Consider the following 247,669-nt stretch of genomic DNA (forward strand, 5'->3'; position numbering starts at 1 on the left):
ACAAAATAAAAACCTAAGGAAGCAGGAAGGACTGGGAGACACATACTGCAGCCTGATTCCTGCCAGAGGAAGATGGACAGAGGGACAGAAGAAAGGAAGGAAGGGATTGTGCGTCCAGAAGTGCACAGAGGGACTGGGAACATCAAGGCACCTGGATCTGAGGAATTCAGAGCAGTTGTTTGCTAGAAACAAATCACCCTTAGAACAGATTTAGAGGTATGTGCTTGGAAGACAGAAGGGGAGAGGGAATATGGCTTCTAATTCTTTCCTTTGACCTACTGATATTTTAAAGAAAACTCTTGAAACAAGTTGCTAAGGGCAGATGAAAAACCAGAGGGGATAAAAGGCCCCAGGAGGAAACCAGCCAACTCGTTGCAGAGCTAGTGTGAGCTACAGCAGCCTCCCGAAAGCCCCTGGGGTTGGGGTGACCTGGTGTTTTAAAGCACTCGGGTGCTGCTGGTGGAATGAATCGGCAGGGCATTTACCACAGAGAAGACTGAAGCTGAAGAAATGACTCTTGCAAACGACAGAGCCACACAGATTAAGGCAGGAGACATTCAAAATGTAAAGCACGCTGAAAATTTGAACAGATGATATACTTCAGAAAACTTAATTTAAAAAATTTAATATACCCTCAAAATATACCTTTGCCTCAGCTATCAGTCATTTGACACTAAATCTCCCTAAGACTGTTTTATGAGAAAACTGCAGTATATTGTGCAGGCTCACAACTCTCTATTTAGCACCAAAACATCCAGAGAGTCTGGAAGAAGGGTCAGGAAGACTCTGGAAGAACACCTTTAGTTCAGCTGTAAGGAACAGCAAAGTTACAGTACATTTTTTATGTTGTACACCAAAGGCCTGTTGCTGTAGTAGTCCCCAGGAAGGCGGAATTGCTATTAGAACTTAAAAATAATAGTAATAATAAAAAAAAGTGCCTCATCAAGACACCAGAGAAAAACTGAAGAAGTATTCGGACATTTTATTATGATAAATTTTCCAAATTGAACTAGTAACCAATAAAATAACTCTCAGATGTATTTTCCTAGTATGAGAAACCTTTTTAAAACCTCAGAGTTTGGTTCAAGCTCAGAGCACTCATTTTACAAGTAGACTCAGAGCATCTTAAATGCTTGTGAAAAGCTGTTCTTGTTGCAGGAATTCCAAGGCTTAGCTAATCAAGCCTCAAAACTAAAAAGAAAAAAAAAATCTGAATGTAAAAGAGCACAGATATTTACCATAAACAAACACAATGAAAACCAGCTGAAAAGAGAGGTTTGTGGACAGGCTGCTTACAAAACTTCACTTGCTGCTTTAGTGTCAACGCGCTGGAGAACAGTAACTTCCCATTCCCCAGCCCTTCTCCAGGGATTCTCAGGGAGTGAACTGTGCTGATTCCTGATCATTTTGAACATGCAAATGTCAAGAACTCCTGGGAAAGGCCTGGTATTAGGGAAACACAGGTATAATTGTAAGCATGAGCACCCATGCAATGTGTACTATGCATCTGTGTATGCAATGTAAATATGCACACATGCACGTAATTAATCTTTCTCCTTTAATACAGCCATGTTGGGTCTCAAATTTCAGCTCTCTGATGCACTAAAGATTTCTGAAAACACAACATTTGTCTTTAATACAAAACCAGGCCTACGTCACAGGCAGCACTGCTCAGTATGGGGCACCCGTTGGCAGTGGGGGCCCCCAACCGATGTGGGTCCAAAGGAACTCAGCCCCTTCCCCGCTGCGAGCCACGAGGGACCCCTGCTCCTGGCCTCTGCTCCACCTCCTCACACCATGTCTACATGCTACCCGCAGGGAGGAGGGAAGAGGATCAGTTGGAAAAGTGGCTGAAAGGGACAACCGGGGAGTGCAGGATGCTAAGGAACAGAGGCAGCATCAGGCTCCCTTCCCCCAGAAGGGCTTTCCATATCCACAGCCACTGCTCCTGCGATCTCATGACCTCTGCCACAGGCACAATCCAGCTTTCAGCTGTAAAAACTTTATTATTTTCTCCCCGGCAAGAACGTTCCCAAGTTCTTCATGGCCCTCTCCTCCCCCCTTTCTTTCTGAAAGCCACAGACAGGAGAGAGATCAGCTAGACAAAAACCAGTGCAAATGTGAAATACAACGTAAAAAAAAAAGTCTTTTGATATTACTGAACATGCTGCAGACATTGTGCCTAGTAATCGTGGCAACATCTAGCACAAAAGAAACTTAGCATGAGTATTGTTTTCAAATGAGATTCAACTCAAACATGCATAGGGAGAGTAAAGTTATTTTATTAAATCATGCACATCACGTGTGTTAGTGCAAATAGTTTAATCTGTACTCCAGAAATTCTATTGTATTTTTATATCTTTACAAAATAGATTTAAAACAATTATTTACTTTAAAAAATGTAATTCTGAAGTTAAGCATTTCAGAACAATATTTGCAATAACCTATATACAAGAGGTACTGAGTACCACTGGCATACGAGTGTTCTGTGGTTGGGTGGCCTCCTGCAACTGAAAATGATGAAATGAATGAACTAAATGACAATATTTTCTACAAGTCACTTGCGGACTTATTTCCATAACTAATAATCCTCCCAAGAGCAAATCCCATGTAACTTAAGATAGACCCTTTGATTAAAGGACAATGACCCTCAAAACTTTACAAGGTAAATTATATACTAAATTTCTATTTAAATATTTAAACTACCTGTTGATTGCCATAGAATTGTTTAAAGCCAATTCAAATGTTGAGATTATCTCCCTATGTTGAAGCTCTCTTTAGCAGAGCCATTTTACTTTACCATTCTTTAGCATATTATTTAAGTCTTTAATAAACTTTTTTGACAGAACTGTTGAGCTGAACAAGACAACTAGAGTCTACATTTAATTCAGCACTAACTACAGTGATTCCCACCAAAAGTCAGCAAAAAGCAATAGGCATAGTACTTGGATAAGGAAAATAAACTTTGTAATGGGGACCACTGCATCGTACTTACAGCCATGGGATGAGGATGCACAAAATTCTACTACCAAATTAAAATCATATTCACTTGACAATACATTACCAGGAATATGATTCCAATTTTGTAGTATTTTATGTATCTTAGATTTTTTTTCAGCTAATCACACTGTTGCAGTTCTCTTAATGAAGTTATGTCAATAAAAGCTTAATTAAAGAGTTTATCCAGCTCGTAAGAAAGTATCAAATGACTGAAAAAATAAATCGATACAATGTGATATGTGAGAAAGTATTCATACTTTTAAAGAACGCACCTCTTTAAATATATGAAATTTAATAAATTACATTCAAACTAAAGTTAACGTGAGTTGAACCACTGCACTATGTCCATCAAATGACCAAGTGTTTGCTCCCAGAAATACCTTAGCTCACTCAAGAACACACACATGCTTATACTCGCACACGCGCACACTAAATACTCTAGGCTGGTCTCCACCATCAGTATCTCTCTCTCTTTAAGGCTGGACATGAACTGTGTTTATTCCCCAAAAGTCATTAATAAAGCAATCCTTATCAAAGAAAAATATGTTTCCTTCAAAAGGCGTGATAAGAGAAGTTTTCGTAAGTCTTGTTCCCAACAGCTCAGTGACTAACAGCAAGTAAAATGATATACTAGTTTAAAAAAAAAAAATCATACTGAAAGGCACTGAGCACACTGCATCCGTTTTCCAAGTATCTGCAAGGTTACTTGGCTTGGGTGTCCAAATCAGAAATGTTGTTTTCCTTTTAAATCTGGCAATCAGATTCTAAAGCACGTGTCTGCAAACCTAGCTATTATAAATAATTTGGTACCAAGAAGCCTACTTTAGGCCACCATTATAGTATTCAGAATCCCAACATACTAATTTAAAACTTGCATGAAATTGTAAGCAAAAATATTGCTCACAGTATGATGAATCACAATTTTATTCCCTCTTTATAGACAGATACATTTTATACAGTTTAAAGCAAATGACCCTACTGCTGTTCTCACGCGGAGCTGTGCTGTATTAAGAGGTAAAAAGGAAGAGAATTAATCTGTTTTCCCTCAGTATATGAATGTTGCCAGCTTCTAAAGGGAGGACGGTGTATGGATTCAACAACAGTTCTCATGGAGAAGCTCTGGTTAGGCCTGGGTACAGCACCACGGCTGTTACAGCAACCAAAGCTGCCATCACAGGCATCCAAGGCCATTGTCTCTGTGTGGAAAGAAAAAAAAAATCAATATCATATTTGTTCTAATTCACACTAATCAGTTTACCCCATGGTTCCTGAAAGTCCTGAGTACCTGTTGATAGGCATCTCTAAAATGTTACCCACGAGCCCTACTGCAGGCTAGTCCTGACTTGGAGGGGCACAGTGACCCACGTTGCTCTGGCCAAGGGAGTTCCACAGCTCTTCATGACTGAAGGTCGCCAGGAGAACCAGTTCTGTATTTTCAGCTTCGTTACTGTACACACCTCAAAGAAATCTGCTATTAAACACATGAGGGCTTAAGATGTTTAAAACATCACTTGTGCGAAGCCATCGCTAGCCAGGTGTATGTAGTACTGACATCTTTAACTTGGCTTTTGAAGGTTCGAACCCGGATCTCTGAAGTTAGTTCATAACAGATCCTAACAAAATCATTTCCAACGGACTGTCACGACATTTTATGACGACAATAAGAGAAGGACACACTGGGAGACGTTAGAGGAAATGCAAGCTGAGAGGTCAGAATACAAACCAACCACCTATTTCGCATCTTGGTTTTATCCCATCTTCTTCACAGCCATAGTGAGAAAAATAAGGGTTTACAGCCAGAGAGGAATTTCTTAGTCCGTAAATAAGAACTGAAGCTTGTTGATTTTTATTATTATTTAGAGGCAAACTCTTCATTTTTTCACAGTTAATTAAGCAATTAAGCTTTCTTCCAGGCCCTAGCATCACAGCATTGTGCAAAAGGTAGCCCATTTGCTAAAGACAAACTGAGACCAAGTTAGAAGAGGCACATTCAGAACCAGTTAGAATGGAAGTCATTGTTAGAATTAAAGAAATCAGACAGATGTTAAGTGATTAGTTGATCACTCAGCTCATCAGTATCGACAGAATGGCAATATTAAATGAAGGGTTTGCTTCAGGTAAAGGCATACCTGTGAGCATTTCACCATGCACTATTTTATACAGAAATGGCACATACAGGTGAGAGGGACAAACATACATCGACTGAACAGTAGTGCTTGTACCTTTCGCTACCACAATGGGCCGTAACACCAATACAGGAAAGCCAGGATTAGGCCGATGAATACGGCTGGGACGGGTTGTAATATGGAAGGCTAAAGAAGGGAAGGGATATTAAAAATCACTTTGTGCTATAAATCAATCAGGAAAAGATGATTTAGAGAGGGGAAAATAAGTCAGTGAGCTTTGTTTTAAATGAAATGTATTAAAGACATCTAACACAATACAGCATTATCTAATCTGGTATACAAAGTTAGTACACCATTCTACTCAAATGAATGGGAATGTTTAAAAATAAAGGGAAGGAGGCAGAAAATGTTCTAAGAAACTTCATCTCAACTTGGAATTTGCCTGTATCTTAATTCTATTTTTTGTTTTGCTTTTTGTTTTTCTTTTCTGTGTGATAGGAAATCCAAACCGGATTTCTTAAGGGAGAAAGACTCATACCAGATATTAAATTTTTCAGCTGCTTCTTCATTCCACCTTTCTCATTTTCCATCACCAGCCTCCAGGAAAAACAATCTTGTTGATGAATTAGTTACAACTATGTCCACAGGCAAACCCAGTAGTTCAGACATTTTTGTAAGGTTATAACATTCAGCACCAAGGTACTATGAACCAGGGAAGTATATTTCTGTTAGAGACACCACAAAGATCAGCATCTCTGGCAGGGCATCAGCCTTGTGAGCAAATGCAATTCTAAAAATTGATCCAATGATGCAGCTGGGCCAAACTACCAGCTAGCAAGACTTCAGGGTTCATTTAGCTCATGGTTTTATTAGATTCTGCATATTTTCTCAATTATTTTCAGTTAACTGTAAACTACTTCACATGTTGGATATACAGCCTCTATTCTTAAAATGATAAACTAGAAGCAAAAATGGACCTAATTTCTTTTTCAGCTGTCCTTGGAAGACATCTGCTTTCTCTGCATCTTAGCCTATATATTTGTGCACACACACAGACACACAAAGGTTAAGTTCAAACCATGCTTTGTATTTTCTTAACTTTTTTGTGCTGAAGCCACCCTGATTTTGTTCAGCCAAATAAATACATGATCAATTCAAGTTTGAAGTCTTCTAAAACATTGTGATTGAAGAATAGAATCTCACAAATCATGTGCAACTCTTAAAGTAATTTCCATGCAGTATTATTTTTTTTTTGTCATTGGTGCCACAAATCACAGTGCCATCTTCCCACAGAAAGCACATTGGTAGAAATAATCACAGCAGTGTTCAAAAAAGCGCCAAAAGTTTAAGTCAACCAGAGCAGCTAATGTTCTCAAACCATTCACATAAATAAATCCATCGTATGAAGCGCATCAGGAAATAATCAGCGACTTAATCAGTGACTACAAACATGCAAGCACAAGTAGTATACCACACTGCTAAGCGGTTCAGAACACAAAGCTTTTTTTTTTTTTTTTTTTTTTTTAGTAAAAAACTTCATCCTTCCTAAAGGGAAAGGATAAAAACTTGGTATTTAAATGATATTCTAAATGGAATAGAGAAGCCTTCTCTTTTCTAACATTTATTAGTTCACCAGACAATCTTATAGATTTGTTTATTTATAAGCTACACACATTTAAGTCTGGGGCATCCTGACCAGAGAAACAGATGATAAATATCCACCACATTAAATGAGGTTGCCTCCAAATGATTAAATTTTCCCCCTCATGAACTTAACAAAATACCTTAAAAATTCTCCTTATTGCTGAAGAGCACTTCACTAGGTGCTTCATCAACAACATGCATCCTCTATTAGAATATGAAGATATACAAAAACTCAGATATAGATGGGCTGCAAAAAGGAACAAATCCCACACTGGGAAGTCACTTTCTGCGGGACACTGCCCTAAAGGATGAAGTAATGGATAATGTTTCCAGCAAAAAGGGGACAAGAGTACTTGAAAAATTAGAGTTTGGAGCTCAGCCCGGTATCCATGATGCTTCAAATAATCCACAAGATAGACATATTTTACATTGCTGATTGTGAGTAATGCTCACTTGGATAAGCAAGCTTGTCCTGCGAGTCCTTATATGGTTGGATGCTCTTCATACCCTGACCTCTGGGCTTCAACTCTTGTAGCTCCTCTGGAAACAGATTTTGGCAACTGGTCTGGTTCCTATTTCATTTAAACACACACCTCAAATTCTTCCTAAAAAAAATAAATCCCTTACCTCACAAGCTTTCATCTGGTACTCCAATTCCCCTCACAGTATTTTAATTCTTTCAACTACCCCCCTTTTTCACTAATCACCTTAGGGCTGAGATTAGTTTTTTAACAGAACAGGAAGTCTCACATTCACAATTATTTTGTTATGGTCTCTTCTGTTAGAATGTTTTGGTTTGTTTATTTCTGCACATCTGTCTATTTCAGTAACTCAACATTGTTTTGGCATTGCAGAAGAATTCTAAAAAGGAAGCAGGTTCCAAGAGGATATTAGCGTCACAGTCATGATAACGTGAGAACAGCTTTGAGTTCTTTACATCTTTGTTTAACTATGGCAGAGGTTTACTTTCAGTAAGTGGGCTACAGTAAGAGTATTCATATCAACTGGGCATGTAGCACACAGCTGATTTTAGGTGGTAATACCTGTAAACTTTTTATTTTGTACTGACCACTACAGGAGTTGTTGACCCACCACAGATCGTGGCAGCAGTACAGGAAGACAAACTGGTCATCTCAGAGCAGTAAGGTATCTAAAAAGGCTATAATTACCCTCTGACACACCTACCACAGTTAACATTTGGAGGATCTCAGGTGCCTCACTATAAGAAAAAGATGTCCCTAGCTGTAAACTTAATTCTACTGATAGAACCTCTCAAATTAATTGTAGCAGAAAAGATTTCCATTAGTGAATAGAAAGGATGGTTCAATTACATGTATAAAGCATGAGCTGACCAGGGATAACCACTGTTAAGAAGCATAAGCAAGAGTGAGGAGGGAACATATGTTGTAATATTCACTAATAAATAAAATAAAAGCATCTTGAAGAAGGTTGCTTAACTCTTTTGGACCGAGGTTTCTCAGCTTACGTATCAGTCTCTGAAATTAGAAAGTTTTGCCTAGATCTCATTTGCGATTAGTTAAGATGGATTATTTCAATACAGCAGATATCTAAGGCCATACTTAAAACTGTCATGGAGCTGTAAATTTAACTTGCATGCAAATTGTACCAGTTGACCTGCAAATGACCTGCAAATTTGCACAGGTAGTACCAGAATGGAGTTTTGCATATGATATGGTACATGGACCTTTTGTGAAGGCCAGCCTTTTTCTATTCAGCACTTGGGTGTTCTCGCAATCAACAGAATTGTCATTGGTGTCATAACCAGACTTCCCCAAATATTTTGGACAGACTTACGTTGTTTCCTTTTTCTTGTAGCAGCTTCAGGTTTTCTTTACACTGTTTAAGCTCTTCTGTGATTGACTGTTTTTCTTGCTCAGCCATCTCATACTTCGCCTTCAGTTCTGAGAGCGCTGTCTGTGTTCTTTCATACTAAATGCAAAAAGAAAGAAAAGGCTGCAGATTTTTGGCCGCTCAAAGCTTGCTTACAATTGCTTAGCACCCAGCTTTCTTTTCTGCCCAGCATAACTTGCCATGGATCAGAACATTCTCTCTTAATAAAAGCAAGGCAAAAATATTGGTTTAGATTTTCTTTTTGTTAAATTAAGATTTTGTTTCTGACTTGGAAAAACTAGGATTCCTTGTATGCTTTTTCAGGATAATTAAGCGTAAATTCTGTGATCGTGTCTAGAATGATACGAAGAAGTATAATAAATTTCATGTTAGATATGTAATGATCTCCCCTACTACTGGAGGAGAAAACACAACTCACTTAATGACTAAACAGGCAGCAACGACATTACAACTTGCTTCAGAATCAGAAAGATTATTAGAGGTCGCATTACTTACAAAAAATCACAAGTAGATAGAATTCTACAAACAAATTAAGTCTAGAAACACAGATTAACTAGCTACACTTCTATATTAGGTTTCAAACATTTTAAGTGTCCAGAGCTTCAGAAATTTTCCACTTCAGACAAATGTAGCACCTGCCCATGCAGTATGCCATTAAGAACATACAAGTGCAGTAGTTCAGAATGAGCTCACCATTATCTCTCATTAAGTAATCAATAACATTTTTATATTACTTTAGAGTATTCTTTTGCAGACAAATTTTACCTGACCTGGAACTTCTCAGGAATATATTCACAGACAGCAAATCACTGAATAGAAAACAATGTGTTTCTTTTTACCTGGGACATTCTAGAAGTAAACTACATTTTAGTAGACTGTCACGTATATTCTGAAAAAATCAGTGCATTGAGTACTGTGTCCTTTTCCAGAAAGCTTGCTCATACTCAACTGTACTGAGTCTATCCCAGAGTGATCAATTTATGTGCTGTACCAGTAACAATAGAGTAACATGACATCTATCAATAATAATTATGGACAACAGTGCATTAAGAAATTAATATGAACGGTTCACAATTAATACATCTTCATGCTAACCTCAGCACACAAGGCTAACACACAGCTTATCAACTCTTGCAATGATTTACAAAGCAAGGAAATATGAAGTAAATTAACTCATCTCTCATATCAAACAATTATTCATTACCATATGGGACAGAACTGTAAAATCTAAAAAGACAAAAAATAAAGCGGAATAAGGAGTCCTTTACATTTAAATAGTGGTCTTACAACTATGCTGATCAGTCAAATAGGTGCAAAAAACAACATTTTGTATGAAGCAAATAAAACCTTTTTCCCCACGCATCAAAATCAATCGTAAAAGAAGGAAAGGCATTTAGAAAAAATAACATGCCACAATTCTTACTGTGGATTAAGTATAAATACTGGGACAATGCATCTCATCTTTCTACCTTATGGACAGTTTCTCCTTTTTCAAACTTGCATTCAATTTTCTCTACAGAAGTTTTTCTCTACAAGTTTTCCAGCAGTCGTCACAACAGTGGTTACTGAGGACAGAATCAATGACCTTCAATTTGTTTGTGCCACAATTTGTCTGTGGCATTTACCACAAACGTAAAAGAGTAAGCAACTTTACAAACATATCTGACTGCAAGCAGATTAGTAAGACTGTTCAAATTAGAAAAACAGAAAGGAATGTGACATGGATGACCTAATGACAAAGCAAAGAAAAACACTGCAGTACACAAACTAATAGCAGTGACAGGGGAAAACTTCTCTCAAAATTCCTTTATTGAAGAAAGCAAGTAACTGATTGAGACTATGGCCTTCTTCCAGACATGATCATTAGTAGCTAGGCTTAAAATGCTAGCTTTTCCTTATGCACTTGCTAATCATCTTTAGAAGCCTAGTGATCCATTATGATGAAAGGAAACCGTCTCTAAAGAATGTGTAGTCCTGTTCTCAAATAAAGCTTAAACCATACTGAGTAAGAAGAATACATTTTGACTCATAACGGCTAACCAGATGATCAGGAACATTTCTGAGTAAGGGTCACCTATCTTTAACAGCTTATAAAGTAAGCTAATGCTCTTACTAAGGTAATGAATGGAAGCAAATTTAAGGAGGTTCCCAAAACACACGTAAGTCATGTTATTTGAAATCTTCCCTTTGAGATTTAACTATTGATGTATATATTGTTACCTAACATAAACGTACTTGAAATAAAAGTTCTGCTACTAAAAATTCTGAATTTTTGACATTTAAGCTTTTATAATGAAATAAAAGGAAAGTCACTGGGCATTGTATTCCTTCAAAACAGAAAGTGTTTCATGTTACCTCTTTCTGAACATCCTTTGCTTGACTCTCAGCTTCACTGAGTTGGCTTTTTAGACTAGCTGCATCCTGTTGATGTTTTTCTCTCAAAGATCCCATCTGATTTTCAAGTTCCTTTCGAGACATTTCAAGAACACTTATATTGCTGGTTAGCGCTAAACTCTGCTTCTGAGAACTGAAAAATAAAATACAATTGTTTCTTTACATACTTTAAATTTAAACAAAAGATTTTTAAAGCAGTTTTCACTTTCAAAAGCTTCACATCTCTATTTAATACAGAAAAATCAGCTAGAGACAATCATAGAAGAGCAGATCAACATTGACTCCCTAATGCAAAGTACTGATATAAGATTGCCCACAGACCTGCTTTTAAATGCATGTGTACACATTATCGTGTTTAATGTAATTATAATCTATACTATAACTTAGATTATTATTTTTTTTAGTTTCTTATTTTACTTTTTTTTATTGGTCACTAATTATATATTATATACATGAAAGCATTGTGAAACAAACTTGTAATTTGAAGAAGTCTGTCCAAGGTTGTTAGAAGCTTTTCATTTATTTGTACACATGCTTCTTTTGCATATTCCAGTGGTATAAGCTAATAGCAAAATATATCAGGATACCATGTAACATATCTGAGAAGTAATACAGAAGCGTTTGGGGAGAAATAAATGGCAAAATTGTTTTCTGCCAAAAACTAAGATAGAAACAAAATTTCAGTTCATTTAATCACAAACACCATCAGACATTTAGTACCAGTTTAGGGAAGAAATAAGAATAACCAACCTCCAAAGTTTCTTTGTTATCTTCCCAGACAAATACACCATGCCCTTACCTAGAAAGCTCCTTCTCTTGTCGCTGAAGTTCAGATGTAAGCGAAGTATTTTCCTTTCTTAGTGTAACACATTCAGCTTCCAGAGCATTCCATTCTGCCTTCAACTTTTCAAGTTCACCTGCAATTAATAAAATTAAATTTTAAGTACAATAATTTCACGAATGCTTCAAGCAGCACCAGCTAATAAATGGTGGAAAAGCTGGTATTAGCTGTAAAGGTCAAATTATTATAATCATGTTATATGATTTCTATTGCAATCATTTATAAAACATGTCACAGTATCTTTACTGTTAGGAAGAGCTTGTGAGCCATACACAAGCTAGTGTTTTTTCTTAATGTGAGCTTCTTTAAGGCACAAAGCAGTAGTAAATTGTCTTGCTTATATGTCTGCTCGCACTGCATATTTGAATCATATTTGATTTCACTTCTCGGCAGAAAATCAGAAACAAATTGAAAGTAACAAACAACTAAAATCCCTAGATAACCATGCCTCGGCTAAAAGTAACAGTGTTTAAAGAAATAACTAAATGGTTAAAGTAAGACCTTTGAAATAAATCAGTCTATGGTAAAATTGTTTTTTATCAAGTATTACTTGTCTTCATAATAAAATGATGGAGACTGGAGCCTCAGCTGGAAAAAGGCTTTTCTGATGACTTCTACGATTAACTAATTCAGAATTCAAAGCATATTTTACAGATGCCAGCTTCGCTGTGGCATGTAGAATATTTTAGCAAGAGCTTTTAACCTCTGTTAGCAGATTCTCCAAGACCTGAAGCTATAGAACTGGAGCAGTGGCTCCAGTGTATTTACCTGCATGTATTGCAGCTAAAGTGAAGAGCAAATGAATGAGCCTAGCAGATCTGGCTCAGCACCAAGTATTTGTGCATCTCTGAACATCATGCTTCCAAAATAAAACTACATTTAATAAAACTATATGTATTTTAACATAAATGAACACAATATCATCTGTTTTATTAACCCATAGTAAATGCAGGTTTCTCAAGTGAACCTTTGCTATAAAAATTAAAAGTTCAGAAGCTACCCCTTTACAGGCTTTAGTTATACAGATTTAACTATACGGATTTTATGCAAGTCCTTTTGAAAACCTGTAGCAGTATCAATCCCTCTAACAACACAGGTTTTCCAAATGGCATTGCACTTGGCCTACTTTTGGTATCAAAAGGGTACCTAAGCTAATTTAAGCATAATTGGAAGTTTCTATTTAATGAAATACATGAAAGGGTTTTATAACACTATAAGCCTTGATACACTTCTATAAATAAAGATATAGTAAATGAGTGTGCATGCATGATGGGAAGGAGGGATAGAGGAAGGGAGGAAAGTTTGATTTATTGACATTCATCAGACTGAAAAGGATGCTGTTTGTGGTGGTTCGTGGCACTGTATTAAACAAATACCTTTCAAACGTGTAGCTTCTTCCTTGTGTTGCTCCTCACACTGCTGACACCTGAGCTGAAAACTGGCTTGTAGATTGACAATTTCTTTTTCATAATCTGAGGCATCTTTCCGCCACCGCTCAAGTTCTGCTCGCACAGTTTGCAGCTCTTCTTGAAGAGTAGAAATATCAGTATCTCGTTCTGATGCTGCCTTTTTGGCTACTTGTTGAAGGGACAGAATTTCATTCTGAGCACTGACTAGCTCATTTCGAGTGCTTGAAACTTCACTCTCCTTTTCCTCACGAAGATTCTCAATATCTTCTTGTAACCTCCGCAATTGAGCTGGAAAACATACGTTATTTTTACAATTTTTATAAACTTCATTTACAGAAAATCTAAACAAAACCCTCCTGTTCTCAACCTGCTGATGTTTAATAGAACTAAAGAAAACTAATGCAATTAAAAACATATTAATCTTAACAAATGCACATATGAGGGGTTGCGTATTACAGAGAGTTAAGAAACAAGAAAACGGGTTTGACAAAGCTTTCTTAGACAGGGTTGTTATGTGGGGGACATTAAAGGAACTCTCCTGAAATGTAAAATCAAGATTTAGATCCAAATTTATTGTAAACAAAACAAGTATTACAGAAGGAGGACACAAGAGGGAAAGCAAAAAAGCTTCTGTGACAAGCCAGATTCGCAATACTACACTGTAAATGTTTGCCTGTTCAGCAGCTAAAGTTAACCTGTGATGTCTATAAATACTTGAGGCACAGAGTCTAATTTCTACTCCATTCTCTCAACTTGTAGATTAAAAATTACTTCTTCGCAAAAAGTGTTTTGCAAGGCTCAAGATGAATTTTAGATCAAAAGCAATAGCTGCACCTAACATACTGAATTGTAAGAAGACCTTTAGCGCTCATGAGTGGCTGCAAACTGCAAATGTGCAGCAGTCACATAAGTGCTGGGTTATTCAGAATTTCACAACTGCATGAAGCAAACCTTATAAATTATTCCTATTCAAAACTGTTTCATTACTTAACTTCCCTTCTCTGAGCACAATTATTTTTTCATAAATATGCATGCAAATAGAATCCTGTGCAAATACTTACAAAAAATACAGTACAGAGGAAAGGAAAGTATGAAAGGAAGAAGAACAAAATCATAGTTAAAACCCTGACTAATAAAAGCAAAACGTATAATTTGCCCAGTGTTTTTGTTTTGCCTTTTAAAGTATACAAATCAAAGCTCACATGTATTTCACTGATTTTCGAAGAGAAAAAGCAATTACCTAATTAATGAAGAAATGCTCTGAGAAAAGAACAAAGTTCTTTAGATCACTCGAAACCCTAATATCAAATACTGTAGAGGGTTAGAATTACGCACTTACAGTAGTATGTTACTTTTTCTGAGGCAAAGGGCAAGCAAGGACAGTGGAAAGCACGGGGAAGATAACTGAGGCTAAGTAACCTTCATAGGTTTCTTGTATTTATTTTTGTTCTCTCAATCCATTACAGAAGATGACACCGAGAATATGAGTGAGTCATGCTGTAATCTGATATAGCATAAAAACTGCTCAGGAGGGGCTTTCATGACAACTATCCATGATGCTTGATGTCTTTCAGACCTTTCATATACAGAGATATAGGCACAATTCATACACAGCTACAATCTAGAAACTTTGCTGCTAGTTGCCATATAGTAAAGAAGAAACATGCTTTTTTTTTTTTTTTCCTCTTCTAAACAGGCTCCAACAAGACATTTAGCTCATTAGATGAGCTAAGGAATCTATGAACAACCCAGTTCTGCACTTTGGAAAGAAAATATAGCATGGGAAAGACCATGATAGCTCCTATTCATTATAAAACATAATAGCTAATATAGACTATACTAAATGAGATTTCACAGCAATCCTGTGTAAGATGAAGCAGAATACCAAGAATACCAGAATACCATAACAAAAACATCTGGAGCATGATGGATTTTTGAACATGCGAGCAACAAAAGGCTTCCATCTCATTCATTTGGAAACAATTTCCACAGGATTATACTAACAGAATAGTAATCAAACTAGTAGATGAGAACAATCTAACAGTGTAAGACAACAGAACATTAACAATCACCTGTGTATTGTTGTGTTTGAAGCTTTGAACCTACCAAACCCTTACACTAAAAGTACATGTTTCTAAAACACCAAGAATTAAGACTTGTTAACATCAGTAAGCAAAGCAGTGATTTTTCAATATATATTTTTTTTAATAAAGTCCAACTAAATTGCTGCTTCTCAGGCAGCTTTTCCAAGAAATTTTTTTTTTTTTGGTCTGCATTGTTTATGAGCAGCTCTCCCTTTAAATACTCGGGCATGAAAACAAGCATGGTATGAATGAAAATCCCAAATATACAAGTGTTTCTAAAATTTGGTGGAGTTGTAGAAATAACTTACATAGAGGATTTACTACAAAGAATACTGAAATGTTTTCTGAGGCACGGGATATAATTTGAAATGACAATTAGAAAAAAAGCTTCCATTACAACTCTTATTTATGTAAGCCATTACCTCACCCAAACTGAATGTTTTGCCTTTTTTTTTTTTTTTTTTTTTTTTTTTTTTAAATGGGCAATGACTAGTTACTTGAGATACAAGAATTTCCTTGCTTTACCTATTTGTGCATGTAAAGAACTTCACACGTAGAGACAGGATTTCAGTTGTTTCTACAGCACCCTTTCTATGTCAAACACAGCACAGGCTGGCCTAAAACACTGATTCCATTAAAATATTTGAACAAATGTTACTGTGTGAAATTGTCAGGATTTTTTTTTTCTCCACTACAGTTCACAGAGGCTGCCAAGATAGAACAGTGACATCATGACAACTTTTCCCAAGTTGTGAGATATGTCACACCCTAGAAGTTTGGAAAGCAGCAAGCAGACAACTAATATCAGAATGTTTTAAACCACAATGGCGTGATAGGAGCAAGAATCATTAGCAAGAACTCACTTGGGAAGTGATCAAGACACAAAGAGCCACCTTGCAATTAAGCATGGCTCTGTCAAGCTTCTACTTTTTTTTTTTTTTTTTTTTTTTTGAGAAAAGATGTAAAATTTCTTCCTCCTGCACAGAAATGGCTATCAAACCCCAATTTCTAACTTTTTCTACAGTATTTTTTCTTAGAGAATTTTCATTATTGGCAGGACAGAAGTCAAAATTTAATTGCTCTTATTCTGAAGAAGGCTTCTCTTTCTTAGAGGAATAACGGCAGAAGACCTAAATACACTTTGCTGACATTCCTATAAAACAGTGCAGTCATAAGCTTCTCAGTAAGTGTAACTGGTATATGAAAAGTATCACATTCCACAACAAACTACTACCCATAAAAAATAATTTTCTAAAGCTAATTTAATTTCCTAAGACAATAAGACCTGTGTTGTCAGTCCATTTACCTGTCTGTTCATGTTTTCTAACCATTTGATGTCCAAACCCAGCAATATACTGACAACAATCTCAAGGTATGAAGTTCCTACACATTCCTTCTCAATGGCTGAGTTCATAATGATGGTGTTCATACTAACATTTGTTTTAAGGAGGAGTCCTAAAATAACCCTTATCAATTCTAAGGCAAGATAGCCTCTCGACCACGGAACTCACTCGCACGTACAGGGTGACAAGTAGGCGTGTAATGCCGAAAATGCTTATGTGACATGCTACCACTAGCCCAACATACTGGACGAGTGACTCTTGTCAAAGCTTGAGCAAGCACAGATCTCTTATAACACCAAGGCAACAGAAAGATGTTGGAGGGGCTGAGGTAATCAACAAACCAGTAGAAAACCAAACTTGGCTAGTTACACTGCTCTTCCAAAAACCTTTCTGCTTTCAGTCAATACGAACTTCACTAGCTTGAAAACAGTAGCTTCTGTGTCACAAGTAAGAGTTACACAAATCATGGGACTCTATTCTGCTATAACCATTTTGGGCTGAAAGGAGCACGAGCGTGGTCATTGCATTTTTCATAAAGCACAGACTGTGCCTCTGTTGAAGACATTTTAATGCATCCAACTTGAGTGCAGATCTGGAGCGATTAAAAATTATTTCAGAGGATTTTACTACTAAAGTGAAGAGACTGAGAAGTACAAAAATAAACCTTAGTGTTTAAGGAAAAGGTAAAACAGCCACAGTAAGAATCTCTGGATCATTCAAAGCTAAGAAAGACTGAAGGAAGAGAAAGGAGAAGAGGAACATGTTACAGATGACATTACTTGCATTATTAAAGTTATGATTAAAGCATAGAATAGGAAACATATAACAACAGAATTCAGAGATACTGTGAAACAAATCATATTTAAAACATACACTCACTTAACATTTTCCTTCATAAGTCCTTATGATGCCATGGGAACAGCTAAAGCTATATGTTTCCCCTAGGAGACTGAGGTGAAAAAAATATTTCATACCTTGCAGAACATTTATTTGCTTGTTAGATTCTTCAACTTGCACTCGATATGCTCTTCTCTCTTCTTCCAAAAGTGCTACAAATGAAAGCGAAAATGTGCCCAAATGTTTGTTAGTGAGAAGTATTTCAGTTTTGTAATTAGTTTTAGTCATGACTTCCCCTTAATTAAAGATTAAAACAGTCAGATTATTCCAGTAAGTTATCAAAGCTAGTAACTGTAAGTAGTTTAATAAAGAGTTAATAGTAAATATATTATTATTGTGGTAGTATTGCAATTAATTTGAAATTAATGCAATCAGTTGCCTGATCCAAAAACTCCATGTGTGCTAAATGCAAACTGGTGTAGGGGTGGGAAGAAAAAGCTTCAGCACAACCACTGAACAATGTGAGTTAAACTGGACTACGCTATTTCCTGCAAAAAACAACCCATGGTCTTGCTGATGGCAATGATACAGCTCCATGTTTGAAAGGACAATCTGAAGAGCTATCATTGAATGCATTAGAATATGTGCCTTATCTGACTGAAATATGGATGAACCAATATGTCTAGATAAATATATCTTCTATGAATGAAATATATAGAGTTAATGTACGTATTCAATGCTATGAAAAAATGGTCAATCTTGAACCAAAAAAGTCAGGGGCTCAATCTGACTGTTTATGCATATATATAAAAAAAAAAAAAAAAAAAAAAAAAAAAAAAAAAAAAGGTTTCTGACATTCTGTGCAGGAGATTCTAGGAAACAAATCTATCCAACAGTCAACAAAGCTGGACCCCTTTTAAGGTTACCTATTAAATACAATTTTAATGGATACCCTACACAGTCAAGTTGATCTGAGTCTCACCTTGAAGTTCAAAGCATTTTTGTTTACTTGTTCTAGCTAGCTCTTGGGCTTCAATCAGCTCCTTGTGTAGTTGCTGAATTTCTTGCTTAGCCTCAGTCTCTGATTGTGCACCCTGCAATTCATCTGATAAAAGAACATTTTCTTTAAAGCATAAATTTGCACAACAGCTTAATTTGCACTGTCATGTGATGTCAAGTACCTTTTTATTCACATCATCCAGAGTTAGTTAAAGTAAACTCAAAATTGGATTAGGTAAATATTAGCAAAAATATTAATACATTTTTAAAAGGAGGTAAACATATGCATAGTTTAAAACATTCATTCTACATAACACAGTAAAAAAATCATACACAAATTCAATAATTTTTAAAAATACTGTATAGATTGGCAAGGATTTCTGTATTGACATAAATGAAGAAATGATAAGCATAAGACAATCCTTGACTGCATTTACAACTGTTCTATTGTTAAAAGGAAGCTACTGTAGCCTTCTTTCCTAGCACAGACTTAGCAGTAATGATCCTGCATCCCCTATCACCCGAGCCCACCCTCCCACACTCCTGCTCCTCCAAGCACATCCCAGCCCGGTCCAGCAGCATACCAGCACTCAGAAAAGAGGCTGTGTCTTTCCTATTCTCACAGTAATGAATTGGTGTGATCACAGAATAGAGATATGGGTGCACATGTGCTTTTAGACCTTCTCAGAACAAAATTATGAGAGCAGAAAGAACAAAGAGGACTAAATATTTCATCCAAATACTCTTTTATAAATTTATTAAGAGTTCCAAATCCTAGTTGCTCTTTACTGGAGATGTTTTGTTCTTAGCTTCTCATGGATGAAGACTTGGAGCAATTAGACTTTCAGTCCTCCTTAATGAGACAGTTCAGCAGAAACGGATGAGGAAGCTGGCAAATTATGTTCTTGATAAAGAAGCAGTGTCCCAAATCAAACAATAGACACCCTAAATGAACTTTCTGGTGGACAGCATTTTCGAATCAATGAAAGCATACATCACGAAAGATAACACTACTTCAAGGGAGATGAGAAACTTAAGTTATAGGACAGCATAATCAATTTTGCAGAAATGCAATGTGTGTCAAGGTAAAAACTCTTTTCTACTCAAATGCAGAAGGGAAATTTCCATACACGTGATATGCTTTTAAATCAAAGGCCAAGAAACACAAGTATGCCTATGAAAAACCTAACAGGTTTTTGGTCTTCTACAAACTGACAAACATGTTTGTGATAACTCTAAGATGTGAAACAAATTCTGTAGTAGCATTGCTCTATTCATAACTAGTAAAAACTATTATTGGGCTCTGAAATAATTCTTTCTAGAAGCAAATTGATGTCATGAAAACCGATTAGAGAACCAATGCAAAAAAGCTGCAATTAAACAAGTATCTGAGCAATTTCCAGAAGTATTTAACATTGGACTAACTGTCCTCAGAAGTCTAAAGAGTTCTATCATTAATTATGAGGTACACAAAAAATACAACTGTTTGAAAACCTTCATCAATTTATTCTAGTTCATGGGAAGTTTTCATCTGTGATCAGATTGTTTGCTGTGTTATAAAAGATTCTTAATAAACTCCACTTTCTGCCCCACACCCCAACACAATAAGATTTCCTTTAACATTTCTTTTGTTTTTCACTCTACTGGTAGATTTAAAGTCATTAACAATAAAACAAAACAGTGTGATACATAACAAATCATTTCCAATGCACATGAAATCTGCTTCTCCTTCAATCTGGCTCTAGAAAAGAAGTCTAACTCATGGGTCAGTTCTAAGGAAAATTTAACTTTTCCAATTCATTAAAAAATATTATAGTGTGTGAAGGAGTGTTTTCCATCCATAAACTTGGATTTTGCAATTTCAGGATCTGTAAAGCTTTAATAAAAAAGACAAAGTTGAGATTTAATCAACATGATTAAATCAGCTTGAGGACATTAGCAGAGCTTTGCTTACATGTTTGCCTTTGTATTTTTGTTCTGATAACAGAGATGATAGAATGATACGTAGGCTGCTGTCTTAATTCATCCCTTATCTGTATGTCTGGTCTGTGGAAGCAACTACCTTAGTAGGCTGGTATTTCTCCAAGTCTCACAAAAGTTCTCTTTCAGAATTTTGCAGGATTTCTGAGCTTGTTCAGATGAGTACTTTTCAGAGTATTCAGTGAAGTCAGATAGACAATTATAAATCTGAGTTTTCTTCAGCTTTATAAGATTCACAGAAACCTTATAATGCACATAAAATATTTGGCTATTGCAACAGTAAAAAAAAAAAAAAGGTTCCCAAACTTCCTGAATGAGACCACTACTGATTCTTGATATTTATTATCTAAACTAACACTATTCAGCAAACCCTCAACCAAACACACTTTTTACTTCGATTCCACAGATCAGTCCCGGAGTTACAAAAAAAATATGAGGAAGTTGACAAGAACAAGATCACTGAACTTCTGACGGCATTTATTACTTTCCATCTGTTTAACATGTACCTGTTTTTCACTTTGCGATTTTTCTTTGTTAGAGAAACCACTTACATAGCAACATCTAAGGAATTCTTATAAATGGCTAATAAAGATGTTTAGCTCTACTAATCTGTGCAAGGTCTTCCCCTTCCCCATCTTTGCCAGATTCTGACTTGCAGAAAGCTGAAGCAGATCCCTGTATGCTCTCAGAAGTTATTGATGAAAAATACACTTGGAGGAAACTACAACAATTTAACATCTCATCATTTTCTTGTTCCGTACATTTGTTTTCTAAGTTCCGACAGTTAAACAAAAAGGAGCAGTGCCTTTTCCAACAGCCATTTCCGCATTCCAGCAGCTGCCAGATCAGAAATGTTCTCACTCTTCCTTAATTACACGAACGCATAACAAACCCAACTGAAAGTCTTTCTGTGGCAAATAAGATCCTTTTAAGGGCAAAGTCAAGAGTATGCAGTGGCTCTCTGACATAATTGCAAACAAAACTGTGAGCTTACAGACTCTTCATAAAAATTACAAAGGCAAATGATTCATTGTACAGATATTTTTTTAATGGTTTCAGGAGAACAAAATAGGAATGCCTATAAATAGCTTCAAGAGAAGAAGCTTTTCCAATTCCTTTAGTTAATTATAATATGTATTTTGATTGCAAAGCTGTCTATGCAAATAAGTATTTTCTACTTCTTTGAAGTTCAGTGATGGTTATGGTTTAAGTCTAACTGGGTAAAGACAGATAAAACAACGACAATCATCCACATGAATACAAGACTGTTTTGATGTTACTATCAAAAATTTGGTTTTAGCTTTTTAAGAGTTCAGTTACCCGTCCCTGTCACTTTAATACATCCTGGACAGAAAAAGTGCAAGTACACCCGACCCTTGACAGAACATGAGCCCATTCTAACCCAGGAAACAGCACGCTCACAGAAGGCTTATCTCGTTCTTGGGCTATAAAAGGCAACCTTGCTGACAGAGCCTAGGAAGGCTTTATCTGCATTTAAGGAGAGTTCAGTCACCAGTGATTTTCAATCTCAGGGTCCATGGACTACTTTTCATGTGCCTGCAGAGGCTAACTAAGAAATCCAGCCAATTATGAGTAGTCTTCAGTTGGCTATGTGAGAACATTCACTTCCACTGACTTAAAAAATATATATACATACACTTTTTTTTTTTTTTTGAGAATCCAGAAGGGTGGAAAAATCACTTATCAGTGGACCTATCACTACAGATTTTTTACTTGTTTTTCCCCCAAGTGTGTATTTGCTTAAAACATTTAGCTAACTGCTTTTGAATTATAAATATAATGTATGAGTAAGGTTATATGCTTTCCTATTTTTTGCTGTTCATTGCAGAGCAAAATGTAAATGAAACATGCACAGTGTTATGAAAACTCCTTTTTAAATAGTTCTGTTGAACTAAAATTCACTAGAAAAATCTCATACTCAGTTTTAGGTTTCTTGTTTGGAAATATATATACTATATATTTTAAAGTTCTTTCTAACAGAAAATCAGAGAAGTGTAAACAATTACAGGAAAAAAAGCTCTCTTACGGATTTCCTAAATTTCATTGTGGTTTCCTGTCTTTCTGAACCATGAAAAGCTCTCACATTTTTCTTTACTTGTGATGCCAATGTAAACATCATTTCATAGATATTCGCAAATATGTGGCAGCACATAAGGCCAAAAAAGTTAACTTTCAGTATGATAAATGTAACAATATCCCACAACACTTCAGATCATGTAAATATGTAAATAGCTTGCTAATCAAATCTAAAAGTACATGCCTTCAGAGCAGTAAAAAGTATGATTTTGTAACTATAAAGATCATAGCTAAGGTTCAACAATCATTCCAAATATTGATAAAGCAAGGAATTCAAATCTTCACTACGTTAACAATAAAGACTTTAGACTTTTCTGTTTAAGCCACCGATGCAAATCAACAGAAACATTTCTGGCAGTGATGCAAACTACACAGGTAAAATGTCACAATGCTTGAAGTATTTGTCAGTGGTGGAGGAATCCCTTTTCTCCTTGGTTATTAGCCCTAAACTGAGTAAATGTTGAAACTATTTTTCAACAATACTTGAAGTTACAAGTTCATAGAACAGTGTTGGTGAGTGCAGCTAACAAACTTGAAGCACAAATCACTTCTATATTAACACTCAGCAGCATGCTTTAGTATCACCCAAAGGAAACATCATTAAGTGCAATTCTTCCATACTACCATGATTTAAACATTTCTTGAGTTTTTGTAAAAATACACGTTTCATTAAAAATCAACAAAAAAAGCTGGTAGACTGACTTATAAATACAGATTACGAGTCTAAAATTACAAAAATAAATTTCTGTTTACCTTTCAGAAGAGCTACTTTAGCAATAGGTTCATTTAGATCTTGGTCATCCATTTGGGCATCTGGAAGAAAAAAACACTTTCAGAGAACAGGTAGACCACAGACAGCTTTCATATATGCATTCTTTAAGCAAAGAACCTTTTATGCTCTTCCCACAGTTATTTATAAAGTTGCAAAGTAAACAGTACTGCTTAAACTTATAACCGACCTATAATACATAACACACAATACAAGTATTCTCTGCCCTTTTAGAAAATTCTCATGATTAAGTGATTTAATTCAAACTAATTAGATTTTACAGAAACTTCAGTTAAATCTTTACCTGTAGTGTCGTCGCTGCTTTTTTCCTTGCTTGGACTGAGAGTGTCTGACAAATCAGATTCTTTCACTCTTGCCTGATTCTCTGTAAGAGACAAGGAGAATCAGCTACAGTAAGTAAATACTTTGTTCATTTTCTTAATCATATTTTTTTCTATACACATATATATCTAATGACTGGTAAATGTGACTAGAAAAAAAGAGCTGAAAACACTTAAAAACCTGGTGTTTGCTTATTTCTTCATAAATTTGGGCTCAAATGGATTCAGTATTACTGAAGTCATTATCTAGGCTAGCATCTAATAGGGGATGTAAGAGCCTCATGCACAGCTTGAACTTTTGTTTAAAGCTGTATTCTTGCCAGTTGGAACTCTGTGCAACAGCTGATTGTTTTATTCAATCAGGGAACAAATAAGAAAAGAAAAGTAGAACAATGCAGATATTGTTACAAGTCAGAATGAATCTGCTATAAAGAATAAAACTGTGCTTCAGTATTTTGGACAAAAAAATATCAGCAAGTCTTGTATATACTGTACCGAAAAAAAAAAAAAAAAAAAAAAAAAAAGCATAGCGTTAACCAATCAAGAATCCTAGTAATATAAATTAATACACTGACTAGTTTCTAGAAAGAATTTTCAGTTCAGATTGTATTACTACAAGGCAGTCACTGTCTCTTTTCCACAAAAAAAACCTTCATGAAATAACTGCACCACATTATTGCATGCAATTTAATGAAGCCTCACGCGTTTTTTTCACCAGTTCTAAATTTTTAATGGGAAGCAGACATTTTCAAAATATGAGGGGACACAGCAGCAGCCCTGACTCCTAGTCTAAAGACTTTGTGAACTTTTTTTTTTTTTTTTTTAATAACTATTTCAATTTAGCTATGATGGAACCATTAAACAAAGGCACAGCATCTCAACCAAAACCCAGTAAGTTTGGCACCTATGAACCTTGACACCAACATGCAAGCGAGGTTAAACATAAGGAAGTCTTCCTCGGCCAACTATGCCCAGCCTTGGTTTGACAGCATTGCTGCCTACCACAGATTAACAGATGTTTCTTCTGAGTATCAAGTTCCAGGTAGAGAGAGATACATACATACGTACAAAGGCATCATTGCAACATTCCCATTACACAGACTTCTCTTCTACCATAGATCCAGAAACGCATGGTGAACATAAATAATTTCTTCACGTATAGAGATATTGTATATTAAAAAGCGTCAAGTAGTAAACAAATCAAGTGTGTTATACCAACAGGGTTAGTATATGAAATTTTTTTTTTTAAAAAAAAGCAAAGGAGTCACAAGAAAGTTTGGGGAAATTGTTTTTTTCAAATAACAAGAGAACAAATGGAACTGAATGCCCCCAAAATGAGACGTGGAAAAATGAAGAGATACGCACTTACACTGGGAAATTAGCAAGATGACAAACACAACAGGCTAATAGAAAGAAACCATTTTCTTCATTTAATGTGAAAAGTTTTCTATTTCTTTGTGCCAGAACATATACTTTTAAATGAAACAGAAGAAGTCAAGTACAAACAAAGAAGCTGATCAACAGCCAGACTTCCTACCTTAACATAACTGAAATCACTGGAGAGAGAAGGGGAAAGCACCAGTACACTTAAAGCACATTAGGGGTTCAGACCTGGCAGCTATTCCAAATAGAAGTCATATGACTTCACAGCTGACTTCAAAACTCATATGGACTGGAGCAAAGAACTTGATGTTTGGGGGTTCCTCTATGCTAAAGTGAAAGCAGTACTTCCCTAGTTTAAAAACATTACTCCTTAAAAATAACATCTGAAGATGTTACAATACAAAGCATTTTACAGGTATCAAATAGAAACAAGCCCACAAGACTGTCACGAAAACTAATAATTATTAAAACAAGTAATACATTCTTTGTAAAGCTTAGGTATTAAGAAAAGTATATCCTAAAAACCTCACCCATGTCAATCCAGAAGTGCTAAGCTGAGCAGTATTTGTATCCAGCTAACTTTACCATATCTGGGCATACATGGACACAGCTTCCTTGTTCTGTGAGAAGTGGAGCAGTGCAAGTTCCAAACCCTGAATTAATTCTCTCTCTCCCCACCTCCTCCTATACTCCCCTCCCACACATCCTCAGGTACACAAATTCCTCCTCCCCCCATCCTCCTCCTCCAGAAACAGGGACCAAGATCAGGCACTAGAGGAAAGATATATATGATATACATGATATAAATATATATAGCAACTATCTCCATCCGAAACAGCAGAAGTAAAAAAGAGAAATGGTTTAGAAACCTGCTTACTATTCTGCAGCCACAGTCTTAAGGACAAAACTTTGTACTTAAGGACAAAATTTTTGTACTACATTATTTCACAGCAGTCATTCCTGTTTCCCGTAATAAAACGGAGCTGAATAAATATAGCCAAAATGATAAAGTATATTAAAATGTGTTGACATCATACTTACTTGATGAGTTTGAGTATATTAACAAGCACTAAAAATAGCTTGTCATTTTGCAAGTTAAGTGGCATGCAAGCGTTAAGTTACAGTTATTGTATGCATTCTTCTGCCAAATATGGCACACTGTCTGTAACTTACTCACATACAGCAACAGATTAAAGGTGCAATTTCAGACATAAGGTGAAAAGTTTCTAAAATACCAGAACTTTAAACAAGTTAATGTTTATTCAATACAGTAACTTTTTGTAGAAGGACAGAGGATAAAGAAGTGAGTTAGTATGTCTAGACATGAATAAAAAGCTATGAAAGTGGAATCAGCCTAAAAGTCCAAATGATTTTACATTATTAGATATACAAGAAATATTGATCTATGCACTTTGAAACATTCCTGGTTTTGACACTGCAAGATAAGGATCATTTGTCTTTCAAAAGGTAAATATTTTCTAATTAGATCTTTGTGTTTCACTTGTTTTACACTGAAGAGCAAAAGAAGTTAAAGATGCACATTTATATTTTACTTGGAAAAGGCAAGTTTAGAAGGTTAATAGTTATTTTAAAGTAAGTATGAAGGTGTAAAGTAGAAACAAGTCAAATTAAAAATTCTTAATCACAACTTGAGTGAAGCTAAACAGTATTTCTATGTCCTCCTATAATAAAAACAAAATCATGATTGAAATTTATGCAGGCATGAGAGATTTAAATCAATTTGCAAAAAATACTATCTATTTTTTAGAAAACATAGATTCAGGTTAAGAATTCAGTCAAGACTAGAATTTCATGCACTCAATCTTCAGAAATTAGTTTCCCCTAAACATTTTTACCCCACAATAGTATTTGGAGCAGAGTTCAGTATACGATATAGCTCCCCTTGTTTTTTGCTTTTTGTTTTTTTTTTTTATTCTTAAACGAATATTCAACAACACTCAAACTGCTAGTTAAAGACAGAACAGACATTAAAGTGACGCAAAAACCATGCTTCAAAAACAATTAAATAAATCCATAAGTCTAACCTTTCAAAAGCTTTGTTTCTTCCACTTTGGTTAGATGTCCTTCATCTATGATCTTGTCTGCCAAACAAAATAAGTGTTACTTTCCAAGCTCAAATTAAGCAAGCTTTTCCCTGCACACATCTACGTAGACTACATTCCATGACCAAATTAAAAGCTGATAATATTACAACTCAGGCTTGAACAAAAACTTTATTCTGGCATGGAATAATGAAACAGCACACAAACCTTGTGGAACTTGGTGATAAAGTGCATAATTATTTCATTTGCAATTTATTAAACTTACGTTATTAATGCTTTGGTTCACTAATGAAAAGTTATGATTTTTTTTAAAATGAACTTTTTTTTAAATCTAAGTGGGTGCAAAAAATAATTAATAAATTCTCAAGTTATAACTAGCAAAAAAAAAAAAAAAAAAAGGAATTCTAAGAGCTAGTTGCTTGAAATGAACACCCACTAAATAGAGTGCACATCTAGAAATACACCATGGTAAAATAGCAGTTGAGAAGCCACCTCCACATCACAACTGCTTTATCAGTGCCCATGAAAAGTATACAGAAATAGCCTTTACTAGCTTAAAACTTTCAGAACGCTGCTTTCCATAAGGCTGTGCATACATCACATTCAGGTTCACAAAACCGAGTTTACATAGCACAGACAGGGCAGTCTACCCATGTATGTCAGGTGCATAAACACCTAAAAACTGAATTTGAGGCTAGATTGCTAACTTCTAACTAAGTAGCCTATTCCGGGAGGACACGAACACAAACACTAAGACCCAGGGAAATAAGTCTGGATTCATCAATGATACCAAGAGAACTACTAAAGCAGCAATTAATTTCTTGTTACAGGATTTCATTATTTCATATTGCTTAGCAAGAGGTTAGGCAATGCCAACATACAAAGTTACTGAGGGTCAAGTATCTTACAGATCAAATAATCAATTTCTATGCAGTAAATCTTGCACTTTAGACAGTGTTGAAAGCATTCCTAGGGGGCTGTTAACACCCAATGAAACACCAGGCTGAAGCTGCTTCTCATCCCCATTCGGCACTCTCCCTGCTGGATCCCTGACAATCTGGCAGAGCACAGTTTGCTGGTTCAGCCATGTGCTTAACAGGTAATTGAGATGGAGAGAAGACAGGACATACAGTGCGTACAAGAGTTCAGATTAAGCAAGCTGGCTGACAGGAAATCATTCTCAATTCCTTAGCAAAAAATAGTGAGTTTAGTCATGGTTTCTGGCTTCATGTAGGTCTGGAGATTACGAAGTCTCTATATTCCTCTGATGGCGTGTTGCTGTCAACATGACAATCTAAGGACAGATGCAGGACAAGAGTTGAATGGAGATATCTTTTTCAACCACAGATGGAAATGGCCAAGCTTTTAGACATAAAAACCTGAAGTCTGAAAACATGTTTGTATGACCAAAAGCTTGTCCCATCCCATTCCTGCACCCCAGCCAGACAAACTACTCTGTAAGAGATACATCCCCCATTTATTCTTATCTACCAATATTGTCCTGCATTTTCAGAAGCTTTCATAAATACTGTTTCAGTAAAGCACTGAAATGCTCTCTGGATTTTTGGGATTGGGTTCAGGAAGTCACTTGTCATCCAGTTCAGAACAGTCACTGTGCCTAGACTGTGGAAGGACAACAGTGGGCATCGAGCTTCTACAGCCGCAAGCAAAGAGTGACTTGATGATATTATGAACGCTATTCTGCTTAAAATATATAAAATCAAACCTAAACAAAAGCCTTAAAACGTGATTTTTCCAGGACTCAGTTGAGGCTGGAAGAGTGTGCAGGTAGGAAGGCAGCAAGAGAGGAACTGCGGAATTCTGCCCTTATTTCTAAAAAAATGAGCTGAAAGTAAAACCTTGCACTCAGAATAGCTATCAACTGCCTGATCTGAAGGGCTGATCTTCTATATGCTGGATGGTTAGCTTAAAATACACCTCTGTGATCAGCTTACAGAAGAAAATTTTATGTTATGAACTGATGAATCTTGAAGTCTTGACATTGAAAAAGCAGAATAATTATAACACAAAAGAAAGTAATTAGTCTTCTTGGCCCAGTCATTCTCGCAAACTCTCTGAACATTGGCAGCAGCTCTTCACATTTTTGAGAATCCCGAGTTCCCATGACTAAAAGTTATGTGCAGATTTAAAAAAATGTTGCTTTTCCCATAGAGGTTTACTGTTTTCTAATGCTCATTATGGCAATTTTAATTTCAACATTTGTAACTAAGTTGCTTTCTTGACACTATTTCAGCAATAACACTCAAGTCCCCTTGCCCAGTGTGACCCGAAGCTGGTACAGCAAATATTTTTTACTTGGTGGCTGGCACCTCTCATAACTTCCAAAGAGACTAAATACTCTGTGTTTTAAAAATAAAGCGTTAGGATAGTTGAAAGCCAACAAGAAATAGCTTATTTCAGCTTGCCTGTGTATACTTAGATAATAAATAGAAAATTGGATGTAGACATGAAATTAAATAGCATTTCATACTTCGATTCTGTACTCTTACCTCCCTAGTCACTAAAGACAGCAGAATCCAGATGACAATCAGGACTTAAGAGAAAGTTGAAGTAGATATACCTGTATCTTTAAAACTTCCCTGTTTCAGATCTCTGCAACTTTACATGTTACTATTTCAAAAAAAAAATAAAAATCTTCATAAACTCCATCACTTAAATTTAAAAAATATGTAATTAAAAACAAAATCTCCATTTGTCCTGAATCAGGATGTTCGTTTTTGGACACACACAAAAGAAAAGAAAAAAGAGGATCCTAGATTTAACCTCTGGCAGAAATAGTTTTAATATTTCATGTTATCCAGTAATTACTTATCAAAAATTAAAGAGCTGTTGATATATACATATATATAATATTTTCTACTGAAATACCATGCTTTGAAGTTAAGATTTGCAGATCATATTTAAGTCAATTCCTGTCATTTAAATTTAAGAATTCCCCTTTAGAAGTAGGTTGCCTATTACTATGTGCAATCCGATAGGATATCTTAGCATTACAATGATTGCTTAAGCAAGTGTCCCCTCTCAATATATTTCGTTTTTTGTACCAAATTAATCTCTCAAGGAAGCCAGTTTTGAGGACCAATGAAAGGAAACCTGGCCCTCTACAGAAGTTTCAAAACATCCGGAAAAAAGTTATACTAACCAGTTTTAACTTCATTTGTCACCCACAGGTCATAAATACATTTTTAAAAGTTGAAAACAGCCATTCAATCCATTCAAAACCTACTCCATTTAGATACATAAATTATTGAAATAGAAGCGCAAAGGAATAGTAAAAAGGCAAAAATTGACTTGCATTTAAAATCATAAATGCAAAATCATAAAATGAGGAAAAAACTAGGTCATAAGGAACAGCTAAATTGGAACAAAAGATAGGAAGCTGACAGGGCACTAAACATCTCTTTTGTCTATTAATCATCACATTTGGCAATGACTCATACCCAGTACTAATTAAGAGGAAGAAGAACGTGTCTTTTTTGCTATCGATTGTACTGGATTTCACCAGTAGTAACTGAAAAAAAAAGTTATGAAATGAGCATCAGGTGAACTGGATGTAATGATCAGAAAACGGCATACTTCTCAGATCATTCAGAGCAAGATTTCATAACATTTTATAGCTGCTGTAGATCAAGAGTTACTGGATGATGTTGTGAGCCCTACTGTTTGGAAAAACAAAACAAAACCAAAACACTAAAGTCAGGTTTTACAAACAATGCTACATACGTTAAGCATCCATGCTGCATTGCAATTGAGATTTTAAGAGTCCTATTGTTTCTTCCCTACCAAAAAAAAAAAAAAAAATTAAAAAAAATCTGACTATCTTGAGGAGTCTGGATTGATGTTAACATATAAGTACTTTTAATTGCCTTTAACCTCATAGCAACTGTTTATACAGAATATTAAATAACTTAATCATCAAATTCTCTTTCTCATGCTACTTTACACACATTTCCTTGACTCTTTCCTCTTGCATTTTTCTTCACTTCCCTGCTGAAGCTTTCCTGATTTCTTCCCTGCTTCCTCCCCAGAACTAGCAATATGCACACTTTCCTCTTCCTACCAGCAGAAGTCAAAACCTTCTCTTCTCAAACTGCATCACAGCTGTTTCGCTTCTCCTTTCTTTTTAGATTTCTTGCAGATGATAGTTTTAATGCCTCTGCTTTTATTATGAAACAGCAAACTCTACAAAGACTACTTAAAGATGTGACGTGCATTTCCAGGATTTCATTTTATTTTTATAATACACCTGCTCCTTTCCCAAAGAAAACCGGGACGGGGGAGGGAGGAGAAGCGTAGTATAGTATGACAGGCTGCCCTTTCTCAATCCTGCCAGTCTTTGTCATATCGTTCTAAACTTCAGTATTTGCTGAACATCTTAAAGCCTCGTTCCTGGTGACCCCCACTACCTCCCAACCTTCACTGCTGCAGAGAATGAAACACAGGAGCAGGACTAAAAAGAACAGCTTTTACATACAAAATTAAACAGACTTGGAATCTTTTTCTTAGTTGATAGTAAAAACATACTAATGAAAAATGCAAAAACACTGAACCCTTGAAGCTCATATCCATTCTGTTGAATCCACCAAAGCCTTACAGTTTCTCTACTCTAGCTTTCAAACCCCTCAAGAAAGGGGAGACATACATAAATCGACCTTTATTTTATTGTTACTACTTTAAATTGCATGTTAAAATCTTTCATTAGATCCTGATGGTTGCTTCTGCTTCTCAATAGTGACAAGACTGGCCACATTTCCTTTGCAGACTTGGTACTAATTTAAGTTTTGCTAAAGTAGGTTAAGCTAATGCCCAAACAATGAAAACAGTCAACCAAGTTTTATTTGAACATGACTCAGCATGCCCGTTTTTTCAATCCAGACCAAAAAAAAAAAAAAACAAAAAAACAACTTCAGTTCAGATTATGTAATAAATGAACTGGATTCTTTGTGAAATTTAAAATTATTTTAAACGTCAACTCTCCTGGAGACAGCTACCACTCATACACTTTTAAAAATAAGGACTTTTCAATTTAATACAATTTAAGTTTTCTTTGATAAACTTTAGTAGTAACCCGTCATTCAGTTTATAGCACTGCAATTGGTTTCACAAGCAGTAAAGTCAAACAAGTCTGTTATGTTTCCCTACTGAAATACAAAGGGGAGGGGAGCCTAACAGGCATAAATGTCAAAAAAAAGACCATCTTATTTCTGTTTAACTTGAAGAGTTAACAGAAATTATGTATTAGGGGAAAAATAATTCCTTATGCTACCAAGGACCTTTCTTTGAAGTTTAATAGCACTTTTCTCTTTTTCCTAATTGGACAACAAGTATTAACACCTTAAGTGTTAATACAACCTTTTTGTTAATTACACATATGCAGATTCTGCTGCTTCATCACTCAATTTCAAAACCCATTTGCTTTGAAAAACAAGTTGCTCATTCCAGAATATTACATCTTTCCAAAGATTGGTATTGCGTATTTACACTATTTTTATTAAAATAATCTCTTATATTTCCACATAGAAATTTAAACCTTGTTTCCCTTTTTGTTCTTTGTAACAGATAATTAGAAAAATATGTAAAATAAAAAAATATAAATATGTAAAAAAGAAGTGAAATGGAGAAAAGGCATCATTACCTCATCTCTGTCCCACAGCAGCCTGTCATGTTTGCTTAAACTGACATTTGTAGGCTTTCAACTTCTTAATTTGTAACACAGATGAAAAATTACACTCAGTTTTAAGTATCAAGTGGCAACACTACCACCCTTTTACTGGTCAGAGGAAAATAATGGATTAACTGCTAAGAAAAGACAATTCGATCATTAATTTCCAAGAGCAACGATATCCTCTTCCTACTAGAGGCATCTGTTTAATACCACAATGCCACAGTTCTATGCTTAACAAGTTTCTGCTACTACCAAAATAATGAACAGAAGTGACAAATTCTGGGTTTTATCCACCTTTTCTGAGTTTTGTGTTGTTTTTAAAGCAAATGTGACGAACACTCTTGTACTCACTCTGACATTCTATGAATTGATGAATAAAAGTGCAGTCCCCTCCACTCTTTGAAAGAAAGTGCTCTAGTAAAGAAAGAAACACTGAAGTTTACATCTTCTTACCATTTTCAGGTTGATGCAACAAAAATTTGAAAGGTATATTAACAATAGTCGTCATTGTGTATTTACAGTGAACTTTTGAGGTCTGGGTTAGATGCAAGTAGACAATACGTATTTGAAATAACATCTGATTGGGTGATACTAGAAAGAGATTACTCTGTCTGATCAGCTTCAAAAGGGTACCTTCAAATCCTAAAGTCTAAGAGCAGTTCTTAAGCATGAGGAGAAGTCCCTTACCTCAGTAGAAGCTATTTAAAAAAACACTTTATTTACCAAATTTAGTAGGAACAAGTTAGAAAATTCCAAACATTCTGCATTTGGCATTTTCAGTATTACATTTTCAGGTTAGGTGGTGACAAATGAATTCCACTGAATTCCCATTTACAACTTCAGACCTCTGGCAAAAAGATCAACACACAAGTGATATTCTAATGACAATAAATTTAGAATACATAAGATGATACATTATTGAAACACGCAACTCCATAGTGCTGTCATCAATTCCTATTTGTTAATTCAGAATGAGACATTAATATCGGAAAATACCAAACCCAATTGCTGAAGAAATAGGGAGCGTGTATTTAACCTACAGTCTTCAGCATTTTATTCTTAGCTTTAAAAGGGTATTTAATTATTTTTTTTTCCATGTTTATTCTTCATATGGCATACCCTCTTGAAATGCAACAATATTTAGTTTACAAGTGTAAATATCTTCCTTTACTCTTTTTAAAAAAGGTTCACTGCATTGAAACAGTTGATTTTTGAAAGGAGGACATTCTGCAGTAAAGATCTAAAAACTGGGCTCAACTCCCAGGTTTATCTAAGTCTTTTATGGAAAAGAACCTTGCTCAGCTCCCAGTTCCATCTCTTAAAACAGTGCTAGCATTTGCATTCTGAAGAACCTTAAAATCCTTTGACCTCAAGAGTCTAACAATCTCAACAGAAAAGGCTGCTTTTTTGTACACAAACCAGCAAAATTGGTTATATTTCAACAAATTTGCTCCATCATTAGCTTCTGATATCAGCAACCTAGCTGTTATGAGGAAGGACATAATATGCACCTTTACTGTATTTGAAAGTAACTTTAAAAAGTAAGTTTTACTTTTCTAACCCACAAGGACAAGGGTTTTAAAAGACAGCATCACGGTCACCATGGCTATAACATCTGTTTGCCCTTTTTTTTTTTTTAAGCTTTTGTACATGATCCTCTTAAATGACTGCACACAAGTCTTTAGTATCTTTCTTTATATAATCAATGGCTCAAAAAAACTTAAATCTGAAAGCCACTGAGAAAAATACAAGTTACTGAAATAACTTAGTTCTACATGTTTGTCAGTGGCTCAATATAAGTTACTCCCTTTTGCACCAGAATTTCCATATGTGCATTGAGAGAAAATGAATGCCTAACCATCAGCACTTTAAAACACTTAGTTATAAAATGACTCTAGAGACACTATTAGAAGAGCTCTTTGTTCCTCTACTTCTGTGGCTGTCCATAACATTAAAAAGTCATGTAAAATCCTTGTTCTTGCAACAGTTTAAGTATTATGTCTAGGAATATACCTTAAGGACTTGACCTGAAGTTTTGAGAGACAAAGAGACAAAAGGAACATTAAAAAACATACGAAGTTTGTACAATTTTACCTTTTTCCTCTTTAAATAAATAAATAAATTGGGGGGAGGGGTCATATGCAGCACATCAAAAAATATTTAAGAGAAAAATCTTGTCTCAGAGTTTTAGCTGTGTAGAGCATTTAATGATGGAAGAGTGTAATACTGTAATGATAAACAGATAGAGGGAACCTTTTTTCTCTCTTACAGGCTATACTATGTAGTACAAATCCAATTCTAGAATTTCTAATTTCTACCTTTATCTATGCGTCTTTTCCTTATGCAAACTATCCACAACCTCTTTCACTGCAGGAGCAGCTGAATCTACATTACAACCCTTGAATTCTCAGTTCTTCTAAAATAATGTGAGCCTACTCAGCAAAACACAGTAACTGTTCCCTGCTGATTTCAAGAGGGCAAAATCCAAAATCCGGCAGAAAAAAATTACTGCCCATCTGTCATTATATGAGAGCTGGATAAAGGACAGAAGAACAGAGAAAGGCACAGTCTGTCACAAAGAGAACACAAGACAGCAAACTCTAAAGAGTCAGAGGAATGTCAATGGACTTGGTATAGCTGAAATGTGCAGAAGAATGTGGTACAACAGAAAATATGGAAAGCTAAGCGAAAACACAGAATAAAATAACGTTAGACGCATGAGAGAAAAAGGCAACTGATTTCATAAACATGTACACAGACAACTTGAATGGGAAGTTCTACAGTGTCTATAGTCAAAAAATGAAAATAAAAAACCTGGCAGACAGCTTTCTAAAACTCCCAGGTTTAAGCATAAGTGCCTGTCCTATTGTTACATGGGAAGAAGGAATATGTATTTCTGTGCATTCATCCACGTGACATTTTGACTGTTATGTGATCCAAAATAAATCAAAAGGGGGATTGCTTCATAAACTTTGAGAAAAAGAGTGAATAGCAAAGGTACATTGGTATTTAATTGCTATAATTGCATAATAATTAATTTGTTTTTGACATCATATTTCAGACAATTTATCAATTTTGATGAATAAAGAGGTGTCACTATTTAAAAAGATGTGGTATTCCTGTACACAAATTTAAAGCAAGTGTTCGACAAAAAAAACAGGCATTTATTCTACGTTTACTATGATGTTGCAAGTTATTTCCCTGTAAAGCAAAATATATTTGAGCTCATAGCTTGAAAGCTTTTAGTATATGTTTCAATTCAGTGCTAGGCAATTTTTTTTTCCACTGTTTTATACGATTTTCTAAAAACCTCCAACAACCTAACTTACTGAAGTCTTACAGTTTCTATGTCTAGAGCAAAGAATGGTGATTTTTATACAGTATTTCAGTTTTGCACTGTCAAGAAGTTAACTATTTTCTAGGGTGGAAAATTAAAAAAATAAAAATAAAGGCAAGTTTATTTCTTAACCATTCTACCCATCAAGCATGAGGAGTATTACCAATTGAAACCTATGGAAATTCATAGAAAAGATGGATTGAAGCTAAGGCAAAGGGATAACTAGCACTTAGATAAAGGAGTTTTTTACACAGTTCCTGTCAGTGTGTAATGTTTCTCTCCTCCTGCTCCAAATAAGTAAAAGACATGAAGTTATGCCATTATTAACTGCTTTTATTTTGCTATTATTCTCCCTAATTAAGAAGCTCTTCATTTATAGTACAAAGAAATTAGATAAAAAGCTAAAAATTAGAGCATAGACAGCTTTTAAATTTTGTTTCCAAACACTTAAACAGCATAAATATTAGCTGGAACGACAAGTTCTCATCCAACTATTGCTACCAGGCTTCCTCAGAGCTTTCACTACCCAGGAAAATGTAGCAAATGGTCAAGAAAGCTACATCAAGGGATAATTTTAAATGAACACATGACAACAAATTTATCTTAGTTAATGGAACAATTTAGTGAATTTAGAATCACAACTGGAATAATCTTTTTATATATGAAATCAGGCAAACATTTAGTCAGACTATTTTATACTAAAATCCTCAAGTGTTTGTCTCTCAAATGTCTGTTAAGATGTACTGGTTAAAAAACCTAGCTTAGACTAATTTTGTCTTAAAAAAATAGTTAATCTACATTAACTCCTGTTTTGTAAATAGATACTCAAGTTTTAAAGATAGCTTCTGCTATTGGTGTGTCATTGCACATCACACTTGCATTTTTCATACGTTATAGACAGCAAAAAAAAATTTGCTGACTTTACTTACCATACCCAATTTAATAGAAAAATTGTATGTGTCTGTATTGCAAGGGAAAACAAAGGGGAAAATGGTTAATGAAGGTTTTCCACTTTGTGTCACGGGTCTGACACCACTTCACTGGATTCCCATTGATTCCAGTGAGACTCCAACAGAAAAAAAAAAAAAAAAAGAGACAACTTCCACATTTGGCTCCTTTGAATTTACAGAATTTGCTAAAACAAAACAAAACAACCTGCCTGGACTGAGAGCCTAAGCAAAAAAACTGCTGGTCAGAAGAGTGGTCAAATGCTGTTTCATTTTTTAAAGAGAATATTATTCAAAGTAAGACTTCACAGAACAAAAAGAATTTGTTCAAACATCAACCATAAGACAAAAGGTAGCCTTGAGATACACTACCTTTTTCTGTGCTCCCATTAATTTTAGGTATGAAGTCATCGACTTGTATGCCTAGGATTAAGAAAGGGTATTATTTCTAGAACCAAGCAAAATGTTTTGGTTTTGTTTGTTTATAAATACAGCACTGTGAAATGCAAATGGCTTTTCACATTATTTCTTCCAAGTATTTAATCTAATCAAACAAAACAACACATTTTCCAGCAGTACAGATCATGTTTCCGATTGTTCGAATGTGTACAATGTTGCTATCATCCAAAAAATTACTGTCCATTACATATATATGTATATTATATATATATATATATATATATATATATATAAACAATTTAAACAAAATAAAACGACAACAACAAAATCTTTGGTGGGATTAAGGGACAGGGAGGCAAAAAGCCCTCAAATTGAGCAACGAACCCTAGGTGTGAACACTCACAACAGCAGCGCCCTCTGCTGGCACTCTGTTGTGGTCACACATATTTCAATGTTAATCTGTGCAGAGAAGAATCCAATACTGGCAAACTTGTAAATACGTTACTCTATTGCCAGAAACCGAGACAACATGATTATTATAATAAAAGGAATTGAACAGATATAGTCTGGAAACCAGCTTTAAACAAGAAACTGATCACACCTACCTAAGCTGTTGTGTTCTTTAAGAGTTTTCTCTTGAAGGTGTTCTAACCGTACTGTAAACAGAATTCCAAGAAAAAGATATTTCACAGATTAAAAGAAAAAACAAAAAAACAATTTTTCCCCACTAGTGACTAACCTTGTAAAGCAGTTAGCCGCTCATTGGTGAAGTCATTATCGGCCTGCAAAGCTTCTATTTTTGCTTGAAGCTCTTGCTCTCTCTCTTCCATCTCATCTATTTTATGCTGCAGTTCTTTCTTCTCAGCCAATCCTTTCTGTTGGATTTCTTCTTGTTTTCCTTCTGCTACCTGCTCAAAAGAAAAGAAAAATCCCCAAAGAAATTAAAATTAACATCTAAAGGAGTACATTTCCTTGATGTTTTTATGACTAAATGCGCTAAAGTAACTTCCTTTGGTAGTCAGATGAAGAAAACATGAACAACACAAATTTTTTCTACTGTTATTTTTCTATATGCTTCAATTTAGGCACAATAACAGAGAGAAAAAATCTCAAAGCATTTCAACTAAATTTTTGTCTGAAGCACCTGAGTTCTGCAGAACAGTACCAGGGCCCAAGAACGAAGAAATACCTGAAGTCTCCCATCTCAAATTACCAGTCAAAACCCAGAGGGCCTTCTGAATTGAACATACATTGCACAGATCAACTTGATTGAAAGCCACAGCTTCTCACTTGCTGGACCTCATTGTAAGTTTCATAGATTTCCCTCCCTGCGAAGCTAAGTAATAAGTTTTGGTTTTGATCCTTTTGTGTACACTCATCATCATCAATGATTAATTCAAAATTGAGACACCAGGGGCCTTAAGACCAACAACTTAGTATTTTAATTTGGAAAGAAGAAATTTCCATCTGAAATGCTAAGCTGAGATTCAAAGAACTTAAGTTAAAATTCCGGTATTTATCCAGGACAACTACATCTGTCTCAGGGCTAAAAAAAAGAACGCTACCTTCCTCAATCCTGTCAATCTAGACAGGAGTCTCTTTGGGAACAGGCTTTATCACACTGTCATTAGTTTTTTCTCCAGCATAAAGGACCTTTAAATATTAATACACTTAGGAGTTTAGTTGAATAAACATGACATTGTGCTCTTCTCCACCTAGAAGCTGAGACATAATTTTACTGTCGTGGGCCATCTGTGCTTGAAACTGCACAATAAGGCAACGTGAAATGCAAATTTATTTCTAGATATAGCTTTCATTCCCATTAACTAAGTTAAGTTTTTTTAAGGTTGAAAGGTCTTGTTTATATGAAACAACTGAATATGAAATTTCATGTATTACATAGTTTTACATTAAAAACATACTGCAGCTTCAAAAATATGTTAACTTTTAAGGTGAATGGAAAGGGAACCTTTTTAGCAATTTAACTGAAGACACTTTCAGGCACATTAAATGTAAACCAAAAGAATATGTAAACATTAATGTGCATCTTTCTTTCATTTACTTATCATTTTAATAGTTTCTTAATCTTTGCTTGATTGCTGCATTAGGAATTGAACTTTCTTTCATGCATTACAGTTCCACTGTAAGTCAGATAAGGTTGTCATTACCTTTAGCTTGTCAGAAAGATCTTTAATTTCATTTACAGCTCCATTGTACTTATTAGCTAATTCTCTTAATTCTTCCTGAGTCCGCTCATTCATTTCTTTAAGATGAGTACATTCATCTTCTGTATTACTTAAACTCCGCTGTAAGATAGAATTACAATAAATACAAGATTTGTTACTAATAAAATACCAAACATTCCATCATTTCCATGAACAATATATGCAACAAATCATACTTGCTTTCAAACTGTTTTGTTCCTAATTATTAAGGCTAAACACAACAAATCAAGTCCACCAAAAATGCCACCTGTATAAAACTTGGTAATATTCTGTTCTGTTATAGAACATTACCAGTAGATTATGTTAAAAGATATTAGCTTCATGCACATGAAAAAAAAAAAAAAAAGGCTATAAATTTAATTGTGACTGGTAAGAATAAAGAGCTGAAATATGTGATTGGAAAGTAGGAGAAAGCTATAAGTAAACATGAAACTCTGACCATTAACAAACCTGTCAAGAACTATTAAAATATACAAAGGTGTATTTAACTGAAGTCTCTTAAGATTATTTATTACAGCACTAAATCTGTTGTATTCCCTAAAAAGCATGAAGTGGATGCACACTTCATGAATATAATAAGCAAGTCTAGGATATTTCATAACCTAATAGAATCATAGCAAATAAGGATAATGGAAAGAGAGTTGGAAAAGACAATAGTGAGAGATATAATAGGTGCAGAACTTTAAACAAAGTGTCTAACACATCATCATCTTAACAGCTCATTCTTAAGTGTAATTTGTATGAGCAGTTCAGCTTATATTTCCCTAAATTTTAGGGTTTAAACAAGGTCTAACAGCAGTTTTTCTAAATCACGTGTCATTTTAAGCTTTGCATCTTTCCCAGTCATACTAACTTCTATAAGACTACTTTATCCATTCTAAATTGTGAGCAAAGAGTTTCAAGACTAATTTCTCAATTTCTTTAACAACGTTAAGTACTAGATTAGCATATAATAAACAATGTTATTTAGTATACTGCAAGTGCTACAATACAACAGATAGTGGCCTGCTACAGGCAACAAACATGGATTTAAGCAGCAGCTGTTACAACTATTTCAGTATTTCCAGAAGACTGGTTATGAAACTAGAATACCTCCACTTCAGACAGTTTTCTGACTACTTCAATTTTCTCCTGTAGGACCCGCCTCAGGGACTCTTTGGCTGTTGTCTCATAGTTGTGTTTGTCTTCTTGTAATGCTATAAGCTCTTTTCGTATACTGTCTTCTGTTTGATTCTGTATGTACAATTCAAATACAAAGATAAAATATAAATTAATATTTTGCTGAATACATTAGATTGTGATAAGACCTGTTCTATTCCAGAATATTTAACAATTGCTGGCAAATGAGAAAAATGTTACAGGCAAATCAGTGATCAAGGATTCTTGACATAACTGTGTGTAAACCACCTGTATGTATGATGATGGTACACATTCTATAATGAGCTTTGTTTTGTGTTCAGAAAAAGTATAGTTTTCCTAAAATCAATGTCAAACCTAGGAGACCTACGGTATGATAAACCAGAACCATCTGAGGTCCCAATTTGAAAGACCTGAAACAGGACCTGCAAAAAAGTTATTATAACCTAGGTAGATGTGAGTAAGAAAAAAAAAAAATAATTTAGGCATAATAGTGGCCTTGCACGTTATATGCAAGGCATGGCATACTTGTTACTTTGTCTCTAAATATGAGACAGCACATGTCTAATGCCTTTTTCCGAATTCCTACTTGAAAAGAAATATTCACAGTAAACAGGGCTGACAGAATGGTTGCTTCTCACTTATGACAAATTCTTTTCTGCGTTTCACTATACACATTTATATGCATATACAAAAAAAAAAAAAAAAAAAGAAATCAGTTTGTGCTAAAAAGATGCTGAGCGATAGCCATTTATTTAAATTTAAAATGATTCCATGAAATACAGAACGGACCTATAATTTTCATGATATTCAGATTATCAAAACGGTATAGCCTCATCTCAGAAAGTTCACAATCCAACTGCTTTCCTAAACGTCTAATTCAAAATACTTTAGAAGAGCTATATTTCAGTGTTCATAGCACAGAGCTCTACTAAATTAATTACTTACTTTTGAGCATGCTTGTAGCTGATTTCCCATAACCTCTAATCTTGATAGCAGCCTGTCTTCATCTATTAAAGCCTAGAAGAGACGTTTCATTCTTTGCATTAATATTAGATGTGGCAAAACAAATAAACTATTTCAATAGAATATTGTGCTCTAAGTAGTTCCAGTACACAACCGCTTTATTTTCATTTTATTGGACTATTTACCATTAACAGTTATTTCAAACCTGTACATAATTGTTAGACTTAGTAAAAATTGTCTTTTTCACAGTTTAAGAGAACCACTGCATGCTTTTTATTCTTAGGTCTCCCCCCCCCATTTGTAAAGTAATAGATACAATTTATATATCACTATTTTTTCAGTCTAAGTAGGGAAAGGATGGCTGCCAGTACCTGCCAACTAGTATCTGAAGCCTCTTGCGTGACAGCAAGTAGTCGCTGAAGGGTTGCCAGCTTCTGTTCCAACATTTGTTCCCGATGTAAGGCTTCCTATGACGAGAGCAGAGAGCCAACTGGTCAGTTCAGTTAGAACAACTCAGAAAAACAGAAGGAACAGAAGAAATACCTAATACTGTTAGACTGAAAGAAAAAAGGAAATGTGAGTAGCAAACACTGTCACATCCTATTGTATCCATCCACATTTTTATTTGGATATTTCAATTAGAAAACATTATCCTATAACCTCAGGTTCCTAAAAAGCTTAAATTTTCATGCACATGTTGCATATGCCAAGTACACATAGTAACAAGTTATTCATTCCAAGACTTGAAACAGTATACCCACTTGGACTTTTGGCAGTAATTTAAGCAACGGAATTGGTGTAATGACCTAAAGACAGTTTTGGTAGCTCCCATGCAATTAGCTGTTAGTCCTTATGTCAGGTCACAACAGATAAACGCCAAGAAAGAAGTGATTTTTGTTTGTATTTGTTTTGAAACAGTAAGAAAAAAAGAGCATCTTTGTTAACGATTCCAGGATACAAGAGTGAAGAGACTGGTGAGCAAATCTGTATTTGCCCTCTCAAGAAAGAACATATGCCTGAGCTGCTTCCTGCTGCGTCAACAAATACATATAAAGTTAATACCTGTCTCAAAAACCTCATCATTGTTTTGAGTAATTTCCATTAGCAAACAAAATACAGATAAAAATAAATCAGTAGAATAACACACAAAGCTACGTACAATTTACCCGTAAGAACATTTAATTTATTTTCCAGAAAGCTAATCTTCTTATAATTTCTGAAGCATTTATTTACATATGTTAACACACACTTTCAGTGTTGCCATTTTGCAGTCTAACACTTTTGTGATATGATACCTTTGGGAAAAAACACACCCATAAAAACTGACACAGGGGCAAACACAGAAAGGTTGGTGGTGTGAATAAGGAAAAAGAACTGCTGGCACTGTCCCCTCCTTAGTTATTTCCAATTAATTCAGAGACAGAGATAGTCACACTAAGAAGTTATATTCAGAGAAACTAGTCCTTGATAAGCCAAGTGACACCTTGTTTTACCATTCTTTTGTATTACACAGTACATCTGCAGCAATACATGATGCTAAAAATGCCAGGAGCAAAAGAATATTGGGGGCAGATAGGGAGGAGAGGAGAAATGCCAGGAAAAGTCATAGTTCATACTGCTCATGAACAATTCCAGAAGTTTACATAGAACTATACTATGTTAAATTACAACAATTTTTACACTTTTTCACTATAGAAAAAGGTAGTTAAATGCTTATTATGTTCCTGTTTACAAACTGCAAGCCAAACAAAGATATATGGACCACAGGATTTGGGTTTTTTTGAAGAGAGATTAAATATTTAGCCAAACTAATACTGTGATGAAAAACGTTACCTGTAGATACTGTGAAAGCTGAAACAATTCCTGAGAATACATACTGGGAGTGTTAGCAGCAACCTGAGGAATAAGAGAATTTATGAATCAAAATGTTTTTGGATTTTTCACTAGACACAAATAATGCAAAGTTCGTAATTTAAATCTAGTCGTGAAGATAAACTTCACACTATATAAATAATAGTGTTTTCATTTCTTTATTGTTCTACTATTATTTTTCTTTGCTTTAACACAGAACTTCACAACTCTGGACTGAGACCCCACTATGCTACCACCTTTACAAGTTTTTCAATCACCAAAGCCCCAAAAAGCTTAATCTCTAAATACAAATCAGGGGCATTCCAGAAATGAGAAACTAGTTTCATGTTCAAATTCAATGCGTCTCATCCTCCCCATTCAGACTTCATCATACATTTTTAGTTGACCTAACTTCATCATCTTTATTCACCATAGAAGTATGTGTTTCAGATTTGGTGAATACCTGTATTATCTTTAAGCATAATTGTTCTTGCTGCATATTAGCACCATCACCTTAATCGATTTTTATAGACATCCAAATAAATAAAGTTTCACTGTTCAGTGCCACCATCTCAGCATGGCTTTAGAAAGCCTGCTTTTTGCCAAGTCTTACTTTAACTCTGTACTTTCTCCAGCCCCAGAAATTATTCTGGATTTAGGGCTAAGGAGGTGATGTGGTGCATTGTTGCTGTTGCTTTACTTGCAGGCTCTCTACACTGACATCATTCTGAAACTGTTTTTCCACACAGTTACACCTACAGTCCCCTCTTCAGAATTTCTGCCCTCCCACCCCAGATTCACAATACATACACTGTTTTGAAACCTTAAATGCAAAGTCTATGAACTCTTCAGGCTGCTGACTTCACAATTAAGTTTCCTTAGTTTCTCAAAATTTTGTTCTGCATGTTAAAAACTTTGATTTGAACCTGCTTAAGGTAATCCATTTTTTTTTATAGGCTAGACAGAAAATCACTTGTCCCAGGCAAGTAATACCTATTAATAGGGTTTCGACAGCAAGTTAATGAATTACCTTGTCAACAGGACTTGGTAATGGAGCATGGATAACACTACAAAAGAAAAAAAAGTAAATGCAAAGTACAGGACAGTAGTTCAAAATCCATGAGATCACTATTACTGTGCATTTAATCACATTACTTTGTACTAAAGCTTTTTCTTGGGGGTAAAAATGAAGAGTTTATAACAATAATGAAAAAACGTACTACACTAAGTGACATTTTTGAATTTACAGAACTATTTTCAAATTATAAATCTGAAGTGTGTTCTAAAAACACTCTACCCACTTCTTATCCAGTAGTTACATATTTGATGTTTCTAAACCCAACTTACTAAGACTTTAAACAATTTGCATGCACAGAACAATGCTTATGGAAAGAGAGACAATATTGTACTCTTGGTCACAAATTCAGAGTATATTAACTGATTTACATAATTCTATACACTTCCACGTGCACGTTTTCATCACAAAAAAATGTAATACTACACATTTCTAGTTATTTCTTAGCACATGCAATTACACTGAAAATTTTCCATAATAATAACTTTAATAATAACTTTAGCCTTCCAAGAAACAAATACCCTAAATATCTCTGAATCCTAATGATGTAGGAATATTTAAATAATCAAAGGCATACAGTTGCTGAGGATGAAAGCTGATTAAAATTACGTCATTTGTAATTGTCACTCAGTTACTGCAAATGTTTACTTTTTTGTTATTGTTGTTTCTACTGCTCTTTGAAGTTTTCTCCAATATACGCACATATTCACAGAAAAGCCTCTTAGTATTCATCTGAATTTGCAAATACTCTCTCATCCAATATATTTTATGATTCCTTCCCCTCCAACTCAGACAAAACTTTCCTTCATTGTAACACTGAGTAACTACACCATGAGGAAACATTATTCTCTTACTTATCTGAAGAATATAAACAGTGTTATGTGTACACACGTACAGACAGAGATGATACTTGCTTCACTTTGGTAGACTTTGTGCATTTAAATTAACAAAAATAACAATCTCAAATTGTAAAACAGGGAAGGAGAATGCTTCATTTGGTTTCTTTCTTCCTGTGTTATTCTGTTTTTAATACCATTTCAGTATACTAAGAATCACATTCAAACAGAGAAGTCCAACTTGGTAAGAACTTAGTTATTCTTTCATAGTTGCCTTGATTTTTAAAATTGACAATCAAATGCAATTTCTTTTTTCACAATGCCTGCAGAAGAACTACGTTCTCAGTTTTCTTTGCTTGAACACACAAAAATGTTCATATGTTGATTTTAAATATAATACCCATCAAATCTTCAAAATCCAAAAACTTATTTTTTGCCATACACAGTTACTTATACTTACTCTGATCGCAATCGAGCTTCCATTCCATCTGGAAGAAAAAGTTTGATTGTGGAGACTATACATCCATGGGTAACTGAAAAGAAACAAATAGTACATCATCATGATCCGTTACTATTTAATTATAAGTTCAATGCTTAATGATATAGTAGAACCAAGTGAACTGTCTTAAGAAACTCCAAGGCAGGTGAACAAGAAAAGGCAAAAATGCCTTCCAGCATCGGTGCTTTGCTCTGCCTTCTCAGACGTTCTCTGTTAACAGGAAAATTTACCATTAGAAATTCCAGTTTAGGCTGTGTACTTGGTCCTGGCCTATGAAGCAGAACCAATTCCAATTCTTCCAAATGAGCAATGCCTGCAAGATTTCTTCACTGCAGTGAGTTAAAACGTTATGTTTGGTTCATAAAACAAGGGTAAAAAAGAATGCATCTTACCCGTGTTAGTTAACAGGAATATAGAAGTATAAACATAATAATGAGATAGCTTTTTGACACAATTCCTGTATCTAGAGACTTCAGAGGTAACATGAACAATTTATGTCACCTGACACTCATTTGGCATTTGGAACTTGCCAAGTAATCGCTATTTAAAAACACAGAGATCAAAAAGGGAGCACAACAGAGAGTACAGGAACATCCTCTTGGGCACTATGAGCACCAGCAGCATTCAGGACAATATATATCTACTGTTGTATGCTTGTAGTATGTATCTGAAATACACAGCCCTAGTCAAGAGACTTTTCATTTCAGAAAGATTCAGAAAGTTTGCTTCTCCAGGACTGAATTCAGGATCTTTTGAACTGACGAAAGATCCTGAAGAATAAGAGAAGGAAATAGAGTATTTGACTCTCCGAATATTCAGGATACTCAAGATTCTTCAAATATTCTTCAAACATCAAGATCAATCTCTCTCCTCGTTTCCCAAAAATTACACTGGTATCATTTTCGATAAGAATGCAAACAGTCAAATCACAGCTTTTTTTTTTTTCCTTGTGTAGTTCTATGATTTGGGAAGTAAATCTTCTCAATCTCACAGAAAGGAGGATAGAAGTTATTTGCTAACCACCCCAGCAAGCTGGATCCAAGTAACTATATGGTCTTCTATCGCTACACCTAAAGAACCCACCAACATATAAGACACAGCTGCTCTACTTTCATAGTTATTAATATCAGCAAAACAGTTAAACGGGCTTTGAAAAAAAAAAAAAAAGGACAATGGGTGTTTTAGGACAACGGAAGTACTCCAGGGAAAAGAGACAGGTCTTTGAGGAAGCTACCTGAATAGAATCTAAAAATACAGGAGATGATCCACCTAAAGAGTTCTTCCTTAACCTGCATTCAGTACTAAAAGCTAAATACTTTGGAGAAATATCCTTTTGACTACAGCACCTTAAGTTGCTTTGCCTTTAAGTTGAAACATTAAATTTACATGCCAGCAAAGGACAGGACCTTTTTCTTGGAACAGATTAATCCATGGGTTTGGGGGCCTTTTTTCTACAGAATTTACAAATCTGTTCTTGAGAAAACAGTATAAGAATAAACAAAGGTACATTAGGAATATTAGCTGTATTAGCTGTAGCTTGTTGTACTCACACTGCTTTCACATGGAAGGCTCCTTTCCTTTAAGGCACCATAAGGAAACTACTGATTTCAGGAAGAAAATACGAGGGTATGTGAAATCAAAGGTAACAGGCAGCCTTACCACTGCACCATGTATCAGGTAAGCACACAGTGAGATTATGTAATTCTCAAGTTTTTTCCTTAATGCTCACACTGAAAAAACATACTAAAAATCTAAAGCTTTTGTGGTGTTAAATAAATAAATATGGGTCTTAATAGTGACTGAAATAGTGACAGTGAAAAGGCACGGAGCATTTTGTTTGGTTTATAAAACAAGAAATAAAATAAAATCTTACTCTATAATGAACCGACAGCTAAAGGGTAAACAGAAGAAAAATCAGACAGCCTAAGGGAAAGGTAAAGCAACACATTAAGCGTTATAGTGGCAGCTGGAGAGGCTAGTAGGAATTGCTTTCCCTCCTGTCTCTATTATTTCCTTCAGAATATCTATTATTTCCTTCAGAATAAACAATAATAAATTAAAAAAAAGAGACCTGTGGTTGCCCAAAGGGCAGGGAAATGCCCCTCCAGCCACAGCAGGTCCCTCAGCCCCGTACGGCTTCCCGCTAACCTGCACTCACCTCCCGGGCTGAGGGACGCGGTGTGAAGAGGTCTCGGCGGGGCCTGCGGCCCGGCCCGGTTCTTGGCCCGGCTCGGCTCGGTTCCGGGCTCGGTTCCCGGCTCGGTTCCCGGCTCGGTTCCCGCTGACACGACCCGGCCCGGCCGCGGAGCCGCGGCGGCTGCGAGGAGGCAGCAGAGGGCGATGCCCGCCCGCGGCTCGGCGCTGACGGCCCCGGGGGAAGCGGGGCCTGGGAGCGCCGGCGAGACCAAGGGCAAAGAAGGGAAAACTCTCTGCCTGCAGGAAACCTGACGGAGCCGACTGCAAAGCAGCATAAAAAGGGGTTCTTATCTTAGGTTTTGGTTTTGTTTTGTCTCAAAACTTTTGCTTCATGGATAAACTACTGGGAAATGATGCTCTTTTCTTGTTTTTCATGTGTTACTGGGAAAAGAGCAGTCAGGGCAGGGACACCAGAAGTGTTAAGAGGCTGCCTCTGGTACTTCACCTGGCCAGTTCCATGCAGCTGGGACATGGCACCCAGCGGGTGCCCCACCTGCACAGGCTTTTACAAACTCCATGCCAGGGAAAAGAGGGATGAAAGGTCCAAACCTGACCAGAAAAAAAGTGCACAAACTGTATTTGAACGGACTCATCAGGTATTACTGACGGGGCTGGAAAGCCTCACTCCCTTCCAAGTCGGTACTGTTAACTCTTAGAGTGTCCTGGTAAGGAGCGGGACACTTAGGAACTGCTAAAAGAAAATAAAGCAAAGCACACCAACACAGGGAGAAAAGCACAGTAGGGTGATTAATAGATAAACACGGCAATAAGGATAGGGAAATGAGCAGGCCTGGGTGCTCGCTCGTAATAACAACGAGCAGACGAATAAGGAAGCAGGAGGGCTGGAAACATTTCTCTCAGGCCTGTTAATGACTTCAGCTCGGCAACAGAACTTGGAAGAACCAGTGCTTACATAAGACAGCCCGAAAAAAAAGTCACTGAACGTGCCACTATTTTAACGATCCAAACCAAGGTCATATTTGCAAGGAAATGACTTACTAAAACACAGGCTGAACAATAAAATAAAAATAAATATATTCTAGCAATATTTACGCAATTCAAAATTTACCTAGCCAAATACACACTGCCTACCCAGTCATAACCTTATAATTGCATACAGCTAAATGCTGTGATGCCTTATGCAAGTAAAGTGTTATATCAGAATGCAAAATGGTTTTAAAGGGAACCACTAATTTAAAAACTCCTTTCATGTCTGTGTTTTGTTACTAGGTTAGGTTAACAGTAACATCTGAGATTACTGCAATGAATTGGTGGAAAAATAAACTTTTATGTGCATTCCAATTGCATTCATGTGTAACCACGTTAGCTGTGATGCAGCTGTTTCATGCCCCTGCATGATACAATTTTCATTCATTGCTTGAGGAGGCACGGAGAGCAAGACAGCAAACTTGTACACCTTCCTCATTAGCCAGCTCAGCACATTCATGAGCAGTTCTGGAGTACAGTTCCTATGTTCAAAGCAAAGGGAAGGCAGCAAAACCGGATTGCTCATGACACAGAAGCTTGGTCACAGGGATCGTGTCCTGTAAAACTAACACAAAGCCATTGGAAAGAACTGCTGCTGTCATTCAGGTGACTGCTTACAGTGAAACTTCCACAAACTTTCATGTAAATGAATTGCAAATAATTGCTGATAAAAAAACAAAGAAACTATTTTCTTCTTCCAACTAAATCTTAAAATAAAATAAATATTGATTTAGGTCTGAATAGACACGTACAAATTTGGTTCCTTTTAGTGGGGACAGTACCATATCAAATAGACAGTCCCAGGTTCATTGGAGATGCAAAGTATTCCTTTGACCTATTGATACACTGAATACTACTAGTGTTTGTAAATATTTGTAGTTGTGTCACATGAAGTAACATTTTAAGTAACTCCTAGATGATACCAACTAAACACCCAGGAGTTAAATTTTCAATAACATAATTTGTGAGTAAACAAACATTTTAATGACCTTTACTTACAACTTTAATAGTTGCTTTGTTCACTTAAGGCTCTTCAAAAAATCTACTGCTGTACAATGTTTTTTGTTGTTGTGTGTGTGTGTTTCTGTGTGCTTTAAATAAAAATTTTACCATCAGCAAAAAAAATATTTAACATTATTCTTTCAGTTCATCCTTTCCGAATATACTTTCCTTTAATGATAAGCATGGATAAGACCTATGAAGGTCTTGTTCAATAAAGTAGTGAAGTAGAAATGCAGCGATGACAGTTCTGCTGTTTTATTGATAAATCAGTTACTGGATTAGGATCCTTCCACACACGGCCAGAATACTGATGTCCATGAAAGTAGCAGACCCATTATGTATCTTAAAAGTCTTGATGATATTTATTACCATCTATTGATTACTATCTAATAATTCAAACACAGACCAGCCTTTAAAAACAGAAATGGCTCCTGAGACACGGTACATGAATGCAAAAGAATAGAGACTGAGGCTGCATTTTTAATCGATTTATGAAGACATGTAGCTTTTATCATAATATGAGATCTCCTGAATGTGAATACTGGGAGAGGGACAGGAACAAAACCAAACCAAACAAAACCCCATCACTTCATTTTTCAGCTAGCAATTTTTTTCTATCCTCATTTTTAAGTAACTGCAGGAACCAGAAGTAGTACCAGTCATAGAAAAAAAGTACCTAGATACCTCGACAAGAATAAAATTACTGTGTTTAGTACCTGTTTAGCACTTTATCAATAAACTCAGTTTCATACTTCCGCCGCATTATCAGCTGAAACTTTAGGGTTCATATGCTTGAAAGAAAGGTAGTGACAAAACCAAACCCAAAAGAACTATGCATACAGCCCCACGCACACATGCTCACACTGAAGTTTTAAAATTGCTCTAAGTCAATTGAAGTGAGACAACAGGCAAGCACAGTCCTAGTGACCTATCCTCCTTTTCTGGATCTGCATTACCCATTCAAAAACACACCAGCACTCATACAGCCACCCAAGCATGTGGTTTAGGGAAGCAAGTCAGTTGAAAATCTAGTTGTCAGGGTGGAGGAGGGGGACAGAGCCAGTTTTTTCAGCAAATCAGTTTCTTGATCTAGTTTACCCTGCAGCCACAAGACTCACTGCCAGCACAAAAGAGGGAATGGAACCAAAAACAAACAAACACACAAAAAAACCTGTTTCCTTTCTTACAACAGGAATACCATTTATTCTTCAAGTTTACACTGCAGCAAGATATTCCAATAAATATAGTTGGGGAAAAAAAAAAAAAAAAGAAGATCCATACCCTTACCTTTCCGCGTGTTCTCCGTCACATCTACACCAAACTGGATGATGTCACCTGACATAATCTCACATGGTGGGCTCTCCTCAGATCCTCTACTCAGTCTCTGACTATTAATAAAGGTACCATTACTACTTTTAGTGTCTTGAAGATAGAACTGTAAAAAGAAACAAAAAGAGTAGTTAAGTTATACAGGAAAAAAAACAAAAAACAAAACAAGTATGATGAAACTGGAGCTCCAGTAAAATTTTATTTGCTTTAAAATATAGCTTGATACCCAATGTAGAAGAGAACTAATGGATTAAAATCAAAATATTCTCCTCAGGATGTAACAGTTTTACATTATCAACAATTATTTTTATTTGATTTTTATTAGTTTAACATACAATTGAATTCCAGCACATATATTATGCAAATAATTGCAATGAACTACACTTAACCTACTGCCTGCATGGAAAGAATCAGATGTTGTTAGCAACACTTTTTATGTAAGAATTTATGTTAGCTCACAACAATTCTAACTGCATACAGTTTATGATGGCAACATTCCATTACACAAAAGTGCTGGAGGGAAGACTAGCATTGAGGGTGAAAAGAAAAGATTTGGAAGACGACAGGATTCAGGAACTGTAATAACACTTCAGTGAAACTAAGGAAAACAAAATGAGGATGCCTTCACTTCTCAGGGAAACTAGTTCACGCTATTATGTTAATCTTAAGATTGCTGCATCATCAAGTACCTTTGCAAATATCCATTTGTAGAATTAATTCAATTTTAATAGCCACTTACTGAATCTGAAATGGATTATGACACAAGACTTCTAGTCAGAGGAACTGCTGCATCTGAGGAGAGGTTACCGAGCAGGTGAGTCACCTGGCAGAGGACCGGTGCCACTGGCTAAGACCTGTTCAGCAGACAGCATGAAAGAGGGGACTGGAATGTTATTAAGCAGCCAGGTGGAGCTCTGCTATCTGAGCCATATTCAGGAGTTAAAGACAACGCCAGTTGTTAAAGGATCCTTATGGGATACTAGAAGTCCCTGACTGCCTGCACTTGTAAGGAATCTCATCATGTCCCAAAACAAGTATAAGGCTGGGGGACAAGTGTTGCCTTCAGAAATTAGGATATTCACATTGTTTTATTATATATTTATTTTTAGAACTCTGTGAGGGGAAAAAAAAAAAAAAAAGCTTTTATTTGTCTCTATTATCATATTCCTCAAAACAAAAAAAAAATAAAAGTAATAAATATAGCACCCCAAAAATATTGAAGGAAAATGTGGTCTTGAAACGGAGAGACTAGCTCTGCTACTCTTCAAATCTCATCTTGCAAATAGCAAGCACATGACACACGTGCTTGTCCTGAGTGGCATAAAGTAGCGTCCCTAACCTGAGAGCTTCAATGCCATCGCTTCCAGAAGCTAGGACTCAATACAGCAGGTAAGGTGAATGTCAAAACTGGAAAGCTCAGCTAGATGGCAACATGAAAAGCAACACATGAAAGACTTTTTTCTAAGAGATACGCCTTTGGTCTTAAAGAAGAAAAATCAATTAGTCATATGCTCGTAAAGGTGAAGGTAAACATTAATTATGGACAGATCAAGAAATATCGCCTGCATTCATTGTATTAACAAACAGATCCACCCACTTTAAATAGTAGTCTGTATATATTATTAAATATTAACATAAACATAAGTCATAGAGCTTTTATAACAGTTTAAAGTCAATCAAATTAATTAGCTCATTAATTTACTAATCTGAAAGTATTCAACCCTCTCATGGTTCCATGCAGAGGTAATTATTTTTACATCCTGTTTGTTCTCAATTAGTGCTCTGCTCCACTTGAAAATCCTTCTGTTATGAAAAAGTGAGTCACAGGCAAGGAGAAACAAACATGTTATTTGCTTTTCCCCACCCTTTTCTTTCCTATACATAATACCTGCCTCTTACTCTTCAAAATTTTTGATTCATCACTGCCCATTGTAAACAGATTTCTGCAGAACCAACAGACAATATAGCACAGAGAAATACGAGAGATACCGCAGGAAAGGGAGTGCAACAAAGCATCAGCAACACCAAACTTAGAAAGTACCAATGGAGTCACAAAACTCAAAGTGGGGAAAAAAAAAATAAATAAATGACTAAGAAATACACATTAGATTTAATACTATCAAATCTATGTCCATTTATGTGCACGTTACTGAATTTCATTATGTAAATTTTAGAAAAGTGATGCTCTTTAAACAACTTGAAGTCTTTATAAACAGGATTAAACTACTCTGCTTCTTGCAGCTAGTGAAGAAATTTGTGTTCTTTTCTTGTAACACGTCCAAATGTTATTTCCCTACTAGTTTTCACCAGTTGACATGGTCTTTCTCAAAGGTTAATTCCTCCACCACTTTTGTAAGGTTGTTAGAAGTTATCCTCCTGAACCAAAAACAAGCACAAGCCCTGAAACAGACACTTGTATCCATTAAGTGGTATTTATAGCAGTATATTGGTATTTAACACAGTATGAAAGGTGCCATGTACTAGGTTCAGTGTTCATGTACAATTCCCCAGATGCCCTTAACACCTCAGGTAGGTAATACAGTGCCTTTCTGTGAAAGCAGCAGCATCTGTTCTTCCCGATTTTCAGTGCAAACTGACAAACTTCAGCAGCAACCAGCTTAAAGACTAACCAAACATTTCACTTTCCCATTGCTCATCACTGAGTTTCACCACCACCTCCTCAGCTGTTCTGGCTCGAGCCTTTATTTAGCCCCAGCAAACCAGCTCTGAGAGCTGACACCAGTTGCACGAGGAGGTGCTTAAGCTGGTAGTGCCAGAAAAAAGGGCAGCACATACTGACCTAATTACACCTGCTTTTGCAATCCCCACCTCTCTTCAGATCAAACTAAAGGCTCAGCCCTTCCGTGCCTTACCTTAACAATTACTGCACTTTAGAGGGCAGACCATGGGCACTCCGAGCACCTCAGCTTTGGAGGCCTGTTAAAGAATTAGTGCATCCTTGGTGCAGACAATTACATGTAGGGTACGACCAGGCAACATGCTGTTATTTAAAAAATTTGCTCTCCAGTATCCTAACACCTCCTCAGACAGAAAAAAATTCCAGCCCACATTTCTTCCTTAGTCATTTATGGGTTTATGCTCATTTACATCCTCTCCCATTTATAGCTCTTTAATAAACTGTGGACATCCTACCACACTGCATCCACATTTAAGGAGAACTATTTTAAAGTAAAATTTGCAGTTCATCTGTACACTCAAACTTCTCCAGGACAGCCCATATTATTCAGAAATGGCATTAAGTTCCAAAAAGTTAGATTTTTGTTTCCACAACACTTTACGAGAAATTCTGTAGCATTGCTCATATTTCAAGTTACTGTTCAGTTCTGCAAAGTGAAAAAAGTACCTCCTCTGCTTTGACCTGCGTTGGATAAAAAAAAATCTGACTCCATTTAAATTCCATTGCTTTCTAGGTCAATGACTCAAAAGAGTACCAGCAACTTGCTAAATCACAGAACACATTTTACTTTCATGCAGATAGCACTATGCATTTTCCCCCTGTAAAAAAAAAAAAAAGAAGTCCTAGTATTTTCTAAGTACTGAAAGAGAAAAAATCTTCCTGAGACAGTTCAGGACTATGACAATACATGAAATTTATGCACAGCATATGAATTCTAGCTGACCAGGAGCGCGGCGAACAGGACGGGCAAACAGGGCGTGGCAGTTTGCGCGGGCAGGGCGAGCGGGGGGCCCATCGTCGCTCTGTTGCAGCTGCCTCTCCCTTCGGTGCTTGTAACCTGCTTGCGTAGAACCTGACCATGGTATCGACCAGGCAGAAAACCGTGGCCTCCGCATCTCGTGAGGCATCTCCAGCCACGGTCGCCAGTGTGGCTACTCAGACGGAGGGCTCGGGGAAACACGCAGCCGTCCAGGTCCTGGGCTGCAGAGTGTGCCCCAGCCTTCTGTCGGTCTCCGACAGCAGTGGTGGGTATGCCTGTGGGAGGTGTGCCCAGGTTGAAGAACTGCTCAGCCAGGTAGCGGAGCTCCGGGAGGAGGTGAACAGGCTCAGGAGCATCAGGGAATCAGAGAGGGAAATTGACTGGTGGAGGTGCGCTCTACCCTCTCTGAGGCAGGCTCACGAGACTGCCACGGCACAGGCGTCTCCTGTTACGCAGAAGACGGAGGTTCCCTCCTCCGGCCAGGCAGCGGGAGGAGACCTAGATCAAGGGGGGGAATGGAGGCAGGTGCCTATTCGGGGTGGTAGGCGAGCCCTCTCTCTGCCCACCTCACCTTCTCATCTACCCTTAAATAATCGATATGAAGGACTAGAGCAAGACAATCTAAATGACAAAGTAGACAAACACCCATCCCAGTTGGAGGGGGCGCCTAAGACAAGGCGACCTACACGTCGCATTGCCACATCATCCTTCAAAAAAGAAAGAAGGGCTATAGTTATGGGGGGCTCCCTCCTGAAAGGGACGGAGGGACCGATATGCCGACCGGACCCAACCCGCAGAGAAGTCTGTTGCCTCCCTGGGGCTCGGGTGAGAGACTTTGCCAAGAAAGTCAGGCGCCTGGTACGGCCCACTGACTACTACCCGCTACTGGTCTTTCAGGCTGGTAGCGATGAAGTAGCAACGAGAAGTCCGAAGGCGATCAAAAGAGACTTTAGGGATTTGGGGCGACTACTTAGAGGATCAGGGGCGCAGGTGGTGTTTGCCTCTGTCCTTCCGATAGGGGGGATCGAAGCTGAAAGACGTACTGTTCGCATAAACTCGTGGCTTCGAGACTGGTGTGACCGGCAGAATTTCGGTTTCTTTGATCATGGGAAGGTCTACGCTACACCGGGCCTGATGGCACCGGATGGGATGCGCCTCTCTCGGAGGGGGGTAAGGATCTTAGGTCAGGAGTTGGCAGGGCTGATAGACTAGGCTTTAAACTAGAGTCGAAGGGGGAAGGGGCTAAAACCAGGCGTGCCGGTGAAGACCTAAGGGATGGTACGCTAGAATCAGAGGGGCTGTGTGCCAGTGGGGTCCTTTGGTCAGATCCACAAGGTGCTGAGTGGAAGGAGACGCACCTGAAATGCTTTTACACAAACGCACGCAGTATGAGGAATAAAATAGATGAGCTAGAAGTCCTGGCCCAGTCCCGCAACTACGACATCATCGGCATAAGCGAAACCTGGTGGGATGAGTCCTGTGACTGGGGTGTTGCGATAGATGGTTACAGGCTCTTCAGGAGGGACAGGCAGGGTAGGCGAGGTGGTGGGGTGGCGATGTATGTGAAGCAGGGGCTGGACTGTGTGGAACTTCAGGTCGGCGATGGCAAAGTTGAGAGCCTCTGGGTAAGGATCAAGGGACGAACGAATAAAGGGGATGTCGTTGTGGGAGTCTATTACAGACCGCCTGGCCAGGATGACAGCGCCGATAAATTATTCTTTACAGAACTAAGAGAGGCCTCGAGATTAACTCCCCTTGTCCTTATGGGGGACTTCAACTTGCCGGACGTTAACTGGGAGTGCCACACGGCTGACACGAGCAAGTCCAGGAGGTTCATGAAGCACCTAGATGATAACTTCTTGGTGCAGGTGCTAACGGAGCCAACTAGGAAAGGTGCCCTCCTAGACCTGTTGCTAGAAAACAGAGAGGGTCTGGTGGGAGATGTGGTGATTGGTGGCCGCCTCGGTCATAGCGACCATGAAGTGGTTGAGTTCAAAATTTATGGTGACAGAAGGAAAAGTGCCACCAAAACCTCATCCCTAGATATGGGGAAAGCGGACTTCAGGCTGCTCAGGGAACTAGTCAGTAAGGTCCCCTGGGAAACTGCTCTTGAAGGCCTCGATGTCCACCAGTGCTGGTCACTCTTTAAGCGATGCCTCCTAGAAGCACAAGATAAGGCAATTCCAAAATATCGCAAGTCAGGCAGGCGGGGCAGGAGGCCGGCGTGGCTAACCGGGAATGTTCTAATGGAGATTAGGCGGAAACAGAGAGTGTTTCGCTACTGGAAGGAGGGCCAGGCGTCATGGAAAGAATACAGGGATGCTGTTCGTGTTTGTAGGGAGAAAGTTCGAGTGGCCAAAGCACAGCTAGAGTTGAAGCTGGCTGTGTCTGTGAGTGAAAATAAAAAGGGTTTTTTTAGATATGTAAATGGAAAAAGGAGAACTAAAGAATACATAGGGCCGCTCCTTGATAGGGAAGGTCTCCTCACAGACGATGACGCAGGCAAAGCAGAGACGCTTAACGCCTTCTTTGCCTCTGTCTTCAATGCCGATGATGGGCTTCGGGACCCAGGGTGCCCTGAGCTGGAGGACCGGGACGGTGGGGATGACAAACTCCCAACTGACCCTGAACGTGTGCGGGATTTGCTACTCCACCTGGATCCCTACAAGTCCATGGGTCCGGATGGGATTCATCCCCGGGTGCTGAAAGAGCTGGCGGATGTCATCGCGGAACCTCTATCAATTATTTTTCAACGATCCTGGGAATTTGGAGAGGTCCCGGTAGACTGGAAGCTGGCAAATGTTGTGCCGATTTTCAAGAAGGGTCAGAAAGAAGACCCTAGCAATTACAGGCCTGTCAGTCTCACGTCAGTGCCTGGTAAAATCATGGAGAAGTTGGTTCTTGGACTTATTGAGGCGCACCTGGGGGACAAAGCGGTCATTGGTCCCAGCCAGCATGGGTTTGTGAAGGGTAGGTCCTGCCTAACTAACCTGATTTCCTTTTATGATAAGATCACCCGTATGGTGGACCAAGGGAAACCAGCTGATGTGATTTTTTTGGACTTCAGCAAGGCTTTTGACACGGTTTCCCATAGGATCCTACTGGACAAAATGTCCACCATACAGCTAAATAAAAACATCATACGATGGGTGAGCAATTGGCTAACGGGCAGGGCCCAAAGGGTTATGGTAAATGGGGCTGCGTCAGGCTGGCGGGCGGTCACCAGTGGGGTCCCTCAAGGCTCCATTTTAGGGCCGGTACTTTTCAATATTTTTATAAACGATCTGGATGTAGGAATAGAGGGTATTTTGAGCAAGTTTGCTGATGACACCAAACTTGGAGGAGTTGTGGACTCAAATGAGGGCGTAAAGGCCTTGCAGAGGGATCTGGACAGGTTGGAGAGCTGGGCGATCACCAACCGCATGAAGTTCAATAAGAGCAAGTGCCGGGTCCTGCACCTGGGACGGGGAAACCCTGGCTGCATGTACAGACTGGGCGATGAGACGCTGGAGAGCAGCCTAGAAGAGAGGGATCTGGGGGTCGTGGTAGACAGCAAGTTGAATATGAGCCAGCAGTGTGCCCTGGCAGCCAGGAGGGCCAATCGTATCCTGGGGTGCATCAAGCACGGCATCGCTAGTAGGTCAAGGGAGGTGATTGTCCCGCTCTACTCTGCGCTGGTGCGGCCTCACCTCGAGTACTGTGTGCAGTTCTGGGCACCACAGTATAAAAAGGACGTGAAACTGTTGGAGAGTGTCCAGAGGAGGGCTACGAAGATGGTGAAAGGCCTGGAGGGGAAGACGTACGAGGAACGGCTGAGGTCACTGGGCCTGTTCAGCCTGGAGAAGAGGAGGCTGAGGGGAGACCTCATCACAGTCTACAACTTCCTCGTAAGGGGGTGTCGAGAGGCAGGAGACCTTTTCTCCATTAACACCAGTGACAGGACCCGCGGGAACGGGGTTAAGCTGAGGCAGGGGAAATTTAGGCTGGACGTCAGGAGGGGGTTCTTCACAGAGAGGGTGGTTGCACACTGGAACAGGCTCCCCAGGGAAGTGGTCACTGCACCGAGCCTGTCTGAATTTAAGAAGAGATTGGACTGTGAACTTAGGCACATGGTCTGAACTTTTGGGTAGACCTGTGCGGTGTCAAGAGTTGGACTTGATGATCCTTAAGGGTCCCTTCCAACTCAGGATATTCTATGATTCTATGATTCTAAGTTACAGAATTGCGATGCTCCAGAAGGCCAGATTTACATATGAGCTTTACTATGAAATGTAGGAGACTTTTCTTCAATGAAATAAAACCAAAGGAAAAAAAATCACTCTGATAAACAGGTATTATGCTAACACACTATTTCCAGCAGGTAGGCTGAAGATAACTCCTTACTTAGTGTGCATGTGTGTGTTTCCAAGCCATATGGAATTCCAGTATAGGATGAGACACTTCTGAAGGATCTCAGAAAAGACAAAGGACCGGGTCAGAGATGCACTGAAAATCTTGAAAGAGAGAAGCACGCTTTTCCAGTGATTTAATTACCTCAATTTAATTACAGTACAAGACTAGGGTAAAACAAACAACCGATGTGCTTCTGTTTTGGTCTCTTCTACAAGACTTGCTTTTAGCACTCCCTTCTTGCATCTTCATTTTGACTACGTACAGCATTTCTCTCAGTACACTGCCGTATTTCGCTAAGGATCACCCTAGAAATTTAACATGAAGTTCTAGAATTAGCCTAAAGTGTAGGCAAAGAAATCATCAGTTAACTTGCTAGTTTAACATTTTAGCTTTCTCAGAACAAGATTAAGATCTCAAAACCCAACAGTATATAATAATCAATCACACATATGCAGAAGCCAAAGATAAGAGATCTGTCTATGGCATGGCTTCTCATTACAAAGCAAAGGTAGAGATGGAGAACAAGGGCTTCACATACAAGACAAGAAGAAACCAATGTTTAAAAAGTAAGTACTCTACTGATGAGTTATTGATCATTCAAATGTTTTTTTCCAAAAACTCTTATGATGTAACTACCGCAAGTACAATACAATGAAAAAGAAACCTCAAGCCTCCAGAATGGAAACACACCGGTAATGCAGTAAGGCAGTAAATGAAGCATGGTGATCAAGACAGACTTGCAGAGCACTTGCAATCACTACATAAAGGCATCCTTTTCCATTTAAGAGTACACTACTGCTGTTCCATCAACCTCAAACTTCTGTTCAGGGCAATTACACTGACAATTACAGAGAGAAGAATTACTGAAGAACTGGGACAATTTGTCTCTGCAAATCTAAGATTCACTCCTGGAAGAGGAGCGAACTCTCTAAAAACGCAGACACAGACCACAGCAAACACTTGCACATCATCCTTATTCCATCACTGAATTATTAAGCAAATAATAAGCACCAAAATGTAGGCCATCGCCTCTTTTACAGAAAATCAACCATTGCTATACCTTATTCATTCAATGCATTACACGCCTAGACAAATGACATAGAAAGAACCTCCCCATTTCAGGGCTTCCTCGGTTACCCTTTTCCTCATCTTTATTTCCTGTGTGAAAGAAGCATGCACAACTCCCACACACTTGAGAGCCTTGTTTCACAGACTTGAAGGCATCAATTTAGTCCAGAAAGATTTAAATGTCAAATTCCGATGCAAAGGAGATGACGAATTCCTTTTTGCTGTATTTACTACCACAAAGGTGCAGCACGGCTGTCAGCTAGAGCAGTAAAGCCAGAAAATGCTGCAGCTGAAGATGGGAGGTTCTTCCCTCTTACCGTGCTACAAACTAGAAGACCACTCGTGGAATGATTAATGCTGGTATTACAAACACAGCCCCTGAGGACTAAAGCCAATAAACAAATGCAGCAAATAAATGAGGCTGTAAAAATTGGAATTCTCACCTTTTATTAATACTTCAGTGCTAAATTGATCTAAATAACACAACTGTGGTTTTGCATCACACTGAGTATTCTACTGTCAGGTGCAGTATATTGCTTGTGTACACCCTGAATTGTGCACAAGGATCTTAAAACAATACACGATGGGGTCAAACCAATATGGCCAACATTTATCACACCGCAGCCAAAGTTTTCTTCTCCCATACAATTAGCAGATCACTTTATATTCCATAAAGTATTAACACTGAGTATTTTCTGGAGTTGGGAACAGCACTCCAGCTAACAGAGTACACTGTACAAACCACAATGAATTCCAGGTCGCTCCTTTGGCTGTAAGATAGATGAGAAGTTCAAATGCTAAATTATCTCCAGATTCAATTGATTGAGTTCCTCATTCTGGTCTGCTTGGACACATCCTAAATTCCTTTCCTCTCACTCGGCTAACTCCACCCACCTATCAAGGAAGTAGAAGTATTTTTCTCCATAAGCAAGCATAATTCACAGGGCGGGGTACATCAAGCAAAACTGCTTTTCTATTTAGTTTTATATTTGCTAAACACATGGACCTAATAGCCCATTGCTCACTGAACTCCAGCTCCTTAAACAATGTGGACACAAAACTAGGGCATTAACTTCTGAGTTCTCAGCAAATCTCTTGTTAAAGGGATTCTACCAGCTACCTGAGGCACGCACACGCTGTGAAACTACAAGTGACAAAAAGAGAGGGATTTGCCAGGCAGATTGTTTGGACTGAAGGAGAAGCAGCAGGTTATTCAGAGACCGTAGTTATTGAAGGTGTGCAGAGAGAAGCAAAAGTTGATTTTTTTTTTTAGTAGCTTGTTTGGAAAATAAATTTAACCATTCTTTCCATGCATTAAGGATTAAAAAAAAAAAAAAAAAGACACACACCACACATCTCTTTGATACAAGACTGGGCAAAAATATTCACCCTAAGCTTTCAGCTAGGATGTAAGCCTAACCTAAATCTACCAACTCTGGTGAAAAAGGCTGAAGTCCTCAGGTATCCCCAGGAATTCAGCGCCATACTTCCAAAGCTGCCAGCAGGCCCAAGGGGCAGGAGGGAGAGGACAGCAGGGAACCGCTCATCTGCTGCCCAAGTGGCTCGTGTCTGTTTACACCTTGAAGGTTTGTTGATTGTACTGCCAGGACAACCCTGCTGGTTGCTCCTATCTGTTGTCAAGCAAAATAAACTGCAGCAGTAAGAGCAGCTTTGTGCCTGCATAACTCAGTCGGGGTATAAACAGACAACCTTTTCTGGATGTGGCTGAAGTACTCCGAAGTATTAATCCCTCTGCTGCTTGCCATGCCCTGATAGTTCGAGTGCTTTCAAATTCACTACGGGCCCTGTCATTCAGCGGAGCTTTGTTTGAGCTAACTCAGCCGCCTTTGCCTGAAATGGGCACAGGGTCTGCGACAGGGCAAGGAAGCCAAGAGGCAGGGGAGGAGGAACCACCTCAGGCAAAGGGGAAATGCAGAGCAGCCAGACACTAACAGCTCAACCTGCAGCCTGAACGTATGTCTACGTCCAGCCTCAAGTTACTCCAGTGTTTGCCTTCGTATCAAAAGGTCACCTTTCTCAATAAAACCAAGCAAACATTTCCAGATGCATTGTACCTGCAAACATTTCAGTGCAGTTCATTCTTTTGACCTCTTCTTGTCCCAATTCTTACTCTAGCTGGAGAGTGTGCACTTACCACACTGGTATACTGAAAGAACTCACAAAAAAAACCACAAAACCCACCAAAAACCATGTGAAAGCATGTTTGCAGGGTTAATACCACCTCCTACCTGTCAGGCCAATCAGGCAGAAGAAGTTACTTTCTAAGCCAGCACTAAAACCCCGTGTTTGCTAGTAGTTGTAACTTACTTGTTTGAAGATGAAAAGTTCAGGACTCAAGGTTACCTATGGTCAACAACACTAAGCTATTCTTCAACGCATAATCTTTAGATCAGGAAAATTCACAAACAGGATGCCAAACATGTACTTTACGAGAATTTTTTAATAACAACCACTTCCTAATACAAATTAATTGAAGCACCATTAAAAAAAAAATGTTTAATTATTCAGCTTTAGAATGACCTACTTGGAGCATAAAGGAGTTTCATGTAAACAGTTTGGGCTATTTATTATCAAATAAAATCCTCAAGTTATATTGTTGTATTGTTCAGAGTAATTATATAGAACAGATTGGCAGAAGATGGCTAAAAGTATAACTTCAGGACCTCCAACTAAATGACAATCCAAGCCCTCCAGTTTAATGAATAAAAATTCATGGTCACAATTTAAAGCTTGTGGATATAAATAAAGGACCGAGAAATAATATCTCTACTATTTATCTCCCAAAGTGTGCTGTAATTATGGATTGCTGCCTACAGGTCCAAACCAGTCCCATGTACCTTTCACACCCACTGTACCATTCACAGCCAAGGTCTTCAACTCGCACATGGCAATGGATGGAAGAACTGGGGCAGCTGAACCCATTGCCCTTTGCTGCTTTCCATGATGGGGAAGGAGCAGATAAATTAGTTTGATGGCAGGTACAGCTGAACAACTCAGAGCAGTTTCAGAACTGCTATCATTTTTTTTGTTAATTTTTTGTTAATTTGGCTGACGAAGACCTGGGCTAAAAAAGTGTATAGTTTAGGGCTGGTTCCTAAGCCACGTACTTGTACCACCCACTGCAGCAGCAGCATTTGAGAAGAGCATGGCAGAGGGCAGCCTGCACGTACCATGCCAACTGTCTGGTTTCTCTACGTGTCAGCTTCTTAAGGCTGCAAAGTACATATTACAACTAGAATTCGGAGCTGTCTGTATTATAAAGACAGCTATCTGAAACGAGAGATAAACTTAGAAAACAAGGAAAAACAACATCAGGTTTGTTTTCATAAAATATAAGTGAACGAAGTGTCTTAGAGTGCCTGGAACGCCCCACCAGTCAGTACAGAACTGTATGGCTGTCACTAACCCACTTCCAGGTTTCTTTTATTTACTTTAGCTCTATAAGGAACTGTCAACACCTAGAAAAACATAGCCTCTGGCAAAAAGACACAGAAGTGTGATGGGAAGTTTATACTGAAAATATTCTTCTATATGAGACACAGGTAAGACATCAATGTTAAAATGATATTTTACACTGAGAGCAGTGCTTTTACTCTGTGCTTGTGCACTCATCCAAAACTTTGCATAAAAGATGCTTCCATCTCTCTCTCTCAATTTTATTTTATTTTTTTTAAAACTGGAACCAACCAAGAAGAACAGAAGCATCATCAGAAAGGCTATTACCCTTGCTAACCTACCTGACCTCATACTCCTCTGGCATAACTGACAGCACTTTTAACCTCACAAACTCTTCTTAGAAACTATTTATAACCTAGTTTGACAGCTGTGAATTTAATAGCCCCCAAAAATCATTCTGTAACTGAAAAATGCCATAAAACACCCCATCATAGAAGGATGAGTCCTGAACATCCCTTACTGTACAGGAACACTTCATAACTCAAACTTCTGTAATCAACATCCACATAAGAAGACTGATGTTGAAGGACGTGACCTGCAGCAATTTTGTGCACTCTGCCTAGGATTAATTCTGCTTACTGAATAAAATTTTCTGTGATGAACAGAAGATGTGGAATAAACTGGTTTGAAACGGTAAAAGTTACCCATGAACACTGTTCTGTCCGTAGATTATGCAAATAATCCAGAAACGCAGGCACAGTCAGGAGAAGCAAGATGACAAGATACTTGAGAAAAACCTTGATTTTTTTTTTTTTTTAACCAAAAAATGTGAGAACACTATGCAAAAATAGATCTCTCTCTACATCAATGTCACTAGTTTTGATGCAAAAGACTATTTTTAAAAAGATGAGATCTAGAGGAAGAGATCTGATTTACAAGTAACTTGGTTTATATATAGCTGACTGACTTGCTATTGTAAGACATCTGTCACCATAGTTACTAATTACTACTCTTTAAAATACCTCTTTTATTTAACTTTTGTCCTCACAGTTCATAAGAATTTCCCCAAATCACCCTTTTGCTACAAATGCTGGATGACTTCAGGACAAGCAGAAAAGATTTCAATTAATTTTCTTCAGGGCTGAATCTTAACGTTGGTCACTTCACATACGGCCTGTTTTAAAACCCCTCTTTGGAACTAACTCACAAAATAGCTACGGGCATTAACAGCATTGGAAAAGCAGCAGCGACTCCATTCTGAAAACAGAAGCAGGACCAATTTCCCATCTCACTACTGATTTCACACAATTGTCTTGAGAGGGGAAAAAAAAATGTGAATTTTCAGCCTGAAGGTATTTTAAGGTATATTGCTGCTGCAAGTGCTAAGCTAAAGGAAACAAACAATAAAGTGCAATCCTGAGAATGGTTACTCACATGGTCCCAAGATGCCCAGACTGATTCATCAGACTACAAAAGCAATATAATGAAGAGACTTACTTTGCATGACTGCTGTCACAGACAACAGTATCTTTTACAACATACAGATACTTTGAAAAAAAATATTTTTGTAGCTTCATATTAAAAACCTGGCTAGTGTTACAGAATCACACACAGAATCACAGAATTTCTAGGTTGGAAGAGACCTCAAGATCATCGAGTCCAACCTCTGACCTAACGCTAGCAGTCCCCACTAAACCATATCCCTAAGCTCTACATCTAAACGTCTTTTGAAGACCTCCAGGGATGGTGACTCCACCACTTCCCTGGGCAGCCTGTTCCAGTGCCTCACAACCCTTTTGGTAACGAAGTTCTTCCTAACATCTAACCTGAAACTCCCCTGGCGCAACTTTAGCCCATTCCCCCTCGTCCTGTCACCAGGCACGTGGGAGAACAGGCCACACAAACAGATTCATACAGATTCATTACAGATTTATACAAACAGTAAAGGATAAAAAACAGGTTTTCTAGAAGGATGTTGTACTTGTTGCTGAGTAAGCAGTTGTTCTGCTCTACTTAAGAAAGCTGATTTTCTTATTACACAAAAATTATTATTATTACATTTAATATGGCTACCTATCATTTATCACGGTGATACCAGTGATTACTTTGTGTAACTTACATCAACTTCTATCACTATACCAGATTTAACCTGGGGCAAACAAATGGACAAGGTGACTTTCTGACATTCCTCTTTATGTTACTGTGTTCTCCGTATAAATCAATTATGGAAATACACCGCAACTCAACACGGCTCTAAAATAAAAAAGAAACAAAAAGACTGACTAGGTGATTACCCAGAAATCCAAACTTCTTCAGGATAACCACTTCGGATAGCACAAGAACCTCTAGGTGTAAAAAAACTGCAGAAATATTCATCAGTCCTGATGCCCTTGCATGAGTACTTTCCTCCAAAACTCAGCTCACTGCTCAGTACTCCTGTTTGCTGTAATACTTTCATGGGACTTTGGCAACATGAAATATTTGAACTTTGCAATAATGAAAGTAAACATTATCCTGAAGCGTGCAGTCCTGAAGACTGTATTTGTTGGAAACAGATATCCAGGTAAAATAAGCAAAGAATTATTAGCTCTACAAAGAACAGGTTCCCACATAACTTTTATTTTCAAATGTGTGTTCCTAGAAGTCTGCAATTTATCACTGCAGTTTCTCACCTTTACGTACGAAAAGCACCTGTACTAAATTTCTTCACCAGGGAAGAATGCTAGAACTACTCAAAGAACTAAATTATTTATTCTTAAATTCACGATCAAGAGAAGTGATTACACGTGACAGTTACTTTCCCTGACCAACTTTAAAGGAATGCTTGAGTACAGGATAAAAAAAAAAAAAAAAAAAAAAAGTCACTGACTATAGTGATGAAAAGTGTGACAAAAAGGCAGGTTTGTCATGTTTAAGCATAATTTTGCTCTAATTTAAGACCAGAAGTAAGGCATAAATCTCTTCTACTCCTTACATTTTAAGAGGCTGAAATTACTAAAATTTAGCACAAATAAAAATGAAACCCAAAGATCCATAACACCTACTAAAAGAAATGCAGAACTGTTTCAGTGGGAAAACACTGGAAGACAGGCAGAACTGACAGAAAAAGCAGAAGAAAAATTTTAAAAATGTTTAAAAAAATGAAATCTTGAAATACTACCAGGATCTGGCACAGCAAAAAATTAGAAAAATAAATTCAACACTAACATTATCCATAGTTTCTGCTTCCTCAAAAATCCTGAAGTACCTAGGTAACTCATACACAAAAAATTAACTGAAATTGAAATTTTCATTTAGAAATTTAATTAAATCACCAAACAATATTTTTCATTTGCAAGAAAGTGGAAAACAAAAGCAGAAGCCAACAAGATTACCCGATACTTTGCCAGATGAAGAGCCAGAAGAGAAAATCTGCTTTACGGCAAGCAGAAAGCACGAGGCTAGTTGGTGTATCGAGAAACTCCAACTCTCATCCACAACCCCAGGCAGTCGGAGGTCGGTGCAGCACAGCAAAGGCTGCTAGCTATCTTGCCACACTGCTAAGTTTCTCCCTTTGGTTAATCATTACATCAAAGCTCCTCTACTCCTTGCGAAGAAAAAAAATCTCCCCTCACGTGTTCACTTTTAACTGTATAGAGAATACAGGGAGAATTTGGTGCAGCTGGTTTAACCTTTCCTCGTTTCCACTCCTTCCGCATAAGGCCCTGCCGTGTTTGCCCACGGTCGTTAATGCCGCACTACGGCTGGTTTATGGCAGAGAAAATTCCCGGTGATCACACAGCCAGATACAGAAAAAAACACACGTTGGATTTCACAAACGTTCCCAATTTAAAACACGGTCTGGGAAGCAATTTTCACAATAAAACTGTATGAAAACTTTTTAAAATCCCGAAGAACTTATGAGGGGTTCCTTCCTTTTAGCATGGGTCAGGTGCCACCTGCAAAGACTTGGGATGTGACTGCAGTGCTTGGTGCTCACATCTGAGCAGAGCTAGGTAACTCACCTCTCCTTTACACAAAGCAAAGACGTCTTGCTTTCTGACACCATCTGCTCCCAAACTATTTATTAGCACAACAGTTTTCAAAACGTTCAGCACATTTCTAAACTGCAGTTGAAATGACTGTACTGGGATACATTTTATGCTATAAACTCAATGCAGCCAATAAAGAGGCAGAAGCACATTTTTTAACTCAAAACAACTGCCTAAGCACAAGTGACTCTGCACTAATTTTAATTGTGTCAAACCAGGTATTTCTGTAACAGGTCCAAAACACAAATATTTCCTTAACAGAGCCCCATGAGTTCGCTGCACACATCTCCACACTGAAAACAGGGGGTCACCAGGGCACTTTGCTCCTCCATCTGTTTCTGAAAACTTCTCTGGGTCATGTAAAGACCAAAACATTTTTATTCTTTATAAGGACTAAATTAAATTTATTTCCATTCTGTGTTTTGAACTTGACCATTCCGTACAGAGAGCAAATGTAATTAACTGGAAACAAAACACTGTCAGAGAAGGGTGCGGCTCCGTCCAAAGACGGAAAATTCATTTTCCAGAACGGAGGAGAAATTTGACAATTGGGAGTTTATTTGTACTCAAGGCACTGCCAAGTCATACCTCCAACAAAGTGAGAGTGAAAATAGTCTGGGAGGAGGCTGGATTTATTTGCAACTCACTCTCAGGTCAAGACTTCCAAAGTAAGCAGCAATTGAAACGTTTGCAAACAATAGGCTGATTATTCCGGTGTCCTTTTGAGATCAATGATTAGACATGAAAAAAATGTTCACTGTTTTTCTAGCTTAAGGAAGGAAATACCTAGAGCACGCATCCACGTACTGAGACGAGTCTGCCAGTGACGCGATAGATGGTGCAAGCTGCTTCTGATGGGTGATCTTGGAGGGTGTTCGTGAGCCATCTGTGCAGCCTCCTGGGGCCGGAAAGCCAGCCCAGCCCCGGCAGAGCACAGGTAGGATGTTGAGGAGCACGGTAATTGCTGTTTCAAGCACAGTGACTCACGATTTATACTGGTCTTAGCGAAGGGCAAAAATCACATCCATGGCACCTTGGGTTTACAGATTAAAAGCTTTGCAAACGTGGCAAAACTTCCCAAGCTAATTATTGCAGCACAGCTTCCCATGCACAGTCTTTCAGTGTCTTTTTTTCTTGTTATTTTCCATCACTTCCACAAAGTCACCAGGGACTTCACACTGATAACACCAGGCCCACGACTTTTGTTCTTCGGACAAGGTAAAGAAACCTGAATGCCTTTTCAAATCTCTTTGTCAATAAAAAAAAAGCACTCAGAACACGTGCAAATGCACATGACCAACCTGCCAGGGGGCACCAGGAGCACAGGGAAGGGAGCTGCAAAGCTCTGCTGGCAACCTCAGCCTTGAGCTGCACAGCAGAGAGGGAAGGAGCCCACACCTATCAGAAATACATTATCAATCAACGTGCCTTATTTCCTTCTAAAGCAAAGTACAAGTACAAAAAGAACCTCCCTCGAGCACCAGTGGCTCTAGCTTGTCACCAAAGGAATACCCCCCATGATAAATCTCATATGGGATTAAGAAGTAGATGCTTTAATTCCTTAATCAGCCATCAGGCAATTTTTCAAATGGCAGATCCTTCAGCGTATGAAAACCAGAGGCATCTACAGGCGGATCTCAGGTCATATTATCCAAAGGTCAAAACACAATATAACAGCATTCTTACTTAGAGGATAGGCATTTGTAATTGCTAGAAACATGCAGTGGATTCTTTCCACAGTTCACACCCTAAGACCACCAATATTAAGCGGCTGATTCTACGTAAGTGTATTTTCTCAGGTCATTCTTTGCACTTAGGTATCATCATCAGAAAAAAAAATAATAATTTCACCTTCTTCCCCTGCCACCTTGACCCTTTGGGAAAAAAAAAAAAAAAGTTTGGATAAGCATTATTTTTTGATCCAGACTGATTAAAAGAAAAGAGGGTGGGAGGTATAGACAGCTTCCACCTGAAAAGCACATGCAAGATTATAGAAAGATGCCTGGTCTCTGACTAACATGCTTTTCCATGCAGCTACCCATCAAGGGACCCTGTCCTGCTTAGCATAGCGGCCTCGTACATTATTCATCCATGAATAAAGGGCCATTAAGTGACTTTTCTCATTAATTCAGTCGTGATACTTTAAAGTAGGCAAAAATAAATAAATAAAGGCCAGCTGTAGAGAACATATAAAGCAAAACTATCCTGCCTACCAAGAAAAGCTGCTGAACAGAACAGAATAACTAAAAGTGAAATTAGTGTAGGCCTAAATGACTTGAATATACTTTAAAATAATAATAATTAAATAAAATCCAATCAACTAAAAGGTGAACCTTACCAAAAGATTAGCAACCTCGCCAAAAGGTTAGCAATGTCACGTAACTCTTCCCATGTGGTTGCCAAGGGCATGTCCCAAAAGGTTTAACTAACATACCAAAGAGGCCCAAATAATATTTTCTTAAGATTAGGAAATAATTAAATTATACATGAAATACTTTTTTTTTTTTTTTTTTTTTTTTTTTTTAAGTACACCACAGTAATTATGGTTAGTATTCCCTGTCAATTTACATAACATCAATATTATGTTTTTTCTTTGTAAAATCATGGTGTTACTCATTTGACAAGGAAACAGCATGCAGTCCCACAGACCAACAACGAAAAAAAAAGACAGTTTGCAAGCATGAAAATGTCTTTTTTCAACTATTTAAACCTGAGTTGCAACCACTAGAGGGCAACAATTACACACACACATCCAAATTTGGTAAAGTGAACAAATTCAATGGAAAAAAAAAAAAGCACCTATCACAAAATAAATCAGGTCTGTTTATTTTATTTAAGCATTTTTCATACCAAGTCATTAATTGTAGTATATATATTGTTGTCTAAACTGTGAATTCCATCTTTACAGTCTAAAGTCTTCATACAGAAGCAATGTTTAAACTACAACATTCACATTAACAATTCTTCTGCTTCTCAGATTTGAAAATCAGGTTTCTCACCTTCAATGTTCCTGCTACCGAAATTACGTAAATTACTGAAATTCTATCCAGAGTAAGCATGTGTAAAAATCATAATGTTGTCAAAGCCTTTTCAGATTAAACATAGGAAGTGAACTTCCTATTCAGTGGTAAAAAAAAATACCGAGCTAGAAGTTGGCCATATGCTCCAAAAGAACTGGAATCACCATGCAGATTTTTTCCACGTCTAATCAGCAGTTCAAAAATATTGCTGTTCTGAGAACAGGGAGGCTTTTTCTTCACAAAAGCGTTTTCCTGAAATGTGTTATTGGCATTTAATATATTAAGTTTTGCTACCATTCGTTATCCAGACTCTCAGAAGAACAAAAGAGAAAGTCCAGAAACTAAAGCAAATCAGCAGATTGAGTCATTTACTAAAAGAACGAGCATTAAGACGACTGGGAGAAGAACATGCGTTGGTAACCCTAAGCAATAACATTTAAAGAATTGTTTTAAGATCTACAGTTCCATTAGGACGCAGAAGGAAACTCAGCAAGCTTGGTTTCTGCAGTCATTAAGAATGATAATGACACTGAATAAATGTTCGATGCATTCAGGCACGCATCAGATCAGTCCCATCTGAAGGAAAACAAAAACCAGATGAACCCTCAAATTCAGTTCACATGAAACTCCGGCTGCACCCCCAGTGTAAACACAGCCTTGCCACAAAAAAAACAAGTTTGCTCTTAAGTAGTAAGCTTTCACATACCAGGAGGCTTGTCATCCCAACTTAAATTTAATATGGCTGTAGACAAGACTATTTATACTTTGATTAAAGAAAAATCAGCAAGTCTTTTACGCTACCTATAATTAGGTAGCATAGTCTAGTATTAGTATGAAGTTTTAATAACCTTGAATTAGGATTAGATGTTATCCATAGTTTGCTTCAAAGGAAAATAACTTGGGTTTCTGCGAATTGGCAGCATTAAGGGCAACATGACTACACACAAATTCAAGAGAAATGTGTTCCCTCATTGTTTCTTCTGTACTCCTCTGAATCATAGTTTTCTCCTGCAGCCTGGCAGTGTACTGAGGTCCTATGCAAATACCAGGCATATCAAAACCTGTAGATGATGCAGCCAGCCAGAACGTTTTGTTGGATTATTGTAGCTTTGCATTATTTCAACACCATCATTTATAAAAATAAAAAATAAAAAAAAGTCTCTTTTGCTAGAACAATTTACTAGATGGATTTTTACAAAGTGTTTACCTGTCAAAAACACGTAAAACGCTTCAGATTAAAGGCTGCCTGCCCAGTCTTAAACCAAGATGCTATTACTATAATAAGAATGGAATGATCATTTTATATAGAGATCAGTAACAGCTCTCCTGCTTGCTTGTATACAGATCCATGTGAATATGCACTGAAGCTACATAACCTGGAAGATAAAGGCAATAAATGAAGGGTAAGATTCTCTTACATCAAAGTACCTTTCCATGCTGCTTCCCTTAGTAGGCAGTAATTAGCCTGCCTATTGCGGGCTTCAAAAGGAGGAAGCAAGTCCTTTTCCTGCGGGATCTTAAAACTACCTCCTTCCTCTGTTGCCATCTGACAGCAGGGGTTTGAAGAATCAGCTTAATTTTAGATACTCTTAAATAAGAGATTCAGTGGCAGTTCCTGGAAAGAAACATGCACACAAGCTCAGCCTTTACACATCGCCTGGCTTTACTGGACAGCACATTCCTTGACAGCGCTCAGTATCCCCCAGCTAAGTTTTCAGGGAAGTGTCAGGAGTCAGTTCTCTGCTTTCTCTGTGTATTTCAACATCTTGCATCCTGACAAGTTCCCTCTTTCTCACGAGGCCTATGCCATGCAGCAGTAACGTTTCACAGGGCACCCAACTGCAGGGAAGGCGAGCTGGGCAGTGCACAGCCTCTCTCTTCTCCCAGCCATCTGCTCTCAGAGCTGCTCCATGCCGCGTCCCCAGCTTCCTCCCTGTTTCCATGCTCTGGTTTCTTTTGGAAGGAAAATTGGGCATGTGGAGGAACCAAGTGCAGCCAGGTCCCCTCCCACCACAGAACTGAGATGTGTCCAAAGCATGTAAGTGACCAAAACACACCACTGAACATCCTGCACTATAGGTTCAACCTTCAATAGAAGGTATCTTAAAAACCAGGGAATACTGCACTTGCAGGCAAATACTTTAGGAAATTCTTTACAAGCTCTCATGGGACAAATAAGCTGCTTTTGTTTTTTCCCTTGGTGTTTGTTTATTCCATGGCTTGCTTTTCTCATCTCTTTCTTAAAGTTAGGTACAAGACCAAATAAGCACTTAACCAAGGTCCCCCTCTTTACACTGTTAAATTGCACTTTTCACACCAAATTCAAAGCTGGACAGCTTGAACAGCCTATCTACCTACAGGCTGCACACACGGGACAGCCTGCCAGCTTCCTGCCTCCAGACTCCCAACACCAGTCACTCAGGCAGAGCTAACAAGAACCAGCTCAAAGCATCTCACTCGTTATCGTCCACCTTCTCTGAGTTTCTCAACGGTTTTATAACCTCAGTGTTTCTTAATAGGCGCATCAGGAATGGTGACATTTTCCTCACTTCCTTTTGAAAGGTTTAGCTTGAACATTTAAATAAAAGAAACAGTAAACAAGAGTGTTAAGCCACAGCGACAGTTCAGAGTAACAATGTAAAAAAGAAAAATCCCAGGCCAACTCACACAGATACTAATCTGATGAAAACCAGCAGGCATTTCAAACTCACTGAACTCAATACTTTATTTCTAACTATTCTACCAATGTCTAAATTATATTGTTTAAAATAATTTACAAATGTACTAAACAATTTTAGAAAATCTCTCTGTATTTAATCATTCATATACTCAATGTCTAACTGGCATTTTTTCCCCTTAACTTTAAGAGAACATTATAGGCATTAAGCAAAGCGATTCACTCAACAGTAAAATCCTGTAAGTTGCAGTAAAGTATCACTGCACTAGGCCAGAATGCCACATTTCTTTCCCAGTAAGATGAGAATTATTTGAAAACTTTATTCAGGAACAACCATCACTTTTTACTCTTCCACTCCCTTCTTTCTAAAGGTTTACACTTGTATTACAAATGCATATTTACTGGCATCTTGCTCTACAAACTCCAGGAGCAGGAGAGGTGTGCCCATGGTGAGTCAACAGCTGGAACCTCCACACCACTTAACTACAAAGATTACTGCTTAACTCCTCTCAGATTTATGTGTAGCCATCATTTCAACCGAAAATTCAGTATATACCAGAAGAACTCAGTCCCTAAACCATTTCAAGAATAAAACAGAAATAAGATTTAAAAAAGAAAAGCCTTAATTCAGCCAAATAATAAAATACTTCTAACTCTCCTCATTTTGGAGCACAGAAATCATTATAAAGCAGTACTTAATCCTCCTTATCTTACATTAAGAGTCACTCTCCAAATACGTAACTAACAGAGCAAATAAAGATTTAATTTGAGCGACAGTATTTTTACTTCTCACATTTCATCTAAATTTTTGTTTTCCATTCATTTCCGATACTGTTTTACATGGATGTTCAAACTTCGCAGATCAAAATCGCTATTTACAGTCACAGAGAGTCTCAGAAAAAAATAAATGCCTTGGATTTCTGAAGACAACTATTAGAACTTTTACATTCTGCAGATATGAAAAGTAATCCCTCGTGCCACTTTGAGGACTCAAACATTTATCTCTACTTTGTATCAACTACAGTGCAAACTGAATTTTATGAAATAACATATTCAAAACTACACCAACTATAAACTCTTTGAGCTGTGACAACAAAGTAAATAAACACCAGCAGCTCTATGCTGCTAATTAAAATACAAAGCAAAACCACTGAAGCAAACCCTCAAATCCAATGCTTTCCATTAGAGTGTCAAAAAACCTTCAAAAAATCTATTTAAAACCCATTTAAAAACAGGTGAAGTGGTAAACAAGAAGTCTCCATAGAACAAACAGTTATGGCACAGAGACTGCGTATTTCTCACTGAGCTTAGGAACAGGCTTACATGGACATATGGAACTACTCTCCCTAAAATCTTTAATGGAAGATGACCTACCTTACATTTGCAATGAAAACTCTGATCAAGAAAAATTTAACTTGCTGCACAAGAAGCTAATGATAAAAGCTATTCCTGCGTTGCTCACAAAGATGGCTCCACTTATCATGTTAAGAGGATTTCCATAGAACTGAAGAAATTCAGCTGAGAGAAATACGCATTCTTAAAAATGAAATATGCAAGCAGTAAACTTAACAGAAATTTTTCAAGGAAAAGCTTTGTTACCTTAAATTATAACTAACCTTTACGATGATTTTTTTTCACCAGCATAGAAGTCTGCTCGTCAAGTACTACACTTAATGGTAGAAGTAAATTTAAAAAGGAGAAGTGGTAATACATGTTTCCTGTTATGTGTGTTGTTTTTTTTTTTTTTTTTTTTTTTTAAAGAGCAACTTGCAATCTGAAGTGTGTAATCTAACTTCAATTGTTGTCAAGTTTCAATATTCCCTTTTGCATCACTCCACCCACTTGCAACATCAATCACCTGGTCTCTCTCCCATCTTCACTAAATCTTCAACAGCATCAAACTCCATGGTGTATCCTCACTGCCGTGGTGCTTGTCTCATTTGACTCGTTTAGCCCTAACACTGAAAAGCCGTCTGTGCACGAGTGCTGATACAAAAACCTGGACAAAACTGTGAGGAACCAAAGCTGCAGCTGAGACAGGACACTGCCACAGCCCCTGGGAATCCTGCCTGCCTGCGCTGCAGAGAGGGAAGGCAGGAAGGGGAAGGTGGCAGGCAGGATCACAGTGAGTTTCAGGAAGACACATATAGACTGTGTGGTAACCAGTGAGAAAGGGGTGCTTGAAAACAGACAGCAAGTAGATAGGGCAGCTCCTTATGAATGGCTGGAATTTTTTTTCTTCCCCATGAATGGGCGGAATACAGGAGCACACAGCCTAGAGCACAGGCAGGGGAGCCAACGTCTATGGCCAAGCTGTTGTCAGAGCAGCCTGAGTTAAGGGTAGGTGTGTGGATGGCAGGATGGATGGGGCACCAGTCACGGAGAAGGGCTCATCTGACTTCCAAGAATTACTTTGGGAAAATTACCAAGAAAACAGCCAGAACACCCACAACAAAAACTAAAGCACTCACAGCTACATAGGCACTAGGTCTCAAGTGAGCTGGAAATACGAAACAAGGATCACTTCAGTCTGATGCTGTAGCTCAATGGTGCCTTTGTTGCCTACTCCATTTCACTCTCTGTTAGCTTACTGGCAAGAGCATCTTGTTCTCAATGACAATTGTCAACCACATGCTCAGAAATACGCAGGTTCAGTGACGTTGGGCTTTCTAAAAAAGATATTTTCACTGGACAAAATACAGATCACATTGACAAGGTTTTGCTTCATGCTATTTGATTTAGCTGTTTTGTGAAGGGAGCTAGAAAGTACATATTGAAACAAGTACTTTTTGAGGTGGACTGAAATCCTTTAAGACAGGAGAACTGGAAACTAAAGAGCATCATCACTCTCTGAACTGCAGCACTGAGTCTTGCAGAAAGTAACAGACTCCATCTTCCACCAGTTTTCATATTCCAATTTCTCATTAGCACTGTGGAAAGATGCAAGACATACACACTTCCTGCTGCAGGACACTTAAGTTTTACCCAAACATTATACCAGCATAACCGAAAAAAAATTTAATGCTTTACTTTGTGAAGAGCAATCATTCATTCCTACTTTCCAGATGTTGAAGTCATAACACTCAAGAAAAACTTGGAAGTATTTAAATATTTCCAAAACTCTAAAGTTTGGCTTAATACACTATTAGTATGTTAAGCAAATATATTAATTATTATAATTCAGGCATTTAAATGCTAATGTCCTTACTATATCTCAAGTGTAGGCAGGTGTCTAAGTGCTTTGCACTTTAACTGAGCTGCACTGTAACTGACTTCACCACTTCTGTCTGTATCAAATAAATATTCAGGACATTCCTCCCATCGCCGTTCTTCAAGCAAGGTCACAGAGCTCCTTCTAAAAGCTTGTTTTCTGAAGCAGATAAACTTTCTTCTCCCTCCTCTAAGATGCCAACAACCAAAGCTCATACTTCAAAGGCCGCATTAAAAAAGTAAATTCTCATATATCTAACACTATTTCAATTGGCCATAAATACAGTCCATCAGGAAAATAAGGAGCTCATCCCAACCAGCAGAGAGTCAACATAGCTTATGCTTAAAGCAAAAGAAAAAAACTTGCAAAAAGCCCTCAAGACCTGCACATTGACACGGTTAAAGAAAGTTGCCCTCCTGGCCAGCTGTATGAGTGAATGAAGTGCATCTAATACCTTTTTTATCTTTTTCTGATTTATTACTGATGTTCTTCCACTGAAATGGGACATTTCATCAAGAATTATAAAAAGCACAAACAATGAGAAATTCTACTGCAATCAGAAATGCAAACAATTCAAATACTATTTTAGTATTTCTGTGAGCGCAATAAGGTAATGAAATACCACAAAAGGAACAACAACAGGGAAAAAAACAAACAAACTGGAAGATCAGTAGCAGGGCATCCCCTCCACCCACTGTAGCTTCTCTAGCTTTATGGAAAGTAAACCCCAGAGCGTGAACTATAAGCAAAAACCATAAAAGCAAAGGCTGAATTGGCCCATTTTTCATATTTGACTCAGTATACTCACTAAAACACTTTTTAACATCCTAGCAATTACACAGCCGCTAGTAATACTAAAACTGCAGAAAGCTGCCCGCTTGCTTTGGTGTGAAATATGTTTTGCTTGTGTGCTCTCCCCAAGTTATTTGTTATTTTAGACTACAACCAGAACTTCCCAAAAGCTGCAACTTCTCTTCAGATTGAAGGGACTATTCCTAGAAAGCATTTCTGCCCTTTGTTGTTTGCTGCTTGCTTATACTCCCGCTCTCTCATCCACTAAACACAATCAGTTTTAAAATAAAAATGCAAGTTGGCTGTGTAATGCAGTAATTCAGTTCTGAGTTAAAAAAAAAAAAAAAAAGTTTTCTGACCATATATAATCACTGATTCTCATTCTAAAAGTGACCCTGCCATAAAAGCTCTCTACTGAAATGCAATTTCCCAATATATCAGCATTTACTGTTGTGTTAGTAAATGCTAACAGCCTGGCCCATAATAGCTTGGGACTCAGAAGCCGAACAGCTGCCCACACTTACTCTTAGCTTTCAGGTACGGACTAAACCAAAGTACCTCGTATTCGTCATAGATGTGACCATTCACACAAAGGCAGCCACTCTTGAACAGACAATTGTTAAGCCACCAAACTTTTATCAATGGCTAGAATACTTAGCTCCTGCACAGTCGAGGACTAGAAATTTTAAATAAAAAAAAATATCTAAGAGTTTTTTTGTTTGCTGGTTTTGGTTGGTCAAAAAAAGAAATCTGAAGTAAACCCCTCAAATCTGGAAGGTCAGTTGTTGCATTTCCTTTTTCTCTTACTTTTTAACACAGCATCAAGTAATTTCTCATGTTTTATTACAGCTTAAAAAAAGCAAAACAAAATGAGAGGTTCACCGGATCTTTACTCTTTAATTGCCAAGTAATTTGTAATTTTAGTACTAAAGAGGAAATCAAGAGTGTCTTGGAAAAACAGCTTCAACCTGATGGTATCAAAAAAGTTTTCCTCAGTGCTAACACCAAAGACCTCATTAAACATCACCAGGCAAAAGCTTCCTTTCGGATGCAGATAATGGACCTCAATTTCAGAACACTAAAATATACAAATTACCAATTCTAAGCACCGTCAACAATTAAGTAGAATTAAGAAGGAATACTTAGGAAACCTCAGCACGAGTACAACAGTGGAATAAAAGCATTACTTTTTCCAAATGCCCACGAGTATTAGCAAGCACTTACTATTTCTTACATCTTTCTATTAACTGCAGTATTTGCGCTGGATAGGAGACAATGCAGAGTTTTGGTTCAGCTTTGCTCACCTATGTAAAAAACTGTCTAAAGCAGCATTTAAAGCATCATTATGTAACGTACTTTCTAGACTTAATTTAGGTTGAGGCATGACACCAGCAGACAGATCCAGTCACTGACATAATGTAACAAGATTACAGCTCCCCTAACATTACTCGAAACTACATCCTCATTAAAGGTTTTTAAAGGATACTAAAAAGCAATTATTTTTGTAAATCTTTTGGAAACAAAACTGCAACTATAAAGGAAGATGTGCACAGCAAGTTTAAACTATAAAATACATCAAAGAGCACAAGTTACAGATCTCATAAGAAAGACTAGTCATCATCATTCTTTAATATTAGATCATAAAACTTACATCATCATCTCAAACTCATCCAGTACCATCTACCCCGGGGAAGACTCGAAATAAAGCTTTGTGGGAAAGAGAAGAAGAAAACTGAATGCACTTTGATTTGATCATCCAGGGGAGACCAAATAACCCCACCTGTCCTTATATCTGCATAGAAGATAATTCAATTTCAGGCACATTTACACCATGCTATGTGGAAAATCCCAGAACAAGGATAACTGAAAGAGCCCCCAGGAACGCAATCAGGATCTCCCAGAGTAGCTCAAAGAAGTCTGGGTGGCTGTGTTAGTGCAGTGTTTTTGCCAAACTAACACCTCTCAAACCCATTTCTGGAACATGGGGTCAGATTAACTCAACCTGAAGCTAAAAGGTAGATAGATCTATATTAAAACTCTCTGAAGGCAACAGCCTGCGATGGGATGCATGTATAACCTGCGCTGACTGAGTAGGTGGCAGTGATTGTATACAGATTCCAAAACAGAAAGCGAGTTTTGAAAGTTGTCAGTGTATGTCAACACATTTGTTCACGTACAAAAACCACCAAACATTTTCCCTTCTGTTTATGTGATAGTTAAAAACCACCCAAAACAAACAGTGTTTTAATTTTCTAATTAACAGTCAGATTCATTAATTTAACCAAAAATCAGGATGAAGCTATGGTAAAGAGCATTCAAAGTGACTAAAAATAACCACATTTCTGTATTACCATAGAAGTAGTCCATCAGTTCCTCCTTTAACTTTTTAGGAAGGTCTCTGTCCACAGACCAAATCTCTGGCTTATAGTCACAAACAATATTTATATACCCACTGAAATCCCCGCCTAAACAGCACAATTGTAGCTTTATCTAGTGTCAGCTAGCCACATAGATTTCAAAAACAGATATGCCTTTTCTATGATGATTTGTATTCTCGTCTTTCTCCTACAGACTCTGGAATATGCAGTCCAGGAAAAGTTCTCAAAGAGGAAGATTTAAAAAACCAGTTTCCCCTTTTTAAAAACTCAAAGGAAGTGGTGGTTGAGAGCTGTAAGTGAAAGTGTTGAATTATTTCCACCCCTATGGAACTAGGAGAGAATTAGGAACATTATTATGTCTTTCATCTAGTACTTCTTTTTGTCAAGTACATTCTAAGAAAATTTCTAGCTGACATATTTTGGCGGGAATTTTAAGTTACACCATGAAATTAGTACTCTAGGTATTTCATAATACTAGATTTATATATATAATTTATATATATATGTACATATACATACACACACATACAGAAAGTTCTAGGTCCTCAGAACATACACAGCTTAAGACAATAGCAATATCAGGCAGCCTACCTAGCAGATATGCCTGACCCCATCCTTACAAACTTAGTTTGTTGTTGCTGTTGAGGATTAATTCTGTACCCAAAATTCTGTCCCAAGACCACAAACAACCTAATTAGTCCTGCTGAGAAGCTAGATGACTTCCAGAGGCGCCTACCAACCTAACTTATTCTGTGACAATCCGTCCATACCATGCACTTTGGCAACCCTTGTTCATAGCATTCTAACTTCCTTCCAAGTAGCTATACGTGTACATAATGACTTACAGTTCTGCAACCTACAGAAACAAAAGATATTTAAACTTATAGTTTGTTCCTTAATAATATAATATTGACTCCACATAGCCTTAAAAATCCTCTGACATTCAGCAAAAGGAATCCCTGTAACAACAGCAAGAAAATAACAAGGGGTTGAGATTACCTATCTAGAGCAAAGATTAGAAGAATATTTTGTCTGCAGAGTGGATTATTTCACATCCAAATATAAACAATTGGTTTTGTTTTGTTTTGTTTCTCCCCACAAACAAAATTGAAAACGTTAAGAATTTCAAATAATTCATTATGTCTCCTGAAAGCTTTCAGAGTCTTCAAGCACCTGGAACTGGTAAATCTAAGTACAGAAAACAGCAATGCTAGAATAAAATTGCAAGTAATAATACCATCAACATTGATTTGCAATGCCACTGCCTGTCAGTTCATTCAACTATCATAGCCAACAACCAGACGAGGAGAGAGTGGCCAATTAATTGTGCCAGAAATCACTGGAAAGGTCACCAGAAATTTAAAAGGAAAACAAGCAGACAGGCTAAAAGCCCAGCTCTGCAAACCCAGGAGATTTGGCTTCTACCCCATACGGTTAAGTATCACACTTCAAGAGAAGAAATTTAGTAACAGAAAACAAGACAAAGTCATCAAAATCTGTTTTTGTTTCATTTTGGAGAAGGGAGTAAAGTGTTAAACAAACAAAAACCTTTTACAGAGCATTAATATTGCATCATCGAAAAGATACCAAAGTTTTAGAAAATCTATGTGTAAACGTAATCTTGCTCAACATCCAGAAAAGGCACAACTCTGACAAAGTGCCAGGTAAGAATATAAAATGCTGTATCAGGCAAGACCGATGGCATATGCAAATAGCAGCAGCCAGTACCAAATGTCCTCAAAAGAACGTGCTGTACAAACATCTATTTGGCCAATACCAAAGTTTTTCTTCTTTGATTTGAAACATAAGCATTTCGACTCCTTCCTTTAAAAAGGTTTCTAGTCTATACACAAACATCCACAACTTTTTTTAACCTTAAGCTCTTGCATTAATTTTATTTTTATGGAAGACATATTATGGCTGTACTTATGAGAATATACAGAAATGAACCATTAACTAGTGTATAACTTACTTTTGCAAAAATATTATACATTCCTCAAGCCCTTAACTATCCTTGACTAATCCCAGTACTTTTAATATTTACTTTTTATGTTTGCAAGTTTGCTGCTAGGGCTTATTGTGCTTTTCCACTCAACTACAGTGTTAATTCAGGATTTGGGACTTTCTGTCATAAGCCTGCTGGAAGTTCATCATTATTTTTGAGATTGAAATGAACTCTAAGACATCACTCAATCACATACCTGTGTGTCTGGTGCAAGGTAACGCCAAAATTGTATCTGATTGAGTGTCTGTCTCCAGCACAATTATTTTCCTTCTCAAAAAGTAAACTGTTCAGAGTCTCTGGCACACATCTTGTGGGGGTTTAAGATGCTGCAGCCCACTCCACCTTTCTGCCAGAGGTTCTCACTCCTAAACCAGACTGAAAAAAAGGTGTGGCTCTACTGGACAAAAACCTGACAGTGCTTCAAGCCTTCTTCCCTCAATTCTGCTACATGAAGAAATACTCCTAGAGATACAGATGAGTTAGGAACACCAATGCATTGCCACAGCAAGACTTAACTTAGAGTTCTTCGATGATCCAAACTCAGCAAGTTAGTAACATCAACAGGAAGCAATTATTGATGACTCAAAAAAAAATAAAAATAATCCAGAGACAACAAACAATCATATAATTTAGTAGCAATAGCCTGTAAAATTGCTAGCTTTAGGGACGGAGACAGCAGTCTTCCTTCCCTTTCACTTGCCAGGTTGGTCTGTAAACAACGAAGTTCACACCACTTTCATTTTACATTATCTATTAAAAGAAATGAAAAAAACAGAACGCAATAAATCAGCTGATGAATTTGTCTACACATTTTGCAAAGTTTCAGCCAGATCAGATTGAAATCAACTCAAAGCAGAGCACTGACACAGATAAACACTACTAACCCACACGGCTCCTTAAAGGACACAAATTCAATTACTTTCGCTAGATAATGAAGCAACCAAAACTGTTCAAACTCGCTAAGAAAAATGAGAGGGCAAAACAAATGAAAAGTATTTCTCCAGTATAATGTAAGTCTGCCTGCCAAAGAGCAACGGATTACTGCAAATAACACATGGAAGTTTTTCAAAGAAAAAAAGTTTACACTATTTTGAATAACAGAGGTGTGTTAGGGAGCAAAGTTTTACATTTATAAGCACAGAACCAGGAACAAATGTAAACCATGGCATCAGAGGCCTAAACACATTTACTGGCCTTCATTACTGCTAAGTAACATAATTCATTTGAGGTTTGTAAAAATTCATTTCAAATACAAAAGGGATTTTTGTTTGTTTTTAAAACCTAATCAATGTGTTGGCGTTCCTGGCTCAGTACAGATGCATCATGACTGCAGTGGATCAGCTCCAAGAATTACAGTATTAGCTCTGCAGCAGTGGCTCTAGATGGTATCGCTGCAGGGAAATCCTTATCGGCAGCAGCTCACCTCTGCTATAAATGGCTAGCCGACCTTCTACATGGCTTCTAACGGAAACATTTTGGTGAAGTTTGCCGAAACTGTTAACACCCTACTCTATCCTACTTACGATTATACCAGCATAAAATTAGATAGTTCATTCAGGGTGAGGAGCACTTACATAAAAATATTAACAAGTATCCGTACAGGCTGGCTGATCTCACCCTCTCACTAAAAGCATCTAAGCACTGAAATTTCACCTCGGAGCATTAGGGAAGATCCCAGGTCAGTCTCCCAGGCCGCTTGGAATAAACAATCAATGTCTGGAAGATAAAGTATCTCTTCAGCAGACACTGCAGACTGCAAGCACAGTGCAACACTGAAAATACTGATAGCACTCTTCGGCTCTCAAAGACAATTGTAACAATGCTGAAAAGAGGTATTACAGGAAAAATAAACATCAAACATGTCACCTATCTAAAAAAATGCTATCCATACATGACAAGTTAAACATTTGATACATAGACCAGCACCACGCAGACCAGGGTATCATACAGGTATCTCTATAGGTGGCAGCAGAAATAACCTCTCATGAAAATCCTGCAGCCCCAAATACCATTTTTCATATCCCACTAAATTCTGTGAAACAGATTTACTAAACACTTCTGAACATACACCATGTCCTAGGCAGGTGTCCTTTACTTTGAGTCTTCCTGAAGTCTTGACCTTCACACAACATAATATGTAATGTTATTTGAACAGCATAATTCCTTTCTATATTTTTTTCCTTCCACAGTCAAAACATATTTATCCCTTGTACAATACAGCAAGAAAAAAGAGCAACTGATCTGAGTCCCATTTACCAATGTGTTTCTTAAATTGTTGGTCCAAATTGGATGTAGTACCCTAGACATGACACAACAAAATGTTGAGGGGGATAATCGCTGGCTGTGCTCCTCTTATTACAGCCTAACACATTCTCAGCCTTCTTTGCTACTTAGGCACACTACTGGATCCTGTTCAGCCTGCTGTGCCCACCAGAACTTATCCAAGTCCTTTCTAGCAGAGCTGCTCTCCAGGCAGTTGGTCCCTAGCCAGCAGAGCTGTACGGGGTTCCTCCTTCCCAGGCGCAGGACTTCATGTTTGTCCCTGTTTGGGCTCCTGAGGTTTCCTTCCGCAAGGCAGCGGGCCTCTGGATGGCAGCCCTGTCCTCAAGCGCATCAACTTCATGACCCTGCCTTGGAGAGTGCACTCCAGTACCTCCCTCAGGTCACTGATAAAGATGTTAAATACAAGAGGTCACAGTACAGGCTCCTGTAGCATTCTGCTCATTACCAACATTCAGGTGGATTGCCACCTATTAGCCACTACTCCCCAAGCTTCATCCTCCAACCAGGTTTTTTTTGTTTTTTTTAAATCATCTACTTGTTTAGCTGTCCAGACCACAATGCCCTACCTGGGACAGAAGACTGCCATGGAAAACGCTGTCTTCAGCAGGGCTTTTGACAACGTAAATAGTGTGCACTGCCTTCCCCTGCACACAAATGTAGTGAATTATTCATAAAAGACAACCACACTCACTAGAGATGATTTGTCCCTGCTGAATCTGTGCTGACTTTTACCAAATCACCTCCTTCACGTGGCCAAAAATGTGTTCCAAGACTTGTTCCAAGACTTTCCCAGGGACCAACACAAATCTGTCCACCCTGTAGTTCCCTGGCTGTATCTCTGGGGTTGGTTTTTTGTTGTTTTGTTTGAAGAGGGTGCTCCCTGCAGGGAACATTCTTTAACATTCTTTTATCCCACATAATTTAAGGCTAGAAGCCATGAAGTACAGCCTTAATAAACTTCATCTGCTATCATGTTGACTATTTGGCTTTTAATCTACTAATTAGCATTTCTGTAACCAAGATAACATGAGCCTGTTCAACTCAATTCATACCCACGCTGACTTAAATGAAAACAGTAGTATTAACTGCCACCCTAACATGGAAGCTTGTGCCTACAGATTTTTTCAGTTGTTAAAAATGACCAGTAATTTGTAGTCCATTTGGTCTAAGACAATACTTTACTTCTCACACAGTTGAATTCTCTGTTATATCTGCTGGAAACTTCAGGTTTGTACCAAAAGCTTCTTTCCCATCTGCCAGAAGCATTTCAGCCTGGGAGAAGTCACACATAAATTATCACGGCTTTTTACTTTGCTTTTTTTAAAAAACAAAACAAAAACAAACAAAAAAACACTCAGGTTTAATACTATTCCAATTAAACAGCTTTTACATCATTTCTGTCCATTTGCAGTGACAGAAACTGAACTAACACATTTAGATTTTCTGAAGCATAGCACACTTTGGTTTGCTTTGATTCACACTTTTTGGAACACTCCTTGCTCAGCACAACATCCACTTCCTACATATCTAGTGACTCATTTCTACAGGCCTCTCTTAAAAGGATCCAAATGTAATTACTCACCCCCCCTTAAAAAAAATATCAAAATCAATTCTAAGCTTAAGCTTCTCATGTTACTGATATATGAAAAAATCCACAAAAAGCAAAAGGAGACATTGTTTCTATAAACACAAGCAAATGGAGACATTGCGCTGTTTTTCTATAAATATTCTACTAAGCACAGAAAAAAATGAGTACAAGTTTCCCCCCCTCCACTGCCTCCACCATTACTTTTTCAGGTTTACATGCTCAAAAGGTTTGTATGTGTTCAAAAACATTTTAAAAAAGAAATGTAACTTTAAACATCTGCTTTTAATTGCTATTTACATGTGATCTTGAAGACTCACCCCGCTTTTATCATTAATAATGCCAGCGTTACGTGGACATTATCTCCTTTGGGCAGGCAGCTTTTCCCATGCATAGTTAGAGTGTCTTTGTACAAAGTAAATATTCACCTGTCTCAACCCAGAATAACATTTCATCTTCAACTTGGTGTATTTATGTGATTCACTTCAGCTTAAGCATATCCCTGCCTCAAAAAAAAATGTTTAATAGTTCCCTCACCAATATTTACCGATGCTCCCTCTCCCTACTTTCCATCCTTCCCTCCTGATTATGCTGATACTGTTGTTTACAGGCTACGTAGCAAACAGGATCACTCACATGATTCACTAAAATAAAAACAAACAAAACTTCAAACCCTCAAGAAAAAAAAACAGAGTACAACTGAAAGACAGCTCAAGAGGCAGCAAAGAGGATGGACTGGGAATACAGGAAACTGGTACTGCCATTGAAGTACACAGCTTTTCAAAGTATAGCCCCAGATGATTCATGAACTATTTTGAATTATTCAAAGATTTCTCTTTGTTACTAAGTTAACATTTCAAGGTCCTTTATCTTCCATTTAAAAAAAAAAAAAAAAAAAAAAAAAAAAAAAAACACAGAACTGGTAAAAGTCCTATACATAAGCTCCTAAGAAATGTTTACAAATACTGTAGCAAAAATAATTTCTGTAGGTTTAAATATACATCATTGATAGGATAATGACATATTCCTAGATGAGACATACTTATTTGAAGTTCTGTAAACAATTATAATAAACGTTCTCACATGCAAATATTCTGGCATAATTTTAGGGTTTTGTTTATTCTTTTGAAACACCACAGTTTTTTTTAAATCACTTTTGTGATACAAGATTAAGACTATTTACCAACAGCTCATCTACCTGCCTTTTCCCAACAGCTTATATCTCTTAGGATGCATTTTCTCCTCTCCTTCAACTATCAATCTTCCCAAGATTTACCATTCAAATGCTCAGACAGATCCAAAAATCAGATGACACTGATAATGAAACAAACACAGAAACCAAAATTTTACATCTCACTTTACACTTTTTACAGTACCATGTATAAAATTTATAGTAGCATATTCCTACGCATCACCTGAAACCCACTGTATTTAGTAGATCATTATGGCTACTGATCAAGATACTCACATGGGCAATTTTCATCAGGACCCCCATCAGCTCATCACACGACAGTATTTCAAGAGGTATCACATGTTATCATCTTATTTACTACTTATTTAATACTACTAAGTTGCTACTTTAGATCAGCTAGATAAAAGGAATAATGATATATAATATTGTTTGACATGTATTAGTAAAGCCAAGCTACGTAAACATTTAAAAAGAGAACTAAAAACCAGTTGACTCTTTTAAACTCCTCTATTAGCAGACTTGCTCACCACCCAGTGCTTTATCAAATTAAACCTTCTTTAATATGGCTAAATAATTTATAGCTATCACAGGGTATATGAGAGTCTTAATATGTTTAAGAATCATGAGAAATATTAATAAAAAGCTGTACATACAATGCTTTTGAGTTTAAAAACAGTACAATAAACCAGAACACTTTATTGAGTCAAAGGTTAAAAACTAAGCTTAAACTAAAAATAGCAATATTTCCTGCATGTAAGTTTTCTAAAGTGTCCAAGAAGGCGCATTATACACGCTAGAGAGCCAAAACAACATTTTTAATGAAACACACAGATAGCAGTTCGCACAATTACACGCAGGTAACTTGAAAGCCAAGCCATAACCCAGCCTTAAGAAATTAAATGCTTGTCTTGTCCCATCATGCCCAAGTATTGCATAACATGGGATAGTTAACAATGGAAGGCTTAAGAACTTTGACTGCATTCTACTATTCTTCATGCTGTGTCATACTACTAAGAAATACTGCATTAATTACAGATCATATTATTCTCAAAATCGAGAGCTACACCTGACCACATTTCACAGAAGGGCATCCAGGGAACATAAAAAAAAAAAAAAGCTAATTTATAGCAGATGAAGTTCTAGGGTGGAATATCAATACATTTTAAAAAATACTGTGCTGAGCAACTGCAATCTGCACTTTGTTCATTTCTTGTTGGAAATTTAAAATTAACTTGACAGTCATTAAATAAAATGGCTTTCCTTGTCCCAGTTCAATCCCTAGTGGACAAAACATGCACTGCAGAGCCCCTAAATTGCACTTAACAAGATATCCACTGTCTTTTTGAGACAAACAGTGATGGGTTAATAAAACACAGGCATATTTTAATATCATTTGCACTATCAATGAGAAAATAACTTGTATGCCATTTGCTACATTCCTGCTGTCATAACAAGCCTTCTATCAGACCCAAACAAAACACTCTATACACAATTTCAAAATGACAAGTAGGAAGAGCGGCACGCAAATCCAACATTCTTTAAAGCCAGTTTTTTGATGGCTCCTTATGATGAGATTTATTTACACGCCCAGTGAATAATTTCTCAGCATTTGAAAAAAAATACTGTTATGCCACTTCCTTCATACAATCCTTTGCTTTCAGATTTCTAATTATTACTCACCTCAAAATCACTTACTCCCAGTAATGAACAATATGCATGCAAATTCTTCATCACTTATCTTCAACTGCTTGCTTTATGTACTTTTAACAATAGGTAAAGTTTCCACACAGTAAGAAATTATCAACTTACCTGAGAATTAATCACTTTAACACAAATCTTACTCCTTCCACATGTAACCGTATTTATTACAGTGAAACTAAAGTGACCCGCAACACACAGGGTCTTGTTAAAGTAAGTGTGAAAGTCACTATTTTCAAATAAAGAAAGCAAAACGCCTTACCTTGCCTGTCTTGTGATCAAACCAGACAAGAGCATGGTTCCTGGACAGCACCTTACAGTCAAAAGTTGCATTATTCTGAGCTGGCCGGCAGCGAGCCACTGAGCGGCCAATTTTGACAGGCTCGTCCAGGTAGACATGACGCTCCTGAAACGGATGAGAGTTCGGGCGGCAAGTGAAGATGGCCAAGGCTGAAGGCATCGAGGACAGATTGGGGTTGCCACACCAACCAGAGATGAAGAGAACCTCTTCCGATGCAGACTGTCCTCCACGATTTTTAAGCCGAACCTCCACAGCAACTTTACATTAAAGCACGACAAACATTATCACGTATGAGAGGCCTAACAACTCATTGTTTCAGTGTGTAAACTAATTCTGGCAATAATCCAGTGAAAAAGCCCCATTATGTCTTTTAACAACATCGGCAGTGGCCCAGAAAAAGTCTAAAACGCACAACTTTCAATCCATCCTCCTCTGGAAGAATAGGAACAAGCATCTGATTCCTTCAAAGAGAAGCAAAGGCTCCTTGAAAGAAGGATAGAATGTCTCAAATCCAAGTAGATGAGTCATACAAATACTTTTGTTTGGGACCTCAACTGCCTTCTTTTTTTTCCCCCTTCCGTAAACAACACTGACCAAAATTCTGACCCACGTAACATGGAAGCAAAGAAAGGTTTAGGGAAGGGGGAAAAAGGATCAACGTCCTCTCTCAAAGCACACAGGTGAGGAGCTGGAAGGTGACCACGAAGCCCTCGCTCCGCAACAGGGATCTAGCCGTCTCACAGGGCAAGCCGCATTTCATCATCTTCGCATATTAAAACAAAGCCGAACCGATGGTCCTGGATTTAGGCGCTACGCTCTTTTCCTCCCCTACCCCCTGATAAAGCCGAACTGCTCTACAGTTCCTCGCCGCCACTCAGATAAGGAACTTGATAAGGCATGGAGAGGGCTGCAAGCTGCTTCTCCCGGGGACAAGCCGAGGCGAGGGGAGACTCCTCCGGGGCCGGCCTAGGAGCGGGCTGACAGGTTGCTGCCAGCGGGGCCGGGCGTGGGGCAGGATCCCTCCTGCCCCGGCGAGGGGGGGGTCCCGGCCAGAAGCCCCCTGCTCGGGGAGAGAAGGAGAAGGAGGAGGAGGACCACGAGGAGGAGGATGAAGAGGAAGAGGCGGCCGCAGCTCCGCTCCTCTCAGCCCCTCCGCAGGTGGCTGCGCATCGGGGGGGGGCCGCCCCTCGGCCCCTCACGCTTCACCACCCGGCGGCGGCGGGAGAGGCCTGGAGGCCGGGCCCGGGCGCCTCCCGCTCGGTAGCTCTTGCCTCTCCTCAGGCGACCGCCGGCCGCAAAAACTTTCCTCCGACCTGAGGAGGCGAAAACAAACCGGGTCAGACGCGGCCCTCGCCCGGCGCCCCCCTTCCTTCTTCTCCTCCTCCTCACCCCCCCTCGTTCCCTCTCGTCCCCCCGGCCTAGCGGTGCCCGGCCCCGAGGGAGGCTCGGGGCGGCCCGGGGGAGGAGGAGGAGGAGATGGGGGGGGGGTAGAGGCTGGGTCTCCCTCCCTTACCTTCAGCGCAGCGGCCGCCATAGTGACTGGAAACCTACCCGGTGCGGCAGCCGGGGAGGGGCGGGGGTCGGGGAGAGGGAGGGAGGGGGGGGGAGGGCAGGCGGAGGGAGGAGCCGGCCTCGGCGGGGCCTGACCGGAGGCGAGGCGAGGCGGAGAGGCCGCCCCTGGGCTCCGCGCAGGCGCTGGGGGTGGAGGGGGAGCCGCGCAGCCGCCTTGGGGCTCCGTGAAGCCGCCGCTGCCCCCCCCCTGTGGGGTCGCTGCTGCCCTCTGCAGGGCGCGGGAGGAGCCCCTGTGAGGGGGTAGCCCTGTGAGGGGGTCCGCGCAGGGCTGTGAGGGGCTCGGGGGCAGCACCGTGAGGGGCTCGGGGGCAGCACCGTGAGGGGCTCAGGGGCTGTGAAGGGGGAAAGGGGCTGCGCAGATAGGGCACGGTTATGAGGTGGTGAGCGGGGGAAGGTTGCTGAGGTGAATGAGCCCCCAAGGTGGGCGCCATCTCCTTCTCCTACAGGGTGGGTGAGCCCCCTCGCTCCTTTCCACGCAGGGGGGCGCACCCTGAGGTGGGGTTCCCCTGCTCTAAGGCGAGGGGCTCACCCTGAGGTGGGGGCTCGCTCACCCGCCCTGAAGTGGGGTTCCCCCTGCCTTGAGGTGAGGGGGTTGCCCTCCCTGAGGTGAGGGCACCCCAAGGCAGAGCGGGGTTTCTGCACTGTCTCCAATATCTGGTTTGTTCAGGGTGCTCCCCAACACCTCCCCGCCTCCCTTCCATGTGTTTTTCATGACATTTTGTGATCCTAGGTGCGAAATTTGGTAATGTTGCATGGCGGAGAGGCCGGCTGAGTTTTGCTGGCTCTGGTAACCGTCTGGCAGCTGGGGGGGACCCCTTGAGGCGGTTGCCACAGGCCCAAGGCAGAGGAATAAAAAGTTCAGTGGCGGACAGAGATGGGGTTCACTGGCCCAGTTTTCTCCTTCAGCTGTTCAGAGAGGCCTGATTAACTATGGCACAAGGCCGTAGTTATCCCCATTTTATAGAGATCGAGGAAAGGGTGTTACTTTTTCAAGGTCATACATTAGGCTAGCGCAGAACAGGTCCCTCCAGTCCAAATTCATTTTTAAGTCAGTCAGTCCCTATAAAGCAAACAAGCAGAGATTGTTTGATATAGGATAGATGCTGGGGTTGTGCCAGCACTATAATTACCCCGTGACAAGGTGTTGGGATTAGGGAGATGGGAGGGTTTTGTGATGCCAGGAAGGCTGTGGAGGAAAGAAGTGGAGCCGTGCCAGGCAGTTTAGCCAGCAATATAGGAGAGAAATACATAGCAGTTGAGGTAAGGCAGTGAAGTGCCTAAGAGAAAGAATGATTACTGTGTTATTAGTTATAGCACAGTAAAATCTCAGGGTCATTTTTTTAACCTTTTTTTTTTTTTTTTTTGACTCTTATTATTGAGGGGGGAGGGTTGGATTCATTGCAGCCTAGTTTTCTGTTTTTCTTCTAATGATCCCAAGAAAAAAACAACAGCAAAAACATGTTTGTGTATCTGTGTTTGAAGCAAGGAGATTAAATCCAAAATGAGACACAAGTTTGATTTTTGAGGACAAAAACAGACTATATGTGGAAGCTTTAGGGTTGTATATTGGTAGTTTTTAATTCTACAGACGGTGTATGTATATGATGCACCACCTCATAGCTTCCATCAGCTTGTTTGTAAGACTTTACTATTGTGACAACTATATTTCTAATTTACTCTTTTATGTAAATGGAAATTTGAATGTCTGTTGTTTATAGCATACAGGATGCCGTAATGAATCAAAAAGAGGAAAGGAACATAACGAGGATGGGGAAATGGGGAAATAAAAGTCTACCAGGAGTTAAATTTGAGGGAAAGGGCTGCAAAAGTAGAAATAATTGAGAACATTTTGGAGTTGGAAAGGAGTACGAAGTAGCGGGAACAAATGCTACTAACAGGTGTTGGAATGAAAAGAATGTTTATGAGAGCATTTCTCATATTTGTGTATGCATGTTTAATTGAGAAAGGAGTTTGAAAGTCAAATCCAAGATGAAGAAGCAGCATTAGCATTTATAGGGAGTAAGAGGATCAAGAGAACTAAGAGGGATATTAGTTACTGATGTTCTCTGTAAGTACTGTTTTTCAGATATTAATGCAATTCAAACATATTTCATACTGTATTGTCTGTACAATATCTTTCTCAAGGTTTTATGTGACCAGTAGAACAAACTAATACCCCACGTTTAAGTGTCTTTTAAGCCTGTGCTATCCATATCATAGTATCCTGAACCTTTCTCCCTCTATCCCCTGGAGAAATCCCATTACGACAATCCCAAGGGGCAAGCAGTGGCATGTGCCAGCTGCCCGGTATTTCTGGGTGCTGCCAAGTGGCTCAGCAAACAGAGTTCTGCCTGCTTTCATCAAGGGACCTAACTTGAGCCCTCCTCTTCTGTGTGAGTGCCAGCTTTCGGAGAAGTTGGATGGACTTAGTTCTGTCAGACTTTTTTTAATCCTATTTTAAATTGGCTACAGAGTTAAAAAGTTATTAGAGGCTGAGTCGTAGACTTAAATTAAAAATACAGGAAGTGGTTGCATTCTGAATTGGGGAAACAAACTATAATATGAGTATTTTATGAGGTATTGGATACTTATCAGAAAGTGTCGATCTTTATTTAAACAGTGGAAAGCAACAGGAGGATGGAGAGAGTTCAGGATGGAGCAATCAACCACTATACTCTGCTCAGCAGGAGTACAGAGGGTGTGTAAGCACATGCATCTTTTCTGCAAACCACTGTTGGTCACACAACCGAAAGAGGCAGTGAGCTTTTGCAGCCATGTTAGGTAAGGGCAGCAAGATGCCACTTTGGTGGCCATCCTTTTTCTGGGCGGGAAGTCCATAAAATTTAATGATAGCCATCATAACTGAGGGCAGATACAGCATGTTCTATAGCCATCTTGGATAAGGGAAACTGAAGGGAGGTGTCTGTTTCATTTGTCCCCCAAAGAACTGGTGTCTGTTTCAGAATGATGAAATGTGGCGGGGTTACAGTTTATGTATGTACCTGCTAAATATCTGGATTTTGGTTTGAGTGTGCCAAAGTGCAGGAAAGACCCTTTAGTTCTAAGGATTTGCTGAAAAATAGGATCCTCTGCTGAAGACAGCCTGCTGTGAATTCTAAATTATCTCCAACTGCCAAGAAGAAAAACAACTGAAAACACTGAACATCATTATAGCCAATTCAGTGATAAATTTCTGAATGGTGTGCAATGATGATCTAGAAGGCTTCCAAAATGTTGTATGTTGGATTAAGGTTGTCACTGAGAAGGTGTTGTGAACTGATTGCTTAGTGGGAGATCCTGTGTAAAGAGAGATTGTTAGATATGGAATGAATGAGACATGCTGTGTAGAAAAGTTCAATTTTCAATATAAAAATTATGATGTAAGTTGAAAACAGAATAAATAGATAAGGAGAAAGTTGGAGTTGCACGATTTTCTGCTGTGTTCTCACCCCTGAAACTCATTCAGCAGCAGCTAACTAAATCAATTTTTCTCATGATTACCAGAAATATGACAAATAATATGCATAATTGCCCCACATGAAGCCATACCAAATTTTAAAATACAACACTACATAAAGGGATTTATGGTTACGTAGAGTAATGTGGAAACATACAGCAGAGTTTGAACAGCTGTGTCCTGGTGTTATATCCCTTGCAAAACAAGCTTGCCTCGCAAGTAGCTGTAGAGACATACAGAGTGAAGCTGAAGCGTCAAAAAGTTAAAAATTATTTCAGAGCAGTAGGTTGGTTTTCCTGCAGCTATAAATGTGTCAGTTCGGATGAGAACAGACAATAATATTTTGGTTCATAGCAATCACTTCTCCGCTAGAGGGCCAGGGGGAGGACCAACTGCGTGTCATCTCAGACTAGCTAGCTCAGACAAATGTTTGCTGATCTACAGTTGCTTTTCAGATCCAGTGACTGAATATATAGTAACTTTTTTCTCAGGCAGGAAAAGTGGTCTCACAAAATAAGGTAAACAAGGAATGGCTAGATTCTTGTGACACTGGTGATTCTACAGTTTGTTGAAATACACTGCTTGCAGTTCTTGATAAAATTCACAATATTCTGTGCGTGCATGATAGCATATCTCTGGACAGTGGCAAGACTAAATGGTGTGGCTGCAGTGCATATCAATACAACAACAATCCAATTTGAATTTTCAGATACATGTTGTTTTCAGGAGCTGCTGAATGCATATACTTTCTACAAATGTTTTCTCTAGCAGTGTATTTCTGTCCTTGCTGATATATCATGAGAAATAAATGGAACAAGATCATTTCCTCAGAATAATGATCATTAGTGGAAAAGAGTAACAGGCATTTGCTAATGTTATTTGCTAGTTTCATTATCATGTTTAAAAAGAGTCAAATTATCCTAGTAACTAAAGATCATAGGAAAAAAAAAAAAAAGCCCGTAATACGTATCAGAGCTGCGTTATACCTTATATTTAATTACAAACCTTGCATTGCAGTGTTTGAAGCACTGCATGTAAACGACTTTTGGAAAAGATTCTGTATGATGATTCTATAAACATTGGTATGTGAGTGAAAAGGATCTGGCTCCTGAGTCCCTTAGCTTCCAGTGGCAGTGGTTCCATAAAAATCTTTCTACAAGCTCACCAAGCTCTTCCTAAAAACTTAGGGCTCTAGTCCTCACTACTCTTGTTGAAACATTTTCTTCAAAACCTTGCTTCTACAATGATTAGAAAATTTGTTCTAATTATCAGCCAGAATTTATTCAAGGGTAGTTATACCTGCAGTGCTACCATTTTTCTTTAGTTTCAAAATTATGTTCTGTTCTTTCACCTCTCTGACTAACGAACCATTGCATTATCTTTCAGCCTTAATTTTGAAGGACAAAGCAACTCAGCTGGTTTGATCCTCTCTTGTCAGGTAGACTCTCCATTTATCTTGTTTCACTGTATACAGTTATAACAATGTAATATGCATAGTAAGTTTTATATACTATGTAAAGTAAATGTTACATGTAAAATGTATTCTCTATATAATCTCTATTACATACATTATGTTGTATGTTGATAATATTAATACAATGTATATAGCAAATGTAATGTAACATACTGTTAATAGTTAATCGGTTTATATTAATGCTAATATATAATTTTACATAGAATGTTTCTTTATTTCTAATGAAATTCTTTAAATTGGTCTACCTGGCCTCTTCCCTGCTTCATCATTTTAGTAGAACACAGTCATCATGTGATTAGCTCCTAGTGGCTCCTCTCTTAATATGAGGTTGACATTTTTGAGATGTTTGAAATTTTCTCTGGTTTGAAGAGTAAGAAAACAAAGTGTTAAGTACATTACTTTATGAATATGTTTGTTACACCAATTTTTCTGATACAAATTAAGTATTGCTTTCAATTAAAATCTCAAGGGTGGGAGGCAAGGGGAAATGAGTAGAAGATGTTTATCCAGCCCTTTGGTGTTACGCAGTAGATACGTGCATTCCACACCGTCACTTCCTACTGAAGCTGATGGAAATTGGCCAGCCAGCAGCCACCACTACATTGGCTGCTACCTGGTAGAAAGCTTCCTGCTGAGAGGCAGGACAAAACAGCAGAGAGAGCAGTTGTGGTTGAAAGAGGGTGGAAGAAAGTAATATAGCTTCAAATGCTGAACAGCTTTGGACTTTATGAATCCACCTGTCCTGCATAGGCCTATACTCATCAGCTGTCATTACAGAGGACAGTTTTTTTCAGAAGATACTCATGTCCAAACCTTGTAGAATATTTATATGAACAGATTGCTGTCTTTCTGCAAAACAAGGCAGAGTTCAAAGAGATTTAGTAAGGGCAAACTCCATATGCAGAGCCCTACAATTTCATGTGCAACTTATAGAAATGCATCGTGAGTTGACAGGTTCCCAACTTTGAAGCTTGTACTTTGTCCTGCACAGATTTGACCCAGTATAAGCTTCCTGAAGAAGAAAGCAGTCAGCCTCAGTTGTTATTACAATTCCTAAAATACATGCAGGAACATCTTAATTCTTTTTTCATAAATGACTGACATCCATTCTCAACCAAGAAAGATCATCACGTTTTATGAAAACTGGAATGCATTTGAAATGTCTAGGTAAAAATTTTCCTGAACTGATTATTTCCCTAGTAGTTAGGAAAATCTCCAGTAAGTGAGAATCCTTCTTTCTCAATGATCATATCTCTGTTCTCTAAACTTTCTCCTGCCAAAGGTTTATTTCTGTTAAGCATCAGGTGGAATTAATTTACTGGTTATTGCCTATGTTTAACAAAACGAGTAGAGAATATCAGTCTTACTAAAGGACTTTATTCTCTGTAGTTTACTTGTGTACAAATATATAGAGAGACATACTTAGGAGTATACTTTTTGTTTTCATAAAGACTTAAAAATAGAGGCCAATGAAAACTAGAAAGGAATGCATAATAGGAAGGTCTGCAAGAAGCCACAACATGTCATTTTTAATTAAACCAAGCGATAAAAGCTTTTGGCCAGGCCTTGTTTCAGCTCCTAAATGGAACCAGCAAATTAAAAACCACTGCTGTGACTTTAACCTGATTAAGCTAAGCCTTAGTCACATCATATTTTGGATGGCAATCTTTTACAGAGTCTGGGAATTAGCTACTGGAAAAGTTCATGAGTCTGAAATGGCATCATGGCAAAATACCTGAAGCAACGGGAGACAGCGCAAGCCTTCCTGTACAGCCGCTCCCATTGCACGCTACATAACTCCTTTCATATCTTAGTTTATATCTAAAATTCACTTTACCACTAGTGGTTTATGGTAACAGAAGGCTGCTCTATCTTAAATTATTACAATGATAATTTTGTGTATTATAATTTTATTTGCCTGAGTTATATATTTATTCCTCCTTTGTCTAGGAAATTATTCTAATGATCAAAGCATGTGTTAATTTCTGCCAGTTTGGTTTTGATAGATAAACAAATGTTGTTAACGAGTTAAGGAAACAGTGCATCCAAATAGTCCTGAATTTTCTGTTAAGTATGCACAGGTGTGGTATCTTGATTTTGATATTTGCAAGTCCGAATTGGAAGAAGTGTCAGGTAATTCAGGCAACCAGCCTGGCTGCATTTACTACAGGTGACACTTTCTGGTAGCAGTCAAGCAAAAGCCTAGTGTGAGTAGCCAAATAACAAGAGTGATGGTTTAGGAAAGCCTTTTTTTTTCCCCTCTGGAGGGAGAGGTGTGATTTTTATTTATTTATTTCTCAGAGCAGCTGTGTAGCGCTTTACCTCGAATGCCACGAACTCCGTGGGACACGGACTGTGCTACACGAACACTTGGGAGAATATTTCGGAAGCGTTAAATGAGGAGCAACCCTCGGCGTCTGGCTAAGACACCGACACAGGTTTTAAGAGCTTTGTTTGCTTCCCCATCTCTCAGCCCGATTTCCCCTGCAGCCCAGCTCGGGGGCTGCAGAAGAACCCACGGCTCCCCCCCGCGGTCACAATGGTTGTGCCCGGCGGCGGCGCCCGCCCCCTCCCCCGCGGCCCCCGCGCGGCCTCTCCCACTCACGGCGCGGGGGGGTGGGAGCCGGCAGGGGTGGTGCCGGCGGCCCCGTCACGTGACGCGCGGCGGCGCCATGGCGCTGCGGGAGCCGGGCCCGGGCAACGGCGGCGCCGGGGATGGGGGCGGCGGGGCCGGTGCCGAGGGCGGGCAGGACGCGGAGCCGTGCCTGGCGCTGCTGCCCTGGGACCGCTTCTCGGCCTGGCTGCACTGCGTGTGCGTCGTGGGCTTCGACCTGGAGCTGGGCCAGGCGGTGGAGGTGGGTGAGGCGGCGGTGCGGGCACCGTTAGGTACCGGCAGCGCGGCCCCGTTTCCCCCTCTCTGGGTCGCCCCGCTCCGGGCAGGGCCCTCCCTGCGCCCCGCAGGCATCGGGGAGTCCTCTGGGGGCATCGGGAGCTTCCTCAGGGGCCGGTGTTACGCGGCGGGGGGTGTGAGGGAAGCGGGGTGGACAAAATGTTACAGCGAGCCCCGGGGGTGCCCTAGGGGAGCCCTCGGGGAGCCCTGGAGGAACCCTGAGGGAGCCCAAAATAACCGTTTGAAGTACGTTCCTTGCACTATTAAATGAACAGCGAGCTGTGAGCTACTGATGCTGCCCCACACTGCAGCTTTTAGCTTCCCGCTGCCCATTGCCATCTTGCACAGACATCTCTGGAGCAGCATATTGAACTGCATTGGGACAGATGATCCTTTCCCGTGCTTTTTTTGACCTTAATGATAATATGACAGGGATGGAAAACAAGCTAAAAGTGTACTTTCATTTGGATCAGTTTCACATCCTGTTCCACCGTGTTCATCATATGATTGTGCAGCAAACAGTTGGTGTGGAAGGAAGAGTGTCCTTTCTCTAGTTCTTTGGGTTGTTGTTAAAGTGCTGTTAGTATAAGCTTATGGCAGACTGGCTTACAGTTCAACAAAGGTAGCTATTACAACGTTTAAAATACGTAATTGATGTGCATTGTTGGCTGCAAGAGAAATACAAATAATAAACAGGCACACTGGCGTTATTGTCTGAGTTATATTCATCTAACATTATAGAGTGCTGCTAACAACCAAGACAGGTATTTCTTTATAACCTCTGACTTAAGCAGATAATGTTTGTGGTGGATGAGGGAAGCAGAGTATCCCTTGTCCTGTCAGCAAACAACTCAAAACAGTTATCAGTTCCATTAATTTTAGTTGAAAGTGCACACAGAATGAAACTCAAAATGTATACAGGAGTAAGACCTGAGCTGTTTCAGTTGTATTGCTGCAGGACAAATAATTAGGTTAGTTTCCATTGTAATCCTTAACAATTAGGTTACTTAACACTGCAGACAATTAAGATGTGGAAATGCAATGTAAACACTTGCATTGTTTCAAACCCACAAGATGTGTTATTTCTTTTTTGGAAACTCCCTAGACAGAAGCAGTTCCGTGCCTAAATCTGCAATTCTAGGAGAAAATTCTGATGACTGTGCTTGGGGGGAGTAGGAGGAAAGTGATTTCTAAGTAGTGTAATATTACATTTCCTCCAATAATTTCCTCTTCCCACACTTTACAAGTTACTTTTTTTGAAGGAACTTTTCAAGTTTCACTTATAAGAACATGCACTTAAAATTATAATACAGTTGGAGTTTGTGACGCTGGGTCTGCTGTAACACTGGAATCCATTTTTCAGAAAATTAGTGTTTTAGGCTTATTATTTTTTTTCTTGCCCAGCAAGTTAATTTATTAATTCAGGCAGGAAAGAAAAAAGTGTGTAAAGGACATGTAGATTATAAAGGGAAATGTTTGGAAACATTGCTGGTCTCCCATAATTCTGCTTCTTTGTGTCCACTTTGCGCTCTCTTTCTGTCATTGCATGTGTTCTTTTGATAGGCAGCTTCAACACCTTCTTGCATAGCAGTAGCTCACATGAATGGTGTTCATGTTCTTTTCTATTTGGACTTCTTTAGTAAGGTCATTCAAAATATTGGGAAAAGGTTTAAAACTTCACCTGTGCTGTGCTTGCATTCGTTATCACAGCATCATTCTGACATGGCCATGCAGGTCAGAAAGGCTGAGGAGATGTGACAGAATGGAGGTCAAAGTTGCAACTGTTTTTAATATTTCATTCATTTCACTTCAACATTTCATAACTTCTGGGAAGACAGTGGTTAGTGAGCAAAAGGAATATGAATTAAAGTCAGGTGTGTAGTCCTAGTTACCTGACTAGATGCAGATCACTTTAGCATTGTTCAGCTGCTGAGTTCTGATCAAGTGTATTACTTCTGGTAAGTTCCTTACATCATCACCTTAGTACAAAAGAATGTAAAGAGGTTAAGAAACACGAAGATAGGAAGTGCAATTTAGTACATGCAGTATGCGGTAGAACATAGGTGGAACAAGCTACGTGTATACTAAAAGCTACGTGTAGCTTTTAGTTATAGTGTGTTGTATATCTAGAAGTCACTGGATAGGAGACTGAGGAAAAAATAAATGAAGTGGGGATTTAATGGCAAGTCTGCTTATATGGAGACCTGCCAATGGATGTATTTGTTGCTTTCTATAGAGTAGAATGACATATTATCAGGAGATACATTTACTTAAAATTTTGTAGAAAACAAGATGAAATGAGATAACTGAATATGGTCAACTTGCGTTAATGGGTTAATGGTATAGTAGTATGAAAGGACTCTACACTGTGTTACTGTTCTTGCACTGAACCTCTGTTCTTACAGAGGTTCTCATCTGTGGAAGCCCTGAAGCCTTGTTTGAAACATTATTTTTGAATTTATATTGGATTTTATTTTGCTTACAGGCTAGCCACCCATTTTAGTAGTTTGTTTTTTTTTTAGTACCTTTTAGTTGAAGTTCAAGCATCTCATTATTTTTTTTTCCTTAATGTTCTGTTTTTACTTATTGGCATAATAATGAATTTTGTACATCCAGTTCCTTTTTTTTGTAAATGATGTTTCCATGTCTTACATTGTTTTGCACTGTTTTTGATTTATTCATTGTAAACAATATGAAATGTATATATTTTTTGTTCTGTCAGTTCAAGTGTTTTTTTTTCAGTTTATTAATTGAGCTTTCACAGTTGTCAGCTCTCATTAGGGCACCAGTGTTCATCCTTCACCAGTTAAGTATTAATCTATATTGATACTGCAATTGAATTTTGATTATTCCTACCCAACTAACCCCAGTGCAACAGGTTTCAGACAATGAAATGTTACTGACTTTCTTTGGAATAATTTGTTGCCTCTTCTAGGTACAAGTTAAATATCAAGGCTAGCTCTTCCTTAAGACCAGTCGTGTCAAAATGTCAAGTACTATGAATTTTTGAGTGTACCCATATGGTCTCCAACTGTCACCCAGAACACCATGTAAAGATGTTTATCTGTACTCTCCAAGATCATTAGCCTAAAAGCATTTGAGAAATAGGAACAGACACGTAGTGTTACTAACTTAACACTGAAAATAGCCAAGCTTGCAAGTATTTTAGTGTTGTATCGTAAAAATATTTGGGAAACTTTTTGCTTATATCCAGTTTATTTTCAAATAAAATATTACTTTTTTTTTTTCCCTGTAGGTAATATATCCTCCACATTCAAAACTCACAGATAAAGAGGTAAGTCTTGGTTGCTGTGTAAGTATGTCATCTGTTTTTAGTTTAGTAATTCAGGAAATATAACTGCTCTCTTCCTTTTTCCTATTCCTTAGAAAACCAGTATTTGCTATCTGTCTTTTCCAGATTCCAACTCAGGTAAGTTCTTCTTTTACTCTGTATTCATCTGTTGCTACATTAAAAAAGAATTTAACAGTAAACATCCGTGGTTTTAGATTAAATTCTTCATGTGCAAATCTTGATATCACAGTCTAATATAACTTAATATAACTGTCTGTATTGCAGTAAGGTCTGAGAACTCTTTATTTAGCATAAGTGAAATACTGGGAATGTGAGTATGTAACAGCTTCCAGGTGACATGCATGCAGAGGTTTTAAAGTTCTTTGCCAGTAAAGAATGAATATTTAATATCTCCTTTAAACAAAGTAAAAATGCTGTTGTTGAAGAGAAGAGCGTAGGCACAGAGCTCAGAAACTCATGGAAGGGATTTGGGACCCTCTTCTCGTAAAGGAGTAAATGTATGTTTTCTAAATTCTTAACGGTGAAATGGACTTTTAAATTCAAGAGAGAGAACAGTCCTGAAGGAAAAACTTACATTATCTTAAATTTTCTTCTCTGTTCTTTGCTTTTGTTGCTGTGTGGTCCTGCTTGCTGAATTCTTCATTCATCTAAACTTTTCCTGTTCTGCTGCCAAAGAGGAATTAGAGGCATGTGGCTGATGACTTAGACCACCTGCAGAAAGAGATGGCAAAAGTACAGACGCTTCTTTTCACATTCTTTTCTTTACAAAAATCAAAGCTTGTAGTAGCAGATTTGTCCCGATACTGTTCTTACTCTCTGGTTGTTCTGCAGCATAACTCTGATATCAAGTGATGCAGATCTATGCTTTTAATACATATGAGAGAGCTTTGGCATACATCATTTAAAAAAAAAAGCCTTAGCTATTTGTCCTCTGTCTTAATGTCATTAAACTTAAGATATTTTCACTGTTCTTGATATCCTATGTATAAATAGAGGAAAAGTGTCTTTCTGTTATTGAAAGAGAAAATGAGTTAATTGTCTTCTTACTCTCATTGTTAATGGTTATAAATTTGTCCAACCTTTGAAAGCTGTTAAAGGTACAAAATAATGCATTAGGAACAAAGGCTGATTTTTTTTTTTTTCCTTTTCCACGTAAGTGCTAGTGAAGTTATGTTAGGCAGAATAGGGGTATGTAAAGAGGGTTTCCTTTCAGCAGGAAAAAAAACCACCTTCTCTTTATGATGTGACTATCTGCAGGTTCTTGATTGTTCTTGATTTTTGGTAGGCTGAAGTTTCAAATGGTATAGAGGGGTTACCTTCATAAAACCTGTGTTTAAAAATTAGCTGGAAGTATGTGCTATCCTTTCTGATTTATTTTTATTGTAGCATGTAACATAAAAGCTTTGTGTAATACAGCAGTAGAGGAAGTTACTAGCTTGTAGGTAAATTTGAGGTCAGTCTTTCCTAGGTTTTCATGGCTTAAAAAGGCATAAAGGGCCTGGGAGGGGTTGTTTGGTTTGGGTATTTATTTGTGTGGAGAACTTGACAGATCACTTCATCTTTTTGCTTTTGTATCTATGAATAGAAGTCATCCTAAGACTCTTGGTGACCATGAATTTAGGGGAAAAAAAAGATTTAATCAGGTGCTAGATCATAACACTTGTGTTTTTATGTGAAGTTATGTGATACTGTTATTTTTAAAACAGTATATTTGACTCTTCTGCATGGGTAGTAAAGAAAAGAACAGTTATTTACCATTCTTTTTGAATTCTATGTACATAAAGAACTTCTCAAATATCATTCACAATATGATGAATTCTCCAGGATGTTAATGATAAAGGGTAATTTACTTTTATGTCCTCTGTGGTAGTTTTTTTTATAATAGCTGGTTTTGCTCTGAATGAAGGGAACTAACTGAAAACATGGAGTAACTTCGTAGTGCTTTGTTATTGGCATATACGGTATTTTTCTTGTGATGATTAGGTCCATGTTTTAAGCACTTGTTTCAGCTAGCTGTTTGAATTGGCTGGCATCTGGAGTACAGTGTTGTGGTGTTTTTGGCTTTGTCTTGGTGCATTGTGGTTTCCCACTGCAGCTTCAAGGGATTCTGAGCCTCAAGCCTGGATGTTCTGACTGTGCCATTATTAATCCATGCTGCCAGTTGCACAAGCACATGAATTTGGCTGAGGATTTGAACTGCCTGTGGTTGCTGTAGCAGTAAGCATGTGGCTGATGGAGAAATAAAAAAAAATAAATAATGAAATTGAGCTTGTTAGTCTGAAGAGTTAGCTGGAGTGTGGAGCTTTGCCACACTGTTCAGTCAATTAGCACTGGCTAGTATAAAGACAGCTGTTAAGAGTCCAGATTATCAGTAGTCACTTCCTGATTTTTATTTTCCTGTAGAGCTTGACAAATGTTGTCTAACAGCTGTAAGAGCAAAACTCTAATGAAGAAGTTACACTTGCTTCCCCATGCTGAATGTCCTTTACCATCTGGAAATCTACTGCAATAACAATAGCTATAGGTTCAGCAATTGATCTTTTTTATAGTCACTTACATGAAGGTTTCCGTTGTTAGAGTAAAAATAGTCTGCTTACCATGGCTTGGCAATGCTTGAGAGGTTGTTTTTCAATTTATTGTTTTCATGTTACTAACACTGCATTCCAAAGGGGCAATTTTTCTAACAGGTTTGCCGCAATGCGCAATGTGCTTGCGTGTTCTTAAGATTCTAGCCAAACAGCAGTCTGCTCAGCTTATCTAGCTTCTACTTGAACGTCAGGTATTTTTTTTGGAGCGTCCTCTGTTTCAACGGCAAGCAATGTTTTTAACGGCAAGAACATAGTCATGAAGGCATCAGTGCTACAAGTTCTGATACTATAGTTCTTACGTTCCACCTGGAGATGTCTTTCTTTGATGTCTGGTACGAAGTTGGCCAAAATTTATTTTCAGACTGCAGATAGTTGACATACTTAATTATATTTTCCTTTCAGAAATTTATTTCAATAGAAATAAAGGGAAACTTTACTCTTTTTGGGTTATTATGGGACAGTATGTTTTTGTCCTTTCCTGGAATTCTGATGTGACTTTGTGTTAGTAGCAAATATTTGTATTTAAATATATGTATTATTCTGAACACACTGTCAAAACATAAATATGTCTTAATTTCACTCAGTCTTGTTCAGTTTTGTTCATTTTGCAACCCTCAAAGTTACTAATAGTAGTCCTGGGCTTGCTCTTACAGTGCAACTCTATTAACTTGGCCCAGCTTGGTATCAAAAAAAGGCTAAATACTGTCATTGAACAGAGAAAAGAAACTTGGTCAAGATGAAAACTGTACAGCCAGACCAATAAAATAGGTAATAACAATAGGAGGACAGCTGTTAGTGGAGCTCTTCAGGGACATTAAGGTCTTAAGTCTTTACAGCTAATAAACTCACTGTGAGGTAGAATGACTTTACTTTCTCTTGTTGAAGAAAAGCTATTTATTGCTGCCACAGGTGCCAAATCACTCACCCCAAATGTATACATTTATAAATAAATGGGCATAATAGCAGTGCAAAATAATTGAACCAGATCTATTTTACCTCTTTCTGTGGACAAGTCCTAATATTTAAGCAAATTCAAAATACTGTAATTTGTTGTTTATTTCTTCCCCCTATGTAGGTTGTCTTGGGGACACGCAGTTTTGTTTTAGATTTCGACGGTCTCCTGGAAGGAAAGTTTCATTGTGTTGTTTTCTGGACCAATTGGATAGAGATCTACCAGTTTACTTAAAGGTTGGAAATTAAAAATAATAGTAATAATGTTAATTTCTTCTGGATAATGTTAATTAATAGGTCTTAACACTTAGATAAATGCTCGAAAAACAAAAACTGAACTAGATGTCCTGAAAGATAAAGCTGAGCAGATGTTTTTTTTTTTTTAGTATGTCATTATCATAATAAGTAACTAATAATGGATTTTGGACTGCAAAAAGTCAAACTGATGACCAGAGCTATTTTGTTACTGACTGGAAATGTGGATATCAGATTGCAGGAACCTTTACCATATAGGGAATCCAAAGTACTTTATAATGTTAACAAATAAGACAAAAACAAACAAGCAACTCACAAAGTTGAGAGGTCTCTCTCTGTTTCCTCCCTTCATGTTCTTGAAGATGGAGGAGTTATCTAAAAGAGGTAGTGACCAAAAAGTCATTCTTGGTATTTTAACTATGCCAGTGGGAGTTTGACTCTCAGATTCAAATTGAATCTGTTTATGCGGCAAATAGTTGAATTCCTGCATGTATGAAGCTGATGTTTTACTGTTGAAATGTGAGAGCATGCTTCCTTAATAATCCAAGCATATTTTATAACACTTATATGTTAAAAGACTAGTATTTATCTTCTCAAGTTGGGATTTCTTCAATTTTTTTAACTGCTAAATTCTTTTTAGTGCATCTTTGTGAAATTTGAGTGTTGATTCCATAGGGAATTAATTCTATTTTTGCTTTCATGGTATTTCAAGAGAATGTAGATATGAAAATAGTGAAGCCAGAAAGCACAACTCCATTTCCACACACTGGTGCTTTCTCTTTGAAGTAATTGAAAATATTTTAATGCAGAGTACTCTTTTTGTATCTAATCAACTTAGGAGCTTGCAGGTAAATAAACTTCTAAAATACTTATAGAATCCTTCCAAAAGACGGACATTTTCAGGTTGGTATATTTAATTATTTTGGTTCTTTTGCAGAAAGATCCAGCGTATTACTATGGCTATGTATATTTCAGACAAGTTCGAGACAAATCATTAAAAAGAGGCTATTTCCAGAAGGTAATTTCAATTATCCTAGGAAAATACAAATTTCAAAGTTAATTATTTTTCAGTGACCTTAGAGAAGCAGGAAGAATATCTTGCTCTCTTAACTAAATTCTTTGGTGATTTGTAGTAAACTGATTTAATTTTACGTCAGCTTTGTTATGTTCCAGCAGCACTGTTTGGAAGAAAACTATTTTATGTTAAAACAAAAAGTTGGGAAATTTGGGGAGTTCTTTCTCAATGGCCTGTGGTAAAATGTGTGGTTAGCTTGTATGTGCGTGGGAAAAGTCACACTTGGTGTTCTCTGAGGATAATCAGTAGAACTGCAATACAAGTGATTAACTTGAAGTTGCATTTTTGTTTTGTAACTCTTTATTCCAGTCGCTGGTCCTCATCAGCAAGCTGCCATATGTCCATCTCTTTCGCACTGTGCTTAAGCAAATAGCACCAGAATATTTTGAAAAAAGTGAAGCTTTCCTGGAAGCAGGTAGTGCTACTATTATGTAGTTCTTGAAGCGCTCCTACAATATCACATACCTGTTTTGGAAAAAATAACGAACTGTCACAGTTGAGTTTGTGCGTTTGTGTTTTTGCAGGGTGGAGGGCTAAAACTTCAGCAAACTGGCTTGATTTCTGTCTAGATCATTGAACAGAACTAATCTGGTTTGGGATCCTTTGTGGGAGAGTTGATCCCCACTGAAAAATATTTAAGATTTTGTCATAAATTTCAGAACTAGCTGTTCAGTACAAGCAGCCGATGGCAACCTTTAATGTGTACTCTTGACAAATCGAGTCCTTTCAGGCATTCTGACAACTTTTGTTAAGCAACTGTACAAATGTCATCTTGCATTGGCAGAGGGGGCTGTTTTAACAAAATACAAGAAGCAACAAGGCAGCACTGATAACAGGTGCATCAACCTGTCCCATACAAAATCTGAGTCTATGTACTGGCACTGAGCAGCAATTTATGGAAGCTGTTCTTGATAAAAGAATTACCTGTATATAAATAAACAGAATTACCTGTATATAGACTTTTGACAGGTTGTATTATGAACAAAATAAGTTCTAAAACAAAGTTACTACTAGAATTAGTAATGATACTTGCAATTGTTTACAACAAAATGCTGGAAAACTTTGTAGGCAAACTTTTAATATCTCTTAGGACTTTTTTTCCCTTAATTACTTGTGTCTCTGTTCTACAGTAGCTGATTTGCTTAAATGTTTATGTCATGTTCAGTTTTTTAATAATGTACTTTCATGCTTTCTCATAATATTTCTTCAATGAATTACAAATCTGTTATAAAAATGGAAGACAAGATAATACTATTTTCATGAAATGAAAAACTTTGTAGTTCTAATGGAATAGTATATTAAGAAAGTCAACATTGCTGTAAAACTTCCTTAGAGTATGGAGTGAAGAAAAGATAATACTGTGGGGTATTAGCACTAACTTAAAAATTCAGTGTGCACAAAGGTGACTACAATACCGTGAGTTAATGCATATCCATACTAGCTGTATGTGTATGTGTTATGCTTTATACTTTGTTTTTCTTTAAGTCTGTAGTGATGTTGATCGCTGGCCACCACCAATTCCAGGGGAGATACTACATTTGCCTATCATGGGTATTATAATGAAGGTAAGTATTCCAGCACCTCTTTTCTCTGAGGGTGTTTTCCTCTCCATTTGCTGAGCATGTACTCACTGTATTCTGCCTTATTTTCAGTGTCTCATACTTTCATACTTCATCCAGAACAAGAATAGACTTATTCCACTCTGAGTAAAAGCTGGGGAGGTCTTCATTAGGTTCCTTCATTGAGGGGGTCATTTTTTATTTTTTCTGGTGCGTAGGTTAACATTTGCTTTTTGTGGATATTAAAAAGAGATATTTCAAGACAACTATTAATTGCAGTCTCTATATTAACCTTCTGGAATATGCAGGAGGCTTTAATGCTAATTATATTTGTCAAATATTAAGTAACACTTGAAAATACTGGTAATTAAATTCCAGTCAACCAAATGAAATGTATTGATGGAAAACATTCTTGTTATTGAAGTTTGACAAACAAAAATCTGTTTTGGCCTGTGCACAAGAAATTAATTTCTTGTCCTGTTGATAATTCTCAATGAAATGGAAATACGTCTGAAGAAGTCTATTAAAGAAGTTGGATCTAGTGCATGGAGAACTGTAGAACTGTAGGTGGCCAAGAATTGTGCCTCTGGGAGCCACAGTATCTTTATCTGAAATGCAATTAAATGGAGTTGATGGATCCAGAGGTTACAGGCAGAAGTACATTCTTAGCAGATAGTTTCAAGCTTATGGCCAGACACATTTGCCTTACCAAGGAGAGAAAGGAGAAGTTTCTGAAGCTATTTTGTAGGCACAAATTTAATATTGCAGTCTTCTGGACACTACATGATAATGAAATGTCACATATGTATGTCTTGTTTGCATATTGGGTATTGTCCCCATATTGTGGTTTGTTTGGTTTTTACACTGCTAGGGCAGTGAGCTTAATAGTTGTGTATAAATTACATGTATTTGTACACACCAGCTTTCAGTATGATTGAATTGGTAATACTACAAGACTGACAGATGCAGACTGCGAGGACAGAAAAATATATTTGTTGTTCACTATATTTGGGTTTTGTGCCATACCCACAAAGAAGTCTGATGTTTTGACAGTTTGTGGGTTTTTTTCCCCCCTCCTAGCAGTAATTCTGTATCGCCTTAAAACCCCATAACCTTGTTTTAGATTGTTCTCTTGAGCATTTGAATGCTTTTGGTTGGTTTGAATTTATTTTAAGAATTTATTGTAAGTATAATTTTCATATTCTAATATTCAAATTGTAATATAGTGCTACGTAGCATTGCATATCGATTCCTGTAATAATTGTCTGTAGTCTTAAGCTATGTATTCATTGTTATATGAATATTTGGGAGAGTAAGTTAAGCACAGTACTGTATTACGTTCTCTTTAAATGTTGCAATTTATCTGAAAGTGATTATTTTAGGTCAATGCCAGATTTGATTCCAGGAGAAATTATTTGTCTTTCTTTCTTAGCTGCGGATTCCAACATACCGTGACAAGCCTGGAACAACCCAAATAGTACAGAACATGCACCAGGTAGAGATTAGATACTGCTGTTGTGTATAACCATAAGACAAAGCTAAATAGCTGCCTTCGTTCTTTCTCTTTAAGCTTGTTCATAAAAGATTGATAGCAAATCCTTATATATTTTTGATGATAATGAATTCCAGTCTTTGAAATTTTGAATAGAAGAGTATTGGATTCTTGAATAGAAGTGTTGGATTCTTCATATAAAAGTGTTTTAATCCTGTTACCCTGGGCACGTCAGGAGATGACACGAGTTGTTCTGCTGCTGGAAAAGGATAGTTGGCTAACAAAATTACTTAACTTAAGCATCTTTTTAAAGAGTGAAGCTATACAAAACTATTTTTTGGAGGACAAAAATCACATCAAAAATCTTTTCCCATAGAAGCTGGTTATAAAATAAATCTGTCCTTGCCTTCATATGCAGCACAGCTCTTGTTTGAAACAGCTTTAGTGTTTTTTTTATAATTTTCAGTCTGACAGTCGCATAAGGGGGTGGGTGGGTGAGTGTGTGTATGCTAGGAAAATCTTGCTTTTATCATTAAAAAAAAAAAAAGTTACTTGGGGAGACAATGCACTACAACCTCAGTAGTACAGTAGCAGTACATAAGGTATATAGCATCTACTATATATAAGCCCTTAAGGCAAACTGTTTTAATACCTGTGATGACTAAAAAGCTAGTATTGTGATGTCTTTTAGGCAAATGCTCAGATCTCTATGGCCTTACCCACTGTTCATGAAGTAGACCTTTTCAGGTAGGAATTTGGACTGATTTGTTCCTAACTGTGAATTTCCCACAAGTCAAAGTTTGAGGGTTCCATAACACGTAGTTAACAGGTCACAAGCTATTGTTTACCAGTATTATTTTTAATACTCTTTTTCCATAAAACTGTCTAAAAAAGAATTCAGACAACATGAAATTGCAATAAATAAGCAAGTTCATTAAATGTTCTCTTTTACAATAATATTTTATATTTTTCAAATGACTCAAATTCTCCTGGAAACCTTTTTATACAGTTATTAACCAGATACGCATTCCTTCTGGTTATTTTAAATGTATTAAAATCTCTCAATCTGTTTTTAGGTGTTTCTGTCCAGTGTTCTTTCACATCCAGATGCTTTGGGAACTAGTACTGCTAGGAGAACCACTTGTCGTGATGGCACCATCACCATCAGAATCTTCAGAAACTGTGTTGGCACTTGTGAGGTAAATGCAATGGAGCTGCCAAACTGATGAATAAGTGGGTCATTGTTGCTTGCAGCTGATTGCAATTGGAGTTATCTGAATATAACAAAGCCTTACAAATTTTAGATTAGCTTTTTCTTTCATTAAATTTTGTATTGTATACATACAACAAACTTCTACTCTTTCTACCTTGCAGTTGTATTTCACCGTTAAAGTACTGCAGTGATTTCAGGCCATACTTTACCATACACGACAGTGAATTCAAAGAATATACAACTCGCACACAAGCCCCGTAAGTAAACCAAACTTTGTTGTGAAGGTGTTGCTTAAAGTCACCTGTAACCATAAACCTGTGTTAAGATACTACTCAACTATTCTGATTTTAAGATTTATCTTATGGAATACAATAATGAGACATTTTAAATTGTCACTGCAGTTAGATAGGATAAAGAAGTTACTCAACAATGCCATAATTTGAGCTTCATAGGACTCTTGTGCACAGCATAAATAAAAATGGAAGTCTGAAAGCAAGATTAAGTTCGGCTTTTCAGTAACACTTTGCCTATGCAATAGCTGGAATAGCTCCTTTGGAAATTGTTTTATACTAATCTTAAGCAATAATTGAACACACATCTAGAATTCAACATCTGGATGTCTGTTTTGCAAAGTTAGTTCATTTGGTGTCCTAGGTGAGACTGTCCTTTCAAAAGTACCTCTTCACTAAATTTGCTAGAAAAACATTGCAAATACTTCAGAAGTTAAGATCCTTTTCTAAGAGCATGAGTCTCAAATCTTGTACAAAACAGTTTTTTAAAACTGCTCTAAGGACGTCTGCTTCTTTTTAAAAAAAGATTAATATATTCTGCTTGTATTTTAAGAGCATACACCTACGCTATTTCTTATGCTATTTAAATGCAGCTTGATTTGGGAAATGGAGTATGTGTGTTAGATTCACTTATATTTTGTAAACAATTTTTTCTAGTTCCTCAACAGGCAGTGGCAGTTGTGTTGGGTTTTTGTTTGTTTTTTGCTGTGTTTTTCCTCTCAAAAAAGTATTGCCAGTGGAAAAACATCTAAACATAGGCATTGTGCTTCCAGTTGTATTCCAGAGGCGTGGTTATACAGTATGTAATTTAACTTCTAAAAATAATTTCAAGAAGAATTTAACTAAACTTTAGTCACCCACGTTTTACTCATCTGTAGCAAAATATAAAGGTTGTTCAGTACCTTAGAATTTCTCTGGCTTTCTTACAGAAAAATGGCAAGGCTAGAAATAGGTGTTTAAAGCAGTGGCTCTAAGAAGGGGAAGAATGCAGATGATGCAGATTCTATGTGTTTTTATTCTCTTTAGGGAGAGGGGAGCAAGGAGTGTTTTGTTTTTTTTCCTTTGTTTTGACTTAAGCTTTTTCAAATGTTACTTCAGTGATACAAAATCAGAATTGGTTCTATTAAGTATGCTTCTAAAAGAGACCAAGTAGTTTACCACAAAATCTTGCTATTGTGTTACACGTAGCAATAAAACAACATTCCTCATGATTTTCTACCAATTTACCTTAACCCAGAGAAACTTCTCTGTGTGAAAGAAAGCCTTACTTTAAACCTTGCTGTTTTCCTCCAGCTAGTAAAAGAGTGTCAGTTCATGTACATTGGTCCAAATCAACTACATGTGAAAGCTGCTTTTTAGTTTCCACGCAATAGGCATGAAATAATTGTTATGTTAGGCTAGGCTAGGCTGGACTTATCCATCCCTAGGGTTGTGATTGTTTGAGACTATTTACTGTTTATGCTGATTTTCTCATAATGATAAGAATAATGGATAAGTCATCGCAAATTGATCTTTTTTAGAGTGCAATGGAAGAATGTGTTGAAACATTTGTATGGACACTGATCTTTATATTGTTTTGGAAGAGAAAATGTAAATCTCCTATGATAACAGGGAAAAATCGCAAGCAATATCTGCAAATCCCACTGAATTTAAATCAACAATAAACATGACTTTAGCAGGATTATAGAAACGCCAAAAATAATGAAACTGAATTCACAATAGTGTGTGTGTAAATATGTAATCAGTATGTGGAATGAAGTGTTTCCAGGTGAACATGCTTGAAGAGCAATAGGACTGGGAAGAACTGATTTACTGGTGAAACTTGAGTCAGTGAAAAGCAAGCAAAGACTTCAGAGATACTGATGTGATTACGCACTGCTCATTCTATGGTGTAATGAGGCTGGGAGATGAAAGTTGCTATTTCAATAGCTTAGGCATTATACCAAGCTACAAAGCTGCGTTCAGATTTTTGTCCTATCTCTTCATGCCTGAGTTTAAAAAATATATATTGTTATAATTAGTAAGTAGAGGCAGGAATGTAAGTCAAAAATAGTTGTAGATTAGCATAAAAATTTATACCCACTTGTCATCATGTTAAAAACATAAGATTCTTAAGAACCAATCTGGAGAAGTAATGATAAGCTATTTTTAGTGTAGCAGTTCCAGTGAGGTTTCAATTGTACTCTGTCCTTAGCTAACATTTGGCTATAAAACAGATGGCAGCCACTATATAGAAAAAATATAGGACTAACATGATGTAATCATGATATAAGTCCCAAATTCTGCAGCCCTGCACTTACTGCCTCTTTTTCTGCTTGTATGCTTCCTCAAAGCCGGTTTCTATACACAGAGTAGAAAGGAAAATCTGGCAGTTTAACAGCTTTGTACCCAAGTTTACAATGTTCATGTACTTAATAACCTAATAATTGCTTTTTAACAAAGGACTCTGAAGCATTGGAAAGGAAGTAGAACAGCAGGTGTCTTTTTCTTTAATCTTGTCCTCTGAGCAGTAGCTCAGCTGAGAAGTTTTGAACAAACAGCAGCAGTTGCATTGGACATCAATGTTCAAGTACTGAGAGTCTGTCATAATGAAACTTTGAAACATAGCAATTAGCTTTTCAAATATAGGGTTAAATTTCTGCTCATTTAAAACAAACAAAGCCCGCAATAGTGTTAGATAATCCTGTTCTCATCATTGTAAGTGGGCAGGAAATAGCTAAGAGCGTCAAGTGGAAGGTATGGCACTTTTATTCTCTGCTGCTGTTCAGACTTTGAGACATCTGTCCGGCTGTTTTTTAAAACTTAGAATCTTTAAACATGTTGTCTTACCTGCAACTTAAAATTTAACTCTTAAATACAAAACCAGAATAATTTCAAGTTAAGAATTATAGTTGACCTCTTGTATTGATTAAGACATGTGCTCTTGCTGTCATATTTTAAACATTGTCATTGTTTTTCTAGACCATCTGTCATTCTAGGGGTGACGAATCCTTTTTTTGCTAAAACACTCCAGCACTGGCCCCACATTATTCGGATTGGAGATATTAAACTTCCAGGTAAAGTATAAACATCCTCTACAATCCTGTGTGACAAGATCTAACTGTGTACTTATTTATAAACAAACATGTAATTTAGTTTAGTTTAATGAATTTAGTTTACTACTAACCAAATACCTGTCAAAAAAAAAAAAACAACAAACCATCAACTAACCAAATACCTGTCAAAAAATAAATATCTGTCAAGTGAAATTAGGTTCTCGAGTACTGTATGTCTTGTATTGCCCAATCCAATATATTTAATGGAAAAGGTGGCAATATTCATCAGTAATAATGTTTTCTCTAAACTTTCACACAATCCTGGTTCTGTATTCTACCAAAAAGGTATTAATTGAGAAACGTCGATTCTGATACTAATTTTAGGATTAGCAGAATATAATAGATCAGTTACAGCAAGTGCATGGAAAGTAAAATCCTTTAAAAAAGCTAAGTTAATAACATAATTCTAGTCTTCTAACATTTCAGTAATTATTATTTGTTCAAGGTGGACAACTTCCTTAATTTTAATGTAATATTTGATATCATATGTATGGCTGGTCTGTAATAAAATCCTGCAGTGCTGCATTTATGATAGGAAATTCCTGATTGTAGTTGTTTGCTGTGACAGGTTCTCTGTTCTGAAAGTAGGACTGTGTAAATATCCAATTAGGGTAATATACCATAACATTTGTAAAAACAAGTTACCTTGTATTTCTGCATGTACCAAAGTAATTAAAGATTACTGTGTTCAATGTAATCATGGAAGATTTTTTTATAATCAGATTTTATAATTTTTTATAGTCATGGAAGTTTTTGCTTTGCTTCAAAATATTACCTTGTCTGTGCTTCAGAATACTTGTTTCGTAAGGAGGAGGATGGAACTCTGTAGTTAAGATCTGAAAAATAGATTCTTCCTTAGACTATCGATCTGAAAGGCCATGTACTAGGTTGCTTTCAAATTGGATACACGATTTCAAGTTTGAAGTTTTAAAGTTCCAGAGGAACTGTGTAAAATGCTTAGTTGGGAAGTTCTGGAGATGTATTTGTCTGACCTGCCGTTAGAATTTTGAACTTCATTTATTTTGGTACAAAAAGAGGGCTTGTGATTTATTTTTATTTTTTCCTTTTCTCCCCACTCTGCAGTTTCAGTAATAATTTATACTATTATCCAATGAGATATAAGAGGAAAATTCTACCAAGGCTGCAAGATTGTTAACAGTATTTAGGGTCTTAGGGCTGGACAAGAATATATTTGACTAGAAGCAAAACAAAACAAACAAAGAAAAAACATTTACTTTGAAACAGTGACTTAAATGGATTTTGTTATAACACATAGTCTGTGACTACTATTTAGTTTCATATATATCTAATGACTTTAATTTTGGCTAAGGTACTAATGATTTGTTCCTGAAAGTGTTTACCCTAAGAAATAAAGGAAGATGGAATAAAGTTTGAAGTGAATGAAATAAACATTCATTGCTCAACAGTCAGTATTTTCTTTGGCTACTTCGGTTCAGAAGGTTGTCTTGTTTTTTTTTTTTTTTTTTAGTTTTTATTTCAACAGAGAACCTTTATATAAATTAAAAGCCTGTGTGAAGGTGTTAATGTTCTTACTGGATGTTTCTGTATATTTACTTGGATGCTTGTTAATGTTTCTGATACCTCTTAGAATAGATAACGTCTTAGATAATATTATAAATATTACAAATATTTGATAATTTATTAAAATTTTATAACATCATTGTAAATTATTATATTATTATAAATATTATAAAGTTTCTAAAAATCGTTGCAACATATAGCATACTAATACCTAGCAACAGGAATGGAGATTTCTAGTAAGGTGGCTTTGAATGTTTTGGCAGGTGATGTTCCAAAGCAGGTGAAAGTGAAAAAACTGAAGAACCTAAAAACTTTGGACTCCAAACCCGGTAATCAAGTTGCTTCAGAGTTAAATTACCAGTATTTTTAGTTTAAAACAAACAAACAAACCATTTTTCCTTTGGCTATATGCTACTGCTTTTTTTCTTTAGGTGTTTATACCTCTTATAAGCCATACTTGAACAAAGATGAAGAAATTGTTAAACAGTTACAAAAGGTAATACTGTAAGTCTCTTCATGGAAACACTATCATATGCTGTCTTACAATGTTCTCATTTAGGGTTGAGCTCTGTCTACATAACTAAAATGAAACAGCATTCTGATTCCTTTGCCCTGATTCATAACTGAATAGATACTTTGAAATTCTCACTGTAGAAGAAAGGCCTTCTTATATATGTTTCTATAACAACATGAATGGTAAAATTCACGAAGCTAGCTTAATGTCTTAGATAATTGAAATGAGCGCTTAGTTTATCTGTTTTGTTTTTTCCAACTTCTGCCATCCTTCTCGTGTCTCTTTAGTCTAGAAATTTCACCCATGAGGTGTTCAAGAATCAGAGCTTACAAACTAAGAAATTAGCTATTGAAGGCTTGAATGTGCAGAAGGAACTTGATCCTATTGCTTTCCTTTCATGGTTCAGGAGAAGGGGGTACAATGTGTAAGCTTATGGCAAACGAGTACAGGAATATTAGAACAAATATTCATTCATTTATGTATTTATTTTAAATAAAAAAAAGCCCTACTTACATATCAGACTTATCTGATTTCTTTTTTAAGGGTGTGCAACAGAAACGTCCTACAGAAGCACAGAGTGTGATTCTTCGGAGATACTTCTTAGAATTGACAGAAAGTTTCATTATTCCACTAGTAAGTTGTTAGACTTTTTTTTTTTTTGTATATGTAATACAAGGAAGGTTTTTTTGGTAACAGTGTACACCAGGGGTCAATACTGGGTCCAGTACTGTTCAATATCTTCATTAATGACTTGGATGATGGGGCAGCTTTTACCCTCAGCAAGTTTGCAGGTAACACAACTCTGGGAAGAGTGGCTGATACTCTGGAGGGTTGTGCTGCCACTCAGGGACCTCAACAGGATGGAGAAATGAGCTGACAGGAACCTCATGCAGTTCAGCAAAGAGAAATGCAAAGTACCTGGAGAGGAATAACCCTATGCAGCATTCCCTATGGGGCCTGGCCAGCTGGAAGGCAGATCTGCAGAAGAGGATATAGGGGTCCTGGTGAACACCAGGTGAACCATGAGTCAGCAGTGTGCCCTTGTAGCAAAGAGAAACAGTGGTATCCTCGGCTGCAGGAGGAGGGCTGTTTCCAGCAGATCCAATGGGGGTGAACCTTCCCTTTTAATCAGCACTGATGAAGCCACACCTGCAGCATCGTGTCTGGGGTCCTCAGTACAAGAGTCTTATGGAACTTCTGGAGAGAGTCCAGCAAAGGGCCAGTAAGATGATTGACTGAGGAACTGGGGCACACCAGGAAAGACAGTTGGGGCTGTTTAGCATAGTAGCATAGGGAAGAGAAGACTCAACCATTCTGTGATTCTATGAATAATATTTGAGCTGCAGAAATTTAACATTAGGCTATGTCTTGACTTTTCTGAAATACGGTAGTGTTACATTTCTTCACGTATGGTAATTAGCAGAAAAACGATGCGGGAGCTTAATGTCAGAGAAAGAAATGTTTATATTCCTAGACAGCAGGTTCAGATTTCAAAAAATGAATGCTTCATTGTGTAAGTTGATTGCATAAACGATACACAGTACATCACAAGCAAGCATGTGAAAATGCTAAGTATAACTGTGCATATATTTTAACACGGGTTAAGAAGGAAGTTTGTTTAATCCTTCCTTGACACTTGTAATTGACACCCCCACCCCTTTTCTGTTTGAATTTTTTTCTGTTGGAGGTTTTTCTTTTTCTGTATGTGCATATAAATAAAGGGGTGTTTCTCCTGAACTTGAGAAATGGCAGTTTTGAAAAAGTAGAGTTGGAAAGTACTTGGTGATGAGAAGAGCTCTAAAATTGTTGATTCTTGTAGTAATGTGTTATGATAGCTGAGGGGTAATCTCTCTACTAAGGCATGACAGATCAGCCAGCTCAACCTGTAAAGGAATGATTCTCACAAGAGTTTGCTTTATCAAGTTTTATTTTTTCTGGTTTTGGGTGCAATAAAACCAATTTCCAGCAAACTCTGCGTGTTCAGATGACTCTACAAGATGCTGTTAAAATTTTACAAAACAGAGACTGACTTACATTGAAGGTTGAAATAGACCTACTTTTCATCTAATAGGGTGTCATACAAATTACTTTTTTCAGTGAATCAGAATAATTTATTTTACAGTATCCCACTCTTCAGCAAGTGGCAGATGCCTGCTGATAAGCTCTCTAAACGTGTTACTTCACCTGTTCAAATCTCTAAGAGTAAGCTGAGGGGGCAAATTTTGCCTGATCTCTAGCCAGTAAGCAGGGTTTCTTGGAATGCTAAATGTTCACCAGATTGTTTTTAATTCCTGACTGAGATGAGAATTGGCTGAAAGAAACTTAAAAGTAGGAAAATTTATCTACTCTAATAGTAAAAACTTACCTGCCCTGTAAATTGAAATCCAGTTCTAGTGGTTGCAGACTAGTGACAAACCTTTATGCTAACAGATGAATATTAAGGTTATGTTGCTGAATCCATGCAGGCTGACAGCTTGGAGACTTTGACTAGCACTGACACTGAAATCTGCTATCTGTTCTCTAGTCATTGGGATGATGTAAACATGTTCTAATGTGCTCTTACCTAGCATTTGAAGTTAGGACGTTCACAAACAGTTCTGTATGAGATTGAGTCATTTCTCTGGGCAAGTGTTTAAAAACAGGAAAGTGATACCTAAGGCATTGGATTGTACATACTGATGATCCCTTTCTGAGCTCCCTAAACACTCAGTGAATGAGCTGAAATTTTCATCGTTTTAGAGCATGCCATGACTGGCATCCAATTTCTGTTTTCATAATGTTATCAAAGCTGATTGTGTTTATAGATCAAAAAAGTATGGCCATGTGCAACAGTTTGTATTGATGTGCTTGTGTGAGCTGGCAAGGTGGAGCTGCCCCCTGTAGTCAGAGTTTAAGCTTCGGATTGGCATTCCTAAGAAATGTCTCCACCACTGATGCTTGAGATAACCAGCTGAAGTGCTGCCAGTGCCTTTGCCAAGCGTTGATACTGCAGAGAGGCCCACAGCTGAAACAGCATTTGGTAGGGTAGTTCTGTATTTCTTTGTGTAAGAGACTGTTAAAAAACCCCTTCCAAATACTTGATACAACATGGGATTAGTGTTTGGCATTCACCCAGGATACAAAGGCACCTGTGAGCTACCAAAATAGGATGAGAAACTATTAACTAGTGGCTGGAGTTCAGGGTATATATATTTCACATATTTGTTTGCTTGCTGTCCTGCTTTCCCTTTTCCTCCATCCTTCTAGAACCTTGCTGATGTCAGGTTCTGTAGCTGAGAAATGAAAATGGGATTAGATAAGCTCCTTCTCATATTCTCACGTGGCAAATATGTATGACCCCACCCTGTACCATTACTTAGAAGAGAACGCTCTGTGGTCACAAGTGATAAGTAAATATACACGTGGACTGTGTATCTTAAATACTGGTTATGCAAGCAACCTTTTTTTTCCCTTTCCCTAGGAACGTTATGTGGCAAGTCTAATGCCTTTGCAAAAATGTATATCACCGTGGAAGGTAAGGAAATACCATTGGCATGAGATGGAGGTGGGTGATTGGAGAAGACAGTTACAGTATTCTAATGATTTTTTTTTTGTCTTTATGTAGAGTCCACCGCAACTGAGGCATTTTAGCCAAGATGAATTCATGAAGACGCTAGAAAAAGCAGGACCACAGCTCACTTCGGGTTTAAAAGGAGATTGGATAGGACTTTACAGGTCATTTCTTTCACCAACATTAAACAAAAATTTTTTTTTTTTTTTTTTTTTTTTCTGAGCATGCTTATTATCAGTATTGGTTTGAGTAAGACTTTATAAATCTGACTTTTGGAAAATATACTTTAATAGAAATTGTCCCTGTAAACAAGTATTATCTGTTGGGAGGTTAGAACTGGACTTTTCCCCGAACTTCATACCTGATTCCAATCAAACACAGAAATAAAAATAGGGATATTTAAAATAAAGCCTTGCTTTTTTTTGTCTGACATCTATTGTCTCTGACACCTTTTATTTATGTTGATTTCTCAATTTTTTTTTTGGATTAATACAAGCTACTGTTACACCATGTTTTTGTGAAAGTAAACAGAGAAAGGGCCCTGATCCTTATTCAACATCAAACATAACTACTTTACAGTTGATGACATAGAAAACTGTTATCAGGATTGTAATTAAAATATAAATTTTATTTTGTTTCTCTGTTTTAACAGGCATTTTTTGAAATCACCAAACTTTGATGGCTGGTTTAGGAGCCGGCAGAAAGAAATGACACAGAAGTTGGAAGCCCTTCATTTAGAAGCACTCTGTAATGAGGTTAGAAAAATGAGTTCTCATGATTGTATTTATCAACTTGTAATAATAAAAAAAAAATACCTCCCTCAAGTCAGTTTTACTTTTGCTGTTTGCATTGGTTGAACATAAAGTTGGTAACTTTGTCAAGTACATGTAACAAAACATGAATTTGTTAACCAAGTACAGGCTAGAACTAACATAACAAAAGAAAACAGTATGATAGGCAGCTTCCTTTTTTTAAACGACTGTCATCATTTATAAAACAAATCTTTAATCTTTTTCTTCTTTTTATATATTTTGAATTTCACATTTTTCCTCAAAAAAGGTGTTTTTTTCCTCCTATTTGGCAATGTTATTTCATTCAGCTTCTTTTCCCTTTGTTTCATTTGACATAACACACTTTGAGCTACTATTTAACTTTGAAGGTATAAACTAAGTGAATACCATCGGAAGTTGACAACCGATTATTTACTGATAGGAAATAAGCCTACAACTAATCAAGAATAATTAGAAACTGAGATGCGAAATCTGTTATTGGTATGTAACAATCATATGTTGTAAGATCCATTCTTTACATAAGCAGGTGAGATAGCTATCAGCCAGTTGTTCTGACACAAATTATGCTGAAATAAAGGCATCACAAACAGAGAAGAGATTGTACAGCTAAACAGGGAATAGGAAAAGCAAAAAGTACATCACAGCTTTAAAATTAAATAGATATAGATAGATCCACTAGTTAATTTAAAATAAGCTATTGATTTTTATCCCTGGATTTGTCAACTCCTAAACAGTACTTTATAGGAATACAAACAGATTGTTCAAGTAGAGCAACCTAATAGTTTGCAGGGCAATAGCTAGGCCAGTTAGCTCACCTAGAATATATCCAAGTATATTTCATACTAACTTATTACAAAGAGAAGGATTTATGTCATAAATTTATTACAATTTCTGCTCCTTGTTTGCTTTTTCTTTTGATCTAATAGTTAAAATCTTTCTGTACATGAGAAAATGTATTTAATAGGTGAATAGTAAAGGAAGAAGAGAACAGAATTGGCATAAGGAAATTCACTTAACTACATTTTGCTGGTTATCAGCTATGTGATAGATTTCCTTTAATGCCCTAGAAACAAGAAGTGCAGCTTGGCACTATTTTAATCTATAATCATGCTGACCAATCTTGCTTGGAAAATACTCACTGCCGTTTTGCATTGTAGATGCTATTTTTGAAACTAAGCCTGTTTGGCATGATTTTTTTTCCTATATTTGTTCATATTGTGGTTGTGCCTTTGTCTCCTTTTATGTTAAGTCCTGAGCGAACCTGCAAATAAAGCAGATTTTGCAGTTCAGAGACAGTATATGAGTAAAACAAGTTAGGTGAATAGCATAAAAATAAGGAAAAGGAGAAGAGCCACTATGAACAGTAGGCGTAAATTAATACCACTTTTGAAAATTATATATGTTGCCATATAAATACTTCAATGTTTAATTTTTATTCTGTTAGAATTTGGTTTTCTGGAGTCAGAAGCATACTGAAGTAGAAGCGGTGGATCTTGTCTTAAAGTTAAAGAACAAACTGGTAAGTATGTGAATTAAACATGGCTGTAATTTGTTTTGATAAACCAGGTAGAAGCATTATATAGTTGTGTTCACAAGTACTTCAGCAAGAATACTCTTTAAAATCTAGGTGGCTAAAGGAATCAGTCATTCCAGTTACTATAAACAAACAGTTCAGCCATGACTGAAAGTGAGCCAGCTTCCCAACATTAGCCAGCTATGTTAGAAGCATTGCAGAGAGATCTAGTTAAAAACACTTGGAACTGATTGGGAGCAAGGCTGAATCCTTACAGAAGCAGAAAACCAAACTTTCTTGTCATTTCTGGAAGTCCAGATCAGTGTTAGCTCATGCTGGTGTATGCATGTTGAGGAAACCTGTTGTGGCAGGTTTCTGACCAGAACAGCAGGTCCAAATCCCTGTTCGGTTGACAAATGAGGAATTAATTTTCCAGATTTGCTAATATGTTATTTTGGTGTCTCTTGAGGTAAACTGGCATTTTTGGTAGAAGTAATTTCTTATTGTACATTTTGCAGTTGCAGGCTGACAGAGAACATCTTCCCGTGAAAACTGACACACTGAAAAAGCTGCAGGCACACATCCATGATATTATACTAGCACTTCCAGATGACTTGCAGGATATCTTGCTCAAAACTGGCACAACGTGATTTCTACTGGCCTTTTGTGTGTGTGTGTGTTTGTATGTGTGCAGAAAATGGAAGGTGAATGTAGTGTTGTGGAAGACAGTGGCTTACAAAGTTCAGGACACATATCTAAATAGTACGTTAACACTACAAACGGACTACACTAGTAGTATAGTCCACTGTAATATTTTCACTGTTTTTTCCCCACTTAAGTACCAATGCAACTAAAGGAATTCCTGTGTCTAATAACGTTTCAAATAAGTGCTCTTAAAGAAAAATCTGTGGGCATCTGAAATTATACCACAGTATAGGACCACAGTGCAGTGCTGGCATTGCAGAACATTTTCTAATTGGTGCTGCTATACCCAATCCTGTTAACTCAGGGGTAAGCAATATTGATCCTGTACTGTCCTGTTGATGTAGTATCTGCCTTTTTTTTTTTTTTTTTTTTTTTTTTTAATTGGATAATATGTGACTTGGTCAGTATGCATCATATTTGAGGTATTTTACTGGTAAACCATCAACAGTTTACAAAACTGTTTCAGGGACAGCTGAAATCATCAGACTGGTTCTTAACTTTCTTCCTTTCACCTTCTTAACCTCTTTCCAAAGACCATATTGATTTAGAGAATCATTAGAGAACAGAAGGCAGCTGACAGAAACTTCCTGAAGAGAAGCCTTTTCTATTCAATGTCAGTTAATTAGGGTGCTCTTATTCACATGCCTTAAATAAATATATACTAATTTGTGGCTTTAAACTGCTGACATTCAGGATTTAAAGTGGATCACCAGTGTAAATGTATTCATCACAGTAACAGTATTCATCACAGGAAGTAAGCAGTAGTTTCTAAAACAGAATTTAAAATCAATGACTTCAGTAGAATTAGCTGATACGCAATCTGTTTCGGTTGGAGATCATAGCTTCTGTTTGAAATTTTTATAAATATATTTTTTTAATTATTTTTGTTTGTTTTTACTTACACCAGTAGGGTCTTTGAGGAGCTAACAGGGTGGGAGGAGATGATGTTGGGTTCAGCTGACAAAAGCCTATGGAGAGGTCAAACTGTGGCAAGAAAAGATTGTAGTAGGAAATTGTTCTTGGTATATGCATATAGCAGACATGCATAAAGAATAATTTCCTCTTGCATACTAAGCAACAAGAACATGATGTTTTTCTTGAACAAGGTTCCGTGGTAATTAAAACTCAGCTGCTCCACATGCAGTGTTGTACTTTGACCAATTTCAAGTAGAATAAACTTAATGCTATAGTGTACGCACAGCATAAACTTTTGTATAACAAGTGGATCACGGTTATCAAAAAAATCTGCTTTTAAGTGCTTGGATAGAACTTTTAAAAACATGACATTGTAATCCTGCTATAAGAAAATGCTTTTGTATGATAAATATTTCATACCATCTTTCTAAAAATGTCTTATTTAGATAGTGTCACAATTGTATTTTTATGAAGATGTGTATTTTAATACTGTTATGGTTTGTATACAATTACTCATGACCAAAAGTTTAATGTATCTATTATGTTACTTAAACTACTTCACTTTAGCATTACTTTCTAACTTGGAATTTCTTTTGCACACCATGATGAATATGATTTCTAATCTAGAAATTAATAAGTGGCCATTCTTATTCTAAATTTAACTTGGAGCACTGTGTAGTTTTTTGGACCCATATAAGCTGGTAACAACTGATAAATATTATTACATGACTGCAAATATGTATTTTTGTAAAAGAAAATAAATGGTTTTGTTTTTTGGACTTATGAGTCTTAGATGCAGCGTATGACTTTTTCTTTTTTTCTCTTGGGTAAGCAAAGCTGCTCAGCATCTCTTAGAGAGGGACCTCTGCTTAGTCAGACCTTGTGAAGCTGTATCATATAAGTAACCAGAAATACATGATGCAATGGAGTGTTGTAGTTTGATCACGCATCATAGTTATTGTGTGATATGGATCCTGCAACTCTAAGAATCCAAATAGCAGGGACTGACTTCCAAGCAAAATTTACCCACTCTTCAAACTATTTCCTGTACACAGCTGACAGGCCCTGGAGAAACATGACAGCGGGAAGCAAGCTGCAAGCGAAGTTCAATTCACGTTTCTTTAATGGAGGTGGCGTTAGCTTAAATCCCTGAACTGAATGTTTCAACAGAATTACTTGAACCTTGCTCAAAAGAAAGGCAAAAGGGAAAGTTGTACTGGGTTGTTTGCCATCTTTGTCAGTGCTCTGTAATGCTTTTTTTAATGGTGGTTCAGAAGCCCCTTAACTAGAGCTGCAAGCCCTGGCCAGAGGTGGGCAGGAGGATGGGAGCAGCCCGGTCCTGCGCCCTGCAGTTTTCTGGTTTCCCCCTGCCCTTCCACCTGCCCCTTTCACGGAAGGGCTCAGAACCCTGAGCCAGTCTTGGAAATAAACACAGTTCTGTACAGACTAAAGAAAGCTGTGTGTGGGGATCAGAGATTTTCCTTCTCACATCATACCTCCCAAAAAGGAACACGTTGCTACTAAAACGTGGCTTCTTTCAGTTTTCATTCCCGTGTCTGTGCGCTGCCTGCTTCCTGCTGGGGCAGCCGCACACGCACACCTTGGTGCCAGCATCACCTTGTTTACATTCCCTCTGCGCCTTCTGGCTCCAGTCAGAGAAACAACGTCAGGAGCAAACCTGCTGCGATCAGCGCTCCTGGGGCTGGGGCTTTGGGCTGTTTTGTTTTATTTTGACTTTTTTTGTTGTTTATTTTTTTACTGTCTATTTGTTACTAGGACATCTTAGGGGTCTCTCTGGGGCTGTTTTACCGCCCAAAACCACCCTCTCTCCTGCTCTTCACACCCCTTTGGCCCTGCTGGCTACGCCAGCGACGCTGGAGGCGCCCCGTGGGCGAGCCCCAGGGGCCGGGGGGCGAGCTGTGGCCACGCACAATGCCAGGCCTGGGCCTCTACGCGCCCCGCGGACTACATTTCCCAGCATGCCGCGCTCCGCGGGCAGCCGGAAGCAGCGGCGAGGCGGGAGCGAAGCCCTTCGCCTACACCCCCCGGCACGCACCAGCGGCGGCGCTGAGAGGGGAGCGAAGCGCGGAGCGGCCGCGGCGCCTGCTGGGAAACGTAGTCCCCGCCGCCGTTGGGCGTTCGGGCAGGGCGGCGGGCGGGGATGTGGCGAGCGTGACGTGATTTTGTCCGCGTTGGAGCCGGGGCGGCCGTGGCGAGCGTGACGTGGCACAGAGCGAGCGAGGGAGCGACGAGGCTCCGGGCACCGAGCAGCCGCCGCCGCCCGCCCCATATAAATCGGCGCCGCCCGCCCGCCGCCAGCCGTCCCCGGAGCCGGGCCGCGCTCCCCTCCCTCACCCACCACCACCGCCGCCGCCATGGGCCTCACCATCTCCTCGCTCTTCTCCCGCCTCTTCGGCAAGAAGCAGATGCGCATCCTCATGGGTAAGGGCCCGCCGGGCCTCGCGTCCTGCCCGCCGGCCTCCTCAGCCTCCTCATCCTCCCCTCACGGCCTCCCTCCCGCTCCCCTCAGGGTCGTTGGGGAGCGAAGGGTGAGGATGGGGGTGGCGGGGGGGCCGCCCTTCCTCCTCCTCCTCATCCTCCTCATCATCCTCCTCCTCATCCTTGTTCTCCCCACCCGTCCTCGCCCTCTCCTGCCGCCCCCCCGGCAGTTGTTTGAACCCTGAGGCTCGCCCCTGAGGGCTGGGGGGGGTCCTGGGGTTCGCCCCTCGCCCCGCCATGGCCGATGTTCCTGCAGCCGAGGGCTCGGCGCCGCTGCTTTGCGAAAGGAGAGGCCCTGGCAGAGCATCTGCGCGCTGGGCTTCCTCCCCGCTCCATGCACGAGACCGTAAAACCCCGTAGGTTGGCTTTTTTAATGCTTAATGAGTTTTACTGCCTGGCCGTAATTATTTATTTGGGGCTGGGTTATGGTTCGTCGTGCAGCAGCCGAAGCCAGGGGCTGTTGAAGATTCCCACTGTAAGGTTGCAGTTCAAAAGGTCAAAGCGAGCGCACACTGCCTGCCTTCACCATTTCCTCCTCCGCTCCAACTCTTCCCTTCCTTCCTCCACCCTGCCGAGCTTTATGCACAACCGGATCTTGACCCCCCCTTTTTTTTTTCTCACATTCTTTTACCAAAGCAAGTGGAACTTGACTCGTAGTTGTCTGGAGTAGCTCGTCCTAAGAAATTTTATGAATTGCTTACGTCGACGTAGCCAGCAATAGGGCTGGGGCCTGACTATGAAACTTCTTGGCACGCTGGCTCAGCCTTAATGCTGCACTGCAGACACCAAATGCACCTTTTTTAAATGATAATTTTTCATGCTCTGCATACATTTTGTGATGACAAAGTTCTTCGTTACACGCGCAGTAATTTTTATTGTAAATTCTGTGCTTGAAATGAGAGACTCTCATCCATTTCAAAATAACCTGAGTAATTTCTGTCTTTTGAGACAACACAGGACATCTGTTAGTTTCAAGGAAGTGATTTGACTGTCTGCCTAGCAGTCGGACTCTTCATATGACTCTAAATGAGTGATGTGAAATCTTCAAATGAGCGCGACTGTAACATGAGATGGTGTCAATGATGCTTGTAGCTCTTTTGCATTCTGCAAAATAATCAAAACAGGCACGCAACACCAGACAAATCAAAAGAACTTGCCAGGGCTTTAGTTTCTTCATCGGTAATTAGCTCAAATGAGGTTAGATATGGGTTAGGGAGTTGTGCTTTCTGCTAGTTGCTGCATCAGTTTTTTCTGACCATGATTTCAGTGCTTTTACCCTATTCAAATGTAGGGCAGGGTGAGAGCAGGAGAATGCTCCATGCTTGTTAGGTAGTATGAGAGGAAAAAATGTTTCCTATATCATGACGAGGGTGTAGCGCAGGTCCTAAACTGGGTGTTTAGAAGCAGAATATGTACTGTGAACTGCATAATTCACCTGTAAAGTGTCAAAGAAGCTCAATGTAGCATTGTGCATTGTATGTTGCCACTTTGAGGAGAGATGTCTGAACACTGAGACTGAATTAAACTTTTCCTCAGAGGTGGTAACTTTAGATTTATGCTTTGAAAATGAGCTCGTAAGGTTAGGCAGTTAATTTTTTTTTTTGCATGTGGCATACTGATGAAGTAACTGAATGGGGTAAGATGTTCATGAAGAAATATTTAGGGGGGAAATATTATAGGAGTGAGTTGGTAGTGAACAGGTGACTCATTTATAATTCATACTTCCTTTTCACAGCTTTCTTGTGTTTCTCTGAAATTCAAGTTAAGTAGAATTAATCTAGCTTGTAAAACAGACTCGATGTTACTGAGTTATGCAGAATTTGAGTACATATCATCGAGTGTTTTGAGGGCACCTGGAACTTTCATTGCCAACAGCAAACAGCACGTCGTCTTTTATAGTCTCAAGCTACATTTGTAGTGAAGGGTGGCTGGTATGTCATTATGGAGCTTGCTTTTCAGGTGCCTTTGAATAATAAGGTGCATTTCAGAAATACTAACTTGTTTCTGAAGAAAGGAATGTAAAATAATTCCTGGATCTACTTTATAAATGGAAGTGACGTAAGAGAAGAGAAAAGAAATAACAAAAGGGAAGGATCAAATGACTTACCGTTAGACAAGGCAACCAGGGCATTACAGCAGAGAAACTCAGTCCTGATCCTACGTGGACGTGTCTCTAAAACTTCACTCGTACTTCTTATGCTTACAAAGGAACAGTACGTGTTGCGTGCCTTTCAGTGCCATAATTCAGCCTGCTATCTTCTGGTATAGTTGTGTGAATGGTAACCAAGATAATAGCTACTCAGAAGCTTCAAATACAAAGGTAATTGTTACATTCATTTTAAAAAAAGGCCAGATTCTTTGGGGAACGTTATCGTGCAGAACACAACTATTTAGCAGGTTTTTTTTTATTATTTTCTTTAAGCTACTGTGCACTTGCATGCTGTTGGCTTTCTTCATGCATGTGTTTTCTTGAAGCAGTGTTGAGAATTGCCCCTTTGGGGCCTCCAAAGAGTTACCACTTGAAACTAAGCCTGAAAGAGGACTAGTATGTGAAGGATAAATAAAGACAAGTGTTAAGAGAACTGGTATCGAGATAAAAGAAGTGAAGGAGTAGCCATCTCTAATGAATTGGGCTACAGTAATTTTGTTTATCTTTAAGCTGTTGTTTGTCACAAGGTAGACTTCTTTAATTAGTTAAATCCAGTGGAAGCTCCTCCCACCCCCTCTCCGATCAAAGTAGGAAGCTGGGGATTGTTGGAGGGGGTGTGATGTGGTGTTGGGGTTGCTGTTCCCAGGGACAAGCAAACTGCATGCTGGAGATGTAGAAGCGTGATGGACAGACTATAAATAAAACATCCTGAAGAGAAGTAAAGGACCTAGAACTACCCTTGTTTTAACAGCAGCTGGAAGTGCTGTAGGTGTTTTTTCTCTAGCTAGAGGAAGAGGATGTTTGACTTAAATTGTTTCAAGTGCAAGTTGGAGCTTCCCATTTGTACTTGAATTGTAACCTCTGTGCTTTGTGCTGTAAGTGTTGGCTGTAATACCATACATCGAGATTCTTACGCTTACACCTTGTCCTCTTGGCAATGGATAGTCACAGTGGGAGCAGAGTGGACATCTGGAAATTTATATTATTTGAGGATTTAAGACTTAAATTGAGGTTACTATCAAGATCAACACCTAAGCTTTATGATACGGAAGTAACTCCTAGATTTACATTTAGTGTTACAGAGTAAACATAAATGTATTTATTCTTGGTAAACACATGATCCAGCAAGTAGTGTAAACTGCTGGACTCCTAAAAGCTTCCTAGTGGCTCTAAAAATTAAAAGTGACTTGGTATTCTGACTTCTTTTGTTTTAAAAAGGGGAAAATCAGCAAACTGGAATAAAAAGTATGAACAGAGGCTATGCTGCTGGTAGCTATTGATAATTTAAACTTCAGGTTTCTAATTTGACTTGAAGTGGCAGTTTCTGCGAGTGGGGTCATGACGATTTGCAGAAACCCTTTCCCTCTGTTAAAAGCTGCTGTCTCAACAGTGGAGTCAGAAGAAGAAAACGTCTGTCCATAACTCAGCTTGCCTCTGTGCAAAGTCCAACGGCTTAATGAAAATTGTGGATAAGAGTGGGCTTAAGCAAAGGCTCTGGGCTTTGTGCTCGCAGAGCTAACGTGGCCTGCCAATGCCATCAAGGCAGCAGGAGGTTCTGGAGCAAGAGCAGGGTGGGTAGCTGGGACAATTGTTTCTGGAGGTCAGACAACTTAAAATTCTTGACTAATTTCTGTTTTCTTTGTTGTTGTTGACTGGGGAGAGTTCGTGAGCATGTGTATCTTTAATTTGGTGGTTCACTTCAAGTTCACTTATTGGAAAACTTTTATATACAATGCATGTACACAATATGCTTTCTTGTAAATATCCAGGCATCCTAGAAACATTTGCTTGAGGATGACCTATGTAATAATATTGGGTTTCAAGCATTGTGCTATTAAAGGATTGTTTTTCAGTTTAGATGGAGTGTACGAGGGTTTCAGAGTTTGCTTAAAGGTTTTTTTAAGGCTACCTGGCACTTCAGTGATACGGGGAAAATGCTAATGCTTACAAGTTTCATGACTTGTTCCTGTGAATCTGCACTCTGTTTTTTGTTCTTGTGTGTTTGGTTCTAGACCAATGCTTAGACAGTAACTTTAAGTAAGACTTTAAGGTTTTTAAGTTTTAATTTGAGCATTTGGGGAATCTATTCCTTCTCAAAGAGCTTTTTCTTGATGGTAGTTTTTTCCCCCTTTTACTCCATTATATTAATACTTAGAACAATGCTTTCTTACACAATAACAATACCAAAGAAACTGCATTCACATGTATGATCTTGTTTGTGGTATTGAAATATAGAACGCTTAGGTTTTATAAATAGTTTCCTGTAACAGCCGTTTCTGTCTTGAGAAGGAGGCAGCTTTTTAAGAGTTGGGTTTCGTTCTGAATAAGTAGGGTATTTTCAATTCCATGTTATTGCAATGCCAAGGAAATGGTTGTATTATTAGTAGTCAAGTCATTGAGCACTCAAAGCTTATGTATGGCAGTCACCAAGTAGGAAATTAGTGGAGAACACTTAGCAGTGTTATCAACAAAGGATGACAGTAGGTTTCTGCTCTAAGTATTATTCAATTCTTCTATGTGGGTTTTATTTTTGCTTGGGCAAAAATTTTAAATTGCACAAATAGACATCTTATTCAAGCTATTGCTTGCTGAGTGCTTAGAACCTACTTTTTATTTAGGTGTTTGTGCTCAGCATTGGATTATAACATAAATAACTGTATTTTGAGTTGCTCTTGCAAGCTCTGAAATGTCTAACACTAAGCAGTTGCACAAACAACTTTAGGAAACTACAGTGTGTGCCTACAATGTCAGTGATGCTTCTCAGAAAAACAGCTTCAAGGCTCCAGTTTCCTTTTTTTTAAGGATCACATTTTTACCCTAGAACTTGCCTTTTAAAACTGCAAGCTTAATTTTAGTTGTAACAGCAAAAGAGCAAATTCCAGTGCAGGAGGCCTTCTATAAGGATCAAAAGTGGAGAGAGTCTCCTGAAGAAAGCATCCTTGAGGGTCTCAATGAGTAGAAGTGATGTCATGGAAAGAGTTACAGCCCTTATGGTCTATGTGGAGGGAGGGCAGGTTATACCTAACATGCTTGTGGTTTTGGTACTGCAAGAGGCATATTTTGGTGAAGGAACAAGGGGCTTCAATGAGAGAGAGTAGTAGTTGTGTGATCAGTTAGAAGTGACATTCTGCTTGTAGAATGTTTCCAGGCACTTAAGACCATCTTGACTTACAGAGAAGAAACTTTCAAAGAGAATGAGAAAACGTAAGTAGCACAAACATGAAGGAAGATGACTAGAAGCTTCTGCGTCTGTAGGTTGTGGTTGAAAATGTGTTATTGAGCTTGTTTTCTTTGCTGCCTGTGCTCTGTCTCGGTGCTGGGTAGAGAAGGTGGGGCAAAGCATACAGTACTATATCAACAGTGACTTAGAGTATTTAAACAGTTGTATCCTCTTGGGGCGGAAAAAAAAAAAAGCTAATACTCTGCATTTAAAATGGCCTACCTTTGAAATGGAGAGGTTGTAGTTCTTATTGTGAACTAAGCCAAATTTTCTGTTTCTTGTAGTTGGTTTGGATGCTGCTGGTAAGACAACCATCCTTTATAAGCTGAAGCTAGGAGAAATTGTCACCACAATCCCCACTATTGGTAAGATAACCAATTCTGATGTCTTTAACCAATCCTTGTCTTCATTCTCATTACTCTGTATTTCTGCTCTGGAAGTGGGCTTCTGAGGGTAGGAATTTGCTGACCTTGCTGTTAATGTAGGAATTAAGACAAATGTGAGCTTTTCAGAATAATTTTTAAGATCTGGTAATGCCATGGCAGAGTAACTGTCCAACTGTGTCCCACCAAATATGCGTCCAGACTGTCAGATGCAGTGGCCAGCAGCAAGTGCTCAGGAGTATGGGAATCAACGAGGTATCAGTACTTAGCCCAAGCACCATGAGCCTCCAGCAGGTTGTGGCTGAAAGACTCTGAACTAAAGTTGGTGTACCTGGGTGTAAATGATTTTATTTTTTCTTTCAGTCACTTTTATTTTTGATTTCCCCAAAAATAAAATGGCTTATCAGAATTTAATTGCTAGAAGTAGCACTTGAAGTTGCTGTCTTTTAACATGATTAGAGTTACCATTTTAACAATAGCATTAACTGTTTCTAACTACTTGACTCTTTTATTTCAGGTTTTAATGTGGAAACAGTAGAATACAAAAACATCTGTTTCACGGTTTGGGATGTTGGTGGTCAAGATAAAATTAGACCTCTTTGGAGGCATTATTTCCAAAATACACAGGTAAGAGTTTTAAGACAACAGTAGTTAATTACTTGTTTTGTAAAGACTTATTGTTTTGTACCCTCTATACTCTGTGTTCTGCAGCATAAATATGGGACGTTGTCTTTTGTTCCTTCCTGTCAGAAGGGTTCCTCACTATGTTCCTAAAGTTGTGAGGATACCCAGATTTTATTCTAGTGGAAGCTAGGTTGTTACCCTGAAGGCTTCAGGTCTTAGTCATGAACATAGCCTGGCAAGGATGAAGCCCTTAGAATCTGTCAGTATTCAGTAATATGTTAGCTTATGAAACCTTACTGTTTTTGTCTTGTTTGTTTGTTTTTCAAATTAACAGTTCCCAATCTAGCATATAAACTGACATTTCTGATTTTTTTTTTTAATTTATTTAAAAGATGTAGTTTAATTTTGCAGTTGCTACTCATTATGTAGCTGTTCAGACAGGTATCTTGCATTCCTTGATCAGTTTTTTTTTTTTTTTTTTGTTAAATTTGCTTCTATAAGAGTTCTTTAATTTTTAAAATGATATTGTGTGTTTGCATTTTACAGTGGTTTTTCAAAACTGCTTAACTTTCTTGCAGGGCCTCATTTTTGTGGTGGATAGCAATGACAGAGAGAGAATCCAGGAGGCAGCGGAAGAGCTGCAGAAAATGGTAAATGTTGATACCTTCTATTTTTTTATGTATCAGATTCCTGAACAGATTTTTTTTTTCAAGTTGAGGGGGTTTGTAGAGTGCATACTGTATGTACCAGTTAGTGCTAGCTTAAGTAGTGCATTGAGCTGTAGTTACAACTCCATAGAGTGCTTTAGCTCAAGAACTACCAATGTGTCAAAACCTTTCTTTCATTTGCTAGAACATTAAGAGAAATGCAGCAGATGGAAGAACAATTTTAGTAAAACAGATTGCCACGAAACTCTCAGCACCAATGTCCTAATAAATTTAAATGCCTAATGAAAGAATATTTCCTTACGTGTGGAAGTTATGTTGGTACCAGATAAATTTCACTATGGACTTGCTAGCGACTTCAGGAGCAAGAATTAAAAAATTTATGCTTTAAACAGTATTTAGATTCCTTTAGTGCTCGTTGACATTCTTAACAGAGATAATTCAATAACGTGGCCATTTTTTTTCCTATTAGCTTCAAGAGGATGAGCTGCGAGATGCAGTGCTGCTTCTGTTTGCAAACAAACAAGATCTGCCAAATGCCATGGCAATCAGTGAAATGACAGATAAACTAGGTCTTCAGTCCCTGCGTAGCAGAACTGTAAGTGCTGAACTTGCCTGGTTGCTAATTCTGGCTTCCCTTATTGTATATCATAAAAATAATTTCTTTAAAGGAAAGGGAAGTTTCTACCTCTTTTTGTAGAAAGATGTGTTGTCTGTGGACAGTGCTTAAGGTTTTCCTTCAAAATATGTGATTTAGAAGTATAATCCAATTTGTACAGCTGTTGCAGGTGTTTCATCTCTTAGCTCTTTCTGGAAAAATAGAAATACTCCAGGCTGTTACTGAACTCTAGCTGTCAATGTTTGACAAAGAGTGTGGTGGGCTTGCCTGTTGTCTCAGTACTAGCTGTTCTTGGGGAGAAAATGCATTCTGCGTTCTTACCTCTCCAGAGATGGGAGGAAATTAAGTAGCTGCTGAGTCATTAGATTCCATCTGCACAAGCCTTAGAGATGTATGGTTGCTTCACATAAACAGTCTATCTTTAGGTAATACTCAGTCTCTTTGTTGACACACCAAGATGATAATTTAAGATGTCTTAGAGGTCCATTAAATTAGATAATTCCACACCCATTTCTTGGAGAGCTGTCTTGGAAAACCAAGAAGCTATCTTCATGCATAGAAAACAAATGCAAATTCTGAATTCTTTTCTTCTTGATGAACTAAATAGTGTTCTGGTTTTTGTTAGGCCAATGCAGAGCTTTTGGATGTCTAAACCCTACCTATATATTGTATATATATTTCAAAACTTTAGAAAATACTCTCTGCTCAGTATTGATTCTGTGGTACAAAACTATGTTTAAAGAATGTTTGAGCATTGATCTGAGCGTCACCCACAGTGATAATTTAAATACTAGCAAAATTCAAACTAAGCTTACTTTTTTTGTCTGTGTTCTGTGTTAACAGTGGTACGTCCAAGCTACCTGTGCTACGCAAGGAACTGGTCTGTATGAGGGACTTGACTGGCTGTCAAATGAACTCTCAAAACGCTAACTCAAACTGGATGACTCTTTCACCAGGGACATGTTTGATATAAGTGGTCTAGGCTTGTTACAACAAAATTAGTTTGCATCTTGGTTATTACAGTATCTGGAACTGATATTTGGGCAGGATATTAAAGCGTTTCAACTTATTTTGTTGCCAATTATTGTTTACCGAGCTACATGTTGCAAAGGTAGCAATATGCTTGGGTAAAAATCTCCTTAACTTGGACAAAGTGTATCTTCTGATTTTATTCCCCTTGTTAGTCTAAATGCCTGAATATAGTTATTGTGACATCTTTGAGATCTGTTTTGAATACTTTTTGAGCCCTGATAAATTAATGTTTTAATTTTTTTCTCCCTGCTACTTTTAGTTTACTGATGCCCTGTTTCATTCCTCAGACAGTCTGCTGATTTAAAAATGTAGCATTCTGTATGTATTTATTTCTATCCCTTGCCAAGAAGAATTCCTAATATTGCTTGTTCCCGCCAAGAAAATGCTCTAAAACACTATTCAAATCTACTGCACTGAGGAACATTTTTATTAATCTTTGGGTTCTATTAGCCCAACTTGCCTTTGTGTGAATTGGATTCGATGGGTAGAATAGTTCTGTGCTGGTTGCGAAGAGCTCATGTTGAGGTTGTTTTTAATATTCAGCAGATTGTCTTCCTTTATATTGTATCTTTTTTTATGTTGCATGTTGCTTTTTGGTATCAGCCTGACTATTTTCGCCCAGTGTATAATAGTTCTGCTGAAGTTTTACTGTTTGTTGGTGAACATATCTTCATAAAGAAATTTTGGAAAATTCATCAAACTCAATGGATTAGTTTATTCATAACCCACTTGGAATTATTCCTAATAAAATGATAAAATGTATAGTTCCGTGTATGCTCTTCTTGATTCCTGAAATAGTTGAATTGCAAGTTGTCACTTAATCATTTTCCATAAACTGAGTTTTCCTGCAGCTTGAATGTGAACATAAATCTCATTTTCACTTGTTTTGAGCTATATAGATGGGGACACAAAGTGGGCAACGAAGTTGTATACAGTGCAGTAGAGTAGTTGTCATAAAGACATATGATTCTGTAAGTGTCTTTTGAAGTTGTAAATCTAAAATTCTTTTTAAGATGTCCAGATATGAAAATACTAACAGTTACAAAAATGGTAATAAAACAAGTACGAACTGCCTGAAAAGCATGCATGTCTGTTTCGTAGTTGTTTCTACGTTTAAAAACAACCTGGGGGCTAGCAGGAGAATCACAAATTCTGTTGGTGGCTAGCTAGAAAGTTAACTCAAACATTTATACAGGGCTTTAACCAATACTACGCTTATGGTGATGGTCACCCCCAAAAATAAGGTCTATGTAACTGCTACTGTGTGCTTTCATACTTATGCCTCCCTCTTCCCTACCATGGTTCCAAAATATTTAAATTAACATTTTATTTTTTTTGTTGTTTTTTTTTTGTTTTTGTTTTTAGAACGTTTTTCTCTTGTTCTGTCTGCTGTACAGATACAAACATGGCTCAATCTTGCATATTAATTATATGTCTTTAGGAACCCAGAGCATGATCTCACTGCAGATTTAGCTCACGCTTTTCTCTTATTTTTAGTGCAGGTCTTGCTATCTTGCTACAAGAATTCCCAGTGACAAGGTCTGATAAGCTCAAGGAAGCTTAGATTAAGAGCAACTCCCAAGGCAGGTTCTGCTGTAGCTGAGACTGAAGTTTCTAGGAAGTAGTGGTACTGCAAACACACATAACTGGAGGAAATTCCAGAGCCCTTGAAACGAGTCATTGACTCTCCTCAGCATGTAACAGTAACCCAGGAGATAGTTAAGGTGAGTAAGGTTTTGCTTGCACCTTTAATGGATTGCTGATTACATATTAACCTGAGTGGATACATCTGCTCTTTGGATCAGCAGCTGTTAATATGCATATTTCTTGTAAGGCAGTTGCTTGAAATAAACCTTGAAAGGAACACCTTGCTCAAAAGAGCTGGTTGGTCTGTAATGTGGGATGTATTGCTAGTCCCGGGGGGGTAAAATGAAATAATTATTGTGACACATTAAATGCCCTCTCCTCTTCCAAGGTAGACATTAGACTAAAAACACAAGCAAGTACATGGAAAACAGAAGACTTATCTTGAAGGAAAGATTATTTTCAGTAAAGATAGATGACTTCATTGTTTTAATTCTTTAAGATGCTTTTGAGTAATTAAATATGGTAGCAACTACACTTCTGAGTTACAGCATGTGAGTAGCAGTTAATATGGCAAAGGGTCACCGTGTTTGGCTTAGCGTACCAGTAGGTTGTAATTCTGCTACAATATGAGTGATTTACAAGATCAGTCAAATAGTAAAGATCTTCAGCCTCAGATAAAAGTGCAGTGAGGTCTGCATGAGGGGTGAGTGAAGACTACAGCTTATACTGGAAGGCAGAAGCCGATGAGAAAAGAAATGTCTGCCTCCTGAGATAACAGCTAGTCAGAACATGTGCTGGAGCAGTGCTCTCCTGAGTTTATTGCATCCTGTATCAGAGAAGGGAAAATAGATGAGAAGGCAAAATGAGATGTTCCTTTTTTCCTTTAACTGGCTAGAAAGATATAGTAATGGACTTACTTGAAAAATGCTGAAAGAATACTGCCTGATTTTTTATTTTTACTTCTTATGTGGAAGATATGGAGAATTCCACTTGCTGGAATCACAGATGAGTTCAGGGTTATGAAATAAAATGGCAACAAGCTTAATGGGGCTCCTATTAAAGTGGGATCTAGAGCTGCTTTAGGGAAGAATTCATTGCTAGGCAAGATATGCCTAGCTGTATAGGGGGAACTAAGTTGAGAGCTAAAATCACCTTATGTAGTTGTGTAGGGTAGGAAGTACGATGTATGGCTTCATAAGATGTAAAAACAGGCTGGGAGCATGGGAGGTGTGGGTTAGTGGTGTATCTAAGGCTTGTTTCTCCCACCACCCCACTCATCCCTTACCTCCCAGGAAGAAAATCAGAAGTCTTTTGTTTTTCCTTACCTAAACCCCAGTGCTGTGTTCTCACTCCAGAAATGCCTGCCTAATGCCTGACACATCGCTGCTATTGGCAGTCAGCCCAGGCTGGGCTGCTGCATTTTACTAATTAAACCAGGGATACTTGTGCTGGAGAGCAGCCAGCGCTAACTTGTGGGGCTGTATTTCTTCCCAAAGATATTAAGGGATTAAATGCCATGTACAAGGACCGTCTACTTTACTGGGTCTGTTCTAGTGCTGTGCTTTCCCTTATCAGTTGCTTCCTCCAGATGCCAGCTGTTCTGTGCTCTTCCTTTCCCTAGTCTGCAAGGAGGCAAAAGAAGCAACCCAAATACCGATATGGGGATTAAGAGGGACGTACTGCTTCTTGGAAGAGAGACACAATACCAGGCAAGTCTGTTCTCTGTGCAGCTCCATCTTGTGGTACTATGGAGAAATTAATTTTTTTTTTCCAATGTTTTGGAAAATAAAGAGTACACAGTTGTAATGGGTAGGTATTAAAAAGGAGGAAAAGCATAGTGTTGTGGTTTAACCTGGCTGGCTGCTAAACACCACACAGCTTGCTCACCCTCCCCCCTCCCTCTCTGGGATGGGGGAGAGAAACGGGAAAATGAAGCCTGTGAGTTGAGATAAAGACAGTTTATTAAGACAGGAAAATAATAATAACAATAATGATGATAATAGTACTATTAATGTGTATGAGAGAAGTGATGCACAATGCGATTGCTCACCACCTGCTGACTGATGCCCAGTCTAACCCCAAGCAGCCTGGTCCCCCCACCCTGGCTAGCCACCTATCTATTGTTCAGCATGACCCCAGATGGTATGCGATACCCCTTTGGCCAGTTTGGGTCAGCTGTCCGGGGTCTGTCCCCTCCCAGCTCTTGCTGCACCCCCAGCCTACCCGCTGGCAGGACAGAGCAAGAAGCTGAAATGTCCTTGGCTTGGTGTAAGCACTGTTCTGCGACAATTAAAAACATCAGCGTGTTATCATCACTCTTCTCATCCTAAGCCAAAACACAGCACCCTACCAGCTACTAGGAGGAAAATTAACTCTGTCCTAACTGAAACCAGGACACATAGTCGTTCTCAATTTCTAAGGGGAGCTTAGCCTATGTAAGCAACACAACTTCACTTCCACACTTGTAATTGCAATGAGTATCTTATTATTCTAAGTGGCTGAAGGCTTTCTCTTTAACATGCCATATGCTTGCAAACATTAAGTCTTCAGGTGTAAGCTTTCCCTCACTAAATCAGTGAATATTCTTTGCCTAGGTATAAGGTTTATGGTCTCCATTCTGTGCACAAAATTTTCTCTTTATTTCTGTATCTTGAATTTAAATTATAAGCTCTGGATGTTTTTTACTATCAGCTCTATAGTGTACAAGAGGACAGATACCACCACCAAATCATACACAAGGCTGAATTTCACTTCCCTTTTTAAGGGAATTTTCACTTCCCTTTTTAGCAGAGACCAGTAACTGACCAAGGACCAATCCAAAGTATTTGGGGTCCAATTTTACAAGTTGGGTACTGTCCTTCACTCTGCATTGCAATGATCTAACATAATTTGTTGCCACATTTTGCGTTCTGCTTCCACTTTAATCATCCAAAGGCCCTTAGCTACCATTTAGCTTGGTTAAAATGCTAATTAGCCAAAATTGACATCTGAAAATTTTACATGTAAGCTTACCAAAGCTCATTACTGTAAATGAGAGCACTTCCAATGATGTTGAAACGATGCTGAAGCAGGTACTGCCTGGATGACTTCTTCCCAGTTCCAAGCCTGTATCTTGTTTTTAGGGTACAAGATGTTCATGGTGAACCAGCTCAGGAAAATGACCCACTGAAATCTTAATACAATTAAGAGAAGACCCTGTATTTTAGCTGGATCATTTCCATATTTTAGTCTGGTATGCATAAGCAGAAACAAATAGCCAGAACTCAGAAGTGGTGGAGTAAAATCAGGTAAAAGAGGTTGGGATGAGAGGAAAAAGAGAAAATCACTACTTATGTTTCTTGAAGAATTAACAAAAAACCTCCATATATTACTGGAACAGTCCTTTTGTCAACTGCTGTTTACCTTTATGGAAAAAGCTACCTTTCCCTGCAACTGAAGCCAGTTACAAGCACCCTTTGTGACTACAGGGGCACAAGTTTTGGCTCCTGTTTATTTGAAGTTAATCCTTAATCAATTTTCACCTCTCTGAGCATGACTAAGTTATCTCCTGGCTTTTCCCAGAGACTTTAAAAACTGGGTATCAATTTCAACATTAGCAAGGAAGACAAAGTTTGAAAATATTTTAAGTAACTAAAGCAAGTACAGAATGAAGCACAGCATTGGGATTTTAGCTTTATTTCTTGGAAAGTTACCAAACCCACAGAGTTCTGCATTACCTTTTTTATTCTCCTTAGTATTTTTCTTCTGTTTAAGCACAGATTCTGTTAAATCTTTTAAGATACTTGCTGCTGTAAGGCTGCAGATACATTACAGTTGTTTGTTTCTTTTGCCTTAGAATATATTTAGAGAACTTTTTTTTCCCAGTAGCACTTTAGGACTTCTTTTGCCATGGAAGATACCAGTAAATAGAAAGAAGTCAAATGAGAACTGTGATAGACAAACAACTTAAAAGGGAACTTTATTAGTCAAGATCTAGTGAAAGCATTAAGTGGTGTTTTGTTTCATATAATTATGCAAGGGAATAGTTAGTGATTCATACCCCTCCAACACATTCAGTGATGATACGGATAAAATATATTTCCCAATATCCAAATTTTTTTCAAAACAATAGGAAACAGTTCTAGACAGGAAAAAAAATACAGAAGATATTCAGATATTCGAAGTATTTTTAATAGAACCTTACAAAGGTTTTCAAGTCACTTTTTTTTTTTAATTTTGGCATAGATAACACACCACCTTAGTTATTCTGCCCCTCCCCTTCCTTGAAACAGATTGTTGAACTGAAAAAGTTCCCTCCCACCCCAAGTCAGCTGCCTTAAATATTACTTATATTACTAATGACAACAGAAGCAGCCTATATATGGAATCCAGTTTTAACAGGTGCTGAAGTTACCCTCATTACCCATACTAGGTGGGCAAAGTGCTTCCCAATCAATTATGATCTTCAATTTAACATAGTTGTTGACAGAACAAGTCTATTCACTGAACATTAAAGACCTTCTTTTCAGAAAGTAGCCAGTACAGCCATCATGCTGCTTGCTAAAAAACTAGGCACAAGACAAGTTCTGAATTTATTTTAAAAGTTTTGTCTTTGACAGTAATCACAGTAAAATTGAACTAACTGAAGTAATTTTTTTTCAGGTTCTGCATTTGGTTCTGAATTAAACAGGGTTCAGTTTGCATACTTATATGAATATAGCTTTTTTAACAAAGTTTTTAATCTTTAAAAACCTATAAAAAGGTATATGAGAATCCAATTTTCAAAACTCCCCATCTTAAATATTTTCTTATTAGCATATAAAAAAAAGGGAAATGTTATCACGCAAATATTCTGAACAGTGAGATTAAACCATTAAACACAAAGTTTTCAGTAGTTCTAACTTTCCTTTTAGTAGCATGCAAGCCAGGGCACCTCAGTTTCCCAACAGTAAATGAATGATTGAAAACCCCAAAAAGCACCGTAGAAGAACTGATCTATTTCCACTTTAAGTCACATATTAGTGCTATATGATCAGAAGGATGTGAAACACTTGGCAAAGCCTGATGGGTTGTTACTTCTTCATGACTTGGCAATGGAATGACCTGTTCAACCTCTAGAGCAGTTTTGTCAATGAAAATGTAGTCCAGACATCCATGAAACCCACCAACATAGTTTGTGTAAGCAGGTTCTCCACAAGCGCTTTGCAGTTTGAAAGGATGGGTTAGAGGCATATTGCACCTTTCTTCTTCCCCATTAGAGACCCAGTCTTCATGATCTTCAGCAATGCCACCACTGCTGATAAAACTGTAAGTTCCAGATGATGGTGTGCTGTTAAAGTCTCCACAGAATATGACTGGTATACTGGGATGCAAGTCACATGCTACATGCTTGAGGTGAGATAAGGCTACAGCGATTTGGATGAGACGGATGTTCCCACCTGAGAATATAAAAATGTATTGCTTAAATTAGTTCAGAGTAGCACTGGAAGAGTTCTCAAAAGTTGCTAATTTAGGCATGTCATGTATGGCTCTAAAACAGCAATCTTGCTTTAAATTCCCTGTGCGCTTTTAGAATATTTTTGTACATAAAGATGCCTTTATTCACAACTACAGAATTTTGCAGAAATGTTTAACTTCAAATTCACAAACCTAAGTACTACAAACCTTAGACATCCATATCACAGGAGCTTTACAACTCTTGGGAACCATCCTAATACTGTTCCTAAAAGGAACAGAACTAAGATAAAAATTAATTTAAAGGAGAGTCTTTTCTGAAAGTTTCTCTAGCCAAAGCTGGTTCCCCTTCAGCTATAAAAGGACCAGGGAGCCATAAGCACACACAGGGCTGTATTTTATGGTCTGTGATTCAGACAAATTGTGTGTAACGTGACTGATCTTCAGCTGTACTCTACTGACTCCCTGGCAAACTAGAACAATCTCTCTGTATGGAAGATAATAAGTCTAATAGCCTGGCTTGATTTTACCTATATAAGGAATTGAGCAGGAAATCCCCAGTTCCACAAGAAAAGGTAATAGCTGGAAAAGGTTAGGAATAAATCAGTTCTCCACAGGAAGGAGAATCCAGTCATCCCATACACAGGAATGCAGGAAAGTTACCTTTTGGATGCCAGTACAAATGGGTGTTAGCTACACAAATCTTCTTGGAAGGATCAGTTGCAGACTGAAGAACGGAAACCTTTAAGAAAAAAGAAGTCTCTGATAAATTTCAAATAAAGGTACTACACTTTTTTTTTTTTTTTTTTTTTAAAGTGCATTAGTTAGCTTATGCCTTGATGCCATTCCAAACAACAGAATCTGAGACTTTATAAACCAATGAATGGTATGTCTCCTAAATTGACTATTTATCCTCTGTGTAAAGTATAGGTATCAGCCACTTATATTGCCAGTAGTACCACTACAGAATTCCACTGACAGATACTTGACAAATGTTCTCATGAACAACTGGGCAGCAAATGCCACAAACCAGCAATCAACACCAAGCCCAGATGATCAAACAGCTGATATCATCTTCAAGCGAAGTAAGCTTGCATTTTTTCCAAATTTGATGTTGTTCCATATATCAAGTCCAATTGTCAGCATTTCCTTTATGTTAAGTTGCTCATTTCCCCTACTCATTATTGTTACCCTAACTGGTGGAGAACATCCCCCTGTTCTGTCATCACTTCAGATTCCTAGTGCTTTGCCTCCCTTCCTCGTGCAGCTGGGCACTGAAACACACCTTGCTCAGCTGCCAGGGAACAGTGGGAAGGGGAAGGAGGGAACAGACACATAAAAGTTGGTACCTGCAGCACAGATGATCTCTGCAGCACCTTCTCCCGCACCGCAGGGTACTCGCCCAGCTTATCGCACAGCTCCTTGTGCAGCGGGTCTGAGAGCAGGGCTTCACTGAACACGATGTCATGCTGGCTCAGCAGGCTGAACTTGTCCCTGCGGTAGAAAGTGGCCAGGCCCTCGTGCTGTTTCTCCTTGATCTTGAAGAGCCCTTCGAGTCCGAACGCATCCAGAGCCGGAGCCAGGCTGTCCACGAAGACAGACTTGTCCACTTCTTGCAGGCAGATGAGGTCGGCGCTGTAGCCTGCCAGCTCCTTCTTCAGCAGGTTCTGCCGGTAGTCGATCTCCAGCGCGTACGGGGCGCAGTACGGGTACAGCACAGTGCGGGAAAACTCCGTTTGGGCATAAGTGTCAGCCAGGATGTTGTAGGAGACAGCACGGACAGAGCCGTGGCCGCACACCTTCCTGGTGTACAGGTGCCGCGAGTCGAAGGTGCAGGCGCCAGGACCGGCCTCCACGGGCCCGCTGCTCTCCACCTCGCAGGGCTGCCCGTAGCGTTGCTCCCCATCTCCGGGCGTGCAGCGCAGCTTCAGCCGCAGCCCCACGAGCGCGTTGCAGGGCGTGAAGACCCGCTCGGTGCCCTCCGCCTCCTCCACCCAAGCCGCGTCCCCTCCACCGCCTTCCCCATCCGCGGGCCGCCGCTGGCGGTACCAGCGGAAAACGCAGTGCCTGGGGGCGGCGAACTCGGCGCTCACCTTGGGGCACACGGGGAAGCCGGCCAGCAGCGAGCGGGGCAGCCGCAGCTCGGTGACGGCGGGCGGGTTGCGCTCCACGCGGTACCGCGCCTCGCCCACCTGCAGCACGGCGCCGTCCTGCCACGCCGCCGCGTTCGGCACCTCCTCGGCCACCGCCAGCCCGTCGCGGGAGAACAACCGCACGGCCGGCACCGCCGCCGCCGCCGCCTCCTCTCCCTCCCCCGGCTCGGCCCGCGCCTTCTTGCTCTTCTTGGCCGCCTTAGCGCGGCCCTTAGCGGCGGTGGCGGCGAGGCGGGCCAGCGCCCGGCCCAGCGGCTCCTCCTGGTCGCGCTGCATGTGCCTGGCGCTGCCGTCGGGCAGCACGAGCCGCACGCTCAGCTTGGGCTCTGCCGGCACGCAGCGCACCACGGCCCGCTCCATGCCCGCGGGGACGGGGACAGGGCCCGGGGCCGGGCCGCCCGCGCGGAGCCGGCCGAGAGCGGCGCGCAGCCGCTGCCACATGGAGACGGCGCCGCCCGCCCGCTTCCGGCCGGAAGTGACGGCACACGCACGGCCTCGTAGCGGAGGGGCGGGGCGTCCGACCGTCGCGGTTCGTGCCCAAGTAGGGGGCGGGGCCTGGTGGAAGCAGGCGGGGCCGCGCTGAGGCGGGCGGTGACGTCACGGCCCCTCAGGCACCTCCCTTCGCCCTCAGGGGGCTGCGGGGAGGGGTCCTCCCGGCTCCCTCCTGTCCCCTGCCCCTGTGCCAGGGGGTTGGGGCTTGTTTGCTGCTCAGAAACGGTTATTGAAGCTGGAATGAAATTCCAGTCCTTGTGAGAAATAATCCTTAGCCAATGACATAGGCTCAGGCGAGGATCTCAGTCAAGATTGCAATGGCGGGCGTCCCACAAGCAGGAGCGCGCCTACTAGTTCCATAACACGATGTATATACGTATATATGTATATATATATATTTTATTATATATACATATATGTATATCTATGTATATATATAATATAATATGTATAATATTATTTATGTTTGCATATTATGTATATGTATATATGTTATATATATGTATGTATATACGTGTTATATATGTATGTATATGTATAATATTATATGTATATACATATGTATATGTATATATATATATTTACTATATATACATATATGTATATATATATATGTATGTATGTATGTATGTATGTATATACATATATGTATATATATATATTTTTACGACCGGGACCCTCCCCTGCTTTCCCGTTGACCGGGTAACCCAGGCTCACAATCTATCCGGTGCCTCACAGACAACACTTGCCTTTCAGTTGTCAGCCTGTTACAACTCAAATTTATTTTGACTTTTTTTACCCTTTTGAGGCGGTAACGTTTCTCACAGCGTGATTTCCGCCTGATTGCCCTAAGGATCGTGGTTGTGTGCATTTTACAAGCTCGCCTGTTAAGCTTCCTTATCTCCGCAAGCACATCTCAATACCACATTCCTCCCCTCTACACAGCGTTAACTGTGCAAAAACAACATTTTGATTCCCACAGTCGTTACAAAGCCGCTCAGCTCTGTCTCGAGCTGCTGCCCCCGCAGCCTCAGCCCCCACACCACACGCAGCCCCCGCCGGGCTGTGGAGGCGCCGAGCCGAGATGGCGCCGCTGAGGGGAGGTGGCGGCCGGGCGGCCCCGCGGGGCGGTGACCAACGGTGGCGGCCCCGGGCCCCGCCTCGCCCCGCCCGGCAACCGCGGCGCTGTCCCGACCGGCCAACGTTGTGCCCGGCAGCCCCGGGGAGGTGAGGGCGGTGGGGACCGGGCTGGGTTGGGTTGGGGCTGCTGTTCCCAACAGGGCTGTGTCCGGTCCTGCTGGGCCGGGGGAGCTGCCAGGAGGAGCCCCTCGGCTCTCCTCAGCCCAGATGTGTTTCTTTTGCCGGACCCTCTCCCCGTCCCCGTTTTAATTTGCTTTTAGGACGTAGAACTAACGGAGGAGGCGGCTCTGGGTTTCTGTTCCCCGGCGGGAACCTGAGGAAAGGCACTCGCGAGTTTGGGCATCGTGTTTCCAGGGGAACCCTGCCGTGAGGCTCTGGGTGTTGCCAGGCTTGGCTGCACAACACTGAAGCCCCTGCATAAGGACAGGCGTTTAGTGCACCTGAATCCAGTCATATATCGGTGTTTTTTCTATTTTTCAGTCCTTATATGTGGAGATTAACTAAATTTGTTTGCCAAATGTCTGTAACTGTGGTGGTTACTATTCTTTCCTTACCTCATTTTCCTTACTACACATCTTCATCTGCCCCCCGACCAAGATTCCTACTTCAAATCCTTATCTGTCTCCCCTCTCTTGTTGCGCAGCCCAACTACTTCCCAAAACTGTGATCGCAACCCAAAACTCATGTCTGTCTCTCAGACACACCTCCTAGTTTGAATCCCACACCCACCCTTCCAAAATGACAGCCCCCTGTGAAACCATAATTTGAACGGTAATTCACTCTGCACACACAAGCCAGGATTTAGCCACATTCCTTCAACCACATTAACACCTCACTTGTCTCTTGTTTTAGTAATTTCACTTTATTCTTTGCTAATTCATGCTCAAGTTGCTTCTTACCCATTTGGGCCGCATATTCAGTAACATGGATTGAGGCCCTATCAGAACAGGAGCTGTGAGACTGAGCTATTTTGGTGCAGTCTGCCTAGGGCTGGGGGTTCATAGACTACTTTGCTGGTATCTTCTGTGCTTCATACAGGTGGTGGGTTAGCACCCAAAGAATCTTGTAACAGAACTTAACTGTTATGCAATGTACAAATCTTGAGTTAATGAAATGTACCATCGTTTTCTACGATTGCAGACTTTGTATGTACCTTCTGTTAAACTTTGCAATTTTAGCATGTGCACTATTTTTCTGTTTTCTGAAACATAAATTTTCATATCTAAATTGTAGCTATCCTTGCGGCTACCACATTTTATGTCATATGTAAATTCAATTTAATATATGCATCTGTTCAGTTGCTTTCTGGACACGATTAATTGTATTCTCATATTGCCTTTTTATTATGGTTTTAGATGCTACACTCAGGTGGAACTCCTTCCAATAGAAAGACTTTGAGAACTTTGCTTCTTCCCACGGTTTTACCTTCAACAGTCACATCAGATATGTCACCATTACAGAATAAGCTACTGACATACCGAAGAAGCAAAGAACAGCAAGAGATGCTTAATCAATTACTGTGAGTTTCACGCAATTCAAGAAATATTGAAGTTCAAATGAAAGAAACATCACACTAGATATTCGGGAAATAATAATGGCGTTTGTTAGTATAAGAGCATTTGTTTGTTGGAATCTCTGATTTTTTTTTTTTATTTTACAGCACCAAAAATCTGCTTGACATATGTTTGTTGTCTCACTAGCCTCACTTTTTAGTGATCAGTTGACAAACATGAAAAAACAGGTTACATCGATTAAAAAAACTGCATTATTTTTAATGTAGTATTTGTTATTTGTATTTTTCTGAACTTCTGACTGTACATTTTACTTTAGAATTGATCGAGCCTTAAAAGTCTATTCTGAATACATGGAAGAAAAATCTCACAGAGTTCCTGCACCCCCTATCCCAGAACTACCTGCCACTGTAAGTGTGTATTTCTTCAGTATTATTGCCAATTTTATGCTTTGTTATTGGGCATTTATGCTCTTACTTCTCAATATTTACTAAAAGATACTTTTATCTCAGTTCTTAGTAATTCATAAATAGATTTATATGCACAAGTAGTCCTATTGAAATTGATACCTGTATATACACAGTTAAGTCTTTACTTAGGAATCATATCTGTTAAATTTAAAAATCAACATTTATATTTCTGACTTTTTTTTGTGTATATGTTCTTAATACATTAGGATTTTTTGTTCTTTTTTATACAGATGAACAGTGAGCAAAAACAACGACGAGTGAGTTAAATTCTTTCTTCTGTTTTTTTAAAGTGGAATAATAAATAATTTCTATTCAGAAGAGTTGAGTATGTTATGTGGAATTTGTATCTGTTAGACAGAAAAAAAAAATTGCAATGGTCTTGTAAGGGGAAAAATGCAATCTGAGGCAAAAATGGGAATCCTTTCTTGAGACCCAGAGGAAGGAAAGTGTTTTCTGTTACAGAAAGTGTGTGTATGTCCAGCAGTAATTAAAGTTTTGATCTAAAATTTACTTAAAGATCATTACATTAAAAAATATCCTATGAGGCTTCAGTGTTTTTTTCAGTTGAGGTCATAGATCGTACTTTAGCCTTTACAAAAAGTAGTCTTTGACATTGTTCATTTGATTTAACAAGGAATAAAGATGTGTGAATACTGGTATAATTTTTTGAATTGAATTGTGTACAGTTTTAAAAATAATTTATTTCTGAAAGCCACTTTCAACTTAAATTAGCATTGAAATACTTGTGTTAAGTAACCTAAGGGAGCTTCTGTTTTTCTTGGTTGATGTTAGATAAACTCATTTTGAAGACTATGTATATACACCATTTTATAACAAATGCATCACTCAAAAGCATAGATACCTATTTGTTTGGCAAAACAACCCCCCCCCAAAATACACCTCTTTGCTACTCTAGCAAAGAGTGCATACTCTTTGCTAGATGAATATTTGTCCAAAGAACAGTAGTATGAACTTGGAACTCTTTTATTATCAGTCAGGAACTTCATCAGAGAAACAAGGAAAATACTAAAAAAGTGCAATGCTTCGTATTTGAGCACTAAGACAGGGAGACCATTTTATCAGCTTGTGAGTAGCTTTTAGTGCACTACTGAGTGAATACTTAAAATATTTGATTATGTCTCCCATCCATAGGTATAAAAAAATACAAATAAAGAGGGACTTCATTGTGAAACCTCATGTAATAAAATACTTACACAGCCCATTATTAGACCTCTGATAATACTGTCCTTTCAGAACAACTACCTCTTTATGAAGAAGTGTGTGCAAAGTAACCCAGTGGTTCCCATTCAGCAGCAATGTCTAAAGTCTGTGCTTTCACTGGTGCCACAGTCACTCATGGAAGGCAAAGACAGAGAGCTGTTAGCTGAAAAGCTTTTAGGGGAGATAATAAAGGACTATGAAAAGAGCATGAACAGATGTGTGGGTAGGTACCACAAGCTACACAGTATTAATATTACTGTATGTATGTGTATCTGTATATATGTGTGTATATGTAATACGTAACAGCTTATAATGTGATATGTTATCTATGATAATAATATATATAACACATATGTATTATATAAACATATATGTTATATAGATATTATAAGCTGTTACATATTCTCCCACAGAAAATATTTTTCTAGATTGTTCTTTCAGTGAGGCATGACTTCTGCAATTAGCCATTCATTTCTTTCATTTGGACTAGTAAAAAGTTATATAATCCTGTCTTAACCAGTCTCAAGCTATGGCTCCAGCAAAGACAAAGGCAGCTGTAGACTTCACACTCATGACTGTATTTCATTAAGCCTTTGACCTTTTTCTATAATGTGGTGCTTGAATGTATGGCTGTTTTCTACTAAAGACAGTAGAACTATGTACTAGTCATCCTTTTTTTTTTTTTTTTCTTTTATTTTTTTTGCAGCTTCAGGAATAGCAGCCTTTTAAGCCCTTCATACACAAGCACATGCATAATTTTTCTGATGCTGCTTATGAATAAGATCCTAATGAAAATTTGCAAAGATAATTAACTATTTTCAGAAATCATTCACAACTCATCTGAAATTTTAAACTTTTAAATGAGGTTCATAAACTTGAATTTTGAAAGTGGATTCCTTATAAATTATGTCTTAACATCTTTATTTACATCTTTAATATCTGAAAACTAAAATTTAGCCATTTTTGTCAATATTTTAGTGAAAGGTCAATCTTTTTTAAAACACCAATTAAAAAAATCAACAATTTAAACTATGACCAACTTTATAATGTCATCAGTGGGATAATTATAGTATCCCACTATATTTATATGAGATAAAATTGCCATAAATACGTAATTATTTAAATACTAGTTTATCTAGTGAATAAGGGACAGACTGGCTGGAAGTTATATACCTGATTCTGTATGGGTATTTTCAAAAGCTGTGATTTTGAGCTACCTTTGGGAGAATGATTTTTTGGAGACTTGGATGTACAGTTACCTTTCCATCCCACTATGTGTGTAGGCCGATGTGGAGAATGGCAGAGGAAGTACAGTGCCTATTGAACGTGCTCATACATTTATTAATTTTTACTTTTTTTCTTCCTAGTGCGAAGTGTTCTTATTAAGCCAGATGTAAAAGGGCTTGAATATGAAGAGGAGGCACCTTTGCCTTTATCACCTTTGTGAGTGGATTAAATTAGCAAATTACCCACAGGCAAAACACTCAGTTGCATGTGAGAAATTCTAATTGAGCTGCATGAACAGAGTTATGGCATAATATTAATTTTGGAGACCCTTAAAGAGGTGTTTTTTTCTGTTCGTAGTGGATTTATGTCTAAAGTTCAGAATTACGAAGTTGACAATGTTTTAATGCTTTTGCTACAGTTACAAAGAGTGGAACCAATGAGTGCCTAGATACTAAAGTTGCCTCTGGAAGGGAGTGTGTTCGTGCAAGACACTTTACTCACAGACAGCAACATCATGCAGTAGTTTAACACGCTGAAACTGCATCCAATGCTAAGGTTTCATTTGGCCTTGGTGCTATGCGGTGAAACCTTGAGACCAAATGCAAAGAGTATTATATTCTGCAAAGTAGAAGAGGAATTGAGGTAGACAGAATATAATTATCTGAATGGTACAATTTCTGGAACATTAGAACATCTGCCACCTAAACATTGATAATAAATACTTCCTGTTAGCAGTTTATTGAAGTTTGAAGTTTACATTGATAGAGCTTCTGGAGGAGCAGGTGATTTGAAAATATCCTGGAGTATAAAATCATGGATGATTAGACAGATTATAGCTTCCACGGCATTATACTGAGGATGTATGTATGGCAGTTAAGTATATATTTGTTTTTGTGAATAAGGTTTTTGATACTTTTGTTTATCTGTAAGAATCTTTTACTCAAGTATTACTTGAACTCTTCACTTGTTTTTGTTTGTTTGTTTGTTTATTCAGAGGCCTAGATTTTTCTAGACCATGGCATAACAGTTTTATCCAAGCAAAAAATCGGATCCTTTCTAAATTGCATATTCTTCACCCCACAATGAAAACTTTACTGGATTTTGGTTATTCAGCATTTTCTACCTTTCTTATAGTGGATTTTTCAAGTTTCAGGTAAAGTCTGTTCTGGTGAATTATTAGCCAATAGATTTTTGAAGCTGGTAAACAACAGAGTTTGTGCACTTCTATTAATTACTGTGTTTGGGGGCTTTTTTCTCTAATAAATTTGTTCAATCTGTCATTTAAAGATCTTTGAGCAGGTTATTTTGTGTTCATAGAATCATAGTGTTGTCTTGTCACACATTTAATTTAACTTTTCTTCTAAGCATAAATATTTCACTTGCCCTTAAATTTATGATAATATCAGCTGTTTTGGTTGATGTTTTGACTGTAATTCTGTTAAGGTCTCCTCATTATTTAGTTAATGTCAATGCCATTATCTCCGTGAAACTCTGGTTGAAGTGGATTATATTTCTTATTCTTACTATTTTTCATCAGTTATTGAATTTTATCTTTAATTTTGGAACTTCATTGTCTTTACCTCTTTTTTTTTTTTCTGGTAACTGTTCTTCATTTTCTGGGGTTTGCGGTATTGTTTTTTTTCTTTTAAGACTGCAAAAACGGTACTTAGGTTCCCACTCTACTTACTGCTAAGAAAGAAGTGTTTCTAATACAGTGTAACATTATTATCTCTTCACTCTTTATTTTTTATTATTTATTTATTTATTTTTACTATTTTTTGTATACAGTAGGCTGTAATTTTCTTTTCTAGATTGAAGGGGCCAATTGACTGTGAATCTTTAAAGACTGATGTCTCTTTATGCTGTTCAAAAGCAGAAGAGAAGATACTGAATACATGGTATCAAAGAGTTATCAGCCTCTTCACTCAGAAGGAGGCATTGAATGGTATAAACTTAGATCAGGTTGACTCTTTTTACAGCTGTGTGGCCACGCTCATGATTAATCAGGTAAATATGCTTCTTCCTTGTGATTAACTTCATGTGAAATGTAGGGGGGGGTTGAGTTTACTGAAGATTAACAATCCTTTAACATCAAGTTAACTTGAAGCATCTGTTGTTTACATAGTTCTATTTACATGTATGAATATAATAATCAGTGGGAATATCTAAGTTCAGCATTTCAAGAACGCAGACGGTTTTAGGATCAAACCTTTATTTACTCTGTAGAAAAATAATGGAAAATATTCTAATCAAATTATTGTCATATTAAAAAAAAAAACAAAACACAGTGCATCAAAAACCAAACAGAAACAACTAACACCAAAAAAATCCACCACCACATTTAGAGGAAAATACATTCCAGTTATTCCATTCATATTTAAGGCACATATTACTTATAGACTTAGTTTTTTAGCAGGAATAGTTGCATGGATTTTACTGAAGTGTTTGTGTACATGTTCGTTAGCTTGAGCTCTTAAAAAATTGAGACTAATACCCACTGAAGTCATTAGAAAGATTCATACTACTTCAGCTATCTATGAATCAGGCCAAAAGTACTACAGTGAATGGAAAACATGATTTACTGAATGAAGGGAAGGTGGGATGGAGCTTCCTGTTCTTTCAACTAATAGGAGATATATTTTATGATCTAGCTGAAAGAATTCTTGAGAAGAAATGTTGAAGCATTTGTTAAACTTTTTGACCCTGAAGACAGAAGTCATCTACCTTTATTTAAGATGGAACTGATTCTTGATGAAAAAGAAATGGAATTTTATCCAAGCTTACAAGACCTGGAAGAAGCAATTCTATTTATAGTGAATCGTATAGGACAGACTCTCCAGGTATGCTTTTATCTTTATTTAAGATAAATAAAGGCTCTGAAACTCATTTTGCTATTCCTTGTTCATGAAAAATTGGCACATTTGCTACTGGTTGTTTTAGTCTGCTGTTTTAAAACTGCAAAACTCCGTATATGTCCACAAATGAATAGTTGGCCTGTTCATTGAATAGAAATCAGCCTCAAAACTTAACCAGGAAAGAAAGCTAGCTAGAAGATAACCTTTTATGCATTTTTTTTTCTTTTATATGTTTGGAAAATCTGGTAGTGTTTTAAATGTGAATAGACACACTTAACAATTTATTTATGCATTTTTAAAGGCATATCTTTTTAACACCGAAAATCAAGTAGTTTTGCAGTGCATACTGTAAACTAATATTTTGTGTAGAAATATCTCTAATACCTTTTTTATGTGTGATGAGTTACCATAAACTTGCATTAATAATTAAGATCCACAAAGAAAATCAGAGTTGATATTGCTTGCTTTTTTAAAAAAAAAGGCACCAAACAACTAGTATATACAACATCTAAGGATTTATATTACTAAATATTTATGTTATAGGAACCAATTTGTGATGCAGGGAAGGCAAAACTTTCCTAGTGGCTTTTAGGTGTATCCCTGCAAACTGAGTATTGGCCTTTAATCATAGGTGAGAGTACTTTCAGAAAAGTGTTTTGGATTTGGTCATGTTATTTTGTATGTAGGATAGAATTCAGATTTATGTAAGATTGGATAATGTAGTTATTTTTTGTCCACCTTACATGTTTCTTGTTAAACTTGAATCTGGAGGAGTTGTTCTAGGTCTGTGTCAAGTGCCTGGCCTTAATTGTGATTAGGGTCTCATACTTTTCTGATATCGTGTCTTCTGGAGATTGCAATTTACTTTTAAAATAAATGTATCCCTGTATTGTTTTTATATTTAAATTAAATAATCGGAAGTTGCACTTCTATTAGAATGTCCAAACAGTCCATTCTTGGCTAGCGGGAGACACTACTTGTCTGGACACTGAGCTTCCTACTCATATCGTATCATGGGCCACATCTACACTGAAAAGCTCTATCAAAGACAACTTAGAAGGTCCAAAGGAATATTTTGAAAACTATGGTGAGTGACAAAAGAACATGTTTAAATAATGGCTGTGTTACTTTGAAATAAGTAACTTACTGTACAGTGTGTTATAAAATGTGTATTTCTTGAATTGCAGTTGAAAAGTATGGCTGGCTTGTGGATGGAACTGCACAGGCACGTATAGAAAGATTTGAAGCAGAACAACACAGTTTTGGTGAATACACTACTGTAAGTTCATTTCTACATTTTGTAAGTAATATTTACTGTATGTATAGCAGTAATAAAAAGGAATCAGAGAATAACAGGTATTCAGCCTTTAGCTAAAAGTTATGTTGACTGCCTCCAAATGTAAAAAATAAGCTTTTTCTTTCTGTAGAAGTGTATGTGGTAAATAGAAAAAATGAGTATTTATTTTCTTGGATGTGTAATACTTGTTTATTTAGTCAACTATTTAAATAACATTTCTGCAATGTAAAAATCTAATGTTTCTTTTGAAGTTCATAGATGAATTCTTCACCCTTGAGAAGGAAATCTTGAGTTTACCAGAGATGGCTTATTTTCCAATGATCAGTTTGAATTGTGAGGACTTAAAGCAAGGTTTGGCTAGTAGCGCAAACACCTTTGCAAAAATGTTGATGGACAGAATAGTTGCAAATTACAGAGAGGAAAATGAAAAGTAAGTAGAATTTTGTGTTTGTGAACATTATGTGTGCTAAATCCATAGTGGAAATATTTAGAAGAAATGCAAATATTTATTTTTATATAGATATTTTTAATGAAGGCTCTTGGCTAAGTAAAAATTTCATGGAAGATGCTCCAGCTGATGCATTTTTTCCTCTGCACTAGACTTAAAAACTAGTGGAGGAAATTACTATTAAGCTTGGATAATGGGAGAGCTAAAAGATCAAAGGGCTTCATTGCTGTTATGGCTTTTAAAGTGTGAGATACAGTAGTACAGCACTGTCAAAGACTGGCTGGATTCTCATATTACATGATATATACTTCTAGGCTTTCATAGGTAATGACAGATAGTAATACTAATGGATTCTAATGGTTAACTTGCAGGTATAGATTAGATCATTAGTGAAGTCATATTAAATTGTTCAGTTAAGATGAACAAATTATAGTCCTGTTTTACAGTGATTCCGTATTAGCAGAATGGAAGAATATTTACTAGGGATGTGTTTGAGTGTGTGCTAATGATACTGTGCTTAAGTTACTTAAGTACTTTTTGTATTTATTAAAAATAATTGAAGCATTTGTCGCAAAAGAATACCCCTAAATTCAAACAAACTCATTATTGTAGGTTAATAAATAGCATTTTGCTAGGTTTACTTGTTCATATTCTCTATTTAATTTCATATATTTAATTTCATAAAGTAATGGAGCTGTACACGGGTAATACTTGAAAGACAGTAATTTGAACTTTATTTCCTTTCAAGCTGAACTAAAATCTTAAAAAGTTTTTTTTTTTAATCTTTAAAATCTTTAAAATTTTTTAAAAAGCCAAACTAAAATATTAAAAAATTGATATTTTATGTAAAAAATATAGGATATGTAGAGAATTTGAAACAATTAAAGAACGTGCATTAAAAGTTCCTGAGACCACAGAGGAAATGATGGAAACAATAGCTTACATAAAGGAGGTCAAAATCAAAGGTGTTCAGGACCTCTTGTTAAGGATCAAGGTAAATGACTATTCTTTCATTCTTATTTTTACCAAATGTGCTGGCGTATACAAATACAGCATTCATTCTGGAGTGCAGTGAATGTAGTCTAGTCTTATTGCTTGTATTAATAAACAAGGAAGTTCTGCTCATTCTTTGTCATGTACCTTTCTTTGAGAAACAAGCCAGGCTTCTGATTCCCCATTCCCATGTGTTCCGCTCATCAGTGAGGAAATGCAGCTTTTGATAAAGTAAAGCAGATTGAAAAGCATTCAGGTTATTAGTTGTGCCTAGAAATTTATTTTAGGGCTGCTTAAAAAAGCTATTTGTGTAAAAGCAGCATGCAAGTATAAAGATAATTTTATGTATAAAAAATCATGGCTTAGAACACACAAGAAGCAATTCGCTATTTGAGCAGAATATAGACGATGATACGTTAGCACTAGTACTGCGTGTGTGCTTGGAGAACAAACCTGGAAAATTGTGTAAGGTGTATGTCAGCCAAAAACATTATTGGATAAGAACCTCTGTGCTTTGTTATACATTAGGATGATGTGCATCAGATTTTCTGGTTTGGTAATACGGCTTTAAGCATAACACATTTATGTTGCATAATGTTATAAAATGATAGCTGAAGATTTCACACTTAGATTAACCGGCCACAGAAGTTGTATTTAGAGAAAGAAGTTCATGAAGGGGGTAGGGATCTGAGTAACTTTTTACATATTTTGACTGTTAATACTCAATTTCCTGAAGTAGCTCTAAATTCTGAAAAGTCCATGAAATGTAGATTCCTATTGCATCATTGTAGATAATGTTTTCCTATCCTGTGCCTTAAACAGACCTATGATACATAAGGTTTTGTGATATCTCTATTATAGGAGTGCTGTTTGCAAATGAGTTACTTCTTAGATGTTTTTTTATTTGCTCCTGAAGACATTGCACTGAATGCAACAGTTGTTCAATGGCCAACGAAGATTAACCCTATTTTTGATGAACATGATAATGTAAGGATATTTTCTTTGTTTATGGTATATTTTCACTTGTTACATTTTTCACTTTTCTTGAGCTATTTATTTTTTCAGCAGCTAAATATATCTATACATATAACATGAACCTTACTCATTTGGAAGAGCTTAAATAATGCATTTCCAGATTTTTATATCAAAAGAGGGCTTTCTGGAGTAAAATTTAAAAATGCAGAATTTATTATAATTTTAATTTAAAAATGCAAAAAATTGGTGTTGCAACTTAAAACCTTCAAAAAGTCCTAATATTTTAATTCGTTTGTGCTCAATACTAAGTAATACATAGGACTGTAGAGAATTACTACAATGCAATTGACCGTTACTGAAAATATAACTGCCAGCCCCTAATAACATTTGTTAGTAATGAACAGTAGGAATTGTGTTACTTAGGTAGCCATCACTAATAGAAAATACATGACATCTACAGTCACAAAGAGAACATTAGATTTCTCTCCTCTCTCCTGTTTTCTTTTTTTTTTTTATCTCCTCTGGTCTATGTTTGTCTTGCTTTCTTTCTTGCTTTCTTTGTCTTCTTTCTCTCTGGCTATGATATAATAAGTCAAGTCTTTCGGTGTTCTTCTTTCTCTTTGTATTAATTGTGTAAAATTTGTCCTTGGTTTTATTAATGAATTTTAGAAATGGCATTTAACATATTTATAAAAATAACAATACCTTTTAAATATCACAATTGAGGATTTCTCTTCCACTATGCTTGATTTCCATACTACAGAATCTGTCCAAGGGTATTGAATAAGTCTCTAACTTAAAATATACCCAGACTGTGAGATTGTCTGATAACATGCAAACAAAATATTTTACAATAATGTAGCACCCCCCCCCCCCAAATGAGTGGAATTAATTTTCTACTTGTACACAGAGAATTCATGACGCGTGTTCAGATTATTTTAATGAAAATGTTGGTACAGAGTGTATCTGACTTATTAATGGGAGTCCCTCAGAAGCGTATCTCTCGGTAGCTGACTATCTGGCAACTTGCATTTTGCTAGATTAAGGAAAAGTATATCTTTACATCAGGTCTTGGCTAGTCTGCAAGTTTGCATTTTATACTGTTAGTATAAGTCCATTCCTCATAGAATCCCAGTATCATAGAAGGGACCCTTAAAACTTATCTAGCCCAACCTCCCTGCTGAATGGGATCTTTCACTAGATCAGGTTGCTGAAAATCCTGTCCAAACCAACCGTGAACATTTCCAATCATTGGGTATCCACAACTTTTCTGTGCAGCCTGTTACAGTGTCTCACCACCCTCATTGTGGAAAATTTCTTCCTTATATCCAATCTAAAACTACTCTCTTTCAGGTTAAAACTACTGCCAATCATACTGTAATGCAGTTGAAAAGAACTGGTTCCTCGGGAGGAGTTCTGTTTGTCCTTCACAATTTTTGTGTGGCAGTACTATTCTTGTCTTAGGTGATCTCTTTTGCAGAGATTCATTTCTTGTTTGATACCTTAAAAATAACCCACTTTTGTGCATATCCTGTGCTTTAGAGTTTTCCTGTGTTCTATAATTTCTGCCTTTTATAGCAGTAGATACATGTGGGATAGCATTGGCCTTCAGCAACTGTAGATGTCTCAGTTTTTGGCAATAAAGCATTGAATCCTAATGATGAGAATCTCTTTATTCTTTGTTATAATACAACCAGTCTTTCTGGCATTAACATTTACCCTGTGCTGTAGCAATTGGAGCTTCCCTATATTTTTATGAAGGAGTCCTTTATGCAATTCTAACTGCTACAATTATTGAGGTACAGGTTCCGCATTAACATACAGAGGCTGCACACACTTAAATGGGACATACAGGAAGCAACTCCTCAAGAAATGTATTTATTTTAAGGATAATAACTTACCTGTATCATTTATTTTCTGCCTGTGCTAAATATTTAATTTAGACAGCACTATGTATGTTAATTATTGTGGGGATTTACAACCACTTCTGCATTGCTTTTTACTATAAAAACAATTGTCTGTTTTGTAGATGATTGAAGAGTCCAAACGTAAAGGAGAACAAGAATTAATACAGAAGTCTGAGAAACTGATGGTGGAATTAGAAAAGCTGACACATTCTGTAACAGAATTTGAAGAATACTCAGAACTGGACTGCATGCAACAGGTGTGACTAACATTTAGTATAAAATGGATAGAAATGTTCTGTATGTTTAAAACACAGGAATCATGGAAGAAATTTAGAATTAAGTAATAAATTCTGTTAGCAAATGTGAACTACAAAGTGTATTAACCTCTTGCCACAATGTCAAAACTCATTAAAAGCTCTATCCCCACCCCTCTGTTTTCTTGGGCTATATTGGTAATAATATCTGACTCAAATGAAGGTTTACTATAAAACTGTGCTTAAATTAGCTGATAGGTTCCTTCCTCTTGGGAGGAAGCTGCAGGCTGCCATGAGGCCTCCCTTCAGCTTGCTTTGCTTTGGGCTGAACAAACCAAACATGCCAGGAGCAGAATCCAGCATTTGTTCTTAAATTTCATACGTCTGGTGATTGCCCAGCACTCTATCAAGATCTCTCTGCAAGGTCTTTCTACCCTTGTGGGAGTCAACAGAAAGACTTACTATGTTTTGATGCTTTATTTTGATAGCTTAGTTATTTCTCAAGACATATGATTATTTGATTTCAGTATGTAGCTGACGTGAGAGCATTACAGAAACGCATACAAGAGGCAGATGAAACAGTAGCTCATATTAATAAAGAAGAGACTCTGTTCAAGTGGAAATTGAGTGACTTCCCACTCCTCAGCAACTTAAAAGTTGATATTGAACCATATCAGAAACTCTTCCAACTTATACTGAAATGGCAGCAAACACAGAAGAGGTATTTCAATATTCTATACTTGAGGGTAAATGAGGGAGAGTGGACAAAATACTCATGCTATTTTTGTTCATGTCAGATATAGAACATGGCATTTGTTTTCTTGTAAGCTTTTATCTGTTGATAGAAATCTAAGTTTAATGGTAATATAGTTTATGTATTAGGGTTATTGTTTTCAATTCAGCTAGAAAACATCTGTTGTGTTTTGGTTTGGTTTGTTTTTAAATGCAATACAATTAACTGTATTTCATATTGGATTCTAACTGTATTGGTCACACTGGTAAGTCTATAAATAAGACAAGTTCTGTGAAAGAAATGTATTGGGACAAAAAAAAAAAGGTTAGGTATGAGCCATTTTGTATGCCAGAAGAGGAAGAAGTTTAATTAGGAAGGTCACAGTCTGTATGTAATGAAAACCATACTTCAATGTCTGTCCAAAGTGCCATGTAGATGTGCCCAAATGATTATTTTGCTCTTCAGTGGCTAGATATTACCACAAAAACTGTAATATGGCTCTAAATTAAGTGAGATTTCTTACCAGTTCTTGTATTCTTTCAATAAGACCAGAAAGTATTAATATTTTCTGAGGGCAGGACAGAAATACACGGAAGAGCATGATCAAGCCACCCTTAATAGTGCATTAGAATTTTGTGTAAAATGATGGTAACTGGAAACAAGAGCTTTACTCTCATGTAAATAACTATTAAATTAATCTTACTCATTCGTGTTGCAAAACAAAGTGTTAAATGTTTGTGGAGTACATTTGCTATTCTGTTTTTTAACTTCGTTTTTTTTTCTCAGATGGATGGATGGTGCCTTTTTGGAACTAAATGGGGAAGTCATGGAGGCTGAGATTGATGATTTTTCTCGAGAGATATACAAAATGTCAAAACTCTTCCAAGAAAAACAGAAGAAAATTCAGCAGGAGTTGAAAAAGACACAACACAGAACTGTAGAAGAGAAGAAAGGGGAAGAAATAAAGGCAAATCCAACTCTTACAATGTGTTCTTCAGTTCTTGAGCAGATTAAAGGCTTTAAGGTAAAAATAAAATGGCGAGGGTTATTAATATTTAATGCTAAGGGAAAAATCCTAAATTAAGTATGGTTGCTGCAGTGTCAGAGTTTTCCTCTTTAAGTTAGGATATTGATGTTTGATACAAGTAAAACCCATTTGGAACTACTAACTTTCCTAGTGAGTTGAATGGTGCACCAGGGCCAAATTTTTTCTGACCTCACGCAAATGTTCAGAGATGCAGGAGGGCAAAGCCTTTCCTCTTCCGTTCTGTCCAGCAGGGCTTCAAAAGGAAGGCCAGATAGCAGAAAGCTACTGCTTGTTTGAGTAATAGTTATGGTTATGCATTTTTTTTTAAGAATGTCTGTTGAACTTGCATTGATTAGACCCTATGTGTGAACTAGTATACAAGGATTTGCTCTTTTGCTACTCTGTGTTTGTGGACATCTAGATCTAGTCACAGGAAACTAAAGAAAAATGCTTGAACCTAAGCACCCTGAAGTATCCTCTGGAAATTATTTCTTCTTCCTATTGCGATAGAGAGAGGCAGAGCTCTGAATCACCATGCCTACATTGTACTGTCCCATTTATTTTAATAGGATTATAGATTTTTTAGCAGTTTTAGGGATGTGGACAGTTAAAGAGTGAATGCATACAGGGGAAAAGTGCTTTGAGGATTCAGGGAAACAGTTAAGAATGTAGTTAAGAATTTTGACCTGGGACCATATTAAGTAGAAGTCTGATTTAACACAACATAGTTGAAATTGTGTTCCTTTTCACTTTCTTGCTAAGACCTTTGCTTCACAGCATTATATTTCTTCTTCAGTAATTTACTGCAATTATTTAGGAATGGAATGGATTTGTCTGCACTTTTCAGAAAAGATTTTAATGTCATCAGCTACTGCAACAATTTTAAATGCAAAACAAGGATGAGAAAAAAAGTTGAGAAATAATACACATTGCAATTTTTATGTTATGTTTTTTCCTCAACTAGGAGAACATTCCCACCGTGAATGTCTTTTGTAACCCTGGCATGCGAACTCGGCATTGGCAGCAGATGTCAAATATAGTAGGATATGATTTAACACCAGACTCTGGGACTACCCTGAGAAAAGTTTTAAAGCAGAATCTAGGCCCTTATTTGGAAGAATTTGAAGCTATAAGTGTGGGTGCGAGTAAGGTAAGCATGGAGATTAGATAGTGACAAATATAATGTCATGTCACTTTGTGCTGGCTTTTATGATCTGCTAGACTTTTTGCCTTTGCCCTTATACAAAAGAAATTTGGTGAAACTTTGGCCCATTAAAAGATAACCGTGAGTGTGTAAACATTTGTCTTTCATGTTACGTCCTTTGTATTTTATGAGGGTACTGCTTTCTATGCACTAGAAAATGAATTACTAAGAAAAACATTAAAAATAACTTATGCTGTTAGATAAAAATAGTTTATTCAGCTCAGTAAGTTTATGTACTGAATTAATCAACCTGAAAAAAATAATAAAGTAAGTAGAATAAATTATTTTCTTTTCATATGGTAGGAATTTTCCTTAGAAAAAGCAATGCATGCCATGATGGAAACCTGGGATTCGATTTCCTTCAATACGACTGTGTATCGTGAAACTGGTGTTCATATTCTGTCTGCAGTGGATGAGATTCAAGCCATTCTCGATGATCAGATTGTGAAAACTCAGACAATGAGGGGATCGCCTTTCATTAAACCATTTGACAAAGAAATCAGAGTATGATGAGAAAAACATACTTTTTTTTTTTCCATTTTGATTTGCATAATAACTGTAATGCAAGAGTAAGCCAACAGTATTACAACATTATTATTTGATGTTAGTGAAATGCATTATTGTTTCTTCAGCAAGATTCTCTGGAGTTCATTTAAGTCCTTCCTACATTATTTCTCAGTGTTGCAGTTCCCTCTACATCTCAAGTTTTGTTTCCTCTCTCTTTTGCCATTCAGATACAAGTGCAACCAAAAAAAACTTTGGTTCACAGACTTTGAAAATTGCTCTTTCATTTATGGTTTTTAACTTTGCTTCTTAATATCTTCAAAGTAAGATTTCATTATTGTTCAAATAATCCACATTTAGTGATGTAGTCCTTGAGTTTTGGAATCAAATTTTGAACTATAGTGTTTACTTTTGGGCAGAAAAACTTTTGGAGGGCTGGGAGAATTTATTCATTTATTTTTTTTAATCAGGCCTCAGAACAATGATGGGTTCAATTTACAGCTGCTTGTCTATTTGCAGAGATAGAGTACTTTTTGTGGTGCTGATGCTATATCTGCTGTCAGGAGAGAAGCTCATCAATTTGCTTTGCAGTTACCCTCTCTAATTCCTTCTAGTTATTTAGAAATAGGTGATTCAGGCAGGCCCAGTTAACATGTAATAATCCCGTAAAGGGTACTTATCCTTTATAGACAGCCTCTTCCAGAGCCATCTGCTATTGTCTGCTTTCGAGACAGGATACTAGTCTGGCTGGATTGGTCCTCTGATCTAGTGGTCTTTCTGGTATTCTTGTGTCCCTGCTATAATTCAGCTGCAAAGCAAGAGCTCCTTGCTGTGGGAGATGGAACAGCATTTGTCACTGGTAACCTGCAGGGTGTTACTGAACCATTAAGTTATCAGAAGTTTGTAATGCTAAAGTGATAACTGCATTTTGGGAAATTCATTTCCAGATACATTAAATTTCTGAACTCCTTTGGCCATCAGTATAAGTCAAAGAACCTAAATACACCTAAATATTGTTCCATTATTTTGCAGACCGCTAGACACTTTTTGTTTTATTTTCTTCTTGTGAACTATCAGTGTCCTCTTTTCCTCTAATTATTCTCTTTAATACTATTTGTGTGGAAATATCCATGTAACATTCTTTAAATATTTATTAAGGAATGGGAAAATCGCCTAATTCAAATTCAGGAGATAATTGATGAATGGCTGAAAGTGCAAGCACAATGGCTTTATTTGGAACCCATTTTTTCTTCTGAGGATATCATGCAACAGATGCCAGAAGAGGGGCGTCTATTTCAGACTGTTGATAAACAGTGGAAGGATATTATGAAATATTGTGCCAAAGACCCAAAGGTAAGGAAGAAAGACTGTATTAAAAAGAAACAGCAGTATTTCTGTTTATAGAATATACAGTGATCAGCTACATTAGCTGCCTAGGCTTTCTAGGAATAAAACAATGTTGTACGTTAGTTGAGTAATTTTTGCTGTGCAAAGTATCTTATTTATAACTTATAGTTTGCATGTGTTTGTTATTACAGGTTCTTGTTGCTACTTCCTTGCTAGGGTTGTTGGAGAAGCTTCAGAACTGTAATGAGCTTCTTGACAAAATCATGAAAGGGCTTAATGCATACCTTGAGAAAAAGCGTCTCTTCTTTCCTCGGTATGATGTGTTTAGGCTATTTCAAAAACAAAAGTCCTGAACATTTATATTGTTGTTCAGTAAGGTCAGCCTTTAAAGCAGCTTGATAGTTCAGTTAGCTTCCTTTCGTTCTTTTCCTTTTTAAAAAAAAACACTTTTTTTTTTCTTCATGTTCTCAATCTTTTTCTAGCTTCTTTTTCTTGTCTAATGATGAAATGTTGGAGATCCTATCAGAGACTAAAGATCCTCTCCGAGTTCAGCCTCACTTGAAGAAGTGTTTTGAAGGCATTGCTAAACTACATTTCCTTCCCAATCTGGATATTAAAGCAATGTATAGTTCCGAAGGAGAATGTGTTGAACTGATTTCAAAGATTTCTACTACTGAAGCTCGAGGTGCAGTGGAGAAGTGGTTAATTCAAGTAGAAGATATTATGCTGAAGAGTGTACATGATGTTATTGCTAAGTCAAGAATGGTATGGATTTTGCAGTATGTTTTTATGTTTTTTGTAATAATTTAATAACAGTGGCACAAAGAGAAATAGACCTTTATTTTAAGGATGTCTCTTGGCTTCCTAAAATTCTTACTGATCACAAGTGTTCATATAGATGAAGTTATGGCACCAGGAACAAGTTAACGTGACTTGCATTTATAGTGAGTTAAGTAAGAGTTTACTTTGGATAAGAATTAAGTTGTTTTCCTGTAACAGTGGATTTAATCTTTTTTAAGATTCACAGCAATATGGTGTTTCTAGGATATATAATTTGAAGTAAATGAATTATTTAGCATTTTTTATTTAACTAGAAGTTAGAAATCAATTAAACATTTACAATATGCTTGCTCCCTCCTAAAGGAAAATAATTTACCAGAATATTTACATATTATGGAAAGATAAGTACATGAATCTTTAAAAATTAATTGATAACAAATTGCAGATCTAAGGGGAAGATAATTTGGACTTGGAAAAAAGGAAAAGAATGTTTTCAGCAAAGAATGTTAATAGGATCATAATATATGCTTCTGTATTAGATCACAAAAACAGAATGGTTTGATTTGGATGAGACCTTAAAGATCATCTAGTCCCAAGACTCCTGCTGTCAGCAGGGACACCTCCCACCAAACCAGGTTGCCCAAAGTCCCATCCAACCTGGCCTTGAACAATTCCAGAGGTTGGGCATCCACAACTTTCCTGGGAAGTCTGTTCCTGCACCTCATGACCCCCACAGTAAAGCATTATTTCCTTATATTTAATCTAAATCTACAGTCATTTACTTTAAAGCCATTACCCCTTGTCTGTTGTTATACTCCCTGCTGAAGAGTCCCTCTTCAGCTTTCTTGTAGGCCCACCTTTAAGTACTGGTAGGCCACTAAGGTCTCCCTGGAGCCTTCATTTCTCCAAGCTGAACAACACCAACTCCATCAGCCTCCATCATAGAAGAGGAGCTCCAGCCATCTGATCATCCTTGTGGCCCTCCTCTGGACTCACCCTAACAGGTCCACATCCTTCCTGTGCTGGGGGCTCCAAAACTGAATGCAGGGCTCCAAGTGGGGTCTCATGAGAGTAGAGCAGAGGGGGAGAATGACCTCCTTCAGCCCGCTAGCTGCACTTCTTTTTATGCAGCTGGCTTTCTGGGCTGCAGGTGCACATTGCTGGCTCTTGTTGAGCTTTTCATCCAGCAATACCCCACTATTTAAGTATGCACTGACACTGTATTTGTACACTGTATTTATCTCTTTCAGGCATATCTAGAGACTGAGAGAAAAAGCTGGGTTCTGGAGTGGCCTGGACAAGTAGTTTTGTGTGTGTCTCAAATGTTCTGGACAAGTGAGGTACATGAAGTTCTTTGCAGTGGACCAGAGGTACTATGTAATGCGTATTTTATTTTATTTTTAAATTTTTATTCATTTTTCATTTCAGCTGATGTATTTTGCCTAGTAAAATCTTCTCTTTCTACAATCAAAATAAAATTTGATAAAATGTCAGCATATGAGTTTGATGTGCATGAATATCTGTAAAGTGATTTATACCTTTGATTCAGGTATTTGAATACTCCTGTTTAGAGCAAGCCTGGATTAAAATGTAGTTTTGGAACATACATGAAAAACAGTGATTGAGAGAAAAATTGATGAAAAAAAAAAAAAAAAAGATGATGTAAAAATATATAGGTTTAATAAGCAATCTCCATTAAGGTATTTAGTTACTGTGAAGAAGTCTGGAACACGAAGCTGTCATATACTCAGTTTCATAATTACCTTTTTTTTCCCAGGAGTTAAAGGATTACTATAATACACTTCAGCTTCAACTAAATGATATCGTAGAGCTGGTAAGAGGAAAACTTTCAAAGCAAACAAGGACTACTCTGGGTGCCTTGGTTACTATTGATGTTCATGCTAGAGATGTCGTCATGGAAATGATTCAAAGTGGTACTTCTCTTTTAAAAATATTTTTCTTTCTGTGTCTCTTTAATTTCATTATGCTGAGATAATTAAAAAATGCTAATCAGTCTGATTTTGCTGCATAAAACACAACAGTTTTAAGACATGAGCATCAAATGTATGTGAGTATTTGGACGTGAGCATAAACAGTAATAATTTCAAAGTCATTTTAAATTTAAATCTAATAGAAAATCCAGTTACCTAAAACTTCTCTTACTTTTAATTATGTATTTATCAGGTGTACAGAGTGAAACAGACTTTCAGTGGCTTGCACAACTACGGTATTACTGGGAGTCTGAGAACGTTCGTGTCTGCATCGTTAATTGCAATGTAAAATATGCTTATGAATACCTTGGAAACTCACCACGCCTTGTCATTACTCCTCTAACAGACAGGTGTTATCGCACCTTGGTATGATCTCAACAATAAGTGGTACTAAATACCATATTTACTGTAGTATGTTATTTTTTGAATTGTTCATTATAGCCATAGTTTTAGGGCTCTCAGTTGTTCAGAGACTGCTATTTCTGTAAAAGACAACTTTCAAAGACCATAATTTCTATAGATTATTGAAAATGAAATTGAGCTACAGTAGCAAATCTGGACAGCCCATCAACATGACTTAAATTTTAGTGGATTTTTTTGTTGTGAATATGATTTTTAAAATATGTACAGAAAAACTTCCCTGTTTAGGTTTTGTCACTTTCTAGGTTACGAGAACATAAAATCCATTTCTGATGCCCTGTAGTTATTAAATGAAATGGCGAAGGAACCACTTCTGATCATAGCTTTCCTAAGACTAGTAGGAGTTTAGCAACTTTTTAGTCTCCCTGCTTCTGTTAGAGGTGTTTACTGTTTTATCATCAATTAACCTTACAATGGAAAATTACCATGCATACCAAAATGATATACTGTGAGGAGTACAAATGCAACAAAGAGGGACAGTGTAGGAAAGAAAAAGAAAATATGAAAAAGTATATTAAAGTAGTAGTGGAGGTAGAAAATAGTAAACTAATTGCTTCAAGTCTGGTGTGAAAGAAGTATCTAAACAAGATGTATCTAAACTGGATTCAATAAAGTTCGAGTAACTAATCATGGTCATGATCATAATGTATAAAACCAAATTCTCTTTTAGGAAAAAATTATTTCTCTTGTCTCTATTTCTAAGTCATAAGTAAATTTCAGTTTATTTTTAAATTTGCATAATATATAAATGTACTTTTTCTTTTAGTTTCATACAGTCATTTTATTTATCTAATACAATTTAAAGTAACACTTTCATTCAGAATAATTTCATATGAATGAAGTACTAATAATTTCTATAAACTATGTCTGTTCCTTAGATCGGAGCTTTTTATTTAAACCTTGGTGGGGCCCCAGAAGGTCCAGCAGGAACGGGTAAAACAGAGACCACCAAAGATTTAGCTAAAGCTTTGGCTGTGCAGTGTGTTGTCTTCAACTGTTCTGATGGCCTTGATTACCTGGCAATGGGAAAGGTAAATAGAATTAAATGTTAGGCTTTGTATTTTATTTATTAGGATGAAAAACTGTAGGGTGCCCACTTAGCAGCCACACTTGAATAAATTAGTGTCACTTGTGGTTTGCTACCCTTGGACACAATATAACAGTCCCTACATATGTTAAACTTTCTATGCATCATGAAATCCTGTAAGTCACTAATTAAAAGAAACAAGAGTTCACCAGATAAGAATCTTGTGATTTAGCTTTCTTTAAAACAAAGACTTTGTCATTATATCATTGACCTTTGCTCTAAACAGGCTTAGATATTATCAGAATTGTATCTTTCATGTAATTAAACTTCCAACATGATACTCTTAGTTTCTTTTGAATCCTTGAAAATTGTGTTAGAGATATTATTGCTGTCTTTCTTAATTTTACAGTTTTTCAAGGGATTGGCTTCGTCAGGTGCATGGGCGTGTTTTGATGAATTCAATCGCATTGAACTGGAAGTATTGTCTGTTGTGGCACAGCAGATCCTTTGCATCCAGAGAGCCATACAGATAAAGCTAGAAACATTTGTTTTTGAAGGAACTGAACTGAAGCTTAACCCCAACTGTTTTGTAGCTATCACTATGAACCCAGGTTATGCAGGACGTTCTGAACTTCCAGATAATCTGAAGGTAAAATTGTAAAATACATACCTTTGCTTAAAAAAAATATTTTTAAAATAGTAATAAAAATACATATTTCTGGTATTATTTCAGGTTTACTTCATATTTTACCACATACTTGTTTTGTGATTTACACATACCAAATCTCTTTTTTCCTAACTACTTTTGTTATTTCTGAAAGACTTTAAACTTTTTTTTTTTTTCCTCTTGTGTCTATTTGTGTTTTTAATGCTTATTTTTCCAGGCCGAAGACTTCAATACCATAACAAGTAAACTGGCAAGTGTCAGACTGTTATTATATTGTATTATTTGGATGATAACTTTTTTAGGATGGAAGGATATGTTGGAAGAATGCTTTAAGAAAGTATTTTTACATAACATTTATTGTAGGCTTGTTTAAAAGAAGTTCTGGTGAACTACACTTCATACATATAATGAGTTTGCTTAGATTACATGATTAAATAAAATCTAAGGGATTATTGTTGTGACTAGATGAGCTGTTTCATTAAGGAGGTTTGGCTTTAACAAAGTAATTAGGAGCCTTTTGGAAGCAGTGCTACAGTGTGCTGTTCCTTAACACTCAGGGTAGGGCAGAGTATGTGCTACACTATACGTGTCAATTTAAAGCAGACTTAATATGGTATGAAAATATGTCAAGCACTGATTACCTCAGGAAAGGAAGTGCATTCTCTCATGCTATCTACATCACTTACTGCTGTGTTGGATGCCATAAGTGGCAAACTGCACTCCTGGGGCAGTGTTGTGGGGAAATAGCTGCAGAGTGTTTTTTCTGCATTGAAGTGTACATGGAGATGGATCTTGATAGTGTTGTGTTTACATTAGCTTCATAGCAAGTCATAAACTCTCTCTGCATAAATTAGCACTTTTTCTATTTGATTGACTCCCAGTGTTCTGTACACTACTGCTTTCCAGTGTGACTGTGTCAATGATCCACAGCCTATCTACATAATCATATTAAGCAGTACTTCAGTAGAAAGTGGAAATGTTGTGGTGGGATGATCCATTACCCACAAAAATGATCTAAAGATATTTCTTTGGGTATGTGTTTCAGGTTCTTTTCCGAACAGTAGCCATGATGGTTCCTAACTATGCTCTGATAGCAGAAATTTCTCTCTATTCATACGGATTTCTGAATGCAAAGTCATTGTCAGTGAAGATAGTAATGACCTACAGGCTTTGCTCAGAACAGCTTTCCTCTCAGTATCACTATGACTATGGTATGCGAGCAGTTAAAGCTGTTTTGGTGGCTGCTGGGAATCTAAAATTGAAATTTCCAGAGGAAGATGAAGATGTATTGGTGAGTTCAAGGAATAATTCATAAGGAATTTTACTGGTGCGTGCAGTTCTGAGGGTATTTCCACCACATCTTCACTGTCACATCACTGCTCCACTTTATTTATCTTCCCTATTTGTGAAAAAAAGATTGTCTTTTTTTTTTTATTAACATCTGTTAAGTACATGCTGCACTTTCCAGTGCTCTTCTGCTGATTGCACAATTGTGTTTAACTGCTTATCAAAGGCACCATATAATTAATAATCTTTGTTACATATTGTTTTAATATCTGAACAGTTTATTCTTTGTTTCTAATGAGAAAAATAAACTGTGTAATTGTTTTTTCTAGCTTCTTAGATCAATTAAGGATGTGAACGAGCCCAAATTTTTGTCATGTGATATACCCCTTTTCATGGGTATAACTAGTGATCTATTTCCTGGAATCAAACTTCCTGATGCAGACTACAATGTAAGTATACTTGTAACCTTTTGTTAGTAAAAATTATCAGTTTTGCTTGTTTATCTTGTAACCAAGTGTAATTGATACAGTAATTTGTGAGTTGTTGTGAGATACAGAAAATTGTGAATGTTTGCAATGAAACTTTGTATCACAAAAAATTCTTGGATCTGTTGTAAATTTAATTCACATCTGAGTTCCCTTACATCCAGAAGGGCTGTGTAAGGCATCTTACAAATCAGAAACTGATCTGCAAATGTACCGGATTTCAGAGTCTCTGGCTGATTTCCATCCTAATTTTGGATGTAATTGATCCTAATTGTTGGATATATTTCAGTGAGATTAAGCTTTGTGCTTGCATTTTCTTTTTGCTTATAACAATAAATAAAGCACAGTTCCTTTGTAGGAGGATCATTGGGAAGAAGATGAAGATGGTGGAAAAAACAGAATGGATTCACTTTTAAAAATTTTCCAGTAAACACTAGACTCCTGTCAAAAATGTAGTATACTGATGCACAGGGTTGGTTTGCTGCTGCTGATATGCCTTTCCTGCAGGACAAAATTTGTAGTTAACTCCTGTTCTAGCATAGGAAGTACGGAAGTGATTTTTTTTTTTTCTTCAGGGATGTTTGTTCTATTCTGGTTAATTAATATCTGAAACACTACTAATGTGAAAACCTTGACAATGATCCTAATTGTTCTACTGTAGTCCAGGAGATGAATTTACTTGATAGGGTGCAATGAATATTTACTTGTAATTTTACTAACGAATAAAATTAATAAATATGCTTAATCTGGAATACATTTATAATTAGTAAACACAAGAACAGGGTTTTAAAAGTGGGGGGGAGGGGAAGGAAGGAAAAGTAAAGAAAAACTTGTAGTAAATGATAAGACTGATTTGTTTTGATTTTAGGATTTTCTGGAATGTGCAAAAGAATGTTGTATTCAACATAATGTCCAACCTGTAAAAGCTTTCATAGAGAAAATGATACAGACGTATGAAATGATGATTGTTAGACATGGGTAAGGTTCCCATTACTGTTTCACAAGCTATATTTGTCATCATTTGGGTTTATACCATGGTTATCTATATCACATATAAAAGGTTTTAATGGTGGCAAAATGTTTGTGTTGAAATATTTGGTTAACCAATACTACTTTAACGTGTACCGAAATTCTCATGAATCTAGTGTCCAGATTTTGGCCTGGATAGAGCTAATTTTCTTAATAGTGGCTGGCATGGTGCTGTGTTTTGGATTTAGCATGAGAATAATGCTGGTAACACACCGATGTTACAGCTGTTGCAGAGCAGTGCTTATACTGAGTCAAGGACTTTGCAGCTTCTCATACCACCTGCTAGTGGGCAGGCCTGGGGTGCTCAAGGAGCTGGGAGGGGACAGAACCAGGGCAGCTGGCCCAGCCTGGCCAAAGGGATATTCCATGCCATGTGGCATTGTGTTAAGCAATGGAACTGGGGGGACTTGGCCAGGGGGGCTGCCGTTGCTGAGATTGACTGGCCATCAGTCAGTTGTAATGAGCAATGGTGTTGTGTGTTAGTAATCAGATCTCTGCCATTCTGTTCCTAGGGGTATGTGTGTGCGTGTTGTAAAAATCAGGCAGATACACAATATAGGCTTGCAAGTTCATGTATGATTTTGAATGCAACACATTTAAAAAGTTATTTTCTAGATATGTGGGACAGATCTACCAAAATATTTAAGCATATGGATGATGATGTTGGCCTTCATGTGGTCTGTAAAAGTAAAAATTGCAAGATATCTATTAACAGCTTTTTTTTTTTTTTCTTTCTTCCATCTAACAGCTTTATGCTAGTAGGGGAACCATTTTCTGGGAAGACCAAAGTTCTACATGTGTTGGCGGATACACTGTCTCTGATGAATGAGCGTGGTTATGGTGAAGAAGAAAGAGTAATTTTTAGGACTGTGAATCCAAAATCAATCACTATGGGTCAGCTTTTTGGGCAGTTTGATTTGGTATCTCATGAGGTAATGCATGTTTTTTAAATAGTGTGTATTAATTGCCTGTCTTTATCTGTTTCATCCTGTCACATGCTGTGGCTTTCATGGGGCTTGTATGAATTTACTTTTTTTAACTGCATTTTAACTTTAGGTTAACTCATGATGTTATTGCACAGCTGTTTTCAGGTCAGGAAAGGCATCTACTTCTGACTTTTAAGTCCCACTTCCAGACAGTGTTTCTTCATTCTCTGGAATCCAGTGTTTGTAGGGCTGTACTGTTAATAACATTACTGGTTCATTGGTTTTAAGAATCAACAAGCAGATATAACAGTATGTGTTTTTTTTTTTTGTTTGTTTGTTTTGTTTTGTTTTTTTAAACCCCATATATGTGAGACCTCCTTGATTCTTGATAGTAAACAGTTGAATTTGTGGTTTTATCACTTTAAACGCACATGAGAATACAATTTTAATTACTGTTGTTCTAACTCAGATGGCTGGTTTCAAATTAATGTTGAAAATGCAGCAGTAAGTGTGTATGTAGTTACATAGGTTTAAATATGCAAAATAAGCAATGCCATTCTGAGAGGCGTTGTCCTAATATAGCTCTATCCATGCTAGGGAGACATACCAAACTTAACTGGATTAATTTCTCTGTCAGTTCTGATCTAGTATAATCAAAGAAGTGCCAAAACAATCTGGAAAAACTTATAAACTCATCAGTTCCCCACTGTAAAACTTAGGTTTGGAGAAGAAAAAATATAGAAGAGTGAATATGAAATACTGAAACTTAGGATGAGTCTGGGAAGAAGATGATGCAAGCCAGAAAAAAAGTACTTCTAACTTTCTGTGAAATGAATTCACTGTCTTCTGTTTTAACAAAAAGTATTTTTAAAGGCAAAAGATCACTGTTTTTAAATTTGCTGATGTTGTGTGCCCCTTTGTGAAACTGTAAAGCTATATTCTGCTCTCCACAGAGCAAGAAAATTGTTAAAGAGAATAAAAATGAAAAGGAATAGCTTACTTTTTTTTTTCAGTTCAATATGAACAGTCTTTGGCAAATACTTACTAATAGGATTACTGGTAGTTTAATTTGAAATATCTATACTATTGTCTTTTTACCTTTCATTCCTACATTCTCCCCTTCTAGTGGACAGATGGTATAGTTGCTAATACTTTCAGAGAATTTGCATTATCTGAGACTCCTGAACGCAAATGGGTTATCTTTGATGGCCCAATTGATACTCTGTGGATAGAAAGCATGAACACGGTTCTGGATGACAACAAAAAGGTATCAGTGCAAATAAATGCCTAAATGATATATGACATTTTGAAACTATTCTTCTACATATAAAAACGCAAAAGGGAACAGGAAAACTTGGCATTTCAAATACAAGGTGGCTTTGAGAATAAGTTGTTAAGTCTTCTGTTTGTTTTTTGTTGTTTTATTTTGGAATCATAATCATAGTATCATCCCCTAAGACGTTTAATGTATAGTATTCCCTTAATATCAGATGTTTGTAATGAAAATGAATAATTCAATTTTAAATTAAAAAAAAAATACAATCAATATAAAGTCCACAATTTCAAGTTGTCACTAATTAAGTTTCTGCAATTCCAACTGAAGACAAAAAAGGTTGCACTTTCAATATTAAATTCTGAAGTTAAATTTGTAACCATACAACTTCTGAAAATGGGCCTTAAGAATTTGAATGTGTATATAAAAAATACAGACGACATTTTGAGTTTAAATTTTGGATAATTTGTGAAAATACTCGATTTGAACTATTGTCATATACAGGGTTGATAGTTATTGGTAATGAACCTACTGGTAGGATGATGTGGAGTACTATGATGTAAGTGAAGAATTTAGGTAATGCTTATAAACTACTGTTTTTTTGCTCCAAATTATTAAACATTTTATGTGGTTGGCATTGCTTCTGATTAAAGTGGGATTTGCTAATCTTCACGTACACATCCAGTGTAATAGGAAGGGTAATTGACAACTGCATGTTTTCTTTTTTTGTAATCTTACTTGTGAATTTTTTCTTAATTGAAGCTTTGTTTGATGAGTGGAGAAATCATCCAAATGTCCCTTCAGATGAGTCTAATTTTTGAAACAATGGACCTTTCCCAGGCATCTGTAAGTTCTGTATTTAATGGAAATATAAAACTAAGTTAAATAAATTAAATATATAATAAAGGAAGTTTACCATTCTTCCCTAGCCTGCTACAGTCAGTCGCTGTGGCATGATTTATTTGGAGCCTTCACAACTAGGCTGGACACCACTTGTTACCTCTTGGTTAAGTAAACTGCCTGAACCTCTTAACCTAAAGGTACATCAAGATCTTCTGCAGGGACTTTTTGATTGGTTAATACCACCAGCATTACAGCTCCGTCAGAAACAGTGCAAGGTATTGTTTGTGATTTTTTCCTGCAGTAGTTAGGTGTCCACTTGCATTCTTGTTACTTGGATAGTAAGAGCTGTTGTCTCTTGATGAGGATAATTACCATGTCTATGCAGCAGCCACCCATTATTTTGGGAAGTGCAACTGTTGTATCCGGTGTGAAAAGCTGGAAAGAGAACATTAGGTAAGATGTGTTGTAAGTTCATCATAGTTTCTACCTTGTTCTTTTCAAAAATTAATCATTCAAAGTATTTAGTGGAAAGTCACCCTTTTTTGCATTTTTGGTGGTGCTTTTCTGTGTTTTTGTTTTTGTTTGTTTATTTGTTTTTTCCTCTAAAGATGTTGTTTTGAATAGAGAAAGCACTTTTTTAAGTTTTAGGGAAATGTACATGTATTTTTTTTTTCAATGTGTTTTTTAGTGCATGCTTTTAGTGCATGGGCTTTTGCTTGTTCATTGTTGTAGTTGTTTCTGTGTGTTTTTATTTTAAGATGTAAGAATTGGAGGTCCCATGGTAGCCGTGAACATGGTTAACAACCTATATGTTGACATTTCAAGGCTAGCAAGAAGTAAATGATCTTTTGAATGAAAATCAGTGAAAATCTTGCCTCCAAGTATTTGTTCTGAATTAGCTAATTGTTTAATTACTTTAATATTTTGACTCCAAAATGTAAGCTAACTTAACTCAAAGTATAATACCCCTCCTTTTGTATCTCTTAGGAACTGGTACCTACAAGCAATAGCAATGCTGTAGTAGCTCTTACACGGCTTTTTGAAATGTTGATCTGTCAACCTGTACAAGAAGATCCCACCAACAAAAACATCCATGTGTGGATTATGGTTGGTTTTGTGTGTTGTTTTTGTTTTGTTTTGTTTGTTTGTTTTTTAATCATGCTGTAAAATTTGTATGTATCTGTTTCTGCATATGTCTGTTTTCAAAACTAATTGGACTAACACAAACAACTTAGTTTAGGAGTAAAAGATACAAGAAACAATTTTGCTTCTTTGTTGTTCCCTTTCCACAAACTTTGGGAGTGCCCAGATGTGACAGCAGCATTACAAGTAACAGATGTGATTAGATATTTTACTGCTTTTCCAGTTATCTGGGATAACTACTGTTACAGATTGACTTGTTTGAGCAAAATTTCCTCAGGACAAGTTTTCTCTAGAAGTTATAGTAGGTGGACCCTCTGTCTAACCTTGTTTGGTGGTTCTTAAGATAGATCAGGGGGAAGAAAAAAAACAAAACAAAACAAAACAAAAAAAACACACCAGAATGTAGGAGCCTGTATTTAAAATTGAATTTGAAAATTCCTAGATCCTAATTTGCAATTAGAGAATCCATGAGACCACAAATCTCATCCTCTGTTATGTGACATAATAATTTACTCTTTGGCCTCTATTTTTTTTTCAAGTCTTTTTTAGTTTGCTCTGTCATTACTCAGATTTCTAGATCTCTTTAGACCAAGTGTATTCAAGGGCAACCTGTAACACCTTTATTCTTAAATACGTTTCAGAATTATGTCTGTTAATGAGACTGTACAGTGTTCAGATTATGTCATCTTTTTAGACAGCTGCTCATCTTTTTGCCTTTGCAGGGTTGCTTTGCTTTTGCCACAATCTGGTCCATTGGTGGAACTTGTGATGGTGATAGCAGAATTATTTTTGATAATTTCTTGAGGGAAACTTTGGCTGGAAAATCTGGAACAAATCCTGTACCAAAGGTAGTGGGAAAATGGGAATGTCCCTTTGAAGAGAAAGGCTTGGTCTATGACTACGTGTTTGAGGTAAGATTCCTTGCTTCTGTATTGATTGAAGTAAATTTTTACAGTCTGAAAGAAAGGAAAATAGAGGGAGATGTATATTTAACTTTACAAAGATTGTTGGATGTTGTGAAGTGTTGGTGCTGAATCAAATCCTATAGTGCATATTTCATTGATTAGTATTTTTAAAATACTAATGTGCTGACCACTTTTTTTTTTTTTTTTTTTTTTTTAGACAATACCAAGCTGTGCACATCAGTTATGGTCCCTTTTTAGATAAAGCTAAGCTGACAGGGTCAAGTCTGGTTTTGCATAGAAGGAAAGATGGCTATTTTCTGTAAAGATGGATATTGTGTCTGTGGTCTGTGGGCAATTTGTTTGTGTTACAGTTGTGTTTATCATATCCACTGGAAATGTTAGATTCTACTTGCTGGTTTAAAGTTAGGCATATGTTCTTCTGTATGTTTTTTTTTTTCTTTTATCTGGTTGCTTTTTGTTTTTGTTTATTTTTTTCTTTTCCTAACCAAAAGCCTTCATTTTACATCTGTATTTTTTCCTAGCTAAAAGGCAGAGGATGTTGGGTTCATTGGAATGGATTTATTAAAAATATTAATTACAGTGATAAAAATTTGAAGATTCAAGATATCATAGTCCCAACTATGGATACAGTCAGATATACCTATCTGATGGAACTATTCATTGCCCATGGAAAGTAAGTAAATTCAATAGAAATTTCAGAACTATTTGTCATATGTAGAAACATCTTTTACTCTTTCCATTGACTTCATGTTTTTTATCAAGCCCTCAAGGCTTGTTTGGCCTGTTAAAAAGAGGCATTTATTATGAAGAATATAATTTGTTGCCTTAATGTCTAGGTTTGGTTTGGTTTGTTTCAATGAAGTCCTGTTATAATTCTGCTTTAGTGTGTTCATTCTGTGTCTTTCTGATGATTCAGTTACAACAACAGCTTGAGGAAGTTTTGTACTCTTTCTTCTTTGGTACTGAAATATATTTCAGTACTAAGTTAAAATCAATTATATTACATATATATGTGTGTATAAATATATTATTATACAAAAGAACAAAATGTAACAATTTCAGGTTGAATTTCAAGGCTGAAAGTTTTATGAAGTTTAAATTACTGGAAGACCAATCAGGTGAAATTTAAGTTCCACATACTTCCATATATACTCCAAGGCCAGGAGAATGAGAGAATGAGAAATTTCTCCTTCTCCACCTCTGATCCCTTTGTCAATTACAAAGAGGTTGCGTGAATGAGTATTTTAAAACATTAGTGTCTTTTTTAAGGCATTTAATATTTTTAGAGATAGAACTTAGAGCCTTTGTCTTCTAGTTGCAATTAATTTGTAGTTGTTCAGATTTCTGTGGTCTATGCTTTCTTTCTTTCTTTCTTTCTTGGTGAAGACCACTGCTTTTAGTGGGACCAACAGGTACTGGGAAATCTGTATATGTCAAGGACAAGTTAATGAACAACTTGGAAAAGGAGCGCTATTTTCCCTTCTTCATTAATTTTTCAGCACGAACCAGTGCCAATCAGACTCAGGTTGGTAGAACAGACAATCTGTGCTTCAAAAATATGATCTATATAAATATTTAATCTGTGTTCTGAATATTCCTGTCTGCATTGTAGAACATTATTATGGCCAGGCTGGACAAGAGGCGTAAAGGAGTCTTTGGCCCTCCAATGGGAAAAAAGTGCATTATTTTTATAGATGATATGAATATGCCTGCCTTGGAGAAGTATGGTGCACAGCCTCCTATAGAACTTTTAAGACAGTTCTTTGACCATGGAATTTGGTAATTATTTGAAACAAAAGTGAAAAGTTCAAGTTGCTGCATTTGGTGATATAATTATTCACTTGAATTTTCTTTCCAAAACTTTCTTAAAATGCTTTGTAAATTTTATGATACCTTTGCTTTATATGAAAAACATTTAAAGTTGAAGTAACTTTTATGTTGTTCTTTAAGTGATTTTTCAATTTAGGAAATTGATAATTTTTTTCTTTTTTTTTTTTTTCTTTTTTTTTTTTGTGCATGGGCTCTTGCTGAAATTCAGTATTTTTACGTATTAAAAAAAAATAATTCTTTTACACCTTAATTTTTCTGTGTCAGCATTTATCCTTGTTTTTATTTTTTTCAGTGTTCTTTACTTTCCATTCTCTTTCTCCTCCTCACAGTGAATTGGCAGACCTATTTTTTAGAATGCAATTATATGTAACTTTTGATTTTACTCAATACATTGTTTTTTACTGATATCCAAGATTCTCCTGCTCATTAGAATATTTTTCATTACCTTTTCTTTTTAATAACATTGAAATCAGATTTGGTAGTAGGCATGAAGAGAAACAAGCTATATCTCTTCCTAGCTTTTGAGATTTTTTGGCTCAGCTTTGACTGGAAGATTGAACCAGGTTGCCTCCTGGGATTGCTTCCAGCCTGAATTACTCTGTGATTCCAGGCACTTCCTGAATAATGTTACTTTTGTGATTTCAGGCACTGCTCAAATGTCTGATACTCTTGAATAGAGAGAACATATATTTTGCCACCCTACAGTTTTAAATATTGGTTTCAAAATTTCAGATCAAGTTTTATTTAACCCTCATTAAACAAATAATCTTTCTTTCAGGCCAGTTTGATGTGTTAAGATGAGCTGGGGCATAGTTAGTTACAAGACTAGTTTGGGGTTTTATTGCTTTTTGGTTTTAATTGTTATATTTTTATACGTATGTACATATGTTATGCACACAGAGAGCATTCTGTAGTATGGGTGCATTTAAACTTTAACAAATGTGTTATATCTTTCTCTAACTAAATGTCACATTACAATTTATTTTGAAGGTACGATTTAAAGGATACATCTAAAATTACACTCGTTGATATACAGTTACTTGCTGCTATGGGGCCTCCAGGTGGTGGGAGGAATCCTGTTACTCCTCGATTTTTGCGACACTTCAACATTTGCACTATTAATTCTTTTAGTGATGAAACAATGGTCCGCATCTTCTCTACTGTAGTAGCTTTCTACCTACGGGCTCAGGAATTTACTCCTGAGTTCTTCTCAGTTGGAAATCAAATTGTTGCTGCCACTTTAGAGGTAAGAGGAGAGAACCTTAATGGAAGTTTCCTTTAGTTTTAGAAAAATTCCATTAGCTTTATAACTTAATTGGTGAAATAGAGATTTTAGATATTTTGTTCCTTGATATTTTTAACATACAGCCTCATATGCCGTGATAACATTATCTCAACTTTATGGCTGCAGTAACCTTCTTATTCTAGGAAAAGTCTTTTTGAATGTATGTTAATAAGGGCTTCATGGTACCTATCCACATACATCAAGTAGGTCAGACTGCAGTCTCTTTGGGGTTAGACAGGCACAAGAAGCTATGTCATGCAAAGGCAAAATGAAAATAGCAGTTGCAACACTCCCCAGAACCTTCTTTGAGAGACTAAGACTGAAGAAATAATCCTCTCCACTTCCGTGGAGACTCTTTTAACTTCCATGTTGCAGATTTTGGCAAGTATCATATTTGCAAGGTACCACGTGCAAAAAAGGAATGGCAATTTGTGACATCTTTGCAAAGAAGCATCAATTTGAAGACAGCATCTTACATATACATATAGATTTAACAGCTTATGTAGCCAAAACTAGTAGCAATGTTAACAAATCTAATGCCTACCATTAAGTATTCAAAATTGAAATGCATCAGGTAGCTAATATTTGGCCGGTGAGGAATTCTGACAAAAAATCCGATAAGCTCCAAAGGCAAAATCAAATGGCTCAAGTTTCACAGGGGACATGACTTTGGAATTATTAGCAAGTGACTTTCTCTTCTGCTGCAGAACTGAGGCCTTTCTCACACTTACACACTAGTTCCACTTATACCCAAGGCTGTATTCAAGACTGAATCCACCTTGTTCCAAGGCCTAATAGAGCCGATATTTTGGAACGCCTGCCAGATAAGACATTCAAAGTATGAATGATGTGAGGCTGACTGAATATTGCCACTGGAAATCTCTTTGTGCTTTCAGTTTATCCTTCTAAAAAAAAAAGGGGGGGGGGGAGAAATTTGTAAGAAGGTTTTGCTTTTTTCAGCAGAAAATAATAGTAGCAGCCCAGTACAGTTATTACATACAGCTGTTTGAGCGCATTTGACTATATATGCTATTTAAACTGTTTACTTCTGTAAGGATAGAGAATCTGTTCTAGCATGGATTTACATCCAAGACAGTAGTATCTTCTGACTCCTGGGATTAAAGTGTAATGGAAGAACTAGGCTTTGGATATGAGATAGCAGGTGAAATAAGTGTGTAGACAGTACCATGGATACAGTATGACTGTTAAACTGTTGTTTTAGCATTTTGTTTTGGTTTGCAAGTTTAATGTTTGATAATTTTCTTCATATGAGTACACAGAGACAGATCAAAAGCGTCCTCTGCTGGCATTCCCTTAACATGTTACGTATGTTAAATGTAATGTCAAATGACATTAGTTCCATCATACAACATAGGCTATTGACAACATATACATTCAATGTTACAGTAAAACATCATCAAAAGATACTTTTCTTAATCTGACTTCATTCATCATTTTTGTGGACTTTCTTTTAATTTTGAGTAATTTGTAGGTATACAAACAAATAGATTCAAACACCTGAAAACTAGGAAATTAGCATTACATAACTGATTACTTATCTCATTTGCAAATTTAGATTAATATTGCATATATGTTCCAGAACTTCATGAAAAGAATCTGATATATTCACAGGACTTTGAGATCTTTGGACATTATTAGGATTTCTGAAATGTGTGAAACGTTTTCTTAGAAAAATACACTTTTGGAAGAAAGACATTTTAAAATATCTATTCTAATAATACAGTCAGTGATAATGTCTTGTCAATTTTTGCTCATTTTTTCTGTTTTTATTGCCTTTAGGTGTATAAGAAAGCTATCAAAAATCTTTTGCCCACACCAGCCAAATCTCATTATACATTCAACTTGCGTGACTTTTCACGTGTTATCCATGGCTGTCTGCTCATTAAGAGACATGCAGTTGAAAATAAGCACATAATGATTCGTTTGTTTGTACATGAGGTATTTCGTGTCTTCTATGACCGTCTAGTGGAAGACGATGATAGAGCATGGTTGTTCAATTTAATTAAGAATATTGTGAAAGAACATTTCAAAGAAGCCTTTGATTCAGTTTTTGCACATCTGAGGCAGGAAAACACCCCTGTGAGTATCTCATTTAAGCTGTTGTAAAATCATTGTTTTTGTTAAAAATTTAGGACTAGAAAGTTTCTCAATAACAAGTGAGATGTTAGATTAAGTATGCTTGAAAATCAGAGTTGAATTTGGCAAAATGACGACTTTGAAAAAAACGGCTGAAAATGTTTGGAAGGTGTTTGACTGTCATACATGTATATAAACTTCCTTTTCAAAATAACATTTAATTTAAAATGTAACTTTCAGAGACCTGATTTACTGAGCAGAAAGACATTCCCTTTTTAAATCTAGCCCATCATTTATGAATTATGGTGTGGTAAACTGCATTCTGTAATTGTATCGACATTTTAATATTTTGAATGTTGTATAAGTCATGTCATATTCCCTGACATCCCCCTCCCTCCTCCCCCCCGCCCCCCCCCCCCCCCCCCCCATCCCCTTTAATTGCTGTATAGGAGAAATAACTTTGTGGTCATCGTTGCCCGTTTCATATGTTGAGATTTGTGAAACATACATTGTACAAATTTGTTATAATCTGGCAGTTACTATAATGAGACTATAAATGGCTAATCAGGACAATTATGTTCAATAACAATTTTTTAAAAGAATATTGTTTAATCTGGGAAATACAGAATTTTGAGGTGGGTGTTGTTTGTGAGTTAAAATATTTCAGTGCTTGTTCTGCTCTCTTGAGTATTTGTCTAAATTCTCCGTTCCTTCCTAAAGTTCCTACTGACGAATATTATTATTAAACACTACATCATTTGTGTATATATACAATAGGTGACAGAAGAAAACATGAGAAGTTTGTTTTTTGGTGACTACATGAATCCAGAACTTGAAGGAGATGAAAGACTTTATGTTGAAATTCCAAACATTCAGCTGTTTGGTGATGTTGTAGAGCAGTGTCTGGATGAATATAATCAAACACACAAAACAGGAATGAACCTTGTGGTTTTCAGGTGTGTACACTCTGTATTATTGTAATACAAAGAGCTCTGAGCAGTAGTTGCTAATTCAGCATATCCAATTTTGCAGGCTATGTTTTTTGTTTCGTCCCCTTTATGTGTTCCTGGCGTTGCACGTTTTTGGATGGAAATGAACTAATTTTTCTGCTATGGCTCTGCATTTTTCTATCAGAGAGTAAATAATGAGAAGGGTGGTTTTTTTTTTTTTTGTTTTGTTTTTTTTTTTTCTGAGAGACTCTGAATGTATTCTTCAGCTGTTACAGAAGCCTTGTGCACCAAATCTGGTGGGTGCTTGACTTCTGCTGGGCTTCTGTTACCAGTGAAGACTGATGTCAGTTTAGCCTGCAGCCACCTCCCTGTTGGTAGAGGTTACTGTGCCTTCATAATTGTCAGTGTAATTTGACATGTAGATGATCTGTGAAGATGACTAGTTAGTTTATGCATGGTTTATTTAGTCTAGGTCATTTTGACAATCTGGATTTGTAAGTACCTGTATATACAACTGTACTGGGAGTGTGAAGAGCTGACAGCCTCAGATTGAAGGCCTCTTCCTGAGCACAGAAGCAATAACCCAGTTACCTCACAGAAGGGCAGCCAGGAGGAAGGAGAAACATGTCTGACTTTAGCCTTAGAGACCCCTCTCATGGACAGCATCCTCATTTGACTATATTATTTTTCTAACCAATCAAAATGAACAAGACTTCTTTGAAATGCTTCAACTATTTTTAAGACCACTTGGAACTACTCAGCTTACCTTAACTACCCTACACCCCGTGCTTAAGCAAGGTCTCCTGTAGATCTTGCTGCATATTCCAAAATAAACCATGGTTGTGTTTCCACAATAGGCAGGGCTCTCAGTGATGTGCAGATACTGGTTTCTGAAGATGTCATTCCCTTCTCTATTTCACATATAAATTATAAAACATTTGTTTTTGATTTCATTTTATTGTGGTGTATATAACTGCCTTTCTCACCCTCCATGTGCTTTCAGAAATTTGTTTTGGAGATGGTACTTCTGTACATTTTTAATGGGTTTATTGGTTCACAGGTGTATGTATATTTCTGCCATTCTGGTAATTAACACATTTCACATTTAGGTATGTGTTGGAACATTTGTCTCGTATAAGCCGTATACTGAAGCAGTCAGGGGGTAATGCTTTGTTGGTTGGAATGGGAGGAAGTGGACGTCAGTCTTTGACTCGTCTAGCAGCATTTATGTCAAAAATGTGCGTTTTTCAACCAGAGATTTCAAAAACCTATGGCACAAATGAGTGGAGAGAAGACCTGAAAGTGAGTATTAATAACCTGTTTGCATTTTGACTTGATTTTGAAGAAGGATGTTTTGGACTATACAATATTTTAACTGTCTTGCATTTTTAGAGTCTGCTGAAGAGTGCAGGTGTAAAGGGCTTGAAAACTGTATTCATAATCACAGATGCACAAATTAAAGAAGAAAGTTTTTTAGAAGACATTGACAGTGTCCTCAACACTGGGGAGGTACCCAATCTTTTTGCGGCAGATGAAAAACAAGAAATTATAGAGGTATCTTTATAACTTCTCTTATTCTCTGTCATCTCCCATTTAAGCTATTTTGTCAGTGCAATATGAAGTATGCCTTAATTCAAAGTGATTTGGGGGTATATGCATTCAATTTTGTGATATATTTTTTTGGAGATTTTTAGATCAATCAGCTAGTTATTGGTAAGCTGGAATAGTTTATGCCTACTACAAGCTTTAATTCTGACCTCACACTGCTCACACACCCATTAAGTTGTGCACATAGGGAATGTTGTTCACAAATATGTTAATATGCTGGGGCCATAGTTATTTTTTACATTATATTGTGCAGAATAAGAATGTACCTCATAATGTTTTCATTTATCCGTTCAGAACAAAGATGTATATTGAGAAAAAAAACAGCCTGTCTTTGTCAGTAGACTCTCATTGTCTAGGGCACTGTTATACAGCATTTCATAGTCTTGACACATGTGATCAGAGAGAAGCTGGGGGAAGGTGCTCTATGAAATCAGGCTTAGAAGTAAAGATGGGAAATTAATAAATAAATAAATATAACCTAAATCATGCTTGGAATTTTCAAAATAACAATCACTGTATGGGGGAGTTGGAGGCATCAATCTCTGTATACCTCAAGTTGCATACATAATGTGTCCCTTTTACAACTTTACAATTTGTACAAACATATCCAAGTGGTGTGTGCTAGCACTTGGTAGCTATCTGTAATATGCCAGCTATGACAAAGTTACTTGTTACTCATTTAAATCTGCTTCATCAAAATATTTCCACTTTATTGCTAATAATCTGATTTTTGTCATTTACTTTAATTGCAGGGTTATGTAAAGCATACATGCTCTTGTGGTGGAATAAGTTGAGTTGTAGGGAGGTCTAAGTGTAAGGTCTAAGTGTTTCATGGATTGTTAATTGAGGGTAATACTTTTATGAAGTAGTCTTTTTTTTTCTTTGACAGTTGTTTTTTTTTTTTTTTTTTTTTTAAATAAATGAATAGAATGTGTTTGAAACTTGAATATTCCTCTCCAATTAGGTAAATACAGCATATTTTAGTGTAATATTAATATTGAAAATGTTCTCAGTAAGTTAGTGTCTTGAAGTGTTGTTTAGGGAATTTATATAGCACTTAAAATGTAGATGAGAACAACATGTGTTTTTGTGTAATGAGAGTAGTAATTTGCCTCATCTGTTCATATATCCTAAATCCCTTTGAGTGACTGAAGATGGATTGTGATTAAGTCTAATTTTATTTGTTCATCACCTGAAGACTTTGGTCCTTTGTTTCATGAGGGAGCTAATTTAAAATTTTGATTTTCCGAATGTGTCTTAGCCATCTGTCTTATCCTAATGTGTCTTGTGTATCTGGCACTTGGAATCTTCTTTTTTTTTTTTTTTTTTCCAATTTTTGTTCTGATGTATTCTTGGTTGTTCAGCGCAACAGGTGATCTTTTCTAGAATTATTTGTTAGTGTCACAGATTTTCAGTAAATGTACTATTTACTCATATTTACATACTCATAAATATTTACAATATTTATTAATTTACTTATTCTCAACTAGTACTTAGTATTCATTCTTTCTTTCTAGTTTATTCTACTTATTTCATTTATCAATTAAAAATATATATATTTCATGGTGTTACTATCATTAACAGGATTGTTAAAGGACTTCAGAAGTACTTGATGAGAAATTATATAACAGCTTTTACCCTATGTATCATTCCCAAGGGTGTTCGTGCACTAGCTCAGGCTGGCAATAAACATGAAGAACTCAGTCCCTTGGCCTTATTTGCATTTTTTGTGAACTGCTGCAAAGAAAATCTCCATATCGTGGTAGCATTCAGCCCAATTGGAGATGCTTTCCGCAATCGTCTGAGACAGTTTCCCTCCCTCATCAACTGCTGTACTATTGATTGGTTCCAGGTATGTGAAAATTTTATTTATTTATTTTTTTTGTCAATGAACTATGTCAGTTTTTTAACCATGTCTGTGTTTTCATGGTATAGAATTACTCTGTTTTTCAGAATTTTGAAATAGCATGGACAGTTTTGGTAATATTTTGGGAGCTCTTTGTTGTGTAGTCTCAGTATTTCTTGAACTAAAGAAATTCATGTTTTATTGCTACAAATTTTACACTTCTAAAGTAGTGAGTAATCACAGTTTGGTAATTTGTCATTTTTTTCATAATATACATGTTTTAAAGGACTAGAGAAAACATTTCAGTGTGATTGCACAATGGTCGTAATTTCTGCTTTGTGTTAAGCAAATACAAGTCCTGTTGGAATGCTGTAAGTAAATCTTTTATATCAGCATAAAACTTGGAAAACTACTGATCCTTGCTAAAAATCAAAGTTATTCTCAATTAAAGTGCAATTAGCTTTATAGGTTGGCTTGGTGCTGAAGTCAATTGATTCATCTACCAAAGGATAACATAGATGCAGAAATGTTTGGATAGCATGACAATATCTAGAAGATCATCCAGAAGTCACCAGAACAGGTTGCATGAGTAGTGACCTTGCTGCCTGATGTAACTCTTGTATCAGCTCATCATTCTTGAGACCTAGTTGGGACTAGCGTGTCTCATACTGGTATTTCGAATAGTGAAAAATCTCTTTAAACTATGAAGACTGCTAACAGCTAAATTTTACACATTCTTCTCTCCTCATTTCTCCATCAGCCGTGGCCCGAAGATGCCCTTGAGCGTGTGGCAAATAAGTTCTTAGAAACACTTGAGCTCACAGACAGTGAGCGTCAGGAGGTTGTGCCCATCTGTCAATACTTTCATACTTCAGTTTTATCACTTTCCTCAAGGTCAGTTTGTTTCTTTTAAAAACAACACATTAATTTCTAGAAATACTAACAAGAAAAATATTATACTAATGGAAGGAGTAAAATGAACATCAGAGAACTCAAAAATTGATTTATAAGGGGCAAGAAACAAGATAGGTGGCTGAGTTGCATGACCACTCATTTCTGTCTTATAAGTTAATGTATAAGCTTTGTCTGCCTAAAATATATAAAATTGTGGAAACCATTTACTTCTGTTAATTGACAAATAGTTCATTGCATACCTTTTCTACCAATAGTTAGGTGAATAATTATAATAATAACAACAATTAAAGGTATCCTTTATTTCTAATAGGTTTTTTCAAAGTCTCAAACGCCATAATTATGTTACTCCCACTTCTTATCTTGAACTTATTGCTGCCTTTCGGAAACTTCTGACTGAGAAACGAGACTCTGTAATGACAGCCAAGAAGAAATATGTGAATGGACTAGATAAACTAGCTTTTGCTGAATCACAGGTGATTTGGGATGGAAGTGGAACTGAAAATACAGAATGGTTGCCAGAAGCAGGTCTTTTGCTAGAGAGATAAGTCAAAAGCACTACTTCAGATCTTTAAATATATGGAGGTTTGTCTCCTTAAAGTGGGGAGCAGCCTTAATTTTCTGGTTCCAAATCTGGTTAAAATTAAGAAATGATTTGCATTCTAGTTTGGGTCTGTGTGAACAAAATATTCCTTGTTTAAAAAAATATATTTTCTAACGATGAGGGGCAGTACATTTCAGCAAATACAAAAGTGACCCATACAGTTTTTTTATGATATATTATTTTTCTGTTATACCTAATAATTTGTGTGATTAATTTCAAACAAATTATCTCAAGATCAATCCCAAGGTCAATCTTAAACAGTAAAAATACAATGAATTTGTTTTGCTTTTTTTTCCCTACATTCATAGCTGTCATGTTAGAGTCCAAAGGCCTCTAAGCATGCATTTCTAAGCAGTATGTGAACAGAGCTTCCCTTCCTAAATAGTTATGTGAATGTACTAAAAATGAATGTACTTCTTAAAATTAGAGAGTGTACATGAGATAAAAATAAGTCTCTGAAGTGTTTTGATTTGAAAACAAATGTTATTTTCTTCCACCAATAAATTAGTCATTGGATATTTTCTAGGTTCTAAATCAATTGTTGGAAATTATATTTTGCAATTCAGAATCCTGGTTAATTCTTTTGCATATGTATAGGTTGGTGAGATGAAACAAGAACTAGTTGAGCTGCAGCCCAAACTGGAAGAGGCTAAATTGGATAATGCAAATATGATGAAGGTAGAGTTGCATAAAACATTGTATTCTTAACACAGGCATGTGCATATATATATCATATATTTCACCTTCATAGTAATTAGTTTTGAATGAGGAATCTAATCATACAATGTAGTTCCATGTCTTGGCTGACTGTTGACAGATTCTAAAGAATATGCCTACATATGAGTACCGATATGTATCTTTTAGAAAATAAGAGCTGAGTTCAGGTTTTTGAGCTTCTTGTTTACTGCGCTTAGCAGTACTGTAAAATTTGCCACTGTTTGTGCTTATATCCTTTGAACTGGAAGAAAATTTTACTTTTTATTTAAAATACATATACAGTCAAATGAATACACAGTCCTTGTCTAAGCTCTGTGCTAAAGGATGGTAGAGAAACATTCACGCTAATAGGGGTTAGACTGGGTTTCTCACAATTATTCACAAACATTGTGGTTTTTCAGCATACAAAATAAGTAAGATAAGTATTGCATGCTTTGTCTTTGCGTGCACAGGGATTGTGCACTTGATATTTAAAAGGATCCTCAAAAGGAGTAACTTCATAGAAATTTATTGGGATTTGGGAACAGTCTCTTAAGTGTATTTGAAAACTCTGACTTGAGAAAAGACACATCTGGTATGTTACTGTCACATCACAAAAAAAGTGAAATTTGAGTAACATTTCTGTGCACCTGCTTCTGGTGCTTGTAAGTATTTTTACAGATACAGTGGTATGTCTTCTACCTACTCTAAGAAACTGAGATTTCAGCTCCACCACTACGAGCAAACAGCATCTAAGAAAAATAAATACCACTTCTGCAGAACTGAAGAGGGAGTACTTGGTTGAAGGGTTGACTTGTCCCTGAACATAAAATAAATTTATGTAGTCAGTAATACAAACTGAAGCTATGAAAACTCACAGTAAAAGCTAGTCAGTTTTGAATTACAGCCTTATGCACACACTTGTTTTCTTTCATGAACTTCGAACGTAGCTTAGCTTTTATTGATGGTAATCTGATTTCATGCAGTGTACCTACTGTTAAAGATCCGTAACAATGCTGCGAGATCCGTAACAATGCTAAGAAATAAATTATTCCTTTAACATAAATTGAAAATACATGAAAATATTGAAATACTGAAAAATAAAAAGAGAATATCAAATTATTCCATAACTGCTAACCTAGGTAATCTCAATTTGTTTCATCATTCAGTAGGAAGCTCACCCATATCTTTTTTTCTTTAGACTATAGAAATAGAATCTGCAGAAGTAGAACAAAAAAGAAAAATTGTAAAAGTAGATGAAGAAATTGCGACAGAAAAAGCTGAAGAAGCTCAGGCTTTGAAAAATGAGTGTGAAAGTGATCTGGCAGAGGCGATCCCAGCGCTGGAGGCTGCACTTAATGCTCTTGACACTTTAAAGGCAAGCTAATCTAAACTTCAACAGTCAGAAGAGTTACTTAATATGATGATACTCTTCCGTTTATTTGGGAAAGAATGCACTGAGATGAAAGGATGTTAAAAAGTACTAAATTTCCTGAGTTTTGGCAAAAGAGATATAATACCTATTAACAGTTATGATTTGGTAGATGTTCATTCCAATGTACTCAGATTACAGTACAGAAGGGGGGTGGGTAGGGGAGGGGAGAGAGGGGTTGTGCGTTTAAAATTTTGTTTGTTCCTTTGCAAGAAAGTCCACCTGTGGGGAAAGTACCCAAAACCTGAAGTTATCAACAGGGGTATCAGCTGAATTTTTTCTTTCAGCTAAGTTAAAGTTGACTACCAATGTGTTAGAAGGCTAATGTTTGTGCCTAAGAATTATCTGGATCTTTAAATGAAAGGTTTCCTCTTTGTCATAACTTAGTCATGACTTAGGCATGATCTGAAAGCAGTATTTTTTACAAAGTCCTGCAGGATTTGCTTTGTAGGAGTTATGAAGGATATGAGATGTATATTAAATGATGCTTATGAAAGCATATAAAAGTATTCTGACCTAGACTTTTAAAAATATAATTTTAGTTAATCATTAGTTTACAGTTACTAGTATTTCTTTCATTTTTATTACCTCTGCATAGGATAAATTAATGGGTATTTTTAATTGTCTTGCTAATGCCGTATCATCCCTTCTAAAAGTTCTTAAAGTCCTTTATAATTATGTTCATTGGCAATGGTGCTATAATTTCTTTTTTTTTTTTCTCTTCATTAATCTTAGTGGTGAGAAAAGCATAACATCATAATTATTTTTTTTAATGTGATTTTTATTTTAGCCTTCTGATATATCAATTGTCAAATCAATGAAAAATCCTCCATCTGGTGTCAAACTTGTCATGGCTGCTGTCTGTGTCATGAAAGACATAAAACCTGAAAGAATTCCAGATCCTTCAGGGACTGGAGGCAAGGTAATATGACAGACTTGTGAGTTGCAAATAAAAGTGTAATTCATATTCTTTGTCACAACACAGAGCACTTGTTCAATAAGTAAAATAACCTGAGGTCCAGTAAAGTAAGCAAGTATTTACAGCCTCCATTCATTATTTTGCTGAAAACTATGCTTCAGACATCTTCAGTGTCCAATTTACATAATTTGGAATTTTGAAACATGCAAAGAAAACATGTAATTTGCTTAACTCGTATATAGGTAAAGAGATAATAAATAATTCTTCCCTGAGTCACTGCCTGGTTTTAGACTTGGCTGGGGGAATATATTTGATACGATAGACTTCATTGCTGTGTCAATGAGATACAAGATCATCCGTATTAAATATACATGATTATTAGAGAAGGTTACTCTTTTTTTGTGCGTGTGTTTGTTTTAAAGTTTGAAAAGTTATTTCCTGCTTTCTTCTGTAGATTTTAGATTACTGGGGTCCAAGCAAGAAACTGCTTGGTGACATGAATTTCTTAAAGGATTTGAAAGAGTATGACAAGGACAATATTCCGGTATGATTTTTGTTTAAATATTCAGTAGTTTTTGCCATGTGTATATTTTCTTCCGGGGGGGGAAATTAGAAAATATTATATTAGTGGCCGCATTTGGCCAGAATTTGTCAATTTATTATGACCAACAATGCTTACAAGATTACAAGGCATCTTTATAGGATGAATATTGTCATCGCAAATGAGTCAAACTTTCTCTCTTCCTCGTAAGTGGCATTTCAAAAGGATTTAAAATTCCCTTTGGGAGTTTCTAAGGCTTCTGTTTTGCCTATTTTCTATTTGAATGAAATGTCCTGTGCACAAATGTTTCTAACTTTGAAATTTAAAAGTACTATCTCATAAAAAAAGACATAAAAATAACACAAAACTGTCATCTGTCTTACCCCAAAATGGCCATAATTAGGTGCCTTGATAAGAATAGGGATAGTGTGTATGGTACTTTCACCAAATATTTTTCCACCCTCCCAGAATTTAAATGAAGGATGCCCTAAGTTAGATAGTTTCTGTTTTTAATAGCTTTTGGTGAATCACTCTTCTTTAACTTCTCTAGTCCCCTTAAGATCATATACGCTTTCAATATCCACAAGATCTTTTCACAAAGCACTCCAGAAGTCTATTTTAAGTGACATGAAAAGCTGTGTTGTTTCTTCTGAAGCTTGGTCCTCTTAGCCTCATTTCACGTGTTTTGTTTTGGTTTTATTTTTATTTATTTATTTATTTTGTAGAGACAGTGAACGTTTGATCCCTGTCCAATATTTCCATGCCTTTTTTTTAAGATAGTTTTTCTCAGTAAATTATTCCAGTATTATATTTTCATTTTCTAAAATAACTGTCTACATTGGTTCTTTTTATAATGTTTTTTTTTTTTTCTAATTGTGTAATTTTGATTGCGTGCATGCTGAAAAAATGGGCAATATTTTTTTACATATACTAGAACATACACAATAAACCAAAATGTACTAGCTACATAACTTCAAATGATGACCTACTATTCAAGAGTGTGATCCTTGCAGTTTTCCAAGTTCAGTAGAGATTGAGCTTGCTTTGCCCTTTAGAAAGCTGGTTCCAAAAAGTAGGTACAAGCAATGTAATTAATTCAGATCTTGTCTTATGTTAGTAGATACACATTCTTATAGTCAGTCCCAATAGCTGTGTCAAGAAATGATAGCAAATAATGAAATTAGCATGTTTTGCATCAAGGGACAGTGTAAATTATGGCTTCTATATGACTGTAATGATCTTAACACTTAAGTAACTGCCACATGGAAGATACACTAATTGTGTGATTATGAAGGATAAGGATAGGATTAGGATGAAAACATGAAAGGCTGCAAAGAGTGACAGGGAAATTTAAGGAAACAAATGAGAAGTGGTTTCTACAACAATTAATAAATGCTGAGCAGTTCTTTACTATTTTGATATATAGAGAAATGGCAATCAGTGTCAGCAGCAAGCCTTTGCTGTATGAAAAATTTAATGACCTGTAATGCATTCATTATCCAGGCAGCTGTCATGCAGAAGATTCGGGCTGAATACCTGACTAATCCAGAGTTTGATCCACCAAAGGTGGCTAAAGCTTCCTCAGCAGCAGAGGGTTTGTGTAAGTGGATAATGGCAATGGAGGTGTATGACAGGGTTGCAAAGGTAAGTTTTTGATCCTAATCCCACAGTGATTATGAATTTTTTCCTTTGCTTGGTATCTTCACCTTAAGCATTGTTATTAAATAATAAATATACAAAATGTGCATTTGTGTATTGTTTGCAATTGAATAGGTTGTTGCACCCAAGAAAGATCGTTTGAGAGAGGCACAGCAATCCTTAGCAGAGACACTAGCACTTTTGAATCAGAAGAGAGATGAACTTGAAGAGGTCGAAAATCGTTTGGCTGCTTTGGAACAAACCTTTACTGAGAAAACTGAAGAAAAGGCTCGTTTAGAATTCCAGGTTGATCTGTGTGCTAAAAAACTAGAACGAGCAGAGAAGTTGATTGGAGGCCTTGGTGGAGAGAAATCAAGGTTAGATTAAAGTTCAAATGTCAGATATAGTATCTATTGTAGAAACATTAGTTTCTACATCAGTTCTCTGAGGCTTTAATACTCTATTTCTATCTGAAGGTTGTATGGGATTATAACTGTTTGGGCCCTTGGAAGATTCTTGATTATGGTAATATAAAAATGCAGGCAGTAACACTGAGAGAATTGTAGAGAAAGTACTGAAAATATGAAGAAACAACAATGTAATATATATAACAACATCTCTCTATATAGAGATACAGATATAACGTGTACATACATGTTATATGATATATGATATAACAATAACAAAAAGGTTGATGCTTGTCATCAATGCCATAAATGTGGGGGTTTCAGCAGCATTTTATTCTTTATCTTCTGCTTGTCATAGATGGAATAATGCTGCAAATGATCTTCAAGACGTGTATGATAATTTGACAGGAGATGTTCTGATATCAGCTGGTGTGATAGCTTATCTAGGAGCATTTACTGCTGGATTTCGACAAGAATGTACGAAAGATTGGAGCAAGCTATGCAAGGTTAGAACATTATCTTACTTTTTAATAGTTTTTTTTTTAGACTGCTGCAAAAGACTTCATAATGTGGGCCTAAACCTAAAATCCTTTTTAATCTGTTTATTACTAGCCTAATAAAACTCATTAAAATAAGTGAGATAAATTCTGCTAATTCAATATTATGTAAATTTAGACTTCATTGAATTAGTGAATTTACTTCAAACTTAAAATAGCGTGTCTGAAATTGAGAGCACATCATTAACTTTGTGAGGCTTGATTATTATTTAAATATAATCTCAGAATTTTCTCTCTTTTGCCTTTAAATAGAAGAATTAACTTTAAAATCTCTTAAAAAAACTCTTAAAAGGAAATGTACTTTGGCCATCTGAATTGAAGACATTTAATAAAAGATGTAAAGAAACATGTAATAAAGGTTTGTTTTTTTTTTTTCTTTCTTTCTTTCTTTTTTTTTTTTCTATTTTTCTTTTCTTGCAGAAGAAAAATATCCCTTGTTCTGATACTTTCTCTTTGAGTAATACTCTTGGCGACCCAATAAAAATAAGAGCCTGGAATATTGCTGGTTTACCAACTGATGTCTTTTCTGTAGACAATGGGGTCATTGTTGAGAATTCCAGACGTTGGTAGGTGACAAAAAGGTTTAATTTTCTAATCCAAGAAAACCCAAGATTTCACACACACACACACACACACACACACACACACACACAAACAAACAAAACAAACAAACAAACAAAAACCTTAAACATCTAGAGACAGTTTAGCCTCTGTAAATACAATGTACTGGAAAGCAGAACTGGAAACCTTTTATCCTTGTCTTCTGAATTTAATAAGTTTGAGAGGTATTAGACTAGAGGAATTTGAATATATAGTTACTGGAAGTTTTCTGGAGGTGCAGTGATGTGAAAGCTCCCATTAGCTATCTACAAATTGTCTGCACTCAGCTGGAACATAAGATTATAAAACTTCCTATTAATGTTCCTGTCATCTGTGTTATCTTAAGCGTCTTAACTATAGATTCAGATTGCATTTGGATTACAATGTATAATTCCATTCTTTGAATGTTACTTAAATTCTCTGAATGGTGCAGTAAGTGGAGATGTTTAATATTGTTCATTCTTGACTTCTATTAAAATACATAAATATGGATAAAATCAGCAAGAGTAATGGGGAACAAATTTTGTTCAACAAAATCAAAATACAGTCATCTTGCCCTGCCCTTCTTACAATTCCAACCTTATACCAACTAATATACTAACGTCTCAGATTCAAATTGCAACTGATTGTTGATTTTTTTTTTTAGGTGCAAAGATATGTGAGAGAGAACTCAAAACTATCAGCATTTGTAAAAATAAATTTAATTTAAAACTACAGATAAATAAATGCTGATAGTTCTAGTGGAGGGACAGAACAAGATCTTCATAGAATTCTGCATTCAGGTGTATTTTATGAAAAAGTTATGAGTGTTTTTTGCACCCCTTAAAACTATTTTTGCTATTACTTTTCAAGTTGTGATAAAACACTTGTACTCCATATGTCAGTTAAGTTTTAAAATAACTGAAATCAAGATTTTATCACTTTTCCCTTGACAACCTGACACAGAAGCATTTTAATATAGCTTGGAATTTCTGCAAGAACAGAGAATTTTTTTTGTATATTCTAGGCCATTAATGATTGATCCTCAAGGTCAAGCAAATAAATGGATCAAGAATCTTGAGAAAGAAAACCGCCTGAATGTTATCAAGGTCAGTGACACAGATTATATGAGAACCCTGGAGAACTGCATTCAGTTTGGAACTCCACTTCTGCTGGAAAATGCTGGGGAAGAACTAGACCCATCACTTGAACCTCTGCTACTTAAACAGACTTTTAAGCAAGGTACATCAAGATTAATTTTAAACCATGGATTACGTTACTGTTCAGCTTTTAGTCTATGTTATTGTCTGTTTTACTTCCTGGTTTATTGCTACCTCCACAGCTTTCTTGTGCTTCTCTGAAACTTGCTGAGTAGCTGTGACTTTGGTTTTCAACTTTTCTTTCTCTTTTATCTGGAAAAAGACGGAAAATGCAGACAAGCACAAGTATGTGCTCCTCCATTCTGAAATGAAAAGGGGAAAAGTTGAAACACTGTTCACTGGAGTTTATTTCAGAAAGATAATTGAAGGAAAGGGTAGTCTCTAAGAATTCGGTATTTGAGAATAATTTCACTGTTCTCAATTGCTATCTCTGGTATTGTATATGTACATTGAAAGTACAGTAGAAATTGGATTGAATCAGTTTGAAAATTTCAGTCAATGTGAAAATTTTGCAGAGTATCAGATTTATGTATTCATTTTTACTTTTCAGAAAATTGTCATTTAAATTTGCTTTTAATTCATCACAGAAATAATGTTTTTTTCTATAAGCAATTGACATAAAGTTTTTCTTAATGTTTCTAATTTTAACTTTAGGAGGCATGGATTGTATCAGGCTTGGTGAGATGGTTATTGAGTATTCCAGTGATTTCAAGTTTTTTATTACCACAAAACTGAGAAATCCACATTATTTGCCTGAACTTTCTACAAAAGTTTCTTTACTCAATTTTATGATAACACCAGAGGGACTTGAAGACCAATTGCTAGGTATTGTTGTAGCAAAAGAGAGGTAGGTATCTCTGTTTGGCAAACGGCCACTTAAAATATTTTATGGCATAATTCCAAGGAAATGAGAGGTGAATTTGTTGTAAAGCAAAATGAATGTTACATGTTGTAAGAATGTTACATGTTGTAAGTGTTGCTCAGTAAAAGCTTAAATTTTTTTTTGGTTTTCTAAGTTGTCTTATACAAAGTTTACTAGGACTTCACTGAAATGCAAGTAGATTATGTGACGTTTACTGTGAGGTGTCAACAGATAATCAAAATAGCAGATGTAAAATCAATTTATTTTTTTTTATGGCAATTTTCTCCTGTAATATTCTTTTATTTTTGAATAATATTGACATAGTTTTCTATGTTTAAATCATTACTGTGTTTTTGCAAGTTGATTAAGCTGCCAGACATAGGTGCTGAATTATTAAGATTTAGTTTTAATTTCTTGCGAAATAAATACAGAGTACTTCTGAAACTTAATACAGGTCTTATCTGAACCTTCACAGAGACATAAAGTAGTTTCTGGGTCATACAGAGCTGTCTATGCAATTGGGCTAAATTCTGTTTGCTAAAAAAACTGCTTCCAGGAGTAAACTTACTCCGCATATCGCACTTTTTTTTCAGATCCAGAGATATAATAAAGTAAAACTTGGATGTGCCGACATTTGTAAAGTGCTAAGATGTTAAAACACAGCAATTCATTTCCAAATACTGAAGTTATGCAAAGAAATCTGTACTCTGTTATAAATATATGCTCAACAGTATCAACCCATTTAAACTGATGGGAATACTCACAAATATTTATGGTGGGAACAGAGAGTTGTCTTCATGGGCTTCCTTTATAGTCAGTGGAAGATGAGAATTGACTATGTTTGCTATATGTGTTTTTCTTCATCAGACCAGAATTAGAAGAGGAAAGAAATATTCTCATCCTTCAGTCTGCAGCCAATAAAAAGAATCTAAAAGAAATTGAGAGGAAAATTTTAGAAACCTTACAGTCATCTGAAGGGAATATTCTGGAAGATGAGAGTGCTATTGAGATCTTGGATTCTGCTAAAATAACGGCCAATGAAATCACAAAAAAACAGCAGGTAAGGAATGATAATGTTTTTTCCTTAATAATATGTACAAATTAAATGTAAAATTTGCAGCTAGCAAAAGAACTGTGGATTAGATGCAAGGAAGAAATTCTGTGCTTGTGAAATATGAAGAAATAAGATTTGGACTATTCTAGAATCTCCACAGGTGGTTTATTCAGTCTCCAATTTACACATGTTTTGAAGAATATATATCTATCTAAAGGACTGAATAAAAAGTGGCAAATTCTGAAGTTAAGGTAACATGTTAAGCTAAAGGAAGGACCTAATTTTAAAAACAAAAAGAAAACTCAGACATTAATAATCTGGGTGACTAATATAGGTATTCAAGCCTAGATTCTTTTGTTATATTTAATGAATAAAATACCATCTGAAGTAAATGAGACCCAAATAATAAAAGAATAAAGATGTTTTCAAAATTATTACAGACTTAACAGAAATCAAACTTTCTTTAAGCTGATGTTGTCCTTTAGTTAATACCTATTAAGGGTAATCTTAGAATATGTCTAACAGTTTAATTCTGAAAAACCTTTTTATATTCAAAGTATTATTTTGTATAAAGCTGATTTGTAGTAGAATAAATAGAGCTTAAATACATGAGCAGTTCGAAATTGCCCATATTTTTTAATATTGCAGAGATAAAGATTGATACAGTTGCAGCTAAATGATGCATCAGAACTGTTGTGACATGTTTATCCTTTGTTTTGACTATTGCATCCTACAGTATAGATAAATAGATCAGGCACTGCTGCATTAAAGTGCTCATTTTCCTAGTGTAGGCATTACCTATTGTGATTGTGCATTTTGGAACATGAAAGTTGTCTCACTGTAGTGTTAGAAAGTGCTGTGTAGAAATATTTTAATGATGTTACTTGGTAGGAACATTTTTGTTCCAAAGAACGGGAAGATTGTCTTTGGGGAAAACAAACAAACAAACAAACTTGAAATTACTATTGATATGTAGGTTGCAGAGAAAACGGAGCTTAAAATAGCTGAATCTCGAGAAGGATATCGACCAATTGCAAAGCATTCATCGGTGCTGTTCTTCAGTATTGCAGACCTGGCAAACATTGATCCCATGTACCAATACTCCCTTAGCTGGTTTGTTAATCTCTTCATCAACTCTATTCATGATAGGTAAATACAGTATTTATAGTATAAAATAAGATGTTTTCATTCTCTTCTTCTGAACAGTTCCCTCTGTTTTTAAACCATTTACCTCTCAGCCCTCTTTAAATGTAGGCTTTTGAAACAAAATATAATTTGTTAGTAAAATAAATATTCTTTTTAGTCACTGTTTGAGCAAGTCATGAACTGAAAGCATGCACTGCAGACTAATATTTAAGTATTTGTAAGAATCTTGCTTATAGAAAGGGTGTTCACTATGAACACTACAAGAGTGCTGCCACCTAACTCTAGCAAATCAGTTCATTATTTTGCTTGGAACTCTCAACAGAGCTGTGAAGCATTGAGTGTAATTGAATTTGGGGGGAAATGGGCTTCTATGTCTCTTGTGGAGCATGCAGGCTCATCCTCAATGATGATTCATCCACAACGTTAATTAGATTTAGATTCTTAACTGATTTGCTTAAGTTATTAAATCTGAAGTCTCACCTTATTTGTTTCTTCTTAGTAACAAATCCAAAATTTTGGAGAAGCGACTTCGATATCTAACTGATCACTTTACATACAATTTGTACTGCAATGTGTGTCGCTCACTGTTTGAAAAGGACAAGCTGCTCTTTTCCTTTTTACTCTGCTGCAATCTTCTCATGTAAGCTCATTTTTCTTAAGTTTTTAATAACAGAAACCAATGATTTTCTTACTGGGGAAAAAGTCAAGAATATTTGGGGTTTTAAATACTCATAATATGGACTAGTGAAAGATGTAGGTACATGTATCACTACTATAGCCTTTGGGCACGTTACAGAAAAAATGTTTGTGTTCATATTTAAACCAATGGCTTAGTCACTGATACATCTTTTAAAGAAAATACATCCGTTTAAAGAAAATGGATAGTAGTATCAAAAGCTATTGCTATTACTTAATAAGTTTATAAATAGAAGTCTGATGCTATTGTGCCATTCTAGCAACTTCTAGCTTTTTGTCTTTTTATTTTTTTTTTCCATTTTCCCTCATCTTCTTCTTATACCTGTTTGCATCCATCATGAGATCTCAGTTGTAGTCTTCTCTCTTCTACTGTCTTTTTATTTGTCTTCCTGTGCCTTTTTTTGGGGGGAGGGGAATTTTGTGCTAATACATTGTGAAATGAAAGATAAATTCAAAATTGTGTGATCATGACTATAATGCACATATCTATTTAATAACAGTGTGTACATACCTGTATATGGACCATTCTTCCTGGCCTAATTTTTTCCTTTATTGTATTCCCAGAATCTATTTTTTCTATCAAGCCTTTAAAAATTAAGAATAATAGCACTTTTTAAAAACAAATAAGTAGATATATACTTTTAAATCTTGAAATCATTACTGTAGGTGTTAGCAGTTATTGTCTACCATACAATTTCTTGATTGTCTAGAATACTGTGATCTGATCTCAGCTGTTACTGCAGTAGGAGTATTGCTAACTGTTTTTTGTTGTTTTTTTTTTTTTGTTTGTTTGTTTGTTTGTTTGTTTGTTTTTGTTTTTTTCCCTGCCTGGAATATAGGGCTAAAAATGAAATTGAACGTCAAGAGTTTATGTTCTTACTAACTGGTGGTGTGGGTCTCAAGAATAAATACAAGAATCCAGATCCATCTTGGCTACCAGATAAGAGCTGGGATGAAATATGTCGTGCAAGTGAAATCCCAGCTTTGAAAGGACTGAGGTATAGTAAAATGATATGAATTATCCATAATTGTTTTTGAACAAATTACGCACAACATGCTGAAAAGAAATGTTCTAAAGTGGAGTTTTTCCTGAAATACAAGAAGCCAAAAATTCATGCCATCATCCCACATCTATGATTCTTTCAAGTACCACACAATGCTGGATAGAAGAGGAAGCAGAGCTTACTGTCAACTCAGAACCTTTCAGGTGAAGTCTTGTATTTCTGCAACAGCACGCTGGGGAAAGAGCTTCATTCAGCTGTTGGATTATTTTCTGATATAGATGTATTTTTGATAAATATCAAAATACACTCCAAGTATTTACAGTAACTGTAAGCACTTTTTCCTCTAGGAATCACGTGACTGAACATATAGGTGAATGGCAAAAAATTTATGACAGCAAAGAGCCACAAAGCTTTCCGTTACCAGAACAATGGAATAATACATTAAACGAATTACAAAAGATGGTAATTCTTCGGTGCTTAAGGCCAGACAAGGTAAAATGATACATTATCATGTGTTTGTAGACTGTTGCAGGTCTTATACCATAGTTTGCAATAGTTATTAAAAAAAAAATAGTTGTTAAAAGAAAATATGATGAACAACAGATTATTAAGAACAGGTTATTAAGAAAATAAATGCTATTCTTATTTTTCAATTAAGCAGTGAAAACACCAGAAGCATCATCTGAGATATTCTGTTTGCATTTTTCAGAGGATATTCATCATTCTAGTTTTCTTCAAGTGCTCATTCATGTTCAGTCTGTTCTTTGATGCACCCCATATACCCAAGAGCAGGACATGTTAACAAGAAGAAATGCACAGTGTTCAGTACAATGTGCTTTCATACTAAAGGTTAAATGGGAATAGAGAGATGAAATGTGCTGAACAGCCAAATAGAACTTTTAACACATTCTTCCTTATTTCACTTATCAAATTGTATTGTGTGCTGTTTAGGAACAACCAATGTTAGGATTTAAAGTACATGTTGCAACTGCTTATTAGTGAACATTAGTGTAATTAATTATAAGGGGGAAACATGCTGGTCCTTCACACTAGGAAAAGCCTCAATTAAAGTTTTAGTGTGATTCAGTGTTGCTCATATGAGTTATTTTACCTTTTATTTGCTAAAAACATTTTAATCACCTTTGGGGGAAAAGAAAAAAAAAAAAGAAATGAAAGGCAGGGGGTGACAACATGAGCTGAAACCTATGCTTCTGAAGCATTCAGCAAAACTAGTCACATCTGTGCAAACTAGAAAGGTCTCTCTCTAGGTGTTTTGCTGAGGAATTTAACTGAGGTAGGGTACAGTGTACTTTGAAGATGCTGTGAAATAATCATTTATGTTTGATTTAAGTTAATAGTCTGTATTTACTTCACCAGCTTGGTCCGGCTATAACAACGTTTGTAACAGATAAACTGGGGAAGAAATTTGTAGAGCCACCACCTTTTGATCTAACAAAAAGTTACTTAGATTCAAATTCTACAATCCCTCTAATATTTGTGCTATCTCCAGGAGCAGATCCCATGTCCAGTAAGTATATACACAAAGAGAAAATGAAAGCCAAGAATATTTTTTCAGATTCGAGACCTGCGCTTCCTCTTCAATACACAGTGGAGATTATTTTGCCCTTAGCACAAGTAGATTTGAGTGCATTATGTCAGACTGATACAATCATGTGCTCCCTAAAAAGGACAACGTTATTTAATACTGAATAATTACAATCTACACTAAAGCTATACCTTCTTGTTGTATGTATATTTTTAAAAAATAGTAATTAACATTTTTTCATGACATAGCTTCTTTTTAATGAAGAAACGCTAAAATCATATGCTTTCTTTTCAAGGCCTTCTGAAATTTGCAAATGACAAAGAGATCGTTGGAAATAAGTTTCAGTCCATCTCATTAGGACAAGGACAAGGACCTATTGCTACAAAAATGATTCAAGAAGGAATGGAAGAAGGAACTTGGGTTTGTTTACAAAATTGTCATTTAGCTGTCTCCTGGATGCCAGTACTAGAGAAAATATGTGAAGAGTTTAGCAGTGAAAAATGTCATCCAGACTTCAGACTTTGGCTTACTAGTTACCCGTCCCCAAAGGTAAGTGTATTGACAAACAGTATTTATTAATAGAAGGGAAAAGCTGGTGAAATTTTATCCCAATTTTTCATATACCTGAAGGAACTAATAATGTGGGACTTTTCTCAAATGCTTAGAGGCTTTTGAAGAGATAATTTAATCAAGAAAGGTCATTTAAAAATTAGTTCTAAAAATAACTATACCAATCTACCTTTTCAATACTTTGATATTGTGATGTGTGATAGTTTGTATAGTAGTGAATGGAGCTGCATATTGCCAGCACGGGTAATTAAGGAGGTTTTTTTGTTGCCTGAGAGTTTTTCTTTCACATAAATTGAAAAATTTGTTTTTGCAGCATACATTTTACCTGTAAGGTAATGAATACCAACAAAACTCTTTAAAATACAGGTTTGTAGTTCACAGCACAGTCTTAGCTTTCTTTGAGTTCTTTTTTAATCTGTTGATCTTTAAAATGTGATTTCTTACAGATAACAGTTAATATAGCAAACAAAACATAATAATGTATTGTTATAATAATATAATTTATATATTCCATACTTTCTGAGTCCAGTTTTGCTATTTTTTAATTTCTAGTTCCCAGTAACTATTCTGCAAAACGGAGTAAAGATGACAAATGAACCTCCTACTGGTCTCCGGTTAAACCTACTTCAGTCATTTCTTTCTGATCCTATTTCTGATCCTGCATTCTTCTCCGGATGCCCTGAAAAGGAGCTGGTAATTTTCTCATCTCTTTATCTCTTGACAGTTTGTTTGTTTGTGTGTGGTGGTGGTGTTTTTGTTGTTGGCTTTTTTTGTTTTGATCCACAGATACACTGATTTCTGTCCAGTTAGTATCATAAGCTGAAGTGATTGTGAGTTTAGGTTTTAGAATGATTAAAATGATGACCTGAGAATTGCTATACTGGGTAATTTCATGTGGCAATCACTAGAATGTTTTCTTTGGCTTTATTAAATAACACAAATCTGAAATGTTACATGTACATATTACACAATTTGTATAAACTTCGAACATTCATTAGTACAGGATACCTGTCCAAGTTGTGTAACTGAGGGGCAGAACTCAGCTGTAATGCCATTCCAAACAGAAGCACATGCAAAGCCAAACTTCCTTTTGAAAGTACAAAATTAGGATAAATATAAGCATTATCACTGTTGAGATGATAAGCACTCAAATCCTTTTCTTGCTCTCAGGGACTAGTACTGCAGTGCCCATATCTCTTCCTGATAAATAAGGAACCACTTAGCTAATCATCACCTGTGAAGGAAGTGAAAAAACAGTGGGATTAGTCAGCAAAGAATATTGTAATCAATATATATATAGCTGTGAGTGGGTGCAACTAAGGATTTACATTTAACAGTACAACTATATTTTATGTATTTGTCTACTGAGGCTTAAAATTAAATATCTGATATTTGAATTCTTACGAAGTCAGCACCCCTTTACACGGAAAAAGAGAAAAATCTTGTATAAAACTGTAATGTTTTCATTGGTCACATGGACGGCGGGTTTGAATGTCCTCTCTGCAAGTCTGCAGATGACACCTACCTGGGTGGTGCTGATGACACTTCAGAGGGAAGGGATGCCATCCAGAGGGACCTTGACAGGCTTGAGAGATGGACACAAGCAAAGCTCATGCAGTTCAACAAAGCCAAGTGCAAGGTGCTGCACCAGGGTCAGCAATCCCCAGCATCACCAGACTTGGTGATGAATAGATTGAGAGCAGCCTTGTAGGGAAAGACATGGGGTTCTGATGGTTGAGAAGCTCAATATAAGCCGGCAATGTGTACTGTCAGCCCAGAATGTCATGTCCTGGGTTACGTCAAAAGAAGCATGGCAAGCAGGTGAAGGGAGGTGATTTTCCTCTACTTTGCCCCCTCACGAGACACCGCCTGGAGTACTGCATCCAGGTCTGGGGCCTCCAGCACAAGAGAGACATGGACCTATTAGAGTAGGTCCAGAGGAGAGACACAAAAATGATCCAGAGAGCTGGGACAGTCCTCCTATGAAGAGAGTCTGAGAGAGTTGGGAGTTGTTTAGCCTAAAGAAGCTTTGTGGAGACCTTCCCGTACATAATGGGGGACTACAGCAAAGATGGGGATACTCTTTATCAGGGTGTGCAGTGACAGGACAAGGGGAAATGGTTTTAAAATAAAAGTGAGTAGATTTAGCTTAGATATAAGGAATAAAATATTTACTATGAGGAGGGTCAGTGCAACAGGTTGCCCAGAGAGGCTCTGGATGCCCCCTCCCTGGAGGTGTTCAAGGCTGGATGGAATTTGAAGCAACCGGTCTAGTGAAATGCATCCCTGCCCATCGTGGGGGTATTAGAACTAGAGCATATTTAAAGGTTCCTTCCAACTCAAACCATTCTGTGATTTTTATGATAATGGCACACCTAAGTGTGCTTGCATACATGGCAAATGTATCCATATATTATTCCCAAGTCAAATAATCACAATGTACTTCATAGTTGCCTGTAGTTGTACACTAGACAGAGTAGTAATTAAATGGTGTGTTCTTGGTATAAATTGCTGTATAGAATGAACATATAAGTCATTTTATGATACTTTTTTGTTTTGTTTTGTTTTTCTTGAAGGTATGGGAGAAACTGCTCTTTGGAGTCTGTTTTTTCCACGCTCTGGTTCAGGAGAGAAGAAAATTTGGGCCTCTTGGTTGGAATATACCCTATGGGTTTAATGAATCAGACTTGCAGATTAGTATCAGACAGCTGCAGGTAAAATCATCTATCACTGCTTTTATTTAATCTCTGATTTTATGAACCATAGGGAAGAGCCTGATAGTCAGAAAGGAGCATCCACTTCAGTTATATCAAATGTTCACAGAATTTTAATCAGACTTCCATGAACTCACTTCAGCCACAAAGGCAAGGAACATCAATCATATTATAAATATTTTCAGCATGACAAATGAAATAAAATTGTTCTGCATGAGGTTTTGGTTCATACAGACTTATGGCATATAATGAGTGTATATATAATACATTTTAAATTGTCATATGTAAGAGCTCATTGTCCTGTAAGTAACACCATGCTAGAAACAGTCATAGGTGGCTTTTGTGGTTAGCAAAAGGAATTTTGTTTTTATGTATATAATGTTAAATAAACAGAGGTCCAAACTGTTCTTGTCCCCTAAAACAAAGTACTCTACACTACTTGACCTTGAGTCTTCTGCAGGCACTTTAATAGATCAAAATCAGGAGAGCTAAAACTGATTTACAGAAGTTGTTGAAGTTATCAAGCAGTTAATGAAAGAGATCAGAAGGTTCTGAAGGTTGGAAGAAAAATTCTGTGAAACACACATTTCTTTATGCACAAGAAAGAGAAGTGTCCTTCTAGAAAGTTTAAGTTGAAGAAACTATCCATTTGTAAATAATTCAAGAATGACTTGAATGACTTATTAATTTTGATGTTCATGAGAGGCTTTTACTACTAACTCCTGTTAATTTTAAACAGTAATTTTACCTGGGAGGAGAGTTGGGGAAGGGAGGGGATCAGAACTTTGGAAATTCTAACACTTGAGTGGGGAGAAAACTCTGTAAGTGGCAGTTTTGCATGCACTACAGCTTCCAGGCCCTCACTTTGTAGGTCAGACTGTGGCTCTGCAGATATTTCAAGTCTCTCTTGTGTTTCAGTTATTCATAAATGAATATAGCCATGTTCCATTTGAAGCTGTATCTTACCTAACTGGTGAGTGCAATTATGGAGGTCGTGTGACAGATGACTGGGACCGACGCTTACTGCTGACGATGCTAGATGACTTTTATAATCCTGAAATAATTGAAAATCCTCGTTACACCTTTTCTCCCAGTGGAATCTATTATGCTCCACCAAAAGGCACATATGAGGACTACGTTCAATTTATTAAGGTAAAAAGTAGCAAAATGACTGTCATAATGAAGATGGCTAAGAACACATCCCTTAAAGGCTTCTCTGCATTAAAAAAAAAAAAAAGGTTTGCAGCACATTTAACTGTGTGCTTGGCTTCTTGCCTAACATCCTTGTAAGATCCTTGCTATGGTCTAGTATGTGTTTCTGTGAGGGAGGGTGACTCAATAAGGTAGATAGGATGATGTAGCACAGATAATCAAGAATTCCTTAGAAATGGCTTTCTGTGTGTGAGTTGATGGCTCTATCACCAGTAATATGGTCTGTCAATACCCATCATTAAGGTCCTTATCCACTTTCTGTTGAAGTCAGTAGTAGTTTTTCACTCAGCTTCTTAAACAAATGTTGGATTTAATTCTCAGTCTGTTGCTTTATCTCATGCAAATATTTACTGTATTTTGTCCTAGAATCTTCCCTTTAGTCAGGAACCAGAGGTATTTGGTTTGCATGAAAATGTGGATATTTCAAAAGATCTTCAGCAAATTAAGATCCTCTTTGAATCTCTGCTTTTAACACAAGGAGGAGACATTCAGGGAACTTCTTCTGGAGGTGGTGACAGCACTCTTTATGAAATTGCAGATGATATTCTCAGCAAGGTATTGTAGTGTACCAATGACTCCAATTTATCTTTTTACAAAGCAGAAATTCTTTAGACAGAATCTTCACCGTAAAATTGACTTCATATTGGAGGAAAAATCTATTGGAAAGAATTAAGTGCAATAATATGAAAGTAAGAAATTGTGTGGCTATATTTCGTTTGAAACTATTTTTACAAAGTAGACAGGAGATAGGACAGAGAAAACAGCAAATGAAGTTTGAAAGAATACTTGTTTCACTCATGTAAACAAGTTTAAAAAAAAGAAAATGGAAATGTATTTATAATTTTTCATGGTAAGGAAAAATCTTGGTGGTTTTTAAAAGATAAATATAACTTAATTGCTTTTATTTGTATTATGCTACTACAGTATTGATTAGATACTCATGAGCAAGTTTAACAGTTTCATATCTGCATGCTTTTAATATAACTCCAATTTATAATGATATGTGGAATGATTTCTAAACATGTTGACATTTACAGCTTCCAAACGATTTTGACATTGAAAGTTGCCTAGCTAAATATCCTGTGAGATACGAAGAAAGTATGAACACTGTGTTGGTACAAGAAATGGAAAGATTTAACAAGTAAGAGGGTTTTATTTTATTAAATGTAACCCAAACCACTCCATTATCAGAGAATGTTTTTCAGCCACTCATATACCGTAAACACTGGAAATTCAGAATGTGGGATAGATTTTGGGAAAAATGATCTGATGGCAAAATGAACTGAAAAAGAAAAAGTGCATGATAGAAGAAGAGAGTCTAAGAGTCTAAGGAGGCATTTTAAAAGAATGTGAACAATATTCTCATTTATTTATTTATTTATTAACTACTTTTTCAATGTATTTCATTATATTTTACTTTCTTCCTTCACATTTTCTGGCCTGCAGAGCAAAGAGCTAAGAAACTGTAATGTGCACACAGTTAATAGTTTATTTCCTTGGTAGCTGGAATTATGTCTGCTTATTTCTATATCATCTCATATGCTTTTGTTTTTAAATTCTTACTTGTTTTCCCCTTTCCCGATGCCTTTCTTGCTATAATTCTCTTTAACATATTTTTTCTTGAGATTATGTAACTCTATCCATTTTTATTTTTCTCTTTGGGTCCTTAGTCTCTTTCTAGTTTTGTTTTCCTAGTTTTCTTTTTTATCTCTACCTGCTCCTCCATTCTTTCTCCCTTGTTTTTCTCTGCTCTCCTTTTTCTTTATTTCTCTATTTACCCCTTCTACTTCAGTTTCTCCCAAAATTGTAATAATACTCTGTGGCCGTAATTCTCCATGGTTTCAGACCTTACCCTCCTCTTATTTTTTAATCTAAAACTTTTTCCTTCAACTAGTATACAGCATATACACATTTGGATTTCCAAATTTATCATTTTACCATACAGTATAGATTATATTAGAGATTAAAAAAGAATATATTCAACTCTTTGTAGTCTTAAATAACTCTGTAACATTAAAGATGTGTCTTTAAAGAAACAGTTACAGTTAGTTATATACCAGTTACACAAATTCCATAGATCATACTATAGTCCTTTTTGTTTTCAGTGCATATGTAGCATCTTACAAATCATAAAGAACTTAAAATAATTCTGTCTTATTTTTTAATTCTAGTTTAATCCGAACTATTCGCATAACGCTAATTAACCTGAAGAAAGCCATTAAAGGACTGGTTGTTATGGATGCAGAATTGGAGGCTCTGTGTGGCAGTCTACTTATTGGAAAAGTTCCTGAGAATTGGGCTAAGCATTCGTATCCTAGTCTAAAACCATTAGGGAGCTATATTCTAGATTTTCTGGAAAGGCTGAAATTTTTACAGGTAATGTACAAGAGGCAGTGCTACTAATTATTTAATCTACTTTTTTCATATAACTTGCCCTTTATGTTAAAGGAATATTGGGAAACAAGTGATAGAGTTTGCCAGATTTTCTAAATCCAATTATGTAGAAAGTGATCAAAGAACATAGGATTTGTCTCTTTCTGATTATTGAATGTATCATTTTCCTCTTTCCAGGACTGGTATGAATTAGGGAAGCCCACAGTTTTTTGGCTGTCAGGATTCTATTTTACTCAAGCGTTTTTAACTGGAGCTATGCAAAACTATGCTAGGAAACACAGAATCCCTATTGACCTTCTGGGATATGAATTTCAGGTACAGATGAATTATTAAATTAAATTAAGTGTGTATTTTATTAATCTGGGTCCTGATGTTACAGTGAGATACACTAAGTAAATCCTGACTGAAATGTTCATTTTCCAATTGTCATGCTGCAATTGAAGACATACATTTAATTCTGTGATAAGGTAGGCACGTTTCTGTAAAAGAAATTTTGAAAGTAGTTCTCTCATTGGACCTGGGCATCCACTCAGAGAAAAAAACAGCCTACACAGTGCGTATTTGTCTGTGTGATTAAAGTCTTATTTTATAACCTACAGTAAGGTTAACCACATAACAAATTAACAGAAAGGCTAACAAACCACAGAAAGCTTTTGTCCTTATGGTTTTGTATAAAAGCAGTACCCCAAAGAAGGTACTACATTATTCTGATTTTGGATTGATTTTCTGAACATTGGCAATAGGTATAATACCTGAAAAAGCAAACACCTAGGAAAGTTTATTAACACAGATCACTTATTTCTTGTAGGTTATTCCTCAGGACACTGCTGATACTGCACCAGCAGATGGTGTTTATATACACGGATTATTTTTAGATGGCGCTCGCTGGGACAGGACAAAGTCAGTAAAAATTATTTTAATACAGTTTTAGAAAGCTTTTTTAAGTGCTCAAACAAGATTTAAATATTTCAAGAGTTACTTTTCATACTATTACAATAAAACACTTGAAAATATATTCATTCTTCCCATGGTCTCAAGATGAGAAAATAAAACAGTGACTCTTAAATATTATTGTGCTGGAAATGTTGGGATGTGCTAATCTGCATTAAAATACACTCCTTCAAAAAATCATCTGGCAGCATGAGTAGCAGAAAGATTTCAAGCAGATACTCCAATTTTTTTTTTTTTAAATAACCAATAATTGGTATCTAGCCTGAGTCATCTTAAGACTAAGACTGTTGTGACTGTAGGACTTACTTTGCTTTTCTTACAAATTCTTCAAATAAACGTTATATTGCTAGATAGAAGTATTTTATATTTAAAAATACTTTTTCATGCATGGAAGATGGAAAACAAACATCAAAAAAGAGCACTGAGATTTTATTTTTTCTGTCAGCCTTGGCTTGGTTTAATACCAAGCCACAAATAATGACTTTGTTGCTTTCTCTCACCAGGGGAATGTTAGCTGAGCAGTATCCCAAATTGCTCTTTGATATAATGCCAATCATCTGGATAAAGCCAAGTGAGTATAATTACCTTGAAGTATGTGCTATTTGACAAGATATTTGAACAATGAATTCCTTTTTTACACAAGACCAATGATCATACCCTCACCAAAGCACCCAAATGTGCACTTGACCTTTGACTTTTACATAAAAGATTGAATGAGTCAAATTGGCAACCACAGTCTCATTTCATCTGAGCTGTAGGCCTGTCCCCCTCTTCACAGGTGTTTGTAATTATTAATTTGACCAATGGATTATTTAGATTAACCTGATCTGTTTCTCAACCAAAAGATAATTTTGGTAGGAAAAGCACATGGTGTTTGAATTCCTGGCTTACTCAAGTTGAGGAGAATTTTGAATTGACCTACAGAGATTTATTGTTTTACCTCACGTGATTTAGCAAGGTTTGCTCAGATTATTTTTATCTGCTCCTAGTTTTCTGTGATACTAGTGAAATATTTTCTATGACTCTTTTCTTTGATTAAGAACAGTAAATAGCTGATTTTCATTTATTCACTTAAGCAAGACTTTATATTGCAGTTGTTGCAACTTAGATATAATTAGCTAATATGCAGTCACACCAGGTTTCTACTTTTTCTGTCTATGCCTTCTTTTGGCATTGGGTGAATCTGTTCTCAGGCTTGCTTAATTTTAAACATTGTGCAAGTTGCATGTGAACCGTCTAGTTCTAAGAGGATCGTTGAATCTCCAGTGATTTGAATTGCAGTTAGGCTCTGTGGCTGCTGGACCATAATTCTTAGGGAGATTCTAAAAGCTTGTGTCTAAACGTTAATCCTAACATGAAAGCAGAATGCAAAATGCTTTAATTATGCAACTATTCAGATTTGAATGTGTTTTTGAATTATTACAAATTTTGTAGAATTGCAGAAAAGCATAAATTCCCTAAAAACAGATATTGTGTTGCTCACAAAGCAATATTGCTATTTTTAATTTAGCTTTAAGAATGTTACTATAAGTATGTGATATTTAGATTAGTACTTAATGTGGAGGTTATATTCCTTCTTTTTTTTTTTTTTTTTTTAAAGCTGCAAAATCGGATATAAAGAAATCTAATGCGTATGTCTGCCCTCTCTACAAGACAAGTGAGCGTAAAGGAGTCTTATCTACTACTGGACACTCCACTAACTTTGTCATTGCTCTGACACTTAACACAGATAAACCAGTCCAACACTGGATCAAGCGAGGTGTTGCATTGCTCTGCCAACTGGATGACTAACTTTGACCAGTTCAGATACAAATGTCAAAAGATACCTTTCTTTTGTTTGCTTACAGAAGGGGAGCATGCTGTATAACAGAAACTTAGAGACTTTTTTTTTAATCTTAAAAGAGGGCATGTGTTTTCTAATCCTCAGTATTTTGCCTTAAATAAGTATGTGTTATTATTAGCACCTTTACAATCTGTAAAAGGTATGGTTAGGCTTTTAGCCTTTGGAAACATTATTAATGTGTAAACGTACATTTTATGCATTACTAAAATATCACTAAATATATCTTAACCAAAAACAAAGTGTGTGCACTTTCTGTGAGAAATAGTACAATTAATAAACTTGAAGCATTAGGAGTGTTGAATTGTGTGAGCGGAAACCCAATACATAGTAAGTTTGGGGATTTCAGTCTGTAATAGGCACTACCAAGTCTCTTCCTTGCTCAGCAAATTCATCTTTCAGGACTTAATTTGGATTTATTTATTTATTTATTTATTTTTACTTTTCCAAACAGTTTCTGTTAAGCAGAAATGATCAAATCCTCCCTTATGACTGCCTGCCATAAAATGTTATTTCTGCTGCTTTGTTGCTCCAGAGAGGCAGTCCAGTTTTAATTCCTTCAATGATTCTGTACTTTGGTTTTCTTAAAAAAAATTAAAATAAATAAAAGATAATTAGTAAAGCATTCTACCTTAGTTCTTTAGCAGAGGAGAGCTATTTCCACCTTGCATTCAGACACAGCTATCATTATTTCTTTGCAAGGATCCCTCCACAAAATAGAGTGAGTGAATTAAGCACAGAAAAGTCTCACTCCAGCCTACCGTCACTGTTATAAATAGACAACTTTGTTTTTCATTTCATTGCTTACTCTGTGTTACATGTAGAAGAGGTTTGGGATGTTTCTTTCTGAAAAAAACTCCTTTTCCTTGTACAGACTCTATATTATCTTTTGTTTGCTTTTCTGTTTCTATTAATATTTATATGTAAATTGTGAATAGGCAATCAGAAGTGCATAGTAATTTTATTAGGGTCATCTCTTTATTTTATTTAATAGTTTATACTTACTTTTATTGCTTGTATTATTTTCTTCATGTGTCATCTTACCCATTTTTAAACAAGCTCCTGCCAGTATCTGTAGTGAACCTTTGTGAAGTACTAATGATTTTTTTCTCTCTGTAAGGTAGTACTTACTACTTGCAGTTCTCAGCTTCTCATTCCGAAAACTTAAACAAGAGTATTTTGTAAATAAACAGAACTTCAAATTTCTTCTTTTGCTGACACCATTTGTCAGGTCAGGTTATGAAATGTAACTAACCTGTATGAAAGAAACGTGGAGAAAGTCCCAGAGTATCTTATGATAGGTTATTTATAGTGAGCTATTAACAGACACAAACTCCACTGAGATCAGTTTCTATCCTGCAAATATTGCTTTCAACTTAATAATCACTTCTTCAAAGTGTGAAGTCTTCCACAAGGTGAGGAAAAACTGCATTTTCTCAATTCCTAGGAAAATTAGTACTTTTTAAAAAAGTGTTTATGTTCACATTGTACTACTGTAGGTGTAATTGAATGCTAATAGATACTTGTATGCATGTTTTCTTACTAAATTTCTCTTCCTTGATACATATTCAATTACAGAGTAAGGCCTTGCAATCACACATTAGGTGGATCACATAACAAATGAAACGATGCAGGTTTGCTGTGAATTACTGCTGTTCAACTTTAAGACATTTCCAGAATTATTCCAAGTGTTGTATTGACATTTCTTCATTTTGCTGTGCTTATTCATTTTCTCATTTATTTATTTACCTTCAGTTTTATTTGCTCATTTTATTTTATTTTGCCCTGTATTTTTAGTGTTTTGTTTTGTTTTCAGGTCAACTCTCTTGAAAGACAGAAGTGCAAGTTTTGATGAGGTAAAATGGATGAAAGGTTAGAGTCTAACAGAACATCTTTGATTTTAATCTATAGTAACATAGCCAAATATACAAACGAATATTGCTACAGATTATGCATATAAAAAAGTATACATCTACACACATAATGTTTAATGATATTTAACTGATTTGAGTGTAAAGATTTTCTAATATTTTTTTATTTGAACATTTAGACTTCTATAGTATAAATTGGATTTCTGTGCTACATTGTTTGTATTATAATCTTAAAAGATTCCTAAAAACATTCTTAATTGAATCCTCTCAATTTGGTAAACATTTTCATTTTCTTTTAACTGTGGTGATGTTCTTAAGCTATCTATTATTAACTCCATTGTGATTACACCAGTGTTTTTTTGATTTTTGCATATATTTGAATTTATATTGTTACAATATTTTTGTATGTATCCCTTACAACTGTTAGGCAAGTACAGGTATGCATTAACAAAGAATGCACACTTGTAGGTTTCTCTCTGCCAAATAGCTGCAGTTTATGTACATAAGGTGGTAAGTTTGCTCTTTTTTTCAGCCATGGAGTATGATGTTGTTTCAGTTGAAAGACTGAAGTACACAATGTTAGCACAAATTTGCAATATTTTTTCTGACTACAAGATATGGCTCTAATGATATCTTTGTTGAAACACGTTGACCAAAAGGTATTACTAACAAATCTCGTGTCTTTCAGCTACTTTTCACTACCAGGCCCTCTGTGAACAAAACAAAAAACATCCCAAATTTTATTGCAGATCTGCTTTCCTACTAAGGAAGCATCAGAGCATGATTGTGGTATTTGAGTTTCTGAAAGATTTAAGAGGGAAGGAGTATTTAAACTATCTGAAAATTGTATTTTACTTATTTTTATTCTTCCTAGTAGTAATGCCAGATGAAGTACCTGTTCTGTATGTGCAGTCTGTGGAATAGAGATAAAAGCTAGCACATGCTATTGGACTTAGAAGACCTTTATTCTGTTCTAGAGTAGAACAGCTCTCTTTGCAGTGTTCCAACCTAAATACCTGGGAGAAGACGGTAGCTTGAGGAGTTCTGATTCATTTATTTTAGGCAATGCTTTGTTTCTCTTGATTGTTTAAAAACAATTGCTGTTTCTATTACTCCAGACATAACCTGAAGACTTAACATCTGTGTCCAGTTAAAAAGCAGAGTTTTCCTACAAAAAGGTGATCCAAGTTGTGCTGATTGGCCATGTATAATGCTATATATATATCTGATGATAATTCTGATGATGAAATCCCTACTCAGCAAGCTATTCAGGAAAGCTTACAAGATATGCATAAAAATGAAACAAGTGCCAGTGCAACAGAGGATGAAAGGGATGAAAGGTAATGAGTTATTACTTCTGTTTTTTGTGTTTTATTGGCATTGTTATGTGCCTGGCCTTGTGTCATGGATACTGGAAACCACTTGTTCCGAGTTCTCCCTGGAAAAGTAAACGTGTTTCCTCAAAAATATGGAATGTATGAAGCTGTCAGGTGATGTTTCATCTAGTATCTTGATGAGTACAAGGCTTCACTAAAGTAGATTAGGATGTGATACAAAAAATAGGTTGGTGTGGTCTTTGGGTGCAAACCTAATATTTCTAGTTGCACAGGCAGACCAACAAAAATGCATTTAAATGTGTTAAAGTCTAACAAAATCTACGTAACTCAAAGAAATATAACGTGTTCTAGTCTTGAGTATGTTAAGTTAAGGTATAATTATATCCTGAACTTCTCATTAATTATAGCACTTTATTTTTATTGTGTTTATGCAGTTTCCAGTTTGTTGCCAGTAAAGAACGTGGAATGATAATTGCAGCAATTCGGACAGTTAAGTACAAATACACTGCACTAAGCCTATGCCCTAGGAATCACTTTGGTACTGCATTGTTGAGCAATGCCTGCATTTTATGTGTTTGATCAGCTAATTTAAGTGCGGTTTTTCATGTAAACAACCCCTAGATTAAAAATTGCTTTCTAAAAATTTTTTTTTTATTCTTGATACACAGGGATAAATAGCACTCAGTATATTAGTTGCATTAATTTTGTTTTATGATAAGTAATCAAATATGCGTCTGTCTCAAAATATCACAGGCCAAGAAGAGGTCCTGAAGAAGCTGGTGAGCCATAGTTCTGCTTTTGAGGAGGCAGATCAGCAAGGCTGGCTTCCTGTGCATGAAGCTGCATCACAGCTAAATATGAACATCCTTGAAATAACATTCAAAGGTATGGAGTCCTCCTGGTTTTCCACTAAAAAGTATTACAAAGCCAGGTCTGTTGAAGGATTCGGCTTCAGACGTGTTCTGCTTTTCTGTATTTCAGCCTCCTGTGCTGCTACGTGGGAACAGACCACACTAAAAGGGGAAACACCTCTCTTGGTGGCAGTAAGAAATTGTTTTGTAGAAAATGTCCGCTTTCTCCTGTTCAATGGCTGCAATCCCAATGTTAAGAATGAAGAGGGAGATTCTCCTTTAGTTGTAGGTGAATATCTTGTTTGGGGGGAAGAAATGAGGGAACTAAGTGAGATTATACTTACATGTTTTAGGTTGCAGTTTGCTTTCTTTGACTTGTGTAGCATCTAAAATATTTTGCTGTAAGGAGCAAGAAATGTTAATTTCAGTACTTAATGTGTTTGATTGTTTTTCTTAGAAGATCTAAGGCTTTAAATGAGCTTACAGAGCCTACATTCCAAGTTAGGAACTGTCTCTACAAGGTTTTTAGCATTATTTATTAATTATTGTCCTTATTGGTCTATTGGAGTGTGGGAAGCACAGAGCTAGGAGAGGCTAGAAGTATTTCCCCAATGTCTGAGCTAGTGCAAGGAGCTCCAGGTGACCTATTTTCTATCTCTCAGTCTACCCATTTAGAAAAGATGCAGAATATTCCTAGATACTTTAAAGTGCACTTTACTAAAGTGCATCATCTCCCAAGAAGGGGATGTATGAGATTTACCTAAAGCAGCCATGCAGGTTACAGATAATGGAATATCACGGGTTACAGTGTGCTGTCAATGCTGTTTCAGGTAGCTATGGCACACTATTCAGTCCTGCACAGCCAGGAAGATCAAAGAGAGGAAGGCGTTGCCTATTAATTCCATTTTCTGGAACCAATGCAAATCACTCTTAAAAGATCCTTGCTGTCTTGACAGCTGAGGCTTATTAAGATGAGAAGGTATATGGCAGAGTCATTGTAAACTTTTTTGCATTATGGTAACTGCCTGTGAAATCTAACTATAGCAGGCTGGCTTCTGACTGCAGTAAGCCCATATAAATGATCTCCATCTAGTGGCAGGAAACCTTGCATTCTATTACAAGAGCAAACACAACAGATGAGTAGAGAGAGGAAAAGAGATTACTGTAAAATTATTCCTTTGTGTAGTTTTTTATCCTGGAAATGAAGAACAAACGTGGTGAAAAATTAAACCTTTCAGTGTAGCTTGGCATTTCTTGCAGTATAAATAGTGACATTGCTTCTTGTATAAATAGCAGTGTGGGAACTGTTTGAGCATTCCTGGGCTGCCACCTAACAGAAGCCATAGCCAACAGTGTGGGCTAATAGTCTGGCTAATGGCTTTTTTTTTTTTTTTTTTTTTTTTTTTTTTTTAAATCTTACAGCAATTAAATACAATTCGTATGAGATTGCCACCTTGTTGATAAATTCTGGCGCAAAAGTAAATTTGCAGTGTGTCCACAAGAGGACTGCTTTGCATGAAGCAGCCAGACTAGGCAGAAAGGATCTGGTGAAGCTTCTGCTTCGTTCTGGAGCAGATCCTGACCCTCGCAGCGGATATGGGCTCACACCTCTTGCACTGGCTGCACAAGCTGGACACACAGAAATCATGGAACTCTTATTGCAAAAAGGTGAGACCTGATTATACAGGATGTTATGGGAAATGAAGGCTCAGGGCAGAGGAATCTTGACAGTGTCATAAATATCTGAGGGGAGGTTGTAAAAAAGACAAACCCAGCTTCTTCTCTGTGGTGCCCATTAAGAACAGGAGGCAATGGACAACTGAAACCTAGGAAATGCTTGGAAATCCTTAAAGCTAAGCACGGACCTGGACAATCTGGTGTAGTTGACACTGCTTGAGCACAGGGTTGGACTGGACAGTCTCCAGAGGTCTTTTCCAACCTCAGCTGATCAGTGGACCTGTTTTAAAATGCAGTAGATTCATTTACTAACATAGGCTCACTGTTGTTCCAGTGAGTAGAAATTGTAAGCTACACGTTACATGAAATGTTTAAAGTCCAAATGGAACAAAGTGAATCCGCTTTCACTTACAGAAGTGAAAGGAAATAAAAGGTTTGTTATGTTATTGATTATACAGTCTGTGATGATAACAGAAAAAAATATACAATATATATTTTGAGAGATTACTTTTCTACATCTAAAATAGTTATCATAGTTACACATATTTTATTGGTCTTTGCAAAGCTCTGTGATTGGATTATAACCAGTCATTGTAAGACATGCCTTTAGAGTTAACAGCAAAAGTAACTTTCATTACTAAAGCAAATACAATGCTATCTGTGCCCCAAGGATTGTTGTGATTTAGTTAACGTCTAATAGAGACTACACTTTTTGTAATATTCAAGCCATCCATTAGTGTTTTAGTGCGTAGTTGTAATTTTTATTTAATATGCAATATTGTTTTCTTAGGTAGACAGCTAACCTGAGGGAAAGCCTGACAGACTTTTGTGGTGGGAATTTATATGTGATGCTCAGCAGCACTGGACTAGATTGTATGACCTGTTTTGATACTGGATTCTCTTACATTTCCTGTTATATCTGTTAGGTCTTTGTAAAGGAGAGCAGAAATTCATTGTGTGTAAGCCAAAAAACAATTATTTTTATGAATAAGAACTAAGCCTCTTGCTTGCCTAGTGCTCTCCTATCAAATCTTATTGTGTTATAGAGTTCAAAGTAATTTGGACCTTCCTGTTTCCAGATTACATAATCACTTTTAAAATCAAGGATTCAACATAGAAACTTAGGACATAATGGTTTTATGTGGTGAAGAATAGAATTCACAATATCTTGTCACTGGAGGAGAAGGGTTGGAGATCCTAATTACTGCTGAAAATTTACAATGAATACTGTGAAAATCCTCGATGCTTCTTTTCAGGTGCTGATGTTCTTTCACAGGCAATGGACTGTTCTTCTGTATTATTTGAAGCAGCAGGAGGAGGAAATCCCGATTCCCTGAGCCTTTTGCTAGAATATGGGGCTGATGCCAATGTACCAAAACACTCAGGTCATTTGCCAATCCACAGAGCTGCATATAGAGGACACTTTCTGTAAGTTAATATACTCAAAAACCAACTAAAAATGACATCAAAAATATCAGTTTTGGTAATTCTGCCATATTTGAAGCAGGTGGTGAATCTGTAGTTTTGTAGAAAAAAATTCTAGCCATATTACTCTCAACATTCACAGAAAGCTTTTATTTGAGATGGAACAACTATTCTTCTAGCAAGGACCGGGGCTGTCCATGAGTAATAGTATACAATTTTGTGAGAAGCTGGTGTAAAGTCATAGTATCCATTGCTGGCTAACTATTAAATTCTTAGCAACTAAAGTTAATGCAGAGGTACAGCATGCCATGGTACTGATTTCTTAATTAAGACATTGAATACAGTCGGGATAAATTTTGAAGCCCAGGAACACAAAGATTGAGGTAGGTGAACCAGTGTGCTTCAGATTCCAAGATTCTCTCTCTTTTTTGATCTTCTTCAGTGCCTTAAAGAGTTTAGTTCCAGTTACTAATTTTGATGCCATTAAAGAAAGTGGAATAAGTCCGATTCACTCAGCAGCAGCAGGAGCTCATCCTCAGTGCCTTGAGTTTCTTCTCAAATCTGGGTTTGATGCCAATTTTATGTTGGATCAAAGAATTCGCAAAGGCTATGATGACCGCCGGAAATCAGCGTTATACTTTGCTGTTTCAAATGGGGATATCTGTTCAGCACAGCTGCTGCTGAATGCTGGAGCCTTGCCAAACCAAGATCCCATCAACTGTCTGCAAATAGCCTTGAGAATGGGCAACTATGAGTTGATGAATCTACTGCTTCGGCATGGGGCTAATGTCAATTACTTCTGCAGAGTGAATACAACACATTTCCCATCAGCTCTACAGTATGCTCTGAAAGATGAAGTCATGTTGAGAATGCTGATGAACTATGGCTATGATGTGCACCGTTGCTTTGACTGCCCTCGAGGAAACGCTTCCCATTCGCAGTACGTGACTGATGGATGGACTTCTACTGTTATCAAAGACACAATGGTAAGTGTATAACGTGGCTTCATATGTTGGTGTTTTACTGCCAGTATCCTTCATACAACTATGTGAAAACGTACTTAAGAATGTGATCTGTCTGAAAAGGAAATGTTGGAACAGTAAGGCAGTTTACACACAAAGGTTTTAAAATTAGATAGTTTACTGTCATGGATGTTGCCTCATGGCAACATCTATCATAAACAATGTTATAGAACTGTGAAAATACAGCTAATGATATGCTGTTGATAAGTACAGAATTTGCTCTCCAGGGCGGTATTGTCCATGCTGTGAAAGCAGGGACTTGCAGGCTGGCTGGCTGGGTTGTCTTGTATCACGTCACTAATAATGGAAGCCTGTTGTAGGAACCCCCTTAATCTGGCATGATAAACACTGAGCAAAAATTAACAAACCTGGATTGACCTAAACAGGTTCTTAGAGACACCCATCAGAGTTACTGTATTTTTTTGTAAAGTCAATTTGAATGTAATAAATCTTTATTTAACCTGAAGATCATAAAATCATAGAATACCCTGAGCTGAAAGGGACCCACAAGGGTCCATCGAATCCAGCTCCTGGGTCCCTAAAGCACCACCAAAAAATCAGGCCATGTGTCTGAGAGCATTGTCACTTCTTGAACGCTTGGGGCCATGCCCTGGGGATCTTGTTCCAGTGCCCAACCACCCTTTTCCTGCTATTCAACCTGAATCCATCCCCTGTTGTGATTAGACTCTTCCCTCAGGTCCTATCTCTGGTCACCAGAGAGAAGAGATCAGCGCCTGCCCCTCTGCTCCCGAGATAAAAGGGTGCATCATATACCAGGCTGGCAGATTCCCTCTTCAGCATGTAGGGACACAGGTCTCCTCCAGCACCAGCACTGTCCATAAGTTTAAATTCCCAACTGAGGGTTTGGCATTTCTCTTAGGGAATGGTAGCACTTCTGTTTAATCACTTAGTTACAAAATATGCAGCTGTTTAAATTCATTTTTGGATCTAGTACAGAATAAGTCTCTCAGATTTTCAGACTGTACTAGTGAGGCTTAACACAAGCTGTGACAACTTCTAAAGCTCCTCTAACAGACTGAACACTTGCTCTTCCTAGCATTCTGCTTAAGTTAAACAATTGTTCTTGTCCTGCAAAGGGGGAAGTCATTTACAGGAATATTGAATGTTTTCTTATTAAACATTTTTTTCCCCTCAGTTCTGTGAAGTGATAACCTTGTCGTGGCTGAAGCATCTTTCTGGGAAAGTGGTGAGAGTAATGTTAGATTATGTCGACCACGTTAACATCTGCTGGAAGCTAGAAGCAGTTCTCAAAGAACAGGAACTCTGGGCAGACATCAATTCAATTTTAAGTAAGTATCTGATATTTAGATGTGAAATAACACACAAGTTGTTCTGGGATTGGGACCTTTGTTGCTGGAATTATTTTTATTTATTCTTGACCCTTGTTAGGCCAAAAACTATGTTTTTGACAATAAGATATCTCTGCAACAAACTCAGTCTGTGTAGCATTTAAATTAAGTCTCTTTCAGAAGTCTGACAGACTGCACAGTTCATGTGGAGTACTGGGGAACTTCAATTACAAGGTAGACAACACAATCCTCTTCAAGGGGAGAAAAGCTCTTACCCCCATCTCAAAGTGATGGAATAACTAATAAATTACTGTCTTTAACTGAGCGATTGGAATTCCAGTCTAGATTAACTCTGTCTTTTTCATTTGTACACAGATTAAAAAGCAGTAAGTCAAAATTCTACTTTTAGTAGCTTCTTCATGTTGGCAGAGAACATTGAGCAACTATTCAGCTATTTAGGGTTAAAGTACGTTTACCTGACTTAGACTACGTGTACTCCATTACCATACATTTAGCTAACTTGGCAGAAACACAGCCTGTTGCTTTAGCTGACAATGCTTGTAAATATATCTGAGAGAGGTAAAAAGGCTAGATCCTGACAGATCCAGTCATCATCACATTGATTTTATCCATCAATTCACAGAAAGAACATATGGCAAAATCTGGAGCAAAGTTTTTGAAAGATGTAGACAAATAACTGCACAGAAATGAATAAATAATTTACCAATCTCACCTTCTTATTTCTAGCAAATCCTCGCTCTCTAAAGCACCTTTGTCGTCTGAAGATACGGGAATGCATGGGTCGGTTGCGTCTCCGTTGTCCTGTCTTCATGACCTTCCTTCCACTGCCAAACTGCCTGAAAGACTACATACTATACAAGGAGTATGATCTTTATGGACAGAAAAACTTCCTAGGAATCTCCAACCTCAACTGCGCTTAATTATTAGCTCTATAATTTGGAGGGAATGTTGAAGTGGGTAAGACTACCTTATGCATCTCTTTTTTCTTTGTGGATTTTTATCTCATACGTATATTAAGGAATATGAAGTTTCAGCATTCCCTCCCTTACCCCTGAAGAAAATGGGGACAACCTCAAACTGTAAGTATTGGTGATGCCATTCTATATGAATACAGTGAAATATAAAATATCTGAAAGTTATGGCTATACTGCTTTAAGTGCTTAGTGTGAAAATTTAAACAACTGTTAAAATCACAGGTATGGCTGTAAACCTTTCATTATTGCTAGGTTAAAGGCTGTCATAACATGTAATGCTACCTCCAACTGCAAGGTTAAACTCAGGGTTTGGTTGAAGGCCATGAAGCTAACTAAAACCAGGAAAGGACATAATTGTTTTTAAATCTTGTACCTTCCATTGTCTTGCCACAAAGTAGAGGTTTTATTTATGAAGACCTACAGCAAAGTTCTAGAAAGCAGCATAAGTAGATTCCTTTTTTCTCAGCCAGATCCCACTTCCTAAGCATTAAGCTGGGATTAACAGCTACAGATGCCTGCTTATTACAGCAGCTAGTGTGAAACAGCAGTGTTTCATCAAGGCAACAGTACTTCTGAAACAGGTTAGTTCTGCATCTCGTGACTGGATTATAGAAGGGAAATATTTCTGAACTCCTAAACATTACTGACTGTTGGATAGTAAGTTGTCTTGATATAGTTTAAAAGCTAAAATGATTAAGGAAATAAAAGACTATCAAATCCACCTTAGCTAATACAACACACTTACCAGTTCTGTGTGGCTAAGTTGCATATGACCGTTAACTTATCCTCTAGTTTAAACTTCAAGAAATATATTCCTGGCAATAGAGGGAGTGCTAGGTATTATCTGTAATGCAATAAAATGCATTTCCATAGTTTGCCCATGCTTCTTATGTGTTTTGATATTCACGACGTTACATGAAGAACGTACGTGGCTTGAAACAACTGACAGGAAGACTTGCATGGTCTACATAGTGTAATAAACTTAATATCCCTTACCCAAGGGAAAAAAAAAATCAGTAATCATTAGGCTGGAATTAGCAACATAACTTAGTCCTAAAAAAACACTGCTGACCTATGCAACATCCTTTTAAAATTGTGTACTTGAAAAAATAGTTTCTGAAATAATATCAGGTTCACATGAAGCAAACTACAGCTTCAGCTGAAAGTGCCTGGAAGTTCAGTCCATAATTAAAAAGTAACAGAAAGTATTAATCAGGAGAAATAAATTATGGGAATGGAAACCAATTGGTAATTTACTTACAATAATAGGCGGTGAATTTCTACCCCTGTAGCTTCAAGGAGAACTTGAGGTGTTTATGTTAAAAATTGTACTCTCAAAGTCAATATTAAGCATTTTGTTTTTTAATTAACAAAAATATTTTTTAATGAATTAGTTCTGTCCTACTTTAATGTCCTGATCTTTCTTGACTTGCCATTTGCTCCTGCAGCTTGCGTCACTCTCCTGGAGGCATTTTTATCTTTTTACTCATTTTATACCAGCAAAAGTCTCCTGAACAAGCAAAAAACCTGATTTCATTCACGTTATCTCATTGTTTTTGTTAAGCTCTACTCTCCTCATTAATTTCTCTTCTTTTCAGTGGTTATGGGAGAAGACTCATCCACTGCAAGTGAAATGCAATTCACTGTTTTAGAAAACTAGATTTAATGGCAATAGATGGGAAAGCCTGAGCTGAAAATGAAGTAATTCCAATCATAAATAGTAAAATCTGAAAAATTCCTTAACAGTTATGTCCCATCTTTTTCTCCTAGTTTCCTCCTCATAGTTACATGCTTAAGTCTAAGACATTAATGGTAGGGGTCAAGAAAAAATACATCAATTCTCTGTCAGCAGTACTTTCTAGTGAGATTGCTAATCTATTATCCATCTTCCCCGTGGAGCGGTGGCTATTGCAACTAATCTTACTCTGACAGCTTGGTGACTAGATTCTAGAAACTGGATACCACTAATCACATTCTTCCTGAGCTGTTTCACACTTAATTTGTCTTCAGCATGTACTGAAGGAAGACACAATAACCTTGAGCTGTGTTGCCATGTTATTTGATTGACAGAAAGCAGAAATAGTGCAAAAACCAAAGACCATAAGAGAAAGAAACACAAACTAGATCAGTTTCCAGAGAGAAACTGGCTGCCATGCAACTATCTGTAAGCTTGTACTTAGGCACAAAAAGAAAAGAAAAGATGCATTTGTTGCCTTTCTGTACTTTTTTTTTTTTTTTCAAAAGAATAAAAACAGTCTCTTACAGATGAGATGAGAATACAAGACTATAAACAAAATAAAAATGCCATTTAAGTTGTGTTTATATATAAGAATATATATATATATAAGAATATATACATATATATAAAAGCCTCAGATTTGTATGGTCCATGTATGTGACAATGTGCTGGCCAAATCTGGCCACATAGCTGATGCCATTGGGCCTGACTGGGCAACACCAATAGCAGGTACTTCTGCAACTGGCTACTGCAGGGATGAAACATGCTGGAACTGGAGCTGCTAACTACCTCAGGAAGAGAGCCTCAACTCTCTTTGTTACTCAGTCTCCCGTACCACTTCCTCTTTTAAGGCAGGAATACTGTGACCACTTCCACAGCTGCTCAGTCCCTTCTGTATGCTATGGGGCCTGTGGTGTCACAGGAGCTGCTCTAGCTCCTGTTGCAGTAGCAGCCCCAGCGCAGCAGACTTATTCCTGCAGCAGGCACTGCTCCCTTCTCTCTCCTGCGACAGGAGCCAGATGCAGTTAAGTTTCTGCATAGAACTTTCCATCTCCAGCTCAAAGAGCAGGAGGAGATTGCCATTGTTAGCCACAACTCCTGTGTGCGAGGAGAGTTAAGGATTGCGTTCCCTCTGTGCACATACAGATGTCTAGCAAAGAGGTCCTGAGCTTCCTCCCTTACTTACTTCATCAGTGCCAACGGACTCTAGCTCTGAAGGACTGGGCCATCACCAGCTGATGGGAAATATTCTGAAAATTGCTTCCATTCCTGAACACCAGAAACACCCTGCAATAAACTGTAAAACAGTCATAACTTATAATACAACTTGAAATATAAGTATTTTATTTTCTTTCTACATTTTCTGTTACTTTCAGGCCCCTATTAAAGAGGCAAGCATTTCATTGGAGTTTAGTACTTACAGTAATCAATGCAAAAATAAATATTTCTTCTTACTTCAAACAATTTTTCTCTTCTGGATCAAAAGATGAATGCACATTTAGTATTATACAAAACAAATATTACACAGGGTATGGACCATGGAGTTCAGACTTACAAGGTGTAAACAGATATTACTCTGAAAAACACATTATGGGATTTGAATCCAGGATGTAGACTAGCATAGTCTTTTACTTCTGTTTGCAAAATACAGTTCCATAAAAAGACTTTAAAAGCCTTAACTCATTTGCAGTAAACATAGTGTACTGGTAGCAAGGCATTTATAGATTCAGAAGATTTTTCAAATGATAAAATTCAAAATGTTCCTGCAACTCTAAGCATGTTGTTGTGTTTTGTTGTTGTTGTTGTTGTTTTTTATAAAAAAAAAGTGAACTCAAAGGCTTACAGCTTTTTATCACATATAGTGGGGAAAACCAAGAATGTGGCAATTGTGCTACAAGAATATATACATTATTCTTACTGTTCGATAAGGAACGTTTTATACATTCCTCACACAGCAAAGTGCAACTGCATCTTTTCAGCTCTTATATAGGTCTGACAAAGTATTTTTTTCTCTCCTGTTCAAAGAAGCCTTCCAGCATTATATTCAGCAACAACAAAAAAATCAAGACATGCAAAACAAAACAAAAATATGATCTTTCTGTTTAGAACCATTGCACATCTCACTGATGCTAATAGGGATTTTTCTTTCTAAGAACAGTTATGTGCAACAAGTCATGTAAAGCTTAGCTTATTTGGACATCCAGTTTTGTTTCCAACAATGTGTTCTGCATACTTGTGTAAAGAACAAATTTCACCATACTGTTTAAGATTAGTGAGAGTTTAAGTCTTGTTTCAAAAGCAGTCAGTTACACAGGCAGGTAAAAGGGAAAAAATATAAGAGTTTTTTCCAGACTGCAGAAATTTTTTCAAAAAACAATTTTGTAATAAACATGGTAGCATCACCATGCCTTTATCTGGCATACAAAAGAGAAATTATACTGACATGAAAGTGGAAATCACTTAATTGAGAAAGAAAAATCAAGGCGTATAAGGGTCTACACATCACAAAGTCTTTTATACAATACAACAGGCCCTCCACTTACATTTCACTTATTGTAGAACTTATACCCATGATTCCAATTTTAATTAATTAGGCAACCTTAGGTTTCAGATTCTCTCTTCTTCTTTCCATTGTCTCTTAAATCGCTGTCTTTTGACTGGCTACTGCTAAAGACTACAAACTGTCCTTCTCCCCCACTTGGGTATGATCTTCTGGAAGCAGCTATCAATCGGCTTTGCTCCTCTAACCAAACAACAACCAAAACTTATTGGACTTCTGAACTTACTTAACTCCAACCTTAATGTTACTTCTCTACCACATATAAATATTTCTAAACAAACACATTATTAAAATAAAATATTCTTATTTTCCTAAGATTTTACACTATCAAATCAAAAGATGTTTCAAAAACCCATTTCTCCTATTAAGATCGCTCCCCTTAAACCTGATTTTCTAGTGTTTTTGGCCTGTAGAATGAGGCTTAGGTCAGTACAAAGGAGGGTTTAAGGCTTTTGGTCCTAAACATGAGTCCCTCATTGAGATCCTCCAATTGGGGGCTTTGGAACCTAAAATGAGGCTTTTAACTCTAAAAATAAAGGCTCAGTGTCGTTTCCGTTATCTCCAGCAACTGGGAGCTGGCCCAAGCAGTCACAAGGTGGCGACTGCGGTCCACGTCTTCATCCTCGGCCTTACCACCACATCCCACAAACTCGGCCTTCCCTCTCGTAATTTCCTCCCCTTCTGGGATAGCAGGCGTGGGTATTTACCATGGAAGGCATCAGACCGAGACTAGGTCTTGAGTTTCAGACCATAAAGATCTCACATTACCCGATTGCATTGTCCTCCCTCAGTGAGCTTCTGTCTGAAGGGGGCTGGCTGTCCACGAGGCTGTTAATCCCACAAATGCTGTAACGAGGACGTGTCCCATAGTGTTTGTAGTGTGACAGAGGTGGAACAGCTGACCATATAATCCATCAAGGATTATATGGGTCACGGTATGGGTCTTCCACGGCTGTTTTGTGTCCCATCCCAATACACCTTGAAGATGGACACAGGGGCTCAAACAACCAACCCTGCAATACTTTGGAGGGTGTCAACCAAACCAGCTGGGATGAGACAGACACACTGTTATTGCCACTTTCCATGCAGAGACCACAGCAGAGATTTAAGCAGCCTAAGCAGACAGCTACAAGGAACCAAAAAATCACAGGTAAAGATTGATGTAGTTGAGACTTGCTGTGCATACTTCCCTCATTGCTGTTGTGAAAGGAGGCAGCTCCAGACAGCTTTGACACCCCAGAAGAGATTTGGCCTACCAAGGTGGGAAGCTCAGCTGATGACAGTGATGGTCCCATTGCTTCCATGGGTAGATATTGCTTGTGATTTTCTCTCCTTCTAATGAATTCATCCTCACATCTGTGCCAAATCCATTTGTTCATAGCCCATAGTTGTTTTCTTTTTGTTGTTGTTGTTGTTGTTTTGCTGTTTGTTTGTTTCCCTTCCACCTGCCTTTCTGATTACCTTCCTTCCTTAGGGAATTAAGAAAAATGGCAGTGGGACAAAACCTTTACCTCAGGTAAATCTCTCGCTGTCCCACTTGCAAATTTGCTCAAGCAAACTGGGAGAGATTTGGCCTGTGAAGGTTAAGTGGGGGAAGGAGAGGGGAGAAGGCTCTGTCTGTAGCAGAACTGATCTTTGCTGCTGGGTTACAACTAGACATTGAAGCAAAAGCCAGCAGAGTTTGAAGAGGAAGCTCAGCCAAAGGTCACTAGGCTGTCCTTAGAAACTCGTTATCAGAACCTTGAAAACAGGGAGGAAGGTCATATGAGCTGACTGTAGCAATAACCAGAAAAGGTTGACTGAGTTGGGGGAGCTTATCGTGCTCATTCATCTAGTTCAAATGACGAGGAAAGGGTGACAAGGGGACAGAGACTTACTGACACAGGGATACAGCTTACCCTGGAATGCCAGCAGGATACACTGTCACTTTTTGTGTGAAGGTCTCAGTGCTTTCGGTCAGTTATTCAAGAGATGTAGAGTGAAGGGAGTTCAGACAATCCTGGCAAGCTGAATCTGAGCAGAATCTCTTCAGCATCTTTCCGGTCACCTGTGAAGTTGTCCCTGACCACTTGCACTGTTTCTAGCATCTTAAGGCAAAGTAAGACCTTCAAATCTGTAGCATGAATGTAAATCAAAACCACCTTAAAAGTATTTCCTAATATAGGTGACCCCAGATGTGGAGCTGCTCCTTCTGGATACATACACCTCTTTTGTCCATGGGTTTCCCCCTTCTGTGGCATGAATAAGACCCTTCTTCTTCACATTACAGGCTAGCCCCAAACACTTTGGCTCCAGAGGCATTTGTTTTATTTAAATTTAGGTGCTTGCTAAGCAAATGGAGTCTCTCTGCTGATGTCACTGACCAAGTACATGCAGCTGCTTTCAGTCGCTGAACTTTGTTGTTTCCTACAGGGGTGAACAGAGTTCAGACTTGGCTGAACTCCCGAATGCATGAACCCAGACAGCATGGAGTTCAGCACCAGGCAAAGGTGTGCTGAGTGCACAGGAATGTAGTAGAGACCTCTGGCGCAAAGAGTTCCCTGCTCACAGGGCCATCACTGAAGAGACCCTGACGGTGCAACAGGACTGGCCAGAGTGGGTAATGCTGCACCATCCAGCACCACCTGAGTCCTCAGCATGCAGATTAACAGAGGGTAGGAGGATGTCAAGCTTTCCACAGCAGCGACTGTTGGGAGCACTGAGTTTGATCAGGTGAGCACAGATGAGCACAAGCCTGCTCCTTGCTGTAAACCTTTATGCACCAGTGGTCTTGCACCTCCAGAGGACCCAGGGATGCTGTTTGCTCTCCTTTCTGCGCACCATAGAGGGAAACAACAGTTCAACACAACCAGGGGAGACTACAGAACAAAACCAAGCATCTGTTGCATTTGCTGCCTTTATGTACTGAAATGAAAGATTCACCAGAACATCTATTAGCAGGAGGTCATGGCAACCCTGTCTCAAATGAGCATTAACTCTGTAGCAGCCTCCTAACCATCTCCCCTGCAGCTTCTTTCCCCTCTCTTAGCACTACCGTAACAACACGTGCTTGTGCTGGGATGTGTTGCTATCATCACTAAAGGGAAAGCAGGAACATTGAAGTCACAGCACTATAGAACAGTGTTTTCCCTTCCTTTGACATTCATGTTGTATTTGTACAGTGGACCCCCTTCCCTGACAACTAAGCTACAGCAATAAGAAAGCTGGCACAAGCAACAGAAAGAATTATTTTCATCTAGTTGTTGGCCAGCTTGTGATCCACTGGAGAAACATCTCAAAAGCCTTGGCTGCATTTTTTTTTTTTTTTTTAACCAAGCAAAATTCTCCCACCTCTAAACACCACAGGACTGCACAGTAATTTCTAGTCTCCCCATCACTGATTATATTTGTGCTGCTGGAGAAGTCTAAGAGCTAGTGGAAGATCAACATCTCCCCCTGCTCTGAGCTGCAGATCGTCCTTTAGAGGAGCCCAGCACACAGCTCAGCATGGCCCAGCACCCTGGGGTGGGCAAGCTGCGAGGCCATGGCGTGTAGCAGCCGATCTCACAGCCACCAGGCCCTGTCCAGCCCTGGCAGTTCCCCGCATGCTGCGGGCACGCAGCACCAGGATGAAGCTCCGACCTTTTGGAGCGCTCCCACCTTTCAGAGCACTTTCTCCTGGGGACTGGCTGTGTTTTGATGTTCCTGCTTTGACTTCGCCAGCCTCAGAGGAGTTTAACCAGGAGGAATATGTTTGGCCTTATATTGGACAAGAAGGGGAAGGGGGTGCATGAGGAAGCTTGCCCCAAAATACCCTCCCTGGGTTTGAAGAGCTGGCAGCAGCTCTTGCTGAGCCAGCTGTATGTCTTTGACACAGGCTATATTGACCCAATGCTCTGGGCACTGGCACAATGCTGATAAAATTCTTTCAGGCCAGAACCTGAAGACCTGTGAACAAGGACTCCCTGTATGCCCCAAGATCTGCAGCTGAAAAAGCTCCCCAGTAACAAACTAACCTTGCAAAAGGGATGCAAACCCTTCTAACAAGCAAGGAGAAGGTTCCCATGTTGAAACACATCACAGCAAGCATTTGTGTATCATGAACCCTCTTCATGTCAGCAGGAGTGATGCAGAGAAGCAGCCTGTCCTAAGCACCAGCTGAGCTCGGAAACAGTGCTAAAAACAGACTTGCCACTATCATGCCAGAAAATTAAGAGCTTGGCAACAGAGGGAGATTCACCGGCAGCAGCACAAACATTTCCCGTACAGAACACTTTATTTCTACACCTGGGTCCTTCAAAACCCACTGGACTGCACTGCAATAGAGCTTTAATAGTATGAGTACTGGGAAATGAGAGGAGCAGAGAGTTTCAATTAATTTCAATCTCCAATGCACAACAGTGATTCAACCAACAAGCCCATTCCTTACATGTTCAAACCCTTGAAAGGGGTCTATATTGAACTTTTGGCTTTCACTGCACATCCAGAAACTCCTCAGCAATTTAAGTTTGCTGCAAGGCTGAAGTTCCCCGAGTGTTTACACAAGCCAAGGAACAGCAAGCAATGTGCAGTAGCTGCCAGCAGGACAAAGCCTTCGGGGTGGAGCACCAGGACCCAGAGATTGCAGCCACCTCTCCTAACTCTGCCTTCAGGAACTGACTCATTCCTTTTTCTCCTGGGAAAGCAGAGATGGGAAAACAGGAGCTGGTTGTCACAGGAAGATGGAAAAGTCAAAGAGCAGTGCTGTCACTGTCTTTGTTTTGAGACGTGCTCCTGCTAAGGTGCAGGAGAAGTCACCGTCCCCTGCAGCACCTCGGAGCAATTTCCTTTCCACTACAAGCCAAGCAGCCCTGCATCTCTTGGTCAGGTTCCCTCCCTCTTGGAGAGCAGACACATTCCTTTGCCACTGCCTCTCAGCTCAATGTCAGGTCTGCAATGCGCCTGGTAGATAAAGCAAGCCCTATCAAGACCAAGTGCGTTCTTCTCTATCACTGTACCTTGATCCATTGTACCAGATCTTTTTTTTTTTTTTTTTTTTTTTTTTTTTTAATCAGCTCCTGGAGCTGTGGGAAGCAGCTGGAACTCATGGTCTGTGGGAGGAAAGGGCAGCACATCAAGCATCTCAAAAATAGAGCAGAAAGATTAGACAGGCTAGACTCAAACTAAGTGAGGCAGACAAAGCCCATAACCCCTGCCAGTAGGGTGAGCAATGCAAACAGTGGATGCCTATATCTAAAGAAGAGATTTTTTTTTTCCAGTCACAGCAGAGGAATGTGTTTTAAGTAGCTGCCTCTTGGCCTTTTGTTTTGTTTACTCCTCCAAAGACAAACACCAGTGTGACGCCACATCCAGCTTTACTGAAGTGCAGAAGGAAGTAGCTGGGAAGGAAGGGCAGATCACAATGACAAAATCCAGGCCAGCCTAAAAGGCAGACAAGCACAAACACTCCTGCTTTGCCTGCTAAATAAGTAGATATTTATCTACACAGCCTGCTACCACAGCCTGTGGATTTTTTCCAAATGGAAAATATGTGCTGGGCTTTGGGATGCTCCAAGCAGCCTGGAGAACACAGGGAGTTCAACTCAACTGCTCCTCAGGTTTGCTTGGTTTCTTTAATGAGCACCCCAGCACAGAAGGACCAGACCTCAGCTAACGTGAGCAGGCTTCACAGCCTCCAACACAACTGCATTCCTGTTTACACCAGTTCAAGAGCTATGTGGCTGCTGCCTGTTTTTCAAGCTCAAAGCAACTTTGAACCTGCGCAAGTACAAGCAGAAGAGCAAAATGAGGCAGTGACCCACAGAAACTTGTCCCATATGAGGTATTTCCATGGAGAACCAACACGGGAATGGTGCTACCTGCCCTGGGTACTGGTTCAAACTGGGTGCTTCATTCACAGAAGTCTGTACCTATGCCAAGTGTGGACAGTGTCTGAACACTATTATAAATAATCATAGATAAGGTGCCAGGGAATTGTTTCCAATTCCTGCTGTTTTTATTACAATCCCTTCTGTATTTTGTACTCTCCTGAAGATCAGCAGCGTCTGATTTCAGGGTGTAGGAGAACTTCGTGCTAAGAACATCCAGCCTTTTGCTTTCATAGTTATGCAGAATCGTCCTTGTCACGAACCCGAGCACACCACAAAGGATCACAACCAGAAGGCAGAGGGAAAGGGCCCAACTTGAACCACCCTTCAAATAATCAGAGAGATTAAGTCAACTTCTTGAACAATTAGGCTTGGCAGCATTCAGTTCTGTCAAATTACTCCAAGGGTATTTTTTTAGTAAGCAAACGTTTATTAGAAAATGCAGATGTACAGTAAGCACAAGGAAGGTTACACAATTTTATCGTCAACTGTCCTGACCTTCAGGGAAAAAAACTCTCCAGCAAAGCATAGTTGCCATAAATACTTACACTATGACAAAAGATGATTGAAATGCAAGCTATTGACTGGGTACTTAGCCAAAAGGAAACCTTATACCTTTCAAACTGTAAGCTGTACAGACCAGCAAGCTTTATCACAGTGTGATACACTGTCCTAGAGTTTAGAGGGCAGGAAAATGCAGCCGACATTTAGCACACAACACTAATCTATTGAAGGAAGTACTTTTTCAGGTGATACAGAACTAACTTCTTGCCAAGTTCTAGAGCCAACCCAAGCAAGTTCATAAAAGGGTTAGGCAGATCAATGGGGAACTGGCTCACCAGCAGTCTCATGTCCTGGGCTGTATCAGGGGATTTCCACGAGTATAGTGCACACCAGCAAGACATCTTTTAGCGTCTGATGGATGAACTTTTGGTCTGACTCGTTTGTTGCAGTCAATGAGCTGAGAATCAAGACGTAACACTGCGCTTCTTACCAAGTGTTTGAAGCTCAATTTTGTTTGCACAAAGTAAAGTGTCCTTACCTGGAGCAGTGGGATTTTACACACTTGTTTCTCAAGGTGTCCCATGCATTTAGTTCTTCCTTCCATCTCTGGTGAGCCTGAGCAGAAGACAAGCCACTGTCTCCGACAAGAGCAGACACTTCTGCACTGGGCCTGCTCTGCTTCTTGTTTGTGAAGTATTACAACACGCTGTGCAAACAAACAGTCCAACCACGGACAAAACAGACATCTTATATTAATCCCATGCATGGGATTAGTCATGCTGATGTCGCAATCATTGATATCATGGGTAAAAACGACGCAACGAAGGGGAGTTTGAAAAACTTCCATCACTGATTACTTGAATTATAAACAAAGATGTCCAACTGTCCTCTGCTAGCCCAACAAGCAGCTGTACCTACCTTTTGCCTGCCATCTTAGCTCAGGACTGCACTGGGGCAGAATCTCTGCCCCACCTCTGGAGTGGGCTGCCTTGCTATCACGATTGCAACCAGACAGCAAAAGCGTGATTTTACTGCTTTATATATGTTTATTCAACAGTTATAGGTACAATTCTTTGCTATCTTAAAGATATACCCTCATCTCACCTTCAGATGACAGAATTATATGGCAGAATTCCTGGTGCCAACCACACCGTAAGATCTTACATGGGTGAACATCTTTGTTCAGGGTGGTGCGGCACCAACATGGACCTCGAGCAGGATCATGGTTGCTGCTATGCCAGTAATATTACCACTCATTGCTTGCTCTGGGTTTAGAGCATGGAGAAGAGTCTTAAACAAAATTCACTGGTAACCTCATTAAATTCTTTCAAGTTAAACACATCTTTTATTCATCCCTCCCATTCCCTAGAAAACACAGCTGTACAGCTGTGATGCTCTTACAGCTTTTGATTTAATCTTTTTATGCAGCAGAGGAGGTGGAAAGATGTGTGTTCAAATACAGGAAGAAAATCAAAAGATTTACATAGCAAAAGCAACTATGGAGAGTCAGGTCATTGGACCACAGCTGTACAGCAGGCGGATAAACAGATACTGGACTGGTTTTCTTAGAAGTGAGCAACCAGTCACACGGACTGTGCAACTGCTCTCTCTGCTCTGCAAACACAGCCTGCTATCCAAACACCAGTATAAGTACTGGCATTACCCTGTATGCCTTTGCTATTTGTTTGCATGCATTTGTCTATAAAAGGTGACTCACAACAGATAGGGCTAGGAGAAACCCAGGGCAGAGGTTATAACACAGGTGAAGTCATCACCTCCTCGTTTGTCTGACAACACCGTCATGTGTAATGGGACTGACTGCAGCAGGCTAACTCCAGAGAAGCAGCAGCCCTGGGTACCAAGAGAACCAGGCCCACACAAGCCATGCCACAAAGGACAGTGAAGAATTTGAGCCCGGGATTCACCTACAGCCACCTGAGGGCACATTTGGGTAACAGGCTGATATAAATCAAGGTTTTTGGTCCCTGCTGAATTGTTTTCCCCTAGCACAGATCAAAGTAAAAGTGGTGATTTTTAGGTGGTGACAAAGGAGGTGTAGCTGCAAGCGGTGTACGAGCCGCTCCCTGCTTTAAGATGCAGTGTTCCAAAAACAAAAACAAACAAACAAAAAAACTTGCACAGATTTGTCCTCAGATTTCATCCTTACCTACTCCCAGTTATTTTAGTTAATTATTCCCCCCAGCACAGCCAGTTCTGGACTAAGAAGACTAGCAAGCATTTATTTACATCCCTAAAGAAAGCAGCAGCACCAAGTACCAAAGCCTCTGATAACAGCCTGCAAGGAGGTCTCCTGCATATTTCACTTTTCCTGCATGGTCCCACCCCAAGCTGCTGTGGCTGCACTGGGCTGAGCTCACAGAAGTCAGTGGCCAACGAGAGGCCGCCATCCTTATGGCTTTGTCTGGTTTTAACTAAGCCATGTCATCCTTCTTGAGGTAGGCTTGGTGGGGAAGGTGGCCTGCTTGCTTTGTTTGAAGGTATCTGAAAATATCTTGTGAACAAGCGGGCGGTGCATGGTCACTACAGCTTGGCAACACGTGGGGCTACAGCAACCGTTAAACTGTTATCCTGTGGTTTGGGTGAAAACCTGCATTGAAAAACATCACAACTTATCTTGAGATAAACTAACTGAAGATGAGCAAGTAAGTGATATGCTCTTGCAACAGAGAGCTGCACAGAGCCCCAGGCTACGCAGAGCATTGCCAGCTCCTCCATCACAAGAAGCTGAGTCCAAGGGCCACCTAGCCTTGTCCCTTATCCTGAGCAGCACCAGATGCTTCCCAAAGATGTGCAAAAACCCTAGCTTGCTTGCACAGATCTCAACCAGCCCTCCAACACCTTGGGACTGGTTTATGTCTGGACATAGAACCCGTTAACCCCTTGGGAAAGCATCACCATTCATTACAACATGAGGTTGCCTCACTTTGCACTCAAGAACCTGAGTTCAGACACTCCTTCTCATTGCATCTATGGCCTCACCAACTTGTGGACACAATGGGAGAGACATAAGTAAGCTCACTTAAACAATGGCTAAAATGATTTATTTCACAGCCCAACCATCCTTCTGTTAAGTTCTCCAATTTTGTGGAAACAAGCCCCAAACAGGCTGAAGATGTTGGGAACAGGAGGTTCTCCCCGGCTGCCATACAACACATACCATTCCTGGGTAGCTACTTGTTGCCATCAATTGTGCTAGAAGCATCACCAAACCCTGTGACACAGAGGATTTGAAGCTTGATTTAAAATAAAAACAGAAGGAGGAAAAAAATGAGGCAGCCTTGACAAGATCTGCTTGACTCACCCTGGCTGTGGCATTTAATGTTGTTGGAGAATTGCTCCATGCAGGGAGTGATTCAGAAAAAGCTCAATGAGGAAAAGCTTGTGACGAGGGAGACTCATCTGCCTTCCTTCAGAGCAGCTGCCTGGCTGCTGAGGACAGATGCTCTTGGCACGTTTATGGAGATGGCTCATTTATAGTAAATGAGCAACGCATTCAATAACCACACATTTATGAGACAGTTTCTAATCAAATCCTTCCTCCAAGCAAAGATAAGAGCTATCCTCCGTGTTTTCACCATGAACACATGACAGCTCCAGCTGTCTGCATTGTGCACAGCCACCGCATTGTGCAAGGATCCACCAGGCTGACGTGACAATCCCAGCTCCAAGGCACCGATCACTGCCTAACTGCGAAGATCTTGTGCTAGGAACATACCCGAATTCTGCTTCTCGAGCAAGATGTCCCAGCTGTCTTTGGTCCACCAGAAGATCACGTCAGTGCCCTGAGCTGCTCCACGAGGGCATGCAAAGCACAAGAAATGTCTTCTTACTGTGGGTGAAAGACTATCATTCTGATGAAGCTGCCTTTGCTCTACTGCTTCCTCCCTTGACTTCTCTACACTACTGTGATGCGATGAGACAAGGGCTGCCTACCCTTGGGTGAGACAGCTACAAGCAAGAGGAGCAGTCCTCAAGACTTTCTCCTAGAGCCACAGCAGCCTGCCTGAGCCAAGGGGAAGCAAGCTGCATGTTAGTTGAGTCTGCTCAGATAGTTGGTGAAAGTGTGATTCACCTGGCAGACGAGCAAGTACGTTAGTGCTGTCCTTAGAGGAGCTGAAAATAGGAGGAGGAGGTTTCTTCACTGCTTCGCATTGCCAGGTTGGTGTCTTAGGAGTCAGAGACAACCCTCCATGGTCTGGGTAAGGATCAACCAGGCAGAGGAACTGAGGTCTGGGGAGAGATCTGCATGAGCTAGAGACCACAAAAATCGAGATGCTGAAGAGGAAGGGCAGTCCAGTCAGACAAATGTGTGCGTTTTATCTAGACACCACAGCAGATGCCAGTACAAAATGAGGTATAACGGCTGCAGGAGCTGGCACATGTGAAAGAAAGCAGCTTCACAAGAAACCATGTTCTGGGAAAAGACCAGCTGCACCTTCAAGGTCTGTTCCAGGAGCCTTCTGCAGCTGGAGAGGCTTCAAACACTCCGGCTTTGCAGGGGTGGACGCGGTGAGATATGGCTGTGATGGAGACCCGGTGAAGGGACCTGGCCAACACCAAGGCAGAGGGGGCAGAGCCTTCTGCTCACCGCACACCCCCCTCCCCATGCTCCTCTTCACCTTTCTGATAACTAGCAAGGCCTTTCAGTGGTTTCAGCCTCTCCTATCAGGTCTGTCTGTCTCAAACACATTACGTTCCTACACATCTTGAAGGAAAGGAGAAATCCCTCAGTGAGCAAGTAGGATGGGGAGGCACAATGGTGTTCCTGCACAGGAAAGGGCTGCAGCTGCCTGCCTCCCTGCCTGACCAGCAAACACACAAACACACGTCCCCAAGGAAGAAGTAGCCAGGGCGCAGGGGTCTCCAGCTGATATTTGGGGGATTTGTGAAGGAAAAGAGGATAGTGAGGGGTAGTAAGAGTTACTGCATCACAGGTAAGTACGAGTGAAGCTGGACTTGACCAAACCTCCTCCCAGCCACACAGCAATTTGTCCCTTGCCTAGGTTCCAGTTCCCTCTAAGGGCTTTCTCTCTTCTCAGTGAGCATCACAAAGTGTCAGCTCTGTTGCAGGCAAAGCGGAGCAGCCCCAGACTAAAAGCACTGGCACAACACAGAGAGGATTTTTGGTCCAGGTCCCAGTTTTACTATTGGCATCCAGAGGCATCTGCTTATTCCATGTCTCCTTTTTACAGTGGGGCTGTCCTGTCTCCCAGCAGACACTGGATCCTGGGGAGTCTGCCTGCTTTCAGGGTATCACACATCCCTCCAGCTGCAGTTTTGCTCCCCCATCACCCTGAGCAGAGCAGGTGGAGAGGGGAGAGGCCAGGCTGCCTGCCACCACAACTCTCCGTGTTTTTGCAGAAAGATCTGCTCAGTGGAGGAGCCCTGCTGGATTTCTCCTACTTCTGAAATTGTTTTTTCCTTTCAGCTGATGATGACCTACATAATAAGCAGGTCACTGGAACATCAGAGATTTTTTCTGAGGCAGAGGAGAAAAGCCAAACACAATTCCCCCTCTGTGTGTGCTTCCAAGGACAAAGCAAAATGTTGCTTCCCAGGGGTCCCATTCAGCTCCAGAGCCAGCTCTTCCCATCCGAAATCAGTGGGAGCTGCTGGGATCCCACTGGGGAGACCACCACACCCTGCTCAAAACAACAGGCTAGTGAAGGACCATCTCCATGGGGGGGGACGAGGAGAGTCTTGGGAACATCAGCCATCCTCACATGGGCAGCAAATGCGCCACGTGCAGCCCCTGTGCACATGGCTGCGAGCCCATGCAGTGGCCTTACTGCTCGAGATTCAACCCGCTGTGCAAGGTAAACTCATTGAACAAGCAGCAAAGGGAGGGAAGGAGAGAGCAGGAAGATGTGGAGGGGACAGGTTGCTGTAATGGTCCTCATGGTGCAACCCATCCCCAGCTGGAGGTAGAGTCTCATAGCAGTGAACCACAGGGATACAGGACTGAGTCATTCCCAAACAGAACACTGCCTTGGCTGAAATTCAGGCAGGCAACAAATAGCATTAGAAGAGCCTGAACTTAATTTGCTTCTCATTCTCTAGTCATTTCTGCTCCTTTGCAGAAAGCATTCCTACAGGGTTGCTGCAGTAAAGTGTAAGCTGGAAATGAGAAGGAATTGAGGAGCCTTGAGGAAGGAAGACCTTGGGATATCCCTTCAGCATGGTTTCAGGCACAGAACCAGACCATCCCAAGCCATTGTCTTCAGCACTGCTCTCCCTAATCTTGCGGCTGATCTCTCCCCACTTTCAGCCCCCCCAAACAGGAGAAAACACTGCAAGATGTAGGCCAGCATCCCTAGTCTCCCCTCCGGGCTGGTGTGCAGCTTGCAGGAAGCTTGCAGCTCCCTACCCAACAGTCAGGGGAGATTATCTGTTACTGAAACGGGTGCAACACGATCCCACCTGGGGCTCAGCAACGGTCCCAGAAGGACAGAGCAAGCGGGTAACCAGAGCAGAGAAGGGTAAGAAGCTCTCGCAGCCTGACGGTTCCCGGAGCTTCGGTAACAGTAGCAGCAGCTTGGTAACTAGGTCACACTTATGATCCTTAATTAATCCTGAAGAGCCCCCATCTGCCATGGGGAAGATGGCAGATAAGTCAGCTCATTAAGCACACGAACAGGCCAGGGGGAACGTCATACCCTAGCCTAACCCCCGGAGGCATGGGGACAAAATCCCTTTTGGAAGCAGTGACTGCTTTGCCCAGCCTGCGCTCAGCCAGCAGACGCACCGGGCTCTCCCTATTCCCCCCGAGGAAAGGAAGGCAGCCTCTTCACCAGCCACCACACAAAACACACTGATATAAGCCATGAAACAGGAGAATGCTCGGATCAAAACCAGCCCAGGGGCAGGCAGAGATTGTCTCCAACAAAGGAGCTTTACCAAGTCCCAAGCCCCAGCTCCCTGTGCTGTGCATACTCTGTCACCCCACTCTTCTCCCCACGCCTCTGGGTGCTGTGCACCCCCTGGAGCCCATCTCCTGCGAGGTGGCTGTGCACATAGGTTCAGGTGGCTGATACCTGGGAGAATTGCCCAGGTGCCTGTGATCTGTTCTGCCTCCAGAGCCTGTGTTTTGCATCTACACATGATTAATATTAATGTCTTGATCTGCTTAAGTCCCCCCATCACAAGCAGATAAGCTCAGATAATGCTGATTGGGTTTTCAAGTCCCACTTCTCCCACCTGGGCAATGAAAAGGCAGCCACCAACAGCAAAACATAACAGGGCTTCTGAGGACTCAGCCCAGAGCAGGCGTATTAAAAACAATGTTTTCAGAGATGCAATGGGTGACTAATAAGGCATAAACTAGCAAAAGGTGTTAGATGGGGGCAGCTTAGTACTGAAGCCGTGTCTCCAGAGACCCTTATTAAGGTGTCACTTGTGCTCACTACCACCCTCAAAGGCACTGCGTGCAGCAACGTGCACATCTGACAGCACACCAGGGATCAGATGTAACTGCATATGATTAAACCAGAACACGTAGCAGGTAGAAAAGTTGCCAGGTAAACATAAAACAGTATTTCTACCCAAAGAAACTTTGAATAGCAGAGCAACTGAGCTCCAGCCATATGTACCATCCCTGTATGTGCTCTGATCCAAGTGCAGCTTGGTGGGAGACCACACTGCTGAGGGGTCGATCCATGAAAACAAGGTCACTGTCACATTGGGTCACTAGACCAAGAGCTAGAAGCTCATGGGATGGCTGCAGGAATCTTTGGGCAAAGTGCTGTAACCTGCGAGAGACTCTTCCCTCTGAAGAGAATAGATTTTCTAATGTATATTAAAGTTCCCTACGGTAAACCGAGCTCTATATAAAACCACAGCACAAAGGTCGATCAAATGATCCGTCACTAATGCTAAGCCAGCAACACACAGCAACTCTCCACCCTCCTTTGGTTTGATCCTGCATTCAATTCAACATGAGAAACTGGGCATGGAAGTAAAGAAAATTATTTAACCCTGTGTTTTGATTTTCAACATTTCAGTCTTAATTGCATATCTGATCCCTTTTAACTTCTTTGTTTTACAGTCTTTGCATTTCCATCTCTTTCTAGGACATTTCTTAGAATCAGCTTTAATCTTCCTTGACAAGGGCTGGGGGAATGCACAGTTATAAGAGAAACCAGGTGAACCTCACCTGTGAGGTGAAGAAATTCCTGAAAGACTTTGGAGGCTCCATGTTATCTACCATGTCTCCTGGAGATACAAGAACAACACGTTAAACCTTTTCCAACCATTACCACCACCCCAGGCCAATACCTGACAAGACTCAGCACATCAAGTCAGAGACTTCAAAAGTTTGTTCCTCTAAGCCACCTAATGTCATAGATCTAAGCTGAAATGGCGTTCAAATCTGCTGCAAATACATCAAGTCAAATAACACACATGCAGAAGAGGCTGCCAGCTAGGTCACAGTACCCCAGGAAACTCCCATCCCCAGCTCTCCTGGCTGCTCTTCACTCGTATTCCTCCTGGTACTGCCTCTGCTGTTTGGCAGGCAGATTGGCCCAGGAGCCTTGAAAGCAGAGCCCAGAGCTTTGCGTGACTTAGGTTGTTTGTGAGACAGTGCAAACAGAGCATTTGCCAGCTTTTTGAAGAGTTCAGGACAAAGTCAAATGAGGAATGGAAGCCTGCTGTACTCCAGTAACCCAAATACATTGTAAAGGTTTTCTGGTCTGCCGCTCACAATTTGGAGTTATAAGATACTAATTTCCTTTCTTGATATTCAGCACTGGCTCATTCTCATCTATTGCTGACACTCTTATCATTTCAATAACTTACTGATGTCCTCTATCCTTATCTGTAATCTTTAGAATGTGGGGGGGAAAAATAAGTCTTGCACCTCAAAGGTTAAGCAACAAGAGCTATTGCAACACAGCAGAGAAGTCTCATGGGCAGCAGGCACCAACACACTGGGAGATGAAAAGATTTGCAGAGAAAGGGGCTGGACACCAAGCTCATCCTTCCACATTTCTGCAGGCTAGGGCATTGCACAGACTTTTCTCCCACTCATAGGAGTGGGTTTGGCCCTGTGATGTTTTGTGCTCCCATACACATTTGTGCTATTTTTTGATCTCTGGAACATCCCCACTTAGTGAGGCATCCTTCGGCTCTCCACTTTCTATCACCCTTTGGATTCTTTCTTTCAAGAAGCTAATTCAAATTAATTATACAGCTATAACAACTTATATTACTAACAATTGAATATAACAACTAATTTCGTAATTATAAAGATTTCCTGGCCATTGATGGAAACAATAAAAGATCGAAACTGCTTTACACTTCCCTTTGGTTATTGCTTGCTTTCTCCAAGGCAGTTCTTCAGACAATTTCAAGACAAGCAATATCCGACACTGGACAAGAGGAAAAGCCGAGCAGGTAACAGAAGAGTCCTGTTGCCTCAGTGTGTGCTCATTCATGGGATGACCCACACTCAGGAACTCATGGGTTGGGGCTAGTCAGGAGGGGTTTTCCCTCACTTTATCACGTCATCAGCAGGTGTCCTGTTCTGATATGCTTCTACTCTTTACTTCATTGAAATGTTGATTCTTGCAGAAGAAATTGAAATACCAGATGCATAAGAAAAGTGCTGAAACAAACCTCAATAACTAGCCTTGCCGGTAGGTGAGAGAGGAGCAAACAAGAGAATGAGGGCAAATGTGAGGCAAAGCTCACAGCAGATGGAAAGAGCTGTATACGAGTTCCTGCTGCGTACTGCACAAAGCTAGACAAACTTGAGGATGCAGGATAAAAACGAGACTCTTTCAGATTTCCAAATCTGAAGCAACTTGAGTGAAGTCAAGGAGATATTCTGGAATCAAGATAAATCAGCTGGGCTCTAACTTGCAGCAGCCCCCACGAGGGAGTGGTGCCCTGCAGCAGAAGGGCAGGGTACCTGTAAGAGGAAGGTATCAGCTTCTGCTGTCCCAGCGGAGCGTGAGTCATGCCCCTGTAATGGGATTTTACCAAGTGACTGAACCCCTCCACATTCACGGGAATTCCATGGGGCTTGGCAAACGGGCAAAAATGCCCTGACCTGATGCCCTGTGAGGGCTCACAGGCCGATCATTAATTTTAAAAGACATTCAGCACACTGGTGAGAAAAACAGCTTGGTGCTTGCTTGCATGAGATGGGGTAAGAAGCTTGCCTCACCTGTGCCTATAAAGCAGGGGTGCTGCTCAGTCACTCGACAGATCATGGTTGCCTCAGCATTCAATAGCTCCTCCAGGCAGATTGAATTCTCTGGTGGTCACAGGGTCCTAGAGAGAAATGAGATTTCCGTCACGTGAGAAAGACATGGAGGGCACCGGATTCAAATGAGGAAAATCTGCTAAAGAAATTCAGCATGGGAGGAATTGCTGCTATGCTACTCTTGCAACTCTAAAGTTTTGCCTTAAAAGGTAAAGTAAATTCTAAGAAATGCTGGTCTCAGCACTGGAGATGAAAATTCTCAGATCTGAGCCTGGAATTTGAGTCTGGATTAAATCCAGATGTCAAGTTCATATCCACTCCCTTAGAAGATTCAGCTCTCAATATAGACAGTGGCTTGTGCGTGGGGAGGAAGATTGTTTTTCTGTCTTGCCCTCTCGTGACACTGACTGGGTGGGAAAAAATAAGGAATGTGTGCATCTGAGTTGAGAAGTGGGCAAAATGTTGCTAATGTTACGTGCTTTCATTTGGACAAGCTGGGTATAGAGGGGCTTTGACTCTTGCATTTCTCATGAAGTACCTAAATGCTCCCTTAAAAGCAGAAAATCCCTTAAAATTCCAAGAAAGGAGCTAGCTGCTGACAGATGTGAGACTGGGTGAAGGTTACACACCTGTGCATCACATTTTGCTTCCAGGAATACTTGGAAAACTTACCCAAGATATGAAGAATGGGAGGGAAGTACTGAAGGTACCTTCTACTCGAGCCTCCCTGATAAACCAGTAGCATGAAAAGAGACCATCTTCCACAGCAATTATTCATGGACAACTGCAGAAAACCCCTGTGGTAGGGGATTTTTTCTTTTTCCATTTAAATTTCAATATGGGAAACACTTTCTATGGCTTCTCATCCATCTCCCAAATTGCTGGAATTTAACCTTTTTTCCCCCTCTTGCAACTTATTTAGCAAAGAAATGGACAAATCATCAGAATGGAATGGGCTTAAAAAAGATAAAATCAGCAGAGACTCTCGGGGGGGCTGAGCCCTTCCCCTGACCTACCCCACAGATCCATCTTCCTCTGAAGCCAGCTGGTGCACAGAACCTCAGGGGCTCTTCCCAGAAGGCTGCTCTGAAACATGCTTACAGCCAGGAACTACCCAGTTTCCAACCCAAACTTTTTGAAGGTCAGTTGAGTAAGTTTGTTCTCACACCAGTGCTATCCCTGCAGCTTAAATATTTTTCCTGCTCTATGACATGCTGCTCCATCCTTTCAGAGGCAGCTGTTCCATCTCCCCTGCCTGCCATACCTGTCAGCTCCCCCTGACCAGCTCCTCTCTCTCCCAGGATGGGCTCCCTATTCGCCAGTCAGTCAAAATGGTGTTGCCTGTTTTGTGGCTCCTCCTTATTGGACTATGGCAAAGGGTGTTTGTGTGGCAGTCCAAGCTAGTTTTTCCTTAGCCCTGTGGGATGACAGTAATATGTTGCAGCAATAAAATACCATTTAACCCACTGAAACCCTAAGAAATTGTAGTTAATGGCAGCTCTATTAGTATTTACTTTACTTCCAACATAAAAACTCTGGCAATACTACAGGATTGTTGAGAAGACACCCTTTTCCCCTGATTTTCCCCCATTTTGTTGGTCCCAGAGCTCACAATCATCTCTGTGCACTGACAACGACACGTTCCTTCAGCAACTCTCCAAGATCAGGGTCAAGTTAATGGCATTCCACTGCTGTTTAGCTCAGTGCAACTCCTGTCACTTACAAGGTTAAATAAATTCACCAAACCAAGCTCTAAAGAAGTGTTATTATGGCATCTGATTAATAGTGCAGATTGCAGGGAAGTCTGACAGGAAAGCCGAGAGCTCTGCTTCACTTGGAGGTTTCTGTATTGTAGCCAAGGTCACTGTTTCAGCTTCCAACCTTGAATTAAGTTTGAGTAAAAAGCAGATGTTCTTCAGGCTTCCTACTTGATGTGTACACTTCTGAATGCAAAACCAGATATTTCTGAATTCCAGCAACAGAACAGACTAATTTACTTCATCTCTCAGCCTTGCAACATGCTAAGGTGCTGCTATTAAGATAATCAGGATAAAGAAGCATTATCAGATTTTTGTGGGATTGAACCTGCTGTGGCAGGTGTCCACAAGCGATGAGCTCTGTGCTCTGCTGCAGTCCTCTGCCAGCGTACTTGCACAACACCTCTCCGGTGCATCTTACAATGAAACAAGTATTCCCTCTGCCCCTCCTAAGTCAAGCATCATGATTACTGAATATGGGAGGAGTGGGAGGAGAAAGAAAAATACCGTCAACATACTGTAAATTAAGCTTATATGACTTGATTTCTGTTGTTAAAACACAAATTAATCCTAGATCCTAAATCTTAGGTTCAGAGACAACTCTGCTCTATGAACACTCACCAGATATCTGCACAGTAGAATTCTGTGATGTTTCCTCATTTTGAAAAATAAGCGATGTGATTCAAAGATTCAGGGTAGGGAGACAGATGTTGACGGCTGACCATGGAAGAGTGGTAATCTGAAACACAGATTAGGTATTTCTAAATTTGAAGTGCTTGACTATTGTATTTTGCAAAATGCAAATAGCTAAGGCATGTAACACTAACTGAAAGCCAGTTACAAAAGGAGAGCACTCTCCATGACCAAGCTACACTAATAAATTGAAGCCTCGTCCTTGTGTTACCAGGTGACCAAGACTCCTGTTAACACAACCACTATACAGACTGAGGTCAAATGCCATAGCTGTAGTTCAATCATTTATTTACAGAGCAAAATAAAACTGTTTTATGTTGTTTTATTTATTTATTTTTTAGTTTAATGATGCTCACTGATGAAAGAAAGCTTATTGCTTAATGTAACTTCTGCATTATGTTGTTGGAATAATGAGTTGTTTAAGATCAAGACTTCTTGACTTCTTAAGTCTTCATCAAGACTTATTAAACAATGCCACAGATTCCTAATAAGCAACGAGCAAACTGTGGTTAAAAAAATCATTCAGCCCAGTCCCATGCCTCTGCCTTGTAAGGTCTCCTACTTCCTCAGGGCTGCATGAAAAGGGGAGAATTCCGTTCCCTTTCTTAATCCAGAGTTTAGCAATGAGCTGAAGTTGACAGCAAGCCTGTTATTGAACAGCATTTGTGAAGCTTGCCTTCCTCTGGATCTATTTACTTAGACTGTGTTTACATATTGTGACCAGCACCCTCCAAGCAAGTCAGTAACAAAGAGAGGAGGGCCAGGCAAATATCCTGCTAGTCTTCCCCCTGCCTTCCTACACAGGAGCTGTCTAAAGATTAATCTGCAGCATGCAAATACTGACCAGTGCTTTCTGTGTGTCTTTTGTACCCAAACTTCAGTTGAGCAGCGAGTTCTATGTCAGTTTTGTGTTTCCCCCATCACTGTACTATGAGTGCCTTCTAACAGCTATGTTACTTCTGAGATACTTGTCAAGTAAAAGTGAGCTTTTCCTCTTCAAACCTCTGTACCTGTTACAAAAAGTACATTGTCTGAAAGGGCCCTAGATCCGGCTCCTGCCTGGGTAAGAGGTATGTGAGGCTGGGCCTGGCAGCACTCTGCCCGAATCCTGTCTTCTGTAAAATTATTATTTCGCAAGATGGGGGGGAGGGAAATGCATCATCTTCCTTCTCTGTTCTTCAAAGTTAGCATATCCCTTACGGGAATTAGCACTATGGCAGCTTGGATAGCCAGATTTATCAAGGGAGGTCCTTTTATCACTATCCACTTGTAGATATTCTAAAAAAAAAAAAAAAAAAAAAAGATAAACTTCAACGTTCACTGCAAACCAGAGAATGCAAGATTTGACTTTGTTTTGCTGCTGCCATTTCCACAAGGGCATTATTAACCCCCAAACCCTGACCGTTGGCACTGTGCCTCAAAAATGAGGCAGCCTGAGCATCTCTGCCAGGGGAATGGTAAGGGCCAGGGTCCTGCCACCACCAGCGAGCCCCCCGGCTGCTTGAGGGCTCCGCGGGGCAGGGGGGACACAGGCATCAGGGGACACCGGAGGTGCTGGGTTTCCACTAATGGCACCCGAGAGCCAGCCACAGGGCCAGAAACTGGGCTTTTTTCTTTATGGAAAGGATTGTTAGGTATTGGGATGGGCTGCCCAGGGAAGTCACCATCCCTGGAGGTCTTTAAAGACGTTTAGATGTAGAGCTCAGTGATATGGTTTAGTGGAGGACTGGTTAGTGTTAGGTCAGAGGTTGGACTAGGGGATCGTGGAGGTCTCTTCCAACCTAGGTGATTCTGTGATTCTGGGATTCTTTGGTTCTGTCATTCTGTGATTTTGGGATTCTGGAGTTCTGGGGTTCTGGGATTTTGTGATTCTGTGATTCTGGGGTTCTGTGATTCTGGGATTT

The 247,669-nt window shown here is 37.9% G+C and overlaps 6 protein-coding genes across 29 annotated transcripts; 4 read left to right on the forward strand and 2 right to left on the reverse strand.

The window, feature by feature from the left end:
* Positions 1 to 2,262: 2,262 nt before the first annotated feature.
* SLMAP (sarcolemma associated protein) lies at positions 2,263 to 90,997 on the reverse strand. Of its 24 annotated transcripts, XM_082768190.1 has the most exons (25): positions 90,895 to 90,997; positions 89,343 to 90,694; positions 51,613 to 51,760; positions 46,102 to 46,174; positions 44,761 to 44,797; positions 43,713 to 43,775; positions 42,251 to 42,346; positions 41,862 to 41,933; positions 40,869 to 41,009; positions 39,720 to 39,857; positions 38,291 to 38,459; positions 38,157 to 38,207; positions 37,525 to 37,575; positions 33,220 to 33,282; positions 27,165 to 27,221; positions 23,700 to 23,780; positions 23,380 to 23,439; positions 18,533 to 18,655; positions 17,688 to 17,762; positions 13,254 to 13,574; positions 11,836 to 11,953; positions 10,998 to 11,169; positions 8,586 to 8,720; positions 5,223 to 5,312; positions 2,263 to 4,196 (listed from the first exon to the last, which is right to left on the reverse strand). In XM_082768190.1, the coding sequence occupies exons 2-24, from the start codon at positions 89,538 to 89,540 to the stop codon at positions 5,229 to 5,231; spliced, it is 2,526 nt and encodes an 841-aa protein (XP_082624316.1). In that variant the 5' UTR covers positions 89,541 to 90,694; positions 90,895 to 90,997; the 3' UTR covers positions 2,263 to 4,196; positions 5,223 to 5,228. The 24 variants fall into 24 exon arrangements, with proteins under 24 accessions (XP_082624316.1, XP_082624323.1, XP_082624326.1 ...); XM_082768197.1 differs by lacking the exon at positions 38,157 to 38,207; XM_082768200.1 differs by lacking the exon at positions 33,220 to 33,282.
* A 7,556-nt stretch (positions 90,998 to 98,553) lies between these two features.
* DENND6A (DENN domain containing 6A) lies at positions 98,554 to 124,908 on the forward strand. Its single transcript, XM_082768143.1, has 20 exons — positions 98,554 to 98,739; positions 102,031 to 102,069; positions 102,162 to 102,204; positions 105,751 to 105,863; positions 106,819 to 106,899; positions 107,266 to 107,371; positions 108,442 to 108,521; positions 109,948 to 110,010; positions 110,699 to 110,754; positions 111,084 to 111,206; positions 111,382 to 111,477; positions 114,472 to 114,566; positions 116,411 to 116,476; positions 116,579 to 116,643; positions 117,205 to 117,294; positions 120,122 to 120,175; positions 120,266 to 120,375; positions 120,864 to 120,966; positions 122,447 to 122,521; positions 123,034 to 124,908. Exons 1-20 carry the CDS (start codon positions 98,557 to 98,559, stop codon positions 123,163 to 123,165), a joined length of 1,773 nt encoding a protein of 590 aa, XP_082624269.1. The 5' UTR covers positions 98,554 to 98,556; the 3' UTR covers positions 123,166 to 124,908.
* Positions 124,909 to 126,300: 1,392 nt separating this feature from the next.
* Positions 126,301 to 136,088, forward strand: ARF4 (ARF GTPase 4). Its single transcript, XM_082768302.1, has 6 exons — positions 126,301 to 126,577; positions 132,288 to 132,368; positions 132,904 to 133,013; positions 133,589 to 133,660; positions 134,148 to 134,273; positions 135,138 to 136,088. Exons 1-6 carry the CDS (start codon positions 126,511 to 126,513, stop codon positions 135,222 to 135,224), a joined length of 543 nt encoding a protein of 180 aa, XP_082624428.1. The 5' UTR covers positions 126,301 to 126,510; the 3' UTR covers positions 135,225 to 136,088.
* A 4,758-nt stretch (positions 136,089 to 140,846) lies between these two features.
* PDE12 (phosphodiesterase 12) lies at positions 140,847 to 144,943 on the reverse strand. The gene is made up of 3 exons (XM_082767959.1): positions 143,696 to 144,943; positions 143,010 to 143,088; positions 140,847 to 142,330 (listed from the first exon to the last, which is right to left on the reverse strand). Exons 1-3 carry the CDS (start codon positions 144,938 to 144,940, stop codon positions 141,888 to 141,890), a joined length of 1,767 nt encoding a protein of 588 aa, XP_082624085.1. The 5' UTR covers positions 144,941 to 144,943; the 3' UTR covers positions 140,847 to 141,887.
* A 2,598-nt stretch (positions 144,944 to 147,541) lies between these two features.
* Positions 147,542 to 211,990, forward strand: DNAH12 (dynein axonemal heavy chain 12). The gene is made up of 73 exons (XM_082768102.1): positions 147,542 to 147,650; positions 147,962 to 148,052; positions 148,343 to 148,369; positions 149,367 to 149,556; positions 150,701 to 150,776; positions 151,555 to 151,713; positions 152,372 to 152,567; positions 153,212 to 153,400; positions 154,352 to 154,502; positions 154,603 to 154,694; positions 154,964 to 155,142; positions 156,019 to 156,154; positions 157,015 to 157,140; positions 159,158 to 159,292; positions 159,817 to 160,010; positions 160,809 to 161,046; positions 162,014 to 162,199; positions 162,557 to 162,757; positions 163,916 to 164,110; positions 164,296 to 164,417; positions 164,587 to 164,869; positions 166,135 to 166,254; positions 166,662 to 166,818; positions 167,069 to 167,241; positions 168,174 to 168,326; positions 168,732 to 168,971; positions 170,035 to 170,280; positions 170,606 to 170,725; positions 171,630 to 171,739; positions 172,539 to 172,722; positions 173,843 to 173,983; positions 174,752 to 174,835; positions 174,919 to 175,107; positions 175,820 to 175,939; positions 176,698 to 176,886; positions 177,423 to 177,574; positions 178,288 to 178,426; positions 178,514 to 178,680; positions 179,722 to 179,977; positions 181,817 to 182,116; positions 182,891 to 183,069; positions 184,173 to 184,365; positions 184,456 to 184,617; positions 186,329 to 186,523; positions 187,278 to 187,411; positions 187,743 to 187,905; positions 188,631 to 188,711; positions 189,931 to 190,107; positions 190,952 to 191,083; positions 191,535 to 191,624; positions 193,125 to 193,265; positions 193,395 to 193,636; positions 194,025 to 194,172; positions 194,644 to 194,789; positions 195,830 to 196,044; positions 196,617 to 196,809; positions 197,692 to 197,884; positions 198,855 to 199,027; positions 199,524 to 199,664; positions 200,560 to 200,718; positions 201,072 to 201,216; positions 202,102 to 202,252; positions 202,566 to 202,819; positions 203,393 to 203,533; positions 205,417 to 205,554; positions 206,473 to 206,706; positions 207,133 to 207,321; positions 207,804 to 207,907; positions 208,938 to 209,142; positions 209,338 to 209,475; positions 209,969 to 210,060; positions 210,615 to 210,682; positions 211,712 to 211,990. Exons 1-73 carry the CDS (start codon positions 147,577 to 147,579, stop codon positions 211,900 to 211,902), a joined length of 11,787 nt encoding a protein of 3,928 aa, XP_082624228.1. The 5' UTR covers positions 147,542 to 147,576; the 3' UTR covers positions 211,903 to 211,990.
* A 3,035-nt stretch (positions 211,991 to 215,025) lies between these two features.
* On the forward strand, positions 215,026 to 229,236 carry LOC309881972 (dynein axonemal heavy chain 12-like; the record flags this gene model as incomplete). The annotated part of the gene is made up of 10 exons (XM_082768556.1): positions 215,026 to 215,162; positions 215,594 to 215,653; positions 215,911 to 216,044; positions 216,141 to 216,299; positions 217,433 to 217,678; positions 218,944 to 219,115; positions 219,555 to 220,098; positions 221,291 to 221,444; positions 222,192 to 222,422; positions 229,150 to 229,236. The coding sequence occupies 9 exons, from the start codon at positions 215,026 to 215,028 to the stop codon at positions 222,383 to 222,385; spliced, it is 1,800 nt and encodes a 599-aa protein (XP_082624682.1). The 3' UTR covers positions 222,386 to 222,422; positions 229,150 to 229,236.
* Between the last annotated feature and the right edge of the window lie 18,433 nt (positions 229,237 to 247,669).

Source organism: Aythya marila (assembly GCF_965140915.1).
Source record: "Aythya marila genome assembly, chromosome: 10".
NCBI lineage: Eukaryota > Metazoa > Chordata > Aves > Anseriformes > Anatidae > Aythya > Aythya marila.

Excerpts from the sequence above, each read along its gene's own strand:
- ARF4 (XM_082768302.1), top strand. The coding sequence starts at position 126,511 with ATGGGCCTCACCATCTCCTCGCTCTTCTCCCGCCTCTTCGGCAAGAAG. Across the intron at positions 132,369-132,903 it reads CACCACAATCCCCACTATTG|GTTTTAATGTGGAAACAGTA; the intron begins GTAAGATAACCA and ends CTTTTATTTCAG. Across the intron at positions 134,274-135,137 it reads AGTCCCTGCGTAGCAGAACT|TGGTACGTCCAAGCTACCTG; the intron begins GTAAGTGCTGAA and ends CTGTGTTAACAG.
- PDE12 (XM_082767959.1), bottom strand. The coding sequence starts at position 144,940 with ATGTGGCAGCGGCTGCGCGCCGCTCTCGGCCGGCTCCGCGCGGGCGGC. Across the intron at positions 143,089-143,695 it reads AGAGATCATCTGTGCTGCAG|GTTTCCGTTCTTCAGTCTGC; the intron begins GTACCAACTTTT and ends TTTTTCTTAAAG. Across the intron at positions 142,331-143,009 it reads TTTGTACTGGCATCCAAAAG|GTGGGAACATCCGTCTCATC; the intron begins GTAACTTTCCTG and ends TTATATTCTCAG.
- SLMAP (XM_082768179.1), bottom strand. The coding sequence starts at position 89,540 with ATGCCTTCAGCCTTGGCCATCTTCACTTGCCGCCCGAACTCTCATCCG. Across the intron at positions 43,776-44,760 it reads TACCAAGTCCTGTTGACAAG|GTTGCTGCTAACACTCCCAG; the intron begins GTAATTCATTAA and ends CTTATTCCTCAG. Across the intron at positions 39,858-40,868 it reads GAAAACTGTCTGAAGTGGAG|CGGAGTTTAAGTAATACAGA; the intron begins GTATTCTAGTTT and ends TCTATCTTACAG.
- DENND6A (XM_082768143.1), top strand. The coding sequence starts at position 98,557 with ATGGCGCTGCGGGAGCCGGGCCCGGGCAACGGCGGCGCCGGGGATGGG. Across the intron at positions 110,755-111,083 it reads CATGAAGTAGACCTTTTCAG|GTGTTTCTGTCCAGTGTTCT; the intron begins GTAGGAATTTGG and ends ATCTGTTTTTAG. Across the intron at positions 120,376-120,863 it reads GATTGGATAGGACTTTACAG|GCATTTTTTGAAATCACCAA; the intron begins GTCATTTCTTTC and ends CTGTTTTAACAG.
- DNAH12 (XM_082768102.1), top strand. The coding sequence starts at position 147,577 with ATGTCACCATTACAGAATAAGCTACTGACATACCGAAGAAGCAAAGAA. Across the intron at positions 162,200-162,556 it reads TAAGTGTGGGTGCGAGTAAG|GAATTTTCCTTAGAAAAAGC; the intron begins GTAAGCATGGAG and ends TTCATATGGTAG. Across the intron at positions 187,412-187,742 it reads GTTTTATCACTTTCCTCAAG|GTTTTTTCAAAGTCTCAAAC; the intron begins GTCAGTTTGTTT and ends TATTTCTAATAG.